General features: G+C 46.3%; 2 long non-coding RNA genes across 2 annotated transcripts; both read left to right on the forward strand.

Moving 5' to 3' along the window:
- Positions 1 to 14,281: 14,281 nt before the first annotated feature.
- On the forward strand, positions 14,282 to 157,438 carry LOC148110539 (uncharacterized). The gene is made up of 5 exons (XR_015728072.1): positions 14,282 to 14,431; positions 20,259 to 20,356; positions 139,213 to 139,347; positions 144,981 to 145,054; positions 157,332 to 157,438. It is a non-coding gene; the product is annotated as an uncharacterized LOC148110539 (long non-coding RNA).
- A 201-nt stretch (positions 157,439 to 157,639) lies between these two features.
- Positions 157,640 to 231,126, forward strand: LOC148110540 (uncharacterized). Its single transcript, XR_015728073.1, has 6 exons — positions 157,640 to 157,736; positions 158,410 to 158,558; positions 175,052 to 175,144; positions 190,965 to 191,068; positions 198,358 to 198,730; positions 230,728 to 231,126. It is a non-coding gene; the product is annotated as an uncharacterized LOC148110540 (long non-coding RNA).
- Positions 231,127 to 288,358: the final 57,232 nt, after the last annotated feature.

The following is a 288,358-nucleotide window of genomic DNA, read 5'->3' on the forward strand; positions in this document are numbered from 1 at the left end:
GCTCTCCACTCACCAACCCATTGTGGTTGATCATTAGGATGGATTTGCCATAAATTAAGAAAGAGAGGGGCCTACATTCAGACATTAATAGGATCCTGCATTAGCAAGTGGAATATTTTATGTCTGATGATATAGTGTGAGGGCTTCTGAAGGGGAGGGGTTGTTGAGAGAGGACTGATCACCTTGGAGATGCTTGATCCACCCCTCTATTTAGCTGCCCTGGGTCATGGAAGAAAGGATGGCCTCTTCAACAAACGCTTAGTGAGCACCTACTATGTCTTGAGAAAGGCCTTGCATGGTCATACCATGCATGATATTTGGCCATAGAAATTAATGGATGCCAGACTCATGTAGGCCGCTGGGGACACGTATAAGTCTTTTCTTGTTTGCTTTCCTATGGATCATCTCATTTGCTCTGTGTGGCAAACCCAAGTGGTGGGTGTTACTACTATGGCCCGAATGAGGAATAGTACAGAGAAGGCATTGAAAGGCCATGTGGCCCCGCCCTCCCATCCAGCAACGCTGCATCTTCTCCCAGGTCCTGCCACAGGTGATGTTTCCATTGCTCAGCCTGGAAAACTGAGGCTCAGAGAGATTAAGCATATTGCCTCGAGTTTTGAGGAGAATACAAGGCAGAGATGGGATTCAGAGCATAGTTGTAATTCCCAAACCCATGGCCTTTCCCCTCTTAGGGAGAAAGAGTTCCCACCCTGGAAATGGATACCCATGTTCTCCCCTATTGACATTGACAACTGCCAGCCCCGTAGCGCCCTTCCTGCTCCCCGCCTCCGTTCCCTGTCAGCCGGCTCTGCATTATTTTCCTCCTAAACATGCCTCACCTTCCCACAGCTTGCAATATGGTATTATTTATTTTGTGTATCGTCTTCATCCTCTCGACTCAAATGTCAGCTTTGTGAATGCAGGTTTTTTTCCCCCCCGTTTTATCCCTTGCTGTATCCCCACTCTTGGAATGTGTCTGGCCTAAGATAGACATAGCCGTAATAATTCCATCCGGGAGTCATCTCCGCTCCACCACTTTGTAGTGGCCAACTTGCTCTGGTGAGTTACTTCCTCTCTCTGCACTTGGGTTTCTTCAAGAGCAAAATGGAGAAAATGCTGATGCCCCCCCCCCCATGGCAGGGGTGGGGGTTAATGCATACAAGGAGCTTAAAATCAGGAACACAGTAGGTGCTCAAAAATGATTCACTATTACCTAGCTCACTGTGTCCTGGTACTGTAATGACACCAACTCTCCCTTAATGATTGTCTACTATGTCAATAGTTGTTTGACACCTATTATCCAATTATCTCTTGGAATAACCATTGTCCTCACTTCATAGATAAGGAAGTGGAGGGATTGTAGGATGGTGTATTTGCCATCATGTTCTTTTTTTTTTTTTTAAGATTTTATTTATTTATTTTCCAGAGAGATAGAGGGAGAGCACAAGCAGGGACAGCAGGCAGAGGGAGAAGCAGGCTCCCCCCTGAGCAAGGAGCCTGATGCAGGACTAGATCCCAGGACCCTGGGATCATGACCTGAACCAAAGTCAGACACTTAACTGACCGAGCCACCCAGGCATTCCTGCCATCATGTTCTTAATCAGCATCCAGAGAAGGTGTTCATAGTACCCAACAAAGCCAACCCCTTCAGTTTCCCTTCTATGGAAGCTGGTCTCATGGCCATGCTGGCATTTCAAGTTCCCATTCATTAAACTCAAAAGCTTTATGGAATCAGTGTTGGTTTGCAAAATGCCTCATTGACATCCTCCCTTAATTAATGCCAGTCTCAATGTAAAGCCACATTAATAGGACCATTGTATCTCTAGGTCCAGGGCAATGCGATCCCCGGGACAATCTATTTATAGCAAAAGTATATAAAAATTTCCCCACAACCACCTTACCCTTTCCCCCCACCCCAAAAATATCAGTTTATACTAAACGCTGTTGCAAAATCAGATTTATCATCCAAGGGATTAAAAAATCGAAGGACCAATTTAATGACAAGATTTAGTTCTTTATTTATCTTCTAGCATGTAAATTATAGATTGTCATAAATTTTTCATTCTTTGGGTGCCCACTACCTAATTCACGCAGGAAAAAAAAAAAAAAGCAGAAGCCTGCATTACAAAGAGCAAGTGTCTCCTCTCTGGGCACAGGAACCATCTCCTCTGCCTTCTGACAGACGATAATCTGTCAAAATGAAAAATTAATGGCCGCTCCCTTAATTCATCATTGCCTGCCTCTGTTCTATTAATGCCTTCCCCCCTTCTTCCTCCCTCTGCCTCCCACTCTCTCCTCCGCCTCCATACACCCCCATGGTGTGACTCCATTCACCAGCAGTGACTTGAAGGCAGAGAGCCGGTCTAGTGGTGGGAACAGAAAAGAGCAAATCAAATCCATTGACCTCCGGCCCCACAGTGCATCTGTGAAAGTGGGAAAGGAAGAGCTCTGCCTTGCTCATTAAACGCAGCCCGGCCCCATGACCTAAATGCAGACACAGCATGTGGGCACCATCGAAGACATCTTGGACCTTCTGCTCCCCTGCAAGACCCACAGGGGCACTGGTGGTGTTTCCATATCATCAGATTTCCTGTCCAAATGATGAGTCTGGAACGTGGTAGGAAATATAGAAGTCGCGTGATCTCATGCTCCTGTTTTATGGATGAGAAGACAGAGCTTTTGAGAGGAGACGGGGCTTGCAGAAGCTTAGGTGACCAGTGGGATACCACTACAAAGTATAGGTGTCCAAGCCAGCCGTGCTACCGGGCACCTGTCCATCCTTTCATTTGTTTTAGATGATCACCTCTCTCTTCTAATTCCCTTAAAGACTTGCTCGTCTGGATTTCCTTTCAATTTCCGGGATTCTGTAGTAGTAACCACATCTCACTGGAATCACTTCACTGAAATGACCATTTACACCACTTTCTGGACAAATGCTGGGGTTGCATGTCTCCACTTACTCTGAAGTGAGACTTGCCTGCGTGGCTTGCTTGGCCAGTGAAACGTGAGCAGCAGCTTTAAAAGCAGAGGCAAAGGGGCACCTGGCTGGCTCGGTCGGTGGAGCATGCGACTCTTGATCCCAGGGTCATGAGTTCAAGCCCCACGTTGGGCGTGGAGCCTACTTAAAACATAATAAAAATAAATAAAAATAAAAATGGATGCAGAATTCACCCTTTTCCTTTCCTACTGTGGAGGCAACCATTTGGGCTCAGTGGAGTCTTGCCACCATCAGCCTGAGTCCTTGAGTGTCTGCACTGGGAACACTGGGGGCTGACGCTGTCACCGTATATGGTGTGAGTCAGGGAAGTTGGTCCCGTGAAGCTACTGAGATACTGGGGTCATTTCCCACCCCTGCAGCTAAATGTAGCTTATTCTGACTCAAATTCTTTGATAAAATGGAGGTTAGCAGGCTCTTCCTTACCCAGCTTCCTGCAGATACATTCACATCAGTACCTGTCATCACCTCAAGTCCTCTGGGCTGAGTAAATGAGGCATCACACCATCTTCTCCACTGTAACCAGACCTCTCCCCTCAGTGATTCCCTTTTTTTTTTTTAAAAGATTTTATTTATTTATTTGACACAGAGAGAGAGATAGCCAGCGAGAGAGGGAACACAGGCAGGGGGAGTGGGAGAGGAAGAAGCAGGCTCCCAGAGGAGGAACCTGATGTGGGACTCGATCCCAGAATGCCGGGATCACGCCCTGAGCCAAAGGCAGACACTTAACGATTGAGCCACCCAGGTGCCCCAGCAGTGATTCCCTTTGTGATGCTCAGTGACCCCATCTCCTTTGTGAGACCCGGTTTATTTGCCATACTAGACCTTGGTGTTGAGTCTCATACTGCCGATTTTATCTCCTACCTGGAATAGCCTGACCTTTGGCTTCCATGACGTCACCTTCTCTTGGATCTGTGCATGCATCTTGGCCCATTGCCTCCTATCTCCTTCTCTGATACTTTTTCCTTCAGCCTCTGTGTGTTTCTCGACGTTCTGTCCTCACGTATTCTTTCTTACTTTGTGTTTCAACCTTCTCCTAATATCAACTCTTTCTAGCTCCTAGGTCATATCTCCAGCCTGTGTGTTTTCCTAAAGCCTCAGACATATATCACCAACTACCTACTGGTCACTGGCAGCTCATGTCCGTACATTCGTCAACCTCAGAATACCCCAAATGGCACTGATCATATTCTCCCACAACTTAGTTTTCCTTTCCCTGCCCCCTCCTTGTTGGTGACATCATCATCTTTGTGAACACTGGACCCAACCCCTCTTCTTTTTCAGGATCTCAATATATTTCTCTTATATTCTCTTATTCCCCAGAGGACATAGGGGACAGAGGGTTCAAAGATGAACTCCAGTTGTCCAGCATATCAAGTTGCTTTTATTTCCCTTTTGAAAGATAAGAAACAAGTTATTGATCAAGGGAAGAGAACCTGCCCTGAGAAAGGGCAGGGGTGTGTGTGTGTGGGGGTGGGGTGGTTGTGTGTGTTCAGCTGTTGCTTTCTGAGGCTGCAAACTTTGCTGGGAGACTTTGGGGGAAATCCCCACACCCATCTAGGCCTCTCTCCATTGATGAGTGAGTGAACTGGATCCAGGGATCTCCATGGGCTTTTTCTGCTCTGGGGCCCTTCTTTTATATTTTAAAAGACAGCATGGGAATATGGAAGTCGAGAAAGAGGAAGGGGGAACATACCCTCTGTTACTACCTATATGACATTGGGCAGATCATGGATGCTAGCTGAACTTGCACCTGAACTGGTTCAGGGGGACAAGTTACAAATCTAAATTAAAAAAATCAATAATACCCTTTCTGTAGGTTTTTCTAAGTATTAAGTGAAATAAGGTGCATGTTTTGGGCTTCATCCATCTGTGGGTCCTGAGTGAAATCACGTTGAAGTAAAATCTGAGTTCTTGGTGTGGGCAGATCGACTCTCTCCAAATAATCTCGTGAGTCCTCATGGTATCCATGTGTGTCCCCTAAACCAGACTTGTTTCCCTCTGTGCCGGCCCACATAGAGTGTGACAGCATGGCCTGTGTTTTCAAGTGTTATTTTCTACCGTCTTGGTTTCAGAAGAGATGGAGCCCCACCACTTCTCCAAGGGGCCGAGCCTGGAAAGTGCCACTTCTGAATCCTGATGCCAAAGGTCCAAGTCCTAACTCTCGAACAGTGAGAGCATCTTCTGATGCTCGTCCTCAGGTGGCTCCCCAGTGTGGTTGTTTGAGCCCCAGGTGTCATAGGGTTTGGTGATAAAATGTTCCCAGTTTCTTCTGTGCCTCCCTAGGCCAGGAATCTATCTGTTGCTTTGGTCTCAAGAGCTCACTGAGGTGCGGCATGGAGGCTGGGGCTCAGGCGCGGTGGTGCGAGAGACCAGTGTTGGTGGATCGGAAGTGCCAGTGTGTGCCTCCCTCCCGGAGCCTGAGATGGCATCTAGTGAAATGTGACACATGCTCCTTTTGTGTTGTGTTGGGTTGGGCTGTCTCGCTACTAAGTCGCTCGAGACTCAAAATATGACAGCATTTAGGGATGCCTTGTTTTAAAAGTCATCTCTTGAAATGCAGAGACGGCACACCTTCTTTCCCCTGTAGCCAGAATTCTCCTTCCTTCTGCTGCTCTGGCCTTGCTCTTGGGTCTGCCTTGCAATGCCAGACTCCCTTTTCTGTTAGTGCTCTCTCATGAGTCCCCTGTTTCCTGCTCTAACCTGACCTCTCACTGCACCTGTCTGCTGTGTCTGAAATATGGCTGCATCCCTATATTGCCAGGGTCTGGGCCCCTTACCCTCTAGGAAGTTGCAAATGTGTTGGGCTGTCCTCCACTTCCTCCCACCAGGAGCGATCTGAAGAGCTGGGCTCTACCCGGGCTGAGACCCCCACCACGAGGCCCGGGGCACGATGTGTGCCGGTGCTCCCGCTGACTCCTTTCCTGCCTCGTTCGATCGCGACCTTGAAGATGGGAACGTCAGGACCTGCCAGTGTGGTGTTCTTTCTCTTCTCCATCCATCTCGCCGGCAGATCTTCCCCTCGTGCTCGAATAAAGCAACATCAGATAGGCTGGCTGATTTTCCCATAAATTGCCATTGCATGCGTGTCTGTTCCTTTGCATTGCTGGAATATTCCGGGGGAATTAATGATACCGTTGAGTGGCTACTATGAAGATTTATGTGAGGATCCAGGGAGGTTTGCTTGCTTTCTTTCTATTTTTTCCCCCCTTAAAGTAATAATAAAGATTACAAAAGAGAAATAAGCAGGGGAAGTTAATTTGAAATGAATCTTTAATCAGGTTTCATCTGTTCGAAGCGAACGTCTCCTTTGTTTGAGCGTGGCTGCAGAGGCGGAGCCCGGAGACACCATTTTGTAGATGTATCTGCAAAGTCAAAGCCATTCTGACAGAAATCAAATGAGAAATAATTTCTCCCTGAAGGAATTCTGTTGTAGCTTAATGACGGCTCGAGTGTTCCTGTTGAAATGGCATAATGGGGGTTTTTAATTACGATTCATACCGTCCGGTGTAATGGCGAGACTTCTACTTATTTATTTTTTTTCCCCTGAGCCTCAGAAGCTCATTTGTTGAGTGTGCACTGCCAAATGGAGCGTTTACCCCAAGGTGAAGAAGGGAATTAAGTATTCAAAGCTGACCCGTGCCCAAATTTCCCCTTAATGGAAGAGGAGAGGGAGCCTGACCTGGCTGATGGGACTCCACAGGGTCAAGCCGGAGCTGGGAGTTTATTTCTCAAGACCGCTGGAGAGGCGCTAATTAGAAGGATAAGCTGAACTAATAGATAAGAGATCCAAGATCAAGAATCCAGAAATGAATCGGAACCAGCCACAAGAACCGTGGTTTACGCCAGGCACCTAACCAGTCGAACTGTCAAGAACGCACGGGTGTTGCGCGGTGGGGAAAGCAACTGCCATCCTCCAGGTGGACCCGTGTTCGAGCTCCCTGCAACACTGGAGTCGTGAGCCTCCCTGAACCGTGGCCTCCGATGCCTCAGACGGAGAGAGAAACCAGGCACAAAGCCGTGCAGCCCTGAGTTGGACTCTGTGCCCTGCCTCGTGCCCACCCGCACAGTTACTTAAGCTCTCTGAGCGTCCACTGTAACGTGGAGAAGCCACAGAGGCAGAAAACATTATGAATCATGCAATGGGCTCATATTCCACCAGAGTGAGAGTAACCCCTGCTCAACCCTAGCGCTGGCCTCCGTTTCCTGCTAGTGAGAAAGCTGACATTACCTTAGGGGCTCTTGGCTTTGAATGGCCGGACATCTGCATGATGATTTTCCTTTGTATCTTGGCTGCCTTATTACTCGCGTTACAGTGTTTTTGTTCACTAGCAGGCCCTGGGCCTTGGGCCCGGTCACGGCCATTTTATAGCAAGACCATCGGTGGGCAGGGTGAAGAATAGCTGTGTTTTCCCATTTGGTATATATAAGATGTGGAGTTCAGAATGATCCTGGCTTATGTGGGTGTTTAAAGAGCAAGGCAGGGGTGTCTTGGGAGCATAGGAGGACGGATTAGCTACCTTTTCTTTTTTTTCTGCTAAGCTCCTTTCTTCTCCCCACCGTGGAATTCTGTCTGGATGTAGGTAGTTGCAGTGGCAAGTGGGAAAGTTGGTTGAGTTAGTGTAGGAAGGTGACGGGATCTTTGTGAAATCCGCCCTCTCCATCAAGCTTGGATTACAATGTTACTGCCTCCAGTGCACTGGGGAGCTGGTCAATAATGGCACCTCAGTTTCCCTGCCACGACCCGAGAACCACAGCAAAGGGGGGGGAGGTTAGGAAACAATGCCACCTTGACTTTGATCTGTGTCATAGATGCTCCATTAAGTATATATTGGACGGAAAGGGAATCTATCCAGCAGAACACCGCTGTGGATCGGGTGGGCATTCAATAAATAGTCAACATCAGAGATCTGTAGCTTTGGATGATTTGATCAACTTGCCCTGTTTCTAATGTCTCTTCCATCTCAGATTTTACGAGTTTATAACCTGTTAGAGTTCATAATTTTCTATTTTATGAGTTAGGTGTATTCACGGCGAATCTCTTCTGGGATGAGGCAGAGGAAATGTAGAAAGAAACAGCAAGAACGTTTAAGTATTTTGCATACCATGGAGCAGTATCTAAGAAGGGAATGGACTTGACCATATGATCATATCATCCGCTGGCATAAATCGCTACAGAAATTATTGCAAAGAAATGACTGCCTCACACTCCATGGCATTGAAGAGGTCACATACACGGGATCCAGGCATTTTGATGTTCACCTTTCATCTTGGCGGCGGTGGCTCACACCTGTTTTGCAAGTGTCTCACTTTAGGTGATAGTTTGGAACCTGGAGCATCAGGAATTTATATCTCTGATCCAAATAGAAGCAACTCCTCCAAAATTCTTGGAAAAGACAGGAAGACTATCCCAAGTCACTTCTCCAACCCCTAGGGCAGCTCGTTTGTATTAATGCATTTTAGGAACATTGAGATGTGGTCCCTGATTTACATTGTAGTAGTGATATAATCCTCGACCATCTTACATGTTGCTCATGCCTATTGTTTGTTTGTTTGGTTTTTTTCCCTGTTTACCCTTTTCAAGTAACAAGTTGGTCTTCCCTGTTTATATCTGCTGGGAGGGGAGCATACGCAGGTATACAACTCTGCCCTGTTGTTCTGAGTTTCTGAAACAAGGGCTATCCCATCTCATCTACTTAATGGTTATCCTTGGTCCTTTTCTCCTAAGTCATTATGCCTGGAACCCCTTTGAATTAGAGTCTTCGTGCAAAAGTTGTTGCTTAACTACCAGCTCCATTCCTTTCTGGTGGTGTGGCTTTGGGTGACTCAGTTTACCTCCATGAGTCCTAGTTTCCTCATCTGCAAAATGGAGATCAGAATCTTTGTTTCTTCCACCTCACCAGGTTTCTGGGAGAATCGTATGAGCTAGTGCAACCCAATTAAACATTTTACAGTTCAGTAACTATATGAGTTAAAATATAATTGATGGTACTGAGTTAATGAAGTTACCCTCTCATAGGACCAAAGTCTTCCCCATGGAACTACTTATAATTATAAACTTACTCTGTATGATAATTTAACACATATCCTTTTTTAAAAAATATATATATACACCTTGAAGACGGGGTCTGTGTATGTTTGGGGGCCTCACATGTGGTATTGCACTAAGTGGAGGTAGGTGAGTGATTGTTAATTTGTTTTCACCTTGGCTGGCTACAGGTGGCCAGATATTTGGTCAAACATTATTCTGGTTGTGTCTTTGAGGGTGTTTCTGGATAAGAGTAACATGTGACTTAATGGACCAGGTAGAGTAGATTTCCCCTCCCCCACATGGGTGGGCCTTACTCAATCAGTCGAAGGCCTGACTAGAATAAAAAGTTAAATAAGAAAGAATTCTCTCTCTTTGCTTGATTACCTTCGAGTTGGGACATTGGTCTTTTCCTGCCTTTGGACTCAGACTTAAGAGCTCTCTTGGCTCTCCAGCTTGCCAACTGCAGATCTTGGGACTTCTTAGCTTCCACAATTGTGTAAGCTTCAATTCCTTATAGTACATTTCTTTATGTATGTCTTTCTTTTTATATTTAGCTATCAGTATCTTTACATATATATGATATAGTATTTATTATAATGAATATATATACATATTTTCTCTGTCTCTGTCTCTGTCTCTCTCTATATATACATCTATGTTTCTCTGCAGAATCTAGACGAATACAGTGGGTATTGGTGGCTTCTAACAGCATGATAGGTATGGAGATTGCAAGAAATAGATTCTAGATATATATGAAGGTAAAGCCCATCAGGATTTCCTAGCATACTGGATATGGGGTATGAAAGACAAAGAGGCATCAGTGAAGGTTCCATGGCTTTTGTCCTTAGCAAGAAGGTTTGAGTTTTATTAACTGAGATGGGAGGAGCAAATTTTGGACGGAAGATTAAAATTTTAGTTCCGAACTTAATGCTAAGGATGTAATTCTAGAATAGGTTCCAGGAGTCCAAAAGGTTTATAGAAACCATCCAACCAAAGAGTCTCAGTAAGTGGCCACCTAGTCTCTCCTTACATACTACCTGTGATGAGGAGCTCCCTACCGTATGAAGAAGTTTATTTTGTTGTTAGGCAGCTCTGGGTGCTATGACATTGAAATCTATCTCCCTGTAACTTTTCCCCCATAAGAAGTCTGGCTCTCTTCTTCCAGTCATATACATATTTGAAATTGTTGACTATGCATCACTGAGTTATCTCTTCCCCATGAGAAACACACCCAGTTCTTCTGGCCATTCTTCGCATGGTCTGGGTATCAGTCATTCACACTTTAGCATGAAAGTCACTTCTCTCAGGGGATTTGCACTGAGAACTGGCCTGGTATAGCACACATATCTGATCCAAGGACAGTTGATTATGGCTAGCGGTATGACCAGATGTTAACCAACCCTGAGGGATGAGATGATAGAAGAGTATATGCTGGCCATGGCAACTGGAAATGCTAGAATTTAGGTGTCAAGTATGGTGAGAATGTAGAACAATCATGGTGGGGATTTTGGTTTGTCTTGCATGGGGCCTTGTCTGCAGTGTTTGTTGAATGGCTGAGCAGACCAATGGGCGTATGTGGGGATAGCAAACAGTGTGCAGTGCCTTCCCAGATCAAAGACCCCTTCCTTAGGCAAGGCTTCCCTGCCTCCAACCACAGGTCGTCCCTCTTTCTGTAAGTCCTCATTGTGCTGTCTATGTTGCTTTGGAAGTATTTTCCATAGTTGCAATCTTATAATTCACCATGTGCTGCTTTCCTTACCCTTCCCATTAACCATGGGCGCCATGAGGCTGAGGCCATCCTCGGTTTGCTCTGCAGTGAATCTCCAGTATGTGCACAGACGCTGGCATAGAGGAGGCGCCCCAAAACATCCATTACAGTAATCCTGGACCTCAAGGATTAATTTTGAGCAGTTGTTGACCTTGGGTCTCATTTACACAGGAGATATACTCCCCACAAAAGAGCTAGGGCTCATCCTATCCTTTAAATTAGGAGAACTGGTTCTCATCAGTCAAACTCCTCCTTGTCTTAGAGGGACATAGTCCATGGGCAGCATTTGCCAAAGCTCTAAAAATACAGAAGTCGGCTACATCTGACGTTAACTGCTTCTGCTCCTTCCCTGCTCACCTTTCTATGTGACCTTGGCAAGTCTCCTCATCTCTGGACCTCCACTTCCTCATCTGTACTTCGAAGGGGCTGGAAGAGATGTTCTAGTAGGAACCTTCCTGCCTTAGCAGCCCATGATTCTATCCACTCCACGCATTTTAATTTTTACTGCACTATGCTGGGTGGCTGACGGACTCACAGAGCAATCTGCAAAGAAGTCCTTCAAAGTTGTGTGAGCTCCACTGGCTTCCAGAAGGCAGTGATAAAGAGATATCAACAGAGTTCTGAGCCTTGGGGGACAGCCGTGCTCGAACTGAGAGATCGATCGCCTGGTGGCTGCTGCTGCTTCTGCGGACCGCCAAAACAGAGGTGGCAGCAGTGATGCAGGGTTCTGTGTGAGATGACAGGCCCTGCATCTTTGTCTTCAGCCAGAGGAAGCAGCTGTGGAGCAGATCTTGGGGTGGGAGCTGGGGAAGAGGGTCTAAGCAGAGAATGGCATCCTGCAAAGAGGTTGGCTTGAGCCAGAGAGCTGGACAGGAAGACATACTAATCCAGCACCCCCTGCAGTTAGCGCCGGGCCTCTGGTTGATAGCGGCTCGCTCAGTTCTCCTAAGAGCCTGGGGAAGAAGGAGCTCTTCCTTGGAGCTGGAGAAGCTGAAATACACCGAGTTGAAGATAGTTGCTGAGCGGTAGTACCTGCAGTAGCTAAGCTGGTGTATCAGAGCGATCCCTCGATTCAGAACCCAGAATTGATTCCATTTTTAAATTACTTAAAGAACAAGGAAGTTTCCTTTTCTCTGCTGAGAGAGGAGTCCAGGGTGACTCTCCCGGGCCAGTGGCTACCGCTGTTCCATGGGTCATTCGTGGTCTCAATTTCTTCACACTTATTAGTGGCTGTGCCATCCTCTGGGGCCATAGTGTCATTCCTGGGAAGTAGTGAATCACACATACAGGAGGGTCACACGTGCAAAGTTTTATCGACCCGGAAGGAAGATGCATGAGTGTGCCTGTGCATGCGTGCATGCACACACACACACACACACACACACACACACACACTCTCCTTAGATGCTTTTGGCAGGATCTTTCACTTACTTTCAGTAAGGGCTCTCAATGCCACCTGTGAGTCCCAGGCTGGGCAGCTGTGTTGCTGATATGGGTCTATTGCTGCTGCAAATCTGGGTGGACACCTTGTCATTGTCACCAAATAAATGCCACGCACAAAGGGAGTGGGTAACAGGGGTCCACAGCCAGACCCAGAGTCCAGAGCCACGTGCTTTCCTCCCTCAGCTCTCCCTTACGCGTGCAGTCTCTCCACCTGCTCTCCACGGAGAACCCCTCAAACTTGCCAGCAGCAGGGCCTCCACGTGCTGCTCCCTCATCCTCCTTACATTGTCCTTTCCCCGGCCTTGGAATGACCAGCCCCTTCCTACCCTTTGGTCCCAGTTCAAACGTCATCTCCCAGAGCTGAGGCCGCTCTAGGCATGGGCTCCACCTGGAGTTTTCCGTCTTCCAGCTCAGCCATGTAGGACTCATCAGTTGAGACCAGGGGACTTGCTGAGATGGTTTTCTGGTTTGATTTCCTCCCTGGGCTTCGGGAGGCCCCAGAGAAGAGAGAGAGAAAGTGTGTGACCAACCCTCTTGCAAATATTGTTAGAGAAGGGAAGGAAAAGCAAGGGGCCGCTGGCTGGGAACAGCACTACCACCATCGATTGGGTAATTGGAAGCCCTCGGGTGTGAATCCTCATTAAGGCCAAGGGATATGAATCATTTTCTAATGACACCTCTTCGATCCCAGTGGCTCAGCATGCAACCTGCCTCCACGGTTGGGCTGTGAGTCAGGAGAGCCGGCGGGGTCTGCAGCTGGGCTGCTTGCCATATGTTGTTTCTTACAATTAGCAGGTGCGGGGGTGTGGGCTGGGCCCCCAGCAGGCGAGGTGGCTGCCTGTGCCGGGGAGGCTCTCCAGAGCCATACCCAGAGCTCGGGAAGAGAAAGAAGGTGGCTGGGTGTGATGTTGTAGAATGTGGTGGTCGGGAGGAAGACCGGAGCTACAGATAGTTTTATTTCAATAGTTTTATTGTATTTGTGACTTGCTACTGCGAACTGATGAATTTTCGTTACTGGAATTGCCGTCCTTCCGGTGGGTCTACAGATGAAGATATTTGGGATAGACCTTTTGATGTCTATTATCACACCGTAATAAGAACTATAAACATATTCGCCCTTTCCTGAGGAATTGGTCGTTAATAAGGCAAATCTTAAATGTGCATTAGGGAGATTTTGATAGATACACACACCTATCTCTGAGTAACTCAAGCCTTCATCATAATACAGAACATTCTGAAATTTCACATGGATGGAATCACACCCATTTTACTGTTTTGTCTGCACCTACGTCCCTCCATGTCACGTTTGAAAGATGCGTCTATGCTGTTCCTCATGCCAGCAGGTTATTCCTTTTTTTTGCTGGCCGTGGTCTGCTTCTATCTTCTTCTGCTGTTAGATACCTGGCTTTTATTTCTAGTTACCACCTATGATGACTAGAGCTGCTGTAGACATTTTCTGTACAAGTCCTTTTGTGAGTATATGTTTTCATGGGTAAATGTTTGAGATGGAATGGTCAGATCATAAGGCAAGTATGTGTTTACTTTTATAAGAAACACCTGGGCTCCCCCCACCCCAGCATGTGAGTTGTATGAATGATGTATTTCCCAAGCAGCATTTAAGAGTTCCAGTTGCTTCACAATTACACCAAGATTTGGCGTTGTCAGCGTGTTTTGTTTTAAATTTAGCTATTCTGGCAGGGGTGAAGTGACGTTGCGTTTGGATATGCATTTCCCTGATGACTTTGGATCTTAAGCACTTTTCCTACGGTTGTTGGCTTTGTGGATATATGAAGTGTTTTTTAAAATCATTGGCCCTTTTTTTTCCCCCCATTGAGCTTGGAAATTTACAGGATCTACTAAATGTTTGTTGAAACAAAATGAGTAGAAACTACCTCCAAGCGCCCTTCTCAAAGCTTTTGCGCTGATAGAAAAAGACTGTTGGGGGAGGTCATGGAGAGGGCATGACCCCAGCTGACCTGAGCTGGAATGTCCCCCCCCCCCCCCCCCCCCCCCCCCGCCTTTCCCTCAGCTGGAGCCACTGAAAGGAAGCAGCGTGGAGAGTGAGGTGTGGTGCCGGCTATCTTTGCTTGTAGACGTGGCAGAGCCCTGCTTGGCTCTTTCTGGAAACTCTTCGAGTTCCCGCGGCGGGTGCAGAGATTGACTGGTCTCACAGCGCCCAGGACAAGCCTCAAGAGTAAGTCCCTTTGCTTATTCACCTCACCATCGGCCGGTCTGGAGTGGCCCCGAACTCTCTCTGTCCTCCCCGTGTGTGCTGGGCCAGTTTGGGGAACCAACACATGTCCAGACTCTGGAGGTTTCAAATATTTCCAATGCATTGCATTTTATCGTCACCCCTATTTGATAGATTAGGAAGCCGAGGCTCAGAGAAGTGAAGTGGTTTGCCCAAGATCACACAGCGCCTCAGTGGCACAGCCGAGGTCTTTCCCAAGTGCTCAGACGCCTAATTCAGGGCTCCCTGGACCACCTGTGTCTCGTGGCTCTGAACCCCAAGCCTCAGCTGTTCTACCTGCAATGTGAAGGGGCTGACGAAAGTGAATGTTGGAGCCCCTCTTGCTTCTGGATTTGTTTGTCTGGAAGTGAATGGGTTTCACGGACAAATCTTCATCCAAGGCAGGGGGGATGGGGATGTGCCCCAAATCCCAAAGGACCAAATCCAGGCCGGGACCCGAGTATTTTTTATGCTCCTTTGGTTGGAAGTAGTGGGATCTGCCATTGACCCAGTGCCTGAGAGCAAATAATCCGTTCATCCATCTGTTCAGCATATTTTTTGCACACCACTATGTGCCAGGTGTGCAAGGAGAAAGGAAGGGCGTGATGTCACGAAACGTCCCTCCTAGGGAGGAGCGGGTGGGTCTAATGGTGGGAAAGCAGTGGCATCCTGACTCTGGGGCTGCGGGCCCCTCCCCCAAAGCAGGGACATTTGATGAGAAAGCAGCGGTTAGAGCTGCCCTTTCCTGAGCCGACAGCTCCGAGGAGGAGGGGGATAAGGTGACATCTCCGTGGCATCTGGGTTGCATCTGCTTAGGGGCAATGACCTCCTTTTGTACTTTTGTGTGTGTGTGTCTAGTTCTTCCCCGTGAGGTCTTGCGTTGCCTTCCTTTCAGGGTACCAGGCATTGGGGGTTCAACAATGGGGGAAAACACACGTTGTCCTGCCCTCCTGCAGCTTGTGACCTTCGGGAGAGAAGGTCCCTTGGTCATACCATCTATGTACCATCACAGCTGTGAGAAGAGCTGCAAGAGTGCATCATAGGCAGTGCCCTGGGAGCATCAGGGAAGGCTTCCTGGAGGAGGAAGGCATGTGTGAACTGAGCTTAGAAGAAATAACACCTTCCCATGGGTCAACAGAGTGAAGAGGGGAAAGAACATTGCAGGCAGAGGGAATGGAATGGGCTTCTGTGATCGGAGGGCACCTGGTGTATTCAAAGACTTGATGGATATCCCAGGTCACTCTCCTCTCTGTCGCGGGAGTGGGTGGCTTGCCGGGCTCTTGATAGGCACCTAGTTTGCTGGGTCGAACTGAGCCCAGCTCTTCTCTTCCCTCCTGATGGCAAAAATGAGAGCACCAGGCAGTATTTGAAAGGAGAGGTGGCCTCATCTTGGTAAGTCCATCGGATCTTCTCTCATTCAATTTATACTAATTAAAAATCCTGATGGGTATCATATGTTGGCATCAACTCTGTGCCAAAGACTGTGTCCAATATTTCACCATACCTTTCAAACCTTGACAGTCATGCACCAAAGACAATTGTTTTACCCCGTCTTGCACCTGAGGAAGCTGTGAGGTGTTGTGCCCCGTGCAATGGGACTGGGGAGCGGCTGTGCTAGGATTCCGGTCCCTGTATCTTCCAAGCCCACGCCCTCCCCCTTCCACCTGCCCCTTGCTGACTGCACCTCGCCTGGAGGTAGGGAGTGAGGGGCTGAGGTGGGCGGGGGGTGGTTCCAGTTAATCTGCTCAAGTTAAATTTGGTTCAGATGGCTTCCTAATGAATGCCGTCCAGCCAGGATCTCAGCAAGATCCTTTATACAGTAACTGACAGCCAGAGATTGCCAATACAAAGCAATTAATATGGAGTAATGATGAGTGATAAGAGATGAAGATCTAAAGTGAACTATTCAATGACAATATCATTTTCTTGTCTGCTTCCCTTACGCACACTGACAGGAAGAGAGTTGACATGATAATTTTATAAAACTCTCTGACACTTCCTGTTAACTCCCCTCCATTAGCTTAGTATGATAATTGGCAGACTCAGACACATGGGACTAGGAAACACTCCAGAAGGACTGAGAGGTGCTTCAGAGTGGGACACGGTACCCTGTGTCTCCTCGGGAACTCCAGATCAGAGAGTCTGCATGGAGCGCTCAAAACTGTATTTGCTTTGGCAAATCTGGGAGTGGAGAATGTGGGCAGAGCAGGGAGAAATGGGCTTTCTACCTCCCATCCCTTGTGTTCTAGCTTTTGTCTGGTACACCTACCTCCTCCCCTCTGCTTGCCTAAATGTTACCCACCCTCCTAAGCCCAGCCAGAATTCCTTCACCCCATTCTCACTTCTCCTAGTTCTGAACGTATCCTCGGAGGTGGGAACTTTGAGTTCACGGTCAAACTGTAGCATGGGAGCAGGGGTCTGCAGTTTCTACTTCCCCGGGCAATCCTCTGGCTCAAACCCCTTTGTTTTATGTTGGGAAGCCCGAGCCCAGAGAGGCCAGGGCTTACAATGAATGAGACTAAAGTTGGTTGAGTCATTGGAATGGCTTCTTAAAACTTGATTTTGGAAACTGTGCCTCAGGTTTCCCAAGTGGCCCATGGAAACCTCAGCGTGAGGGGATGAATTGTGTCCCAGCCCCAGATTCGTAGGTTGCAGTCCTTACTCCCAGTCACTCAGAATGTGACCGTGTTTAGAGGTGATTCACTTCACATGAGGTCCCTGGAGTGGGCCTAATGCAAGGGGACTGGTGTCCGTATAAGAGGAGATTTAGATACACAGAGGGAAGACTTGGGGACAAAATGGCCTTCTACAAGCCAAGGAGGGAGGCCTGCAACAGATCCCTCCTTCACAGCCCTCAGAAGGAGCCAACCCTCCCCACACCTGGATCTCAGACTTGCAGCCTCCAGATCTGTGAGAAAAGACTGTTCTGTGGTTTATGCCACTCAGTCTGTGGCTCTTTATTATAGCAGCTGTAGAAAAGAATACAAGCAGCCAAGTACGTAGTGATCATATAGCTGATAGCAGTACCAATACTTGTCCTACTGTTCACAGCGTTCTCTCTTCTTGAGGCCCCGCTCTATTACGTGCATCAGTTATTAGTAGTCTCTTCCCTCAACAGCAATCTAGGCTTCTCTGGTCCCAGGAGTAGAATATTACCACGGCCCAGCTGCAGTGGTCGAATGTCGAGAGGCCGAGTAGGTGAGTTCTGGAGCAAGGCTGAGCCCCGGCCTCTGTCTGGAGGAGGAGAAGGCAGGACAAAAGGGTTGTTTCTGTCAGATGGCTTGATGTTTGAAGAGACTGGCTCCTAGCTCGGAGCATTGAGATTGCATTTCTGCTGAGCTCTGGGCCGTGTGGGTGAGGGAGATGGTCTTCCTGTGTTTTCCTGGAGCCCAGAACATCTCCAGGAAGAACTGGAGGCCACGCGAGGTGTGGCTGGATAGTTGCTTCCTTCGGGCACTCCTTCATTCATTGAAATAAACATTTAGAGTAACCATTGCAGTGTAATGGAAAGAACATGGCTTTGGATTAACATCTTGGCTCTGCCAAGTGATGGCAACGTGACCTTGGTTAACCACTAAACCTCTCTGAGCCTCTGTTGGGGTTGAATTCAGGTAACCAGCTCCTGTTACTGCTGTTTACCTCCCAGGTGACTCTGACCTGGGATCTAAAGGTAGCACAAAGTAGACAGAGACCCATGTGACTTGACAAATTTGAGGAAATTGTGTTGACATGATGATCCACTGGGTGGAAATAGATATATCACTAAAAAGTAATGAATGCTCACCATATTTTATATAAATTCAGTTCCCTTTCATGTTGCAATATCTCCCTCCCTCCCTCCCTTCCTCCCTCCCTTCCGTTGTTGCATCCAGCCTTTTTCCCCTCACCCTAGAAATTCACTTCCTCTGTGGGTTGAATCGCATCCTTTCCAAAAGGAGCATTGGGACGGACGGAACCCCTGGCTCCTGGGAAAGTGACCTTATTTGGAAATAGAGTCTGCAGATGTCATTAAGATAAAAGTCGGCACTCCACTGTGACTGAGGTCCTGATAAGAAGGGGAGAGACCCAGAGGAGCCCCTAGAGGAGAAGGCCACGTTGAGGGCAGACGCACTTGGAGGGAGGTTGGCCAGCCGACAGGGGAGGCAGAGATGGGAGCCACGCTTGACTTCAGACTTCTGGGTTCCAGAATGTGAAGGAGTAAATTTCCATTGTTTGAAGCCACAGTGTTTGTGTTAGTTTATTGCAGTGGCCCTAGGAAACTCACACACTTCCTCAGGCAGAGTTTTCCTGGGGATGCACATCATGCCGGTGCCTTGGCTTGCTTGCGTCTTTGGCTCAGGGGTTGGTCTCTTACTTACCAGCTTCACCACCACCTCAAAAATTTCCTACCACTGAGAAGATCTTGAAAATGTCTAGAGGGGAAACTTGCAGCGGGCCACTATGCGTGAGTGACTTTCTTCAACCAAAGAGCTGCCTGAAGGGAAAGCCAGCCCAGGGCTTCCTTGTTTTTTTTTTTTTTTTTTTTTTTTTGTGGAATTGATTGACCTTGGAGTGGAGGAAATTTACACCAACGCTTCTGTCTCAAAAGCTCACAAAAATTGTCTTTTAGCGTCTGCCCTGGCGGCGGGGTCATTCCTCCCGTCTAGAGCCTTCCCGGCCTCAAGCCGTCTTGATTCCAGATCATTTGTGGGACAAGGCAAGGTTGTACCTTGTCTCTAGTCTTATTTATTAGCACATTACGACCACTAATCACAATTAAAAATAACGATGCCATCAAGATTATTCAAATCAGAGACAACCAATTTCAACTACCATTACTTGTAGGTGGAATTATGGGTCTTGCTCTCCCTACTGCGCTTGTAAAGGACTCCGTTCTTTCCGTGATTCCTCCACCCCCATCAGACTCTTGAATTACACCGGGAATTAACTTAATATGTAAAGTCACTTCTAAATGAACCCCGTTCTGCTACTTTTGCTTTGCCTGCCCTCAAGTCCCTGTATCTCCCTTGGTAGCCTTCAGATGTCGAGGCAGGGCATTCTGAGGCCAACATCTGGTATTGTTCTTGTAAACAACATTTTTTTCCCCAGGTAGATGCTTCTCGGGGTGAGTCAGTGCTTTGCTCGGCTGGGTCATTTACATGGAAATGGCATTCTGTACTTGGAACTTCCAATATGTAGGCTGTTTATTCTTACAGCATCCAGGATTTTCTCATAGTATCAGATACAGAAGACAAAGTCAGTCTCTGTCTCTGTCTATCTGTCTTTCCAGGTTTCTTGGCCGGGGTCGGGGGGTGGGTAGGATCTCAAGAGAAAATTCTCTAGACAGGTGAAATTTTAGCTGACACCTGGGATGGGAAGGAAGCAGATTTTAGGCAGCTTGGGATGCCCTTGCTGTGTTTGAGTAGCAGAGAATGCTGGCTGGCTGGGGTGCAGTGAGAGAGGGCTGGATCAGTGGTAGAAGAAGGGGCACATCATGCAACATTTTGCAGGTGCATGAAGAACTTCGGGTACTGGCTCCTGGAGTATAGAGTGCTGGAGAATTCATTGTCTAAAACAGACATGCGTGCATGGGTCACCCTTCCTGCTGATGAGTCAACAGCTGTCAGCACAGGAGGACTGGTGTCCCCTGGGCCCTAGGAAGGAGAACCTCAGGTACTCAGTGCTGCCATCGATGGCACAATGCAAGCCACTCTGCCTTGGTGTTTCAGAGGCACTGGGATGGGGGTGTATCCACCTTCGTAACCTCCTGGCTCCCATTACTAAACTCACTGTCCCTGCTTTTGATTTTCAGGACTGTTCAGCCCTCACCTGTTCTGTCTTCTGCCTATGAACTTGAATCTCCTCTACAGTGTCAAGGTGGAAGGACCACAAGACTGGAAGCCAGAAAACGTGAGTTTGAATCCCGGCTCTGACACTTACTAGTCTCTGAGTCTCTGTATGCTCAACTCTAAAGTGGAGCCAGTGACCCTGTGTCATGAAGGATGCTGTTGGCTGCAGGAAATGGAAAATATATATAAAAGCGGCTTACACACAAGTCTGGGGCATTGTGGTTCTGGAGGTGATTAATTCAGCAGCTCAGTTTGTTATCAAGTAGTCAGGGTCTCCCCTGTCCCCCTCTGTTTTTCGGTTCAGACATCTGTAGATTTTGGATTTCTTTCTTAGGCTGGATCCCACCATACTTTAAGATAGATGCTGCTTATCTTGGTGTCACGTGCAGATGACAACACCCAGAGGCAGCAAAGAAAACATCCATGCGTTCTGTCTTGGTGAATGAGTATACCTTTCTCAGAAGTTGCAGCAGCTGATTTTCCACTGTAGTTCAATGGCCGGAGCTAAGTCATATGCTTCTATTTTGCCAATGGCTTGAACCCATTGCCATTGGCTTAGGGAAATCAAGATTCACCAGCTGGGCTGGGGAAGAGCCCAAATCATACAGGATCGCATGGAGGATGTCAAACAAGATGGCAGTTCTCTTAGGAAGGAGGGTGGCTGTTGGATAGGTAACCAAGTGTCTGACGTAACAAATCATCCTGGAGGATTGCTGTAAGGATGAAATGAGATGATGTATTAAAGCCTGGAACAGCATTTGACTCATAATAGGTGCTTGTTGAATGGTAGGGATCGTGATTCTGGGTAACCTTCAGTGTTTCTTCTCCGAAGCTTCTCCATTTCTTTCTGGGTGGAATGGTCGAAGCCTCCGTTGGTATTCTCACAGAGCACTGAGCACGTCTTTATGTTGGGTGGCGTGAAGGCAATATCTGAGTTCAAGCCATACACCGGCTCTTAACCGAATTTCCAGATAGTCGTGAAAACTGACGTTTAGTTATGCCTTTCTCTGATGTCCCAGTGCTTGGCATGCAGTGGGTGTTCAATTAATGTGATCTGACCTGAATATAATGGTGTTGAATTCTGAAAGGTGCAGGGGAGGAGAGAAAGGGAAGAATAGCCCTCGCAGAGTGAAGGCCCAGCCTCAAAGTGGTTGTAAGTGTCCGAGGCTCTTGCAATAACTTGGCCACATTTAACATCACATTTTCCAACTCTGCTCTTGCCTTGGCCAAGCCTTTCTGGAGCCGATGGCTCCTATGAGTGGCAAACAGGAGACATGGGTGCCACCTGGCTGTGCCTTCTCTTACTCACCTTTCCCTGCCCCACTTGATGGTTTTATAATATTGGTTTTCATGTGATCAATATTACAAAACCCAATAAAGGAAATTAAAAAATAGGAATTTATTAAAAAAGAAAAGGTGACAAGTGATAAAACATCAGGAAGGGAAGGTGGATGGATAGGGCTTCCCAAGCAGGTGAGCTCCATCTCTGATCAGCCATGCCCCCTGCCTCCACCTGGATGTACCAGGCTGGACATGAGGATTCCAGGGACCTTTCTGGCAGCAGATACACAGGGAAGGGGCCACCCTGATGCTGCCATGCTTTCTGTCTTGAGTTTTTGTCTTTTACCACGTGGAGTAACCTTTCTGTATGTGGCCAGCTAGGAGTCCTGTTCTCCTTCCAGAGGATCAAATTGAGGTCCATGAAGCATTTTATTTATTTACTTTTTTTTTCTTACATTATATGAATGGAATCAATAAACCTTTTGGATAGAATCCAAGCTCTTTAACACAAGGGACTCCTTCTCTAGCCTCAGCGCCCATCGGTCTCATTAGCTCAGTGCACACACGAGCCGTAATGAACATTTTCTGCTCTCCCTCCTCTCTGAACCCTGCCTATACTGATGCCTCCACCTGGAGCACGTGTCCCAAAACCTTCCAGGTGCGTGCACGTCTCACTAATTCCATTCCCTACTTCACGTCTCTGCTCTGTTGTCACTTTCCCCAGGACACTGCCCGTGACCCCTCTTATAGGATTAGGAATCCCACCCCTCGATTCTCCAAACCCTCACCCCTTGTAGTGGATTTAGGACACTGTTCTGTAATTGTCTTTTGCTCTCCCGCCAACTAAGCCCCTTCCAGGCAGGGACCGGAGTTTGTTCTTTCTCGTACTCTAGCACCCACTGCACTGAGCGGCAGCCCAGTCAATGATTGAATGTTGAGTGAATGCGTGACATCATCAGCACGAGTAACGGATGTGGCTCTGGAGCCGTTCCCCTGGGAACATATCCTCGTGGTTATTTTCCAGATGGAATCTCGGCAAGGAGATGCCGCCTCTCTGTCTGACTCTGTCCCCACTCAGTCATTCCTCCATTTCTGTCACCAGATGGATTTTGAGCACCTGCTCTGTAGCAAGCACCGCGTCGGCTGCAGGGACACAGCAAGCAAGACAAATGCGGTGCCTGGCTTCATCAAACTTATCCTAGGAGTTGGTTTCTGTTCACTACTCTATTGCCAGTGTCTATCACGGTTTTTGGCATTCGCTAACTAAAGTAGAAAAGCAAATGGTTTCAGGGCGCACACACATCAGGATGGGCTTATAAAGGGAAAGAGCAAATAGTCTGATTTCACCTAGAGGGAGAGGCCTTTCAAGGGAGAGAGAGAGTCGGGCCAGAGATGCAGGTGTGCAGACAGCGAGGTCACTGTGGTGACGCCATGGGATGTGCCTGGGCTCAGGGCTCATTTCTAGCATGACAGCGTCTCTGATGGTCACTGTGACCTCTTTACATATCCTTTTCTGCATCTGGAAAATGGGGATGATGACAGAGCCAAGATTATCGTGTGTGTGAGACTTCAGCAAGCTGCTCAGCCCCAAGCTTCCAGCATAGAGGGAGCCATTTAATAAATGTTAGCTCATTATAAATATGAGTAGAGGCTTAAAGTGACGTGTCGGGCCTGGGAATGGCAGAAAGTGGTGTGTGTGCATGTGTGTGGGGGGGCACATGTGTGGGGTGTGCATGCATACACATGCATACTACATGCACATGTGTGGTACGTGTGCACACGTGTTGGGACGTTTTCGGTGCACATCTGTGTATGTACACACATGTGCATGTGTTACGTGTGCATCTGTGCATGTGTGTGGTGTGTGCACATGCATGTGGTGAATATGTGTGTGCATGTGCGGTGTGTGTCTGTGTGGTGTGTGTTGTGTGTGCATGGGCGCATGCATGTTGGGTGTATTGTGTGCATGTGTGCTGTGTGATGTGTTGTGTGCACATGTGTTGTATTGTGTGTACGTGTGTGCATGTGTGTGGTATGTGTTGTGTGTGCATGTGTGAAATGTGTGTGTTGTGTGCACTGTGTGCATGTGTGTGATGTGTGTGTGTGTTGTGTGCACGTGTGTGTGTGCACGTGTGTGCTATGTGTTGTGTACATGTGCGCACAGTGGTATTAGGGGGTGGGCCTGGACAGTTGGCGGGGTCAGGCTATAATGTTCTCCATGCTGGGGACGTGGCTGGCCTCCACGTGGAGCCACTGAGGATTACAGGAGGGGGTGTGGCTGGGTCCTGTCTGTCCACGTAAGAGAGGAGGAGTCCCTTACCCCACCCGGTGGCGATGGGAACCCTTTGAGAAGAAGGAAGGAAAGAAGAAAGGAAGGAGGTAAAGACTCATAAAGGACGGAGAGTGGCTGGGGAAGAGGGAGAGCAGAGAAAAGGCAGAAAAAATGGCCAGAGCCTCTATCCATCTGGGGCTGCGCTCTTGCTCTGACTTAGCGAAGAGTTCCAGGGTGGGTGTCAGGGCTCAGGAGGAGGGATGGGGTTGTCACGGCGATTCACGGGACTCCCTCTCTGAGGCCTGGTGGAAGAGGCAAGCATGAACTCAGAGGCACCCTCCCCTGGACCAGAGTCAGGGCCTATGGATGGGCTCCTCAGGGCTCCCCTGAGGCTTCGGGCTGCCCTGTCAGTTACGGGGACCAAATGCAAGAGCAGCTTGCCCTGGGGGGTGCTTCACCGCCTCTGGACATCCAGCTGATCTGTGCACAGGCTGTCCCTGCAATGTCACAGCCAGGCTGACCCACCCGTCCCAGCCCCCTTCCCTTCCGGCAGTCCGTCCAAGGATATTTTTCTAGCTTTAATTTATTTTTTAAAGTAGCTTTATAAGCCTGTTAATAAAAGGAAAACTTGCTCCTTGCCCAACTGTCACTCAGCCTCTGCTCGTCTCCTCTCGCCTGGGAAACTCACCAGGAACAATGCTGGCTCCTTTCTCCCCGCACATAAAAAGGTTTATAGATCTCCAGTTCCCCACAACTCAGCCCAAAGTAGCTCTCACTTGACAGTCTTCAGAAATCAACGTCGTTCCCCCTTCTACCAGGCTGCCCGCCCGTGCAAGGTCAGGCTGCGCTGCAGGAAGGAGCCAAGTGATTGCATCTCGCTGGCCGGGGCTGGGCTCTTTCTCCTTCAGAGGACACCTCCATCTTGGGGAGGCTTGGAAACCTTTCAGGGTGTGACAAGAAGCTGATCCTTGTCAAACAGACCTGCTCCCGGCTGAGCTGCAGCAGGGGGCTTGGATGTGAGAGAGGAGTCTGGGACATTGGTACCCCTCCCCCCCGTTTTATTTCAGGGCAGGATCATGGGAAGGATGGCCACTGTGTGTCCAGTCCCTGAGCTGCATGCCTCCAGTGGGCACAGCTAGACGCGGGCTGTGCCCGTCCTCCCTGCAGTCACACTGTTTATGCTGTGTGTCTGTGGCTGGAGGACTCAGGCGTTTGGCGTACCATTTAACATCAAAAAAAAAGGATGAATTGGTCTTAAGCTGGGTTTTGCAACTGCCATGCTATGGACATTTGGGTCCAGATCACTGTGGTCAGGAGTCTGTCCTGCTCACGATAGGATGCTTAACAGCATCCCTGGCCTTTATCCATTCGATGGGCCGCTACCCTGACCCCACCAGCTGTGACAACCAACAATGTCTCCAGACATTGTCATATGTCCCTCTGACTGGGAGAGGATCAACTACCCCTGTTGAGAACCACGAATTTAAGTCATTCATTCTTGACGGGGGCAATTCAGCATTCAATGCGGCAAAAATTGGACCTTGGGTGTCAAAAAAAAAAAATCATTCTTTCTATGCATAAAGCACAGCCAGGCATACGGTATGTAAACAGATATGCAGTGTATCCGTGGTGTTAAAATTTCGTGGGGGCTGGTGATTAGGGAAAAAAAACATTTAAGAGAGGCTCTTCAGGGGAGTGCTAATAGAAGAGAAAGATGGAGGGTCTAAAGAGATGGAAATCAAAGCAAGCATAGGCTTGTTTTTCCACCTGTCTATGAGCTACTTTCTTCTTCTTCTTTTAGATTTTATATATTTGAGCAAGAAAGTATGAGCTGGGGGAGGGGCAGAGGGAGAAGTAGACTCCCCATGGAGTGGGGAGCCCAATGCGGGACTCGATCCCAGGACCCTGGGATCATGACTTGAGCCAAAGGCAGATGCTTCACCCACTGAGTCACCCAGGTGCCCCTGGAGCTCGTTTCACCATGGGAATTCACCCTGGTCAGTTCCGAGCTCATGGAAGTTCTGTGAATTTTTGCCCCAGATGTCATTGTCAGAAGCTACAGGGATATTAGTGACCACAGAGGAGTCTTCTGATTTCATGAGGCCCTTCGTGGGTCACATTTCATCTCGTTTTAGGTGGATCTTGTTGATCCCTGGCATCACCTTGGGAGGAGAGGGAGGGAGCCATAATGTATTGAGTATCTGCCACGTGCCAGGCTCTGTGTGGGGGATTTACATCAGTCCCCATAGTAACCCTCTGAGGATGGAGTAATCACCATCCCCAGCCTGTGCGAGGCTGAGAATGCTTTGCAGCCAGCAGGTGGTGGAGGATGGAATTGGGTTTGGAGTTGGGCACAACTATCCAAGTGAGAAGTCTAGCAGAGGTCGGAGCCCCTGGCTCTGAGCAGAAGCTCCATAAATATAGTGCATTAGTCTTCTTGGGATTTCTCTTTTTTAGTGTACCACCTGAATTGGCTATAATGAAAGGAAGAATAACAAGCAAAGTTGTGACAGGTCAGTTTAAATGTGTCTACTCCCCTCACCTCCCCCCCCCCCAAATTTTTATTAAGCACCTTCTATATCGCATGCTTTCCGCTGGGTGAAAAAGACAAATGGATCCCTGCCTATGTGAGGCTTACAGTCCAGGTCTGCTCTGTCCAAACGGCAGCCACCAGCCACGTGTGGCTCTTGACCACGTAAACTGTGGCCCATGAGCCGGAGGAGTGGAATCTTAAGTTTTACTTAATTTAATTTTAAAAACTGCGACTCGGTTCAGTTATTGAAAAAGGTGTACGTGTGCTTACAACTTGTCAGTCTATCAACTGTAAATTTTATCAAAGCTAATTACAGATCAACCATTTCCAGGGAAAATGTAGCATCTGAATTGAGATGTTCTGTAAGTAGAAAACACACCCCGCATTTCGAAGACTTAGTACGAAAAAGAACGTAACTTCTTTCATTATTCATTTTGGAAATACTGGTTACATGTCGAAATAATAGATTTCAGATATATTAGGTTAAAATGCATTGATATGAATTCCACCTATTTCTTTTCAACTTTTTTTTGGTTTATTTTTTAAGGATTTATTTATTTGAGAGAGAGAGAGCGTGCGTGCACATGAGTGAGGGGCAGGGAGGGGCAGAGAACGAGAATCTCAAGCAGACTCCCTGCTGAGCATGGGCCCTGATGTGGGGCTTGATCCCACCACGCATGAGATCATGACCTGAGCCAAAATCAAGAGTGGGACACTCAACTGACTGAGCCACCCAGGCGCCCCAGAATGTCTTACCTGAATCATCTGACTCACACTTGGAGTCTGCCTGGAGTTTCTCTCTCCCTCTCTCTCTGCTATCCCACCTCTAAAATAAATACATAAATTTTTTTAAAAAGATGTATAAAACACCTAAAATAACGCATGGCACATAACAAGCATTATGTAAATACGTATTAGAAAAAATACATTTGTGCTTTCCCTGCCCACCCCAAAGTTAGCCCATATTAGGATCTGTTGTGGTTCCTTCCGCGCTTTTGTCCTGGTCCAAATAATCATGTATGGTTGTCAGTAATTGCTTGTTTTATCAAATGTGATCACATTATATACACTGGAACATGACTTTTTTTTTTTAACTTACCACACCTAGATTGTGGAATCTTTCTCTACCAAGTTAATTGGTGTCCGCAAATGACTCCATAATAATTCCGTGGCAGAAATGTAAATTCTGGATATGACCGTTCCCCTATGAATGGCCAGTTTGTTTGTCTGCTGGAAATTTCTGAGCATTAAAATGTTCCACTGCAAAGGCCGGGGGGAGGCCAACCTGATTAATTATACTTCCCAACTTGAGTAAGCTTTGGGGGCTGAGGTACAGATTCGATGCATATGGCAAGAGGTTCATTTTGAGTTAAGTAACTATCTGAAATCACCCAACAGTTAGATAATTGACCCAATTTAATTTTCCTATAGAAGGACGACCACTGGTTTCTCTGCTTGATCTATAGGCATGTCACCGTGCGTATTACAAACCAGTCGGCTAAGTATGAAGCTATTATTACTAATTAAAATCACTTCCCCGCAGAACTTCACCTCCGCCACCTCACTAGCCCACCTGCCCACTTTACCCAGGATTCACCCCTTCAGGAACCATTAATGCGAGCCAAAAAATCAATAGCTCAATTAACAATCAGGATCGGGGCTTCCAGGCAACAGAGATCAGGATCAATAACTTCTGTTCAGTGAAATTAAAGGCAGTTGTTAAGTGAAGTGTTTAAAAGCTGCAGGCACGGACTGTGGGGATATCTGTCAAAACCCGTTGGGCTCTTTCTCCGGAGAGATCAAGAAGTGTGTCTTTCTTTGCCCCATCTTCCACGTGGGTGGGTGCCTAATGAGGCAGGTACATCCTTGCTGATTCTTTTCTGAAATAAATCCCTGGGCCCCGGGACTACCATGAGCATCTGAGCTGACTTGAGGGAGCCCCTTCTTTCATTAAGAACAATGCTGCAAAAGTACGCAATCCAGAATCCTCTCCGACATCTGCTGGGGAGTAGAGCGAGTCAAGTTTTCGGGCATCTTTGGTTTGCTCCATCTGCCCTGCGTCATGAACATTTAATCATTCAACTAACATTCAGTGAGCACCGACTCTGTTCTTCTAAGCTTGACTTGTAGGCCTTTCATGAGTCAAACCCAGCTGTGGTTCTAGTGCTATTACTTGGAGTGGTTAGGATGCACTAGGGCTGGAGTGATAAATAGCTCCAGATATCTGAAGGAGCCACACAGGGGGAGCCTGCCTGCTCTGTGACAGCCCTCCGACAGATGGGTATTCAGGTTGGAGGGGCAGCGCTTCTGTAAGTGGAGGCTAAGGTGGCTTCTACCTTGTATCTCCTCCATCCTTTAGGACCGAATTATCATCTCCATTCAGCTGATGGAAGGGGTGACATAGCCTGGAGAAGGCACACTTCACTTAAGAGTCTGGGCTCGGAAGAGCCTTCAGTATTACTGCTTCCATTACATGGCCTGGACATTAATCACCAACCTAGCTGCAAGAAAAGTTGGGAAGTATGGCCTATCAGGATACCCAGGAAATGAAAGAGGGGAGAACGGATTTGGGGGATCAGCTAGCAGTGTCTGCCTTGTTAGCGTTAACCTCCCCGCCTTGTGGATACCTGTAATTATACCAGCCCATCATGCCTTCCCTTTCTTTTGGTGCTAGAGTTTCTCTTTCTTTTAGGGAACTCATTCCATTGATGGTGTAGTCCATATGCTCTGGCCCAAGGGTGTTCCCATGACCTAAGTTGGGCCCATCATAGTCCCTCTTGAGATACTTCTTTCCCATCAATAAAAGGCCATCTTTTTCCACTGGAATTACTAAGCTGGTAGGACATGAGTCTTAGGCTGTCTTGTACATCATACCTGCAATTTGAGTAACACGTGCCTAAGTCAGAGAGAGACCATGTCCCGTAATGTCCTCTATGCTTGCTGGGAAGGGAGGTGGGTCCTTGAGAACACCGCCCGAGTCCTTGGATCCAGTTGTGCCTGAAGCCACTAATCTCTGGGCTTTTTCAGAGAAAAACATCAATAAATGATCATAAATTCCTTGGCCTGCGTGGGCCACTGCACTGACTGGACACAAACCGTTCTTTGATCACGAACCATTTCTATTCAGCGAGAACAGACATCTCAAATTGATGGAACTGCATATATTCCTTCTTTCTTACTTAAGATGGTTTTTATTTTGGTTTCTACCACTAGTCGCTGCAAGAGTATTGATCAATGTCTTCCCAGCACGCACTAGTTATGAACATGAGACACTCTGTTTTCACAGTAGAACATCTCCCCACACTCTTTTGTACTTGCTATTTACTTTACTTGGAATCTTTCCCCCTCTTCTCCATCCGCTGGACTTGTCTTCACCTTAAATATCAGTCTAATTCAGTTCTCTTCATTGCAGTCAACAAAAACAGTATGCCTTTGATGGGCCAGATGACTTGCTAAGCACCGGGAAACAGGGATGAATAGGATAGGAGCTTGTGGTCTGGTAGAGAGACAGTCACAGACGCAAGGACCATACAGAGAAATAATAACCATAATAATGAGGATTTGTTGAGTGCTTGCTATGTGCCAGGTACATAGTTTCCAACATTTGTGTGTCTTCGTGTCTTCACAGTGGCCCCTGTGCTACTATCATTCCCTTTTCATACACGATGAGACTGAGGTGAAGAGAGGTTATGAAACTTGCTGGGGCTCACTTAAACAGCCGGAATTTGAACTTGGAGTGTCTGATTCCAAGACTTTCATTCTCAACCGCTGTGGACAACTGTCCCTAAGAATGCTAATGCAGGTGAATGACTGGCTCATATGGGGGAGGGCGATCAGGGCATGAGGTGGTGCTGGCTACCATCTCTCTTGCTTCCTCATGAGCCCCTTGATTTGGGAAGAAGTTCTCACAGCCTCGATTTCCCTGACACTCAGCCTCAGGGCACCTAACATAGTCACCCTCTTTATCCATCATTGAATAGAAGTTCTAAACACCTCTGATGGAAAAAAGGAATGCACAGTGATGGACAGGAAGATTAGAAAACATGCGTGGTCTTTCTTGACCACTGTGAGCTCAACCACCCTGAAATCTTCAGATTGAAGAGGAACGGTGGGCATTAAGATATGGCATGGCTGGCTTCTGAAGGTAACTATGACTGTGATGGACATTCAGGGCCACGTTGCCCTGGAGAGGTCAGGATCCAGCCAGGTGTCACATCCTCTTTACACATCTGCCATCTTGGACACCATACGTTGGATCCATAGCCATGTGACTGAACAAGTGGGAGCTGGCATTTGTGAATGGATAAGCACTTTACAGGCATTATTACTTCATCATCAAAAACTATCATCCTTTCATTACTCTCTGGTCAGTGCTTGGAGGAGGGGCTAGCAGGTCAGGGGTGCCTGGATTGACACAATAATGCTGCACAATAAAATCTGCAAAACCCCAGCATACAAGCAAAAAAGGAGTTAGTGCTCAGACATCTAGGGGTCAGTTAAGAGTTGGCTAGGTGGCTCTGCTGCTCTTTGCTGGGAATCAGCTGGCCATAGGCTGATCTCGGCTGCCTTTGGCAGCATGACTGTGGTTCACGTACCTCTCATCTGCCAACATGTTAGCCCGCGTATGTTCCTCGGGTGATGACTGAGGCATGCGCCCATTTCAAGACTGCATTGTCTCATGTTTGCTCACATCCTATTGACCAAAGCTAATTGCATGGTTCAGCTGAGCCTAGGGTGAAGGGGCAGGGTGGGAGGACATTACAAAATTATGTAACAAATGGTGTGCTTGTAGGAAGGGGTGAAGAGTCGGGGCCATCCCTGTGTTTGACCCCAGTACCCAATAAATGTGTGTTATATAAATAAACATTGAACCCACAAGGCTCTGAGAAGTACAGAAGAGCTGGTGGTTACGCAGTGAGTTCTCCATGGAGCTGTGCTCTGAACCCAGGCAGGATGAATGACGCCAGTGGGTAATTTTGGAGGCCGCTAGAGGTCTGAATCTCCCTCTCATCTGTAGCCTTTCCCCTAGTGTTAGCTGAGGCCTGGAGCTTCTTAGCCAGGGACCCCAAGCCATTGGTCCTAAACTCAAACCAGAACATCAAAGCCTTTGTCCCTGGGAGAGAAGACTTAGCCATGCCTACCAAGGGAACAGCAGATGGTTTCAAAGCCTCAAATGAGTCCAGCTTTTTCTTCTTACGTTAAGAGAAGTTTTGAAAGACAGAAGCTACATGTGTTCTTTATCTATAAGATGGCAAGAAAGAAATGCACAACAAGTCAGATGAGGATAGTTTATAACCTATAGACAGTAACTGGTAATACTTAGGTGTATTTCCCTCTACTTATTTTCATTATTATTATTTACAAAATTGGAAGGTGTTTTTGATACGGAATTTTGGCATAAACGCATGCCATAAACATAGCTGTCCATCATTTTAAGCCCACTGGAAATCTTATTTCCAGTGGCCGCAGAATATCCTTCTGCGTGGGTCAACTGTAATTCATTTGCCCAATTGTCATTTGAATATTTATGCTGTTTTCAACTTTTCCCTGTTATAAATAATGCCAGGATTCCTAATTTGTAGTTTCATATCTCTTTACATTATGAAAGTGACAAGCAACTGTACATAAAATTTTTGAAAAAGGAACGAAAAATACCACCCCGTCAATACCATCAAAACCCTTGTAACTGTTCTACCTTTTTTTCTAGTCTTTTCTTTCACACATAACTGTATGCTCACCTTTTCCTGATTATAAAAATAAAATACGATGACACCACCAAAAAAGCAGGAACAAAAATCATCCACGATTCCACGGGCTGGAAGCAACCACTATTAACCTTTTGGCCTATTTTCCCTTCTTCTTCTTCTTCTTGTTACTAATTATTTCTTGTTATTTTACATGAATGAGATCACACTAAACCTGCAATTGTTTTATTGTTGTTTTTGTTTAATACTGTATTGGAGCATTTCTCCTTGGGATGAGAAGCTTTATAAGGTAATTTTAAAAGATTTTTTTTAAAGATTTAATTTATTTATTAGAGATAGAGACAGCCAGCGAGAGAGGGAACACAAGCAGGAGGAGTGGGAGAGGAAGAAGCAGGCTCATGGCGGAGGAGCCTGACGTGGGGCTCGATCCCATAACGCCTGGATCACGCCCTGAACCGAAGGCAGACGCTTAACCGCTGTGCCACCTAGGCGCCCCTAAAAGATTTTTTTTTTAAAGCACTAACTATTACAACCTAATATTCTCCTGATTGCATGCTATCCCTTCGAATAGATGTGTCACGATTAATTCAACATCCCCGTTGGGGGACAATGTTCGCTATCATGTTTTGCTGCCAGATTGTTGGAAGTGGAATTACTGGCCATGGGCTGGAAGGATATGAACACCTTAAAGGCTTCTATCTGGACATGTTTCTATTCAGTATACATAGCTAGCATGCAGGGCACACCATAGTGTGTCCTGATCTTATTTTGTTTTATTTTTTTTTAAATTTTATTTATTTATTTGCGAGAGAGAGAGAGATGGAGAGAGAGAACGAGCAGAGGAAGGGCAGAGGGAGAGGAAGAAGCCGACTCCCTGCTGCACAGGGAGTCCTGACTTGGGACTCGATCTCAGGACGCTAGGGATCATGCTGTGTCCTGATTTTAACTTCTCTTCTGAGCATAAACATTTCCTCCTAAAGATTGATCTTCTTGAATGAAGGGATGCCCTCATACAGTTTGTGTCCCCAGTCCAGTGACGGACCCCCAAAGTAGCTTTAGTATCGAGGAGTAGCAAGAGCATGGATCATGGACCCAGACAGCCTGGATCCGCATCCTGATGGATCGCTTCTGGCAAATTCTTGCAGGTCTCTCTGTCCTTCAGTTTCCTCAATGGATAAGGGGCGACCGAGAGAGTTCCACCCCCTAGGGTTTGTGAGGATTCAGTACCTGGCTTCTAGCACTCCGTGAGTGTGAGCTTCCATCGTTCTTTTTGAATTGACGGGGTCCGTGTGTTGGTTAAAAGCACAGGCCTTCAGAATCACGCAGCCCAAGTTCTGTGCGGCTTTCGGCCATAAGAACTTCAGGCAAGACGTTACCGCAAAGCCTCACCTCTCTTCCTCGGTACAGTGGACCGGTCATCCCACCTACCCACAGTGTGGCTGGTTTGTGAGGATGAGAGGAGGTGACGTAAGTCATGTGGAGGTGCTGCCTGGCACCTAGGAAACATTGGCTACACGGGAGCTCTGACAATTGCCAGAGTGGGAATACAGGCTTGCCGTTACATTTTTTTGCTTCCATTGGCGCTGATAGCCCGCGTTAGGAATTTGATGTGTCCTTGTAGATGGTTCTTTCTTTTACCGTCATAAACATCTACACGAGTGGGTACAGTCACTGTGGCTACTCTGCTTGGTATTTTCCCAGTTCCCTTTTTAACCCACTGGTGGCTTGGAGGTTGTCCCTTCTGTTTCTCTTTTGGACGTGGGTCCCGGCAGCAAGATGAGAGGAGATGTCTTCAGGGACCCTTTGCAGCAGCAGGTTTGGGAGCCCTGCCCTGGGCAAGATGGGGAGCTTAGAAGCGGAGGGCTATGGAAATGACCACAAGGAGCATTAGCTCCTTCACCATTTTGAGATGAGGGTGTATCCAGGCTGTTTTGCAGATATGAGGTGAGGCAGGTAGCAAGGGCTTTGTGCGGTATCAGTGTGGTAATTTTCCCAATCCCGGGATCTGAGAGCTCTCTAAAACACTTGAGGGAATCTGCTGCATTGTTACCAGCCACCTCATGTGCTCTGCTCTGCTGTTCTTTTCCTAATTGCATTCTTAAAATATGTGCTTGATGAATAATCAGCCCCATCTCCTACTTTCAATTATATTTACTGTATAGCCTTTCCCAGGGGATCTATTAAAAACACACACTCATTAGCTCCACAAGTATTTTCACAAAATAAAATTGATATCTCTCTTCCCTGAGATTTTTTTTTTTAAACTGAGGGACGAGAGTCCTACCAAAAGCATGGCAGAGGCAGTGAAAGAGTTTGCTGAACAATCTCAGAGTGATTACAGTTTCCCCCTCTTAATTAATTTTCTCCTGAAGCAGAGACTGGCTTTGCGGCGTTTGAATTGAGATTTTCTTAAACATTTCCGGCTGAAGGGTTAATTGCTCACTTTCAAAGGCATCATCTCGGGATATTTCTGCAGGAAAATTTATAGCTTTAATGATGAGTCAAAAAAAATTTTTTTTTTCCCTTAACAAGGGCCTTAGACTGCTAACTTGTAAAGTGGTCCTCGTCTCCTGCAGTGGTTCTCAGCTCTGTCTTCCCGTTAGAGTCGCCTGGGAGCATTTAAAAGATGCCAGTGCCAAGAGCCCCCACTCAGACCAATTAAATCAGGATCTCTGGGCATAGAGCCCAGGCATCTGTATATTTTACAACTCCCCTGGTGATTTTGGTTTGCAGCCGGGATTGAAAACCACTGATGTAGTGAGAAAGCCCTCATTTTACAGATGAGGAAATGGAAGCTCAGCCGGGTCAGCTGATTGCCCGATGTTATTCTGAGAAAGGGACACGGGGTACAGCAAGCACACCCCAGTGCCCCACACGCAGGGCGCTCTTGTAGCACTTCAAAGACATTTCCTTATTCAGCCCTTCTAATGACCTAAGGCTTTTTAAAAAAGATTTTATTTTTAAGTAATCTCTCCACCCAACATGGGGCTCGAACTCAAGACCCCGAGATCAAGAGTTGCCCGCTCCACTGACTGAGCCAGCCAGGCGCCCCCCTGATGATTTTTTTTAAAACCCCATATTACAGGAAGGGAACCAAGGCTCATAAATGCTGAGTAACTGATCCGAGGTGATATTGTCAGAAACCCAGACGCACATCTGTTTCCAGATCCACAGTGCAAACGCCTTTATTTCTCTTTGAACCTTTGTATATTGTCACTGGGATTTCTTTGTAACCCTGTTCACAGAGAGGCGTCTCGGGATTTCCCGCCGAGGGGTTAGCTATTAACGCAGCGATGGCCGGAGCCTCTCAGAGCGCCCGGTTACAGCAGGAGCTCGCTGTGTTTGTTCACTACAGGTGACCGTTCATCAGGATTGTTGGCTTTAAATAAAAGGGATCCTAGATCCAGTTGCTTACGTGAAAGAGGAGTAGAGTGGCTTACAGCATTTCTAAGTCTAAATATCCTGAATCTAGGTGCTCCAGTCCTATGGGAAGGAGTCTCATTTAACCCCAGGTCTTGTTCTGGTTTTCCTGTGTGTCCACTTTGGCCTCGTGACGGATATTCTTGGGCCCTCTATAGAAAGGACTGTCGTAGTCTCATTGGCCAACTTTGGATCACCTGACTGCCTCAATGCGAAAGATGTGATGGTGTAAGGTCTATGTAACCGCATGTCCAAGACCAGGAGGAGAGGCTCCTTTCCCAGAAAGTCGGGATGGGAATGCTGTCAACAGAAGCAGATGGATCCCAGAGAGGCAAAACCATTGGTGGCTGTAACGTTGGTCTGGGAGGGGTCTGATTAAACTTTGGAAACTAGCTCCTGGGACAGCTGGATGTCCAGAAGAGCCCAGACAATTGTAAGCTCTCCTCTTCTCCCCAGCTGCCTGCTCAAGGTTTTGGAGATCCACCTTCCCGGGGCCCACAGAAGCACTTACTTAGGCCTTGAATGCCCTCTGCATGAATTCAGAAGCCACTCACCCCCTCCTTTCCACGCCAAGACAGAGATAAGGAGCCACAGGGAAACCATTTTCTGATGGGGTTTCAAACATTCCAAGAATAAGGTTTACTTATTGGGTGTGTGTGTGTATGTCAGTCCCCACATCCCCATAAAACCAGAATTGCTTAAAGCCCCATGAAGTCAGTGTAAATCAGTGAGTCTTGTCTATTTCCCACAGTATCTGTTGGGAATATTGCTAATTCATATGGATCTTTAAAAAAAATGTGTGTGTGTGTGAGAGAGAGAGAGAACAAGAGAGAGACACAGAGAGAGAGTGAAAGAGAGGGGTAGGTATTGGTGCTCACTTCTGAGGAATCAGGAGGAACTCGGTTGCACCCAGTGACACAGTTGCTCTGAACATTTGATGAATACCAGCAACATCATCATTGATTGCTCCAGCAATGGACATGCATGGCTATGGAAGTGTTTTTATGAGGCAGTGTTTTGAGAGAAACGAGCAGTGTGGTGACAGTGCTGTTTGGAGTGGAAGCCCCGGGAGGCTGGGCCTTGTAGATGCTGGCTAGAGACGGAAGGGGCTCCAGCTCCTGAGTCAGGCCACAGTGATGGGAAGTGGGGGGTGGGGGGACACAAGGCATCGAGGATATCGAGCTATTGGTTATGGAGCATTCCAGAAAGGGAGATGAGTAAAGGGCAAGACATTCGGATCATCAGAAGACCAGGCGTATAAAAACGCTCAGGGGGTGGATGGAATTTATGTACAAAACTGTTCAGCACCATTACTGCTGATAGTATGAGACATGGAAACAACTCAATTATTTCTCAATTATGAAACAATAGAGGATTAGATCAATTATGATTCATTCATTTATATGCTGTTATGGAGCCATCACTAATGGTCCTGTGATGAATCTGCAATAGAATGGAGGAAATACTCTTGATCCATGAAATATGAGCGGGGTACACAACACAACATCATCCCACTCACACACTCTTGGTTCCATTTACTTTGGTCCCACTATTTTCTTCTTTCTTTCTTAAGCATTTAATACAATCATATATATATTTTTTGTGCTTATGAAGTCAATACATCTACACTGTGGGAACTTTGGAAAGCATAGACAAGTGTAAAAATATTCCATTACCTAGTGATAGCTACTGCCAATGTTTTGGTGCATTTCCTTTCCTTTCCTTTTTTTTTTTTTTTTTTTTTTTTTCGGTTGTTGTTGTTTTTTCTCCCTGTATGTGTTACCCTGGATCTCTCAGGTCTTCCAAATTTCTGGATACACTCTGGCCTTGGCAATCACCCTAGCTTGAGCCTCTATTTCTTAATCTGTGGGTGGCCCAGTAGATTGAGTGAATTCACTGTATTTTTCTTTATTCTGTCTCCTGAGCTCTATCACTCCAAGTAAGGCCACCCACCCCTTTCTGTGTCTTTTCTCACAAAGGCGGTAGTGTGAAAAAGGTCTGGGATAAACTGGGGTAAATGACAAGAAGTGGTAAATGTCCCGTCCTCCTGGGAGTTCATTGACTCTTTCCCATGGCGGGGAATTTCTCACTGTCATGCTCGCTGGTAAATTCTAGCCTTTCCCCAATCCAACTGCTGTCTTGATCCTTGATCACCTCACATTCAGTGAAATAATGTTAGTAGATGAAGGGAGTTAATTTTCTCTGTTTCATTCCATCTGGATGTATATAAAGAGCCTTGAATTTCAAATTCAAACCAAAGAAACATTACTCCCCAAATATATATTCTTCTGTCCTCCAGAACAACCAAATTTTACTTGCTGAAATTACACGTGTGCATATATACACACACAAACACATATGTACATACATACGGATGTGTATACACAGAATACCTATAAAGCACACACACACAAGATATATATAAAGAATATATAGTGTGCATGCACATCTATGAATTTTAATGGGAAAGTACCACCTATATTATTTTATAACTGATTTTCTACCTACAGTATTTCATAGAATCTGGGATGCCATCAAATTCAATAAACACCATTCTTTTATAGACCACTAAGGAAAAGAAATACACCTTTGCCAAAAAATTTATGACATGCCACTGATTATAAGCATACCTGACTTCAGTGATGTCACTACACGAAAGCATATGTATCTTAGAATGAGTGAAACAGGGTACGATCAGCCATCGCCACAACAAAAGTACGTAAGAATTGCCCCCAACTCAACTGAGTAGCACGCAATAATAAGAATTGTTTATTGTGCATACATCTGAAGGTTTGCTTGGGGGTGGGGTAGGGGGGAGTCTGTGCCATTTTGGGGCCCAGGCTGAAGGGGCAGTGGTCGCCACGGTATGTCATTCCCTCAGAGGACCACTGGACTGTAAGAGGACAAGCCGACGAAGCTCGCAGATACCGTGCCTCTGTTTGTATTATGTATTGCGAACATCCCTTTAGCCAAAGCAAGTGACATGGCCAATTTCAAGGTCAGGATGTGTGTGTGGGGAAATATATTCCACCCATCGTGTCAAAGATGTGTAAATAGAATACGCTACTGGGAGTGAAGCCTTGAGACCAATAATTCAATCAATAGGGTATTTCAAAATCATTATATCTTGTACTTTATGCCTTTTTGTAGCCTAACTCATACTTTTTGGAGCAAAGTAGATCATAATATACGTAAAGTGCCGGGGGGGGGGGGGGAAGAACCAAAGTAAACATCCCGAAATGTTAACAATGGTTGTTTCAGAGATGGGATGAAAGACGGTTTTTATTTTCTTTTTTGTCCCTTTGATTTCTCTTAAGTTTTCTGTGATGAGTAGATGTTACTTTTGAAAGTCAGACAATAAGGGGCGCCTGGTGGCTCAGCCAGTTGAGCGTCTGACTTCAGCTCAGGTCATGATCTTGGGGTCGTGGGATCGAACCCCGAGTCCAGCTCCCTGCTCAGTGGGGAGCCTGCTTCTCCCTCTCCCTCTGCCCCTTCCCCCACTCGTGCTCTCTTGCTCTCTCTCAGTCAAATAAATAAGTAATAATCTTAAAAAAAAGTCAGAAAATAAACCTACACCTACATAATTCATGATTTCCTGTAAGAAGTCTGTGTAGGAAACTAGTTAGGGAGACAAATATGCAGCCACTTCAGAGGAAAATTCAGAGAAAGGGATTGGCTTTTGGGGAGGGTGGCATCAGGATACACAATAGTGTTTGTTCCCCAGCGTTAGAATAAGAATGTGAAGCAGATGATTCATATAAGACATTCTGGGGCGCTTGGGTGGCTCAGCCGGTAGAGTGTCCCACTCTTGGTTTTGGCTCAAAATCATGATCTCATGGGTCATGGGATGGAGTCTGCTTGAAGATTCTCTCCCTTTGCCCACCCCCCACTTGCGTGCATTCTCTCTCTCTCTCTCTCTCTCTCCCTCTCAAATAAATAAATATTAAAAAAAAAAAGACATTCTGATACTGGGGAATGAGACAGCAGTGTGTCTCTCAGAATGGGTGGGCCACATGGAAGTGGATTGGTGAAACCAGTCCGAGCATTAAAGATGGGCACCAAGGGCACCAGGAAGATGAACTCTGTGCTCAGCCTCAGAGCCCTGAGCCTGGATGCCTGCCATCCTTCTTACCTCCAGTGAGAATTTGTCAGATGGAGGTGAGGCTGAACTTAGAGGTGGAGCAAAGGGACTTCAGTTGTGAGCAGAGTCAGTAAGAAGAAGCTGGTCAGGCCCTGAACCATATTTGCTAACATGCAGAGTGTGGTTCAACACCTGAGGACCCCCAGAATAGTGGCGTTTGAACTGTATTGTGCATCAGAATCACCGTGGAGAGCATGTGAAAATACAGATCGCCAGGCCCCCCTTCCAGAGGTTCTGATTTAGTAGGCCTGGGATGGGACCTGGGAATGTGAATTTGAAATAAGCACCCAGGTAATGCTGATGCTGCTGTTCTGGGGACCACACTCTGAGAACCACCACACTAACGCAATGGTTCTCAACTTGCAATTTGCACCACCTGGAGAGCTTTTAAATATCCCAGTGCCTAGGCTGCACCCCAGACCAATTAAACCAGAATCTAGGGGTGGGACTCAGTCATCAGTATCTTTTTTTTAGAGCTCCCATGGCGAAGACAATGTGCAGCCAAGTTTGAAAGCTGCTGCTCTAAGGAGAATTAATTTAATCTGTTTAACTACTGAGTACATTGGCAGCAGGTACTAAATTAACTCATCACCAACCACCACTCCTTTCTCTGTGGACGGGGAGTTGAAATGGTGCCTGTGGAAATCTCCTGGAAGAGTGGAGTTTAAAACTTGCAACTCGACCACCTTCCTGGATCCCAAGGAAATTGGGCAGAGCTCTTGACATGGGGTTGAGGAGAACCTGAGTAGAAACTTAACCTGCATATGTCCTCATTGGAGAGGGACAGAGGTCATGGTCAGATGCGGGCTGCTTTTGTTGAAGAGTAAGACCGTGAACGATGCTGAGGTCTGACACCACCGTGGTGTGTGATTAGCAGGCAGGCAAAAGGATTTTGTCATCAGAAGTGTCCTCTCCATACATCTTTGAAGTTGCCTCGGAAGGATCAAAGCTATGTCATACGGGATGCTTCTCTAGCTACAGATTGAAGGAGGTAGAATTTGCTCCGGGTCTTGTCTGCTTTCTGTCTCTCTCCTCTTTCCACAAGGCTTACATCCTTCCAACCCAGGTATCCACCAAGTCCCATTCTCTAGAGCACTTTTTTTTTTAATCCAAGATGGTAGCCAGCTCTTTTCCAATGAGCGTTCGCTTAAAGCCTACCTCCTCCCATGGGAGAAGACTTACACCCTTATATCTTACCTCTTAGTAAAGTGCACCTTGGAAATCAAGGAGCCCTTGTTAGTGTGAGGAATGGCTCCTGAATGGTGAGATTACAGGCTTGGGAGGCAGAAAGAGAACCGTCTTCAAAGACCATTAGGGGCGGAGTCACATCTTCCAAAATTCATATGTGTTTAAGTCCTAACCCTCTGGTTATCTCAGGATATAACTGTTTGGAAACGAGGTCTTTAAAGAGGTAATTAAGGTAAAATGAGACCCTATGGATGGGCCCTAATCCAGTTGACTGGTATCCTCAAAAGAAGGAAAAATTTGGACACAGACATGGACGGAGGGAAGGCCATGTGGAGTTACAGGGAGAAGATGGTGGTCTACAAGCCAAGGGGAGATTCCTCAGAAGAAATCAGCCTTGACCTCAGACTCCTATTCTCTAGAAATGTGATATAACACATTTCTGTCGTGTAAGCCACCAAGTCTGTGGTACTTGGCTATGGCAGCCCTAGGAAACTAAAAGTGATTTGAATGGATGATTTTGGAAGAGAGATTCAATTTATTTTCAATAGGACTGAATCAAATGAGTGGATATTAGGGCACATGGATTGGGCTTGAAATAAATAGAATTGAACATTTTTTTTTCACAGATTTAAAAAATATTTCAATAACTGTATTCCAACATATTTGTTGCCTTTTGTATTCCAACGAACTCAATTTTATGCATTTATTTTTTTCTTTTTTTAAAAAAAAATTTTAATATTTATTTTGTTGTATTAGTCACCATACAGTACATCCCCAGTTCTTGATGCAATGTTCCATGATTCATTACTTGCGTATAACACCCAGTGCACCATGCAATACGTGCCCTCCTTAATACCCATCACCGGCCTATCCCAATGCCCCACCCCCCTCCCCTCTGAGGCCCTCAGTTTGTTTCCCAGAGTCCACAGTCTCTCAAGGTTCAAGAATTGAACATTCTTGATTGGCTGTTGCTAAAATTAATGACAATCCCCTTGTATATTGTCCACCTCCATTTACGGGTATGGGAGTTCTGCTTTGTAATTGGGAGAGGAAATATTTTCTGCAGTAGAAAGAAAGACCCAAGAGACTGGAATGATTTTGATCTTCATGGAGTCCTTTGGGCTTATTTTGAACTCCTATGGATAGAAGAGTTTAGGTGTTTAAGTTGGGAAAATAAGAAAGAATTGATGTAACCTATTTTAAGTACTCCCTTGGCAGAATGCCTGAAACACAGAAACACTCAAAAATGTTAGGTACCAGCATTTCCGTTATTCCGTTCTCCTCATCTGTGTTTGAGCAGACACCTCATGGTGGGTCTTACCAGTTGACAAAAATTGTTCTTCCTCTGGAAACTTCCCATCCCCATCCAAAGAATCATAAGGCTGGACCATGTGATTCAAACCCTGTGCTTCAGCTTTATTGGACCAAGGGTGCTCACGTGACCCAAGCTGGGCCAATTATGATCTCTTCCCATGGAATTTGGAATTGGTCCTAAGGACTCTGGCCTCTATCAGGATGGTATATAGAAATTCAGGAGATGAGGCACACCCATAATTATAATTACTACTTTTGCATGCATGCTACAGGTTTGAGAATCACTCTGAATTTTAGACAGAAATATAGGTGAGAAGTGGAGAGGAGTTAGTCATGGGTGGATTTTCATTTTCCAGCTTCTTCCTGTAGCCCAAGTGCATTCCTCCCCTTGGATCCTATCAGACCCCTGAGCCTTACAAGAAACACTTTTCCATCATGACTGTTTCCTGAACTTGGGTAAAATTTGCTGCAGTGGGTTATGAGGGCTATCACTTACTCGTCTTTTTAGGTCCACAAATGGTGTAGTCTGGATTACTGTTGTTTGCAACTGGAGGTTACTGACTTAAAGCTCCTCGGTACCCTCCCAGCCAGGCTGAGATGACCTCCACTCATTCCTCAGTCTCAAGACTGACCACAGCTTTGCAGAGTAGCTAAACAATCTTGTGGGTCCTTAGTGAAGAAACTGAGGAAACTATATATATGTATATCGCATGCCAGGGTGGTAGGGGAAGAGGCAGAGGGGGAGAATCCTAAGCAGACTCCATGCTGAGCATGGAACCCATCAAGGGGCTCCGTCTCACGACCCTGAGATCATGACCTGAGCTGAAATCAAGAGTTGGGATGCTTAACTGTCTGAGCTACCCAGGTGCCCCTGGGGGTCCCATTTTAAAACCAGTGTTCCGAGTGCCCTTACAATCATGGACTCAGTTTCCAAACCAGATTTAAACTAGAAGCCCCTTGATTTGGCCCAAGAGGTGAATTAGACTTGATTTGTCATTTATTCCAATCTGTTAAATTTAATTCCCGACCTGACCCTACAGCTGGATGCTTCTAAACTTTAATCTATCCCAGTGGCCAGTTGGTAATTTCCTCAAAAAAACACCTTTTGGGTGGCTGATTTGTGCATGATTTGCAAAGATTAAAATGTGTTGACTCTGGTTCTGTTTTCTCCTCCCTAAATGAGGTTGTGATGTGAGGATGGAATGAGGTTATGTCATGCAGAATGTAGCATGGTGCTCCTCAAAGGGAAAGAGCTCAGTCCGCGTTCTGAGCTGTTCCTGTCATCCTCTTAACATGGAGAAGGCCACAAAGAATATGCGCCAGGTTAGCCACCAGCAGGATAAAGCATGGAGGACTGACGGCTGGGTCAGGGTTGGTAGATGTTGTCTGTCCCTTTTCCAAAGCTGAGGGTTAATGGAACCCACAAGTTGCAACCTGTCTTGAGGCTTTATGTCTCCTTGCCTGGGGTGCTGATCATATATTTAAGCCTTCTGGCCAAGACATCTTTCAAGGCCAATTATTCAGCTATTCCCTGTTCTGCTGACCCAGCTATTCCTTCCCACCAAGTGCAGACTGGCCAGGCTGATGGGTTTGTAAGAAAGGTATGCTTGTACCTGTGTCTGTCTCCCTTGATTTGTTTATCTCTTTGTCCTCTTGTCTGTGTGTCTGTTTTCTTCTTTCTCTCAGCTTCTCGTTTCCACTTGGAGGGCTCACGAATATTGTCTGAGTGTGTGTCTGTGTCCATCTCTCATATCCATGTGTGAGGTTTCTTTGTCTGCCTGTGCTGATCACATCAAACTTGTGAAAATAAAACCCTCATCCAAAATGGAAAAAGAGTACCCTTCCTACTGCCTTGTGAAGCAGCTCATTTGTTTTGAAATCCTCCTCCTCTTCTTTTGAAACTAAATAAAGTAGTTACTTCTTTGTTGGTGTAGAGATTTTGAGGATGATTTTTGATAATCATTTTCCCTAAAGTTCTCTTAGAAGAGTACTTTGAATCAGCCCATTCTAGGGTTTCCTTATAGCCGGAGATAAAACACCTTGATCAAGCTTCCATAAAAACACACATCACATCAATTAACAGATATCGCCAGGGGCAGGCTTCTTGTTCAACATCTGCCACTTTATTACTAACAGCACCAGCAGAATATATTATGGCGAGCGTGGCGTGGATCTCCACTGGCCTCCAAGAATGCAGAGATTTGCAGTAGGCCTGCTCCCTTTTCTAATGAGCCGCATTAGCATTCCGTATTGAACCCGCTGGGTGGCACATTTTTCTCCCCCATTCTGGCAAAACCGCTAAGGCTGTTACGTGGTGGGGGCTTGGTCTCTACCCCTAAGGAGCTTGTTTTCACAAAAGGCATCAGGACCAAGAACTAATGGTAATGGATGACAGAAGCTATGTGTCTTGAGCATTTCCTGGACATCAGTGTCTGTATTAGGCACTCCTTAGGCATCATTTCATGATATGAAACCAGTCCTATGCAGAGGCATTATTATTCAGTTTTGAAGATGAAGAAGCTGGGGCATAGAGAGGTCAAGTATGTCGCTCAAGGTCATATAGGTAGCGAGTGACCATAGGGCACAATGAAAGTTAATTGTTTCCATCTCCCCTTATTTTGAGAATGACCCTGACTTTCTGACCTAGGGATTGGGGACGTGATGGAGGCCAAACTAATCATGGTACTCGTCTTCTGGGCAGTCAGGATTGATCTTGGGTGGAGTGGATGCTGACTCAGCATGTCCAGGGAGAATCCATCTCTGGGTCCCTCTTCAGAGGCTGAGTGGGAGAAGGAATCTTTCCGCTGTGGGATTGCTAAGCTGGGGCATCCGTGTTATTCCGTCCGCCATGTGGAGATGTTTTCCTTTCTGTCTTAGGGAAAAATAAATGAGGCCAACAACAGGCAAAGAGAACCAGAGTAAGCAAAGATGAGAAACGGAAGGAGAATCTGTGGAGGATGGTGTTCCGTGCCTGGTTCCAGGTCCCAAGGACTTGATTTATGAAGCTCTCCCCTCCACACCGAGAGTCACAACATTATTTGCCCCTGCTCTGGAGCCAAGAAACCCCCTTTGTGGTTTGAGCATGTTTGAGGGGGGTCTGGTGGTTGAAAAGTATCCATGAATAGATACTCCTCCCTTTGAGACGTAGGGTCTCATTCTTGTCTCTGTGCATATGGACTGCACTTCGTGAATCACTTCTAACAAATGGAATACTGTGGGAGTGACTGTGTTTCTTTGGCGCCTGGGTCCTTAAGGCTCTGTTGCTTTCTCCTTGCTCTTTCTCTCACTTGGAACACTCAGTTTGGGGGAAGCCAGTGGCCATGTTGTAAGGACACTCACACAGCTCGGTAGAGAGGGCCAGCTGCCATGGCCATGGAAGTGAGCCATCTTGGAAATGGTCCTTTAGCCTTGGGAGGAATGCCACCCCTGTTCACACCCTCACTGCAACCTCGTGAGAGATCCTGATTCCTGACCCATGGAGACTGTGAAATAATAAATGCTTGTTGTTCTAAGCCTCTAAATTTTAGGGTAATTTGTTACACAGCAATAGATAACTAGCACAGTGGATTTTTGTCACTTAGAATTGACAGAATCCAGACACGTTGAGAGATGGAGGTACATTACGGGGATGCATATTGTTTGTCTCATCTATGCCCACATCCCCTTATTCTGCCCACAGAGCCATGACCTTCCTTTGGGTGACCTCATGTCTTGCCTGGTCTCAGTTACACACTTTAGGTGGGACTGATTCCAGTGAGAGGGGTTGGCTGTGTCAGTTTAGAGCCAATGCATTCCCTTTCTTGGCTAAGGTACTGATTTTGGAATGGGTACCTCATCCCAAAAGAGCCACTGAGATGCAAGGAGATAATTTGTGAATCTTTGAGGGAAAATTCCCTTCTCTTCTGAAGAAGACTTCAGAAAATTCTTGCTTAACTTTCCTGGAAGATGTGGTATTAAGATGTGAGAGTAGGTGCTCCTACAGCCTTTTTGCTGCCACGAGGCAGTGTTCAGAATCGGGTGCTACTGTGTTTGGGAGAGCAGAGAGATTAGCAGATTCCAGGTCTTGGTGATATTGTTAACTCACTAGCAAAGCCTTACTGGAAGCTATCCTGTAGCCGTAGTAGTCACGAGAATCTATGCAGTCTACTTACTGCTTAAGCCACTTTAAAAAAAATTGTGTTTTCTGTTCTGAAAACCAAAGAGGTAGTTAACTGATACACAAACCAGGTCTGTGTGAATCCATTGCTCATCCTCTTTTATACTGTCTAAACTGTCAAAAATTGTATCATACCATATTGAACATGATCGATGGACTTTTGTTTAGAAGTTGTATCGAACGCAAGCTTTTCCAGCTTCTATTAAAAAAAAAAAAAACACCCCAAGAAGACATAGAAAAATGGAAACTCCTACAACCCTGAAAACGCAAACTGATAATGAAACTGTTGTCAGAATCTGTAAGAACGTTCTACTTATCATAAGACTGCTGGAGCTGAATGGAGAAATACAAAATGATGGTCGACACATATTTTGATGTCTAGAACAGGGCAAGCCCGATGACTATAAACAGCAAAGGAGGAATGTTCTTATTTCACAGTTCCACAACTACATGCCAATGGCTGGTCTCTGCTTTGTGTATGATGACGTTTGTCATGAAAGAGCATTGCTGAAAAAGTTTCTTGAAAAATCTTTTTTTTAAAAAAGATTTATTTGAGAGAAAGAGGGAGTGGGGGGAAGGGCAGAGAGAGAGAGAGAGAGAGAAGCAGACTCCTTGCTGAGCGCAAAGCCCCACACAGGGCTTGATCCCAGGACCCAGAGCTCATGACCTGAGCCGACATCCAGAGTCGTTTGCTTAACCAACTGAACCATCCAGGACCTCCAAAAACTCTTTTTATGTTTTATGTTCAGAAAGTTTATTTTAGGTCATGCAATAGCTTAGGAAAAAAAATCTATTCCTTTTAAAACAATGCTTCTAGGTACATTTCAGCCAATTGGGAGAGTAATTGAAACAGAAAACTCAAGAATGAGAATGTTTTGTAGAGATACCATATGATCCATGATTCCACTACTGGATATTTACCCAAAGAAAATATAAACACGATGGGGCGCCTGGGTGGCGCAGTTGTTAAGCATCTGCCTTCGGCTCAGGGCGTGATCCCGGCGTTCCGGGATCGAGCCCCACATCAGGCTCCTCCGCTAGGAGCCTGCTTCTTCCTCTCACACTCCCCCTGCTGTGTTCCCTCTCTCACTGGCTGTCTCTCTGTCAAATAAATAAATAAAATCTTAAAAAAAAAAGAAAATGCAAACATGAATTCAGAAAGGTATATGCACACGCATATTTATTGCAGCATTATTTACCATAGCCAAGATACAGAAGCAACCCAAGGGTCTGTTGGTAGATGAATGGGTAAGGAAGATGTGGTGCCCACCCCACGGGAATATTATATGGCCGTAAAAACGATGAGATCATGCCATTTGAGATAACATGAATGGACCCAGAAGGTATTAATGTAAGTGAAATAAGTCAGAATAAGAAAGACAAATACCATATGATTTCACTCATAAGTGGAATAACTCTCCTCCACTCCCCCCTGCAAACCCCAAATGAATAAGAAAACAAAAAGCAGGATCAGACCTATAAATACAGAGGACAAACTGATGGCTGCCAGAGGGGAGGGGGTAGGGGATGGGAAAAACAGGTGAAGGAAAGTGGGAGATACAGATTTCCAGTTATGGAATGAATACATCATGGGAATACAAGGCACAGCATAAGGAATACAGTCAGTGATATTGTAACGGTGTTGTATGGTGACAGAGGGTAGCTATGTAGGGAGTGCAGCGTAACCTATAGACTTGTCCAATCACTATGCTGGACACCTGAAACTAATGTCACATTGTCGACTATACTCAAAAACAATCACAAACTAAAAAGAAAAAAAAGAGTGAGACTGTTTTGGCATGAAAGAACTGGCAATAAAATTGATTATGAATGTTGACATATGTTTTGAAAGACAACATGATGTATTGGTGAAAACATGATGGGAAAGAAAAGGATGCTAATTTCTGCTCTTAAATAGAGGAGTGTCCACAGGTCCTGTTTCATTCTGGTCTGATAAATAATATTGATAGTAATCTACAAATAATAATAATAATAGTAGTAATAACACCCATAATAATAGCTATTTAAAGTAATAGAAAATGGCTAACAGACACATGAAAAAATGTTCAAAATCATTAGCCATCAGGGAAATTCAAATCAAAACCACACTGAGATACCACCTTACGCCAGTTAGAATGGCAAAAATGGACAAGGCAAGAAACAACAATTGTTGGAGAGGATGTGGAGAAAGGAGATCCCTCCTACATTCTTGGTGGGAATGCAAGTTGGTACAGCCACTCTGGAAAACAGTGTGGAGGTACCTTAAAAAGTTAAAAATTGAGCTACCCTATGATCCAGCCATTGCACTACTGGGTATATACCCCAAAGATACAGACGTAGTGAAGAGAAGGGCCATATACACCCCAATGTTCATAGCAGCTCTGTCCACAATAGCTAAATCGTGGAAGGAGCTGAGATGCCCTTCAACAGACGACTGGATTAAGAAGTTGTGGTCCATATATACAATGGATTATTATTCAGCTATCAAAAAGAACGATTTCTCAACATTTGCTGCAGCATGGACGGCACTGGAGGAGATAATGCTAAGGGAAATAAGTCAAGCAGAGAAAGACAATTATCATATGGTTTCTCTCATCTATGGAACATAAGAACTAGGAAGATCGGTAGGAGAAGAAAGGGATAAAGAAAGGGGGGGTAATCAGAGGGGGAGTGAAGCATGAGAGACTATGGACTCTGAGAAACAAACTGAGGGCTTCGGAGGGGAGGAGGTGGGGGAATGGGATAGACTGGTGATGGGTAGTAAGGAGGGCACATATTGCATGGTGCACTGGGTGTTATATGCAACTAATGAATCATCGAACAAAAACCAGGGATGTACTGTATGGTGACTAACATAATATAATAAAAAATATTAAAAAAATAAAATACAGTTGGCGAGAGGAAAAAATAAAGTAATAGAAAGTAAATGAATAAAATGAAGTAAAATAATCATAATTTACAAATAAAAGTTATTAAATCTTTATACTCTTCCAGGTACTTTGCTAAATGTTTCACAAGAAAAATCTTATTTAAGAAATATGTGTTAAAGTATGTTTCTAACTTAAGGGTAATGCATCACATCATTAAATCCAATAAATACTTTGATAGATCCACCTTGAGTGGGGGACATACTTGAAAGAATCTATCATTTTTTATTTTTTTTATTTTAAAATTTTTTAAAGATTTTATTTATTTATTTGACAGAGATAGAGACAGCCAGCGAGAGAGGGAACACAAGCAGGGGGAGTGGGAGAGGAAGAAGCAGGCTCATAGCAGAGGAGCCTGATGCGGGGCTCGATCCTGGAACGCTGGGATCACGCCCTGAGCCGAAGGCAGACGCTTAACCGCTGTGCCACCCAGGCACCCCTCTATCATTTTTTTAAATGAGAAAGTTAAGCATTACCAAGGTGTCAGTTATTCAAAAACTTATATATATATAAGTTCACAATCAAAATCCTATTGGGACTTTCAGGGATCTTGCAAAATCATTCTAAGTTTCATCTGAAAGAATTAATGGGTGCGATTATTTAAAGACATTCTGAAAGCAGAAAAAAAAATGGTCCAGTGACATTTTGAAAACAAAGGTATTTGACCAAATCACAGAATATTTTATACGGCTATGATAATTGAAACCATGGGGTATGTGTACAAGAAACAGTGGAATAAAAGAACTACCACTGAGCATATCTATCGTATAAGATTACAACAAAGAAAGCATTAGAAGCCAATGGGAAGCAAGTAAATTCAAGAAGTCATGTTAGAAAAATTGGTTGTTTTGGGGAAAAGACACAAGTTAGATCTTCACAATTATATTATGTTCCCAAATACATTCCAAATGAATCAAAGAGACAAATGTGAAAAAAACTGAAAAAAAAAGGGAAGAAAAAAATGCAGACAAATATTTTTCTCAGCTTGAGATAGGATTTTTGCAAGCATAGAACTCATGGAAGAAATCACAAGAAAAATACTAATAGATTCTGTTTTGAAGATGGAAAGGTTGAGCAAGTTCTGGGGATCAAATGCACGGCACGATAAAATGAAAAAGCACCGTGAGCAAAAATAAAGGGCATGTGGCAATTGGTGGGGTGGGGATTTGCAAGAAATATGGTGAAGTCGAATAGTGTTACAATGGCAAATATTTAAAAATCCAAAAGAAAGATTTGTAAGGGGCATGAAAGTTGACTTCTGATGTGAGATGTACCAATGGTCTATAAGCATATGAAGAAAATGTTCATCTTTTATAGGCATCAAAGAACTGGAAACTGGGGAGATAATGAGGCATTGTTTTACCTATCAGATTGGCCAATTAAAACATTGAGATATCTTGCCCCTGGGGTGTGATGAGCAGACACTCGTATGTGCTGCGGGTTGTTATAGAAATTGGCACAAATTGCCTTTAGGGTCTCCAGTTATTCCTATAAAATTGGGATGATCATACTTCTCCATGATGACAAGGGTGAGGTGAGATAATAATTGGAAAATCCCTCCAACAGAGTAAACGTTAATTGTTGACACTAGAGATGAAGGCTGTGGAATGGTGGAGAAAGATTTCAGAGGACCGAAGAGTAAGGTAGTGATGTGTGAACTGGGTCCAGAAATGCCATTCCTGTTTGCCTCCCAGATTTCTGGATTTGGAAACAGAAGCTGTGTTGCAAATGCTCAAAGAGAAGGGACTTAGTGGGCTTTGCCCATGGTGGATGGATGGATGGCTCGCTCAGGCTGAACCCAGGACAGCCATCATGAATCAGGCTGCCATTGGACAGCTGACCTCTCACAGCATCTCGGGCTCCATACCAAGAGATCTGTGCCTCCTTAATCCCTCTCTCATCCTTCCCTTCCCCTCATCCACTAACTTGGTTGATCCAGAAACCAGCCCAGAAACACATCGATGAAGGACATCATCATTTGCAAATCATACGTGATTCCAAAGATCTGAGTTGAACCCACTAGCTGAGGACTCCACTGACTCCAGATAAAAGATCTGGTCTTACTTTCCTTCTACTGTAAGTGTTGGATTCTGTACAGCGGTGGATGCTGCTTTTGAGTGGGAACATACAGAATAGGCCCTAACCAGCTGTGGCTGCCAACGTCTTATCAAGAGAAGAAAGACTTTAAACGTCGTCCAGCACTGCACTAGGCTTCAAAATGAACTGGCATTCAGTGCCCATTGGAAGTGAATAATAGCGAAGCAAATGATTTCTGATCTCTGAAGTGGGCAGAGTCATCCAGCTGCATTTGTCCTTCCAGAAACTAGAAATCCCAAACCCTCTGCATGCAGATGAACTGTACAAGGTGCACCTCAGATTGACAATGTTTTCCAGATGTGGTGGAAACCATCCATGTGCAAAAGATGCTCCGGAAAACAACGGAGCTCGCTTTGTGTTCTCATTAGCATATTATCAGGTGAAGACTGGAGCGTATTTTTGAAGTCTTGAAGGAAGTGCCAATTTCTGGGGTGGTGACTGGTTTTTACTTTTTAGGAGGAGTTCAAAATTTGCTTTATGGACAGTCTTTATACTTCTTTCAGAAGGACCATTGGAGAGTCTCCAACAACAGTGTGGACGCTGGGCAAATACTCCCCCATGATGTAGGAGAATCTCTAGGTACAGCTAAGTAACCATAATACAGATGCTTCAGTCTGAGATGTTGAGTTTACTTTCAGTAATATAAAATGCCTGCGGTGGCAGAGCAGGGCCATTTTCAAGTCAATTTTTTTTCCCCCTAAATCTGAGCATAGATTGCTGTCTGCCTGGAAATTGTCCCTGGGTCTCGGGCAGTGTGTGGTTGTGTGTGATCTTGTTGGGGTCCCTGTTCATGACCCAGGGTGGGCAGAGAATGATTGTGGCCGGGAAGAGCAGCCTGACATATTACACTAGAGGGAGGATGGATGGAGTTTGACCCAGCACACCCATGAACGTTGTCTAAGTAGAATTTGGCTTGTATATGTTTTAACACTTAACGAGTTAGCTAGATCAATAGCTTTCCTACTGGTCCTCTGCCTCTATTCTTATCACTCCCTCTCCGAGTCTGTTCTCTGTAGCAGCTAAAACTATCTTTAAAAATGTTCTGAAGATCCAATATTTATTTTTGTTTTTGTTTCTCTTGCCTCAGGAGACATATCTAGAAAGATGTTGCTATGGCCGATGTCAGAGAAATTACTGCCTATGCTCTCTTCTAGGATTTTTATGGTTTCAGGTCTCCTATTTAGGCCTTTAATTCATTTTGAGTTTATTTTTGTATGTGGTGTAAGGAAGTGGTCCAGTTTCATTCTTTTGCACGTACCTGTCCAGTTTTCCCAACACTATTTGTCGAAGAGACTATCCTTTTTCTATTGGATATTCATTCCTGCTTTTTGGAAGAATAATTGGCTGTATAATCATGGGTTTATTTCTGGGCTCTATGTGATGGAATGTTACTCAGCCATAAAAAATGAACTCTTGCCCTTTGCAACAACATGAATGGATCTAGATGGTAGAATACTAAGTGAAATAAGTCAGTTAGAGAAAGACAAATGCCATATGATTTCACTCATGTGGGACTTAAGAAACAAAACAAACAAAGAAAAAGAGACATATAATAAATTCAGTCTCTGAACTATAGAGAACAAACAGATGGTTAACAGGGGAGATGATGAGGGGATGGGGGAAACAGGTGATGGGAATGTAGGAGAGCACTTGTCAGGATGAGCACTGGGTGGTGCATGGAATTGTTGACTCACTGACTTGTACATCTACAACAAATATAACACTGTAGGTTAATTATACTAGAATAAAAAAAGCTGAAAAAATGTTCTGAAGATCATGATACCCCCTCATTATAATTCTCTCAAGGGTTTCATCACTTTTGGGATGAAACCAAATGCGACAGTGCAACCTGCAAAGCTCTCGATGGATGAGGGGATCTCTTGTCCCGCTGCCAAATTCACGTTTTACTCTCCCCTCATTCAGTGGGCTCGAACCAATCCCCTTTTAGAGAAAATGCAAGGGAACTTTTAAGTTTTACTCGATATCCTTGTATTTGTTCAAATATTTTATAATTGGAAATCTGTACACAGTACATGTATAATTAAAGTAAAAGAAAGCTGTTATTTGTTTTCTTTTTGGATTTTCATGATTTTTTTTTTTGTGCTGAATTTTGTAGTCTTTTGTAGCATGATGTTGCCAAGACCAGTGGGGTATATGTGGGGTTCATTGGTTTCATCCTAACCAATTGGGACAGAATTTTTACAGGGGGTGGTGGCTGAAGGGGTTGCTGGAAGTGTGTGGATTTTTGACCATATATAAATCAGACTCTGGAGTAGGACCCTGGGAATTTGCAGGTCTATTAACTTTTTAGGATTACAGCCCTCTATAGTCCTGAATCACGTTTTGGGAAACTCTTAAGATAGGGGAAAACCCTCTCTTCATGTCTGACCATTCCTCTCTTTATCCTTGTTTGTAACTGGGTCCAAGCCTGAAGGCTTGCTTGTAGCTTGAAAGTATTCTTGCCCAAGTCCTATGCCAAAAATAAAACCAATAGAAGCCATGATGTAGATATACATCTCACCATTCAGAGGTGTTTTGCTTTGAAAGGAATGGGGTTCTAAGTTCTCATCGATTTCATTAGGATCATTAATATTTTGCCTCAAACATCATTTGAAGAAGTGGGTAGTGATGGGTCAGTGAATGGGCCCATTCCAATATGGGCACCTGTATCATCACACGCATGTATTAAATCCAGTTGTTAAGTTTAAGTCAGAGAACAGCAGAAATTGCAGTGATATATCCTCTTGGGGATGTAGGTTTCACTACAAGGACTTCATGGTTACTCAGAGGTTATCCTTGTGCCCTAAGGGTTAGGTCAACTTCTGCTTTTCCCTGAAATCTACAGTAGAGTTCTGCAGACCACTCTCCTTGGAGTGATCTAGGGGCATTTGCTAGAAAACCAGATTCCTGGGTCCTGTCACTGATCTACTCAAGCAGAGTCTCCAAGAATGGGCCCCAGGAGTTTATATTTTAAATAAGGTTTCCAGTTTACTCTAATGCACACTGAATTTGATCCTGTAGTTGTGCAGTTTGCCACACTGTCCACTGTGATAGTCACCAGCCCCATGTGGCTTTTGAGCCCTGGAAATGTGGTTAGTGCTGCTTATTGAGATGATGATATTCTGGATCTATTGGGTTAAATAAAATGTAATTTAAAAATGTATATCACCTCTCTCTCTCTTTTTTTTAAAAAGATTCATTCATTCATTCATTCATTCATTCATTCATTCATTCATGGGGGGCAGAGGCAGAGAGAGAAGCAGGCCCCCTGCAGTGCAGGGATCCCAATGCTGGACTCAATCCCAGAACCCTGGGATCATGACCTGAGCCAAAGTTTTTGTTTAACTGACTGAGCCCCCTAGGAGCCCCCCACCTATCTCTTTTTACTTGTTTAATGTAGTTACTAGGAAATTTAAAATGATGCATGTGGCTCACCTTATAGTTCTTTTGGGTAGGGAGTATCAGTGTCTAGTAAGCCCTCAGACTAATATATTGGAAGGAGGTTCTGGGAAGTTCTGAGAACGGAGAGGTGAGTGAATGAGAGGAGTCACCTTCAGAACTCGGGTAGGGGAAGTCAGGTTTGTTTCCTAGACATAAGGGTCACATTCATCCACAGGTCTCTGCAGACATGACCTACCTGGATGTCCTTCCAAAACTTGGGTTTTCCTTTAACAGGTCATGTGCAAATACTTCCCCACAATGTGGCTTTGACCAAGATACCCCTCTTCTCTGATTTCTGTTCCATGTCAAAGCATGGGAGAGATAAAAACCTATAGCAGGAGAAATGGCAGAGTCAAATCAGAGGAAGAAAGGGAGATTGAGAGCAAGGGTCTTTGGTTCCACGAGCGGTGGATGCTTACGACTGAATAGAACCCTCTGGGTCCTTGGTGTGTTTGTGATGGCCTGAGGGTCACAGCTGGGGTTTTCAGTCTGGCCTTGGATGGGCTGGTGCAAAACGGAGGCATTGTGCAAGCGTCATCTTGCACAAAGAAAGAAAACTATTATACGAATAATAATCTCCCTCTACCTACCTGGCAGGGTTGGTGATGAACCAAAATGAGATCATGTGCCAGCGTTGGGTAGCACGTACACGGAAATCACCGTTCGCGATGTGTTGTTCCTGGCCGGGTCCAGGCCACTTCAGGGTGGCAGAGCGACTCTGGTCTCCGCCGAGCCACGTCCCTCGTTAGTGTTTTATGGCACTAACAGGGCTGTCCTTGTTCTTGCGCTTGACCTGGGGGTCAGTCCTTTGTCACTATGAGTACCATGGAGATGGAAACTGACTTCTTGGTGAAGCTTTGGCTGAATTCCCTGAGTTGAACAGACCCTAGACCCCGCCTGGCCCCAGGATGGAGCCACTGGCCAGGGGTGAGGAGTGGGGTGGGGCTTTCGATGTCTGTCTACGCTGCTGGCGGGAGGAGGGACAAATGTCTGACATGGAGACCTGGGGCTGGGGCTGAATCTCCTGGGTCAGGCTCTGTCTAAATACACTCTGGGAAACAGGTCTTTATTCAGACACTGGCGTTTCTTCTGTAGCCTTGACATAAGATTCCAATTCATCTGAATTTAGTACATTTCGAGGGCTTTTTCAATAGCAACCATGTGAGGGAACGGGTTGACCTTTAATTTATAATCCTCGTGTCATGGAGTTTAGCAGAGCTTAACCTATGTCGGTTGTGGTTCAGAGCTGCCTGCCTTGCTTTGGAAAAGGCAGGCCATGCTTTCCGTGTCAGTTTGAAAAAAAAAAAATTAAAAAAAGAGAATAAGGGAACCAAGCGGTGGAATCGGTCTCTGCTGTAAAAGGCGGAAGAGGGCCAGACAGAGAAGGGAGAAGTCTCCAAAAAACATAAGGCAAATCTGAGATATGGATGAAGTCCTGAAAAATACGCAAGACACTGATCGGGTAAATAAAAATGTTTGTGGCTCTTGGTAACTTGAGAGCAGCCAGACTGAGCCCAAGCACCATCAGGGGCCAGAACAGCAGTGCCAAGGTTAATGAGAAAGGCCAAGAGGTCTCATCAGGCGTGATTCAGTACAGCATTTTGTATGCAGAGCTCATAAAGATGCGTTTATCTTTTCGAGATCTATGCAGATGTTGTGATACCCCATTCAGACGCCCCCTCTGGGAGGAAGACTTGTTCCCCTGGAGGCCGGGAGTGTTACTCAAGGTGACCCTCAGCTCTCAGCCCCTCACTGAGGACAGTCTCCGTTGAAAAAACCTGCTTTGTTCTAGGTGACACTCTCTCCCTCGGGGCACCGTCATCCAGCGCCTGACCCATGCAAGGATATAAAGGCTGGTGGCCTCCCTCAGCTTGGGACAAACCCGACAGGCACCCTAGCTCCGGAGTGGAATTGCCCGAGGCCTTCGTTTGGCCTGCACCGTCCCGTCCAGTTTCCCTCTGTCCCAAGCCTGCTTCCTTCCCCACTCCTCAGCATGGGTTGTTCCCAGGCATACCTGCTGATAAATGGCCTGCCTGTTAATCCCTGTCTCAGCCTCTGCTACTCGGGACCGCACCTGTGACAGGTGCTATTTGATCCCTAGTCTGTAAATTCATTAACAAGTAATGATAGCAGAGAGGCTGAGCTTTTTGGGAATGCATCCCCTTTATCTTCTTACAGATGGAAATACGAAGTGGTGTGGTAGGCTTAATAATGCTCTTGTGAATATGGCACCTTACACGGCAAAGGGGAATAAGTTGGAAAGGAAATTGAGGTTGCGAGTCAGCTGACCACAAAATGGGGAAATTATCTTGGATTATCTGGGTGGGCCCAATGTCAACACAAGGGTCCTTAAAACTGAAAGAGAGAAGCAGAAGAGGAGGGTCTTAGAAAGAGGAGAATGCAGGTCCAGCTGGCGTTGAAGATGGAAGGAGGTGGTGGCCACTAGCCACGGAATGTGGGTGGTCTCTAAAAGCTGAAAAAAAAAATCAAAACCACAGATTTTCCTTTAGAACCTCTGGAAAGAATGCATCCCTGCCAACACCTTGATTTCGGTCCCATGAGACCCATGCTGGCCATCTATAGAAACGTGAGATACTAAACTTGTGTCTTTAAGCCACTAAGTTTGTGATGCTTTGTTACAACAGCAATAGAAAATGACAAGTGATATGACACTCTTTTGGGAAGCTAAGGACATGTGCATCAAAACCATAGAATATTTCTAAGTTTTTACTCCCCAAGGAAGGCCCATCCCTGAAGTTTACTACTATCTAGTAATCGCACTATTTACCCCCCAAATACAAGAACACTCATTCAGGGGCAAACATGAGCCCCGATGTTTATTGCAGTATTATCTACAATCGCCAAGATATGGAAACAGCCCAAGTGTCCTTCGATAGATGAGGATAAAGAAGATAGGGTGTAGATACACAATGGAATATGACTCAGCCATAAAAAAGAATGAAATCTTGCCATTTGCAATGACATGGATGGAGCTAGAGGGTGTAATGTGTAATGCTAAGAGAAATGAGTCAGAGAAAGAGAAATACCGTATGGTTTCGCTCGTGTGTAGACTTTAAGAAAAAACAAATGGGCAAAGGGGAAAAAAGAGAGAGAGAGACAAAACAAGATACAGACTCTTCACTACAAAGAACAAACATGATTATCAGAGGAGAGGGGGTGGGGGGATGGATGAAATAGGTGATGGGGATGAAGGAACGCACCTGTTGTGTTGAGCACGGGTCATGCACGGAAATGTTGAATCACTATATTGTATTCCTGACTCTAATAGAACACTGTAGGTTAACTAACAGGAATTAAAATGGAAAAAAAAAAGAAATTACTGGAGGAAAAAGCTATCTACTTGATGTTAATTAAAGCACTATTTTGATGTTGCCTCTGGACAGAACGTTGAACCACTGAATTTTGTCAGTCATGAAAGCCCCGTTGAATCTGACCCCGTCAAACGTTCCAGAGCCAACCAGGGCAGGGAGCAGTCTCGGGATTTGTCACATTATCCCATGAACACACCTACATGGCCCTAAAGATGGTCCTGGAGAATATCAAATTGTTTGGAAAGGACAATTTTTCTTTTTCCTCTCAGGACTGCAGTGACTGGCTCATTCTGAGGAGTTTTCGTCAACTTTCTATCTTGTGGTTTCCTTCACTAGACCCGACTGCTTCTGGACTAGGTTGTTCTAGTTGAAAATACGGGGTACGTCTTGGCCTTAGACCAACATGACTCACAGCTGAAGTGATGCATAATGAATGAGTTTGCACATCAATATCGATCTACAATATTGATTGCTTAAATATTTCAGAACCAATGTTTGTATTTATATATGGTGTGTGCGTGTGTACACGTATCTAGAACATATATGTGTATTTAAAACCCAAAGGTGTCCAACCTTTAAGAAGGCTTCTACATAGTGTAAAAGTTCTTTCAAAATTCACCCTCAAGACGTAGGGTCTGGAGTATAATGAAGATGGGAGAAATATGGGTAGATGACATAAGGGGGTTATCCACCTGGGGGCAGAGAATTGTCTTCCCGCCTGCTTACACTGTTGTCACCCAGGTGTCTGACGGAATACAAGTGTTTCCTCTTCTTTATTCCATCCAGCAAAGACCTACCTTCGGGTGTCCTCCTGCCTCGCCCCCAGCAGCTTAACTGATGCACAGTGAAATTTGGAAGCCAGGGCCTTACTGTTCAAAATGATGGGCGCCCAGGTTGGAGCTGCTAGCGATTTGGACCCACCAGGCCTGAGGTTTGGGGGTAGGAATCTGAATTTTCATCAGGCCCTCTGGGAAATTCTGATTGAGGTACTTGGTGGACTATGCTTTAGGGATGTTTGCCCTGCTGGAATCCCCAAACAATTTCAGGTTCGGGATTCCTTTGCGAAAGCGGCTGATGAATTGACCTCCACCGTGAAGTGGGGAGTTGGAAGCCTCCTCTTCGCTTCCCCTCCGGGGAGTTGTAGGAGTTAATCCGGTCCATAAATAAAGTCTCCGTTGCAAGTCAAATATTTATTTCCTATGTGAAGTAGGAGCAAACCCCTTTTCTATCAAGCCTCATCGTGACACGGGTTGGAATGGTGCCAGTGAAAAGTGATTGCACTTGGGGAGATTTTTATTATGTGATTTCGACTAACAAAGGGAAGAGAAAATCCAATTAAATTCCAGGAAGGAATGACAGAGAGCGATCATAATGGAGCCATATTGTTCCAAGCAGGTGCCCCCGCCAGAGCTGCCAAAGCAGAGATGGTGTGGGCAGAGCGAACCCATGGGCAGATCGTGGGGGATGGAGGGAAAGTGGCTAGGAGACCAGCAAGCAGGGTTCCTGGCCACTCAGAGGAGGGAGGGACTCAGGTCAGAACAATGCTGGCAAAGGGTCACCGTGTTTCAAAACATGCATGAGATTGAGTAGCTTAAGTGCAGAGAGTTATTTTAAGAGAAGACAGACTGTAGAGATTCTGCATTTTCAGGCTGGGAAGACGAGGGCTAAGAATGGAGCACACTCAACTGCCTGAATCCATTGAAGCAAGACACTGTGTGGTTGCTGGGTGCCGACAGAGGGACGTGTGGTGGGGGTGGGATTTCTGACTTATTAAGGAATGTGATTGATAATGAGGATGATGGTGGAGATGATGTGGAAGAGGGAGACAGTGATGGCGACAGTTGATACCTGTGGTAGGCGCACTTGGCAGTGGACAGGGACTCATAGGAGGGCTCTGGGTGCTGTAGGCCACAAGGGATCCATGCTCAGAGCATGAGAAGGAAGAGGCTTTGGGCACCGTAGACCATAGCAGACGGGCATTTGTGGGAGCGGATGCTGGCACCTGGAAGGCTCGCAGGGGCTGGAATGTCAGCCCTGGTAGAGTCTAGGTGGGACCTGGGGTCTTGGACCTTCCAGTGGGGAGTAGGAGGAGAGGCTCCAGAGCCAGCAGTGGGTGGTGCCTTTAGGACCTTGGAGAAGAGAGGACTTTTACATACTTGCTTCCTAGAAACCAGGTCTGGGGAAGTGTTGTGTGGCCTCCGATGGTTGTGGTGCAGTGGCCCTAGAGGCTGAGGAGAAGCTCAGGCTTGGTGAGAGATGCACGTGAAGGTCCAGGCCTGGGGTCAACCTGAGTCACAGCCAGCATCTCTCTAGTCCTGAAGGCACACACGCTTTCACTCATGTGTTCGGCGTTTATAATCCAAAGCACAGTTATCATCAAAGTAGTAGATACACATTGCAAAACCGTCCACATTAGCCACAGGGCTTGTAATGAAACGCTTGCATCCTTTTGCTGAGCCTTCCCACTGTGGAATGTTTACCTTCAGAGCCCACCGTTCTTGTGGCCGTTTGTCCTGGGTCTGGGGCATCACTGTGTTCAGAGATGCCATTTATTGTATAGAAACATGGGCCCCAGCACAGGATCCATCAGACACTGGAGGATCTCCCTGGTAGGGGCAGAAAGAATGGGTCCTGGCAAAGCAAGAGCTTCGCGAACTTTTCCTTGACTGGACGGAAATGACATGCTCAGTAATAATAAGAGTCCTAATACTAAAAGGACAACGTACATTGCGTGAGCCCTTGGGGAGACCCAGGAGAACCTGGCCCAGTACTTTCCAGAAATGAACCTTCCTGGGCCTCTAAGAACTGCAAGAAACTGTCATCACATTTTTGGTAGGAGCGTGTTCAGAGGGACTTGGTGCATACCCCTGAGCACTCCCATGGATCACCGAGGTGGGATCTGAGCCCCAGAATTCTGACTTCCGAGGCCAAGCTCTCCTCCATGTCTCACCTCTCCTCCTCTGACAGATGGACAAACTAAAAGTCTGAGAAGTCGGGGAATGAAGCCAGGGTCCCACAAGTAGGGGGTGATGGGAGCCGGCTCTAGAGCCGAGGTCTTTGTATCCTAGGTCCTTCCCAGATGCCACTTCCCTCCTCGTAGGTTGGCCTCTGAAACACTTCCTTGGACCCAGCAGAGCTTTAGAAGGGTCCAAGGATATGAAAGAATGAAGTCCAGGCCGCTGGCCCCTCCTGGTGTTCTTAAGTAAGCCGCAGAGAAGGCCAGGCCATCTATTTTCAGGAACAGCCTAATGATCACCCGGCAAGTCTAGTTATAGATGTGGTTCATCAGGCTACCTGGATATACTGGTGTGAAAAGCTCGCAGTCCGTCTCCGGCTGATGGATTGCCCGAGTTATTAATACGGAAAAGGAGGGAGATTTACTTTCGGTAGTGGAATTAAGGTGCTTCACTGCACCCTGGACTAGTTGTTTTAAAATAACAGGGGACCGAGTTTCTCTTGGAAAAGGACTTAATTTTTATTGAAAACCTACCACCTTCAAATGGCCGGGAAGTTGAAGAACTATAAAACTGTCAAACAGCCCCATTATTAAAAGCTTTATTTGACAAATCTCCCACTGCTGGGGTAACTCGTGCATTTTTCCTCCTCGCTCACAAGAAATAAAACCACTCACTTATGCAAACTGCTGACAAGGAATGGAAACAAATGGACTTCTAAACACGAGCAGAGACACCCAGCCCCTTCCCGCCGCCTAATGGAAGTTAGAGTCGTTCGTAAATCTCGGGGCGGCTGGGCCGGGGTGGGGGTTCCAGGGCTTCTCATCTCCCTGGGTGCAGAGCTGAGGAAGACGTCCCTGTTGCTGGAAGGCTCTGTGTCATGGGCAGGGATGATACGGCACAGGGAGGTGCTTTAGGAATCCAGTCTTCCTGCCCCAGCTTTCTGTCACTGCAGAGCAGATGACCCCCTAAGTGTAGAGGCATAGAGCCCTCCCGGATTCCTCACGGTTTCTGGGGATCGGGGATGCAGGAACAAGGCTGGTGGCCCTCGGCTCTGGATCTCATCGGGCTCCAGTGGGGATGTCAGCCAGGCTGGAGGCTCAGCTGGGAAAGGGGTTGCTTCCCCATGTGCGTGCTCGTGGGTAGCGTTCAGTTCCTTGGTACTATAGCTTCAGTTCATTTGTATCTGTTGGTTTCTTGCCGGCTCTGTTATCCAGAGGCAACCTCAGCTCCTAACCCGAGGTTAGGAAGCCAGAAAGAAGAGTCCCCAGTGAATCAGTGAGCAAAATGGAATCTGACACTGTCCTGCAGTTATGGACGGGGTGGCCCATCACCTTTGCCACATTCCTTTGTTTAGAAGCAAGGTGCGGTCTTGCCCATACTGAAGGAGAAGGGTTCTGCGAGGGTGTGAATGCCAGATGGGGGGCACCTTGGGGGTCACCTTAGAACGTGTCCGCCATGCTCCCTCAGCTCTAGTAGGTCTCCAAGCCAATATGAGAAGAGTCACTGAGTTTCAGGGTGCTAGCATACACCTGCAGAACACGCTGGTAATTATTACGATGTCTGCATCGTTTACATGTCTACCAATCCGTGTTTTTTGAATAATTGGTCTTCCCCTTACACGTAGACTTTCTTATCGGCCATCACTTCCTGCATGCCCACTCTACACAAGCTTGATCAAAAGCTCTGATGGGCACTTAGGACATGGCAAGTGCTAAGTAAACGTTCAGGGAATCAGCATGCATGGATATTTTTCTTTTTAGATGAGTGAGCAGGTGCGCTCGGGAGCAGACAAGGAGGGAGGCAAAGGCGGGGATGGAGGGAGGTGGACATCAATGTGCTCCTGCACCGTTGATATGATAGACTTCGGGGTTTCCCAACCTCAGCACTATTGGCATTCTGGGCTAGATCATTCTTTTTGAGGGGAGGGGGTTAGAAGGTTTAGGAGCCTCTCTGGCCTCTACCCTCTCCAGCCATTGTCAAGTGTTCCCTGGGGAGATGAAGAAAATCTCCCTCGGTGGAGAAGGGATGATATAATTCTAGCACCAAGTAAATGACATTCACTTTTTAGGTGGTTTGACTTGTTTTACCTGGATCAATATATAACAGTTTATGTATAAATGCTAGAACTATCTCACGGAATGCCCCGTCTTTGGGGAATTGGGGTAGCTGGCTAATGACATGGGCTCTGGAATTCTGGAGGCAGACATGCCGGTGTTTGAGTCCTCTTCTGCCACTTGCTAGCTGTGTGACTGGGGGAAAATCTTTAAAATTGCTTCGATTGTGCTCTCCTTAACTGCAAAGTGGGACAGTGGCCCATCGAGCTGCAGCAAGTATACAGATTATACATAAAATGCTTCGTGCAACAAAGATGCACAGTGTGTTGGGTATTCTTTAGGATATGCAGACGTCTGGGCTCTCTCAGATTGGCTGTTTTCTTCCTTTGCCCGTTCTGGATTCGGGATCTTGTTGGCATGGAAGAGCAGCAACAGAGGAGTCTTACTGGTGCTACCTTGCTTGGGTGCAGATGAGTGGGGGGCATTGGAGCATGGGACAGACCAGCTTTGAGGAGGAGCGGAGGCAAGTCTGAGGGGCAGTCACAGTGCAATCAGATGTCCTCTATCATTGCAAGTATTTCTCTGTGGTGACATTTGTAAGATGTCCCTCCTCCCCTCCTGGGGGATCTTGCTTTCTGCAGGCTGCAGACTAATCCTATGATTCCATTGATGGGAAGTGTTTGCATGCATTAATTCATAATGCAGTCTACAGAGACAAGCTCAGTAAAATACACACCCTGCAAAATTTTCTCTTTCAACCATTTTTAAATGCAGAGTTCTGTGACACTAAGGACATTCACGTTGTCACGTAACCATCACCGCCATCCGTCTTCAGAACTCTTTTCATTGTCCCCTGTCCCCGTTCAGCGTGAACTTCCATTCTCCACTCTGAGCCCTGACACCTGCCCTTTTACTTTCTGTCTCTGAATCTGGGACTTTAGGTGCCTCCTATGAGTGGAGTCATACAGGGTTTGTCCTTTTGTGACTGGCCAATGTGTCCCTCCGCATGATTTCCTTAGGGTTCATCCATGTTAAAGCATGTGTCAAAATTCCCTTCCTTTTTAACCTGAATAGTGTTCCGTTACATTTTGTTTGCTACATTTTGTTTATCTGTCTGTTGAGGGACACTGGGTGGGTTGTTTCCACCTTGTGGCTGTTGTGAATAGTGCGGCTATGATCACGGGAGAGCAAAGACCTGTTTGAGTCCCTGCCTTCACTTTTGAATGTATACCCAGGAATGGAATTGGCGGATTATATGGTAATTCTACATTTCTTTTCTTCCTTCCTTCCTTCCTTCCTTCCTTCCTTCCTTCCTTTCTTTCTTTCTTTCTTTCTTTCTTTCTTTCTTTCTTTCTTTCTTTCTTTCTTTCTTTCGAGGTACGGCCATTCCATTTTCCACAGCACCTGCATTATTTTATGTTCCCAGCAATGCACAGGGGTTCAAATTTCTCCACATCTTTGTGGTTTTGATTTGCATTTCCCTAATGACTAGTGCGGTGAGCATCCTTTCAGGTGTGTATTTCTATTTTGAGAAAGAATTTTGGAAGACTCCAACACGCCCTCGTGGAATTTCAGGCAGCTCTAAGGAAGGGACGATTTTAGACGATTTTAGTAGGATCTCCCGCTTCCAAACCCCAGTGCCCAGAGGTGCACACGGTGCCCGTTTCCTGGCCAGCATGAGGTCACTCCCACTGCTCCAGGCCCTGCAAACTCCCTCATAGAGCTCTACTCATTCATCTTGGTTATCAAGTGATATCCCGCCTACAAAGTCTGCTGAGGAAAGCGCGGCCAGCTGCCATCTCTTTAATATTTAGAAATCTGCCTTAATAAATCCTAGCTCTTCCTGCATGTTGCTATCTGTATTCGTGGTCTCCAGTTTTCTGGGAATTCAGTGGGATGGTTTCTTATCTGTTAACTTGTCAGAAACAGGCGTGAGGACAATCAAATGTTCATCTATTCACATCTGGTGTTCTGCGGGGAACAGCGTTTAGACCCCTACCGTGTTTAACTGTATAAATGGTTTCTATCTATCATCTAAATCAGAACTGCTTACGTGCAGAGCAAATTGCATCAGATAGAGATCCACACAGGATCATTGCTGGGGACCACTGGGAGCTGGCAGAATTCTCGCCATCGTCCTTTGTTACTTTTTCCGTCCTGATTCCTGGTTGAAGTTTAGCTTTTAGTCATAGCGCTGATGCATGTGTGTGTGTGTGCCTGTGCGTGTGCATGCGTGCGTGCATACGTGCACATGTGTGTATCTCTGGGTCTGTGCATGTTTGCATCTTCTCTTTCTCACGGCGTCTGTCTGTATTTATGTATATGTGTCATGCATCATGTCCTGCGTGTGCTTTTGCATGGTTTCTTGGTGGTGTCTGTATGTCTGTCTGTGCTTATAGGTGACATCAGTCTGCTGGTATTGGGGGCTCTGTGCCGCATGGATCTGCATATCTGTGTGTGCCTGTGATGGGCTGTATCCTGGGGTCTGTGTTGGTGTGTGGGTTTGGTGTGGGTGTTCCTGTCACGTGAACCCTTTCTTTTTTCACATTACCTCTCTTCTTCTGTGGATAGAGGCACACCATCTGTTTTCAAGCTTCAGGACGATGATTGGCTTGGACTGTGATGGCCACTGGCAGCTGTCCTGGTGACGCGCCCGAGGCTTGGCTGGTGGGGCCTCTCGGGGTGGCTCGCACCCTCGGCCCTGTGCAGCTGCATGCTGAAACCCTGTAACAGGGCAGAGTTCCCTGTGTCAAGACGTTTCTGCTGCTCACAAGCCCTGCACAAGGGTCCCTCCACGGCGACCTTCACGGGTCCCCACCAAGGAAAGTACTTTGAGCTGACATGAAACAATCTATTGTCCGGCCAGCAGCAGGGGGCTCCCTGCCCTGAAATTTCCCTGTTTCCAGGACCCATGCCATTATTCGTCTCTCTGTGCTACCCTGGTGTTCTCCTCTGAGCTCCTGGGGAGGCTCGATTGTCCCTTCAGGTTGTACTGCTAGGGAGCGTTCCCCATCCCTGTCGCTGCCCCCCCCACTCATCATTTGGCACGTGGACTGGCGTGGCACTCTGTGGAGTAGAGGGCCTGGGTCTTCGCACGTACCACCTCCTTCTCCCCCAACGTCACACCCTTGGCACAGGGAAGATCACTTCCATTTTCTCAGAAGGGGTTGATTTTAGCTGAGCGATCGCCCCGAGCCAGACAGGATGCTCAGCCCTTTCCATGAGCTGAACCACATAATGTGGACCACAACCCTAGGAAGCACATATGATTATTTCTTCGATTTAGCAGACAGGAAAATGGATACCAAGAGAGGTTAAGTAATCTGTCTGTGGTCACACAGCTTGTAACTGGTAGAGCTGGGGAGACAATACAGACATATCTGTCCTGAACCATCATAGAGGGGAGAGATTGTGATCGGCCAAGCTCCTCGGTCGTTCTAATATGTTACTGAAGCCTGCCAGCTCTACAGAATATTCCCAGAGTCCAACCTCTGTCTCTGCCCGCCGCCACCACTGGGCCGCGCACCAGGATTACCTCTCCTGGATATTGCAACCACCTCCTGAAATGGCTGCCTGGGCTTTGCAGTCCCCCCAGCATCCCTCCTCCACACAGGAGCCAGAGAGACTGTGAATGTGGAAGTATTAAGTCTGGTCACGCCGCTCTTCTCCAAGCCCTCCACGGCTCCCATCTCACCCAGAGCAAAAGCCAAACTCCATCCTGCAAGACCCACCTGATCTGACCCGCTGTCACCCCTCCGGCCTCATTAGCCCTTCCTTCCCCTCACTGCTTGCTCTGGCCCCGTTCATCTCACTCATCCTCAGATATGCCTGGAACGCAAACACGCCGTGAATGCAGCTCTTCCTTCCTCTGGGCTGTGTCCCCGGGACCCGCCTGCCTGCCTCTCTCCTCACTTCCTTTCCCCCACCCTCCCCTGCCCTGCAATTTCAACTGTGCTCCCCCAGTTCATAGCCCCCGACTTTATCTTTCTCACCTTAGTGCTTGTGACTGCATCGATGACTATAGATTTTATTTATTTATCTTGCTCGTTTCCCATCTCCCTGCTGGCAAGGGCACAGGGATTGCTGTGTGCTGATTGTCACTGTGTGCTCATATGGGCTGAGTGACATATATATGACAACACACGCATGTAATCCGAAATGTAAAAGGTGTGGGAGAGGACATTCTCTTTCCTCCCACTCTCCTTTAGCATTTTCACTCCTGGGAAGCAGGGACTGTGGCTGATTATCCCGTATCCTTCCAGAGACGTTTTATATAAGCAAACATCTCTGTGTGTATGTGTGTCTCCATCTCTGGCTCTTCTCTGTCCCTATGTCTGTTGCTGACCCCCCCCCCCAATATGTGTCTGTATCTGTAGCAACCCCACATACAGACTGAGAGTTAATGGGGAAGTCACGACGACTGCTCAACCCAAGTCCTACAATTTCCTCCGTCCCCCCACCTTGAGGAAGTGCCGTGAGTCTCAGAGGCTGTAAAGGGCAGAGAGTTTCATGGGATGATTTTCTGTTGACAGCAGTATACAACCTAATTTTCTTTAAAAGCGGCCCTGAGGTTGGGATTTACCTTCCATACTACAGGCATCTCTAATTTTGACTTTGCCTATTGCCTCCGAGGTTCTTTTCCCTCTTCTTGTGCCGCAGGAGTGGATTTGGAGGGGCAGCGTGGGGTGTGGTTAGTAGGGCTGCTGTCTGCAGCAAGAGATGGGAGAGAAAGCGGAGACTCGGAACATCAGGCGTGCTGCAGTACTGCGTGAAGTTCAGGATATCCCAGTTTCCCCTGCGGTAAAATGGGACTAATACGATCGACCCCTCACAGGACTTTCCTGAGGATTTCATTAGCTCATGCATTCGTTTGTTAAGAAATATTTACTAAATGCCAAGCGGGCGTGATGCTCGGGGGATGCAGGCCTAGATAGAGTTCACAAGAATCCCTGCACCGCGTGGATGTTACTAACGGGCGGAGCACTCCGCATTGTGCCTGGCGCACAGTAGGGCCTCCATCTATGAGTGCTTCTGACATTCCTCCTCATCGGAGGGGGACCTTTTCTACTTGGGAGAACTGCAGCAGAGGGAGGTTTTGGAGATCACCTTGAGGGGCGAGGGCACGGGTTTCCAGGAAGGGAAGGGGGTCGGGTGCTGAGACTTTTCCGGCAGAAGAGACAGCGTGCGGAAAGGTACAGAGGGGCAACACCAGGGTGTTTGCAAAACTGAGGCATCTGGTCCAAATGAGGTATGGGGGTGAGCCTCCCGCCCTGGTGGCGTCTAGGTTGTCCCTCACTGTAGTTAAGGACCAATCCCACGGCTCTCCGATTTCTTATTTCTCAATGTGAAGTTCTTTCCTTGCTCAAGGAAGGACCTCAGCCTGAGCAGTTCTGACCCTTGGCTCCCCACATCCTACCGAGCTTCATTCTATGCCACACCCCCTTATTTCCTCCATCCCTCCATACTCTGGGACCTGGTATTTCAGCAAAATAACCCACGATCGGCCAACTTTTGCTCATGTGTGTTCTTCGTCTGTTTCCTTATGGTTTTTAATCATTCTCTTTTGATTTGATAAATGAGTCTAAGCTTCTCACAATTTTCCTGAAGACCCAGGGTAAAAAAACATCCTTTCTGGTAGCTATTGCCATTGTGAGGGAAAAAAATGAGCCTTCTCTACAGTCAATAAATCACTTTGTCACCTTAATCTTTTATTGATCTCAATAAAAGTTGTATTTTGTTTCTTAACAAAAATCCACCAGGGAAGACATCCTGTACAGGTGGGGCACAATGAAGCAGTGGTCAGGCCATCACCTCGCATCGTTATTTATGGGAGAGCAATGAGTTTGGGGGGTGGGGCAAGAGACAGAGAAACCATTCTTGCAAGTGATGCATCGTATTTTAAAAGACACACTTGACTCCAGGTAGCCTACTCACAGACAAGACTCTAAAGCTATATTTTACGCAGACTTTTATAAACAGGTCATAAACATCCCACTTCTCCAAGTCAGGATGGGAAGACTCTTTCTTGCTTGCAAGCAATGCATCTATGCAGTCAGTTAAATCTAGAATATGGCAATCATTGTACTCAGATATGGCTTCATCTCTCGGGGAGGATTATCAAAACAGGTTACTCAGGGAGGAATGAGTAACATTTCATCAAGGCTTGGAATCAAGCTTTATTTATTTATTTATTTATTTATTTATTATTTATTTATTTATTTATTTAAAGGTGTGGAATAAATATATTTCCCCCTCGGCGCAGAGGTAAAGACATCCTAATAAAAAATGGTCTTCAATGTTAGTATTTGTGGCTTGCTCTTATCTCTCCAGGGTGTGGGTAAAGGGAAGATTTGGTGATTCAGGCTTTAAAAAGAAGAAGCAGAGGAGAGCCGCACATACACACAATACTTTCCTCAGTCGCCTGCTTTCTCTGTAAGACTCAACATTGTTGTCGTCTCTATCATGGCTTCGTTGCTAGGGTCTTGATTCTTAGTTTCACCGGACCACCTCTGATTTTCTTCATCTTTACGGTATAAATCAGGCAAGGTCCCTGGCTTCACCGGGCTTACATTCTAGGTAAAAAGACACACGACCAAAGCACAAAGCTTGGTGTGTGGCAGGTGCTCGAAACACAGAAGTTCAAGTTTGTCTCTGTTTCCTTCATCTGGTTGATGGTTACCACAGCTCGTCTGGGCACACAAAAATTTATTTTAGTGTAGGGATGAAGGGTTTTTATCTCTTAAAGGAAAAGCATGAACCAAAAGATCTCTAAAGAATAATTTTAACTTTTGGTATAATCCTGGCTGACATTGAGTGCTTTCGCAGTGTCAAGCACCATGGGGTCTTATTAGTAACAGATGACATTTACTGCGTGCTTACTGTGTGCCAAGAGCAAGTACGTGGTACTTTTGATGAATTTGTCTTTTAATTTTTTTTTAAAGATTGTATTTATTTATTTGAGAGAGAGAGAGCGTAAGAGCTTGGGGGAGGGGCAGAGGGAGAGGGAGAAGCAGACTCCCTGCTGAGCAGGGAGCCTGATGGGGGGCTTGATCCCAGGACCCTGAGATCATGACCTGAGCCGAAGGCAGATGCTTAACTGACTGAGCCACCCAGGCGCCCTCTTTTAATCTTTATTACCATCCCAGGATGTAGGAACTGTTATCCCTGCTTTACCAAACAGGAAATCATGAGCACAGACGTTAAAAAGCACATCCAAGGGCCCCCTCACTGGAAATGGCAGTCAGATGAGGCAGCCTGACTCAACAGTGTAAGCTCCTCACCATTTTACTTTTCTCCAAACCTCCAGAATTTTATTATCCCAATTGTCGTTAACGAAAAACTCTCATTACTATTTGTTCAAGCACTCATTTTTTAATTTTTGTTTAAAAAATTTTTAATTTAAATTCAATTTAGTTAACATATAGGGTATTATTAGTTTCAGAGGTAGAATTTAGTGATTCGTCAGTTACATATAATGTCCAGTGCTCATTACATCAAGTGCCCTCCTTCATGCCTGTCACTCAATTACCCCATCCCCCAACCCACTTCCCCTCCAACAACCCTCAGTTTGTTTCCTAGAGTTAAGAGTCTCTTATGGTTTGCCTCCCTCTCTGTTTTTATCTTATTTTATTTTTCCTTCCTTTCCCCTATGTCCATCTGTTTTTTTTTCCTTAAATTCCACATAGGTGTGAGATCATATGGTATTAGTCTTTCCCTGACTGACTTATTTCACTTAGCATAATACGTTTTCGTTCCATTCACGTTGTTGGAAATGGCAAGATTTCATTCTTTTTGATGGTTGAGTAACATTCCATTGTAGATATATACCTATACCACCACCACCACCACCTCCTCCTCCTCCTCCTCCTCCTCCTCCCCCCCCTCCTCCTCTTCTTCTTCCTCTTCTTTTTTTAAAAGATTTTATTTATTTATTTGACAGAGAGGCAGCGAGAGAGGGAACACAAGCAGGGGGAGTGGGAGAGAGAGAAGCAGGCTTCCCACTGAGCAGAGAGCCTGATGTGGGGCTCAATTCCAGAACGCTGGGATCATGACCTTAGCTGAAGGCAGACACTTAACAACTGAGCCACCCAGGTGCCCCTGTACCACATCTTCTTTGTCCTTTCATCTGTCAATGGACATCTGGACTCTTTCCATAGTTTGGCTATTGTGGACATTGCTGCTATAAACTTTGGGGTGCAGGTGCCCCTTTGAATCACTATGTTTGTAACCTTTGGATAAATAGTAGTGCAATTGCTGGGTCATAGGGTAGTTCTGTTTTTAACTTTTTGAGGATCCTCCATACTGTTTTCCAGAGTATTGCACCAGCTTACATTCCCACCAACAGTGTACGAGGGTTCCCCTTTCTCAGCATCTCGCCAACATCTGTTGTTTACTGAGTTGTTAATTTTAGCCATTCTAACTGTTGTAGAGTGGTGTCTCATTGTGGTTTTGATTTGTATTTCCCTGATGCCAAGTGATGTTGAGCATTTTTTCATGTATCTGTTGGCCATTTGTATGTCTTCTTTGGAGAAATGTCTGTTCATGTCTTCTGCCCATTTCTTGACTGGATTTTTTTGTTTTTTGGGTGTTGAGTGTGATAAGCTCTTTATAAATTTTGGATAATAGCCCTTTATCTGATATGTCATTTGTGAATATCTCCTCCCATTCTGTAGGTTGTCTTTTAGTTTTGTTGCTTGTTTCCTTTGCTAAGCATTTGTAATATCCAGACCAGAAATGAAGTATGTTCTGGTATCGATTTGGCAAATCTAACGCATTGGATAAAAGCATGCTTCCAACCTAAAGTTTGATCTCCATTCATCACCTGAACCTCAGAATTCCTGAACCTGAGGCATCCTTGGACTGGGTGTCAGTGTGGATGTTCCATAAGCATGTTTAACTGTGACAAGGGAGAGATTCTCCAGGAAGACCCACCCAAACACCAGCTAAAGGGATGATTCAACCGGCCTCCAAATACAGCACTCTCCCTGGAAAGCATTACCTCCTCTCATCTCTTATCTGGTCTGCTGGAAGGAGGATGGGATGTGTACACTAATTAGCACATTTAGCCTGGGATATGCCAGAGAATAGGGAAATGACTCTGTACGATTTTTGGTTGTCTTTTTTCCCCATCCATATGTAGCAATTTATCCACTTATAGACTGTGGAAAGCCCACGTTTGGAAAAATATAAAGCACTACATAAAACAAAGGGAATTGTTAGTAAAACAGATGCAGTGTTAATTGCACTGGTGAGAGCAGCATAAATAAAACAATACACGTACTAGAAAATCCTTTTATGATGCTCTGGTTTTATAAAAGTGGCTTCTCTGCAAAGGTAAAGGAAAAAAAATAACAGTGGAATTACTAGGATTGCATCTTTTTAAAAAAATTAGCCAGATTGATGCTAATGAGTCACTGAGTTCCAAGGTCTTATTCATTTTTTTCCAGTCAACAAATATTTGCTGAAGGTCTGCTATTCTAGGCCAGACTGTGTGCTCAGTGCTTACAGTAATAAAGAAGGAATGTCTCGACTTTGTCCACAAGGGGGTACAAGTGTAAATGCCCGTGTGGATAGTTAGGGCGGTGGTTCTCAATGGTCAGGGGGAGGGCACTAGGGAAGTCAGCGATATCTGGAGACGTTTCCAGCCATCACGTGGGGAGAGTGTGCTGTTGGCATCTGGTAGGGAGAAGACTAGGGCGCAGCTAGACATCTTACAGTGTACATGACAGCCCCCTGCAACAAAGAATTATTTGACCCCCAAATCCAGTAGGAGCCAAGGCTGAGAAACCCTACTTTAGAACATTAGTTCATGAGTTTTGTAAAAAGGGAACATTCAAGTTCTATAGGAAAACAAAGAGGGCAAGTAAGTCAGCCTCTGGCATTGGGAAACTTCATGAAGAATGTGACATCTGAATTCAGCCTTGATAGATTCTTAAGAGCTTACTTGATAGGGAAGAAGAGGAAGGGCATTCATGCCGAAGGACAGGCATTTGCAAATGCCTGGGAGGCACATAAGAACGGGGGATTCAGAGAATGATGGGAGCTCTAAGAAGATTGAAACCTCGTGTGTGTGTGTGTGTGTGTGTGTGTGTGTGTGCGCGTGTGTGTGTGTGTTTGTGTGTGTTTGTGTGTGTGTTTGTGTGCGCGCAAGGTTTCGCCCCAAAGTCATCAGGGCGAAATTGTGAAGGTCTTTTGATGCCCTGCTCCAGGCTTGGGAGCCTTCAGTTAAATGAGGGGTCAGCACGTTACAGTCTGAGGACCCAGTCCAAGCCACTGGGTGTTTCTGAGTGAGTCATTCATTAGCTGTGAAAGGTTTTCCCATGCTTAAGTGTTGAAGAAAATCTGAAGAAGATTTCATGACACATGAAAATGATAGGCAACTCAAATTTCTGTGTCCATGAATAAAGTTTGCTGGCACACGGCCAGACGCATTTGTTTATTTATTGTCTCTGGCTGCTTTCACACTACAACAGTGCAGTTGAGGAGCTAGGGTGGAGACTGTATGGCTGGCAAAGCCAAAAATATTTACTATGTGGTCCTTTATGAAAGGAAGTCTGCTGATGCTTGAGTTAGGGGAGAGAGCAAGATATGACCACACTACAGAAATCTCTCTCCTATCTTCCAGTTCTGGGAGACGACCTGCACGTTTAGAGATCTAGGTGGACACTATCATTAATCCAAGCGAGATATTAATGAAGGCAACACATCAGTCAGCGTGTGCTTGGATTGCTGTGGTAACAAGCGAGCCCTCAAGCCTCAGTAGCTTTGAAGCTAGTTTTTCATTCAAAATACACATCCGTCATGGACTCTCTGGGGTTCTTATCCGTCCTCCCTCCAGGATCCAGGCTGACAGAGGAGTCTCCCCCTGGAACCTTTCAGCTGTTGTGGCAGAGGGAGAAATAGACATAGCGAGTTACATAGTGGGTTGTAAAGGTTCTTCCCGATAGAGACAAACAGTACTCCTACTCGTAATCCATTAGCCAGAGCGGGTCTTGTTACTCCTGGGTTCAACACGGCAGGGATGGATAATCCTCCCACAGGGATGGGACCCAAAGGCAGCAGCGACATACATGGAGATGAGGAGGCCGATCTGCTTACCATCTCAGAGAAAGAATGTACTGAAAAGGGGACGGGGAAGGCAGTCAGGGACATGCTGCTTTCTACCTTTGATACTTTGGTGCTTGCTGATAGCACTCACCGAAGGGGGAAACCCAAGAGGGGAGGCTGGGAAACAAGATGGTGAATGCATTCGGGGCAAGGTGAATTTGGGGTGTCTGTTAAGCTGCTGGGGAAGGAAGTCTGAATCCAGGAATGGTGTAAGAAACTGAAGAGCACCATCAATCTTCTCCCCATGGTTGTAGAAAATGATTCTCTTCCTAAATTTGATGACAACTTTAAGTGAAGTACTTAGCGTGGTGCCTGGCACAGAATCAGGTAAAGACTTACTATCATTACAAACTGTAGTAATTATCCTTTTTCTTACAAATCATGGTAACCACGGAAATAATAGGAATGCCTGTTAACTCTTCACCTTGCCTAACTTTGGCTCTGTGGTCACTCCAGTGAAACCATTCGACAATACACACATTTTGTTTGTTTCCCTCTGACCATACACACTTTGCTAACCTGCATATTCAAGCACAACCCACAGCCACGCCCGTGTTTGGGTGCGGCCACAATGCTATTAACCTAGAGCAGATTTCTGAATAATTAGAATTCCATTAGGATTTCTATCAGTCCAGGAAAATAAACAATGGGTGAGTGTTACCACCACGTTGCTTGAGAATACCAAAGCTTGGCAAATCGGCCAGAGTTCAGGAACCAGACTGCAAAGATCCTCTATACTTTGTATTCCCCAACAAGGTAGGGTGAGAAATACACAGCAGCCCAAATTTGAACACTGTTGGGTTATCCTGGGAAGGGCAGGGTTTCACCTCTGATGGATTTAGCGGGCTTAATGGAATTTAAGTTCAACTGAGCAAAGTTAAAATTGGAGATGTAGCTAAAAATACACCCACACATCAATACTGGTTTTAGTTTTTTTTTTTTTAAAGATTTTATTTATTTATTTGACAGAGACAGCCAGCGAGAGAGGGAACACAATCAGGGGGAGTGGGAAGGGAAGAAGCAGGCTCCCAGCGGAGGAGCCTGATGTGGGGCTGGATCCCAGAACGCCGGGATCACGCCCTGAGCCGAAGGCAGATGCTTAAAGACTGCGCTACCCAGGCGCCCCTGGTTTTAGGTTTTTAAAGCTGATCAACTGTGGGGACTGACACCGTGCCTTCATTCATTCCTGCATCCAACAAATACTCGAGTTCCCATTATATCCCAGGCCATGGTTCTAGGATTTGGAGAAAAAGTGGCTGATAAGAGAAATTCACTGTCCTCACTTTCTGGAGGAGGAGGTAGGCATCAACACATAAGCCAATAAATATGTAATATAATGTTAGGCTATGATAACTTTAATGAGGAATAAAAGTCAAGGAGGACAAAGGGGCTGTGTGAGGTGGGGAGAAGTGTGTTTGTGGGTAGTGTCCACATATCTCTGTTTTAGTTTGGATGGGGTGGTCAGGAAGGCTCTTGCTGAGGATGTGCCACATAAGGAGAAGTCGGGATAAAGAAGGATTGAACCATTTTGCTATTTGGGGAAGAATTGCTCCCATTGGAGGGAAGAAAGCATGCAAAGGTCCTGGGGTAGGAAGTTACTAGGCGTGTTCGGAGACACCCAGGTAACTGGGACATACTGAGCTGAAGGAGGGCTAGGAGGTCAGTTCATGCAGGATGCCAGGAAGGCGGTCAGGGCAAGGAGACTTCTTTGATATAAGCTGATGGGAAGTGATTGCAGCATTAAGAGGAGGGGAGTGGCACAATTGGATCCTCATTTCAGAAAGACCACTTGCTTTGGCTGCTCTCTGGGGAGGAGATCATAGGGTGGCTAAGGTGGACACAGGGAGGCCAGTGATGTGGTTATTGTGGTTGTCCAATGACGAAGGTCACTGTGGAGGAGATAAGGATACCATTTGGGGACATATTTTGAAGTGAGAGTAAATAGTATTTGCGAGGGGCTGATTGCATGTGGAGTGTGGGAGAACGAGAGTCATCAGAAATGACTCCAGGATTTTTAGCAACTGTGTGTTGCCACTTACCGAAGTGAGGACCATTGAGGGAAGAGCAGGCTTTGCTGGGTCAAGAGTCCTATAGCCCTCTTCATAACCAGGGCCATGCATCCAGAGAGGGCCTATACCCTTATAGCATTTGACATTTTGCAAAAACAATTTTATGTCAGCCTTATGAGCTAGGCAAGACTGATCCTATTTGGTTCCATTTTGCGAGTGAAAATAACCAAGGCTCACAAGGAGTAAGCCAGGGACAGTGTAATAGACAGGACTATTTTGAAACAGGAGACAAAACAGTTCCAACTAACATAAGCACGAAAGAAAACGTGTTGGCTTCTGCAAATGATGCATCGCAGGGTGTAGGTGGCTCTAGTTTTGGCTTGGATGGATGGTGAGGTCTGTCCATCGCTCTGTTCTTCTTCTGTCTGTCCAAGATGTTATCTCTCCAGCCCAGATGCACCCTCTGAGCCCCTAGAGAGAGAATTCAGAAGACACTGGGCATCTATCCTTCGAGGATGACCTCCCCTTGCTTTGCTGAAAGACTCCTGCAATAATGTCACCGCTAGACCCATAAAGATGGAAGATTGAGTGTTCAGCTGCTTGGCTGACAGCCTTTAGTTTCATTCTGATCTGGGAGAGGGGGAATCCATCGAAACCCTGTCACCTCACTGCCAGAAGAGATTGCCTTCTTCCTGCTGGGGAAAGATAAAGAACTCTGCCTTCCAGAGACGCATTTTCCTTGAAACTGGTCCCTGCCAGACCTTCTGGGACACAAATCCTCGGACTCAGCTCCAGCTGGAGGCAGGCTTTACAGGGAGGCACTGTGGTTGGGCTGTCACTGGAAGGATTCTCAGCCAGGTGCCTGGTGTACCTGGAATTCTACCAGTTCAGAGTCATTCTTTGGGTCTTCAACAGTTATGGCTCCCTCTGCCCGATCCTCTTGGAACACACACATGTCCTAAACTACCCCATTTAGTTACTTACATCTTCCTGTAATTGACATGCTCACATCCCTTCTTCACACTTCCCCCTTTTTGGGTCTCCATGACACCACCACCTACTCATCTCTTTCTTACCTCACTGGTGTTCAGTTTTCAGGTTTCCTGGCTGATATTTTCCCTCCCCAACTTCAAAATATTGGCGATCTTCAGGCATCAGTCCTGGGTCTTCTCTCAACTATAGGAGATGCCAGCCATTCCCTTTGGTAGAGCCCACTGGCTGCCCTACCGATAGTCATCCTTCCTTCCCTGTTGACAAAACTTGGTTCAAGTCTGGGGAGGCACGTGTTCAGGGAAAGTGGGCAACTGATCCGTGTTGGGATCTAAGGCACTCACCAGTAGTAACCTCATTACCCTTTGTCAGTGATGGGCTTAGGGATGAACATGTGACCTAGCTCTGGCCAATGGGATCTTGAAGGAGGCAGGGATTCTGAGAGGGATGGTCCATTCCTATAAACAGGTAGAGTTACCCATGCTCACACTGGATAATTTGAGTTCTCCTGAAACCTTTCATGTCTCTGGACAGTTTACTCTGTTCCTCCAGGGCCTTGAATGCAGGCCCCCATGCTCTTCCAGCTGATACAGCTTTGACTCACACTTCAAGATCCCACATAGATGACACTTCTTTTCTGTAGTTCCTTTTTCCCTCCCTCCCCCACATGCCCAGGCTTTCTCCTCTTTGTTCTTGCCCCAGCCCACACTTACCTCTCAGGTTGCCTTGTGATTACTTGTGTCTTTCCCACTCAACTCTGAGCTCTTCCAGGATGGGGAGTCTTATTTCTGAAGCTGTGTCAGTGACTGGCACTCTCCCTGACATACAGAAATTGTCCAGTGAAAGGCTGATGAGTGAAAGTGTGACCTGTTGTTGCGGAAAAATAAAAATCAGACTGACGAGAGACCAAGTGACACTCGGAGAAGTAGGAGAACTCAGATTTATTTTACTCCAGTGGACCCAGATGAGCTCATGCTCAAAACTGGCCCTGGGTAACGGGGTTATAGGCTTTTATAGGGGCCTGCAGGCAGTTAGGTTCCAAGGGCTATGCTGACTGCTGGTAGGTGGGTTTAAACTGGGGTAGTGGGGGCTGCTTTAGGCGGGAACAGTAGTGCAGGAGCCTGCAGTGGGAAGCCTGTTTACAGAAGCAGGAATGGCTGGTTATCTCTTGCTCCTAGTAGGGCTTCTGGTTATCTCTAGCTTATTGTTAGTAACTTTCCATCTTCTGGGGCCTCCTGGCCTAGGCCTGCTCTGGGTAATTTTCCTCTTACTGTCACGGCAACAAAAAACTGGTGAACGTGACAAGTGAAGAAGCAGCACCACCTGGGGGCATTGGGAGGTGACACGTGGCCTCACTTTCCTGTTGTTTGCCCAATGTCCAAACTCCTTATTATGATATTTGTGACCCTTCATGCTCTTGTCTGATGATCTCTCTACCTAGAATTTCTTGTCACAAACACACGCCTGACATTCCGTAGATACACAGAGGCTGTGTTCTTTGGGGCACCTGTGCCTCTTCACCTCGCTATCACCTTGCCTGGAATTTCTCTCCAACTCATTCACCTTGTCAAACTCCTATTCATCCTTCAAAACCCTAGTCCAATAGCTTCTTCTAGGATGTCTTGATTACTCCCTGTCCTGGCCTGCCTCTGTACTTGGATCATAATCTCAGGCATGGCTGTTGGTTCTGGGTGCTGTTCCTACTGTGTCTGTCTTCTCTTTTGGAGTGTAGATTTTTCTATGCGGGAGCCATGTTTTCTTCATATGTGTACCCTTGGTGCCTCGCTTGGAGCCCAGCACATTATGGGCTCCATAACTATTGGCCTGGTTGAACTGAATCCCTTGTTTCCTAATTCCACCGAGGTTACTTCCAGTGTATCAGTTCGGAGCCTGCCAGGCTCAATCCAGATTTAGTTGGCTTTCCAATGGGTTGATATATTAATAGCAATAAGCTTGCATTTTGAGGACTTATTACATGGCAGCATTGTTTCAAAGCCTGGCATGTTTGATCTCATTTTGACCTACGTGGCTACCCGGTAAGGTAGGTATACTATAGGTATTTGTATTTTACAGCCAAGAAATCAGAGGCACAGAAAGGTTAAGTAACTTGCCCAAGGTCACAAAGCCAGTATTCAGACTGAGCCACTCTGGGACCCTGAGCCGGCTACGCTTTGGGAATTGATGGCTCATGCCAACCTGTTGTTGGCACTTTTCTGCCATATCTCCTGTGGTCCTGTCTGAAATCTCCGTAGCAGAGCTTTTAAATTCTGAATCGTGCTGGAATGACTCCTCCTCCCTCTGGCTGCAGAGAGCACGCCTGTGTACATCACTGAAAGCCTGTGGCACAGTCTTCAATCTTTTCCACACTCAGCCGCTTCCAGCCTTGACCTTAGAGCTGTGAAGATGATCCTTATGGGGCTGTTACTCAGAGGAAAATTGAAATGGTCCCTCTGGGGAGACTGCAGGATTTTGGTCCCAGCCTTCTAATTTCAGATCGGCCCAGAGAAAGGAGCGATGCTAGCTGCACGAGCCACAAAATTAGGTGAGCTCCGTTCTTTGCCTCTCATAAGAAATATGGGCGCTGCTCTAAAAATCTTTTTTAAATCTCCTCTCTGGTCCATGTAACAGGAAATTGGTCTCTGCCATAGGCCAATAAATCTCCAACTTTTTATTGAATATTAAAGAAAGACTTCAAGTCAAGTTCAAATCTCTTTGCTTGGCGTTTCTCACATAACGCTGCAGCTCCAGTACCTCCGGTCACAAAAGCTTTAAAAAGAAGGAGAAAAATGGAAAAGCTCTCCAGGTCAGTGGCCCACAGGGATGATTTCTTCTTCTTAGAAATAATAGCCTATTACTCTAAAAATCTTAAACAAGGCATTCCCTCTCCAGCTTGCACATTATAATTGAGACAGGGGCATTAAAAACTGCAGGTCTCTGGACACATCTCACACGAGCACGTGTCGCTTCTCTTGGAAGGCGAGGTGGTCAGCCCTGGGCTCTGGAAGAGGCAGGACCTGTGATAGCCAGTGGGTAGCACAGCCCAGCTACCCTTGAGGACTGAGGCTGTCCCTCTCCCTGCTCTTGAGAGCGCTGTGGCTGAACCCACTCAGCTCAATTGCTCTCCTGGAAATGCCTTTGGCCTGTGAAAGTAGCATCACCCAAGGTCACTCTAATGCAATAACTGGACAGTGTAGGGAAGAAGGGTCTGGCCTTCTTGCCTCAATGTACGGCAACTCCCAGGGTTGTGCCAGCTCCTGAACTCCCCAGAGATCTGCCGATGCCTTTGCTGCAGATCCTTTGCCCCACCCTGTCCTCTGTTCTGCTTCCCACTGCCCCCAGGTGCTGATTCTGCCAGCACTCCCCAATAAATTATCTTCTTGCATGTGCATCTTGGAGTCTGTTTCCTGGGGAACCCATCCTAAGACAGACCTCAGGTGCTAGTATCTTGGAGAAACATGCTTTAGAAGTATTTAGAAGGTTGGAAAGAACTTTAGAAGAAGACATATGGAATGATACCATTTCTAAAATATTTAAAAATGCAAACAAGCACACACACACACACTTTTTGAAAACATTTAAATCAATGCACAGGAAGTGTAAGTTCCAAATTCAGAGAAGATTTACTTTTTGGGTGGGAGAGGAAGTTGAGGGGAAGAGAAATGGGGTCCACAGGGGAATCCAAAGAGTGTTCAGCTCTGCTGATAGAATTTTATTCTGCAGTTTGGGTGGTAGGTGCATGGATATTGATTTTATTATCCATTATGTTTTTTGGCGGTAAAAAGATTTCATAATAAATGTAAAAAATGAGGCATTTCCGGAGATGCACATCTGAAATCTGACTCTCCCCCTTAGGAGCTGTGTGGCTATCGGCAAGTGACTTAACCTCTTTGAGACTTTAGCTCTGTTTATAAAGAAAGGAAGCCCACTTAAATCAGCTTTAATGACCCTGTAAGAATTTGAAGATCACATTTAAAGATCTGTGGAAAAGCATCTCTATCCCTCTCCCAGGGCTTCAGGATCTCTCCTGTTTCTGTTCCTTTCCATGTGTCTGTCTTCCTCTTCTTGTCCTGAGGATGAGTGTCCTCCATTTCCTCATTAGCCAGTGTATTTGATTGCTTACACTGTCCCCACCTTTCTACTTCAAGTTCCAGCTTTGGGGGTCCTGATTCCATATTCCCAAGAGATGAGTCTCTTTGAACTCAACTGAGGATGAGCTTTCTTTGCACTGCACACTTACCCACAGTCCGGTCAGCTGTGGGTGGCAGCTCTCATGGGGTAGAGGGTCAGGGGTAGGCTCTCTGTCCATCCCCTTGTAGCTCTTCATACTGGTGTCTGGGGGGGTTCTTTTCACCCCCATTGCTATCAGCTTGGCCATGTGGCATGCTTCGGCTAATGATCTGTGAGTGAAGTAACGTGAGCATAGCAGTGCCCGGGACGGAGCCACAGCTGACCCTCCATCAACTTGTAACATGGTCGAGGAGTAAAGCTTTGTAGTCAAAAGTCATTGAGATGCTGGGTTGTCTCATTACTGCAGCATAACTTAGGCAAAGCTGACTAATACAAAGGCATCATGTGAATATCAGAGGCTGTGATGGGGATACATCCTTAGGCAAGAGGGCGGACGTGGAAAGCTTCCCCTAAACAATCGTATTTCAGTATAGATGCTGACCATTTCCTTGTAGAGTCTGTATAGTTGAATTAAAATAATAAATATAGTTTAAAATAAGACTTGGCATTAAGAAGCACTCTGCAAATTTGAGTACCCCTCCCACTACATAAGTGGCATTATCAGTATACATTACAGCCAAGATAATCTAGACTAACCGTTGAAAGGGTTTAGAGTTGAACTTCTAGGATTCAGATCCTGGCTTCATTTCATCCTGTCTGGTCAAGTCATTTAACCCCTTTGTGCTTACAGGTTTCTTGTTTGTAAAACAAAGATAATAATGGTCCTCTCCAGTAGGGTTGTTGGGAGAGGTGAATAAAATGCTTTATATCCTGTGTTTTGGGGCACCTTAAATAAAGCACTTACTGCCCAATCCATGATGTTTACTATTATCAGTAAATTTGGCAATGGGGGAAAACATTTTTTAGGTGAACTCACATGTCCATTCAATTTGGCCATCGAAGCCATGGTCTGCTAGGCCAGCCAGGGACACGTTTACTGGAAATGCCTCAGGCAAGCTACGAACCTTCTGACACAGTCCCGATGGGGTTTTGGAATATAGGTTAGGTTCAGTGGGGTGAGGTCTGGAGCAACAACCAAGAAAGAATTCTTGAGACGTCTTTGGTGCACAATGGTGGTTTATTAAAGCACGGGGAGGGACTGTGGGCAAAAAGAGTTGATGCCCCGGGGTTATGAAGGGTGGGTGATTATATTCTATGCGCTTCCCGCTTCCCGGAAGGTAAGGAAAAGGGAGGTTTCAAAAGGATTTTCATATGTTAAAGAAGACTCATAGGATACCGGAGGCCTTGCCATTGCCAAGTTAAGGTGGTTTTTCCCTCTAGGAAGGCATTAACATAAGATAGTTGGGAGCTTCTTGGAAGAACGTTACACTCTGCCAGCTTCAAGTATCTGTCCCTGGGCTGCAGGTTATAAGGACTTTTAATTGTATCTACATTTCTTTTTCTTTTTTTTTTTTTTAAAGATTTTATTTATTTATTCGACAGAGATAGAGACAGCCAGCGAGAGAGGGAACACAAGCAGGGGGAGTGGGAGAGGAAGAAGCAGGCTCATAGCGGAAGAGCCTGATGTGGGGCTCGATCCCGGGTCGCTGGGATCACGCCCTGAGCTAAAGGCAGACGCTTAACCGCTGTGCCACCCAGGCGCCCCTGTATCTACATTTCTTTCTGCAAGTTAGGTTACTGATAGAAATGTAAATTGCTGGGGCGCCTGAGTGGCACAGCGGTTAAGCATCTGCCTTCAGCTCAGGGCGTGATCCCGGCATTATGGGATTGAGCCCCGCATCAGGCTCTTCTGCTGTGAGCCTGCTTCTTCCTCTCCCACTCCCCCTGCTTGTGTTCCCTCTCTCGCTGGCTGTCTCTATCTCTGTCAAATAAATAAATAAAATCTTTAAAAAAAAAAAAAAGAAATGTAAATTGCTAAGACATTTGTAAACTGGGGGAGACTCCTGTCTTGCAGGATTGTGATCTCTACAAGTTAACTATTTGTTTTTCCTTTCCTTAGCTTTAGGGCAGCCAGGAGTGCAGGAGGAATGTCACATATATCCCATCTGGTGGAGGGGTTTGTGGGGTGTCAACTTCTGCTTTGTCCCCTGCTTGCCTTCTGTTCCATCATCAGTCTGACTTTCATTTTAATTATTGCCCTCCATGTGCTGGATAGTGGGGGAGGCTCAGCCCCCGGTGCCCTAGGTACAGGCTTCTCAAGAAATGGGCCCTGTCTATATGCCAGACGGAGTTCTTCACCTGTCATTCCCAACAGTTTGTAAAGAAAAGCCCCAAAGACTGATTGGTAAAGGCAGAATGTACAGTGTATCAATCTCTTAGAGCAGTGCCTGGCACATAGTAATTGTTGTGTAAGTACGGTTATCGTTACTACAATTGCTAGTATTGCCCTTATTATTATTGCTAATCTTACTCTTGTTACTATTATCTTGAATGACTACTACATTATTACTAGTATTTTCTTCCATTGAGGTCTTAGGGTCTGCCTTCCCCCCCCTTTCCTTCTGCCTTTTAAGACATTTCACCTCCCACATGCATGTCCCTGGTTCCGCCCACAGACCCTCTCGGTGAGTGCCCTGTCTCACTTGCATTTGAACTCCTGTCTCTGGGGTGTGTCCCTGGTCTCTTCGTTGCCTGATTTCTCCCTATCCTCATGCGCAGCCTGTAAGGATCATCTCTCCCCTCATTCTCTTGAACGGAGCTCTGGAGGGGAGGGAGTTAGGGATGAGGACACACTCAGATGAGAAGACCAGAAACCCATAAAGCTCTCGTTGGAGGAGACTGTCTCAACACCATCTTTCCCCAAGGCAGGGACACAAAGAGGAAGGTTAATTTCCGGGAAGCTGCCTGAAGATACCGCTTCACCATCTTCTCTCCAGAAAGTAATCTGGAGAAAAGACATCACTGCAATAATAGAGTGACCTATATTTGTGGCAAACTTGCCTACCCTCCCAGGAGAAAGCTGCTGAGCTGTGAGATTCCCCCCTACAGATGGCTTTGTAGGACGCCCTCCCCTTCCAAAAAAAAAAAAAAAAAAAAAAAAGACTTGTTTGATACCACTCAGACAACAAAGTAATATTCAGCTTAGAATCTTCTCCCCTCCCCCAAAGCGAGTTATTTGCCAGATCCCAAATGGTCCGCGGTTGATGGATGGCGGGTGATTTCTCCATCAGCACACCTTGGAGCCCCAGAGCTAACCCTCTGACAGCGTTAGCATAAAAGATTTACATTTATGTTACGAGGGCCACACAAGAATAATAATTTTAAGATACATTGCCTTGGCTGCTGGTGCACCCTGGGAAATCTAGCAGTGGCAGGCACTCAGCCTCACTGTAATTACAAAATGGCAGTGCAGGAGAGGTTTTTGGAGACAAGTAGCTAGAGACCAAAGCCATCTGCATGCCTTGGCGGATTGAAATTACAGTAATATATGAAGACATTACCTGAAAAACCCGGCACCATTTAAATGATTTACTCTTCAGCCCCAGCAAGCTTTAATTTAAGGATAAAGTCATTCAGAAAGCTAATCTGATAGGGGAGGCATTATTTCACACAGTTAAGTTAATTTACAGTAGCTGATTGTTGTGGTTGGTTTTGGTATTATTATCTTCCTCCAAACAGCTGATCTGCCAGACAGAAGCAATATACTGCTTAACACAGTGTCTTAATTCAGCAGGCAAGCTATCTGTGATAAAGGTTTGTTTATAAGCAATAATGGGAAAGTCATTTTGAGGCCATGCTGATAACACTGATGAGAAATATTTTTTTAAAGGGAAAATGCACAATTCAATAAATAAATGGGTCAGTGAGCCCTGCACCCATGGGTCTGTGTGTCCAGGATCTCTGTCCCAAGTGGTCATTTGCCATTGGTGTTGGCTCCTTCATGAGTCTCCTGACCTGGGGTCCTGTGCACCTTGACCCCAAGTTCCATGCCTGGAAACCACTTCTCCACTGTTGCCAGACCGACTTCTCTGCCAAGTTCTTGAGAAAACCGTGTCTTAGGAGCCCAGTGAATTCAGTGGCCCTGGGGGCTACCTGCTTTCCAAGGAAGAAGTGAGCATTGATATTTGTCTTTTAACGAGTTTTTTTAATCTTTGAGAGACCTGGAGCGTGCTCACTTATGGATGTCGAGGTAGAAAAACATGAGGATGTGGGCATTTGAAAGGGAGCTAACAGATTAGGTGGTGGGTGAAGCTGGAAATTTGGAAAGGGTAGATAAAAACCAACTCGCTTTCTCCTTGGCAAAACTGGGAAAGGGTGGTCGTGTTTTATGTTGACTCAAGATGCCGAGATGATTCAGGAGCTCTATTAGCATGAGCAGAAACATTTGTCTAATGGATTTGCCTTCACCTGCTTAGGGATTTTTTTTAAAAGATGAACATTCTCTTGTCACCTTATGAGTTTATCGCAGTAGGAAAGGCATAGCTTTTGGAGAGGGGCTAAGAACATGCTACCCAAGGGATCAGGAATTATTTGCCCATGGTCTAAGACAGGAGTTCATAAGATAAGCATCTGTCAAGAAAGACCGAGAAAGTCACCTTCAATCAATCAAAATATGGGGCAGGATGAGTCCTATGTATCTATCACAGGTAGCTTTCAAAGGTGGGATGGGTATACCCATCGCCTGGTATTCACCCTTGATTGTGGGCTGGACCTGGTGACTTGCTTCTAGTGAGTACAATACAGAAAAAGCAATGGGCTGTCCTTTCTGTGATGACGTCACAAAAGATCGTGACTTCCTTCTTGCTGATGATTTCTCTTCTTGCCCTCTTGCCTTGCATGCATTGTAGAAGTAAGCTGCCATGTTGGAGATGCCCACCTGGCAGAGAACTGAGGGTGGCCTCCAGCCAACACCAGTGAGGGGCTGAGTGGGAAAGCATACCTGGGTCCCTGACCCTCAGAAACTTCCAAATAATACATGTTGTTGTTGAAGGCCACTAAATTTAGTCAGCCATGGATGACTAAAACAGTGCATTTTCAAGAAGACAGTGTAGCACAGTACAAGGAATTGGACAGACCTGGATGAAAATCCAACCCCCACGTCTTGACCAAATTGCAGGGATGGTGACCTCTACCTTTCAGGGTTGAGTGAGAATGGAATTATTCTGTTAATCTCTGTCTCCTCAGGAATGCTCGGCTCATTCAGTGTGGCCTCTAATAAGGGGTAAGTTATTGTTATGATTTTATATATGACTTGTGACCATTAAAGTCTTGTTCCCCAGTCCTTCATCACAGTCAAGCTCGTCTGTTAATTGCTCGTGCTCCTGGATACTTTTCTGCCATGTCCTTTCTTCTGTCAAATTGCTTCTCCACCTCTCAGAAATCCACCCATTCTTCAAGGCTTGGTTGACACCCTACCTCTCTCAGGAACTTGTCTCCTATGGCCACCATACTGGTGAGCTTTCTTTCCTCTATCAGCTTCCACTCTTGGGACCAATTCTTGGTCCTTGTTTGCTGCAAAGCAATGGTGTGCGTGTGCGTGTGTGTGTGTGTTTGTGTGTGTGTGTAATGAGAATGTGTTGCTTACACTATTCCAACTCGGAGAATGGGGCTGCTTCCAAAAATCATTGTTCAGTATTTCAGACCGTGCTGAATGTGTACCTCAAAGTCAGGTGGGTCAGGGTGCAGTGTCAGCTCTGAACCCCACTCACTAGGTGATCTCTGCAGAGATGTTTAGCTTCTCTAAGTCTGGCAAATGTGGTCATGTTAGGATCCCATTCAAAACCTTCTGGTGACTTCCTGCAATACTTGTGTAAAGCTCACAGTCTCTGCTGTGACTTGTAAGGGCCGACGGCTCCAGCCTCCTCTTGGATCATTTCCTCTTTCACGCACAGCATTGGTGAAACTGGCTTTTTGATGCCTTGAGCTTGTCCAGTTTCTTCTTGTCCTGTCTCAGGGAATTTGCATGTGCCGTTCCCTCTGCTAGGTACACCTTCAATGTCCTCTTTACCTGGCTAACTCCCACTCAGTACTGAGGTCTCAGACTAAATGTTGCTTACTCATGAAAACCCATCAGGACTCCCCCAGGCTTGTCTGGGTCTCCACAATGCGCCATGCTTTTCCTTCTTAGCGCTTATCACAACTGTCCTGAATGAATTGAAATGAATTGGTTCATGATTAACTGGTGTGATTATTTGATTCATTCTATCTCCTTCACTAGACTAGAAGTTAAATGAGGGCAAAAAAAGAAAAGAAAAGAAAAAAAAATTAAAAAAAAACTTGGCTTGCTCACGGTTATAACCCCAGCACCTAGGACATTCCCTGGTACATGATAGTCACTAAGTAAAGATTTCTGGAATAAATGATCAAGTGAATACATAAATTAATGGTTTCCTTTGCTGTGAGATGAAAGGAAAATATCTATTTTACAGGATTTGTGGGGGGATCCAGCGAATAAATGTTCGCTAATTTAGTGGGGGTGTTGACAAAGCCCTTGAGTTCTATCTTCGGCGGCCTCACCAACAGGATGGACTGACTCCCCAGCTTCTCATTGCACCACCTACAATGAATCTGTTTGATGATTTGTTAGAGTGTAATGCTGCCTTTTCTGAATTTTATCTATGGGAGCCAGAGGGGATGTGATGTTACACACATCAGAGCCCATAACATTGGATATTTCTCTTTATCCCAAAGCCCCTCCTCATCGAGGTCATCAGGAGACTCCCTCTATTCTTCAGCCCTTGCCTGTGGATTGATCCGTTCTGTGCTTGGCCTTCCACCTGCTCTGGGAACATTAAATCTTTCCCCCAGTATCAGACACAGTATCTTCTCTCTTCCTTATTAGACTTCGTGCCAGGATGTAGGCACTTGTATCTCACCTGTAGCAGGCTTATCAAAGAATGCCAGTGAGGCAACTCTCTTCCCAAGATGAATCTCCATTCCTTCTGCTAAAAAAGACAATGTCTTCATAATTATTCTAAATCACTGAGCAAGGGTCTGGCTTATATTAACTGTGTGTAAATATCAGTTCCCTTATTCCGTATACTAAAGCACACACTAGAAAGAAAAAAATGATAAACAGATATTAGAGAAGGGGTCAGAAAGGAGTGGGGACCCCCTCCTTCTGGGACGGAGAAGAAAATTGCCTGCTGTTCACACACGCGGTTGTCACTCACCCTGAGGGCTTTCGATTGGTGGGGGCTACGGGCTTGACAATATTTGGTTTCATTTCCGGCGCCTCTCTTCAGCCCCTGGGGGTGTGTGGGGGTGAGGGATCTGGGGAAGAAAGGCTGATGGAAATTGCCCACACTGGGGGGCAGAGACCCTGCCACATAACTTCTGAGACCAGTCAGTCCTCGAACTGCACACCCTTGGTCCAAGTCCACACTGCCTGGTTTGATCTCTGGCCTGATACCCAAGAAAGGGAAGACAGCATCTGACACAGCTCAGAGAGCTTAGGATAACCAAGCTCTTCTTGGAACAGGTCTGGACCTGGTGCCTGACTCAGCATGACATTCTTACCCAAACTGTTCTTCTATACTACGTATCAGGAAACGTGCTTTTTACATGGATGGTCTCAATGTGAGACTGTAATCCGTGTGAGGGCAGGCTCTCTGTATCCTCCACCGCTGTTTCTCCAGGGTCCGACACCTCCCCAGCATATAGTGACCAGTGTGTTCTCCCCACTCCCGTGCCTTCTCCTGTAGTGACAGCTCAGAAAGTCTTCCAAGGATGCATTTGGCTATCCCTGGCTCCTCCTGTTCACCCCTACCGCCCACCACACTCTTCTCAAAGTTCTGCAGGCCACATCTCCTGGCTTCTGCTAGCCTCCCCAGCCTGAACGGCAGTGATTGTTGCCATCAGACGGGTTCTATTAAATATGGGACCCCAATACATTCAGGAGCACCAGCTTCTGTTCCACACGCCATGTCCATTTGACAAGAGTGAAGTGGATTAATTAACGTGGTGGGTCTATCTTCCACCCAGCTGTCTTGTGTTGCAATGGAGAGCAAGAAAAATCCATTAGATTATACCAAGAGATAGCTGAAAGAAAGTTTAGATTAAGTTTATCTCTCGAGGCAATTTTATTAGATAGATTAAGTTTCTGTTCATCTCTCCAAAGACCATAGTAATAACCAGTGTCATGACTTTCAAATCCTTTGGACTGCAGAGGGTAATCAAACGTGGTTGTCTTTTTATCCCCTCTTTTACTTCTTAGCATTCTACAATCCTGCCTCGTCCATCTGTCAGAGGGATAGTGTTAAGGGATCAGTGTTGACAAGTGACGGTACAAATTATGTAATGCCGATGACATTCCGTTGTCTCCTTCTGATCTGCTATTCCCTCTCTCAATCACTCCTTATTCTATAAAAAGCATGGAAAGGGAGAGGCAGCTGTGCAAGCCACTGGCTCAAGTTCCCGAGCCCCAGGGGCAAAACGGGGTGAATGTGAAGTGTACAGAAGGCTTCTGAATAAGACATGGGGCCTGGGAAGATGGCCTGACTGACAGAAGGGGAAATTGAGGTCATCTTCCTACAACAGGCCTGTGGCAGCTGCCGCTCGGGACCACACTGCAGCCTTTGGCCATGCTGTGGTCCCACGAAGAACTTGATGTGTCAGGCCCATGATGGCAGTGGGCTTTCTATTCCAAGAATAAACCCTCTGACTTCTCCTCCATGGGGGGATTCCACCCTTCCTTTTGGGGATGTGATGGAGGGTCATTTAAAAGGGAGGATGAGCTGGTTTTATAAGAGGAAGAGAACACAAGGGTGACAGATGTGGGCCCAAGAAAGTGCTGTCTTTCCTGGGGTGGGGGTGGAGGGATATGAAGGTTGGGGCCAGGTAACAAGGGACCACATAAGAGGACACAGGTTCAAAGTATGGCAGAGGGGACTTTTCGGGGGACAGGGAACATCTTCCTTCCTCACAGTCTCCATTCCTTTGGAAGGATCTCTGTGAGGGTAATATTCCTGGCCTCTCCTCTCACCGTCTTCACTCCATTTCCAGAGCATTTTACTGTCCTAGGTATTTGCTAGCTGGGAGAGTTCATGAATCTTTACGAAAACCTCTCTTGTGCCGTCAGATTTGGTCTGGGGCTTTCCCTGAGTCCCACGATTTGATGCATGGCATGGGACTGGTGAAACAGTTTATGATTCTTTCAGCCAAATGAACTTTGCCTTCAGTCCTGGAGTCCCAGAGTAGTGGGTGAGTGGAATGAGGTTTGATAGTAGTATCATTCATTCTGCAAACATTTATTGATCCCATACTATGGGTTAGGTACTTCTCTAGGCATCGAGGACCTAAAGGTCAACAGCACACATACGGAGTCTCGATTGTCAGCAGTTTTGTTGGCTCATTGATGGAAGTAACCCTGTTTTACTCATGTTGGTATTTCCATGACCTGCCGTGGTATCTGGAACACAGTGGGTCCTCAGATAATGTGTCCTGAAGAAACGAACAGATGGGTGCATACAAACCACTCATACCCTTCCTAACCACTAACCTTGAGTTGCTGAGAGGCTGTGCCATTCCTGGAAAAGCTTCTCAACACATGGGAAAACCCTGTCGTTCAAGACCAGCCGTCAAGGATAGGAGACAGAAATAGGATTCAAGACCATATTTCACCACGAAGTCTTCTTTAGAATGTAAAATAAAAACAAATAGAATTTTATTAATCTCTTTTCGCCTACAGCCTGGAAAAGCCCTTATGTCAAAAATCCCTACCTCTAAATTATGCTTTGTCTTCCCATTATAAATTTTATTAACCACTCTTTTATTAGCAGTCTTATTACAGTTGATCTGCACATGAATGGAAACAATTTACAAATGATCGGGGTTGGATTAGAGAAACCATAAACTCAATGCAAATTGTTACAAATTATTTACTGGCTTAGCACAAATCTGCATATAGATGGAGGAAGTCAATCAGAAGGGTACCTTCAGGTATTCTTCACAAGATATGATTGTGAAGATAGTTGCAGACTGGCACGCATCGTGCAGAATAGAAATGAAAATAAGTAGATTCATTTGTCAAATACACTTAGGTGTGGTTCTCCTCATTTAGTCAGAACTCTGGAGGACTGGATATCTGGGAAATTGAAAAGGGGCAGGAAGCCGGAGTGTGGTGCTTGAAAGTGGGCTTCCTCTAAATACAAGGTCAAGAATCCGAGAGAGAGAGAGAGATAAGGGGATTTTGGAAAAACAAAAAAAGCAGAAACATTGACCCAGCACATTAAAGGCTGACAGAATATTCCTTCTGTTTCAACTCATTAATGTTCCAGCGATGCTGTGAAATAGGGAGGACCATTACTGCCGTTTGTCAGTTGAGGGAGCTGAAGTTTTGTAACTTGGCCAAGGTCACACAGCCATCAGGACTTGGAGCTTAAAACCCCATGCCCACATCTTAGTATTCATCAACAGAAGCATTACTTTTGTTTTGGGAACTGCTTTCTGGGGGTGGGGGCTGGAATGGTGTGGTTGGGGGGTCCTTGGGAATAGCTCTGGAGTCCTAACTCTCTGCCAGCACTGCAGTACTCGAATTAATCTCGCCCATGCCTTGACTTCTCCTGTATGAGAAGGATGGCATGAGGAAGGTGGCATGATTTCAAGCAAAGAATGCAGGGTCCGGCATTGGGAAGGGTGAGCTCTTCTACCCAACTTGCTGTGTGACCTTGGACAGTTCTTTTGCTCTTTCTGGGACTTGATTTACTCAGGGGTTAGGATTAGATTTCTTGGAGTTTTCTGGAAGTTTGCTGAACTTAAGCGCAGGGACAGAAGATGTGAATATGGGATCCTATCCTCTGTAGACCCACACCCTCCCTTGGCAAGGGGGAAATTGGACAAAAGTGGAGTTCCCATCCCTTCTTCTGCCCTATTGTGGGTGCATTACTTATGTCCCCTCTTTAATATTTCTGTTTTCATCCTTCAGTCAAAGCTGCTCTTAGGTTATTTTTCATTCGTGGTAACTCAACTCTTTTCTCCTGTATATTTGGCTTTTATGGAGATTAGTCTTCATCTAAGTGACAAAACCCTTAATGGTGACATTTCAGATCTCTTCATTAGATGGGAAGAGCTTTTGAGGACTCAGGGCCTTCTCAGGACACGAAAATGCAGCTATGTATGTAGTAGTTAATTCCTTTAGATCCCGTGGCTGGCAAGTTGGAGCTGTGGGGGAGGGGGTGGAAGTGGGGTTGGAGGCCCTACCACGTCACCTCTTCCCTGGAAGAGATTTTATCTGCCCTCCTTGTGACCATTTCACAGCATCAATGATGAATGTAAGTAGTCCTGAAGGGGGAGACATTTCCCCCCATCTCTCTTTCCCAGCTGGGGGACCCCTATCGCTTCATATGAAGAATGAGCATAATCATATTCATGGTAACAAGAGCTACCTCTATAAGATACTAACCCTAGGCTTCAGCACGAGCTCATAGCTCTGCACGCTTTATTGTATTGAATGCTCACAATAGCTCTATGATTTGGGATTGTATTTTCACCCCCTCTTACAGATAAGAAAGTGGAGATTTGGTTGGGGAGGGGGATGACTTATTTAATCTCATATAGCTGGGAATTGGAGAAGATGGGACTTTATCCCAGTTCTGTCTCCCTTCGAAGTCTACATCCTTAACCAATAAACTATACTAATCTTATGAGTTAGAAATTTATGGGACCAGATCAGACATACTTCATAGATCTTTTCCATCTAAAAGATGTAACCAATAAATTGCTAGAATTGACAATTCTTTTGAGAGTTTCTGGCCTAACACCCTATGTTACAGGTAAGGAGGTGGCGTCAGATAGACAGGAATTTTTTTACAAACATGTAAGAGGAAAAGGACATTGGGAATGACATTGGAAGCAACAAGGCAATAGGCAGGCAGAAAATCTCGACTTTTCTCCTCTTATCCAGATCCTCCACACCCAGTTAAGAATGTTGTGCACTGCACACCTCTATTGGGTGCCGTCTGCATGCACTGCTTGGTGATAACGCCCTTCTTCTCTTTTTCTGAATTCTCCTCTGCTGTCACACATGACTAGGACATTTTCTTATCTTCCTATGATTTTATTTCACAGCCATTTCTAAGACAGAGGAGAGCTTGCATTCCTGTTTCTTTTCCTTTTTTCTTTTTCCAAAAAGAGAAGCTGGGAGCTTGCAGGGACTTGGGTTGCTGGCATCACTGACTTTGGAGGTTGCTGGCTAATCTATTAGGAGCTGCATTGTGAATGCTTGGCATGGATTTTCTTTTTTCTTTTCATCCTTTGTGCGGGTTGTGTGTGTGTGTGTGTGTGTGTGTGTGCGTGCACATCACTTTGGTGCCTTTCCACCAGCACAGGACTCACGAGCTGGATGCAATTAAACAGCAGCAATATACTGTAGGAGGCTTGCTTTGTACACAGTTCTTCTCCCTCGCTCCATTTACAAATGCCCCACTAGCTCTCTGCTCTGCATTCATTAAGCATCCCTGCGCCTGGATGTTTCAGAGCCTGCTGACTGGTCTCCCCAAGACTGGGATCCAGGGTCTGGGGCCCATGAGGGAATTGCACACTGCTGTTAGCAAGCCTCTAGGCTGCTCGGAGGTTGTGCAGAGTGAACTGAGCTGAGTCAACAGGACCTCTGCAGGGACTTCTGGCAGTGACACCCGTGGCTGAGGCTTTGTGCCTCTTGGAATGCTCAGCCAGAGTCCCCAGGAGTTGAATTCGGATAAAATTGAAAGGTAAACTAATTATAGTGGGGCCATTTGTGCTTCTGTGGTTTAGCTTATGTCAGCATTTCCAGGTTAAACTGCCTTCTTTGGGGATTTCGAAATCTGCTTTAAATGTCTTTTTTCACTACTGTTCACCCTGGTTCCCCATCTAGTTCCATTACAGGTTCTGATATTTAGACAAGCGGACTTTATCCCCTCTTATGTGTGGCTCAGGAGCAAATGTGTTATGCACACACCTACACTCAAAAAAAGAAAGCAAATGCACATGGATGCTGTATTCATTCAAGATGGTTTCTTGGATTTGCGTCTGTCTGATCCTGGGACTTCAAATATTGAAGTCCTGTTGTTAGGACTTTGTCTGACCATGCGTTTCTCACACCGGCTTGTCTCAACCAAACATTATTCTTCACAAGGGGAACCTCCCCATGGTAGGCAAGATGGCTGCCAGGAGCCACGCAGTAGAAAGTGCCCTTCTCTCCACATTAATGTCAGGGGGGAAATGATTGGTCCTGCCCAGGATCATGTGCCCAGCCCTGAGCCAATCACAATGGCTGTGGGAGGGATTGGGGAACTGGCTGGCCTGTGTCACATACCCCTGGGTGTGTGATTGACAGCCTAGGTCACGTGCCCATTCCTGAGCCAATCACAAGAACTGTGGGAGGGATTAGGGATTGGCAGTCGGTGTTACACAACCAGGGAGCGTGATTGACAGCCCTGCCAGGACCACATGAAGTGGAGAAATTGCATTCTGTTGCTTCTTGGTGGTGTGACTGGGCAATGTCCTTAACCTCCCTGCTTTTTAGTTTCTCCAGCCGTGGAAGGAGTGGCATATCATTCATCTCACAGGGACTATTAAGGATGGAATGAAATAATACATACGATAACCAGTTATTAGGGAGCTACTAGTAGTAGTTACTAGATACTTAATAGGCACTTTCTTATCGAGTTAGTTACCCCCGGAGCCCATGGCTTGGGATGTGAGTAAAAGGCCCATTGCTCATATACATGTGCGAAATAAGCAGGTTTCCTTACGAGAGGGCTACTCAGAGTCTTTGGCTGGAACATCCCAAACCAATTATCAAACCACTTTTAATCTGAATGCTTTCTGGTCATAGATCCTTTTAGGATAATAATGTCTCACATGACCCAGTTTTGGAAGATGCTTTCTGTATTCTAAAGTCTAACTAAAGGCAGGCCAGGGAACATTTGTACCTGGCTTGTCTTATTTTGTCCCCTTCTAACCATTTGTGCTGAATTTCCCTTTGACGAGTTTCTCTGCGAGATCACAGGAAACCCAGAATTAAAACCAGTTAATGCATTATTGTGAGATGTGGTTGAGGTCCTAAAACAGTGTTCCCATCCGGACAAACTGCTGTCAGCATTCAGCGTCAGGAAAGTGTGCACCTTACCCAAGCATATCATTTTTTATTTTCTGGAGGCCATTTCCCTTGTTGCCTTGGCTGCCAGGAAGCTCAGAGTCAAAGGTGAGCCCACTTCCAGCCCGTGCACAGAACTTTAGTCCTGCATTTTGAGTGTAACGCTATCCCTGACTCTATCTTCCTTTTCCTACTCCTTATGTTACGTTCACCCTGATTTGGAAAAAAAAAATTATATTCATCTCGTTTTATTTTTATAAGGGATTTGGATCTTTGAGGGGTTGAGATGGGGCCCAATAAATAAATAAATAAATAAAATGCAGGTGGGATCTCAGGGGCCTTTTCTTGCAAAGATAATGTTGGCTGTGCTAATACCCATTTCTCCTTCACTGCTAATGTTTTGGCTCTGTTCGGAGCCACTTGTTCAATTATAGCGCCAAGCTTCTGTTTTACAAGGCTTCCTTTGAGCACATCTAATCAGGAACAGCTCCTCACTGCAGTGTCTTTGTTCACTGACTGGAACCTTGAATGCCTCGCTTTGCCTAATAAATAACCCAGGGGCTCCAACTTGGCCTTAGCCTTTATTTAGAAAATGGAACCAGCAAAGCTCTGAAACATATTCAAAGCCAAGGCCGTTGGAAGGTCAGGCATCTCTCAGGTATTTCAGGAAGGTTGCATACTGCTCCGCTTCCTCACACATTTATTGGACATTTTTTTTCATTGAGCTCTCAGCGCTTGCTCCTATCTTGGCATGGGCGACACTGGATACATCCCCTGCTGTAGGGATGGCCCAGCGACTCAGTTCTACACCCGAGTGTGGACTCTAGAGTTAATGCCGGGGATGTGCAGGGCTGGGCGTGGTCCAAGGAACCATCTGTGAAGTCTTGGTTACTTTCATCCCCCTGGTTTTTCTACTTTGAACACTAGATGACAACAATCACAGGCCTCTAGAAGAGTGAGCAGTATCCTCTGCAAAGAGGCCACCATCTGAAACTGGCCCCGGGCTGGCTCCAGACCTGTGTTCAAGTCCCAGTTTCATTGCTACCTGCGGTGTGAGTTTAGACGAATTACCTTGTCTCCAAGTTTCAATTTCTTGCTCTATAAAGCACCTCCTTCACCCTGTTGGGAAATTAACTGCACTTGTGCCTGTCCTCCTCTGCTCCCCTTTACCTAGTTGGCCTTGCTCTGCGCTCTCTTTAGATTGGGGTTTAGAAGATATGACCTTGTGGGAAGGCTTCCCTGGTCTTTCTGACGGGGTGCATACCCCTTATTGTAAGTTTCCATCATACTGAGTATCTTTCCTCCTGCGACCTGTCATGGTGGTATTTTTACATTTGCTCCTATGATTCTTCCGTCAGACTACAAGCCCTGCCAGGACGGGCACTGAGGTTGCTACTCTTCACCGCTGCATCCCAGTGCTTGCCTCTGGGATGGGCATGTAAGAAGGGCTTAATAAGGAATGAACAGTGAATGGGTGAATGAAGATGGTAGGTTGGTAGTGTCACTCAGAGCCCACAGGGGAAGGGAGGAGGGGGCTAATTTGGGCATCTACCAGGCATGGCGCCACAAATTTACCTTGGCCAACCCATTTAAAATTCCACACGACCCCACGAGGCAGGGTCTTTGTTGTGTTCATCTCAGATCCCCGGAACTCTGCTGAACACGAACGTGAGGCCCAACAAATGTTGTCTGAGTTCAAGCACTAAATAATTGAGCCAACACATCTCCACGACACGTATGGAGCCGGAGGGTTGCCACAGAAGAATTTCAACATGGCTAGGTTGGAGGCTTGATCCACCTTACACCCCATATCCTGGGGGCCCCAGGGCTAAAAATGGATGGCCTCTCATTGGAAGCATTGCCACCCCCCCACCCCTTCCCTAACCCCAGCTCATGTGAGACCGTATGCTCTTTATTTATTATACCAGTCTGCATATTGAGATAATTGGGTTGTATAATATGGCACACAGACTAATCTGAGAATGATTTCTGCTGAATAGAAATTACTTATTTTGATTCCTCAGGGGTTTGTTTTGTCAAAACTCATGTAGTATTTAGCAAAGTAATCATTGTTCAATTGCCAAGCACAGGAAGTGTAAAATTATCCTAATAAGAATGAAAAGAACGAAGGGAACGGGGGTCGCTGACCTCGTCAGCTTGATTAGTGATGGTGTTTCATTGTGTTCTCAAGGCCTAACCTCAAACGTCGCCCGCGAAGATCACCACGTACCTCTCTATCTCACCGGCCCTAATTAGATATGCAATTTGTCATATAGTTGTTGAACCAGAATAGAAACAAACAAACAAAGAAGAGACGGAAGAGGGAGCATGTTACTGAAATTCTAAAGAAAGTTGCTCAATAGCAAAGCAATACCCACCTGGAAAGGGAGTTTTGAAAGCAAGGACATTGGATTTTCCAAATAGAGATACAGGCGGTGTGACCTTGAGGTAGTCACTTCACCTCTCTGAACCTAAATTCTCCATCTGTCAGATGGACTTCGTCATGACACATTCCTTAGGGTTAGCTCCTCAGAGCCAGCAACCCGTCGTGTTCATCTGCCCCATTCCAGAGGGTTGTTGACCATATGGCCCCTTCTTGCTTTCTGGGCAACTTAAAAAAAATTATTCGTTTGTTTGTTTGTTTGTTTGTTTATTTGAGGGGGAGGAGCAGAGGGAGAGGGACAAGCAGACTCGGGCTGAGCCCTACTGTGCTCGGACCGCATGGAGAGGTCAGGTGGTGGTGTTGCAGTAGATGTCCCGGCCACACTGAGCCTCCAGTTCACCCAGCCCGAGTGTCCGAAGTGAGAGAAGATACCGTCCGCGCGGGTCACCGCCCCCTCCAAAGCTGATGACATCTCTTCAGCTGTGCAAAGACAGACCATCCCTGCTGTGGAATCTGTGAGGATTCCACAATGGTTCTTGTATCACACCCTAAGTTTTAGGATCGTTTGTTGTGCAGAAAAAGTAGCTAGAGCCCCAGGAAGCCTCAGTGTCCTCATTTGCATAACAGATAATAGCACTGCCTTTCTTAGGGGTTGGTTGAGAATGGGAAGTTTAAGAGCCTGACGTCAGAGCTGACACATAGGGAGTGCTGGTAGTGGCCATGACACCGTTCATGTAAGCGTTACCACCATCTGTCCTGTGGGGACGTAACTTCCACGCCTTTGAGGATGGGAGTTAGGACACCAGGGTGGGGGGCACTGGGTGGAGACCAGGCTGCAGCCAGTGGGCAAAGAAGCAAGGACATTGGCGCCTCCCCGTCCTGGGGCATCATGTGGCCTCCACGCATGCCCAAGGCCAGCAAAACCAGAGTATTTGCTAGGACTCTGAAAGTTTTCCTGGGAGGCAGTTGGATTCATTTCCGTACTAGGCAGTCCTGCGTGATAGCTGGCGTGGACGGAGGGAGGGCATTTCTTGTCTTGGAGTTGCCTCCATTTGCCACGTTAACCAACTCCAGCCCGCAGGTCTGTTTTTTGCTGAAGTGGGAACCTCACGTGGGGAGATGGATGCCACCACGTATTCCTTCTCCTCCCCCCACGGACTTCCTCAGCATCTTGACAGATTCTCCTGACCCTTCTCAGCCTCAGCAGTGGGGCTTGGGGTTTTTTGCCCATATAGGCTAGCTGTTTGTTGGGGTGTCCAGCAGGTGCTGGGAGGCCTCATTAGAGAGCCCAGAACCTTCCACGTTTGCGTCAGGCTGTGCTTCTTGGCATCTCTTTGTAGTAGACGTTTTGGCCGTTCCTGCAACTCACAGTCCTTCACAAAGTTGCATGACCTGCTTTGTCCTCGGACATGGATGCTTTGATTATTGTCAGACTGTGGCCGGCCCAGTACTTCTCCCCAGAACCGCATGAAATTCTTTGGGCTAAGCCCTGGAAACCTCCCCTTGCCAGCAGCTTTCAATCCAGCACTGTCTCCTACACACTTGTGCTTGGAGAATTTGGGGTTACTGTTCTCAATTTTCTTTCTGTGGTGACAGCATCTGAGATGTGATAAATGTTGGTCAGAAAAAAGTCAGGCATCCTCTTTATCTGTTACAAAGGTACCAAGGCACCTTTCCTCCAAGAGATAGGACCAGTGAGCTTACAGGTGTTTTTTTTTTTTTTTTCAAGCTGACATTCCTTAAATGCTTATTGTGTGTCAGACGCTGATCTAAGTGTGTTGCGTGCGTTCTCCCGTCAAACCTATTTTTTTTCCATGCCCATTTTAAAGATGAGGAAGCTGAGGTCCAGAGAGGAGAGGTAACATGTCAAAGCTAGGAAGTTGTGGGGTGAGGTCACATAGCTGTCAGATTTGCTTTCTCCTTTGCACGCTGCCTCCAATGCAGACACTTAAACCTTTCTCACTTCATGTCGCCCAGGAGAGCGGCTTCCGGTCTGGTAATGGGTGTTCTCCTTCTCTTCATTCCATGACCCTCATTCAGGGCCAGGATCAGGGTAGGTGTTGGATAAGTGTTTGTTGAATGAATAAGTTAGTGTACAGGCCCAACACAGTGACATGACTGGACGGGGGCTCCCAGGTGAATACATGAATGATTTGTCGGGTCCAGGGCTTTTGAGGAGTCATGGCAGGTGCTGGGAAGATCCCGGGGGAACTGGAATAAGAAAATAGAAGGTAAGGGGTTAGGTGATTACGAGAAGCTTCAGATCCTCCAATGGGGGCCCAGAGTACCACACCTGAGCAAAGAGTAGAAGCAGGAACCAGAAAGCCAGCAAAATTCTCTGCTCTCTCAGCTATGATTTTCTCTGTGTATCGGATCCATTCTTCTCCCTTTACAGGGGACAATTTTTTTTTCTTTGTCCACTCCATGGGCAAAGGATGACCTCCAGAATTCTCCTGTCCTACTCAAGTCTTAAGTCCAAATGCCCAGAAGTGAAAGTCCTGTTTCCCTGGATCAATGGAGATGCGTTGCCAGTCACCTCAGGGGGCAAGAGGTGCTGATGTCCACTACAAACGAGGTTTACAGAAACCCTGCTCCTGGGGGACAGAGCGAGAATCCGAGAGGTGGGAAGCGTGCCTAAATAGAATACCCAAGGCTGCTGCTCCAATTTCAAAGTTGATCTGACTTAAGATATCTGACTTACCCGGTAGGAAAAATCAAATCAGCCCCTCTTTGCAATGGAAATATGCCAGTGTGCCTTGGAAAATACCGAACCCAAGAGAGGAGGCCTTTCAGAACGTGCCAAGATCAGCCCAGAAGCTGGGAGGTTTGGGGGCTGTCTTTGAAGTTAGTTTCTCAGCCCAGAGGTGCAGGCAATGTGCATGGTTTCCAGTGGTTAGTCTTGCGGACACCCCGGGAGGTGAAGCCTTGGTGGCTGATGGCAGGGACGGTGTTCACCGCTCGGTCTCCGTCTGGCCCTCCGTGTCTGGAGCAGAGCAGGTGTGTGTTAGATGCATAGGAATGTGTTGGCGGGGCTCTGCTACCTTGCAGACTCTATGGCCAGCCATGTTTTCATTTAACCTTCATCAAAGGAATGCTAGTTAGTATTTTCTTCCTGCTTTACTAATGAGGATTTGCAAGTTCAGAGCAGGTAAGCAACTTGACCAGATCAGAGTTAGTACTTCTGAGATTTAAATCTAGGTTTATCTGAGTGTGTACCCTGGCCTCTTTTTACTAGTCCATCAAATCTCTCTGATCCAAAATGAGTGTCTTGCAGGGGGGAAGGAACAAAGAGAGAAGGAGAGAAAGAAAGAAAAAGAAATTAATCTTCCATGAGAATTGCTGTAGGAAGTGAGGGGTCTCCAGGTACCTGAGCTCCAAGCACAGGGGAGGAAATGTTGATAGAGATCTGGTCTAGTTAAGCTAAGCTCTAATCAGCGGCGCTTTAGTGCTTTGGCTCTGGGAACAGAGAGCCATGCATACCTAAGGACTTGGGGCAAACTGGGTGGATGCCAGGGCTGGCTTGGCTATCCACAGGAAGTCTAAAAATGTGAGTTTGATTCCGGTAAAGGCAATACACCCAGAGGACACAGAGAGTGTTCCATGAAGCATCAGTTGTATGTCAGAGGAAGGAAGGAAGGTAAGAAGGAATGCCAGGGACTGGTGGGAACGACCATGATGATATTCAGCTTCTAGACTCTGGGAGAAGCTGCTCTTTACCGGATGGGATAAGAATGAAAACCAAGAGCCTGTGTCTCCGAAAGCATCTCCAAGGTGATGGCTCCATGACATTCCTGTTCGCAGAGCTTTTCGCATTTTTCGATACCATCCTAGGAGATCCAAGAGTGGATTTGCCCTGGGGCAGTTCCTGGAGAAGGACCCGATTCCCCAAAGGGCTTCAGAATGACTCTTTCAGAAGTGATTATCAAACCAGTTCATCACCCAGGGAAACACCTCTGTGCAGTTATTCTGGCTGGCTGAGTCATTGTCGCTAACATTACACGGGGCAGGACCGATCAGGGAAGTGATACTAGATGGGTCTCTTACAAAACTGATTGTGTGTGTCAGTGTTGTGTTTGGTGCACTGAGGATCCGTGTGCTTGAATAAGGCAGAGTCTGTGGCTTGGAGACTCAGTCTCCATGTATGGTAAACCATCGCAGTCATCCTTAGCTCCAAGGATTGTTGCTGGGACTCTGTGAGGTAACGGGGATCGTCACCCAGGGCAATAAATGATGGTTTCCAAACTCACCGGAATTGTCTCCAGATGCATTTGTTTTATTTAACACGTATGTCATGTTTACTAGGTGTTGGGCGCATTATAGATATTCACCCACGTGACACTCATAGTAGCCCTTGGAAGTAGGCGTAGCGGTTGTCTTTGTTTTGCAAACGAGGACAGCGAGGAACAAAGCCGTTTAGTAGCTAATGTATGGCTAGGAAGCAGCGGAGCTGAGATTTGATGGTGGCTCTTGAGGTCATGCCCTTCGTCACCTGGAAGCCACACGGATGCGTCAGGCAGCTCTGCTGCCCACCGTCCCTTGCACAGTGCTGGGGAAGCATTTATTTCTCCTCGTGTTCCATGAACGTTCAGAAAAACACAACTTGCATTCAGATTAGTGTCTCAGGGGTCTGCTTCTGGGGGAACCCAAACAAAGACACGCTCCAATTCGGCCCGGACACTCTGTCTTTCTCTCCGAAGGGTTCCTGAGTAAGGAAAGCACGGTATGTGCAGAAAGCAATGGCCAAATGGGAAATAAAGTACTGCTTTTTTAATAGCTGGGTAAGCACCCAATACTCCCCGGTGCATGGCAGTAAAACTCTAGCTGGGGAATGTGGATTATGCCTGCAAGAGGGTTCACTGAGGTCTCCTGCTTGCTCTCTCCTATCGAGATGGGCTGACAACGTGGGGGTGGAAAGCCAGAAGGAGAACCGCTCAAGGATGCAGATCTTAAAGGCACAGTCACTCTATCCCTCAGTGAACTAGGCTCCGTGGAGGTGAGGGCTGGGCACAGTCAGAGCCGCAGCTCCTCCTCTTGGGACAGGGGGATGGTGGGCACAGCCAGGGGCCAGAGCAGAGGGTCTGGGATGTGAGGAGAAGGATGGACATTCCCATCCCCTAAAGGGGCTGAGGACATGGGGAGGATGCTCCCGCCTGCCTTGGTCTGTCTGCTTCCTCCTGTCCAATGTCATGGTGGCCATTGATTTGCTGCCGTCCAGGGAGACTCTGAGTTCATTTTCTCTGATAGCACTTCTCGGGTGGGATCAGAAAGGAGGAAAAGAGTGTTCTGAGGGTTTTTGCGGTTTGGTCCCCATGGCACGTTGATCAGGCGTCTGGAACATCTGTGTAGTTTGTCCTATAACCTGTGGGTTCTGTGTGCTGTAAGTTGAGAAGAAGCCCCGGAAACAGCAGGAATGGTGATGACGATGGTGACAGTGGTGATCTAGAGGTCTTGCACCATGTGTCTCTCATCTGGCAGGACTGCTCACGGCAAGCTTGCGAAGGAGGTCACACTGGCTTCATCCTACAGGCGAGGACGCTGATGTGGCAAGAGGCTTGGTTCGTTGCTTCAGTAACATCGTCATCTGCAGCTCCTGAAATGTGCAGGAGTAGGCTCAGGCTCTTTCTCGATAACGTGATTGCTCGTGGGGTGCCCAGCACGGGGGCTGGGAGAGATGCTGCACCGTGAGCAGCTGGGGGAGGGGCTGCGTGAAAGTAGGTGAAAAATTGTCTCTGTGATGTGGCTGGAGAGATTTCATCTCAATTCATAAAGAAACGTCACTGCCCTGGGAACCTCTTCGCCGTGAATTCCACAAATACGAGGGTGGTCATCGCAGAATAGGGGGGCGTGTCACTGAATCGAATGAATGAATGAAAGTATCATTATTCTATTTAATCAAATTATGTCTTCAACTCAGAGCTCCCCGAGGGCAAAGAATACCTCTCTGACAGTGTGTCTGAAGGGCTGGCAGAGTTGGCCCTTCTGCAGGGGTGAAGAGGGTAGGCAGGGCGAGGGATGAGTTTGACGGGACCCAGCACAACCCTTGGTCTTTTGGAGCAACCTCTGCAGAAGGCAACCCTGGTTCCATCGAATTTGCCTCTCTTCTTGCTCTGAAGAGACCTGACCCTGGTTCTTTCTTCCTCTCTTTATTGTTTATTTGGATTTTAGAGGAAGAAGATCCTGGCATTTCCCCTTCAAAGCATTTTCCGGGAAACACAAGGAGGAAAAGGAATGCCTAAGTGATAGAGCCTCAGGCTTAGTATAAGAAACCCTTCTTGCTGGTTTCACTGGCCAAGGGTAGCGCTTTGTGCCCCTTGCTGCCTTGGCAAAGCCCCCACCGTCCGGGGTCCTTCACCCCCCTGTGCAGGCTGAGACCTGGAATATTGGAATTCGAAGAGGATTAGGGGCCAGTGACAATTAAATCAAACACCGGGCCCGGAGCAGAGTTCCCCCCATCTATCACCGTCTTCACCAAGGAGCCCTTGTCTCCCCCGGTCACCCAGACAGCTCCTGGAGCCATTACTATCCGCACCATGACAGCCTGCTGTGCCCTGGGTGCTGATTAAAAACCTGGTGAGCAGTGGGGAACAACACGCTCCTCTCTTCGCCGGCCAGACCGCAGCAAGTTAATAACCTTCTTTAAAGCGAAAGCAAATCAAGTCCTATTTTAAACATTTTATTGACAAGCACCAAAAGGCTGCTGTCTGTGGCCCAGGTGAATTTATCACTTGGTTTTGTTACTTGTTTCTGACTCATGCAGCAGACAAGAGCATTTAAATCATTCAAAGCCTCCCATTGTTAGGAGACAGGAGGAAATGTTGGCGCAGAGAAAATGGGATGAGAGAGGGAGAGAGGGAGGGAGGGAGGGACAGAGAGAGAGAGAGAATGATTTCCTGGAGTAGGACCAGGATTTCTCTGGGTACTTTCTTTACATTGACGTCCATGATGCTCGTAGTCCTTCAGGCTGACATTATTTTATTCCCATTTTACAGTTGAGGACACTGAGCTGTAAAGGCATCAAAGACTTTGCCACAAGGAGTCAAACCTTCATCTGGCTCTGAGGGGTGATCTGTATTCACACTGGATCGGTCAGTCTCCTAGGACAAAACAGATGACACAGTCAAGTCAGGAGAGTCCCAGGAGACTTCACGAAAGGGCCGTGTTCATAAGCGAGTGAGGTTTTAGGGCCCGAAAATAGCAGACCCGTCACCACCCTGAAACCCTGAGTGCAGGGGAAGTGAGGAGCCGTTACTGGAACCCTGGGAAGCATTACATGAAGGAGGCTGTTTTAAAGGAACAGTGACTTTTGGTCGAAGGACAGAGAGCCAGTCCAGTGTGATTCGGCATGGAGAGCGTCAGGGAGGGAGCCCTGTTGGCCAACCCAACCGGGAGCCAGGGATCCCACGGGTGTGGTCCATTCCGGTCAGCCTCCCAGTGCAGAGGGCAGGGTGGACGAGGGTCTGGCAAGTTGCCTCACTCTTCTGTTCTGGCAGATCCCCCCTCCCAATACTTTTTTCCAGAAGGCAATAGCCGTCAAGCTGTACCAGTAAAAAAAAAAAAAAAAAAAAAAAAAAAAAAAAAAAAAAAAAAAATCGCCCCTCCAAAGAAAGCTGAGAGCTATCAAAGCATCTCTCCTCACATGCAGTTGAAATAATCTCAGACCACATTACTTAGATTTTGGCCATGACCTAGAACCTGTAAAGACCCATCTCAAGTAACATGTTCTGTTCATAAAGATATCCACCAGCAGAGGCTGGCAGCCGCCTGGGTCATTAAGACTCACCTCCTGCATTATTTAATACATCTTCACAATACCCTGGGGCAGGCAGGGGGAGCTTTTCTATAAACTGTGTCTATGTTACAAATAGGTCTTCAGAGGAGAAAGCAAATGCCATTCTTCCCCTTCAAAGGAGAGTTGTCTTATTGTCTTGGCTCAGCCGTATTGCTGATCGGGTGGCTTTGGGAAGCTCCTTACCTTGAGTACAGAGGATTTGGGAAGGAAAGCCCCCTCCCAATTTCCCTGCCATCCCCTCCCCCATAGCCTCCTCTCTTTCTACCGCCCTGTTATATCACACACCCCAGGATAACAGCTTTTTTGTTGCACGATGATGAACCTAGAAATGAAAGCACCAGGGAGAGGAAAAGAGGGTCCTGTGCCAAAATCAGAGTGTTGAGGCTGTCCTGTGTGCTGGGCCACGTGCTAGGTTTTGCAGATGCAGAAATGAGTAAAACAGCGTGCAGTTGAGGACGCTGTGCATGGGGCATGCAGAAGTGCTCCAGCAGCCCAGACGAGGGAGCCGGGGCATCTGCCCTGGGGGTCAGGGAAGTTATACTGCTCAGGTGGCATTGAGCACCAGGGGAGGAATTCTGCGGGACAAGGGGGACTGTAGACATGGGCTGGGGCAGATATAGGGCAATAATGCATCTGGGGGTATAACTGGTCAAAAGGTGTGTTTGGAGCAAGGACGTATAGGGTGCAGTTACCAATAGGAAAAAGCTTTTGACGGTTGGATTGTGGGGAGCCTCGAACCTGTGACAATAGCTTTAGCCTGTGGGCAGTAGGGAATGATGCCAAGTTTGTACTCAGGGAAGTGATAGGGTGAGATCTGTGTGTTAGAGAGATCGCACTGGCGTTGTTGTTCAGGGCAGGTTGCAAAGGCAGTGCCCGCGTGGGGGTGAGTCAGGGTAGGGACTGTCACGGCAGAAATGAAGGTCGCTGAGTATAGAGTGCCAAAGGGCCTTGGATGCAGCTCAGGAATCTCAGATTCTGTTTCTGTGTAGGCGCGGCTTGCGAGCTGGGGCCCACTGGCTGATTTCAAGGGGGTCTGTGATGTCATCACCACTATGTTGGTGACTCGTTCAGATCTGCTTTACTGGGACAGTGGACCCACCCACCCTGTCCAGCTGCTGTGACTTTTGGGGGCTAATGGTTAAAAGCTGCGCCCAATGCTGATAATACCGAATGCGGGGTTGGGACGTTGGCTTCTGTGAGCACAGGAGAGCTGGTTTTGGGACACCACTGGATCTATCCTTCCACGGAGAATTGCCCTTGGCCAACTGTGGCTGCCTTGCGTAAAATGTCCAGGACAAAGAGATGTCCCCCTGGGGCAGCCCACAGCCAGTGACTGAATATAGGGGGGATACAGATTGCTTTCTAGTGGGACCATTCTTTGGTTATAAACACACTCCGGAGCTCTTTGTGGGGTCAGGCTAAGCTACACTTCATTCGAACCCGTTTCTTTTCTTAGGTTCCTTCTCTGCCCCAGCCGGCTCCCTTCACTTCCTTTCAAGTTTGTCCCAAGAGCTCTCCATCAATAAATCACTCATGCAAGGATCCCCACCTCAGACTAGGCTTTTAGGGAGCCCAGCCACAGCCACAAACCCCAGGAATTGCATGGAAAATCTCACATGCCTCCTCACATATGTGCATATGTCTAGGAGAAGGTCAATGGCTCTCATCAGATTTTCCAAGAAATTTATGACCCAGAAAAGGTTTGAAGCCTCTGCAGTAGGTGAAAATACGCATTTTGCTTCTAGCAAATGTGGCTGGTGCTCAGGGAGCCCAGCTTTGTGGGGGGATTGAATGAAGAGGGTCCTCGTTTATCAGAACCACCCCGTGGAGGGCAGGCTTATTCACCTGGGATTCCAACCCTAAGCCCCTGAAAGGTGAGGACACCAGAGGAGGGATGATGCTTGAATTTACAGAGGAGCTTTTGGAAGGGAGGGGAAACCACAGCTCCAGGCAAGACAGGAAGCGTTAAGCTGCACTTTTAAAGTCCTAATCAAATGCAAGCAAAAGCATTTTCAAAAGCGGGAGTAATTGGTGGTTGAACAAAGCCTTCTTTTAAGCCACATGTGTGTTCCACACCCGGGGACCGATAACGGGTTTTCCTTGTCTGGGTCTTCTCTGCCACAGCCGCGTAAAGCTGCAGCCCCAGTCCTTCGGTGGCATCCCGTCGAGGCAGGTGACCTTGGGGCAGGTGCGTGGTGCATCTCTGGTTGTTTTAGGGATTGGTGGTGTCACAAGATTAGCCAAGGAGGCTGAGATGCTGACGCTTTCCACAAGCCTCTCCCACCCCCACATCCCGTACAGTTCTAGAAACTCGTCCTCTGCCTCCGACCCATCTCCATCCTGAGCATTACATCCGCACCACACACCTACATCATTCACACACTAGCCAGGCCTCACCTACCTTCCTCGCACACCTTCACCCTGACACACTCATCACACACTTAACACAGCTGTGTTTGCAGACTCACGCACGCCCCCTCATGCCCTGAGCCCTCCACAGACACATAGACCCCATCCGCTCAGCACACACCACAAACTCTCACCTTGCCCACTCTCTTCTCTGTCTCCCCCTGCCCTTTGTTTCTCCTTCACTGTCTCTCCCTCCCCCCCACCCTCCCACTCCGTGTCTCTCAGGCACCTGCAAACAGCTCCCACACTGTCCTCGCCCTTTCTCCACCCCCGACACACACAGTCCCAGAAGGAACAGTGCATGGAATCTTAACCTCAATAAAAAGTTCACAGTGAAAAAAATTGCTCTCCTGGCTCCCCTAAATTCTTTTCTCCTCTCTCCTGGACACTCTTTGTAACTCAGAGGTATTTCTGATGACCGTTTTGGGTACTTCTGCACATGCTTTGTGGGATATTTTGACCATACTGTAGAGCACGTGGGTAAAAACACCAGGCTCAGCCAGCTGGGATCACCGCCCGTCAAAGGCCGCCTCACCTTGATGCAGAACCCGTCTGCATTCAGTTTGCCATTCTGTGAAATGGGGAGACCAAAGCGTCTGCCCCTGAGGATTGAAGATCAAATGAGTGGGATACCGTCAAGCTCCAGGTGTGTAGGAAAAGGTAGCCCCTGATATTATTAAGTGATGCCAGCGCTTTAAACCAGGTTTCCATGAGAGCTCCAAGCTCTGTGACAAGTCTGGGTTTGTGGAACCAACAGAAGGCCCTATGTTTTCCATTCAGGCAGTCTCTGTGTGGTGGGTCCCTGGGAGTGGAACCCGGAGTGTCCCAGAAGGTAGTTTGAACTGAATCTCAGCCACAACAAATTATGGCTTAGAGGAATTTGTGGAACTGCCATTCTTAGAGCATGGGGTCAAACAAAGCCAGAGTTGGTGCCAGGTCATTTGAACAGAACACTAGCCCTGTGGGGAATTTGGCATATGCACCTCATATGCATGTGTACCCAAATGCCGTGAGTGAAGTTGCGTTTGGGATTCTGGGAAAAGTGGTTTGGAGGGGGGGTGGGGGCTGTGGAGTGGGGGAGGGATGACAGAGACTGTGTCCTTGACCAAACTCTACTCGGGCTCCTCCGAGCTTCCTTCTCAACCAGCCCTGGCTTTGGGGCTTCCGTGTCCGTTCTGTTAACCATTGTCCAGGTTAACCAGAATCCTCACATTGCTATCTGATCACTCTTGACATCTGACCAAATCCCTCACCCTGTGCCACCCCCAGCTGGTATCTGACACCCTGGCCTGCCTTCAGTAAGAATCCTGTTAGGCTGGGTTAGCCAGAATGCCCCTTGACCCTGATGCTTCTTCTTAGTGATTTTCTGTTTGTTGACCCCATACATTCCCACGTGTCCTTGTACTGCGACTCAGGCCCATCTCCTGTCCTGCAAAGCCGATTGCGTCTGCCCCACACCTCCCTCGATGGTCCCCCTGAATGAAGTCTGCGGGCAGTTCTTTACCAGGGGTTCTGAGTGAGTGTCTCTTTGATGGGGGTTCACGGGTCCTGTGGGCAGCTGGTCTCAGCACATCTCTTTCTGAGACAAGGAATGCTCTGGCTATCCCATTACAAGGCAACCTGAACTTTGGGGTCTTTCGTGATCAAATCTACTTGCTTTTCTTCATGGGTGATAATAAGAACTCCCTCCATTTCTTGAATGCTGACTATATTGTAGGGATTGTGCTAAACTTATGCTCTGTGCATCCTCATGGCCACTGTGGGAGGCAGACAAGGCTAATATTCCTGCTGTGGGAATGCGAGTAAGTGGCACGGTGGGTTATCTGGAGCCGTGGTGCTGAGGGAGTCTGAGCTGAAGGGGCTGACTGGTGGATGAGGGACAGAGGGTCAAGGGGAAGACACGCACAGAGGTGACTTTGGTTGCTAGACTTGTGATGTTGGTTGTCCCTCCCCTTACCTCTTCCCCTCAACACTAGGCTGCTTTCCCTTTCACCCATGATGGGTTTCTGGCCAGTTTGATCTGTCACAGATCTCCTTACCACTCCACCATTCTGGTCTTTGAGAATGACACAGACCAGCTCCATGTGTCACCAGCTCCATCAGACCCAGCTCTCTTATCCATCCCATTGTACTTGCAGAACCCGGAGGGACACCCTTCATGGTGGACCCTCTCAAAGACATCAGCTGGCAGACAGGGGGTGGGCCCCAGGAGCACTGCAGCGTGCACCTTCCCTTCCTGGACTCCCAAATGCCTATCCTGGTTCTCCTGCATTTCTAGACCCAGCTTCCAGGCCCCTTTGCATCTTTCACCAGGAACAGAGCCTAGTGGATAAGAACAGAGCTTTAGAATTCTGGAAGACCAGGTTTTAAATCTCAGTTTTCATACCAGCCAGCAGTGACTTTGGACAAGTCCCCTTCAACTCTCTCAATCCTTAGTATTTAGTCTGTAAAATGGAATACTAACAAACAATAAAATAATGATAGCAATCTAGAGTAATAATGCCTACCTGCTGTAGGGTTAAGTGTGAAATGGTCATCATATGCAAATAGCATGTTTATCATCATTTCACCTGACTTTGTGGTGGAAATATCAACATCCAGGTCTTTCCCCTGAAAAGATGGTTGCTCCGGGGGCTCCCTGGGAAGCTGGTACTGCCCAACAAACTTGCAGGACAGATTGGGCCGCCCCACTTGGCAATGAAGACACTGAGGCCCATGCGTTCCCAGAAAATTGGCAGGAAAGCTGGGGGTCCAGATCCAAGACTCCTCCTACCTCACTCATCATGCAGGTGGCGTCCAGGAGCACGAAACAACTGGGCTGTGTGATGATAAGACCACAAATGACGATTGAAATTGCCCCACCCCCTTTTTGCACAAAGATTCTCTATAGGTCAAACAGTGTGCTAATAACGTCTGCATGCATGATGCCAGTTAATGTGCCAGCTCTGGGGAGTAGAAATCATGTCTACCACCATGCATGAATGAGGAAGGCAGGCCCAGCTCACACAGGCTAATACTTGGCCTAAGTGTCCGCGGCTAGCAAGTGATTGAGTAGGGAGGCAAACCAGCGTCATTTGAGTTCCTAGTCCGTCTTCTAGAAAACACTTCCGGCCACTTAGCTTCAGGGTATGGATGGACCTGACATAACGAAGGAGAAAGTTCCACGGGTGCCAGAGGCTTTCTTTAATCTCCTCCCCTGTACACTGGTCTATCAGTGGCTTTGCTCTGGATAATTCTTTCCGGGCAGCAGCAACCTCTGCACTGAGCTGGCACCTGTCACCGCACTGCCCTCAAAGCAGTGGACAGCTTGAGCCACAGACCCCCAGCCTCCGTGAGGCTGTCTCTTCGATGTTCTTCTAACACTGCGCTGAAAAATCGCTCTCCTCTATCTTAGTTCTTCCTTCTTTATCCCCACACCCAAGCCCCCAGTATTTACTCTTTTCATTGGTGGAGTGGGAGGGGGTGGTGAAGATGGACTGTTTCCTGTTTCCTTGTTTCCCCAGCTGTCCTCTGCTTCCCTGCCTTCATCTTTTCCTTGAACTTCACGTGCGCACAATGAACCTGACCGTGCTTCTTGGTCTGTGACATACTGTTGCGGTCAGATGGTGCTTGGCTCCTATTTTATTTCATTTTTCAAAATTTTATTTTATTGTTATCCTCTTTATCTACCAGTCCACCCTCCTTCTTCTCCTTCCTCCAGTGCATGGGCATGAGTTAACGTGGGACTTCCCACTCTACTGTGCACACAGTTTTCTTAGATACGTGCGCACCATTGGACATTGCTTTGGGCAGGTGTATTTGAAATTTTGCATAAACGCTGTTGTGTTTGAATTCTCCATTTCTGTTCTCAGTCGGTGCTGTAATTTGAGCTCCAGCCTCGTGACCCTATGTAAATATCCTTCATACTTCTGAATGGTTCATGGCACTTGACAGGCTTTCATACCATGGGTCCCTGTTGCCTTGGTGATGGACATCTAGGCTTTCCTGTTCTTTGGTCCCACCTGCGGGGCTGGATGGTTTTCCTCATTGGTGGTTCCTGGTGGGCCTTTGTGGCAATTTCTCCAGAATGTTTATGGAGGAGTTGGTGTGCTGGGTTACACATATTAAAACCTACCATAGACTCCAGTTTGGAGAACCGTCAGAATTTCTGAGGTCATTGGCAATGCTGCATGAGTTGCATTTTCCCCGTAGAAGAATCTTTGCCCAATAGCATCTCATCTTTGCTTTTGCTTTTATTTCTCCAAATACTGGAAATCGAAGCCTTCCATCATGTACTTTCTCTTCGGTCTGTTTTCTCCTGCTCTGAAATTGCAAATGTCTTCCTCCAGTCTGTCACCTGTCAGCAATATCCTTTACTGGAAATACTTTTTAAATTTGACATCAAGTAAAAAAAAAATATTAATTCCTCCCTCAAAGTTTGTACTTTTGAACTTCTACCCAAGAAATCACTCTATACCCTGAGGTCAACACAGCAGTTTAGAATTTTCTTTTTTTTGAATACGAAAGGCATAGCGTTCATGTTTCTGGACCTTGCTTTTGTATCTGGCATGCCATGGTAGAGGTTCAACCTTGTATGTGAATAAATATCATACATGTCACCGTTGCCAAATATCCCAAATATCTGTCTAGGAAGCCAGTGTTTTCGCCCACAGCTTTGCGATTCAACCTCTGTCATACATCAGATTTCTCTGCTGCTGTCTCTGCGTCTCTTCTGTCTCTCTCATACGGGCTATTCTGTTGCATTGGCCCATAGCCTCGACACCAGTCCCACGCTGTGTTCGCACTGTGGTTCTGTAAGGTGTCATAATAACCGGTTGGGTGAGGCACCCTCTCTCTCCCCTCTCCTTTTGAACGTCCCCAATTTCCCTAGCTATTCTTGGAATCTTATTCTTATACACACATTTTTAACCAGTTTGTTAAGTTTCTTAGGAAGTCCTGCTGTGAGAGAGTCTACTCCACAGGGTTGGCTGGATGACTGAATGAGGTAAGGGATAAAAAGGGCTTTTGTAAACTGTTCACAAAAAGTCTAGAGAAGTCAATAGAGGATTGAGATAGGGCAGGGCTTTGGGGGTCAGCCAAACATGCATGTTGAAAATTCCTTAGAATTTGGATAAATCATCAGAATCCTCTGATCCTCAGTGTCTTTGTCTGTATGATTGAAGTTGAAATTAACCAGCTCCCAGGCTTGTGGCGGGGCAGTCATTCTGTGGGGGCACTGCAACCTGGTGCCCTCTAGGGCTGGGAGCTGGGCTGGGGGTGGGGGAAGTATCACCAGGGAATGGGGAGCAAGGGGGTGGAGTGGGGGGAGTGAACCCTAAGCCAGGCCTCACACAAAGGATCTGCACTTCTGTTGACGGGATACAGGCTGCCAGGTTAATGAGATCATTCATCAACATTACATTCAGGGCCATGATGGATTTACCCAGATCCCCCGCTTGAATCTTCTGGGGGAAAGGACATTAATGGTGACATCTGTGAGCACAGGGATGTGTGTCAGCCTCCCGGAGTGGTGGTAGGGAGAGGACTTGTGAACCTCTCCAACTCCTTCTGCTTCAACATGTTAAACTCGGCAATGTCTGGTGAGACCTGCTATGTTATTACTTATCTGCCCTAGAATCAGCTATCTCTGGGAGGAGTGTCTGCCATTCAATGCTCAAACAATGCTGGGAGGCAGAAAGGTAAAGTGGCAAGGGCACCAGGTTTGGAGGTAAATGCACCTGGGCCTCGGTCTGAGCTCTTCCAAGTACTGGCTGGCTGTGTGACCTTGGGCAAGTCATTGTGCCTAGTAATTATACCTGCCATGTAGGATGGTGGAGAGGGTCATGGGATATAACGAACGCCAAGGAATGTGATAAATGGTAATATGTCACCGAGATGTTAAGGAATTGAGATCGTTTCAAAAAACAATCATGTGTTGCCTGTTAGGCAACCATTTCTTTGCAGTCTTACCTTCAGCCTTGCTATTCTCTGAGTGCTGTCATACCTCGCTGCCAAGTATTGTGGACTCTAACAGCTGGCCTGGGCTCTATGGCTTCATGACGCCCACAAGTTGGCGTGTATACATGTGTAGGCATACGTGTGTGTGTTTATTGGAGAGGGCGGTATCGTTGGGTCAGAGGTTATGAGGGATGAGAAAGATTATGGCCAAACCCAAGAGTTTAAGGGACAATGAAAGTAATTTGGACTTTTCTTTTAAGGCAAAGTGCAACCAATGATTACGAATCCAGAGTGACCTTATGATTAATAATCATGATGATTAGCAAAAACAACAGCAGGAACAACAGCTCAGTGTGTTCTGGATACTTCATTGATTGCTCCGTGTTCTCCCATTTATCTCTGTGACAGTCAAATGGATCCTTGTCTGACAGACGAGGAAACTGAGATTTCCGAAGTTGAAGTGACACAGCTGGTGGGTTGTCGGAGCCGGGAATCAAACCCACGCCTTGCCTGGTCTCAATACCCAGGCTCCTAATACCTCGGAAAGGCTGTCAGTTCCCCAGGGAGATTCATCTGGGGTTCTTTTCTCTGTCAAGGGCACAATGCTCCAACCGTGTCACTTCTGAAAACAGCAATTTCTGGAACTGAAACTTCAATTTTTCAGATTGGGAGGCTGACACTTGAGCGGAGCGGAGCCATCATGCTAGAGCATGTGTTCCCCCCCACCCCCCATCACAGCTGTGGAGGTGGCCGTCACAAAGAAAGCAGAGGGAGGCAGCCAGCTAGAAAATCAGAAACGAAAAAACGTGGCTTCCCTTGGCAGACGATTTGTATTTTTTTTGGTTCAACAGGGTGCGAGCCCTTTCACGGTGACTTCCCACTCAACGCCCACTGGGAGAGAGAGCCGTGTCTTGAAGCCGTGGGACCTGGCCAAGACACCTGCCCCCCACCCCACCAGCTCAGACCACAGAACAGCACGGGCTGTTCTCAAGTGTTCTCGAGCTTATTTGGTGATCATTAAAAATGTTTTCATTTTCACATCACCTGATAAAACCCACTTGGGGTAAAAGAAAAGAGATTGAAATAATCTATAAATCTTACGTGCCAGAAGGCCTCTTGGCTTAGGACAGAGGGTAAGGACCGAGGAAGCAAGCAGAGAGTCCACTCCACGCTCTGCTGCTCCCCAGCTGGGTCATCTGAGGGCAGTTCCTTTCTCCCTTGACACGGGACCCATATATATCGAAATAGCAGGTGGCGCCGCTCACCCTGAATTCCTGGGAAGGCTTTCACGCCACATGTTCTGTTCGTGGCTCTTGCCGGAGTGGTATGGCATCATTTCCTTGTCTCTGAACATCCTAGTCTTTATTTATAAAACAAGGGTGATAAAAGAATATCTTCTTCGGAAGGGTTGTTTGCAGGATCAGGATGGGATAATGACTGCAAAGAGGGGAACGGGAGCTGGCATCAGAGTAAGAGCTCAGCAGCCTTCACTCTCTTCCCACGTTATTTTCCAGAAATTGGAGGCAATGGAGATAAATAAGGTACAGCGCAATCTAGTGCTTGGGAAATCAAGCATAAAGATAAATGATGATAGCGAACTTTGTGGAACAATATAAAACAGGAGATTACAAAGTGATACTTGTCTAAATATTAGGTAAGTGACAGAGTGAAGAAGTATTATGACTTCTGAAGAGGGAAGGTGTCTTTGGTGAGGGTCCCCAGAAGCGGAGTCTGGGAGGAGCCTTCCTGTGGGTGGTGGACGGCAGGGTGGGGTGGGGAAGAAGCCAGACGAGGGTGTGGTTTCAGGGAAGCCCCAGCCTCCACTGACTCCTGCAGGAATGCTCTGGAATGCACATGGCATCTTAGTGTTCACCTCTGCTTGCACCAAGGTCATCAGGCCTTGGCAGGGCTGTGCTAGGAGGACTGCACAGCTGGGCACTTCTGGGTCTGTCTGCAGGTCTCCCAAGAGTCTCAAGTATCAGCCATTAAAAAAAAAACAAAAAAACTCATGGAAGTTGGTGAGAGGGTGTATGTTGCAAACTCGGTATTTTCCTAAAGTAGCTGCAGCAATATTTCCCATCCCATAAGCTCTTTGAGGACTTCGCTACCCCCCCTTGGGAGCTGTAAGTAATCTGTTGACTTGAGGCCCTGATGACCTCCCCTTCCAGTGGAAGGAATGCTTTATAACTCATGAGGCTGGACCGTGAAAGGTTATCCAGTTTTTTCTTGGAATACTTGCCCTTAGAACCCAGCCACAAGGTTTTAAAGAAGCTCAGGCCACATGGAGACCAATGGGAGGAGGAATCAAGAACTCCAGCCCTCAGCCCTGGCTTAGCTCCTACTGGCAGCTGGCCCTCATTTGCCAACCATCTGACTGAGCCTTCTTGGAAGTACGTCTTCCCTTGAGCCCCCCGGCCTGATGTTGCCAGGAACCAAGACGAGCCTCCCTCATTGTGCCCTGACCAAGGTGCACAATCATGAGCAAAGTGAATGATCATTCTTGTTTTAAATCTCTGAGCTTTGTGAGTGACTTGTGTTTTTTTTGCAGCAGTAACTAGGGCAGGGTACGAGAAAATGGTTAAAAAAATTTTTTTTTGGAGTCTGGGTACAGCATGACAGTGTAGTAGAGTTGTTGGGGTCATGTTCGGGTCCTCTGTAGCATGCTGGTGTGCCCATCTCCTGTACCCCTTGAGGGGCGGTGGTTGCCATCTTTTGGAGAATGACCTTGGGCCTGATGAGAGCCATCTTGACTGGGATGTACCCTTTCCTCTGAGAAGTCCACAGCCAATGACAGACCAACATGGGACACCAAAAGGCTGTCCTTTGTCTCAAGGTGGAACCAACTCCTTGGATCCCCTGGGCTTCTAAGCTCCCCCAAGGGTCACATGAAATCTGGCTGCCTCACCCTTGCTTGGGTTGTTGGCCCCTACCTCACCTTTCTTGTCTCATTCCTCTTCTCCTAGGGGTACTCTGTGAATAAATCACTTGTACAAGCAACCCCCAACTCAGGGGACTTGACCTGGGATGGATGGTATTTTCTCTAGAGTTATTATCATCCGACTCACATGTCACAAAAACTGCATGTTTTTGTATATAGATGTGTTGTTGCTGTTGTCCGGGATGACTTAGCAGACATGTTATTGGTATGTATTTAGAGTACCCTCAAGGGGTAGGGGATGGGCATGTCTTCATAGCTGAGAAAGGACAGTGGTCTCTGTGTCCTAAGCCTGGACTGGGCAGTCTTGGATCTGAAGATTGTGGTTCCCCGTCATGACTGCGGATTGCACCTTGTCCCCGAGGCCCGTGGGCGACTGCACATGCAATTAGAGTGATTTCCAATTCTGCACCACAACCTGTGGAAAGCACATGCCTCAATTAAAGGGCAATAGTTTCTAGTAAGTCTTGGTTGTAAGGTCTTATGCTATTTTTCACAGATCAAGCCCCTGTCCCTTGACACCATCAGGATATTAGAAAAATCCCAGGGCCTGCCAGGGGATTACTCTGTTTATTAAATTTAGCTTCACAAACAGAGATGCTCTGCACTTTGTATCACCCTTGAGAACTTGAGCATTAAGGCATTCTATTGGCTTGAAACCCAGCCATTTCACAAGACAATAAAACAATGTATGTTCTTTTCAATTTTTTTTTCCTGTATACTTTATTTGCTAGGGGAAGTAAAACGTAGTGCAATGATACACCATTATGTGATATGGAAGCTCTCTCGGTTGAAATTAAATCTCACCATTACAGGGTGAATATCCAGATCTGTGGCGTTAGCATTTTTACTTGGTGCATGTCAGTGCCTGAGACCTGATGTGATATTTCATTCCCCCTGGTGTTTGGGCATCCTTTGTTCTAGCATGGAGCTTTGCAAATGATGTGAGTGCGCAGCTTAACGTTCAGAGAATCCCAGGATGCAGAATTGCAGGAGACTTCAGAGAGGGTTCGGCTTAGATATTTCCTTTTTTAAAAATGAGGAGACTGATGCCCTAAAAAAATATGCTTTCCCAATGGTCACAAGGCTGGTTAGTGAGTCAATAAGCCAGCTATTCTGACTCAGTTCCATGAGTGTTCTGTCCATCCATGCAGCTCGCTGCCATTCTTGTCCTTTGTGGGGAAGGAGCTATACCACAAGTGTTGTTTGAATTCATTTGTTATCTGGCTCCTACTGCCGTTGGGCAAACCATACCTTATTCCGTGGAGGAGCAAACAGGTTGGCTCTGTAAGTCCTAAGGGTGGTGGGAGAGTGCAACTCTATGAAAATATTTTCCCCAGGTACTATAAAATGCTCTTTCTTCCTTGCCATCATAACGTGAGACATGAATGCCATGGAGAATTTACTGAAGATGATATTCTAAGACATTGTAATAATACCATAGTAGCGTGATAAGATACGAATCCCTCATCCTTGCAAGAGCAAAATTTCCCCCCAAATTGGGGTTTTTCAAAGTCTGTCTATCTTTAAAAGGTGGAGGCATGGCCAATGAACTGTGTAGTTCGGTAGTTAGGATTCAGGGTGGACTTGTTTTCTGGTCATGATGGGATCAAGCCTCAGTAGAGTCTCCTAATTTCTGCTAGGGGGCACACGATAACACAGTGGTTAACCCCGGAGGCTTTGAAGTCTAATACCTGGTGTTGCTGAAGCTGGTATTCCTCATGCTTGTTCCCATATGTCATTTCACCTCTTCAAGGCTCAGCTTCTTATGCGTAGATGGAGGATAATTTTTTATTGATGCCTCTGTAATGTGGTTACTTCGTGAATTAAATGAGATCATTGATGTGAAGCCCTTTAGGACAATGCCTCAATTTTCAGCAGCACTTGGTAAATGTTGGCTCCTTTTGTCAATAATAAGAGCCATCAATTTGTGAATGTAAGTTGCCTTCAGGCAGAGTCGTAGGCAATGTTCGCAGGGTCTGGTGGCAACCTTGAGCTGAGGGTTATCTCCCTTGCCCTACAGGTAGATACATGATGGTATGGAGAGGTGAAACTGTTCACTCAAGTTTACCAAGTTCATATCTGCAAGTTCTAGGTCTTGAATCTGAGTTTGTCGGAACCCAAAGCCTGTGCTCCTGTCACTACGTTTCTAGAACAGAGAAGGATCTTGGAGGCCACTGAATCCAGTGTTACCACAGAATAATGTGTTTATATGCATCACGTCAAAAATAACTATTACATTGTCAAATTATTTTGAGAAAGGGGACTCACTGCAAGTCCTCTTGAGGAGACAGCATTAACATTAGAGTACTTCTACCTTTATGAGGCTTCAGGGTGAATAAACATTCGTAAATATGTTAAACTCAGAATTTTCATTGAGTATCTTATAGGCCTAGCATCCTACAGAACATTCATTTGAGATACACTGGTCAGGGCTAGCATACTTGCTTTGTAGATGAGGAAGAAGGTCAAGAGGGCTCAGTAGGAGCCATGAGGTGAGCCATGATTAGACCCCACCGCTCCAGGTCTGCAGGCTCATTATCCATCCATTGCAGTGCTCTGCCATCTTTCCCACCCCCATGCCCCTCATCGCATTTATCAGCTCGACGTCTAGGACACTTCACATTTCACAGTTAGGACCTCCTCCTCATCAGACAGAGGATTTCCCCTCCTCCTACACATTCTCCTCCTTCCGTTTTACGACAGCCCCATCTGTTGATGAATCTGTCACCAGAGTGACAGCATTCCGATGATGTACTCACATAATACATTATCAAAGTGCCAGTCCTGATGGCCCTGTGATGTATGAGGCTGGCGTTTGTCAGTGCCCTGCCGTTCCAACAGAACCATTTATCACAACAGCGTCCTCTTTGTGTGGGCACTCCACGGAGACACCCTCCTGGGGAAATGAGCTGTAGGGGACTGAGTGGCCAGGTGACCGTAACACCAGGGAGCCACCAGAGAGATGGGCAGAAGGCATCTATTAGTCCTGGAGTGGGGAAGAGTGTTCTATGGGCTCCCCTTACTGAGCCTAACATTCTTTCCAATGAATTCATTCAAATATATCAAGTCAGGCACTCATCTAGGTGTCAAGGATTCAAATCATAATACGAATAGCAGTCAACGGTACTTAAGCTCTTCCTATACACTAGACACTGTGGTAAATGCTTTCTAGATGGTACCCCCTTAAAATGCTGCGTCTAGAAGAGCTCCATCTTTAGAAGAGACAATGGAGACACTCAGCAGCTAGCTGTGACTGATCTAGCGTCTCAGCCTTAAGCCTGGATTTAGACCCAATTCCACCATGTATCAGCTGTGCGAGAGTGGAAAAGCTCATGAATTTCTCTGGGCCTTGCTTTCTCCATTGGTAAAATGACGGTAAGAGCTAAGGTCTACCTTTCAGGGTTTGTGAGAATGAAAGAAGACCATGTATCATTTATATAGAAAGATTAGTACCAGGCCTGGGGCTGGATAGTGTTTTAGGCAGTAATTTTATTGGAAAACGGAAATATATCAGTAATTATTATTAGGAACAGATTCATTAAAATGTAACTAATACCCAGATCTTGGTTTTAACTACCATTCTCTAACGAAGGAACCAAGGTTCCTTAGAGAAATGCCTGAATCTAGGGCTGGGGCAGAAACAGTAGGGATTGAACATAGAGCATCTTGTAGTGAGGGTGTGTTAAAAAAAAAAAAAAAAGAAGAAAAAGAAGAAGGGGGGGGAATGAAAAAAAAAGGATGAAGGGGCAGGTCAAAGGGACCTAAGGACCAACCTCATAGAGCTCCTAATCACTAAATTGGAAAAATTTAAGCAATAAAACAAATAACAATGCTATTGGATTATAATCCAAAAAATAAATATCCATGAGTCCATACGAAGCTAGTTCAGTAATGTCAATCAGCCTCACAGCCTCCTGGTAAGTCACTCTGGACACTGGGGTACCATGTCCGTGGTGACACGCACGGCCTCTTTTCTATCGAGAGCAAGGGCAGAGTTGACATGCTGTTGTTTATTTCACCTTTCACTAAAGCCCCCAAATCTTTGTGCCTTTGAACCGGTCACGGCTGAGGAGCACTTGCCACCTTTAGAGGAGGGCTGGCCTTTAAGAAAGCCTCAGACGTCATGGGGCTGCAGGTGGCAAGACAGCTCTCACCTGGGCAGGGTGCAATGATTTATACCTGCTCTGTCGGAGGTCACTGAGCAGCTCAAAGCTAAACTGAAAGATTAAGAATTGATCCAGATATGATAACCCCCTGGAGTAGACACCCAGGCTTCCAGTACAGGCTTCTACTCAGTGACCATGAGGCACAGCACAGGGGCCTTGTTTGCTGGGAGCTGGGGAGATGCTCCGGGGCTGTCCTGGGTACACGCAGCACCTGACAAGTGAGTCCTGGGCTCCTTGTGTGGGAAAGTGGTATATTTTGAGGTAAAGGAAGCTTTGAAGGGATTTTTAGTCACTTTATTTATTTATCCAAGTATATCCTGAGAATCAACAAGCCTCACCTGTGCCAGGCTCCCTGTCCAGGGCGGAATTCGGAAGCTGAAGTCTATGGAATCTGGGGCGGAGGGTGGTCAGCGCCCCCCACCCCCGCAAAACTAATGCAAAATGGGGTGTTCTCCTCCACCGGCTCCGTGAGCGGGTTACTGCTTCTGATCTTAGTTTGGCCTCCAGTCCTTAATTTATAAAATGAGCTTAATACTAATATCTATCTTAAGCCTTGAATAGATATTTCTCTGAAGAAGATCTACAAATGGCCAAGGAGCACGTGAACAATGTTTAATGTCATTGGTCATTAAAAAACGCAACTAAAACCACAATGAGATACTACTTCAGCTCACTAGGATGACAAAAATATATGTAAAACAGAAAATAACATCTTTTGGCAAGGATGTGGAGAAATAAGAACCCTCGTGTGCTGCTGGTGGGAGTGTGAAATGGGGTAGCCATGGTGGAAAACAGTTTGGTGGTTCCTTAGAAAGTTAAATATACAGTTTTTGTGTGTTTCTGTATGACCCCACGCTTCCACTCTAAGATGAGAGTGAATTTTTTTTTTGAAGATCTTATTTATTTGTCAGAGAGAGAGAGTGCACAATCAGGGGGAATAGGAAGTAGAGGGAGAAACAGGCTCCCCGCTGAGCAAGGAGCCCAGTATGGGGCTCGATCCCAGGACCCTGAGATCATGATCTGAGCTGAAGGCAGACACTTAACTGATTGAGCCACCCAGGCGTCCAGTAAACGAATGTTCATAGAAGTGTTATTAATAGTCAAAAGGTAGGGACAGCTCAAATGTGTATGGACAGATGAATGGATAAACTGTGGTCTGTACATGAACTGGAGCAATGGAGTAGTATTCAGCCCCAAAGAAGAACGAAGTAGTACCAATTATGTGCTACAACTTTGGTGAAACTCGATGATGTTAGTCTAAGTAAAAGAACCCAGACCTGAAGGGTCACACATTATATGATTTCTTTTATATGAGATGTCTGGAATAGTCGAATCCATAAAGACAGGAAGCAGAGTGCTGGTTGCTAGGGGTCTGGGCAGTGAGCAAATGAGAGTGATTACTTAAAGAGTGTTTCTCTGGGTGATGGAAAAATGTGACACTAGAGAGAGGTGGTGGCTGCACAAGGTTGTGAATACATTCAGTACCACTGAGTTGTACGCTTTAAAATGGGTATGTGTTTTCATTTGAGCTCTGAAAGGGCTATGCATGGTGATTTACTCTGACATTGTGAGGTAGGGGTTGGAGGCAGTGTTGGGGTGGTCCCTGGAGGAGGAGACAGGTGAATGTGGGGGATATATGTTGTCGAGTTCTGTGAAGTGTGAGAACAATGGTCAGTTATTCTAGTGGTCACACAGAGTGCTCTTAAAAACATAGTGCTGGGTATGAAAAGAAAAGTCTTGGAATAAAATTGGTAGCCCTCTACCATGTAGGCGATTAAGTATGGTGGACATGAACCAATTGATATGCAATCTACAGAGCCACAGATGAAAGGGCACACAACAAACAGTGGGATGATTTGGGGACTGGTAATGAATAAATAAAGAAAGCAAAAGGGGAACTTTCCTCAGCACAATGAAGGCACCGTGTCATGAACTGGAGTTTGAATAACTCAAACTTCTGTGCTTGAAGTCCAACAACCCAGAAAACAGAACACAAAACTGCACTAGTTTAGGTGACCAATATATGGATGGGCAAAAAATGATCTGGTGATGGGTTCAACTTTCAACCTGGGCTGCTAATTATCATCACTGGGTTTCCCAGACCAATGATATCAGGTTCTCCAGGAGATTTGATCGGGCACCGCCATCTTTAGAAGCTTCCTGGGTGGTTCTAATGTGCAGTCACAGGAAGGAGCAGTGGTTTAAGTGTCCTGGATCAAGGTAGGCAGAGGGGGCTTCAAGGATGCAGCAGTAGGATAAGCCTCAGGGGAGGAAAAGGCAGAGGGACAGGGGAGGCTGAGAGATGAGCAGGCACCAGATACCATAGGGTAGGGCCTTTGGACTCTTCTTCTAGAAGTTGATGGGAGAAATGCTGGGAGGGTTTTAGCTGGAGAGTGACAGGACACACTGTATGGGACGGGTGGGAGAGAAAGGAAGGACCCCATTGAGGAAACTGTCAAAATGATGCAGGTAAGATCATCAGAATCTGGACTAGGCAGGGGTGGGGAGAGAGTAGGCAATAAGTATCAGTTCGAGGAAGGAACAGCCATCCCCTTTCGTAGATGGGCAAACAAGGGCCGAGGGGAATTAGACAACTCTCATGCCATAGTCTCCAGGGGGCTTGAACAAGGTCTCCTGCCCCTGAGTTTGGTTCACTAGTTCAGTCTGAGTAAAGTGCTCAGTGGGTCATTTCATGTCTCAGAAATGACTGGAATATCACTGCCTGGGCATAGCAAGATTCCCACGATGCTCTGCAGTTGCCCCAAATTGGACTGGGGCTGTGGTAGCAGGCAGGTGAATGGAGCGAAGCAAGTAAAGTGGTGTGGCTCTCCGTGCAAGGGCAGCTTCCCAAGGCATGCTGCATCTGCTCAGGCTGGGACCTGCATTTATCTCTAGCTCCATGAAAACCATTGATAAAGGTGGGACAGTGGTTAATGATATGCATCCGGTGATGGTCGGAGAAGAGACCGAGACAAGGCTTTGAAGCATTTACTGCTTGCTGAGGATTGGTGTCCGAGTTGGCACTGGAGCTGGTTTTCTGCACCCCAGACCATCTCCGCCATTGCTCTGCACCCCATGGATTGGCATGGTCGGTCTTGCCAGCCGTTGGAATGCGCTCTTCCTTGCAACGCTTTGTCTCCATTCTGATCCAAGGGAAAGGCGGACCTCGTCTTGTTCAGGTTTACCAGGGTTTGTAATGGATGCTCTGAGCCCCTTTGAGAATTACTAAGCTGAATCATCAGTCTGGCAAACCTGCACCATTTGGTCCTCTCCGAAATGGGGGCAGAGGACAGTGCTGAGGGGACAATTTAAGAGCTTCCAGAAAAACAAAAAGAACAGTTCCCAGAAGAACGCGGGGGCTCTCGCTGTCACAACGGGGCTGCCCGAAAGACCCTGCATTGCTATGGAAACGGCGCGTTTCTTTTTTTATGGAACAGGCACATAAAACTCCCAGAATGTGTCATGGAATAAGTTACTGCTGTCCCGAGGCTGCCAAAGATGCACACCCTCATTAGGGGAGCTGTGTGACAGTTTGGGATTTATAATGAACGGTTTGCAGGCTCAGAGGCTGAGCCAAGCTTACCCTGTTGGGATCACACCCTCTTGGTTTGGGGGACCAATGGGGGCCCCTTCCTCAACATGTCCACAGACCAAAGACCCCATCAGCTTCTGCACGGAAGCACGGTGGCCAGGTGATGTAATTACGGTGCCTGCACATCTCATTTGCATGCAACCAGTGAGCAAATTGTGCCGTTTCCATAAAGACACTCTTGCTGAAATGGAGCGTTTTATCACCTTCTTTTCACCTGGAGCCCTTAATTGGGTAACTCTGCTCCCCTCAAAATTTTATTTACCTGGTAATATGCAGATGTTAGTTGGCCAGCTTAGAAAGAGAGAGGAATTCCAGAAGATTGGAAATAGACCACACAGGTGCATCCTCCCCTTTGACCTGGAGGGACGCAGCCCTGATTGTATGCCTCACCTGGTACCTGGGAGGTCTTTTGCAAAATCTTACAAAATCTCCTGTGTTTCCTGTTGACTGACAGTGTCCCTGATAGTGCTGTTGAGAAAGATGAGCTTGTTTGGGGAATCAGACAATTAGATTGTGCAGTGAGGGAGGTGAAAAGGAAGGAGGCAAGACAATAAAGCTCAGGGAACACCTGGACTATTATCATTATGCCCTGGATAACCGTGAAGGATTTGTCATCAAGGAGGGGCTGACCACTGATGCTCAACATTGATGAACACGGGGCCAGGGGCACGGCAAGCGACGACGTCCGTGGCCATAAAGAAAGAGCTGCTTTAATAAAAATAACACCCAGCCACTCAAAGGGACAATATAGCATCTCCCTTGGGGACTTCCCCCTAAGCAGGGGGCAGTGTAGCAACATGCTTATGCACTTGGCTCTGAATGCTTGGGTTCAGTTCCCTGCCTGGCTCCTTCAGTGTTTTTGAGGCTTCCATGTTGATAGTCACCATCCTTGCTAGTGCCATGACCTCAAAAAAGTTATTTAGCCTCTCGAAACCCCAGTTTCCTAATTTGTCAAATGGGGATTGCAATCATACCTTCTTCAGTGGCTTATTGTGTTGGTTAAATGGATGAATGTTTGCAAAGCGCTTAGAGCGCTGTAAGTAGTAAATGTTCGCCATTGCATTTAGTACTGCTCTTATCACAGTGTTGGGTGTGGGAAAGAAGTGGTGGCTCAATTATTCTCTTTTAAAAGAGAACAGTGGTTCAGCCGTGGCAAAAGGACATCTTTCTTTTATGACCCCTCATATGACTGGGACCAGCTCAGAATATCCAATGAAGTCCCACAAAAGACTTTGCAATACCAAGACAGAAATAAGTAGGAAACAACAACAATATAACAACAATAATAACTCCAGCAAATCTAGCTTTTGGGATGTGGCTTAAACTCTGGTTACTCTTTACAAATTGTAAGCTCTTAGATGACCTCTAATGTGGCACAAATGGCGACGATGGTGATGATGATGTTGGTGATGATGATGATAATGATGGTGATCATGATGGTGATGATGGTGATGATGATAATGGTGGTGATGATGGTGATGATGATAATGGTAGTGGTGACAGTGATGGTGATGGTGATGATGGTGGTGATGGTGGGGATGATGGTGATGTTGATGACAATCATGGGGTGATGATGATAGTTATGGGCACAGCAATCACCGTAACTGCCGTTTATTGAGTGCTTACTATATACTGTACTAATAGCTTGGCATTCCATCTCATTTAACTTTCACAACACTGTAATTTAGGTGCTGTCTCTATGTTCATTTCACAGCTGAGGAGACTGAAGTATAGTTGCAGTTGTCTCCCACTACCAGGAGCTTAGTTACAGTTATCCAGAGAGCTAGATGATGGTGGTGATGATGCTGGTGGTGGTGGTGATGATGGTGATCAGGGGCAGGATGGGGAACGTTCACCTCCCTAACTATGATTTACCTTCTGAAAGAGGTTAAATTTCTGAAGGTTCACACCCATTTGCATGGATCCTGACACAAGGAAGAACCACCTCTTCCTGGGGAGGCCACACTTATATATAAAATATCAGCATGGGATACAGTAAACTCCAGAATTCGTCCACACAGGAGGGGGGTGGCTCTGTCATAGCCTCTGATGAAGGTTTGCATTGAGTGGGAGAGATTCACTGGCCATCTAAAAACAGGTGATGCTTTGCTCACGCTTTGGGCCTCATGGCAATCTTTTCGCATTAAATACACAGGTGTATTAGCTCATTGAATATTGCGGAAACTTGAAAGTTTAAAACAATTAAGTGACCTTGCCCATGTCACTGAGGAAGCCTGTGAATCCAAGTCATGTCTCTGGATTGTCAGTCCCTTGCGTCACACGGCCTCTCCCGGGGAGGTCCCGTGCAGGAAATCCAGACGGATCTTTTGCTTGGATGAGGTCACTGGTAATACAAAGAGTTAAAAACGCATTGAATGCAGATTCTGCCACTTCCTCACTGTAACATTGGGCAGCACATTTAACCTCAGTTTTGTCATCTCCAAAATGGAGCATGATGTTTCATTACATAACAGTTTAAGAATGAGAAAGTGATGGTGAGAGCACTTGTAAGCAGCATCTTTCTGAACAGAGGGTTTCAAATGCTTTTAATGAAGATGGGCCCCTGTGCTGGCTATATGGCTGTATTCCCCTTCGCCTCCACTCCCATTCCACTCTGTGCCCAGCTCTGAGACCTGGGGGTGACCTGCAGGAATTATATTAACTGGCTCCCTTGCCCTCTAGGTGCTAATTGGGTTTGACCAATGGGAGGCAATGGAAGGAGGCTCGGGTATTTATTCCATGCCAGGTTCTCCCCCTCCCGGGACACTGTGAGTTGGCTCTGTTCCCTCTCCTGAAGGCCACAGCTCTTATCAGCCAACCCTATTATACCCCCCTTGTTTGCTTCCTCAGGCATAAGCCTCCTTCTGTAGCTACCCCCAGGCTACTGGACTCTGCTTTACTGGTTTCCATAGATCCTGCTCCTTCTTCTCTAACTATCCGTTCATTGAACATTACCTCGTTTGTGATGTCTGCTTGGGACCCTAACAACACTGTCCCTTTGAGATAATCGAGGCAATTACTATATGCCCCAATTTACAGATGAGACCCCCAAATTATACCTGCTACCCACAGAGGTAAAGAAACTTGCCTAAAGTCACCCCACAAATCAGATTCTCAGTACTAACAAGAGTCTCTTGATTCTAAGGCCAGATTTCTTTTTCTTTTTCTTTTTCTTTTTCTCTTTCTCTTTCTCTTTCTCTTTCTCTTCCTCTTCCTCTTCCTCTTCCTCTTCCTCTTCCTCTTCCTCTTCCTCTTCCTCTTCCTTTTCCTTTCCTTTCCTTTCCTTTCCTTTCCTTTCCTTTCCTTTCCTTTCCTTTCCTTTCCTTTCTTTCATCTGGAGTATCAAACTTCCTTCTAATAGAAGGTAACCCCAGAGGCTTGGGGAATTTACAAAGGAAAGAAGAGAACTCATTCCAAGGCCCTGGATGTATCTTTGATGAGCAAAGGAATGATGGCCAGACCATACGTGAAAACAGAACTTGGACCCACAGCCCCCAGCAACCAGCCTGGGACAGCAAACCATAGCCTCTGCAGCAATGGGCCCCAAATGGCCAGGACTTGATCAATAACTGATGGCTTCCTAATTTTTGATCTCACTTCTAACTTAGTACAAACCAGAAAAAGTCTAATATGCCCCCCTAACCAATCACACAGCTGTCCCACTTCTGGTTAGCTTGCTTCCAGTTTTCCCCATGCCAACAGTCTCTATATCTGAAACCTTTCCTTTTCTCCATGGTAAAGCTTTTTCCTCTCCTCTGCCTGCCTTTGAGTCTCTGCCAAATGTAGGAGATGCTGGCTGACTCCTTTGCTACAGTAAGCTCTAAATACATGTTCTCGTTCTCATTTAGATGGTCTTCATTTATTTTCATGCTGCGGTTCATACCTTTAAAACTGAGATGACCCACAATATACTGTCGAACAGGCTAATAGATAAGCTTGAAACATCTGAAAAATGGGCCAACCCATTGGATGGATTACCCACTGAGGGTTACTGGCTGCCATGCTGTGGCTGTCAGCAGAGTTCAGTTATTCTAGTTCAAGGATAAGTACCCTGCTACCAAGTGGCAGTAAAGAACCTATTGCATAGTCCAAGGAGGGAGGGGAAGGAAGGGATGGAGAGCAAGATAACTTATTTATTGAGAACTTACTAAGTGAAGTACTTTTGCCACATGATCTTATTGAATTCACACCACACCAGGTCTATGACAGGCACCGTTATTTCCATTTTAGGTGAGACAGATCAGGCTCAGGGAGTTCGTGTGATTTGCTGAAGTTCACCTACCCACTTGAGTGGCGGGGTAAGGTTAAAGCTGACTATGTCTATGTCATAGAACACTGAATGCAGCGATTTATAAACGTTCTGGTATATTCAGTTTTGTTTTTTTGTTTTGTTTTGTTTTTGTTTTTGTTTTAAGCTCATGCTCAGTATTACTGAAAGAAAGAAGTATTTTTCTTCTTAAACCAGTGGTTCTCGCCTGTGGGCGATTTTGCACACACCCCCCCCCCCCCCCGCCGAAGGGACATTTGACAATGTCTAGTGACAGTTTCGGTTGTCACGACTGGGGATGGGTGTGCTCCTGGCATCAAGTGGGTGCAGGTGCCAGATGCTGCTGACCCCCTCACAGTGCACAGGACAGCCTCCGGAGAGTCATTCAGCCCGGAATGTCGATGATGCCAAGAGTAAGAAACCCTGGTTTCCACACATCTAAGGCAGGCTCAGTATTGAACATAGCATCTTAGTCTTGGTACAGGATTTTCTTTTAATGATACAGAATCAATTTTCTCACCATTAAAACACTACATGATAATAACATGATGACTTGGGGCTTGGAGTCTGAAAAAAAAGCTCTTCTGTCCTCACCAGCTGAGTCTCTTTGGACAAGTGGTTTAATCTCTCTGAACTTCACTTTTTCTTATCTGTAAAGTGGGGTATTTCAATACTAGTCTCGCTGGGCCTCTGTGAGCGTTAACGAAAGGAAGTACATAAATACTTCATGCAAGGCACCATATGCAGTAAGTGATTAATAATTCCTGTACTTTCCTCCCTCTCCCCTTTGAGACAGATACTATCACGTCCTCATTTAATTAAAAAAGTAAAAAAAGAAATACATGGTAGGCACCCACTAAGTATTAATATCAAAGGAAACTGTAAGCTTTAGTTCCAACTCGGTATGGACCATGGAGTTGAAAACTCACAGGTGACGCTGCAGCATGGCTGGGACTGGGCGGGCTCCAACTCATCACACCGTGCCCAAGTCTGTACTAGACTTTGGGGAGATAAGAGGAAGAAATAAGTCACGATTATGGTCATCAGACATCGGTTCGGAAGGACGGTAAAAGCCGAAGGAGAGGACACAGGAGGACAAAGTTAAATTGATTCTTGGAATAAGCTAGAATCCAACCAGGGAGAAAAAAACATCCATCCATTCAGAAACCAAACAGAATTATTTCACGGGGAAAAGCGATTCTATATAATTTATGAATTTCCCTTTTTATTCTCCCTGGTTAAACAACAAAAACAGAAAATGCAGAATGAGTTTTAAATCCCAGCTGGGCTGAGAATATGATCAAAAGTGGGGGAAGTAAATAAGCTTATTGGTGAGACGTTTTCACTTTGGGCAAGGGGCTCAAACCTCTCCTTGCTGAGACCCCTCCCAGTGCGAAGGCCATTTTGAACATTTTGGTACACATTCTAGGAAATTTTTATTTTTTTTAATGTTTATGCCTGGATTGGAAACATCTTACCATTCAGTTTATTTTTATTTATTTATTATTTATTTTAAAGATTTTTACTTATTTATTTGAGAGAGAGAGAGCACAAGCACACAGGTAGGGGGGGAAGGGCAGAGAGAGGGAGACTCTCAAGCAAACTCCTGGCTGAGTGCAGGGCCCAATGTGGGGCTCGATCCCATGACCCTGAGATCAGACCTGAACTGAAACCAAGAGTTGGACGCTTCACTGACTGAGCCACCCAGGTGCCGCCCCATTCAGTTTATCTTAATTTTTTTAATGTTTAAATGCTTACATCGTGTGGAATAATGTGCATTTTCCAGTGATTCCCTCCTTTTCACTCCAATGCATAATATTCTATTACAATGCAAGTTCCGTAATTTAGTTTCACCTATGTCCTCACTGAGAGGCCCTTGGATTATTTCCAGTCTGGGGTTATTATAGACAGCCAGTCCTGAACATTCGTGTATATATATATATATATCTCCATTATTTTATGATAGGCAAAACTCTAGATGACCCGCAATGATCCTCGCCTGCTGGTAGTCAAGGCTTTGTGTAATCCTCTCTCGAGGAACCCACCCTGAACCAATAGAATATTGGCAATGTGGAGGGGATGTTGCTTCTGTTAGTAGGTTACGAAAGATTCTGACTTCTTTCTAGAAGGCTCTTCCCAATGCCTCCTCAGTTCGCATGCTTTAGTGAAGCATGGCGGCACTACAGAGGGCCACGTGGTGGGGACCTGATCGCTCACGCAATGAGTTTGGACTGGATCTTTCCCAGGTCAACTTTTCAGATGAGACCTTCGCTCTGGCCAGCACATAGATTGCCACTTTATGAGGAACCATGGAGCACAGCACCCAGACCCCAGACCCATAGAAACCGCAGGATACTGCATGTTGATGGTTGAAAGTCCCAATGTTTAGGCATGACTTGTTACACAGCAAGAGATAACTAACATATGGAACTAACAGTTCAATAGGGAGACTGAAAAAGGTAAACAGATATGTGTTCTGCAAGGCAGGATGTTATGAGGACCAACAGTTTTAGGGAAAGGGCGATGGAATTCTTGGGATGGAAAAACACTTTTCACTAAGGGTGCTGAGAAATCTGAGCAAGCACACATCTGCTTGTTCAAGAAAGGATTCATCTTTTCCCGTGCGCTGGGCGCCACGCTGGGCTCGGGGGCTCACATGATGAAGATGCCAACGTTGTTATTTTTTTCTTTTCCTTTTGATGTTTGCCCTCTAGGGACAGAGATAGAAAATGAAGAGTAAATAAACACCCGAAGAAGGTAATTTTTAGTAGACACAGGTAGAAGGAGGGAAAGAGATAACGAGGGATCAGTAATGAACGCTAGGTGGGCTCTTTGTTTCTGGTGGTCAAGGAGGACAGATCACTGAGGAGGCCATGAATGCTGCAAGCCATCTTTGGTCTACACCCCAAACATGTGAGATTTCCATAAACTCAGAGGGGCAGGAGCACTGCCCTCCCCCGGGTTGGGTGCAGCACGCCCTCTGCTCCAGGCGGTGGGTGACAACGGGAGGTGGGCTCAGCTCCACAAAGGCAGTATATTGGTTCAGGCTTCTGCAGCTCCTAACGGCCGGATGATGGATGCTGCGGTGGAAAGGGGGGACCTGCTTTGATGTTCGCAGCCTGGTTTGATTAATGAGCGGCTCTGCCGGGAGGCTACGCTGGGAGTAAATTACTCTTTTCAGAAATGGCTAGATCGGCACTATTGTACTAATTATTTCACAAGCTTGGGGTCAGTTCCAAATTCCCTGACACACACAAGGGAACAAACACCCAGGCTAACTGAAGCCGACAGAGCTCTAATTAAAGCAGAAATTGTTTGTGACTCCCCTCTCCCCCACCCTCCACCCCATCAGCTCTCTTTTCCCAGAGGAGGAAGCTGTCAGACATATTTCCTTCCTGCCCCTGGCGTGGCCCAGCGTGAACCCCAAGTTCCAGGAAGCCGTCCACAGTACCCATGTGCATATACTGAACACTGGCAAAGAGGGGAGATCTCTATGTTGGGTCTAGTGTCTTGGTTTCTGATTTCTTTCTCCTAATCACATGCACAGGTATTGTATTAATTAATTAATTCATTCATCTCTGTGTATTCACCTGTTCATTCCGTTTTTATTTATTAAATGCATTTTATGGGTCAGGCAGTGTGCTGAGAATTTGCAGTGTTCCAGCCTTCAAGAGCTTGCTGCCTGGTGGGGAAGACACATTCGTCAGATAATCACACAGACACGTGTAAAATTATAGCAGTGAGGAGACTATAATAAAAGGATTGTGGCTTTGAGGATGTATGATAGAGGATTTGGCTTGGCTGGGGGCTCAGATCCTTGAAGAGGTGGTGCCAGAGATGAAAAAGTTTAATTAAGCAAAGGGTATGGGAAGAGGAGGAGGAGTGGTCAGCCTCAGTGGTGGAGAGAGCACATGCAAAGGCCCTGAGGTAGGAATAATGGTGATGTTTGGAAGAGACAGAAAGAAGGCAGTATGACTGGAGCTCCTCATGGAAGCAGATTGATTTGGATTCAGGCTTTTGTTTTGTGTGTGACCATGGGAGTCCTTTGTATATCTGCACCTCTGCTTCACCTGAAGAATCAGGATAAACTCTCTTAAGTCTTGCATAAACATTGTGGTGGTCTTTCTGGCAAGTTACCATAAGTACTAGTCTTTTTTTTTTTTTTATAGTTCAAAAGACACTTTTATTTTTTTTAATTTTTTTAAATGTGTTTTTATTATATTATGTTAGTTCACCATACAGTACTAGTCTTGACCTTCCTTGGCAGTCTTTCCTCCTACCAGTCCTGCCCACTGTTCCAGCTGCATTCCATTGCTTACTTTTCCCCACGGGTTCCTTGTACTTTCCAAGCTCTGTGCCATCCTGGCTACTCCTCACCAACCTCAGAAAGGCTGGCTTTCTTAACCCCTTGGCTGGCAAACACGGGGGCAAAGTCTTGGTTGCGTGTGTATGCGTTTGCCCTGCTACTTCATGGATGTTTACCATGTCACATGCTGTATACTGTTGAATGTTTATACCACTTACTGGGGCAGGGGGGCTCCTTTGTAAAATGATGGAAATATCCACCTTAATGCAATCTCTGAACTTCCTATGTTGCTACCACCGATGGCTCCCAATGGGTGTGTCTTAGCCATGGACCTTCACATATGGTGCTTTACTTAACTCTTCTGACAATCTTCTTGGCAGGCGCCACGCTTATCGTTGTGCACATGAGTGATCCTCAGGTCCAACAATGTTGAGTAACTTACACAAAGGCTCATATCTAGCATGTAGGTGTCAGAGCTGGGGTTGGACCTTTTGTCAAAGTCTGTTTTTATCCACGAAGTCAGGTAGTACCAATATTCATTTTGGAAATAATAACAGCTGACGTACAGGAAAATGCTTATCACAGGGGAGGCGTTGTGTCAGACACTTTCCGTGCATTAACCCACCCGTTTTATAGATGGGAAAACAGAGGCACAGAGGGACTCAGTGAACTGTCCCAAGATACAGCTAGTCAATAGTGCAGACTGGACTTACGCCCAGGTGTGAGATGCCACAACCATGATCTTATGAGACAGTCACCGTCTTCTCAGACTCGATGCTCGGGTCAGAAAGCAGCTTTCTTCTGATGTTCCACAAAGCCACTTTCTGAAGGTGGTTGGCATGTCTGCTTACGGTAGGCCCAGAAAGGATGTAATAGGGCCGTGTTCCCTTAGGTTCCTTTACTCTGGGAGTTGGGGATTTTTCAGCTCAAGGATTGTGTGCACCGTCTAAAAAGAATGAGCTAAATGGGAAAATCAATAATGCACACAGATGGTCCCGGTGATGTTTACACTATTTAAGAGAACAAATTATTCTGAAGCACCTGGGATTCATTCTTTCCCCTACAAAAGGAGAAAAGCAAGGGAATTACAGGTTGTCCTTTTCTATTCATTGAAGCAGACTCCCTAAGAGGCAATTATTCTGTGTTTATATTAGTTTGCATTGGCTATGTTCTACCAACCACCCCCACCAACGCCAATTAAGAAAGTTTCACTTTACTGCAATTTCCAGTATAGATAATACGTATGAAAGAAGAGAATTCACCCAACGAATGTTTATTGAGTGACTACTATACACCAGATACCAGGCCAGGCGCTGGGACTAAGGAGAAACAGCCATCAATGTACCAACAACCATGACAAACAGTCACAAAGCACTACCTTTGTGCCTAGTTCTCGTCTAAGAATTCATGGACTCTATACAGGCCTACGAGATAGATGTTGCCATTTTGCCTTTTTATAGAAGAGGACACTGGGGACAGAGGTCATGCATTTAAATATGAAACAGGCAGGATGGGAGCCCAGGCAATCTGATGGAGGAGTCAAATAGAGTCCCTGCTCTGGGATGGCTGGCCTATTGAGCGGGGGAGGGCAGACAACAAACACACATGCATACCAAAGAGGCGGGCAAATAAAAAAATACACACACCTACCCCCCCCCCCACACTGTAAAATTGTAGGGTCTTGCAGACAAAAGAAGACGCTTGGACATAATGAGGACAGGGAGAGTAGGTGGGGATTTTTCATAAAACGTGGTCCAGGAAGACCTCACAGAGAGGCTATGTTGAAGCCAAAGAGGTGAGGATTGGTGAAGATTTTAGTGGTGGTTTGATGGAAATTCCAGAAAGAGGGAATTAGGGCGGTAAGGACTCTGAGTTGCCACTAAGCTTGGAGTATCTGGGGCTCTGAAAGGAAAAGACCCATGTGGCTGGGATTTAGTGACTTGGGTTGAAGGGAGCAGTAGACGTGAGATGGTGACTCAGACCAGATCACATAGGGTTTTCGACCCCACATTTTTGGGAGGCTGAAATGAGACGATCTATGTAATTTGCATATTACAATGCCTGGAACTTAGCACTCAATTAGCGTTCACTTTCGTCATCATTGTGGTTATTCCATATCTCGTTCCAATGACTTTGATTTTTTATAGATTACTTAAAGGGAAAAAAATGATGCTTTTTCTTTTAAATTGTTTCCCTCTCTCCAAAGAGTTTATGTGTATAGTCTTCTGGAAGAATTCTAGCTGGGAAGGCCTCAGGTCCGTCCCAGGAGCAGTGGGCGGAAAAGGTGCGGAGATGTGTGTGTGTGTGTGTGTGTCTGGAAACCACCTCAGTGCTCACTGACAGATGAATGGGTAAGGAGAATGTGGTATGTGCAAACAATAGAATACTATTCAGCCTGGAAAAAGAGGGAAACTCTGCAATGTGAGACAACGCAGAAGAGCTCTGAGGACGTTAGCTTATGCAAAATAAGCCTGTCAAAGCAGGACCAGCCCCGCGTGATTCTTCCTGTACGAGTGCTCTGAACAGTCAAACTCCCAGAATCAAGGAGAGGAAGGCTGGTTTCAGGGGCCTGGGGGAAGGGGAAAAGGGGACTTGCTAGTCAACGGGTATAAAGGTTCAGCTGAGCAAGAGGAACGGGCTCTCGGTTGTTAGACAACTTTGTGCCTATAGTCAGCAGTCCTGTACTGGGCACCTAACAGTGAGTGAAGAGGGTAGATCTCATGGGAAGTGTTCTTTCCACAGTAAAATAAAATAAAATAAAATTAGGTAAGTAAAGTAAGAGAAGATAAAATAAAATAAAATAAAAAATAAGATAAAATAATAAAATAAAACAAGAAAGCGAATGGCCATGTCACATCTGCAATGGAGATTGGAGGGCAAGAGTCACGGAGTCGGGCCAGGGGCTGCTTCTCGCTCGGACGTGCATCCTTACGCTGCTCGCTAAGCCTCGCGGCGGAGATGACAGCAAGCCTGTGCCGAGGAAAACCTAAGGGCTTTATTTTAAGACCTTCTGTCAGGAAAGGACTTGGGAGCAAATGCAGCCACTCGACTGCATGCCTGAAGGTCAAACAGTAGCAGCTACATGATCTGCTGGATTTGAGGAAACATTTAAAACGGAAGGAGAAGAAGGGGGAAAAAAATCGCACCCTTCCTGAGGAATCGTTTTTGTTTTTACCAAGAGACCGGGGAGGGCGTGAGAAAGTTCTGGTAGGAGGGGATAAAAGGGAGATGAAAACCTGCCTCTTCAGCGACTGTTGAAATTGTTCTTAAATCAAGGAGCGGTTTCCCGACAGGGCCACGTAATTGATTATAAATGTTGGAATTTGTTTCAGTAAGTCCTGTCACTGCTGAGCAGCTGTCTCACTTTGCAACCGAGCACCACACAGACGGAAGTTTGGATGCAGCCTGTCTTTTGTCTCCACCTCTGATGCGTCTGAATTGGTTTTTGGAGAGATGCTTCTGGCTGAGGCTTGAGGGAGGAGAGGCCCCCCGTTTTCCTGGCCATCAGCAGAGGGAACGGGGAGGGGAGACGAGCTGCCTGCCTTCTTGGGGGCCCAGGGACACTGTGACTGGGAGCCAGGAGGAAGTGGTGGTTGTGTTTCCCACCTTTATCAGCCCAAGGAAGCCGTCCGTGCATTGGAAGGGGAGGCCCGTCTTTTATTCTCATAAAAGCAGTGAGAGACAGTGGGAGGGCCGCTGGGTTGAAGGTTTAGTGTAGACTTTGCTTCTCACGCACCAGGTGAGGGTTCTCTCTAGGATGGGGCTGCCGATACCTGCATCGAGATCCGTTGGAAAGATTAAGTTCATTGATCCGGAGATGAAAGCTTCAGTTAAGGTGCCTGGCAAACAGTAGGCGCTCAATAAACGTCCGGCTGAATCCCTGTCTTTTAAAAGCCACTGCTGTCCGCTCTGGCTCACTTTGATCTCTCCCTCTCTTAAGCTTACATGCCCTCCGTCTCAAGCGCTGGATGCTTAGCTCGGGGCGGTAAAGACATTGAGTTCCAATATCGATGTGAACACCGGGCTTTGGGTCGGTGCAGATCACCTCCTGTCCTTCTCTAACTGCAAAATGGTGACGTGATCACTTCCCCACCTCCCAGCATGGTTGTTAGGTTTAGATGAGTTAAGAGATGGGCAAGCATTCAGCGTCCTTAAAAACGTGCCACACATGGAAGGGGTTGTTATATTATATGCCATCTTCTGCTCATTTCCTCCTCTTTATTAAAAGCCTGGCTTTCCACCCAGGTTGTAGGATTACTGAAAGCAGGAACCACCTGTTTGTGCTCTTGATCCAGCTTACTGATTTCGTCCTTTGATGAATAATGTTAAGGGGAACTTTTGAAGGGGTTGGGGAGTTATCAGTAGTAAGGAGCTCATACTCAAGGATTTTCTGTCATCTCTTTGTTCACTGAATCTCAGAATGTATATTTTCTTGCACAGCTCTCCCTGTTTTTCTCCTTGTTCCAGCCATGCTTTCAGTGTTGGGAAAATCCCTGTTCCATCTTGCCTCAGGACCTTTGAACATGCCAATCTTGCTTCAGGGATACTCTTCTTCAGGCTTTTGCATGGATGGTTCTCTTGGTCCTTAGATCTCATAAAAAGGGTCCTTCCTGATCTAATGTTACTCCCCTTTCCCCAACCTGCTACTCTCAGAGGGTGCACCAGCCTATTTCATTTCCTTATTACTAGGGGAAATGATCTCATTCCATTACGGTGTGCATTTCTCTCTCTCCCACCAGAACGTAAGCTCCGTGAGATCAGGGACTTTGGTTTTTGTTACCACCACGTCCCTCATGTCTAGAGCAGTTTCTGGTATGTTGTAGATACACAGCAAATGACTGTTTAATCAGTTACCTTTTTTTTTTTTTTTTGCACAATTTCAGGTTTCCTTCCTCTAGGAAGCCTTCCAGGATTGTCATAGTACTTGTTGATTTTCCCCACTTCAAGATTTTCTCCTTTTAGAGTTGACAGTGCTTTACAGCTTGATATGACTTTCTGTCTCATTCCTTCAAATATGATGGTCGGAGATGATCTTACCTTCTATCCCTTTGTGTTTGAGGTGAACATGAAGGAAGTCTCCAGAAAAAGTCTAAGAGAAATCTCTTTGGTCGGCTTGGGTAGAGAATAAGAAGCAGAGAGCTCTGGAGTCTGCTGAAGACAGAGGAGGAAGGGGGGAGAACGAGTTTTCTGCGTTCATGCCTTGGCTTTCCATTTCTGGACAAATTACGAAATAAGAGGAAAGGATGTTCTCCCATTTTCTAGAGCAATAAAATCTGGAATGAGTCAGAGGTGACACAGAGTCCGAGCTCCCTCATTTTTCAGATGAGAAAGGAAAAGACAGAGGGGAATAATACAGAAGAGAAGCATACAAAATTTGTGAATACCTGTGTTGTGGGTTATTTTCTTACACCTCATCCCATTAAATCCTTGTAACTGTCAACAAGGTCGATGATGTTCTTCCCATTTCACTGATGAGATAAGAGGCTTGGGGAAGTTAAGCAAGTGACACCCAGCTAGCAAACAGCTAGGACTTGAACCCTGGTCTTCCATGCTTCTTCCATACCTCATTTAGGGTTTTAGAATAAATCTCCCACCTTTCCCTCACGGGGCTCTACCTCTCAAAACTCTGTCTTTGAAACCTGCTAGAATTCATGGGGGGGGGTGTTTAGGGTGGGGTAGGGAGAGGGTAGAGGCATTATCTCTTTACCGTTTCCAGGCTGGGTACTGAGATCCAGGAGAGATAGCTCCAGGTCCCACAGAGCTCTGTTGTCAAACCTGCCATTATGAGCTTAATTAAATTAATATTCTTGTGTGAAGGGCTGCTGGGTGCAGGGCTCCGTGAGGCTCATCGACTTGCACATAGAAGGGAAAGTTTTCTGTGCTCCCTCTCCCGAGGCTGCATGAAAAATGCATGACAGAAGTCAGATTGTGAGTGCTTGTGGCAATGGCATCTTCGTGCAATTAAACCTTCTTAAAAGTTTCTCCTCTCCCCCCCCCTTCCCTAGCTGCATGCGGGAAACAATGCAAACTCAAGAGTTTCTAAAGTCAGATGGGCCGAGTTTTAACCCACCCAGCCTGGCCTGCAAAGCGTCCTGAAGACCGGACACCCACCACGGAAGCACTATCTGAGAAGTTTCAAGGTGAGTACATTCAAGTAAGAACAATGCTTGAGTAGAGGAATAGTCGGTCAAGGACAAGAGGAGGAAGCAGGATGACAAGAGCCCTCTCTTGGGTGCTACTTGGAAGATGGGGCGCATGGCATCCCTGTCCACAAGCTGATCGTGGGGATCCATGAGAGAATGTGCACAGAACACCCAGGGCTGGCTGATGGTAAATGCTGGCAAATGCTCAGTGAATGCTTTTATTAATGATACCTAGTGCTGTTCATTGCTTACGATATGCCAGTCACTGTGCTGAAGCCCGATTAACCAGTCGAATCCTCATAGCAGCCCTCTGAGATATATATGCATATCTGTATCTCTCTATATAATTATCATAGTACATGGGATGGTTATTTCCCCTAAGATACAGCCTACTCAGTACCTATGGATGTGCCTTTATTTGGAAAGTTTTTGCTGATAGAGTGAAGTTCAGATCTTGAGGCGAGATCATCCTGGGTTCTCCGGGTGGGCCCTACATCCAACGACAGGTGTCCTTACAAGAGGTGAAGACACACAGACAGAGGCTGGAGGAACACAGCTCCCAGCCAAGGAGCAGCTGCAAGAGGCAATTAGACATTCTCCCCTAGAGCCTTCGGAGGGAGCACCACCCTGCAAACACCTTGATTTCAGATTTCGGGCTTCCAGAACTGGGAGAGAATACATTTCTGTTGTTGTAAGCCGTTCAGTTTGTGCAACTTTGTTACAACAGCCCTAGGAAACCGAACACATTTATCCTCGTCCCACGTTTGCTGATGAACAGATTCGGGCGCAGAGAAGTTAAGTAATTCCGTAGTCACACAGCTGGAAAACAAGAAATCTGGCGGCGGAAACCAGGCAGTCTGGCTCACAGGGAGACAGAGGATCCCGGGAAGCTGAAGGTGTAGACACGCGGTGCACGTCTGTCCGGGTCACTTAACCTCTCTGGGATCGGATCATATCCTCTATAAATAGTGATTGATTGATTGATTGCCTACTGGCTGGGGGACGCCAAAGAAGGGTTGATGAAGTATGGCCTGAGGGCCAAGAATGGTTTTTGCATTTTAAATGGTTTATTAATAGCTTTTATTTTACTTCTTGGTCTGTAAGCTTATATTGTTCCCTATAGGACTTTTTTCAAAAGTTTGCCAGCGTTTGGGGCACCTGCGTGGCCCAGTCAGTTAAGTGTCTGCCTTTGGCTCAGGCATGATCTCAGGGTCCTGGGATGGAGCCCCCTGTCGGGCTCCCTGCTCAGTGGGGAGTCTGTTTCTCCCTTTCCCTCTGCTCCTCCCCCACCCTCTATCTCTCTCAAATAAATAAATAAATAAATAAATAAAATCTTTAAAAAAAAAAAGTTTGCCAGCCCTTGTTCTAAAGAATGAGGGATAGTAGTATCTTCCATGCAAACAGTGGTTGGTGGATTACTTTTACTCATCAACTTAGCACACATTTATTGGGCATCTAGTGACTGTCAGGAACTCGTGAAGGAGCTTGGGAAGCAAAGATGACAGCCCAGTGTGGGGGCAGCGTGGAAGCGTGTCTACGAGAACGAGCCAACGCTGTTACTGATGTGGGTGCAGAGTGTTGTGGGGGCAGGAACAGGGGACCCCAGAGTGGGGCCTTCAAAGGAGGGGATTGCATTTTTGGCATCATTAGGGCCCGCATCCTGAGACAGCATGGGTCTCTGCCCAGGACAGAAGCTCTACAAACTTCCGTTGAAGAAGCAAAGAATGGACTTCACCTGCTGGACTCAGACAAGTCTTCCCCTCGAGAGTTGTGTTCTGAACTCATCTTAAAGGATCAGTAAGAGAAAACAAGAGTGATGGGTACTCCTGGCCCTGGGAACATTCTTGTCGAAGTCTTGACTGCAAGAGAGGGCATGAAGCGTTTGAAGACCTGTGTGTAGCTTGGTTTGTCTCCCAGGGATGATGCCACAGGGCCAGATGCAAGACAGGATGGCCTGCAGCCCGATCCCAGAGGGCCCTCAGCTGGGCCAGAGCTGTGTGGAGCCCTGTTCCCACTGCCTCCTCCTTAGGACTCTCCTGTGCCACCCTCCACCATCCCTCACTCCCGCCCAGCCTCACATGGGCTTCTGTGAATAGTCACATTCCTTCCAGCCCTTGAAACTGTTCGTATGTTTTTCTCTACCTGAAAATTTCTCTCTGCCCACACATATATATTATATATCCAAATAGGTACTTTTTTTTTTTTTTTAGTTGAACACATTCTCCCTTAGATCCTGAATGGAAGGTTGCTTTCTCAGGGAGGCCATCCCTGACCTCACCCCAGATGAGAGCAGTTCTCCCTGATCTACCTGCTCATGTTTTTATCTGTATCCACATCTGTACCCACATGTATATCCACATCCGCATCCATGGTCTATGTACCATTCACACCTCCACCTCACTGCACACCATCCCCTGTGACGCTTACCACTCTTGTCCTTAGTTACACACGTGGGTGTACTGTCATCTGGCTCATTATTGTCTCCCCCACTAAACCATAGTCTCCATGGTGGCATTCGTCCACTGGGGCTGCCATAACGGAGCCCCACAGGCTGTGTGGCTTCGAGAATGGGAATGTATTTTCCCACAGTCCCGGAGGCTGGGAGGCTGAGGTCCAGGGCTCACGGGGTTGACTCCTGAGCCTCCCTCCCTGGCCTGCAAGTGTGACTTCACATCATCTTATGGGTCCATGTCCTAATCTCCCCTTCTCCTGAGGATCCTGGTTACAGTGGATGTGGCCCCTGTCTCCGGACACAGTCTCATTCTGAAGCAGTGGACTTCAACATAGGAATTTAGGGGGTGGGAGCACTGTTTGGCTCATACCAGATGGTCTCTCAAGAGGTGACTGTGGAATGTATGGGGCATTGGCTGTGGGGACCAGCGAAGACTGTGGGTGTGGGACAGACTCTAGGAGCAGGTGAACGGACCCTGTGACTAGATGCCAGGGCTGAGGGCCGTGGGGACGTGGGACAGGTTTGGTGTCACTCTCACCACGTGGAACCACCTCGAGCGTGCTCACTGCACCTGCGCGGGGACCGAGGAGGTGTGTCACCTGCTTCCAGGGTCCCAATTCACAGGAACGCTCGCTTGTAGCTTTGACGGTTCTAGCAAGGCAGATACCCCTCCCCACTACCCCTCCCCTCCTTCCCCCTTCTCTTTCTTTCTTTCTTTTTTTTTTTTTTTAAAGATTTTATTTATTTATTTGACAGAGATAGAGACAGCCAGCGAGAGAGGGAACACAAGTAGGGGGAGTGGGAGAGGAAGAAGCAGGCTCATAGCAGAGGAGCCTGATGTGGGGCTCGATCCCAGAATGCCAGGATCACGCCCTGAGCCGAAGGCAGACGCTTAACTGCTGTGCCACCCAGGCGCCCCCCCCCTTCTCTTTCTTAAAATGAGAGACGATTACCTGCTGGTAGTTCATCGCAAGCCACTAAGGGTGAAGCTGTTGGGCTCCAGAGCGTTTTATTCCAGGAGAACAGGAGGATGGAGGATGAATGCCAGGGAACATGCGTTTATGGGATTTAAGTAAGAGGTAACTAGACCCTAAAATTTAGACCTCAGAGCAGAGGCAAGGAATCCGAACTCAGAGGCTGTCACAGCCGAGCTAAGACTTTCAGTCATATCTTGTTAGGCCTAATCTTACTTTCCCCGATCACATTGGAGTCTACACGAGCTGACTCAGAAATGTGGGCACTGCAAGGTGGAGATTAGGAGCGGCGCTGAATGGCATATTCACCTTTCACAAGCTTTGCTGCTCCAGACGCTTATAAAATAATTTTCGCCTTTATCTAAAGGCAGAAGGGCTTTTCTCCCCCCAGCTAGTGTTCTGGCTTTTTTTTTTTTTTTTTAAACTCTCTCCAACCTAATACAATCCTCAGCACAGCACCGGCCTGTGTAATCAGAGCTATGCAGGCTGCTGTCGGAGCTCGCTTCCAGGGCCGCACCACAGCAGCGCGGCGGAGGAAGGGATCAGACTTTGGGAAGTAATGATGTCTCACCCGCCAGCTGGCTCCCGGAGGTCATACCCTGACTGAGCAGCTCCTGCCCTGCGTGCACCCCCAGAAAAGAAGTCTGGCTTATTTACGATTTTCGAAAGTTAGACCTTTTCAAAGAGGTGCCCCAGGCAAAACATCCTTCCTTCCCCATCGCTTGGAAACGAATGACTCTCCTCGGAAAGTTTTGACAGTCAGGGTTGTTCCGACAGCTGAGGTGGGTTGCTGGGGGCCAGGCTGGCACACAGCCCGCAGAGGTAGCTGGGCCGCACGCGGCTGGCTGGGGGATGCCTGCCTCTCTGACGCAACAGGTTGGACTGCTGGAGTGGAAACGGGACTGTGGGCAAGAGGCCCTGAGCTGGAAAAGAACAGGGTGTCCTGTTCTAGAAGCCAGATTAGGGGTGGGGTTGGCGTGGGGGCTTCTGACCTCTTTGAATTCATATGACGCTGATAGTATGACGAAGTCTGAGGCTTAAAAGAAGACAAAATGACCCTCCCGGCACACACACAGCATCCCATGGATCCTGGGGATGATGACAGTGGGTAAACCATTTTATGCAACTGGTCCACAGCTAGGTGGTTGGAAACAATCCAACATACCTCTATCCAGTTCCAAGTAAAGATGGCGGGGAGTGGAGAGGGAGGAGGAAGACGGGTCAAGGGTTGTGACGTCCTTTCTCACTAAGGATGTTGCAAATCCTCACTCTCAGCTCCACTGGGGAGCCCCACACATCTCCTGAAGTTAAGCCTTCATTTCTCTGTGCACGTACTATGGTCCCTGGTCCCTGAGACGTGCTCGGTCATTCTCTGTACGCTTGGGTCAATAAAAAAATTTTTCCTCCATTAACACAGGCTGTGACTATTGACAAATTAAACTCAAGCCTCTGATTTTTCCAAGAGATGAATGACTCCAGTGACAGCCAGATGACAGGTCGCAACTAGGAACATGACTATATTATTATAGTAAAGAGCTCCTGTCCTACAGGTAGAGTTCCCCTGTACCTTGTCTGCAGGTGCAGTGGCAGAGACTATGCTTGCTTTCAAGAGCACCTGGTCAGAAGTTGTCTCTCCACTTAAATACAAATAGGCACATCCAGAGATCTATTTTTGTGTGTACAGAGCTTTCTTTATACATACAGTCAAAAGCATACTGCTTGAATTTGTTTGCATTGCTTTTCCCCTTGACGGTATGTCTGAGACATCTTTTTATGTCAGTGCATCCAGACCTATCACATTCTAATATTGGAGAGCCTGACTATCTAACCGACTTCTCCTGATGGACATTTAAGTTGTTTCCAATTTTTAGAATGGATCTACTTTGAATGTGTTTTTTTTTTTTTTTTTTTTTGGCACTTACGTGAGTTTCTCTCAAAGGTGAAATATAGAAGCAGTTTGCTGGGTCACAGATATAGGCATACTAAAGTTTTTATATCTATAGAATCTGAAATTTCTTCCCCAGTGGAATGACCGATGTCTACCTTCCTCCTCCCAGTACCGTTTGAGACTACCCATTTCCAACAACCCACCAATACTTGGAATTATCGAACTTTTAAGTTCTGAGGATCTGTAGTTTTAAGGGATGTGACTGAGGGTTTTCCAAAGACTGCCCTGGGTAAAGGCGTCCCACTTGTTTCTACAGAATGTCCTGGAACGGAGAATGTGTTGAGAACATCTCCCCGCCGTGGCCATGCTGGATTCTGTACCTCCCTTCTGGTGAGTCATTGACATCATCTGTGCCGGGGACGGCCTGTCTTCACAGATCTCCTGAGAAGAGACCCGTGGGCCTTATCTGATATGGAGGTGGAGGGAAGGCATCCGTATATCACACCTTTGCAAGAATATCCGTGTTGCTGCCCACGCCGTGTTTCCCAAAACTGGCTGGTCTTTGGAATCACCCAAGAAACTTAAAACAAAAACAGAACAAGCAAATAACAAAAAACTCCTTCCTATTCCCAGACATTGATCGGGACACACAGAATCAGTTTTAGAGATAGGTCAAAGGGATCTGTACTTTCAACAGCTCCCCATGCGATTCTGGTGCCGCTGGTTGGTGAATGGCCACACTGAGAGTTACTGCTATAAGCGATAGTGTAATGTTTGTGACAGTGCGTTATATAACATGCATGAAGCAGGGGTACTTTGCAGCCAGGAATCCCAGGGTTCAATTCCCTGGTCAGCCTGTGCCCAGGTCGGTGGCCTTGGGTGGGTCCCTCACCCCCTAAATGTCTAGTGGTGGTCCAGGGAGTTGTGGTTGATGTCAGGTGTGAAGCACTGGTTTAAAGCCAGCCATCCAAATGAAAATAGGGTCAAAGCAGAACAAATCATGCAGTTCTAGCCTGTTTCCATGGTATCCCTTCTCCAAACTGAGGCTCTGGTAAATTATCTCCCCTGTCATTCCACCATCTGCAGAATCTGAACCAGGATGAAAAAGCATTCTGGTCTCCAAGTAACAGATGTAGATTCAGATCTACCGAGTTGAGAGGTGAGCCTCTGTGGCAGGCAGGCGGGAGCACGAGGAGGCGAGGATCCCGCACAGAGTATGCCACCTGGTGATGAATCGACAACACGTGGAGTCTGATAGGCCATGGTTGTTCTAAGCTCTTATCAGCGACTTTGGGACTTGATAGCACGATGTCCCCATCTGTGAGATGGGTTGACAGTGACGACGCTGGAGTGTAGTTGGCAGGATTGAAGTCGATAATTCATTTAAACACAGTATCTGGTATAAAACGTGTGGTGATTATTACGACGACAACATGGGGGTCGACCTTTGGCAACTCTCTGGAAGTACATCGAAGAGAAAAGGAAACCCATGTAGGATAGGCTGGCTGCATTTTGGGGAAAAGGTTAGAACTAAGCTTGGGGTGAGTTTGTAAGCAGAACTGTACCGGCCTCCTAGGGCTGCTGTGACAACTGACCACACACTCAGTGGCTTAAAACCACACACATTTATGATCTTATAGGTGCTGTGCCTGGATGCACCACGAGAACAGGGATTATTTATTTAGGGATGGGTTGGGGTTTGGAAAATCTTTCTGGTGAAGGTAAAAGCATTCTCTGAGCCACAAAGGATGACAAGGAAGTAATCTGGTTAGGAAGAACAAAAGAACGGTCTTTTGTTCTTCCTCCCTGGCTCCCCCTAAACCATCAGGTCTGCTTACCCACCCCGTGACTACCTGGGCACCTGCCCAGCAGGCAAAGTAACACGAGGACTCCTCCTGTCTCAGAAACCTGGTCTCCTGCCATTGCACAGGATCTAAGAAATACTTTTTGGACCCTAGGCTTGGAGAGCCACCTCAGAAGCATGCACTGCAGATGGAAAAAGAAATATAACAGCAACGGCTTTCAAGCCTTCCTGCCTTCTAGATGGAGGTGGCTCGGGGGCAGAGGCTGTGTGTAATTCCTCCGTAAGCCCCACGGAGAGACGCTTTAGTCTTTACAGCGGTGTGTGCTCACAGGCTCTAGAACCAGACCGTGCTTAAATCCCCGCTCTGCCACTTACTGGCTGTGCTGTTGTGGGTACCTGGCTTGGGCCACTCTGGGTTTCACTTTCCTCGTCTGTAAAATGAGGCTCATGGCAGGATGCTCACCATTAGGTTGTCGATGAGGATTTGGCAAGTTCAAATGGATTGATCGCTTAGACCCTAATGCCCGCAATGTAATAAAACTCAGTGCTTACTGGCTGTTGCTGCTACCCACCGTTTCTGCCACAGAATAGATGCTCAGCAAATGAGAAATGAGCAAGGTGTGTGTGTGTGTGGGGGGGGGGTTTGCTCATAGACTAATGAGACAACACGACCGTAAGATAACATCCTCATTTTTCAGATATGGAAATAGACTCAAAGAGGTCAAGTGGCTCACCTCAGGTCACAGAAGGAATTAATAGGGTTCAATCCTATGCTGGAATTTATGTATCTGGACTTTTAGGCCAAGATGATCTGGCATAGAAGAGAGGAGAAGAAATTGGGGGTGTCGTGAAGGGCTTGGGGGATGGGATTGTGGGGTATACACAGCCCCCCGCCCGTCTCCACACAACACCCCAGCAGGCACCAGGAACCACCCACCACCCCTCGACTAATGAGGCCACAGGAACCTAGAATCCTAAAATTCCCATGACCCTGAGAGTCAGGCAAGGTACTTCCCCAGGGCACTCATGCTTTGCCCTAAGGAAAACACCCAAAACTGAGTGAGGCTCCTTTTGAGAGTCCCAGAGGGCTTGAAGGGAAAAAAAAAAAAAAGGAAAATTTATGGAAGTCACAAGCAGCCCTTGGAGTTCGGCCACATGGCAGGGAAGAGCACAACTGCCTTTTCTTCTCTTGGCAAAGGGAGAGAAGGAAAGCCGTGGTCTGCTCAGGGTAGGACATGGAGCAAGGTGACCGACCAGCCTTCCCCAACTTTAACAGTCATTGGATTCAAGACTCAATCTCCTCATTTCCAGGGTGTGGAGAAGAGCTCATTCCTCCCACCTCTCCCCTTTCCTGAGTGATAGCAGTAGCAATCTCCAGAAGCTGGTACTTTCCAAGGTCAGAGACCCAGCCCTGGGTGCCCCTGGGAAAAGGTCTTCAGAAAAGTTGAAATGAAAAGTACACTTTGGGCATGTTTTGTTTTCAGAGCTCAGGAAAGCCCAGAGCTGCCTGATTCACGTGCCCTCTTAAGACCGTATTATTCTGTGATTTCTTGAGCTTCCAGAGATTTGAAATGTTTTATCACCCACCCAGTCCTGACCACACTCCTTATAGTGGTATGGTGGCTCTGTGACCATCTGCACAGCACTGAGTGTATGAGCTGGAACTGGTCCATCCAAGCAGCCCTCTGTGAACAGTCCAACGAGAGGGCACACGTTGGAGCCAGAGGGACCCTCGCCTGGGCGACATGTATGGATGTTGAAAAATAGTTGTTGTATTTTTTTCTGCTGGGACTGATAAAATGGGGGTTATGGAGTCACCTCTCCAGCGCCTGGCCACAGTTCTTCCAAGGAACATGGATAAGCAAAGAGGAAGGATGGATGGGGAGGAAATGCCTTGCAGATGGTGAGCCATCATTCCAGGCTTTGAGGCCCTGCTCCCTGTTTCTTCCAGTTTGGCAGCTCCCCCAGTACCTCGTCAGGCTAGGTAAACAAAATTCTCCTTTTGGGATGAACCTCGTTTGAGCTGCGTTTTTGTCATTTGCCCCTGGAATGTATTGGCCTGGCCAGTTGTCATGGCTGATGAGTCTGGGCATGACTCGATTTCCGCCAGTCTCTGTGCTCTCATATGCTCCAGTCACCAGTGTGCTGAACTTTCTCAGGTCTCTCCTTAGTCTGGCCAAGTCCAGCTCGGCTCTCAGTGATCACTTTGCTCTTAGGCCCCCGAGATGTTTCCTCTGGGTGGGGTCCTGCCCGCCTTGCCCAGCACACTATGTCCTGTCTCACGGCAATGGCAGCTTCTCTGTCCCCTTTGCTTTCTCTTGCTCTAAAGCACAAAATCCTTAATGGATTGTGATTGCACCGCCAGCTCTCTGTACGATGCTGACATCTGATGGGGGCTGAGCGCCCCCCATGTGCAGGGTGGAGGGAGGGCGGGAGGAACATGGCAGAGAATGACCTCTGGTCCAGCCTCGGCTCCGTGCCTGGAGTAATAGCAGATATTGAGCAACGGTTGGTTTCTCTTCTTTCTCTCATTTGTGTCTGTCTTTATTCACTTTGGTCAGCACAGTAACATTATGTAGTAGGGACTGTTGTCTCTGTCTTCTGGAGAAGAGTGAGAGACTTAAAGAAATTATGTCCCTGGGTTGCAGAGCTGGTGCGTGGTAGATCCAGAATTTGATTTTGTGTCTGTGAGGCTTTGTTTTGCTTCTTATAAAAAATGATTCAATGGAACAACAGATGAAGAAGACTTGGCCTCTGTCCTCAAGGAGTGCAGAACTTGCTAGAAGACAGAAGCATGATAAAATGAACCAGGTAGCATGATAGGGGACCACACAGGGGACCCAAGTTCTTGAGGTTGGTACGGAGAACAACAGAGACACCCAGTCAGGATGCAACCCATTTCAGTTTGAGATTTGTTCTGAACTAGCTATCAGGTGATTATGAAGATGTGCAGGACAGAAAGACACCCCTAAAGCTGGAATGAATACACAGAAATGGGAAGAGCCGTCTGCAGGAATAGACTGTACCTCACATTTGCAGGGGGTGGGTGTTAGAAGGAGTTGAAGGGCTCTTCCACCCCAAAGATTGATGATCGGTGAACTGTGGCTCATTTGAGGCTCTCCTTGGACTCTGGGCAGTAAGGCTCAGGTAGGGCAGAGGTGCACGGACTTCTCTGTGGTCAGTCCAGGGAGGCCGGCCGGCCAGAGTCTGCATCCTGGAGGAGAAGGTGGAGCCAGCGGGGGAGGGGAGCATGGTCTTGAGCTGGCTGCTGGGGGTGGGCTTGTGGAAGAAGGCGGGGATGCTCAGGTAGAAGGCCTGGGGCGGCATGCGGGCACTTTGGGGGTTGTGGCAGCTTTTTAATACGCTCTGCAGCTCTGTGCAAGGAGCACTCATTTGCTGCTAATGGCATGGTGCTTAAGCTCCTCTTAACTCTCCTGGAGCTAATCTAGTATGTCTGGCTGTCTATTAGGGATGCTTGTGTGTGTGTGTGCACATGTGTGCATGTGTGTTCTCGTGTGTGTGTGTGTGTGTGTAGGAACATGGTTGGCAGAAACCAGGAGAAATGGGGTGCCAACAGAGCATCATGTGAGGAGAAGAGAGGGTACTTACTTATAGGAAATGAAGCCCATCTGCTGGGTGAGGAACTGCTTTCCAGAAATTCTGTAACGCCCAAGAGTCGTCTAGCCCAGTGCAATATGCCTTCTGTGCCTTCTTCTGTCGAATCCCCCATCGCCCTTAGCGGGAATCATCTTTATTTTACAGGTGAGGAAACTGCCGTTTGGGCTGAGGAGCGGACTCCAGGGGAGTCGTGAGAGATAAGACGAGTGAGATTATACGAGAACTTTAGGGCCAGTGAACGGTTTTGGATTTTCTGCTCAGTGCGGCGGGAGGTGCTGAGGAGTGCCGCGGCGGGTTGACAAAGTGTAGCTCTGGCTGCTGTGTGGTAGTGAAACGGAGCGGGGAAGAGCAGAAGCCGGGAGAACAAAGAGCTACTTAGTGTATTCCCCACGAAGCAAGGAAGCAAGGGAGTGGCTCGGACCAGCCTGGCTGCACGAAGGGGTTTTTGATACATTGTGAAGATAGGCAGCTTATGGAAGGTCCTTCCCGACTGAAGACCACTCTGGAGTTATTCTGGGTGATGTGGGATTGACGATGGGTCAGACTTTGGAGGCCTGACAGTCAGGCATTGTGGCTCCACCCTGAGTCTTGTGCGGATGACACGTGGCCTTCAGTATCCTAGAAGATGCTTCTGTGCCAGGGATCCTTCCAGCTTACAGAGGACCTGACCTTCAAGGATGGAAATTGGCCACACACGAGTATCCTATCTCTTCTCCAGTGCCCTGCAGAGCCCAAACCCTGTCTAGAGCAGGAAGAGCAAGCTCGGAAGAGGCCGTGATAGTTTGGGAGAGCAGTGGGGGAAAAGTCAGCATTGACTGAGCTCCTGCCACGGGCTACATTGGGTCTAGACACTCCCGTACAACTTCGGATTTAATCCTCGCACTCCTCATGAGACTTCGGCATGCTGAGCCTGGTTCTGTGGTTCAGGAAGCCGAAGCTCAGTGAGTCTCAGGCCGTATGGCAGGTACATGGCACAACTAAGATCTAACTCCAAGTCTGGGGTCAAAGCATGAGTCCTTATTGCAATGTGCTGCAATAGGCCCAGATTACAGCCCCTACCAGGCTCCCATTTCCTCCCTGTGTGTGGCCCAGGTTTAGATGACGCTTACTGACTGAGATCCAGGGTGGTCAGAACTGACACACTGCTCGTCAATACTAATGTGCATTGATGTGGACAGAGTGGTCTTGGAGGCCCATTTTGGGGGGATGCCTAATGGAGGAAAGAAGGAAGGATTGTACCAAGAGCTTGCATGGTTTCAGAATCTCTTGGCAACAGCACTTGGAGGTGCTTGAGATCCTCCCTGGGACAAGGGCAGCGTGGGCTTTCACTGGCCTCAGAAGGGGCAAGAGAGGATGCTCAGAGCAAGTGGTCATGGGCGGCCTGGGAGCAGAGCTCTGGCACATCTCCAATCAGATGTGTGCCCTATGCGGCTTGCAGTCCCTCTCTCTGGAATTACAGGTAATAAGGTAGAGCTGATGTTAATGGTTTATGACACGAATTCATTTTGAGAACTATATGCTTCACCCATTGCTTTTATTTTTCAATTTGGATCTGTTGGGTATTAATAGCTTTGGGGCTGTGTTTTCCATTTTAATCTTGCTTTTTCTCATTTCCAAGTAGATTCCTTCTTTCAATTTACACAAACATTAAACCTCCATTTCCTGCAGCCCCACACTCCCTCTCTCTCATTCTCTCTGCTGACCTTGGGATAAAACTTTTCTTGAATGCATGAACTTTCCTCATTCCAGGCCTACTTTCCCATCCCCACTGGCCACTGCCGCCTTATGCTTTAGCCCCACTTTGCCACTGGTAGCTTCTCAGAGACATGACGATCCTTTGTGCCAGAAGAAAGAGAATTCAAACCAACCGAGGCTGAAGAGACACAGATCTTTAATATCTTACATAGTAAAACGTCTAGAGGTGGACAGTCCTTGGTCTGGTTGATTTGGGGGTCCTATGATCTCAAGGATACAAGTTCTTTTAATCCTTTGTTCTGCCCTTCTTCAAAGTATAGGCCTTTTCCCTTCAGGCTTGTCTCCTCATTCTTGTTAGGAACCCGGAAAGTTTGAGGTACCCTGTCCTCCACAGCTGCATCCTCAGGAAGGAGGGGGTCTTTTTCCTCCTGTCCGTTTCTTATTATGGGCAAAATCTCTTCACCAGAAGCTTCCCCATTGGTTACCACTGGACCACATGCCTCAGCCCATCATTGGCAGGACCTCGACTGGTCCAGACGACTCCTGACTCATTTCTGAGGGCTGGGGCTGTCTTCTTGGAGCGCCTGGTGGGCTGATGTCTGAACAGGAGCGACGGGAAGGATGGCTGTTGTACCAGTAGGGGGTGCTGCAAACGACAGCTCCCCCTTCCCCAGGCACCTTTGTTCGTGCTCTGTGCCCTTCCTGTGGCATCTTCTGCTGCTGCTGCCTCCTGACCTTGAATGCAGGTAATACCTGGCTTATTCCTGGTCGGACTGTAAGATGCAGCACGGGTGCCACATCCTCTGCATGTCCCTGGTTTCTTCGCTCGTCACCGGCACGCCGTACTGCCCCAGGCATATGTCAGGCACTGCATTTGCAATGCAATCCCTTAAAATCATTTGCTTGTGCCTCTGAACTGGGAGCTCTCTGCGGGTGCCTGCTGGGTCTTGCTTACCTCTGTCACCTCAGGATCTGGCACCCACGGAATGCTCAGTAAAATTGCTGAAGGGACAAATGGCCTTGAGGAAGGGGACATTGAGAGATGTCCTGTCTGTTCCTGCCTCAAGAGACATCTGCCCTAGAGCATTAGGCATCAGGAACAGAGAGATCTTTGGATTCTCCAAACAAGCCAAGCTCTTCCGTGCCCTGGTGTCTTAGCCCGGGTCCGGATATGCTGCCTGCATGGCCTCACCAGGGATCCCGCTCCCACCATGCAGCCTTTTTTTTTTTTTTTTTTTTTTTGCAAACACTTCCCTTTTAAGAAGAATCATCTTCTACATGACTAGGTCTGTTCTGGAATTCTTTCCCAAATTTGGACACTCTTTTATGGTCCTATTGTACTTTGTATGTACTTCCATTAACTAAGGAACGTTTTAAAAGCCTTCCCGTGTATTAGGTGATAAAAGAAATGATAAGCCACTTGTCTGTGGTTTGGGGGAGGACGTGGGTTCATGTACTTAGAAGAGTGCAACCCAAAACCGAGACCACGATGCCTGTCATTGGGGGTGGTGGCTGCAGAGTGTGCCCCTTTGCACTGTGCACGTCTGGTCACTGTTCCTTCTTCCCCAGTGCTCTCTGAGAACCCTGCAAATAAAGACCGTATCTCGCCCATCCCCAGCTCCCAGCACAAGCTGGGCACACAGTCTATGCTCAGACAGATGGCTGGGGCCTCAGTGAGTGGATATGAAAGCTTTCCTTTGGGAAGAAGGCAGAAGCCATTTGTCCAGAGCGAGGAGGAAGCAGGACTGTGGTGGAAGGGATGCAAAATGGCTAGGAGGGAGAGACTCGAGGGCCTTCCATGCTCTTCCCCCAAAGCACAAGAGCCAGCACCCACAAATAGGCATCTTGTAAAGATCATCTCTCTGCATGTTTGGGGTGGATTAAAAATCAGGGGCTCCAGGGTCTAATCCTGCTTTTGCTGTAGATTCTATGAGTGGCTTTGGGTGAGCTCCTGGAACAAGGGTCTTGATTCTCAGACCATAAAACGCAGGAGGATGAGATGAACGACAGCTTGGGTTCTTAGCACTTAGACATTTTAAAAATAAAGGCAAGAATAAAAATGAGACATTCTGTAGTTCTAGGAACTTCATGCACTTCCTTGGGACCAATCCATGTGGGAAGACAGTCAGGAAGGGTTGTAATTAGTGCCAGGAGAGCAGGCCTGACCCCAGGATGGGGTGCGCCTAGACCTGAGAGAAGTGGGGAGTACAGGGATCTGGATCCAGGAAGTCTGGGTGTCTAGTTCTTATTCTGTCACTTGAGAGCCATGACCCTTCAATCAACTGTTGAAGCTCTCTAAGCCTCAGTGTTCTCATCTGTGAAATGGGGAGATAGAATCTTCCCTGTAGGGTAGTTACGAGAAAGACGCATGGACCTGGTTCATGGCAACTTCGTCCTCATTGGGAATCTTAAAAGAGAGGAGTCCCTGTTGAGTACAGTTGTCAGGAGGTGGGGTTTGAGATGAAACATGAAAAGTGGACACTGACCCACTAGGTACAGAGAGGTGAGGAAAGAGCCATGTCCAAGGTTAGGGAATGATGACAATGATTGACAACGGCCATATGGCTTACTGCATGTTACATGGTCTCATTTGATTCTCTGAACACCCCTCTAAAGCAAGTGTTATGATTTGTCCCCTTTTACACATTAGAGAGGAAGGTTCAGAGAAGTCAAGTAACTTGCCCGAGGTCACACAGCTAGTATGTGGCTAAGCTGAGATTGGAATGCACATAGATATGTTTCAGAGCTCAGATGTTCTCCTATCTCTGTGAGAGTCTGGGAAAGACCTGGAATACCAGGCCAGCCTCTTTGAACACTTAGTTGGCATGATGTGGTGGCCTTGGTAGGATAGCAGGGGTTCTCTGGGATGAGAGTTGGGCTCCAGACCCCTTGTCTGAGTGGGGGAAGGGCAGCCCAGCCCTCCCAGCTCCCTCTCTCCTCTGAGAAGCCTCACAATGTCTAGGTTGCCTGATGGCTGAGCCACAGCACTCATGATCCTGGCTGGCAAATTGGAGACACCCTTAATTGGATGCTGAAAAACTCTGCCTGTTGTACAATGGCTCTAGCAGAAGAGTTATAGCTGTTTACTGTAACACACAGACAGTCCCATTAACAAGAATGATGGGAGGCTGCTCCGTGGCATTACTCTTAGCAAAAGACTTGACAAATATGCTTTGTAAATGAAGGCGTTCCAACAGAGAAAGCATATAACACTCTCTCTTCCCACCCCCCCACCCCTCCCCCTCCTCGGGACACTTTGCATGTTGAGTCCTTTATACATTATTCAAGGCTCCGTATTCTGACGATGTTCATCAATAGTGGTGCCTATGGCAGGGAGAAGCTTGTATCAACTGACAAATGTAGACAAAGCAGGCTGCTTAACCCAAGAACAGTGGGTCAGAGAACAAACAAGGAAATTGATTGTGTCCGCCATATTTCTGCGGGAGCGGTGGAGTAAATGAACGCCATACGTCACCGCTTATCACATACGGTAGGAGGCGATCGTGAATGGAGTGGCATGGCGTGCTTAAGGAACGCTGATGGATCATTCACAGACAGCTTTTGTTCCAGGCTGGGGTTTGTCTTGTGTACAGAGGGTCTGAAGCATCTGTACGGTGAGAGCCGCTGGAAGCACGCCCTCCCCAGACGCAGGCCTTGGAGGCGGCCTCTGCTGCAGGGTGGAGACGCCCAGTCACGTGGCCACTGGACCCAAGGATGAGTATGCTGGTGGGCCCACTGGACTCTCATGAGTCCCTGTAGGCATACAGGTCTTGTCATTTCTCAGAGGCGAGAGGGTGCAGTGGTTATGCGCCTGGGCTTTGGTGTTTGTTATGTCATCTCCTGGTCTGTCATTTATTAGCGTGTGGACCAGTCAGTGAACGGAGCCTCCGGTATCTTGCCTGGGCCGTGAGGCGCCAACAGTACCTGCCTCACAGGACTGGGATCCGGACTGAATGCTGGGAGCCTTGGGAACAGAGTGTGGCATCCAGGTCACGCTCCGGAAGTGCTAACTTGTAAGTGTCTTGCGAGGCAGTGAGCTTGCCATTGCTGGAGGTTTTAGGCAGAGGACAGACCACCTGCCGTTCTGGGGGTGATTCTGGGACTATCCAGCATGGTCAGAATGGAGGGTTGGAAATGCTGGCTTTGGAGTCCTGGTGCTGCCGGTTAGCTGTTGGTGGGGCCTTGTCAAGTCTCACGACGTCTGAGATGTACTTTTCTCTTCTGTCAAATGGAAAGATAATGTCTACAAAGCACAGGATGGAGTGTCCTGCCCCTAGATGACCACTGTGACTGGAAGTCATCGATGTTTTCTGAATGAGGAAGGGGGCTGGGGGCAGAGCCTGCCAAACTGTCTTCAGCCCTGAGAGCCCATGGAGCTATGGAGATTTACGATGATTCTCTCAGGACGGTGGCGGAGCCCTCAGATGGGCCTCCCCTTCCTCCCAAGTCACAGGAAGTGAAGAAGAGAATGATAAAATAAAGGTAGAAGGTGTTGAGTACCTGCTGTGCATTAAAGCATCTGCAATCACATTGGTCAGAGCTCCTAACAATTCCGTCAGTGGTTCTTACCCCCATTATGCCGCCTGCCACCAACAGCAGGAGCCCTCAAGCAGAACGAGGAGGGGAGAGACCCAGGAGAGTCGGTTCCGAGTCTACAGCAGAAGTGACCATGGAAGGTCACTGTCCCCCGTCCCCTGTCCCCTCTCCCCAACTCCACCCCTGCTGGAGAGGTATGCCGAAGTCCTTCCATGGAATGGTCCTTTTTTCCTTGTATCCCTGCTTCAAGCGAGGCTGGATAAGCTCATTGTGCTCCTAGCCAGACATTGATACGATCGTAAAATCTCCCAACTTTCTGGGAGGAAAATTGCCTTTTGCCTTTTTCAGTGAGCTCACGCCTAGAAAGAACCACAGTGATGGAAAAAGGGGGTGCTGGCATTGGGGGCAAGGGCCCAGGGAGGAGGCGCAGGTCTGTTCCTGGCAAGAGTCTGTGCTGGGGTCTTGGGACAGACAGACGGAGGCAGAGGTGGGCTGACAGCCAAGGAAGATGAGTAGATTATTTCAGGCATGCTCTCCTGAAATCTCCAGAACGGAGAAGTGTTCTCCACGGCCACATGGACCACCAACAGACCCACTCTATTTCGTTACCTCGTGGCAGGCAGTTGAGAAGGAATCCTTAATGTAAATTCATTATTTCCCGCATTCCTTCCAGTGCCCATAGGAGGGAAGTGTGATTAACACCCTTTTCACCACCAGGGATGCTCCGAACCTCCCAAGTTCACGTGGCCAACAAGTGGCAGATCAAGGACAAGGACCCTTTCCATTGCTCCTGTTTTTCTTCCTGTCTGGAGCAGAGCTGTCCACTGGAAATAGAACATGACCCACGAATGTGGGCCATGGAGGAAATTTTGAATTTTGTAGTAGCCATGTTAAAAAAAAAAAAAAAGAAGGAAATAGGAAATTAATTTTCTTTAACCCCAGTTACCCAAAAATATTATCTCAGTATTTAAAAAATTATTAATTAGATGGTTTACGGTCGTTCCTTTGCACTAGGTCTTCGAAATCTGGTGTGGACTCCATGCTCGTGGCAAGGTCGCCTCGGACTGGCTGTGTTTCAAGTGCTGGGTGGCTACATGTGGCTAGACTGTGCAGGTCTAGAGGGTAAGGTATGAGCTCACATGTCACCCCCACAAGTCACTTCCTTGAACCCCCTAACCAGAATGGCTTCCCACCCCTATCCTGTGACTTCCATCCCATCATCCTCTAGTTGCCTCTACGGTGCATATCCTTGCCGCTGGTCTTGCTAGTGTTGTATGTTTATGTTTATGTTTATTTTTCTTGTCTGTCTCTCCCAGCAGAATGTAAGTCCCCAGAGGTATTTACTGCCAGGCCCCAGCCGTTGAGAGCAGTGCACGGGACACAGGAGGTGCTCAGAAAGCATAGCTGTATGTCAAACAGGTGAGTGGATGGACATCTGAGTGAAGGCACGTCTGAGTCCAAGGCTAATAATAAGGGTGATGTCGGGACCCACCACATCTCCAACCTAGGGAACATCTGCCTTTCCAGTAATTTGTAGGCTGGAGCTTCCTTCTTTCAGGCCCCTTCCTCTGTATTCCAGCATTTTCCAGAAGCAGACGGCCTGCTGCCTGTCCTAAGTGCTCCCTGTGCAGATACTTAGAAAAAAAGAAAGATCCAGAGTCTGTGTGTATCTATTCCTCACCTATGCACATTTGCCCGTGCTTATGTCATTTGTAAGGTGGCAGAGCCCTGACATACTATCACAGTCTGGGAGCCAGGGCTGTTTATCAGCTGCTGCCTGCCCCAGCCATTGAATAATTTGGGGCCGCCTGTAAACAGCAATCTACCAGATTCATTAAACCTGACACGTCCAGCCATTTACCATACAGATGAACTCAGGCCAGAATCCTGGGATATGGGATTCTGTACTTCGGGATTCCTGGAGTCACTCTTTGCCCCTCAATTCCACGATGAAAGGAAGGATACACTTCCTCAGGGGCATGACAGCCTGTGCAATGCAAAGCTTGAGTTAGAGACCTGTCCTACTGTGATTGCAAGGAGCCCTGTGTGCTGACATATATATATATATATATATAATGTGACTATCTCCTAGCCCAGGAACCTATTCCTGACATGCCTGTCCCCTGCATTGGACCCTGAGCTCTTGATGGGATGGAAACATATCCTGCTCATCTTTGTAACCCCAGCTCCTAGCATCCGACCTGGCGCATAATCTGTGTTTTGAAAGAATACATGATCCAGGTGAGTCTGCAAACCATTTATTCATTCACTCGTTCATTTGTTTGTTCATTTGTTCGTTCACTCAGAGCTCTTGACTGAGCATCTACTCTGTGCTGAATCCCATCCTATGTGTCTGAGAAAGTCCCCTTGCCCTCTTGGAGCTTACCTGCTAGCGGAGAGTTGAGTGAATTTTGTGATTTCCCCCCCCTTTTTCCCCAAGAATATCAAAAGTTAATTTTGTCCCTGTGATTACTAACACTGCTATAACTATCTATTTAGCGTAGTGGTGAGAACATGGACTCAGGGGTCTGAGAGTGCTGGGGTCCGATCCTTGCTCTGTTGCTCACCCCCTGGTCCACTTCTCCATCTGTAAAGGAAGAGGGTGGCAGTCCTCACATCAAAATGTGGTTGGGGGCATCAGACCATGTGCTTGTAAACTGCAGAGGCCTGGGCATCATAAACATGTTTTTGACACTAGGTGGGGCTGTGTTTGGTGGGAAAGAAGACCAAAGAGTGAGTTTGGGGCTGGGCCAAAGGAACCACAGATGGGCCTGGGTGGGAGATTTCTGGAAGCTAGAATTGCTGTGTGTGTCTTGGATGATGGTGGGAAGGGGCCAAGGAGGTGCCATGGCAACAGCTGCCCAATTTCTGGTGTTAGGCAATTAACACTTGGACACTACAAAGAAGCAAAGTTGCCAAGAAACGGGACAGCAGGGCCTCTGTGACCAAAAGGAGCCGCAGGAAGAGCCCCTGTCTCCACAGTCCCAGAGACAGTCTTCTGTCCTTGGCTTCTGATGGGGGAAGAAGGAGGGGTGGGACACCCCTGACCATGGCTCAGCTATTTCTCCAGAGTACGTGGATTTCTGGAGCCCTGGTGGGGCTAAGAGGGCTGCCCCAAGATGACAGGGAGGGCAGAGGTCTATGAATGACAGTGCAATGTGGTACTGAATGTTCTGGAGCTTTCTGAAATCTTCATAGCTTGGACTCTGGAGTCAGATCACCCAAGTTGACTTCCTGGCTCTGTCACCTATGGCTGGATGACTCTGGCAAGTCACTTACCCTCAATTGGCCTCCGCTTTCCTCTGTAGAATGGAGATACTATGAACATGCAACTCATGGTGGTTTTGGGAGGGCTGAGATGGGAGAATTTGTGTAAAGCATTCAGAATGGTGCATGGTACATAGCAATCACTCCGTAAGTCCTCTGCAGAGGTCTCTATCCCCCAACCTCTCAGCTCCTTCCTCTTATGTCTCTACCCTCCTCGGTCCTCTCTTTATCCTGAGGCCCTCCTTTGGATTTAGGCCAATGCGTCTCATTGCTATGATTCCCAGAGTGTCTTCAGAGATGTGCGAACACAGGTGGACAAATCTGTATCTTATTAATATGATAACTGCTTACAGCATAGCCTGACTGTGCTTCTGGGCTGTATGCTCCCCCGACTCCCCCCCCCCCATATCTCCTCAGGTGGAAGGTGGGGGGTGGTGCTGGTGAAGGAGATGAAAGAAAAATCAGGGGAAAATGGGTACTGTAAAATAAATAATTTCAATTCTCTATTTTTATGTACTGTTTATTATTGAGTGTCACACAGTTGTTAACGGCTTTAGTCAAATTAGAATCACAAGTGATATATGTGTGGGTATTTTTTAAATCAGATTATTTTGAAACATCCCACAATTATATTGTAGGGGGAAAAATGTGTATTAGTGCAAGGTTCTCAGGAAGAAAATTCAAGTGAAAGGAATAAACTGATATTTTTTAATTAAGAGAAAACAGCAAGGAAATTAAAAAAAAAAAAAGTGAGCCTGGCACCTTAAAATAAAATGGGATGATAAACTCTTTGCTGGCAAAGTTGCGATTTCTCTGTTGGATTTTGGATCTGGCTTTTATTATTAAGGCTGGTGCTGAAAGCTGGCATTTTGACAGGAACATGGAGCGTTTGTCACTATCTGGGAAAGAGATAGATGTTGAATGACATTTCGGAAGAAATGTATACATTTTGGGTCTAAGTGCTCTCTCTCCTTACCAGGAAAATTCCACTAGCAAATAACTGATTGGTTATCTTGAGTTCCCAATTTCCATGGCTATTTAAGTGAAAACAGAATTAAAAGGGTTTCTTTCTTTCTCTTTCTCTCTCTCTCTCACCTTTGGGGAAAATGGAAAGATTTCTCCATGGGCAGCATCCTTTCCAGATAAGGGCATCATTCCTGGTTAGAAAGGGTGGAACATCCTTTGTCTCCAGAGGTGAAGTAATTGGGGAGACATAGAATACATCCTTCGAGGAGTAGCTGAAGTCCATGATTAGGGAGATCGTTTCTGTCTCTAAGCCCCAGTTATTAATGCAAATAACTCAGGGGAGGGACATGGCAAAGATGCAAAAGGATGTCAGGAACATCACCCAGGAGACCTGGGTTTCTCCAGTTCTGCTTCTTACTGGCTGTGTGACACTGGGCGAGTCACTTTCCCTTCCTGCCTTCTTTGTTAAATATAGATTTAGTGTGGGGCACCTGGATGGCTCAGTCAGTTAAGCATCTGCCTTTGGCTCAGGTCATGATCCCAGGGTCCTGGGATAGAGCCCCACATTGGGCTTCCTGCTCAGTGGGGAGTCTGCTTTTCCCTCTCCCTCTGCCTGCTGTTCCCCCTGCTTGTGTGCGCTCACTTTCTTTCTCTGTCAAATAAAGAAATAAAATCTTTAAAAAAAATAGATGCAGTGGAAGAGACATTCCCTCCCTCAGCTGTGAGGATCAAGTGTGATGAAATGTGGGGAAAACTCCAGACTGCTCTCCAGAACATGGAGAGAGCTGGATTAGGAAGCTGAGTTCGTGGTCTTGAATGGGCAGGGGAAAGAGCCTGCCGTTATGGGGAGAGACAAACAACGGGATGAGGAAGAGCAGCCTGGAACAGCAGGTGGACTACACCTCCTTCCCAGCAAGTGGAGCCATGGCTGTATATCTATTATAATAAGCTGAGTTCAGCTTTAGTTCCTTCCCTTGCATTTCCCCCCACTGATAGCTGAGACACTCCTTGTGAAGACTGCTGGGTAGGTGTAAGAAGTTACAGACCTACCATAAAGAGGAAGTCACGGGTTCTGCTTAGGGAGGTCAGAGTCCAAGCTCATGGCAGCCTGATTTCAGTGGGTATTCTGCATGGTGGCCACTCGTGACTTTCTGCGCATGGTTTCTCTCTTACTGCATTGGGTTTCTTTCCCCTCAGCCATGGTCTTCTGTAGCTCTGAGGTCGACCAGTAGGAGCTAAAGCCAAAGCTATTGAAACTTGGGGTGGTCCTCCTCACAAAGACAGGAGTCTCCGGGGAAAATATCAAGTGATGATTCAAGCTCTTCTCAAAGGAGAGAGCTTTGGCTCAGGTGTGCGTGAATCACAGAAACTTCCTCTCTTCAATGTACTACTGTCAGAGGTGTTAATATTTTCTGGATTGAATATTTGTGGCAAAAGTCCCCTCAGGATTTTTTTGTCATCACTTCCAACTTGCTGGTGCTAATTCCTGTGTCATGTTTGTGATGACCCTGATGGTGTTGAACTTTTCCTGAGCCCAAGACTCCCCAGAAAACAGTGATGCTGAAGAAACAGCCTTGCTTAGACTTTTGTTTTCCAGGGAAATGGCTGACCTCACTCTTGCTTATTCCAAGAGAAGACCCACCTCCGCTTTCCTCAGTGACCCAGATATGAGGGTCTCCATACTTCTGGATTCCTACTAGACTTGTGAATGACTTCCATGCCTCCTTGACTCTATAGACACCCCAGTTCCCTTCCTTCCCACTGAGACATCCTCATTAATGAATGGTCTCCCTACTGCAGTAGCCTGCATGAAATCATCTCATTAATTGAGGTTCCCATCAAAGCCATAACAAGCTAGAAGAAAGAAGGTGATGGGGAATTAGCAGGAAAGTCCCTAAAATAAATTGAGCTGGAGGTAGACTAAGGAAGGAACACAAGGAGAATTTGTATGCAGATAGTGGGCATTCAGACCTTCCTCCTTGCAGGCAAAAACCACAGCCATGGCAAAAGGAAGAGAAAGGATGTGCAGTAGTAAAAGATGCCCTTGTTGGCCCATAAGTTTTCTTCTACTTTAATATAATCCCAAATCCTATGATAGATGTCATTCCGGGGTCCTAGACACCAACATGAACACATGCAAAGGCTGGCACAGAGCATCAGACTGGGAATTGTGGAATAGCTCCAAAATGTTTGACTTCTGGAACAATGCCCTTGGATGCTGGCGTTTCTCAAGATTTCATTCTGGGAGCAGGAAATGTCTGGGAGTTTTGCCTCTCACCCCAACGGCAGCTGCCAGTGACTGGTGGGAAAGTACCAAAGTCTAGTGGCTTTGCCTCAAAGCCTGGGGATAATTTTTGGTCCAGAGACAGCCATGGGTTGAGGCTGAATTTGGAACGCCCCTTCGTTACCTTCTTTCTCTTCCCTTTGCTGATATCCCCACTTCCTTCTTTTTTTTTTTTAAAGATTTTATTTATTTATTTGACAGAGAGAGACAGCCAGCAAGAGGGGGAACACAAGCAGGGGGAGTGGGAGAGGAAGAAGCAGGCTTCCAGCGGAGAAGCCTGATGTGGGGCTCGATCCCAGAATGCTGGGATCACGCCCTGAGCCAAAGGCAGACGCCTAACGACTGCGCCACCCAGGCGCCCCCATCCCCACTTCCTTCTTGGTTGCTCCTGGACTCCTTCCTTGCAGAATCACTTGTATTTAATTCTTGATTCAGGCTCAGCCTCTGAGTGACCAGAGGTAAGACATTCAGTTGACCCATCCTGATAAAGGAAGGATAGAAGAAGAGGGAGGGAGGGAGGAAAGAGGGAGGCCAGCTGTGCTATTACCAGCTGATTCATCTTGCATGTGACTTCTCTGCTTGAGTCTCACCTTCCTCTCGGGAAAGACTATCACTGACTCAAGGTTGGCGCAGTAGTTAAGTAAGGCAATGCTTTTGAGTGGACCACGTATGGCCAGATCAGCTCATTCAAGCACACCATGGCTTTTCAAGAGGAGCCCTGGGTCTTGAGTCTTTTCTAGTGCAAGTTGATTCCAGAATTCCCCCCTTTGTTCCAAAGAGAAGTGTTTACCTACATCTTCTTCCTTCCTCAACTATTAACTGAAGTATAAACTGAAATAGGCAGAAATTGTATCATCTTAATTCAGTAGACTTCAAATTCTCAGGGGCATAAAAATCACTTGGGGTCTTTGTTCAAAAGACAGATTTCCAGATTCCGCCAGGAGATTCCAGTTCAGTGGATATGGAACGGTTCCTAAAGTCTACATTCTTAAAAGTTCTGTGAGCCTAGAGCCGGTGATCCACAGACCTTGTTTTTGGAGGCATTGCTGCAGTTCAGAGACGAACTCTTGACCAGCGTGCTGCTCACGATCTTTGAAGCTCTAGGACCTGTTTGCTGGTGTGCCTCACAGGCCCTGCTAGCTGTTTCCTGCCCAGGCTGGACCGTCAGGGCTGTTCCCCAGACCCCAGCTGCTCACCCAAGCTCCCGGGGTTGACACTTCGCTTTGCACATCAATGAACTCATTCATGGATGTCAATGAGCGCTTGTCCATTTAGTACAGAACAAATAGGCCGAGGTTGCAGGGAAACTCTGACATGGCTCAGGCGATCAATCACTGTGAGCTGTGGGGCCACAGGCCCTGGAAGGTGACAGATCCATTATGGCCAATTCAAACCAAGAACGACAAGAAGCCAAAGCCCTTCCTCGTCCGTGGTACCCATGGCAATACCAGAGGTCTCAGCCTCTGGCGTTGACCATGAGTGCTGTCCACCTCTGGTCATGACGTTTGTATTTCCGGTCACTCGTGCCTCAGTCAGTGCATTGGCTCATTATGTTCAGTGCTAACTGCAGCTTGGTCAGCAGTGCTCCCCGGGCCTATCTGAGAGCTCCCCTTCAGGCACCCCACGCCTCAAGTCCCTGGAGCTTCCAATACACAACTCCATCTATACTATCTTGTTGGATGGAGGATGGGTATGGGAAGAAAATGCATTTATTGTTCACAAAACTTTTCTGTCTTCATGCTACCTCTGAAGAAACACTGGATTCTGGTCCAGACATCAGCAAACTTTTCTGTGAAGTGCCAGACTGTACATAATTTTGGCTTCAGGGACCAACCAGAGGATATTGGGGCAGTTACTCATCTCTGCCTTTGGAGCATGAAAGCAGCCACAGACAATAGGCAAACACAAGTGGGTGTGGCTGTGTTCTAATAAAACGTTATTTGTAAAAATGGTGGTAGACCGGATTTGGTCCATGGGCAGTTGGTTTGTAATACCTGGTCTAGCCCGTGTTTATCCATCTATATTCCTTTTACAAATATCTGTTGGGCAGCCACAGGTGCCAGGCATCATCCTGGGCACTGGGGGATACAGCAATGGGGCAAGACAGATACCATTCCTTCTTTCCCAGGGCCTATAGCTAAATAGTGGGGAACAGACGATAAATAACTAATAATACAATTAAATGCTTATCTGCTTTTGTTATAAGTGCTCTGAAGGAGAAGTGCATGGGAGTGAGTGGGAGTGAGTAACAGGAGACATGGGGTTTAGGGAGGTGAAAGTGGAGAGGTGAGGCCTCAAGCAGGGAGTAATAGGGATGCTTTCGAGGCAAAATGAATGTGGACATTGGTTGATTCAGGGTAATTGTCACCCAGAGGAGGAAGGAGAGAAGTGTCAGACCCAGAATTTTGTGCTTCTTTCCATGTATTTCATACATTTCCCCAGAAGCCGTGGGACATCTCCGAAGTCTGTTCAGAAAGCAGAGGAGTGATAGGAGTAGATTGAGGCATCACGACGATTTACCTGGCCAGTTTGGAGAACAGAAAGGGGGACAATAATAAATCCAAGATGAACTGGATGGAAAGTTCCTACACTAGTTTATCAATTCTGGTATAACATAAACTCTCGCTTTACCTCTTTTTGGCCAACCTCACCCACAAAGCCAGGGGTTTGATAAAATGTCCATGCCCGGGGCACCTGGGTGGCTCAGTCGGTTAAATGTCTGCCTTCAGCTCAGGTCATGAACCCAGGGTCCTGGGATCAGGCCCTGCGTCAGGCTCCCTGCTCCGGGGGGCATCTGCTTCTCCCTCTCTCTCTCTCCCTCTGTCCCCCACTGACTCGTGCTCACGCTCTCTCTCAAAAAAAATAAGAAAAAAAAGAAAGAAATGTCCATGCTCGAGGTTACTCTCCATGAAGACACCTCCCTGGTGACAATTCTGTTCTTGGGAGAACAGTGTTTTCATTTGTGCTGGGCTCGGGGGTCTGCTGGGGAGGCCTGGGTGCTGAGGCTGGAGGGGAAGCTGGACCAGGTCCGATAGTGCAGAGCCTATTAGTAACAACGGATGCAGACTTCTAGAAGCCGGACTTGCACCGCCCGTCCCTCTTCCCACCATGAGGTTCTGCATTTCAAAGCCACCTGTGCCTTCTGACGCTTTGCTTATAGCCAATTCAAGTCATGGTCATTCTGCTGATCTCTTTTGAAGGTGCCGTCATGTTGCAGAGTGTCTGCGTATCCTAAGACATTTAATACCTCTGCTTGGAATGCACTGATATGTAGATCATTAAGCAGAGCAGACCTTCTCGGGGAAAGGAGTACTAATTGCACTTTGCAAATGCCATTTTCATTTGATATTTGGCACGGGTGCCACAGTCACGGTCTTTCTATTTCTATTAACCACAAGGGCTGGGACAAAGTCATCCCAACTTCCCTGGCAGCAGCATGGCTCATTAGGCATTGACGAGAGCCGCGAAGCCAGCCTCGGAGACTGGCCCCCAGTGGCGGCCCTTCCTGCCGTTCCCACACCGGTGGGAACTAGCTTCACAGCCGGGTTGATCCGTGTGGCCGGTAGCCCGGGCAGAGGTGGTGAGGCATTGCTTCCAACAGTCATTTCTTTTTTTTTTTTTTTTTTAAGATTTTATTTTTTATTATTATTTTTTATTATGTTAGTCACCATACAGTACATCCCTAGTTTTTGGTGTAAAGTTCCATGATTCATTACTTGTGTATAACACCCAGTGCACCATGCAATACATGCCCTCCTTAGTACCCATCACCAGCCTATCCCATTTCCCCAACAGTCATTTCCAAAAAGACGACGTAGCTTTCATCTTGGTCATGCTCTCTGTCTTGGAGCTCTTGCTCAGGGAGCAACTGGCTTCTGGGTTGCAAGCAGCTTCACAGAGAGACCTGTGTGGTGAGGAACTGGACCCTCTTTCCAGTGAGTGAGTGACCTTGCACATGGACGCCAGCCTCGGTCAGACCTTCAGATGACCGTAGCCTGCGTCAAGAGCTCAGGGGCAACCCCGTGAGACATCTCCAGCCAGAGGCAGCCTGAGAAGCTGTACCCAGATTCTTGACACACGGAATCGATGACATATTAGATGTGTACTGTCTTCAGGTCAAAGTTTTAGGATAACTTGTGACACAGCAATAAGTAACAAATGCAGGAAACAGAAGTATTAGATCCTTCAAACAATTTGACCTTGTGTGGATGTCCATAACAAGTCTGGCAGAAAGGGCGCCATTTTCTGCAAGGGGGAGACTGAGGCAGAACCTGGCTGAGAGCCAGAAGTCCTTACTGAGGCCACTCACAAGTTTTGGGGCCCGGGACAAATCACGGTCCCTTTCTGGACTTTGTGTCCCTGGCTATAAAAGCAAGAAGTTGGATAAAGTGGTCTTCAGGAGGCAGAGTCCCTTGCTTGGTGCTTGGGAGTTTGGTGGTAGACACAACAAATACCAGTCACCCCGTTGGGCTCCCGTGCATATGTGCGCACACACACTTAAACTGTGATGATGTCAGCTAGCAATGAGTGGGTATCGAACTGTAGGTCAGGCATTGAATTATACAGGAATTACCAATTCATTTTGAAAACAACCCATGAAAGTAGATGCCTCTATGATGATCATTTATTAGGCCAAGGAATTCAGGCTCAGAAAGCTTCATTTTGAGCAGAGACAATGTATTGGGTTTTTTACTGCTGCATAACACATTATCACAAATTTCATGGTTTAAAACAATGCACATTAAAAAAAAAGATGTATTTATTTACTTTTTTGAGAGAGAGAATGTGTGTGCATGAGTAGGGAGAGGGCCAGAGGGATAAGGAGAGAGAATCTCAAGCAAACTTCCTGCTGAGTGTGGAGCCTGACACAGCGGGGCTCGATCTCATGACCCTGAGATCATGACCTGAGCCTAAACCAAGAGTCAGACACTTAACTGACTGTACTGCCCAGGTGCCCCCAAAACAACGTACATTTTTAATCTCACAGTTTCTGTGAGGAATCTGGGCATAGCTTAGCTGGGTTCTCTGCTCAGGGTTTTAGAAGTTTGTCATTGAAGTGTTGATCAGAGCTGCATTCTCATCTGTGACTCAGGGTCCTAAACCAAACTCCCCCAAGAGTTTGAAAGAATCTAGTTGTAGGGCTGAGGCCCCTCAGATCCCAGAACCTCCACCTGTCTGTAAGCAGTTCACAACATGGCTCTTTGATTCTTCAAGGCCAGCAAGAGAAAGCCTCTCTCTACAGAAAGGGTCCAGTCTCTTTTAAAAAATCCCCTTACCTGATTAGGTGAGGCTCACCAGGGCACTCTTGCTTTTGCTTAACTCAAAGCCAACTGACTTAGAATCTTCACTGAATCGTCAGAATCCCCTCACCTTTGCCATATAATGTAACTAATCATTGGAGTGAGACCCCATTGTATTCATATGTCCTGCCCACATGGAAGGGGAAGGAATAATCCAGAGCACTTACCTGGGGTGAGTGTGGCATAAATCTTCAGGCTACCTGAGGATTCTGCCTATCACAGACACAGAAGTAGGAAATGGTGAAACTGGAATTCAAATTCAGATCTGTTTGGTTTCAGTGCGCATGTTTTGAACCACCAGCCATAAATCCTTGACTGAGAATACACTGAAGGCAATTATTATGGCCTCTGCTTGGTAATGCCCAGGGCTTAGCACTTAATAATGGCTCCAATATTTATCAAAGCCCTGATCAGGATGCTTTTGATTGCCAGTGACAGAAATCTAACAGAAACTAGCTGAAGAAAGCTAGAGAGCTTGACCATTCGCCAGGAATCAGGGGCTGGTACAAGGGCTTATACAATATTCTCCAGGGCCCGGTTTTTCTCATTCAGGGCTCTGTGGCTCTATTTTCAGGCAGCCCCTCCTCATGTGGTGGTACAAAGGGCTGCTGGCAGCTATAACCTTACATTCTCTTGTTATGTCCTTTCTGGATCCAAACCCTATCTGGATGAAGGAGTCTTTGGACTGGTCAGTCCGAGTCACATGACTACCCTTTAGCTGGGGAAAGGCAGGGAAGGACGCCATGATTAACAGCTTCCCCAGGACAATGCGGGATATCCAAAGTCTGGTTCCTGAAAGAAGATTTGGCATTGTTGCCAAAAGGAGGGAGTGATGTTGCCCTGATAAGAACACTGACTGTACACAAAGCCTAAAGACAAAGCTCTTTAACCCTCTGCAATGGGCAAAATGGTTGGTAAATACCTTTGAGTGTATATGGAGGCTTACTTTCCAGTCATACAGAACTGAGAAGGTTGATACAAATTCTTCATGCCGTCTTTCAATTCTCAAACATCCAAATTACTGAGATGGGGGTGAGGACTGGAGTCAGTGCATCCGATGAACAAATGATGCCCTTTCCAGGGCTAAGTATTTCAGAAACTTTGGAGGTGAGTTCATTGCTGGGGTTTAGATTCATGAAACTTACTTAGCCTGGGGAACTTTCTCCATGGTATTCTAGCTTTTTAAACGAGCTTAACTCCAGGCAAGTTGCATTAGCACACATTCTCTGTGTTGTGGTGGCTTAACCCCAAGGAGCTCATACAACTTGATAGTATGGTTTGGTAAAGGTGGAAGATGTCCTTAGGATGGGGCTAACCTTTATTTTATGAGCATTCCAATAAACTAATGGAGGAATCCATCCTGCAGCATGCTGGCAGGTCAGGATACTAAATCCTCTCTTCACCAGGAGAGTGTTCCCTCTGGAAAGCATCCTCCCTAATTTCTGAGAAGCATCTCATTTTTGTCTAGTTGTTTGTGTCTCTCTGTGTGTGTCTTGATTTCCATTTTATACAGATCATGTGGATATTTGATCACTTTTCTCTCAAAAGCTTTTAACGAAAGGCCTTCCATTTGGGAACCTCTCCAGAAAAGGGACTCAGCCTCCTCCAAAAGATTCCTGAAAATGATTCGGCAGTTGTGACAGAGATCTTTCCATCATTTGCTTCCATAGGGGGAGGGAAGAGGAACCATGGCCAACTTTCTATGAAATTTAATTTTCCAAAGTGGTAACTCCATCTTGCAGCTATGCATGGGGAAAATGTGCAATGTGAAATGCTAAGGTATTATAAGGGCAGCTAAGGGCTTACCTCTTCCTGGTTGATCATCCAAAGCTCACTGCCTGCCTTTATTTTCTGCTGTGCACACTGTTCCCAATCCTACCTCGCCGACTGCACCCCAAAACACAGGAAATGAGCATGGGTGGGAAAAAGTCAAATATGCAATTAAAATGGGAAGATACAGAAGAATGGGCTACCTCCTGTTAACAGGTGGGTCCGGGGGGTTTGATTAAGTAATGAAGGCCTTTTCATATTCCCTGGGATAGTGGTAGACGGCTGTTAAGTTGTTCCCCAGGGGCCTCCCCTTCCTTTGAGAACATACTCGATCTTGTGACTCACTAGTGGAATAGGGCAGATGTGAGGGGATGTTACTGCTACGAACAGGTTACACACAGACTGGCTTCCATCTTGTACTCTTTCATAGTTTGTCACTTGCCCACTGGGTTGGAGGCAGGTGCTGGGAGCTGCCAGGCTCCAAGCTGCCCTGTGGAGAGGGCCACATAGCTAGGAACCAAGGATGTGGGCCTGGCTAACAGCCAACAAGGAGTTATGGCCTCAGTCCAACAGTCCATAACAGACCTAATCCTGGCAACAGACATGTTAAGAGAGATGGGAAGTGGATCCTCCCTTGGTTGAGCCTTCAGACGAGATTACAGCCCAAGCCAGCACACTGATTGAAGCCTTGTGAGACATCTTGAGGCAGAGGCACCCAAGTAAACTGAACTCAGATTCCTGACTGACAGAGATGGAGAAAACAAACAATGGTTGTTGTAAGTCACTAAGTTTTGGGATAATTTGTTATGCAGATACAGAAAACATCTCTCCCTAATATCCTTTTATCACCTATCTACCTAAATATCTCTCCATATATCCATCCATCCTTCTGTCCGTCCGTCCGTCCATCCATCCATCCATCCATCCATCCATCCATCCATCCATCCTGTCTCTCCATCCATCCATCCTGTCTCTCTGTCTATCCATCCATCCATCCATCCATCCATCCATCCATCCATCCGTCCATCCGTCCATCTGTCCATCCATCCATCCTGTCTGTCCATTCATCCATCCATCCGTCCATCCTGTCTGTATGTCCATCCATTCATCCATCCATCCATCCTCTCCCTATGGAGGGGGGAAGGGGAAGCTTCTCGACCTGACAAGAATATATATATTCTTCCCATTTTACATATACATATATATATATATGTAAAGCATATATATATAAAATGCTTCCCATTTTACATATACATATATATATATATATGTAAAGCATATATATACAGGCTTCCTCTCTTACAGAAACTGAGGCTCAGAGAGCTGAGTAAGTTGCTGCATATCACATAGCAGGCAGGGCTACTCTTGGCCGGGATTCTACTATTTCCCTACGACTTATTTGCACACTGCCTGTGCCTCCATCATGTGTCCTTGTTGAATCCTTATCTCACTCCTGTAAAGTAGATATTTTTATCCTCCATTAAAAGTGAGAAAACTGGAGATAAGAGAGGTCCGGTATCCTTCCTCAGACCACACAGTTAGTAAACAGAGTAGCAAGGATTCACCGTTCTTCTTCTTCTTCTTTTTTTTTCTAAGAGGGAAGGTGTTGTGTCAATCTTAATGCTTTTCCATAAAGAGACTGCCTCATTAGCATTTCTTTTTGGTGCTTTCTCTCTCTGCTTTCATGCTGTTAAGTCAGAATTGGGAAACACAGAAATCTTTTATTTCAGTAAGTGCAATGAGGAGACTCAGTGTCTTCAATCATAATTTGCACTCTCTCTCCTAACGAAAAGTGAAACTAGCATTTGAGCACTTTCTGTGTGCTAAGTGTACTATGTTATCCCCAATGTATAGATGAGGAAATTGAGGCTCAGAAGTATATTTATTTCAGGGTGCCTGAGTAGATCAGTCAGTTAAGTGTCTGCCTTTGGCTCAGGTTGTAATCCCAGGGTCCTGGGATCGAGCCTTGCGTCAGATTCCCTGCGTGGCGGGGAACCTGCTTGCCTAACCCCCTGCCCCTCCCCCTGCTTGTGCTCGCTCTCTCTCAAATAAATAAATATAAAATAAAATCTTTAAAAAAAGTGTATTTAGTTCACGTCATATAACCAGTGAGTGGTGGTCAGAGTTAAGCCAGACTCTAGAGCTGCCATGCCGCGTACCTCCTCCTCCCCGCCCCCTCCTCTCCTGAGCACCCTATCGCAGTGCCCAAATACGGGTGTGACTCTCAAGGGGGGTTCTGTGTGAGGACCCTCATTATTTACCCCCGTTCCCTCAGGATGCATAAACGTGTAGTATCTGCCAGATGTCTGTGTTCAGGCGGGGACAGTGTAGCACATCACTGATGAGACTTCCTATGAAGAATAATCACCCGGTACAGTGTGACCCCTTATAAAGACTATCATTCTATGAAGAGGGACTTACAAGAGGAATTTCAGAGTGATACTTCTCAGGCAGAAACAAAACGATAACTACAATAAATACGAGGCGATCCCTGCAGGCAAACCCAGACCCAATTAAGTCGACTAGACATGTATGAACATGGCATCCCTGATGCATTTATTTGCCAAACCCAATATACATTGGACATGAGGTCCCTACTATGTATACATCACGGCTCGGTATGAGCTTGGAGAATGGACTGTGAGTTCTACCCTCTGCGTGGTGACAGGGTATCGGGCAGCAGCAGGGGCATATATCAGCAAATTAACACAACACACTTAAAAACACGGAACACTACATCAAAAACTAATGATGTACTGTATGGTGACTAACATAGCATAATAATAAATTTAAAAAAATAAAAATATATATAAACCAGAGCTATAAAGTTAAGTGTATGGAGACTAATGCCCTCTCTCAAGCCCACTCTCCTTCTGGTTTTCCCCATGCAGGTAATTGGAACACTGTCTACTCTGTTGCTCTAAACGGGTGTTCAAGAGATTCTTGTTCGAACTTGAGTTGGTCCCTGTTTTCCTATTTTTAGGCTCTCTGGTTTCCCTGAATGGGACCATGGCTTGCAGGTGATGGCCTGCATCAGAAGTATGGTGAATCCCTGATCAAAGCCATGGTAGTAATGAATGCTACGTCTTCTTACTGGTCCTGATGCATCAACTTCTGGAAAGAGCCTTAGTAGTGGAGTCTTCTCAGAAAGGGAGAAATCTGGGGCCTGATAAAGAAGAAATAGAAAGATGGGTGTGGACACTTCTAAAATTAAGTCCTATTTTCCAGGCTTTACTTTAGATGACCAACTCATGGCTCTTTACCAAAAATTCTGTAGAGATCTGCTTGAGTTGGGTCTGGGGAACACGTGTCAGTGTGATACACATTGTATTTCACATACTTCTAGATCCTCCACTCTCCTCCAGTTCTAAAACATTATGAGCTCGTGACTGTCCCTAGGGTCTCCTCATCATTCCCAAGAAATCTGTTTTCAGTCTTGCTTATGGATTGTTTTGGGTAGAGACCACATCAGGCTCTCTGCTTATACGTGGCTTGACCCTCAAAATAATTTTGGAAAGTTTCCCATGGTGCAGAAGGACATTGGATGCAAGGGTTCTAAGTTCTTTCTTTGGAGAAAGTACCATTTCATGTTTTTGTTTCTGTTTTGTTTTTTTTCTGAAATTTAATAGCCCGAACTTAATCTCTCTACTCAGGAGAAAACAAGGAAAAGAGACTAGAAGCCAGAACTAAAATCTGAGAATGAGGGTTTAAGAATCCAAGGAGTCCTCAATCCATGTTTCCACGCAAAATAGGGATTTAAAATTGGCTCTGTTCACCGCCACTCAGCGTTGCTGTTAAGGTTGGACGAGATGCTACTCAAATGGGTTCATCCAAATCATTCCAACAAACATTTATTGATTGAGTGCTGTGTCCCAGGCATGAGTTGTACATCGGAAACCGTTTTCAATGGAGGAAAATATTGAATAAATATAGGAATCATACTAATGGTTCATAAAATAATGTGAAGGTGGCTGAGGAAATGCCAACCGATAGGCAAATTAGTCAGAGTGCAATTTACAAAGTCGTCTCTTGTTCTCTTGGGGTCACTTCACACTGGGATGTATGATCATTAAATATGACCCTCCAAGGCACTCTGTCTAGAGTAGGGGAAATTACTCAATTTTAAGACAAGATTTTAAACAAGGGCCAAACTGTTTTATCTACTTGGATTTGGGTCACTAATTACACCCAGTGATCTTCCAGTAATGAATCTAACAACGACCTCATAAATTGTGCAGTGACAACGAGTTTCCTTTCAATCCTTTGTCATCATAAAGTGAGGCTGATGCCTTTTCCAATTAGTTATGGCAATTATATGTCTATCAAAGGCATGAGACAAAGAAGGAGGTTCGGTGCTGTGCTGTGAGGGGGACTTGGATTAGAGCCTCTGTTGTGCCCGTGCTGTGTGTCCCTAAATCTGCCCTTCTCCCTCTCTGATCCTGATTCCTCATTGGAAAAAGCGTGATGTGCTTCAGATGGGTTCTCAAGTCTTTTCTAACTCCCCAGTTCCAGGATTCTCAGTAAAATTCTGCGTTTCTCCCAGCGGAAGATTATTGGGTATAATGTGCCAAAGTAAGGTGGTCTATTTGAACTGTATCTCATTTATGGTCTTAAGAAATCAAAAAAACAAGTTTCAATAATAGCATGGGACATTTGGGATAGGGAAGAAAGGCTTAAGGGTTATTGCAGGGAGGATGAGCCACTGAATACCTTCCCAAAGATGTGGTGTGTTTTTTATTAATTGAGGTCTTCAAAGGGAAGCTGGAAGATTTTTTATTATGTATTTGGCTAAGTGCATGTTATGAACTGTATGTTTTGTTTCTGAAAAATTTATACTCTGAAATCCTAGCCGTCAATGTGATGGTGTTAGCAGGTGGGGCTGCTGGGAGGTGGTTAGGTCATGAGGACGGCGGTGATAGGATTCCTGCCCTGATAAGAAGAGACAGGAGAGCTTGCTTCCTCTCTCGGCTCCCCACCATGTGAACTTACAGCAGAGGACAGCTATCTGCAGACCAGGCAGTGGGTTCTCACCAGACCTTGGGTCTGCTAGCACCTTGCGAGAGCTACGTTTATGTTGTCAAGCGATCCAGTGTATGGTGTTTTTGTGACAATAGCCTGAAATGACTAACACTTGCATTTCTTTCTAGGAGGAAACCCATGATGTTGCATAGAGCAGGATGTGGACATATTTCAGCGGGGCTGGCCAGCCCGAGGAGCATTAAACTGGCTCATCACGTCTGGTGAGTTGCCTTTGAGAACCAGACCTTGTTCTGTAAGTGCAGGGATGGTGGTTTTGGCGCCCTGGGCAGGGAAGGCAGATTTGTGTCCAGGGTAAGTGTCTCCACCACCCACACAAGCAGCTCTGTTCAGTACAATCCCTGGGACCCCCTACACTGTAAGGCTACCTTGGGGGAGCCCTTCCACTGCAGAGAAACTTCTCGTTGTCCTCTCTTTTGAGAGGGGCTGTCTCATTTCAAGAAGTCAGACAGCCAGTTCTCAAAGGCACTTCTGATAAGCGGCAAGAAAGAAGGGGAAAGGCAGAGGAGAAGGGAGGGAGGTGATAATTCAATTGATAATGAAATATATATATATATATCCCAGAGAAGAATCTCCTTTTAGAACCTTCTTGTGACTTTTCGGAGGGCTTCCCTATAGTTCATAAGACCATGAATTGAAAACCTAAAGTTGGGTGGCTTTTCCAGTAATTCCCTAAGAGCATTTTGATTCAATGCATATGTATATAACACCTCTTCTGTGTCTGACATTGGGGTTATGTAGATGAACAGGACAGAACAGATGATTATAATCCAGTAGTGTGGACAGGTGTATAAGTGACTAACACTGTGCTGTAATACTTGTACAAATAAGGTTTATAAGTTAATGAGTGGCAGTAGTGATTAATTCTGACAATGGTGTAGCAGGGGAGAAATCGAGCAGAGGTGACATCTGAGTGGGTGTCAGAGGGTGGATAGAAGTTTTTGTGTCGATCAGGGCTGCAGGAGGGTACATTTTTATTTTTTTGTCTGATTTTTTTTTGTAACGCTGTGATCCTGAAATGTATTTAGGGTTTTCCTCAGTGACATAAATATTGCACGAGTGTGCAAATGGTTGTCTGAAGATGTTCTTTGCGGTGTTGTTTATAATGAGAACTTAGAAGCAACCTAAAATGGCGAGGAAGTGGGTAAGGATTTGTAAAAATTACAGTGTGTATATAAATCGAATGCCTATGTTAAAATAATGTAGATCTATATTGGTTGCAATAGAAAGATCTCTGCTAAATTTTTGACTGAAAAACAAGCAAAACAACAATACTGCCTTGGCTAAGAGAAGCGTATGAGTGATATGAGGCCATATATACAATGTTTGGGGCATTTCTTTAATGTTTTTTAGCAAGAGGTGATTTCTGTCTCTGGGTAGTGTTTCAGGCTTTCCAGAGTCTTCTGAATTCCTGAAAGCAAAGGGTTGGTGTCCAGCACACGTTTGGGAAATTTAAGACAAAAGGGTAGTAAATAGGTTGCAAGAAAATGGATACAATCGGGAGGCAATGAGCTGGTTTGGGTTCTTTTCAAGACCTGGAGCTGCCCCCGCTTTTAGCTGGAGAAAACACAGCCTTCGTTGGCTCAGCACTTAATCCCAGATGAAGTCCTTCAAAGTGGAAAATCTCACTGTGATTTATTTTTTTCCAGATGTAAATATATAGCAATAATGCAGTTATAAAACTGGCATTGTATTAAACCATAAATTATATTTGACACATAATAATGTTGAATTACTATGGAAGTCCATCAACGTGCAGTGGCATTGCCAACACACAGGCTGTTGCTGCTTGCACCAGCCCTCTTGCTTGCTCTGCAATGAATAAAGTTCTGGGGATCTTTGCTGTTAGGGTCAAAATGGAATAAACTAGCGGAGAAGGGCTGTGTCGGAGTCTAGCTTGGGCTAAGGGCCCCAGAACCAGGGATGCATTTCTTTGCTTATTTATTCCTTCAAATACATCTTTATTGAAGACCTAATTGTGCAGTCCTAGGCTGAGATGGGGGATAGGACAGCCATGGGTGGCCTCTGTCCTCAAGCAGGGAACACAGGGAGGTGAAACTAAAATGCACAACTCATCACTTGATTACGGTGAATTCATGTAGCAATTCCTTGGAGATTTGCTTTCTTCTTACTGGTACTTTCAAGGTCAATGGTAAAGTGGGGTGGTGGGGCCAGTTTAGACGGCTCGGGGGGGATTAACCAGCATGGATGAACTAGCATTAAAACACAGGAACTTTGTCTACATAGCGTCACACAGGGTCAGGTCCAAGGACCTGAACTGGCCAACAGATTGAAGGGATCAGGGTCAGGGTCAGGCTAGTTAGGAGTTACTTCCAGACCAAGGATTCAAAACTGTTTCATAGCAGCCATACCTATTTGTTTGTTTGTTTGGATTGCTGATTCCCCTTGCCAAGACCATTGTGTTGCTTGGGGAACATTCAGTAGTTATTGAAAGCATGAGTTAATACCATGAGAGTGTTCAGTATTGTTATTATTCTAATAATTATCCTAACAAGGGTCACAGTGGATGGTGGGGAAATGGGGATAAATCACCCAGAGGCCTGGTTAAGGTAAGACTCTTTCCTAAACCTCCAGGCGAAGGGGTTCAGGGAACTTTGGTACTGACCCCCAAATTTCCTAGGGGGCTAATTAATAACACTTTCAGAAAGAGAACCAAAGACCCCCACAGTCCAGGGGATGGCTAGGAGAGAACGGATGGGCATTCGCTTGGAGGGAGGGTAGCGAAGAAAGTTTGATACAATGTGTGGTCAATAGAGGGGCAGGGGTGGGGGCCATTTTTAAGAGTTTTAGTTTTTTTGGGGGAAAACATTTCACATTTCTTCTGGGAAAGAAAGCTATGATATAGAAGGTCCCAGGCTGCCGTTTGGAGGAGAATAGAAATAGAAATAATTTGAGAGGACATTCTTGTCTCTGACCATTTCTTTAGAAGTGGAGCATTGCAATGATAACTAAGAATATGGAGAAGTACTGCAGGGGCAGATTTGGAGGCCAGTGGTGGGGACTCGGGTTGCACATCAGGTGCTGGGGAAACCGAAGGGATGAAGGCACCGGGCGGTTCCTGTCCTCCACTTGGTTGTGGTCCTCTGTCACTGGGTTGTGCTCACCATGTTGTAGAAGGAGGGGTCTCTAGCTCAGTGTGGTGGTGGCTGCTGGGGGAGGGGTGTTTAAGGAAAGCTTCCCAAAGGAGGTGATGGGTGGAAAGGCAGGGTTGAGCAGATGCTGGCTTACGAGGGGGTAGGAATGCCTGGGCAGGGAGGTTACTTTTATGAGTAAAGGGGGAGTGGGCAAGAACCAATGTGGTTTGTGGGAGAGATGATAAACAGTTGGCGTTGCTGAGGATAAGAGAGAGGAGGTGAGGCTGGGAAGAGCAACAGCCAGGCTCACTTTGTCTGCAGATGTCCTCGGGGCCATGCCCTGTTCTAGGAACTGGGGATATGGTGGGTTTGGATTCCAAGGGTTGACCACCATACTGAGGAGTTTGGCTTTTCTCATCAGGGCAATGGGGAGCCGTTGATGTAGTTTTAGGAATGATTGCTGTGAGACACTATTTGTATTTTAAAATCATGCCTCTTGCTGCCGTATGGAAATCGGGTCCGAGAGGGAGAGACGGAGGTGAGAGGCGAAGTCACGAGAAACCAACCGGAGGGATGATGAGAGCTTGAGCCAGCCGAAAGCTGTCTCCATCTCTGGCTCCCTGAAGATAGTAGGACAGGGCGACATTGGGGTGATGGTGGATGGGAGGATGAAGTCTCACCCCTCGGTTCCATAGGAGCAACAATTAGGTGCTGAAGAACAGGGGAAATATTTATCTGCCCCATCTCCGTGGTGGAGCTTTCGGGCAGCAAGAAGTGTGAAGTCAATAAGTGGGAGGTGTGATTTATTGCCTCTGGTGCTCCCCAAGCCAGGGGTGGTCAGGGCAGCTCTGCAGACCGCAAGCTGGCCAGGGGAGATGAGAAAACCAAGCCCAATTTGGGAGGTAGGCCGTTCCTAATTGAACTGTTGAGCGAATTTTGATAAATGACCGCGCCAAAGCAGTGAAATTAATAAATCATGCTTGAGGCCGGAAGACTGTTTCCTGAGGGACGGCAACAGCGCTCCCATCCCGTTGACGCTGGTGGTTTGGAAGATGGCTGGGGTGGAGGCAGGAAACTCATGCTCTTTCCTGGCTCTGCAGCTGGGCTAGAGGAGGAAGAACCCTCGTTAGCGTGGTCCCCATCCGTTCTTTGAAAATGCAGAAGGAAGTCGTGTTCCGTGAGCAAGGGGGAAGCACCAATCTGTTGCCCGAACTCAAGGTTTAGGATGCCCTTCTCAGGCTCCGCGATGGCTGGCTGGATTCTGATAGAGAAGACAGCAGCCGGCATGGCTTTCCAATTAAACCGGTGGGGGGGGGGGGCAAGGCACTTTGCCATCTGCGACGACCTCTTTTTCTGGGCTCTGACTTGGTGCACCCCGTTGTACTGAGACAGAGCATTTGCAAAGAGAAGAAAAAATCAGGCCCACCGTGGCACCTGACCTTATGTGGCACGTAGGGATCATTTCCAACTTCCTGATTTTAGCATCTGTCTTTTTTGTGAAGAACAGAATGAGGTGTCTGGGAAAAGGAAGTGGAATGTAATCCTTATGAGGTTGGTGTTCCCCTCCCCATTTGACAAATGAGGAAACAGGCTGTGATACTGTGATTTATAGGAAGAAATATATATTTGGTCTTCATCCCAAATGCCAGCTCCTTCTGGCGCAGAGCTCCTAAAACCCTTGGAATTCCCCAAGTGATGAGAGAGATAAAGGTACCTCTTGTTATATGAATGAGGTGACATTTGGTTTGCACCTAAGGATGGGGGCTGGTTGCCAGGGAAACAACCACATCATTAGCCGTTTGGAACTTTCAGTGGCACCCCTCAACCTCGGGGGAGGGGAGAAGGGCTGGAGGTTGAGTTCAGTTGCTAATAGCCAGTGATTTAATCAGTCATGCCTATGTAACGAAGCCTCCCTAAAGCACCAGAAAGACAGGGTTCAGAGAGCTTCCAGGTTGGTGAACACATAGGGAACTGGGGAGCGTGGCTTGGTCCGAGAAAGCATGGGAAGCTCTGAGTCCTTCTCCACACCTTGCCCTACGCAACTCGCCATCTGGCTATTCCTGAGTTATACGCTCTGTAATGAACCGCTCATTGAGTAAGTTAAAAGTTTCTTGGAGTTCTGTGAGCTCTCTAGCAGATTCAGCAAACTCAAGGAGGGGGATCGTTGGAAAATCCAGTCTACAGAGAGTCAGTCCAAAGCACAGATGGCCACTGGATTTGTGACTGTCATCGGAAGTGTGGGGGGGACAATCAGTTCTGAGTCCTTCATCTGTGGGATCCGATCATGCCTCCAGGTAGATGGTGTCAGAATTAAGTTGAATTGTAGGACCCCCTGCTGGTGTTGGCAAACTGCTCGGTAGGTGTGGGGGGCATCTCCTGACACACATTGTAATTGGTCCCAGAGTCTCAGCTGGTGATCAGAGGTGGCATCAGAGTTAGAATCTTAGAGTCCAAGAGCAGTTAGTTAACTTGCCCCATGGGGATGTGAGCTGTTGACAAGGCCAAGGGGCGCAGAGCATCGGCGCTTTAGCATCGGCGCTTTAGCATCGGCGCAGAGCTTTGGAAGGCCAGGGGGTGTTGTGTATGGCTCTTAGCCGTCACCCTGCTGAGCTAACTGCCTCTTTCACAAACAGGAACATCCTTGCCCATCACTTTCTGGCAACACCATCAAGATCCCAGGCTAAAGCAAACTCTGAAAGGAGTTTTTTGTTTTTTATTTTCTTACTTAAAAAAATTAATGAGCGCTATGTTTACTCGGAAGATTTCCTAGGTGACTCTGGTTTGGGGCAGAATGGGCTTGTGAGTAGGAGGACCTGTCTGTTGGGTAAGGGAAGGATTTCTGTTTGTGCCGAAACAAGACAGGAGGAGGGAGAAGGGCAGGTGGGGACAATGAGATGGGTGTGCTTAGCACCATTAACAGAAGTGGTAACACGCCATCCTTGTGCACCCCTGTGTCCTCTGTAACTCACACCAGGAACCAGCTTGAGAAGCTGGTAGTGTGCACCAGAGGGGAGCCATTGCTTGTGCGGGATGGACGCAGGCGAGAACAGCTCCTTGGTCTTCAAGACTGGGTGTGGGAGAAGCAGATAGAAGCATGGAGCATGATTTCTGGAACTCTCAGAACTTGAAGGGGAGAAATTTGGGTATCATATCTCATAGTATTGGGGATCCATCCAAATTTAAACTAGTCCCTGAGGGGGCAGGGAAACTCCAGCCTACGTTCAGGTTATGTGAATTATTAAGTCCGTTATTATTTTGAACTATGGTAGGAAGGTAAATTACGTATAATGAAGGCTCTGACCTGGGCTAGGAGTCGAGGTCAAGCAAAGGCTTTCTGATGACTGGACCTTTCGAGGAAATGGAGTGGATGAGGAAGAGTTGGGTGAGGTGGGGCAGGGCTGGGAGAGGGGGACCAGCGGAGGAGACACGGTAAAGCCCCGTGGGCTGGCAGGAGGAACAACACAGTCCATTTTAGGAACTCTGAACATAAACACAGAAACATAAACCTTGCCTTCAGCCCACACTCATCCCATTCTACAGATCAGGTTATATGTGAAGACAGATACATTTGTGTCCAAGCTGGGGGAGGACCTCTGCCACCAGTGAGTCCCTCCATGCTTAGGGATAATAGGCAGGTAATTTAGTGTAATCATGTGGGCTAAAGTCAGAGTACGTGTGTGTGTGTGTGTGTGTGTGTGTGTGTGTGTGTGTGTGTGTAATGACAAGTCTATGAATATATACAGGCGTACCTCGGAGTTACGGCAGGTTTGGTTACAGATCACTGCAATGAAGTGAATATTGCAGTAGAGCGAGTCAAAATTATGTTTTTCGTTTCCCAGTGCACCTGAAAGTTATGTTTACACTCTAGTCTATTCCATGTGCAACAGCATTACGTCTAAAAGAACAATGCATGTGCCTTGATTAAAAAATACTTTCTTGCCCCAAAATGCTAACCATCAGCTGAGCTTTCAGTGAGTCATAATCGCCATACAGATATGATAATAATGGAAAAGTTTGAAATATCGCGAGAATGACCAAAATGTGACACAGAGACTCGAAGAGAGGAAACGCTGTTGGAAACATGGTGCTGATAGACGTGCTTGGCGAAGGGCTGCCACAAACCGTGAATGTGTGAAAAACACATGTGCGAAGCACAATAAAGCAGAGCACAGTACAACGAGGTGCACCTGTATTCTTGACTTGGACTTCCAGAACTCTCTGCAGGGTTGGAAGGGAACAAATCGAGCCGATGAACCATATTTGTATCATCAGATTTGAGAACTGGTGAACATTTTGGTTCAGAACTTCCTCCCTTGGGCAGGCGTATTCAGTTCTCAGATGGGCACTGGGAAAACCCCAATGTGTTGGTTACATCCATGTAACACCTCACAAAGCATTATTTTGTAAGGTGCTCTTGCCAGCCCAGTACGGTAGGTCATTCATTAACGTGTGCGCTCATTCACTTACTCATTCAACTATTACTCTTGGAATGCCTCCTACATGCCCCACGTGTTTTTAAGTCCTGGGATTGGAGTGCACATAACAGAAAAGGTCCTTGTTCTTGCAGAGTTAGCCATCTAGGCGGGGAGGCAGATGATTAACACGTGAACAAGCTAGTGAATTAGGTAACTGGGCAGGTGGTGGAATGGATGGTGTGGATGGCAGAGAAGGTGATGGCAGGTGGAAAGCAGTGAGGACCTCTCTGAGGAGGTGACATTGAGACGATATTTGAAAGAGGAGGAGGGGCTGGCCGTGCTAGGGTAGGCAGTGCTGTTGTTCCAATGAGTGGTTCCAGACAAGAGACAACATGAGTGGGAAATCTCAGAGAGGCTGAGTGGCTCGCCCAAGGTCACACAGCTAAGTGATGGGTCTGCTGGAGATTCTACACGAAGCCTCTGACTCCAAGTCAGTGGCTCCTTTCATACACTCTCCTCCCAGGGCGCACTGCCCTGTGATCTCTGGCCAGATCTTGATATGGTAGGATTGTGTGTCACAGACGGTTGTCACCCTAGGTCCTACAACTGATGGAGCATATAACGCTTCTTTCCTGGCCCAGTTACGTTAACTCACAGAGAGGGAGAAGAGCTTTCTCCCAGAAGGGTGAGGGCTTCCGGAGGTGCTCCGAGTTCCCTTTCTGTTCTCAGAAGGTTTACTTTTATCCTTCTTTCTGTCCCTTCCCACCTAACTTTTCTGGAAGGTCTGGATGACTGTTGCGGGTGTCTAAAGTAACAAAACTCCAGAATGTTCCAGAGTGTTCGCTAGAATATCAGATGATGCAAAGGGAAATTTCCCATAGCACCTTAGTTTCACCAGTCAGCAAACTTGTTCCATATAGGGCCAGATATCAGATGTATTTGCAGCTGTAATGGGAAAGCAGCCATACACAATTTGCAAATGAGTGGGCGTGGATGTGCTCCAATAAAACTTTATTTACAAAACAGGAGGTGGGCTGGGGTTGGCCTGCTGGCTATGGTTCTGTGGTTCGCTGACACTGGTTCTAAGCAACGCAGCAACTTCCTGGGACAGATGTGAGTGAGGAGACTGGGTAGTTGAGACCCTGAGACATGAGCTACCAATTTGGTACACTGATACCCTGGAGAGGATTGATTGAAGTCAAAGACTTCCTTGGAAGACCACCTGCCATTAACTCACTACAACATGAGAGTTGGATTTGCGGAATTGTAAACCCTATTTCTGGCTATGGGACCTGTTAGCCCAATTTGGACTGAGGGCAGTTGCTGAAACATTTCCCCGAATTCGTCCGCCAGCACTCATTGTCATGTCAATGTTGGTTTCACTCCAGCAAACTATGCCGCGTGTTCACTCGTTTGCAGATGCTGCCGTGATTAGCAAATGCAGAGTCGCTGAAACGTTTGCAAAATTCACCATTGCTTTCTGCCGCTGCGTATTTTCTCAACACGCCAAGAATGGGGGTACTGCCTCATGAGGGTCTGCTCAGTTTTTAGTGTGAAGGAAGGAGCCTCACGCTCAAAGTCGGGAACCCCAACGTTGCACCTGGAGCCAAGGCGAAGCCAGGCTGGATCTCCAGCCCTGCTCTGAGTGCGCTCCGTGGCCTGTGGTCAAGGTGTGCACCACCCCCTTTAAACCTCTATCTTCTACAGTGAAATGGGGATAATGATAAGTAGTTTCCAGTTTTAGTTTCGGAATTAAATGGGAGAATAGAGGCAAAGAAATTAACATAGTGTCTGACATATGGGAAGCACATATTAATGTTAGCTATTATTTTGTGATGATGATGATTAATATTAATCATTTTACTACAGTAGCGGGAGTAATAGTAGGGACGGTCGTGGGAGTGGTAATAAAATTGGCAGCATCAAGAGCTACTCAGGATGGTGGGAGTTGCCGTGTGTTACTGGTGAATGTTTCCAACGATTGGTGACTCGAATGAAACACCACCACTCTACTGTAGCTTTTTTAAAGACCATTTTCTCACAGACACCTATACTTGGACTCCTAGGGGCTGAGATTTCTCTGACAGTCCTTACTCATCATTCTGAAATCCGTGATCTGGAGAACTGTTGAATATAATTCCACTTGCGTAGCACGGCTTTCAGAGAAGAAAGTCATCCGGGCACTGAGTTTCAAGCCAAAATGAATATATGACTTTATAGTCCAACCTGGAGATCAGGAAGGCATCTCAAAGACTGTTGACTTCCTGAGGATTCTAAGAAAATAGTATACAGATGGTGATAAATGAGCAAGAGAGGGCATCCAGCCTGTTGGAGCCCCCTGGGCAGCGCTGTAGGGAGGTGTTTGGTTGCAGGGTGGGGGGAGGCGGTGGCTCGGAGCCATTCCCTTAAAAATTGTCCTAGTGGGCTGTAGCCTTGGAAAATCCATCCCCCGCCCTGAGTTTTTCGTATCTGTTGAGCCTGAAGGTCATGTGATTTTATTATATACTTTAAATAAATACAATGTTTATTTGAATGGGTATTGGGGTGAGTAGGTGTATTTATACGTTATACCTCTGGAGTGCCTGGTATTCATTGCATGTCTCTGTGCTCAGTACTTCATTTTACATAGGTTTTTTAAAATAATCCTTGCAATAAACCTTTGAGCTGTATCCACACCCCACTATGCAGACCAGCAACTGATCGCGAGGCATTAAGCCACAGGATGTAACTGTCAGAGTCCTGGTTTGTCTGAGCCCAAGGCTGTCAACCTTCCCAGCATCCCTGTGTTTTTTAACAAACGATTCGATAAACACTGACTCCAAATCCCCTGGATTTCCAGTAAAAATGCTGCTGATCGCACCCCATGTTGTATTTACTGATTAAGAATCTCTACCAGGAATCTGCATTTTTTAGGAAACTCCCCAGGAGATTCTTCTACACACCAGTGTTTGAGAGTCATCGCCTTGCACACTTTCTTATCTGTTAAGATGCCTTCCACCCAGCAATCCAACCCAGTGCTTATGCATCTGGGACCTGGCGGAGTTCTTTAGGATTTCAGTTACTGTTAATCTTCCTCCAATCACAGGACAGGTTTTCTTTTTCTCTACCCTGGAGGATTATTAATAATATGATATCAATGGCTCCATTACATAGCGTGACCAAGAATATTCCAAATAGTCACAGTATACGGTGCTCTAGGATATCTCTTATAAATCATAAGAATATTACAAGTTGGAGGTAACTTCAAAATAGTAGAAGAGTTCCTTAGGACTAGCTTGAAGCAAAAGTGCTAAATCAATTGGATATTAAATTTGGGGGTTTACAGTCAGATGATTCCCTTAAAATACTGTGCTTCCAATTCAAGTGAGTTGCCGCTCGGGGACAGGGATGTCCTCTTTATATTTAATTTGATGGCCAGATAAACGAAGTTTTTCCCTTAATAAGTTAAATTGTGAAGCATGGATTGGAATAATAGAATTGCAGATGGTTGGAGCTTGATGGGGCCAAGGAACCAAAGATGAGAGTTGCTGGAAATCTATGAACAACACATCATTAGTCAGCTAAACACCATTTTATGTGTCTTAAATAAGACTGAAATCTGTTGCCTAAGCAGACAAAAGAGTGGGACCTCAACGAAAAATGACTTCAAAATGTATTTAAAATTTTTTCCTTTTAAATGCAAGCTGGTACAGCCACTGTGGAAGACAGTATGGAGGTTCCTTAAGAAGTTAAAAATAGAGCTACCCTATGACCCAGCAATTGCACTATTAGGCATTTACCCAAAGATACAAATGTAGTGATTCGAAGGGGCACCTACACCCCAATGTTTATAGCAGCAATGTCCACAGTAGCCTAACTACAGAAAGAGCCCAGATGTCCAGCGACAGATGAATGGAGAAAGAAGATTTGGTATACATATATATATTACTGGAATATATATGGAATATTACTCAGCCATCAAAAAATGAAATCATGCCATTTGCAGTGAAATGGATGGAACTAGAAGGTATTATGCCAAGCAAAATAAGTCAATCAGAGAAAGACAGTTATCATATGATTGCACTCAAATGTTGAATTTAAGAAAAAAACCCAGAGGAGCATAGGGGAAGGGAGGGAAAAATAGAACAAGATGAAATCAGAGAGGGAGATAAACCATAAGAGACTCTTAGTCATAGGAAACAAACTGAGGTTTGCTGGAGGGGAGGAGGGTGAAGGGATGGGGTGGCTGGGTGATGGGCATTAAAGAGGGCTCGTGATGTAATGAGCACTGTTATATGCAACTGATGAGTCACTGAACTCTACCTCTGAAACTAATAATGCATTCTATGTCAATTATTTGAATTTAAATAAAATTAAAACAAAAAATTCCTTTTAGCTCTGCCTTTCTTTCCCTCTTTGGACGGTCTTATGGATACGTTAGTGTATTCCACCCTGTCCTCTGTCTCCTAGTATTTGTTAGGGATCAATTTTGTCCCCTTGCCAAATGCATACACCGAAATTCCAACCCTTGGTACTGGGTCTGGGTCTGGGGTATTTGTTACGGCAGCTGAAGCTGACTAATACCATATCTCTCTGTACCATCACCCTCTCTGGATCTCCATGGCTCTTGGTTTCTCTGTATTTCTTGGTATCACTGTGCATTTTTCTCTTTGTCTGTATTTTTGTTTCTCTGTGTCTTCTTCTGTGTCCCTGCCACCCTCATCTGATTGTTACATCCTCTCTGTCTCTCCCCACCCTCTCTCCCTTCCTCGGGCAATGCAGAATAGCCTGTGTGGGATGTTTAGAAGAGTGACTGTCATAGAGAAACTACTCAAAAAAGCAAATTCCTCTCTGTTCCTAATTTCCTCCTTTTTCTACCCTTCTGTAATGTTTCCCTTCCTTCCATTCTCTCCCACTCACCCCCTCACTGGACATAAAATAAAATAGGGACTTATTTTTCAGGATTTATGGTTTTTCCTAAACAAATTTTATGGCCCCCAATTCTAATTTTAAAGCAACTCACTTGACTGTTTTATGTTCTTTAAAGGGGGGGGACAAGGGGTGACTGAATGGAGTTGCTTTTTTATAAGTGACCCCGGTTTGATTTGTTTGGTTGCTTCTTTTTTTGGGGCGGGGGTAAAAATCTTTATATCTATTGATCTCCGATTGTCCCAGGCCTAGACTCACCCTGGTCAGTCTGGTTAACTATGCACATTTTTGCTGTCTCAGCGTTTGTGTGGGGGCCTGGCATGATAGAATCTCAAAGACTTCCCGGTGATTCTGATGCAGGGGGATCTTTCGGCATGCTCTGAGAATTGCGATCTTAGAAAATAAGCTCTGAGCCCTGCCTCACCTCTGTTCATTCTAAACCAAGACTAAAATGAAACCAAGCTTCATTTTAGGAAGAGGTTTTAAAACATTCCTTCTGGGGATCAGTTGTGAATTTTCTCGTTTTTGAAATCTCTGTCTCTGACACAGGCTGCCCAGAGCCTGTAATTGGCCGAGCAGAGAGCTGACATTCATTTCCAAACAATTTAGGTAGGTGGAGAGGGAGAGCAGAACTTGGAGAATTAACAGTCATGGATTTACGTCTTTGGCACCTGTTCTGATTATTGAATTAAGAAGGTTCTGGCAGCTCCAACCAGCTCTGCCAGATGTTGAAGAGCGCATTTCAGGGAGGATGGAAAGGGATGTCAGAAGATGTGAGGATCATTCATTTAAAGAGTAAACTGTCCGGATGAAGCTCTGTTTAGGCTGTCAGAACTGATCGCAAGCGTAATGAAACATCAAGAACAGAGGGATGAGGAGACGTTGATAAAACCCAAACACATCGTGAAATATAAAAATCTCCTGATTTTTAAGTCAACACCCCCCGAGTGTCAGCTTATCAGCTTGTGGAAACTGCAGACCTGTTGAGAGTGGTCCATTTTTCCTGCCGTTTGGAGCAGATGTGCTCGCTGCTCTTATGGGGGCTGTAAACGATGCTCTTGGGGGCTTATCGGTCACCAGCAGGGTGAAGGGAGGGCCACAGCACCTGAGAGGTCTTTGGGAGACGGTGATAGGAGAGGAGGCAGGCACCTCCTCCTGTCAGTGGCGGAATCACTCAGTGTCACTCCAGAGTAAGCCAGCATCTGCTTCTGTGAACCCTGAGCACCCATTACAAACACACACGCATGTGGATGCACACATACACACAGGCATCCCTTGAACACCGATGCACGCGTGCGCGCACACACACACAATCACAGTTGCACATGGATGTACACCACCTGTCCCGCACACACATTCCTCTATTATAAATGGCGAACAAAATCACACGTGTGTGCACAGCTGCATTCATGGAGAATACCATGCAGAGTGTAGATCAAATACCTTCCCTAGCTCCTGGCCCAGCCTGCTGGGGACACGTGGAAGACTAGAGGGCCTAATCAGGGTCTCATGCTCGTGGGAGCCGATGGGTGGACCTTCCCCTGGAATTCTGGGAGTTATTCCATTAAAAAAATTACCTTGCATTAAAAATAGAACTACCCTATGATCCAGGAATCGCACTGCTGAGTATTTACCCCCAAAATGCAAAAACACAAATTCAGAAGGATGTATGCTCCCTTATGTTTATAGAAGCATCACTTACAAAAGCCAAACTATGGAAGCAGCCCAAGTATCCATCAATGGTTCAAAGGATAAAGAAGATGTGGTATATATAGATATACAATGGAATATTACTCAGCCACAACAAGGAAGGAAATCTTGCCATTTGCCATGATGTGGATGGAACTGGGGAGTGTTATGCTGCGTGAAATAAGTCCGTCAGAGAAGGACAAATACCATGTGATCTCATTTGAAAGTGGAATTTAAGAAATAAACCAAGGGGGAAAAAAGGAGACAAACCAAGAAGCTCTTCACTATAGAGAACAAAGTAATGGTTACCAGAGGGGATGTGGGTGGGGGTATGGGGGAAATAGGGGATGGGATTAAAGAGTACACTTGCCATGATGAAAAAAAAAGTAAAATGAAAAAAGTTGCTTTGCTAGTATAGTGTTCGCTTTGTCATGCATTGCTTGGACCCACCGTTCAGGACAAATTGGGGCATGATTCCACCTGTTCACCATGTCCTGCACAGGTGGATTCACAGGCCCAGCGCACTTATTTTCTGGAGTGGAGACCAGGAAGCCTGTCTGGGGAACTTGGCGGGGACTTAGCAAGACTTGGCTGGCTGAAATTCCCCAATAACATCTATGCTTCATCGTGACCATGCTGGGGCTATGTGTGCCTATTCCAGCATTCATGTAATAAAATTATACAGTCTCCGTATTCCTTCAGTCAGTGGGATGTTTTTGAGATTCATCTGGGTTGTTATATATATCAATGGCTTATTCACATATACATGCATATGCATAATCTCAAAAATAGACATCCTACATTATGTTTATCCACTTACTGCCTGATGGGCATTTGGGTTGTTTCAATTTTTGACTGTTATGAATGAAGCTGCTATGAAAACCTCCAGTACAAGTCATTTCTGAAACATGTTTTTATTTTCCTTGGGTAAATACCAAGAACTATAATTGCTGAGTAATATTTATGTGTAAATTTGTAAAAAAAAAAAAAAAGGCCAGTTTCACGACATGTTTACATGTTATATAGTCCAACCAGTGAGGAATAAGAATTCTATGAAGAATCTTCATCCTTTCCAACACTTAGTATTGTCAGATTTTCCATGATAGTGGCTATGAAATATCTCAGTGTTCTATTAAGTTGCATTTCCCTGATGATTAAATTGTTGAGCTTTTCATATACTTCATATATCTGGCTTTGTGAAGTGTCCGTTCAAGTGTTTGTCCATTAAAAAAATTGTGTTTTTTTTTAGTATGGTTATAGGGGTTCTTTATATATAATAGATATAAGCCCTTTTTCAGATGTTTGTGTTGCAAATATTTTCTGAGTTGTTGGCTTGTGGCTTTATATTTTTAATAGTGTCTTTTGATGAGAAGTTTTTAACTTTGACGAAGCCCAATGGATTATTTTCTCTCTTACGATTTGTGCTTTTCATGTTCCCTATACTTAGGTTCTGAAGATATTCTCTCTTGTTTTCTTCTAGAAGTTGATAGTTTTACCTTATATGTTTGAATTTATGATTCATTTCCAAGTTTTCATGTACAGAGTAAGAGAAAAGTTGAGTTTCTGCTTTTGATGTTATTAATAGAATCTAAAACTATTTCCAAATTTTTATTGGCAGTCTTCGAAATAGTAACTTTTACACATTGATTTTGAAATCTATGGACTCGTAGAGTTTACTTGTTATTTTTGTTTGTTTTTGGTAGATACCTCAGGATTTCTTTGTAAATAATCATGTCATCTGTATACAAAAACACTTTTATTTTGTCCTTTCCAATATTTATGCTTTCTATTTCTCTAGAGTTATTGTGCCACTTAGGACATCCTGTATAATGAACTGGGAGGAAAAGGCTCAGAATTTCACCAGTAAGAATGATGCTAATGCTAAGGTTTGCTGTTGTTGTTGTTTGTTTTTGTAGATGCTTTTTATTAGATGAAAAAATTCCCTTCTAGTCTCTATCTGCTGGGAATTGTTATCACAAATGGATGATGAATTCTGTTGACTGCTTTCCCACATCTGTTGGTAAGTCCATGTAACTTCTTTCCATAATTGTGCTAATATGATAAGTTACATTAATGTTTTCTCACATGTTTAATTAACCTTGAATTCCTGGAGTAAATCTTACCTGATCAAGATTTGTCACACTTCTTAAATACTGCTGGATTTAATTTGCTAATATCTAGTCAGGAATTTCTATTTCCTTTATGTTCATGAGGAATATTGGTGTGCGGTGGTTTTTTTTCTTTCTTTCTGTTTTGGTAATAATATCTTTGTGAAATTTTGGTATTAAAATTATGTTGACTTCATATGAGAATTGTTCTCTCCGCCTCTATATTCTGAAAAGAGTTTTTGTGGCATGGATATTATTTCTTCCTTAAATGTAGTATATAATTCACCAGTGAAGCCATCTGGGCCGAAATTTTTGTTTGTGGGAAGTTTACTTAAATTACAAATTCAACTTCTGTAATAGACACAGTCCCATTCAAGTTTTAAAATTCCTTCTTCAGTCAGATTTGGTTATTTGTAACGTTCAAGAAATGCGATTGTATCATCTCAAATGTCAAACTTACGGATGCGAAGATATTTCTAATATCTCCTTAGCTTTTCATACCGCATCTTCTCTCTCATTCCTGATATCGATCACTTGCGTCTTCTCTCTTTATTCTTGATCAGTCTTGCGAGGGGCCGATCGATTTTTATTAATCTTTTCGAAAGATCAATTTGGGGCTCTGTTGATTTTTAAAAGTTTTCTGTTTATTGATTATGTCTAATGCTTCCCCCCCCATTTCTTTTGGTTATTTTGCATTGCATTTCTGCTGCTTTTTCTAGCTTCTTCATGTGGAAGTATAGATCATTGATTTTTCTGCTTTCTCCTGACACGCTGAAGGAAATCCTACTAAAGTTCATCTGACATTCCCTCAGGGTGTGACCCTCATTTGTGCCTTAGGGCCTCATTCTCTGCCACCGCAGGTGAGAGCCGGTCTGGGCTTCTGGCCCCAGCTTGGCAGCCTGACCCCGCTCTGCCTCTTGCACAGGGAGGGGTTATCAGAGAAGCTCTAGAGGCCCCCCCCTGGAAGTACTGGCTTCATGTTCCTGCCCTTAGTCCTGCCCATACTGAAGACAGTATGCCTTCACTTCTTAGGTTTCAGGAAAGTAACAGCGATACTAATTTATTTGTCTAAGACCCATGACGTGGCTGAGATCCAGATACATCCCTTTTGACTCCAAAGTCGACCTCGGAGGATTTAAATAACATACCCAATTTCACCAGCTAGTAGGTGGCAGACCTGGGATTTGAACCTAGTTCCGTCTTACTTCAACACAAAGAAGAAGGGAAGAAAACCCGATGTGTGAAGGATACCAAAGAGCTCTGTTTCCGCTCATGCAGGAGACCAGTAGTATGTCTGAGACGTGGGGATTAGCTCACACGCTTCTAAAAGCACTGACCACACAAAGTCAGCATCGAACAGAGATGGGAGAAACGACAAGGATGGTGGATCATCCCAGTAGATCCCTAAAGGAACCCGCACAGCCATCCGTCTGATCACAGCAGATTGGGTAGGAGAGTGAAACAAGCCATCTGGTTTGGTGGCTGCTTTTCATAAAGAAACTGGGGCTTCAGATGGAAGTCCTCCTTCCTTCGCCCCGGGGAGACTTCATGTGGAGCTGCTGATGATCGGTGGGCCTTCAAGTCGAGTGGACTCTCTTGGGCACATACATATAGGCTGTTTTATGTCAGTTCCCACAAGAACCAGGTGGCGTGGGCAGGGCGGATGTTTTTGCTGGAGTTCACGGCGGGGAGCCTGGGAGCCCCGGAAATGACGCCCCTGTCGTGAGCAGGCAGCAGTGTCTGGACTCGGACCCCACACCTCCTTCTCAACCCGCGTTGCCCGCGACTGCCCAACAGAGCGTGGCTGGTTGAGAGGAGAAGGAAGGAGGAGGTCTCACTAAGGCCGTCTCGGAAAACTTGGTCAGGAGCAGAGGAGGCCAGCTCAGCCCAACCCACCCTGTTCGAGGCTTGTTTTCCACTTGAGAAAAAGCTGGCGAGACTGCAGAATATCTTCACAGCTGTTTATGACTTCCAGTAACTTCCTCTAACCTTTCTCCATCTGCTTTTGCAGTGGGAAAAATCACTTTCTTCATGTGATGGGTCTTCAGTATCCCCTTCCCTAACTCCTCGGTACGGTACTCCAAGATACTACACTAAATTACAGTGATTCATTATTCCTATTAAAACAAACAATATCCCCAAATTACCCGGCAAACTAAACAATTGTGAACAGTAAATTCAAACCGTAAAACATGGGCACATATTGGGTAAATGTTATTTTCCCGAACAAGAAAGGCTTTCGGCAAAGTGTTTAACTTGAATACAACAAAAGGCAATTTAATTTAGTAATACAGCTGGGTGAAAAATGGAGACCTCGGGTTTAATAAGAAGGGGGAAAAGACACGCATACATCATCCAAAAGGATAATTATGAGAAACTATTTTGTATGATCCTGCTAAATCAAAGCTTCTAATGCTTTTTTACTTCTGTCAAAATAGGGAGATTTAAGCCCTTAAAAATGGGAATTTTGCAGACTTCACTGCCAAGAAAAAATGATTTGTCTCTTGATAAATTACTATTGGGCTTTATACTTGGGAAAAAATACACTTACATTGAAATAAATGCCAAGGTATGGCTAGAGAATTTATATTATTCATTCATATCTATCACTGGATTGGTGAGGAGACAGCAGTCCCATTTAAAACATCTCCTGGCTTGCTGACAGAGTGCCACGGAGACAAGATGAACACCTCTGGCAAATGGCGGGGGGGAGCAGGTGCAGCCCCCCCGGGAGTCTTCACAGATCTGGCAGTGGGATGTTTTTTTCTTTTTCTTCCTGGAACACAAACTTTTTAGCCTCTCTGGAGTCTACGTTTCGAGAAGGACCCCCCCAATATGGACACGTGTCTTTTCCGGATTCTGCACATTTCTGTGGGTTCTTGTGCATGTCCGAGACAAACTTGTCTTCCAACACAGAAGGACAACGGGGATAAAGGGAAAGAGGAACGCCCCCCATCTGTCAGGTATGAGGGGTCCGGCAAGGGCTGGCAGCGTGATTCTTTGTTGTCTCCATCAAAGGCTTGCTGAATAGAGAAATGGTAATAACAACATCGGAGAGAGAACGTTGGCCATTGAGGTAGGGACGCAGACTCCAAGCTTCTCTTCTTTTACCGCTTGTGAAACTTTTGGCAAAAGGCAATGCCGGGCCTTTCCTTTCCCCGTCTGCGACATGGCTGTTTTGGACAAGCAACGTTTTCCTCTCGAATATTTTTGCACAATACTTCCTTTCAGACACACTTTTATATAACATTGCATTTTGTTGTGCAGATAAAAGTCCAGGTAGAGGAGAGCGCTCCTCCTTTTCTCACCTTCTGGGGACCCCTAAGTAACTCCCTAAGCTCTAGGGCTTCCAGGAACGCACTCTGAAAAATCGCGAAGTAAAAATACTTCCTAAGGATTCGTCCTGTTTGACCACGCCATGGTTCTGGGGTTGATCTGCTTCTGAACAATTAACTGAGGCTGTGAACAGGCTCAGACAGCTTTGCCAGGTGTTCTTGCCTTCCGTGGTGGTGATGTGTGTGTGTTTGGGGGGGAGCTTCCTGACAAATGCCAGGTTTCCAAGACATAATAGCCGTGGCTCGCAGTACGGTCCACCCCCTTCCTTAGGCCGAGATGAAAATATACAGTAGAACCCTGGGAGCTGTTTAAAAAAATCCAAGTAAGAATTATCATCCAAATATTTGTCTTCAGAATTTGGAGCGTGCTACACTTGCAGAAGGCTAATGACTAGTGTTTATCCATCCCATATTCCAGTAAGTTCTAGAGCAGTTTCTTTCCCAAACGAAAAAATGCAAAAACATAACGTTTCAATCTTCTAATAGCTGGATTCTGACTCATCTGCTACAAAAGTAAATAAATGAACAAACTAAATAAATGCTTTGGGGAAAGAAGGTTTTTGATTTTGATTTTTTTTTTTGGTCTCTCTTGGCACTTAGAAAAAGGCACCACTATTTTTAAGCCGAAGGTTTTTCTAACATGCCCCGATCAATTTCCATCTGAGTAACACCCATTTAAAAGGTTTCCATGCTAAATCTTTTTTGTAGTTTACAGAGTAGTACACATTTCACAAAGCACTTTTTAGTTTATAAGCATCATTTACAATAGACTTTATAGTTTATAAGTTGCTGCACCTTTTCCAAGGTACTTTACAGTTTGCAAAGCCGTTTACGGTTTACAATAAGCCACTTTATCATCTCAAAAGTATTTGGCATTTTCTAAAACCCTGTTGCCATTACAAGGCACTTTGCAGCTTACCAAATGCCTTGCAATTTGTAAAACGATTCCAAGCCCATAACCACGTTGAGCTTTAGCAGACGCTGGTGACATAATTGTGTCTTTCTTTGATGATTATAAGGATCACGCTGGGCGTCAAAGTCATAATTGTGAACTTGCCTTTACTGAACACAGACCGAGTGTCCCATAGATACTCGTTATTGTCTGATTGATTAAGAATATTATTGCTCTGAAGTGATATAACCAATGAAGTCCTGAAAATTTGGTCTTGATCACTGTTCTCTATGGGGGGATGGTCTTACCCTCCAGGGATATTTGGCGATATATGGAGACATATTGGGTTGTCGCAACTGGGGGAAGGAATTCTACTGGCATCTAGTGGATAGAGGCCAGGGATGCCACTCAGCGTTCTACAGTGCACATCACAGCCCCCACAACAAAGTGATAGCCAGTCCTTAATACCAATAATGCCAAGGTTCAGAGGCCCTGGTCTTTTTTTTTTTTTTTTTAAAGATTTTATTTATTTATTTGACAGAGACAGCCAGCGAGAGAGGGAACACAAGCAGGGGGAGTGGGAGAGGAAGAAGCAGGCTCCCAGCGGAGGAGCCTGATATGGGGCTGGATCCCAGAACGCCGGGATCATGCCCTGAACTGAAGGCAGACGCTTAATGACTGTGCCACCCAGGCGCCCCTAGAGGCTCTGGTCTTGATAAAGGTTAGACCCTCTGATAATTTCATGCTCCTTATCTCCTGCGTTGGAAGGATGCTTTCAGTTGCAAGTAACAGGGAACAGCCTCAGATTGGCTTAAACATTTTGTCCATTTATCATTTCACCTAACTGGAAATCAAGAGCCAAGTTCAGGGTACAGGGCTGGATGATGAAGGTGCTGACCCATGGTATCAAGGACTCGGATTCTGTGCTTTTCTCTGATCTGTTCAGCGTTTGCTCATCCTGAGGCTGATTCATGGCTGTCAGCAGCAATTGAGGTGCCTGCCCTTGTTCATATTCAGAGGCAAAGAAGCTGACCTTTCTTTCCCAGGATCCCAGAAAGACCCTTTCTGTGTAAACAGACACCCACATTATACAGTGACTCGCTTAACTGAAGAATGCATGCGGAGTGCCGAGGACAGAGCCTTTTCTGCAGCTGATGCTCAACGTTCATCAAACGTTCCCCTCCGCACCTCCATCCTTTCTTGGGTACTAATTTCCGGCCGATAACTAGGGATTTTGAGAGAACAAAAACATTAAAAAATAATCACTTGTTAGTCCCCCCGGAAAAGGTTCCTGTGAATCAGCTGAGCAGGTTTATGCAGAGAAATTCACACTGTTTCCCGGCCTGGGATTCTGGACCGTAAATCCTTCCCCAACATGTAACATGTGCATGCATACACAGACTCTACCTCTTGCAAATTAAAACTCATACATATCTTGCCAAAGCGTTTCCGACATGGAGCCTCAGCGTTGAGAGCCATAGGCAAGTTCTGTGTCTCCCGCACTGATGCGTATTACTGGCCGGGGAGGTTGCAAAGCCCAGAACTCAATGACTCGTGAGCAGACCTCCAGGTTCTGGGCAAGGCTCACTCTCCCTTGTCTAGAAAACCTTATCTGTAGGAGGTCCCTTATTTGGGGACATGCGACTTGAGAGCAGCTTCTACACTAAGGTGAAGAATGATGCGTGTTGTGGAATCCTCACCATCCGTCAGGTGCTCTGATGGGCTTTCACGTTTGCTCTGGAGACACCGCTGAGCTGCAGGGCTCGCCCTGCCTGCTCTGTGATGAGGAGTGGGGCTAGCGGGTGCGCGTGAGCACTAGCCCTCAGCGGCTCCAGTTACAAGTGAGCCAGACTCAGAGCTCTTAGTCTGACGCTCCCAGTGGGGCTCCCAGACGGTCCTGTGAGCTCGTTCTCTCCAATTACTATTTCCCCGCAAGTATCACCTGCTCCATTCAGCCTGATCCCTTAGTTCTATAAGCTTTATGTATTTCTAGATTAGAGAATCTGGAATATAGCAGGTATGAAAAAGCAACAGACTTAGGTCTTCACTGTGACTCTATCACCTCGGGACCATGGACAAATTGCCTATTCAGTGAGATTCAGTTTCTTTGTCCAGAAAATGACGATAATACCGCCTTGTGGAATAGATGTTGAGTGTTAAATAAGATAATTATTCATTGTACTTAGCTTGGTGCCTTTATATAGAAGGTGATTAGTGAAGTTATTAATTTTCCTTGGCTTTTTTTAACCTGCCCACATTGACTTCCCTTCTATATGTTCATTTCTGCGTTATTTTAAGGCAGGTGCCCTTTATTTCTCCTGTAAATCCCTCAAAGTCTGCATTGTTTCCAATTCCATAGCCTCCTAGCTCATTGTATTTTTCCTTTAGCACTGATCCCAGTTTTCATCTTTGCCACTTTGTGGAATTAACTGCGTAGTATTTGTTCCCTTTGGTAGATTGTAATTTGCTGGAGAGCAGAGAACATGTCTATCTTCCTCATGTGCACCTCAATATTCCTCATACCTACAACACTTTCTGACATCTAATAAGGGCTAAGTAAATATTAGATGAGTAAATGATTGACTGGATAATTGAGATGAATTGCATACTTCTTAGTACCAGGCACTGTGCTAGGTTCCTTACGCAAGTAGCCTCACAACACCTGGATACCCTGGCACTATTACTACATTCCTATTTCCTGATGAAGAAATGGGGGCATAAGGAGGTAAGGTAGCATGAGGAAACAGCATGTCTAAGCAGAAGCAGAGTTGGGATTTGAATTTTTGTTGCCTGACTCCAAGCCCAACTCCTAACCATTATCATGACACCTTCTGTTCCAAGATGGCAGGCAGTGGACGTCAATCATGGGTTCAGGGCTTGGGTAATTTGACCATTGGATTATCCTGCTTTAAATTATTGGGAGTTGCCCAAACAGGATTCAGAAAATATGAATCCCTTTCTTTCTTTTCAACAGCTATTCCTGTCACGATGTCCTTTGATCTTCACATAAGACTTTGCCCTGTTGATGAAAAAATGGGACACAGCAGGAGTAAGCGGTTTTTGCCCAAGGTCACTCATCTAGTCACTGATGTGGAAACAGAGCTGGAGACGCCTGGAACAATCAGCGGAGTAAATCACACCAGGTCACTGCAGTCAGCCAGGCCTCCCCTCCCGCCTCCTGGTTTTGGAGGCGAGCACGATGTCGGTCTGCCTTAGAGGTGGCTGAGGATGAGCCTGCTGCTGTGGAAATGTCCCAGAGTCGGGCCTGGATTCTGGAGGCAGCCGTATGACATGGATCTGAGTTCACGGCAACTATGGGCTGAGTCCTGTTTATCCATCTGAACGAGGTAAGATTGGGTGTTTTCTAAAGACTTCAGTGGGATGTATTCATGCAACAGGTATTTCCTGAGTGCCCTACTAAGACGTCATCTGCCTTGCTCACCTCTGTGCTCCTTGTCCTTGGCGCAGTTTCTGATCCATAGTAAGCGCTAAGGACTGTGAATGCTTGTGGTGGGAGAAGACAGTGGGCTGCACCTCGCCAGCCCCTTGAGGTGCCCTTGAGCTGGCAGAGAGAAGTCACCTGCTAATGACCCTGCCCTCTGCCAAGTCCTTTCACTGAAGTCATCCCAGAGTGCTTTGGTTGCTCTGAGGAGGTGCAATTAATCCAGTTTTGGGAATGGACAGGCATTTAGGGAGGCCTTCTTGTAGGAAGTGACCTCTTGTTGCCAACACCTTTAGGAGGCCTGGAGGCAAGTGGGGAGAGGAGATGTGTAAGTGCAGGGCAAAGCTGAGGGGTGGGGAAGAAACCGGAAGGTTTGGTTGTTAAGTTAAGGGAATGGAATGTAGTTCAGTTGGGCCTGGGGCTGAACGTTCTGGTAGGGCAGAGGGGGCAGCGGGTCTGCAGAGTCAGGTAACTCTCCTTGTGGAAGCCGGAAGGCCGGTTTGGGGCTGTGGATGTGGTGTGGAGAAAGGTTTCGGCAGGAGGGCTGGCATAAGGAGAAGGGGACTGAATGAAAGGAAGACATGGAACGGGCCTTTTGAGCTCATGTGCTGTATTCGAAGATTGTAGGGCCTGCGGGGAGGAGCCGAGAGAGCTCATTTGAGGGCAGATGCAGAGCTAAGGCTCTGGGTTTCTGGTCCCTCTGTGCGTCCCCGCGGCAGGGGCAGAGAGCACCCACCTGGCAGAGGCAGGCAGACCGCTCAGCCGGAGGCCGCCTGCTCCCCCCACCTCCGGTCCTGGGCTCTGGCTGGTGGCCACCTGCTGCCGACAAGGCCTCTTCCTGCCTGCTAGCTGCACATTGCACGGCCCCTCCTGCCCTCATGGCAGTGGGCTGACACCGCTCATCCTCTCCCCACCACTCTGATCAACACGGCTGATCTCACCATTTCCTTAAGTGGTGTCTTTGCCTTTTAATTTATTTCCTTGACCCCCTCCAGTTCTAAGGCAAACTCTCTGTCAATAGAGATTGTTCCCAGGGATTAGCTTTGGCTCTTCTCATTATCAGTTTGGAAGCAAAAGGCCCCAAAGCATTTTCCATACTGAGAAGACCAAGCGGTACACACAGGAAAGAGCCCTGGGGCGGCAGGCAGGACTCGGTGCACCTGTGACCTTGAGCAAGTCAGTCAAGCCTCCTCTGCTGTCTGCGGGAGAAAAGGAAATCGCATTTACTGAGCCCTGGTATCCGGGCAGTACTGTGTTCCTTCCTCTGTGCTCTCACTGCTTCTTAAACACATTCTTGTTACAGAGAACGTTTGTTCATTCGTTCGTTCGTTCATTCTTTCATTCTTCATTCCTAGATGTGTAAGATTAATTGTTCTGTGGTCATCTGACTCTGTTAGTCTGCAAGCACTGGGTGGGGTGGTGGCGCAGGACTACTTTTATTTTAAATGAATCACTGTATTCCCGACACAAGGCTAGCACATAGTAGGCACCTAATGTATGGTGAACGAACGACTGTGTGTCCTACTTGGGAGGCCAACAGCCTGGCCTCACACAAGACTGTGACTGTTTAGCTCTGGGACCTGGAACGAGTCCTCGAGCCTCTCTGAGCCTCGTCTCCAGAAAAAGGGGGTGCAGATGGTGCCCGTGCATAGGTACGTGCTGAACAGCTTGCTTTCTGACAAGGCGGGTGGCGAGGACAAAGGCTATTTTAGCATCACAGTGCATGAGGTCATGCATGAGGTGGTCGGTTATGAAGAAGGGAAACTTTGTTTGCTGGCACGATGGCCACTGTGGACCGTCTGAGACGGGAGCACCCTCTTCTCGAGGACTGCTGTCCTCAGCAAGGACCTTCTCCCAGGGCCAAGACCCCCGTGGCTTTGGTATATGGTACTGGGATAATAGAAGAAGAGGGGGAGAGAAAGAGGCAAGTGGACGCCCCTTGGAGGCTGATTCTCTGGGGACTCAGAGGAGCTTCAAGAGACGGGTGGAGACCGGGTGTACGTAGCTGCTGGGTTTTGTGAGTATTTGTGATTGGCTGTTGGTTTGCCTGTTTCTTGCTGGAAAGACCATACTCACATCCTGCTTAAGAAGTTGCAAATTCAGGGGCGATGCGTGTGAAATATCTTAGATGGTGGCTGAGTACAGAGACTTACTCGTACGCTACAGTGAGTATTTCAAGGGGCCCCCAGGACAGACATCCTCCAAGACACCTTCTCTCCTGGGAAAACTGTAGATGCCTAGGCCCTTCTTAGGGAATACTATTAGGATGGTTTGTAGGAAAATAGATAAACGTCACTTCAGTATTTCTAAAAATACACTGTATTAGTCAGGGTTCCCCAGAGAAATAGAACCAATGGGATGTATCTAAAAAACCAATTGGTTCACATGCTTGTGGAGGCCAGGAAGTCTGAATCTGCTGTCTGTGAGCTGGAGAATCATGAAAGCTGGTGGTATAATTCACTGAGTCCAAGCATTCCAAAACCAGGGGCGCCTCTGTCCGAGGGCAGGAGAAGACAGCTGATGTCTCAGCTCAAGCAGAGAGAGCAAATTTGCCCTTCCTCTGTCTATTTCTTCTGTCCAGTCCTTAGTGGATTGGCTAACGCCCACCTGCACTGGAGAGCACCATCTTCTTTCCTCACTGATTCAAACCCCAATCTCGGTGAGGGGAGACACCCTCAAAGACATCTCCAGAAACAATGTTTTACCAGCCATGTGGGCATCCCTTAACCCAGTCAAGCTGACGCACCAAGTTAACCGCCACACACGCGTTCTGCAAAGTGAAATCCATCAGACAGTTGGGATGGGGATTCTGGGGTGCAGGAGAGCGCTCACACAGTGAAAAATGAGAAATAGACCTTCCTACTTCACAATGGCCCCTCGGAAGGACACCCAAGTCCCCCGCCTGGAGCATCTTTCATTGTTATCTTAAATGACATACATACAGCTCCGTCAAAGCAGAGAGAAACTTCTCTGTGGCTGACACATTTCACAGGGAGAAATGGATTTTAAAACTGTTTTCAACTAACAAATTGACAGTCTTAGCCTTCCCTCACCCAGGACGCACTCCCTGGAGTGAAGCATGGGGAGGCGGTGGATGAGGGATGATAAAATCTAATCCACTGCTTACAGAATTTGAGAGAGAGGTTTTCTAATCACCCACTAGAGGGTTCCCCCTCCCGACCCAATTTCCTCCTAAATCACATACTAGAGGTCAGAGAAAGGGGTGATGAGCTGTCCACCACGAGGTGGTTGAAAAGGCCTGATTCCATTCCATCAGAGCAGTGTCAGAGTTTATAAATTGTCGTGTCTGTCTCTACAAAAAGGGATAAAGTCTACCGTCTCACAAAAGAAATGCATGTTTTCAACTTAGATTTATCATCTTTAATATTCTTGAAGAGTGGGAGAGAGACAGAGGCAGAGAAAGGTGCGGATGGCAGGGGAGAAAGGGGTGCAGCAGGACAACTGACAGGTGTAAAATAGGACTGCCCTTCCTTCCGCGGAGACCAGGAGAAGGGGAACATGGAGTTATGGAGGGCAGGCTCTGCCGTCTCACCGTGGGGCTTCAAACTCGGGCTTTGCCACGCTGTGAATGTATGTGAGTTACTTCAGCTCTCTGAATGTCCTCATCTTAGAAATGGGGACAATGATAGGATGGATGAATCTTTGAAGAGTTTGCTGAGAATTGTGTGCATTAATGCCATCAGCATTGGGCACAATGCCCAGCACCTTCTAGTGCTATTTCAGGATTGGCTCGGTCATACAAAGCCCATGGAGTGAGCTTCAGGCAAGAGAGCCTTGCCAGAAAAGTTAGGATTAGGGCGCTTCTATGGATGGAAGTCAAGGAGCAAAAAGTGTCACCATGACTTACTGGCTTTGGGAAATGAAAAGCTCACTTGCTTGGGCTCTCTCTCTTTCTCTCTCTCTTGTCCATCCGTCCTTCCTCCCTCCCTCCCTCCCTTCCTTTCTAAGACTTTATTTATTTGTTAGAGCGAGCACAAGCAGGGGGAGCGGCAGGCAGAGGGAGAAACAGGCTCTCTGCTGAGTCTCTCTCTTGTTTTTATTCTATTTCATCTCCTTTATTCTCCTTTCTTAGAAGATGAACTGTTTCCTTTCTGTGCCATTAAATGACCCTTCATGATGGTCTCAAAATGGCACCCTGCTGCCAACCATCCGGGGCAGGGGTCCCATCCCGAATTTCCAGGAGAAATCATCTGACGAGCTCAGCTGCGATCAGCTGTCCACCCCTGACCTAATCTCAAATCCCAGACAAAAGTACCGAGGATCAAGGGTTAGGGTTAACTGATAATGTTATACTTAGAGCTCTGGTGGGGGCTCAGAATCCTTAACACTCTAATAATCCTGATGGACGTGGAACCACATGGTGCTTAAGACCACAAGCTCCAGGCTCAGACTCTCTGGGTCCAAGCCCTGGCTCTGTCCTTCCCCAAATGAATGTCCTTGGGAGTGTACATTTCCCTGTGCCTCAGTATCCTCATGTATAAAAGGCACAGGGTAGCCATTCCTACCCCAGCGGGGTTAAGTGGGTTATAGGTGGCACGCAATAAACACTCAAGAGTAAACGCTTCATCGCTTAATTGTTACTGTTCTTGTGACCGTGAAAACATCGTATCTGGGAAAGACAACTTTGTAGAGTGAGCTGCAGCACAACACGGTAGACTCTTAGCGCAGAGATGCTTTACCAGCTTCCGAAGCCATCTTGTCCATCCTCCTGGGCAGGGTTTGGATTTACGAGTGCGCTAAATCTGAGTTTCCTGTTGACGGACACCCAGAGCGCCTTTCCCCTCTGGGGGGCACGTGCGGTGCTGGGAAACATCCTCAATCTGTCCTAACCACATGCAGCCTGATGCCACCCCGCCCTCCCGTCCCCCCTTATTTCCCCTGCTGTGGTGTGTATGTCAGTGGTGGGTGGTGATGGAAAATCAGGAGAGACAGAGCCCATTAGACAGAACTGCAGGCGGATAAGGTTTGCCAATTATGTTTTGTTTCTTTCTGCCTTCCCCGTGACTTTTAGGATATACGGATTCTTTCTGGCACTCCCCCTGGTTCTGTGCCTATAAAATAAGTTTAATAGCTGAATTTTCTTTAAGATAATCAGAGGCGGTATAATTTATGCATATGAATCCTATTGTAGCCAGATGTAATTTTGCTCGAAGTTGTGGCATTACAGTTAGAAATAGCTCTGCTGGCTGTGTTTTGTGGAATTTGCAATTTATTTAACAGTTGACTGAGCAGTGACCTCAGATAAAATAACCATAATCAAAGAGTAGTTTTTTAAAAAGAGATATAAAAACAAAGGTGGAGTGGGCTTTGGAGAAAGCCCCCAGTACCAATGAGCGAGAAGAGCAGGTGGTGAGGATCCCAAGGCAGGTGAACACGGCTTAGTTGGTGCAAATGGCAGAGGGTTCTTGGAGGGAGGAAGGGAGGGAGGGGGCAGACATCTTTGCTTTGGAAATTCCTCCCCTACCCCAGGGCTTTCTGTTTGGAGCGTCATATCCCTTTGATCATGAAAGAGCAAGCTTATCTTTTGCATGGCTCCTGGAAGCTGTGATGTTTCTCATTCCTGGTGTCCGGGGATTGCACAGGAGAGGTCTAGAGGAAGCTGGAAGGGGCCAGAGGCTAACAGGATGAGACTGTGGCTTCTGTAAGAAGCGACCTCAACCTTTTCAAAAACCAGACACTCTTGTAGTTGGCTTCATTCCGTAGGAGGAGGAAAAGACGCCCTTCTCCATACAGCAAGCCTGCCTCTGCCTCTACCCCCGAAGCATTTTTTTTTTTAAATGGAAGAATGCTTGGCTGTAGTGCAAGACAGATGATGGGCTCTTTGCACCAGGGGATGGTGTTAATGTCCTCGCGCCCAGGCTGCCTCCTGCCACGGTCTGGACCCTTGGAATGGATTGTCCATCTTTGATGTTTCCTTCTTCCTGGATCCAAAGGGCCAGGGAGAGTTGAGGACCTGCTCATAGGAGCCATGCCTAATGCTTCAATCCATTCGCCATTAAGATCAGAGCACCGATGGGTCTGTTAGTGAAATGTTGCTAAAACTGAGTCCCCTTCTCTGTTCCCTGTCTTGCTCCCTCAGGAGCCTTGTGGAATCACAAAGTTCTTGGTCTTTTATCTGCACACGAAATGTCTAAATGTTTTCACCTAAATAATTTCAAGTCGTTGCTCAAAACCTGGCTCACCTACACCTCGCACTAGGAAAGCATGGCTTTTTCCTGAAGAGTGAGTGAAACCCGCTTCTCCTGCGGTTCCATTACCTTCATATCACCTCTTTGGTGTTAGGCACGTTCATATTAGTTGTAGCTTTGCCTTATTGTCTGTGTATCCTCCAGACCCAGATGTTACCTTTGCACGTAGTTCAATATGTATTGTTCAATGAAGGCATACATACATGTTCTCTAGAACTTGTGATTGAGACCCATGTGCAGGGGGAGGCCGGGGGGGGGGGCATTAGGAGGAAAGAGATAAAATCTCACTCCAGGAATCAAATACTTCAAGGTTGAGGAGAGTCAAAAATAAATATGCTGGGGCGCCTGGGTGGCACAGCAGTTAAGCGTCTGCCTTCGGCTCAGGGCATGATCCCGGTGTTCTGGGATCGAGCCCCACGTCAGGCTCCTCTGCTATGAGCCTTCTTCTTCCTCTCCCACTCCCCCTGCTTGTGTTCCCTCTCTCGCTGGTTGTCTCTGTCTCTGTCTAATAAATAAATAAATAAATAAAATCTTAAAAAAATATGCTAGCTAGTATAAATTGTATCTATGTTATATGCGTGGTATCTATTACCTGTCACTCTGCTCAGGACCTTACGTGTATCATCTCACTGAGTCCACACAGTGACACCACGCTGCGGCGACTGTTATTTCCTTACGTAACCGATGATGAAGCCGACTTGGAAACGTCACACAGGGAGTAGGTAGCAGGCCCACGCTTGGAACCTCTGGGTTCTGGAGTTTGTACTGGTTTTTTTCTCTTTTGGCTTTTTAAATACGTATATATTTTTTAAAATTCTGGAATATCCTACGTATGCACAAGAGTACAGAGAATAAAACAATAAACACTCATATGCATACACCTGCCATACAAATTTTGACAGCTGTTCACATATTTTTTCTAAAGTTAGCTTTTACACATCCCCTTTCAATTCTTTCCTCTGTCATAGTCAGGATCCTGAACTTGTCTACTGTTTCTCTCCTTTCACGTTTTTTTTTTTTTTTTTTATATTGTCATGGCTTGACTATGGAGCCCGCAATATTAAATGATATTTTTGAGTTTTTAGATATTTATGTAAATGGGATCCTACTATATTCATGGCTTTACAGCTTAGCCATGTTATTTCTCTTAATTTAGTACATTTTTTAAATAAAATTTTGGACTAATTTTAGATTTACAGAAAAGTTGAGAAGATAGGACACAGAGTAGTTCCCATATACTCCTCACTCGTGTTTCCCCATTATTAACATCTTACATTGCTATGGTGCCTGGTTAGAACTAAAGAAATCACGCTGGCACACTATGATTAACTAAACTCCAGACTTTATTTGGATAGCCCTGTTTTTTCTATCAATGTTCCCTTCTGTCCCGGGATCCAATCCAGGACATCACATTGTGTTTAATTGTCACATTTCAATGTCCTCCTGGTTCGGACAGTTTCTCCTTCCCTGTTTTTCATGACCCTGACAGTCTTTTTTTTTTTTTTTTTTAAGATTTTATTTATTTATTTGAGAGAGAGAAAGAGCACATACAAGCTCAAGGGGAGGGTGCAGGGAGAGGGAGAGAGAATCTCAAGCAGACTCCCTGCTGAACGCAGAGCCTGATTGATGCAGGGCTCTGATCTCACGACCCTGAGATCATGACCTGAGCTGAAATCAAGAGTCAGATGCCTAACTGAGCCACCCAGGCACCCCCATTCATGACCCTGACGGTCTTGAGGGGTACTATGCAGGTGTCCTGTAGAATGTCCCCCAGTCTGGGTTTGTCTGATGTGTTCTCATTACACTGGGGCTATGGGCTTTGGGAAAGACCACAGAGGTGAACTGCCGTTCTCATCCCCTCATGTCAGGGCGTTTGTGACATCTGCATGACCTCTCTGGTGATGTTGACCTGATTCACTTGGTGCAGGGGGCGTCTGTCAGGTTTCTCTGTGGTACAGTTACCACTTTCCGCTTTCCGTGCTCTGTTGCTTGGAGGCAAGTCAGTAGGTCCAGTCTACACTCAAGGGGTGAGGGTTTTAAACTCCATCTCCTCGAGAGGTGGGGGTCGATATTCAATAGAATTCTTCCACCATGCAAATTTTTCTCTTCTCTCCCATTTATGTATTTATTCAACCATTTATTTAGATCTGTACGGAGTCATGCATATTTCTTTCATGCTTTGTGTTACAATCCACTACGACGGGATTTATTTTGTGGTCCCAATCGTTCCAGCTTCGCCCACCAGGAGCTCTTGGAAGTTGAGTCCTTTGTGCTGTTGCCACTGCCCCCTCCTTGCATTTTTTTGGCGCACTTCCTTACCTTCTGGCAGTACAAGATGCCCCAGCTCCTCTTTTACGTTCCTTCTAGGCCATTTCTCCATGGATCATTTTTCTCGCCCCAGATTTTCTTCATTGTGGTAAAATACACATCACCTTCAATTTTCCATCGTAACTATTTTAAGTTATATCACCGCGTTGTGCCACCATCACCACGGGAGGTTAGATGCATTCCTTTGGACAGCCGTATGCTACACTATCGTTGGAACGTAGCCCATGCATTCATTCTCCTCGTGGTGGAGACAGGGAGGCAATGCTAACATCAGACATCTTTGTACCTGATCCTACACGTGCATCATCAGGAGCTTCTCCTGAGTCTAGTTCTAGAAGCACTAGATGCTGGGATGTGAGCAATGAACATCTTCGAATATTCTAGGCACTGCTAGATTTGTCTGCAAAGTAACATGCAGTTTCTACTCTCACCAGCCCCTGAGCCTGCATTTCTGCACACCCTTGCTGACCCTTGCTGTTACTTTGCCTCTCAGAGGGGTGGGTATCATGTTTCCATCTGCATTTTTCTGCTTATGTAGCAGCGTGAGCTCCTTTCCACCAATTTACTGGCCACTCAGGCTTCCTCCTCTGTAAATTGCCTCCACTCGTGTTGGGTTGTTCATCTTTTCTTATTGATCTGTAGGACTTCTTTATATTCTGGGGGGAAATCCACTCTTGGTTTTATGTGTTGCAGATCTCTTCTCCCAGCTGTGGTTTGTATTTCAACTTTTCTTTTGGTATTTTATTTTGTTGTCATACAGACCATTTTAAAGATTTTCTTTTTGCCTATCGGCCTTTAATCCATTCAGAATAGAACATTTTATATGATGGGAACTGGGGATCTAATTTTATTTGTCTTCCACACTGTTTTTACCTATATGTTGTTGATTCTAAGATGCGCTTTCTACCGTCATATTTGCCCCCTCTGAAATCGTGCTGCATATTACTATCCCTGCAATGTCATACCATTTTTTCTGTCTTAACGATGTGTAGAATAGTCTGTGTCTTACAATCATTGGCATCTCAGATTCAGTGAATTGTACACATAATCAAGGTTTATCCCAATTCTTGATACCTGGTAGGATAGAACTTCTATTCCCCTTGCCCTGGCAATGACCGATCTCTTAATGTTTCACGTGAGTGTTAGAATCACTTTGTCAAATGCTGAGAACGACTCATAGTTTTGTTGTTCTTTTTTAATTCAAATTTCAGTAGCCCTAGAGAGTAGTAGTTGATTTGGGGGTAAGTCGTTATGGTTCAGATATTTTGTCAGGCCGGGACGCCTGGGTGGCTCTGTCGGTTAAGCGTCTGCCTTCAGCTCAGGTCATGATCCCAGGATCCTGGGATCGAGTCCTGCATTGGGCTCCTTGCTCAGCGGAGTGTGTGCTTCTCCCTCTGCCTCTGCCTGCTGCTCCCCCTGCTTGGGCACCTCTCTCTCTCTGACAAATAAATAAATAAAATCTTAAAAAAAAAAAGATATTTTGTCAGGCCTAAGCTGGTGAAAGGGTTGAGGTCCCCAGGTTAAGCAGTTGGATCAAGTGACAAGGGGGTGCAGTTCCAAACCCAGGATTTTATTTGGGTTTCTTTTTCCTCCAAAGTCTCAACTCTTTCTTTGAGGGCATATCCCGATTGCTTGAAATAAGCCACCCCCCGGAACAATGAGACCCCGTGGCTGGTGGTGTCTGCACTGTGGCTAAGTGGCCACCTGATAGACAGGATTCTTCCTTCGGGGTAGACATGAACTCTTAGGCTCTTCTGAGAGTAAAACTCCATGGGCATCAGGGAGCACAGTGTGATTCCAAGGCTGGAACAGGAGGTGGAAGCGAGATGCTCCTGCTTTATAACTTTGCCTGGGGCCAGCCCTGAGCTAGGAGGAGAAGAATGAAATCTGCCCAGGTTTTCACTCACTTCTTGTGGCTCCTGGGGAGGCCAATGGTTGTCCTCATTCCTCTTCAGCATGGATCTCCTCTTCTCACCCCAAGTACTGGGAAAGTTTAAAGTAGGAATGGGCAGATAATAGCCTGCAGGCGAAATCCATAGGCTGCGTGTTTCTGTAAATAAAATTTTATTGGACTACAGCCACCCCAGTGGTTGACATATTGTCTATGACTGCTTTTGGGCTGCAACCCCACCGCTGAGTGGTTGTGAGGGAGGCCACACGAACTGCGAAGTCGAAAGCACTTATTCTCTGACTCTTTATGGGAAAAAAAATAGAGTCAAATCTTTGTTTAAGGGAAGAGACTGTTAACACAAAGCCTATTTGTTCCCTGGATTCCAAAACTCGGGTTGCCTTTATGCTTCGTTCTTCTGTTTATGATATAGATTTTCCTTTTGGGGGGGGAATAGGTTAGATGGCCCACTTAGTTATGGCTCTGAACAGAAATCAGGAAGTATGGTGGGTGGGCTAACTCCCCCTCCAAGGGAAAATGGACCCCAGCAACATGCCTTCGCTTTCTTTGGGTTTGAGGCTTTCCTTTGGAAATTATCTGTGGAAGGGGCAGCCGGCATGACGGCTGAAGATAGAGCGGGGAGAGAGAATTTCAGGGAAACTCTCTGGCAGAGCTAATTTTCTCTTCCCCAAGCTCAATGTGGGAGGACATCAGTGGCGAGTTATTACAGTCCTTTATTAGAAACTCCTGTAGGTCAGCTAAGCGACTGGGAGGGGAGGGGCAACATGGAACTTCTGATTGTTTGTGACCAAGTCATTGGCTTTTGATAAGAACTCTCTCGGTTCTGCTGCTTTCTCTACCCCAGTCTACTTGTTTCCATTTCTTCATCATCCAACCTCTTTCTTCTAATTTGAAGAGTATGGGGGCCAAGGCTCTGGACTATGGACAGTTCTCTGCCCTGTGAACAGCAACAGTTACTATGGATAGACCCCCGAAGTGTTGCATGCGGACCACTAACAGAGCTGTCAGTTTTAGATGGCTAATAGATCGAAAAAGTAATAATACCATTGAGATGTTATAGAGATAACATTTGAAAATAGAAATCTGAAAAATAACCCTGGCATATTGAACTGAGATTTGAGTCGTACTGCTTGGATAAAGTCAACAGCCTGATACTAATAACAACCGCTGTGGGGGGGCTGAATAATGAGCCCCCCCCCAAATATGTCTGCATCCTCATGTCTGGAACCCATGGATATGCTCCGTTATGTGGCAAAAAGGACTGTGCAATTGAGATTAAGTTAAGGATCTCCAGATGGGGAGATCATCCTGGGTTATCTGGGTGGATCTCAGTGTTAATCACAGAGGTGCTCATACGAGGGAAGGAGGAGGGCCAGAGTTTGAGGAAAGGAGATGTATAATGGAACAAGAGAGGACAGACAGATGGAGAGAGATCTGAAGATATTACACTACTGACATTGAAGATGCAAGGGGCCATGAGCCAAGGAATTCAAGCAGCCTCTGGAAGCCAGAGAAGACAAAGCCATGGATTCCCCCCATGCGGAGCCCTGCCAACAACTTCACTTCAGCCGAGTGAACCTCATTGCACAGCTCTGAGCTCTGGAACTTGCAGATGCTATATCTGTACGGCTTGGAGCCACTCGATGTGTGGTGGCCCATCCCAGCAGCTATAAGAAACAAATACAGCGGGGAATGGGGAACCGGCCCTTGCCATGTGCCTGGCATTTTACTACCAGTGACGTCTGATTCCCCTTCACAAGTACCTGGCCAGCAAGGAATGAGTATTTCCCTTTTGTGGATGAGAACTTTGAGACTCTGGGAGGGAGTAGGCAATCTCAGTTCTGAGTGGTTTGCTCAGAGCTGGACATTTTCCAACAGGACATGACCAGGTATCTCCACTGTTGTTGACTCGTGGCATGGTGAGAAGGTTGAGGGACCGGAGGACGGGTAATCAGGTATTGTCCTCGGTTGGGTGACCTTCTAATGTCCCTCTTTGTCTTGGCCACAGTCTTCTTGCCCACCTGGAAAGAAGGCGTGGGTGAAGTGACATTCACTCCTCCATAAGTCCTTGGGGGACTTCCGCAGGACATTTCCTGTTCACCCACAGTTGTGGCCACCAACAGGGGACTCCATCACCACCTCAATCCGCAACCCCCCTTTAGTTTTGAACATTGAACATAGGCTTTTCCGTGGGAGGAAAGCAGCTTTAAAAATTTCAGCCACAAAGTGTTCAGTTTAGAGGCAAAGAGTGAAGAGAAACCTGCAGAAATAAACCTGTGACTGAGGAAACTAGGTATCTCAGAAATATATTTATCTTGTTAGTGTTACTGGAGAATATTTGCATAGCAGGAAAAAGAGCTTTTAACCTGCTTCCTTATCTCACCTTCTTACTGTAGAGAATATTTTCCCCCTGAAGGTGTATCTCGCTATTGAATCTGGCGTTTAAAGGAAATGTCATCAGGACCTGTGATGAAAATTGAATTTTCCCAATGCCTAAGGATGACTTTCTTTAACTAACTTAGCAGAGTTCCGACCCGAAATGGAGGCAGACCTTCTAGTTTGCCTTGGATCTGCTATTCTCTCCCTGTTTCAGCCTCTTTGAAGGGTCCTGCCGCCTTCTCCCCTCTCCTCCTTGGCTGCCAGCATGGCTCTGCCCGTCCTGCCTTTCTTCTGTTCCTCTCTCTCCTTCTTGAACGGAAACGTCTCCAATCTTTTCCCTCCTGCGCCCGCTTAGGTGCAGAGAAATTGGAGGCTCCTTTCCTCTTACTGACAAGGCGAGGCTCTGCTTCATCCCAATGCCTGGATTTCCTTCAACCTGCAAGGGGGACGCTACCTGCTTTCTGCACAGGGAAGACAGTAGAGGTGGGCATCTAGAAATGCAAGGGCTGGCTTTTGTTTTTATTATTATTTTTAACTCTCTAAACTGAAATCTATTACTATGCCCATTGCAATAGCGACCTCTGATTCTGATCTGGGGAGATGCCAGCTTGTCCTGTGAATGTGCATTAGGTGGCATTTGACACTCGTTCAGTCCAAATACAGGGTCCTGACAAGCGCTCCATGCTCAGAGGTTGGGCCTCAGGCATCCTTGGTTTCATGTAGCTTCTTCTTAGCATTTAGGGAAAGAGGATGCAGAAGACACTGCAACGGGACTTTACCCTGAGAGGTAAAACAGAGGCTTTACCCTGAGGGGAAAACTAAAAATCCTTTCTGCAAGTTTTTGGTCAAGCAATTGGCTTCATACACAGTAGTTTACACCTGCTCCTTTCAATAACTTGAATGTGAAATCAGGCAATGTGCTGCCGGCGTCCGGTTGGAACTGGAGACCCTCTATATGGACCCTGGAAGCACAGCGAATGGGAAAATCTCCACCGTCTGGGCTGAACAAACAGCCAGGTATAGTGTCTGGGAAACCCACTTCGTGAAGTAAGACTTTGTTCTTTCAATAGGCGTCTTAGGCTCTTTTCCCATATGCGTCACCTGCCTTTTCGGAGATGATGCCTTCTCTTTGGAGATTCACCCATTTGGCCAGGGAGCAATGAAGATGAGAGAAGCCGACTACAAGAGGCCCTTCTCAGGCCTTTGAAAAGGTCTCCCATCTCGTCTCAGGTGCCCACCCCTTGACAGCCAAGCTCCCTCTTCTCAACGCCTACAGAATTAATCCAGCAGGAGGGGTGTGCGCTCCCTGCGCGCACCCTTTCGAAAGCCGCTGTTTCTGACCTGCTTCCACGCCCCTAGCAGAATTCAGGAATCATTAGTGTTTGGTGATCTTGTGTTTCAAGACTTCAATCTCTTGTACTTTGAAATTGAAATTCCTGAGCCTGCAAGGGACCTAACGCTGACAGCTGACTTATTGAACTTTCGCCAGCTTCAACAGCTCAGGAAGTCAATCTCTCCGCTCCACTCCTCGCAGCGCACGATCCGTCGGGAAGCTCAAGACCAAGCTGCGTTTCTGAACACGACAGCCGTGTCCACTTCCCCCGATGTCAGGGGAGACGATGACATTAACCTGTGTGCTAATTAACAAACACCAGGATGGTGAAATGCCACGCGGGCCTCCACATGCCTGACTCCGCTTCCGAGAGTGGCATCGAGGGTGCCATTGTCCTTCCTGAAATCTGGCCCCAAGTCCCCGCTCTCCAGAATAACTCCTCCTGCATTCAGGAATTGCTCTGCTTCCTGTCCCCCGTATAGAATATGTATTTGTTGCCTCTGCATTCCACTTTCTCCATCTGTAAATTGGCCATAAGTGCTCGACTCAGCGGGGAGTATTAGAGTAACGTGAGTGTTCAGCACGGTCCCTGACATATGGCAAGACTGGGATAAATGTTAGCAGTTACTGTTAGGAAACGTGGAAAACCGAAATCCTTCTGTCTGTCTAGGGCTTGATTACCGTCTGTCTCCTGCCTCTGTTGTCCTCTGAACACATGGAGGTGAATGTGTACTTCCATCTGCTGAAAATGCCATTACGTGTTCTTCCATGTGGCCAATTTCTCCTTTTCTCATGAGGTTCCTTCTGGGGGCAGATTTGGGTTGTTCCAGGAGAATGAATGGCCTCCGTTCTGGACAACAATTCGATATCCTTCTGCTTCTGTACTTGTCTCATATTTCTGTTGATGGGTCTGCTCCCCCTCCCACCCACCCCCTGCTCCGTGTAAGCTCCGTAAGGACTGGGAATGCTGGTGTTGCTGGGGAGAACTGTTGCCCTCAACCCATCCATTAATGCCTGCTGTCCTCACACAGGGACAGCTAGAGTTGTCCCCATCATAAATCAGTCCCCATAGTCTGGGGTATCTTTCCTGGCACTTTTGACTTGGGACACATATTTGAAGCCCCAGTTTGTTTCCTCTCCCTTTTCTTTTCTCTGGACTGACAGCCACATGCAGCTCTCACTGTACATCAGTTTTGTCTGATGCCTGAACCTTGACCTTCAAAGTAACGTTTGTGTTGGCCAATGGCTTGTGTTTTTAGTCAATATCTTTATTATATTTTTGTTTATTTTTTTTTAATTTTAAATTTTTGAAATTTTATTTTCAACTTTATTTAAATTCAATTATTTAACATATAGTGTGCTATTAGTTTCAGAGGTAGAGTTTAGTGATTCATCAGTTGCATATAACACCCAGTGCTCTTTCCATCAAGTGCCCTCCTTAATGCAGTGTCTTTAAAATTTGGTGGAAATCCATTCAGTTGTTTTCATTCAACAATAAGTGAATAATAATATAAATAAAAATTCCATAATAGCATAATTATCTAATATAATTTTATGTTATTTAATAATGGTATGATTTCAGTGATTAACATAATTCCTGATACATGCTTCCAACCAGCATGTCAACTATGAACAATTCTATCAAATGCTTGAACACACACACAAAAATCCATCAACACCCCTCTCCTTCTTTTTGGTCTCTAGGCCTGGGGCACAGCTATCATCATCCATCTCTTTAGTTCCTCCAAGAAGGAACTTGTTTACCGGGTTCCATATATTTCTCTTTCTTGATCTCCTTTCTTATTTTATTAAATCTCATCTGAATAAGGGCACCTGAATAGGGTTGGTTTGGACTTTTTCTTCATGCTTGCATGTCTGAAAGTGTTATTCTACCTTTCCACTTGATTGATAGCTTGGCTAGGTATAGAAAGTTAAGTTAAAAATCATTTTTATTCAAAATTCTGATGACATGGATCCATAGCCTTCTAGCCATTTGATGTTTCTGTTGAGATGTTCGATGTCATTCTGTTTCTTATTCCTCTGCATGTGATAGGCTGCTCCCTTTCCCACTTCTGTCCCTTCCCTAAAATCTTCTAGTGACCATCCTGTGTCTCAGATGTTCTGAACTTCTACAGTGATGCATCTTGGTTGGAATTCTTCCTCTCTCTCTCTTCCCTCCCTCTCTCCTTTTCTTCCTTTCTTCCTTCGCTTAAGGACACACTTGATATGAAGTCCTATATCCCTCAGTTACAGAAAGTGTCTTTATTATTATTTTTGGACACTTCTCTCCTGTTTTTATTTTCTGTTCTTTATTTCTGGAACATGTGTGGATGTTAAACTTCCATATGATTTTTCCAAAAATATACTGACCTCAACTGGTCTGTTTTACATTCTAGAGATTCATTTTACTTCATTCTGTAAAACCTTGATTTTTAAAGACATTTGCTCTAATATTTATAATATTCTAATTTTTAAAAGCTTATTTGTGTTATTTGACTCCCCATGCCTCCTTTTTTCTTGCTTTACAAATGCAGTGGCTTCTGGGATTTTTTTTTTGGAGATGATATATTTTTAGGTGTTCTTATAATTGTCTTCTTTCCCCTGGATTATTATTATTATTATTATTTTTAATTTCTGGGTCTCATTCTTCATTCTGAAGGCTTCCCTCTAATGTCTGGTGGTCCTTGATGGACAGTTCATATACTTAGGAACACACTAAAAATTTCTATGTGCACAGTGGGTAGAGAGTGGCTGTTATCTGGTATGTTTCACTTGAAAAAAATCATCTAATGTTGCATCTTTTTTGATTATCAAAGGACCCAAAATGTTAGTAATGGAGATCTGAAGTTTGCTTCCTTGGGGTTCTCCAGAAATAAAGCTTTCATTCTTCCTCCTGGGAAGGTAAGCGCCTGGCTGCTGGTATGCTGGGAGTAGAGAACCTTAGCCCTCAACCTGGCTTGAAGTCCTGAGTCTGTAGGCTGGCTATTAAAATTTCTTCAGAACATAAACCTTCAAGTTCTTATAATGGCCATGGGGGTCTAAGGAGGAAAATAGTGGGTCTAACTATTCTCTGTAAAATTAGTTTCCTTATGCCTTGAGTAACTGGCTGATTCCTCCCAGTGGGAGCTCTCGGGGCTTCTACTCACATATCACCCTTCCCCCTCTCCTAACACTTCCCTTGTAACTTCCTCCAGTTTTATTTCCTATCTCCTATTGTTTTCTATCCTATATTCTCCATCCTTTCGGCTAATACCATGTCATATTTTACTGTCATTTGATCATGGGTTTTGAGTGGAAAGAACAGGTGTGTATGCTCATTTGGTTATTTCCCCACAAATAACTTTTCAGGATGTATCGTTCCTTTTGAGAGAACTCCCTTTGATGTCCCCATGTGAAACATGGATCAGTGTTGCCAATGCAGACTTGGGTCAGCGTGCGGTCTTCTCTGGGTATTGGGTCATTTTTATAATGATGCAAAATCTCCTTCCACAAAATCCTCTCTCTCCAAAAAAGGCCCCAGAAGACCAAGTGTAGGACAAGGCAATGGGCTTAATGAGACTGACTTTATCCATCTTTGCTCTTTGTTTTTGACTAGTATGCTGAATGTTTGTTGGGTGAGTGAATGAATCATTGAGTAAAGCTCCTGACTCTTTGCAATGGTAGATAAAGCACATAAAGAAATCAGAACCTTGCCTGATAAAAATGATATTGAGAGTTGGGCTGTAAAAAATAGTGGGATTTCTGTTTCTTCAATTCAGTAATAATGGACATTTACTGTCCTATATTAAGTAATCTAAGTCCCAGGACTGTGGTAGGCACTCCAGTCACCCTAATAAGATAAACAAGCTGGTAATTTGAACGTAGTTTGGTGTATAATGTATAATAGGCAGATAGTTCCCTTTTGTTTATATTTATGTAATAATGCATTTAATTAATATATACATCAACATGCATTTAATTAATATATACATCAACATACACGCATATAAAGGTAAAAACAAAAATCCATAATTCCACAACTTAAGGTGCAAGACCATTATATTTAAACAAAAGTAAGAAATGAAAATGGAAGATTCAGAATAAAAAGTACAGGATCTCTTCAACCCCTTTCTGTAGTCCTTCTCAGTAATTACTGTCAACAGGAGTGAGTGTGTGTGTGTGTTTATTTTCTTATATAAAAAATAGAAATATCCTGTAGTGTTCGGAGTCTCTTTTCCACTTAAGAAATCTTAGAGACCTCCTTCTTTTGTAATGACCGCATACTATCTCACTCTTTAGATGTGGCATATTTTAATTTGCTTTTTTCCTTCCAAATTTTTACTACCACAAACTCATGTAATAGGCATCCTTGCACTTAAGCTTTGCATCAGGTGGAAACCCAAGAGGAGGCAGTGGCTTCTTCAGTTTGGTTTGGGGTTTGGCCTCCAGGCATTGTTCCCTTCCGTCTTGCACCCCCTTGGCAACTAAGCATGGGCAAGATAAGAAGGTTGACAAGATCCTAGCTTTCAGAGAACTCTGCCCAGGATGGAAATCCATTTACTTCCAAGGAGAATTTTCTACCCTATCTTCCAAATTCTCTTCCAGTTTGGAGATAACAGAATCTCTTTTTTAATTAATAAGATGTGTCATTATCACCATCCCCTTTCTGCCTCCTGGGAATGGGTCTGTTCACATCCATAATCCTCTTTCTGTTGAGAAGGGACGGTGGCTTTCTCTACATCCAGGTAAAGCAGAATGAACAAACTCCTCTTTGGTGCTCGCACAGCATTTATTCCTACCCGTTTAAGGGAACAGGGGTTTCTAGGACTTTCTCCACCCGTAGTAGAGGGAGTAGGGAGTAGGCTGGTAGGACATCCTTCTGTACGATCCTGACTGGGCAGAGGGTCCATCTTGGTGAACCAGAGTGAGAGAGTGGAGCAGAAATGTCCGAATTGCTATGAAGGTGACAGCCCACGGTCAGAACCACGGAACCAGGTGTGGGGGTGAGACAAAGCTGTAAAGAGGACAGTAATTAATGAAAAGGGAAGCTGAGTGGTTTGGGGAGTTCACGGGGGAAGCTGAGCACGAACCAGACGCTCTTTTCGGAAAGCCAGGGTGTCTTTTTGGTGTAAACAGGCTGCGTAAGCTCAGCTGACCCCTTCTCGCATATCACCAGAGCCATATGTCAATGTGTCTGTCTTACGCCTCATCTGTCAGGTCCTCGAGGTCAGGGGCTGCATTTTATTGATGTCTGTCTCAGCACTTAGCAGAAGGGTCTGGTGCACAGCAGGTGCTCAAGCGGCATTGTGTTATGAAAGCAGTGGTCTCAAACCCGGCTCGGCAGGAGGATGGCTGGAGGAAAACCAAACCCCGCATCCCTAGGCTTTATTCCAGACCGCATTTGCAATCTCTAGGGGACAAGGCCTGAGACTCAAGTGTTTGGAGAAGATTGCTGGTTGATTCTGAAGCATCCCGCCCTCTACTTACCGCTCTGTGGCCTAAGGTGTGGAAGCCCATCACTTGACCTATGCTATTGTTGCGGAAAATAATCAGACCCGTGAGAAACCAAGCGACGCTTCGGAGAAGCAGGAGAACTCGGGTTTATTTTACGCCAGCATACCCAGATGAGCTCACACTCGAAATTCTGGGCTCCAGGTAGTGGGGTTACAGGGTTTTTATAGGCGAGTGCAGGGGATCAGGTTCCAAGGGCTATGCTGACTGCTGGTAGGTGAGTTTAAACTGGGGGAGTGGGGGCTGCTTTAGGCTGGGACAGTGGTTAGGGCAGTGCAGGGGGCTTGTAGCGGGAAGCTTGTTTACAGAAGCAGAAATGGCTGGTTATCTCTTGCTCCCAGGGGGGCTTCTGGTTACCTCCAGCTCTTTCTAGCAACTTTCATCTACTGGGGCCTGACAGCCTGGGCCTGCTCTGGGTAATTTTCCTCTCCATTCCCCCCCTTTCAATGCTTTTTCTAACGTGAATGGACATCGACCATTACCATTGGGTTTTTGCTGGTCTAGAGGTCTGTACTGAGTTACCAGCAGTTGCAATTTAATTGATTTCATGTGAGAGCTGATGAAATGGGTGATAAGATTAATAATACATGGATGGAACAGGAGTGCCAGTAGAATCATGAGGAGTGGGCTGGTGAAGGGAAGGAGCCACGCGGCCCAGCCCCAGACGTTACACCAGTTACCCCCAGAGTGTGCTAATTCTTGTCTCCTGTGTGCAATCCGATCTTGTAGTTGTTGGGTCATGTCTCTGACTAACCCTGACTGGTTCACGTAGAAACAACATTCCTCATTAGGAAGAGGCACAGTCCCCCCTTTTCAGCAGTGAGCAGGTCGAAGCCCCTCCAGTAGAACCACAGCTGCTAGGGAGTCTCTATGATCTTGTATCGTCCTTACAGACTTAGCCACCTATCTTCTGCAAGATTTTCTGACAGCTGCTTGTAGTAACAGAAGGACGGGGTGATTCCTCCTATCCCTGTGCCCACGGCTGTTGCCCAGTCCAAACAGGAGTGGGAGGACTTGGATGGCTCTCGTGGACCACGTGTGTGTGAACAGGGAATGGGAAGGGATTGATTATTGGGGACTATATCCACCTGGGGAGTAGGAAGCACCCACGTACGTGTCTCGGTCTAGTTAGCCAGCAAACATCGGTAAATCTATCTCCCACACAGGAACAGGTGCCAGGTTCTGGAGTGCACCATGGTGTGGGATGTGCACCCATCAGTGAAGGGCAGTTGTGGGGTTGGAGACGTTGGGTGCCGGATAGACTTCCTACAGAATGTGTTCCCCCAGGTTCGTGGACACAGTGGAGGGCCTGGTAAGACAATACATTGGCCGATTTGGGGTCTGTCTCTGTGGGCTTGGGAGGGTCGGATGTGGGCCTGATCAGCTTAAGGAAACTCAGGGGGCTTGCTATAAGCTCAAGGGGCCTGGAATGCAGGCAGAGCCAGCAATCCGTGGCCAACCGAGGGTTGATTGTGTTGAGGAAGTCGTGGACCCCTTCTATCATGTCACTTACGTGAGGGTCTAAGGTGAGAGGTCCCTGATGGGGAGGAAGCCTTAGTAGGGGCCATAACGGTCAGGTTCCCAGCAGGTCGGACCCTTTACCTCGGGATATCTTGGATCCCTATAGCCCCAATATAGCCTAGGCTTAGCACTTCCAGTCATGAGTTCCTTTCCTTTACTGTGACAAACAGTGACCTCCCTCCGGTCGTAACATTGTCTCGGCGTGCTAGGGTATACTGAGGTGGAAGAACTGCGAGACCGTGGGGTTGGTGTTGCTGTCCTGGGTTGGGAATGGCTGTAGCTAGAGCGAGAGTGAGAGTCTGGGCAGGGGGCCTTCTGGACAGGAGTGGTGAGAGGCCATGAAGGAGGCGGGGGATCCTGGGGGGGGGGTAGGGCCGCATAGCAGTTGGGGCATCGATCTGTCGGGCGACCGGACACATAGAATAGACCCTCGTGTTGACAGAGGGTCGGGTGGGCTCTAGCACATGTATGGAGGACATTTGACCAAGAGGGCTGGTGGTAATGCTGGCATGTACATGGCGGTGGTTGGTGTCCCCCCAGCATCCTTACAGCCTGCGGCTGGTGTGATTGACTGTCCTCACTCATGTCGTCGTCTAGGTAGCCCGAGCTTAGCCCTGTAATCAACAGCCGCAGAGCTAGTGGCAGGGGAGTCATTTTAAAGTGGGGGGGGGGCACTTATTAGAAGCAGTAGTTTCCACCAAATAGACTCACTATACCTATAGAGACTATGGCTAGAGTGATTTTCTGTGTCCCAGTTCCAGTCGCCTGCAGCTGACTCAGACCCACGGAGAACACTAGGGTCACCAGTACCACTATTATTACTGGTATTGGGTGGCACCAAGACTTTGGTGTCCAAACGTTCCCCATGGAGTTCCTCGAGCTTCCACCGTGCGTTGACCAGTCGGCCTCCGACTGGAGCAAGGTCGTGGACTCCTCAAGCGGGGGATATGCGAATTTCTGTGGGGCATCAAGTCGGGCCGGAGGCTCCCCTGGTGGCTGGGCTGCTGGGTCGTCTTCTGGATCTTTACCTTGAGGGGGTCTGTCGGGTCCCAGGCTGTCTGCCAATCGTCTGATCTGCGGAGGCTGCTGCCCTCTTTCCCCGGGAATGATGGATCCGGGGAGCGATACCTTCCGGTATTCCTAGATGGGGGCCCGTCCAAGTGGGTTGGAGCGGCTCCTTCTTCCAATCTTTTACCCACACATGTCCCCCGGTTGGTGGGGATGGGCCCAGTTACCCATGGGGATAGGGGTTCTTTTTAAAACTCGGGAGACGTGGCATAGAGTTTTTCCCAGAGCTTGGAGGTGTCCGGACATTTCTAAGTCTCCCATCTGTTAGAGGTCTCCTCCAAGCCTGCTTATTATGGGGGTGGTCTTCCATAGAGAATCCCAAAGGGTGAGTAACCAGAAGGTCTTGGGGTACAGCATGCCCAGAGCAGGGCCAGCGGTAACATTTCTACCCAGGGGCCTGAGTTTCCTGGCAGAGTGTGGCTAAAGTTGTTTTTAGGGTCCGGTTCATGCGCTCTACGTGCCCTCAGCTCTGGGGTCTGTATGCTGTATGACCTTGGTGATTTCTGCATGAAACTTTGTCCGTTGTTTGAGCTGAGGTCACACCTGGGGATGACCTCTCTCAAGAGGGCTTTTATTACTTCTCGTGCCTTCTCTGTGCATGCGGGTAAGCCTCAATGCACCCTGAGTAAGTGCAAACTAGGACCAGGAGCTGTTGGTGTCCTTGCATGGCTTGACCTCTGTGAAGTCTATCTCCAGGTCCCGAAAGGCATGGTGCCCATTGTTTGCACCCCGGGGCGTGGCCTAGGCCTTGATTTGCATTATTTCGTGCGCATATACTGCACCTAGTGCTTGTTTGGGTGCACAGGGCAGGGATTTGGGGATGAAATAGGATCTGTCCAGCAGTTTCTCCAGGGCTGTTTTTCCCAAGGGAGTTAGTTAGTTCGTGATGTTGCTTTATTAGGGGAGTTGCTACAGCTCTGGGGACGAAAAGCCTTTGGTCGGGCAGTTTCTACCAGCCCCCTTCTCCCTTTATTCCCCCCTCATTTTTTCCTCAAATTTTTCTTCCTTGGTGTAATTTGGGATGGGAGGCAACTCTGGAGCTAGCAAGAGTTTAGCGGCTTGTCCCAGTTCCCTGGGGGAGCCCTGTTTTTCTGCCACCTCCCTTGCTGCCTGGTCAGCCAGGTGGTTTCCCCCGATGACATAGTCTGTGCCCCTCTGATGGCCCCTATAGTGGATGACTGCTACCTGGGACGGTTCCTAGACTGCTTCCAGAAGTTGGAGGAATTCTTCCTTGTTCTTTAAATTCTTTCTACCCCGCTGTCAGCAGTCCTCTCTCCTTGTAAACGGCCCCGTGTACGTGTAAGGTAGCAAAGGCATACTTTGAATCAGTATAGATGTTTACTTGTTTTCCTTTTGCGTGTCGTAGCGCCTGGATTAATGCCCCGAGTTTGGCTCACTGTGTGGACCATCCTTGGGCCTGTATACAGAGCTCCGGCCTGTATAATGTTATTGATAGTAGTTACCGCGAATCTGGCTCTCCGTTGTCCTTCTCGAATGAAGCTGCTTCTGTCCGTGAAGAGCTCAAGTTCGGGATCTGAGAGGGGGACATCCGTCAGGTCTGGTCTCCTGGAGTAAACTTCATCTATTCTTCACAGTCGTGATTGGGAGGTCCTTACTCTGCTGGGAGGAAGGTGGCAGGGTTTAGAGCCTGCACAGTCTCCGGCCTGACTCGGGGGTTCTCACATAGCAGTCCTTGGTAAGGGGCCATTCTGGAGCTGGTCAGCCATTTGTGTCCCTGTCCATTCATTAGGGCGGTAACTGCACGGGGGAACTTTGACGTTGATATCCTGTCCTCAGGTGAGTTTATCAGCCTCCCTAATCAGGGCCACTGTGGCAGCTAGGGCCTGGAGACACGGTGGCCACCCCGATGCCACTGGGTCCAGGCATTTTGATAAGTAGGCCACAGGTCACTGCTATGGACCCACTGTTTGGGTGAGGACTCCCAGGGCTGTGTGGTTCCTTTCATGAACCAAGAGGTTGAATGGCCATGTTACATCTGGCAATGCCAATACAGGGGTGTTGGCCCACAGTTTATTTCCTGGAAGGCCTCTTCTTGGTCCTGCCCCCGGTTTAGAGAGTCCTTGCCTGCTCCTGCCGTGGCCTCATACAGTGGCTTTGCCAGAGCTGAGAATCCAGGTATCCAGATGCAGCAGAACCCTGCTGCTCCCAGGAATTCTCAGACTTCCTTTTTGGTCTTAGGCTGATAGAACAGATAGTCTGCTTTCTCTCTGGGCCTAGGGCACGTCGCCCCTTGGAGATGACACACCGGGGTATCGGACTTCTTGCTGGCAGATTTGAGTTTTCTTCCGGGAAACTTTGTAGCCTGTTTCGGGTCAGTAATGCCCTCGTCCCTTCCCAGCATGTCTTTCGGCTGGAGCTTGCCAAGAGTAGGTCGGCCACGTATCGGAGCAGGGTGCGGTGTGGATTTCGTCGGGAAGGTGGGTAGGTCCACCACCAGGGCTTCTCCAAATATTGTGGCTGAGTTCTTGAACCTCTGTGGCAGTCTGGTCCAAGTCATCTGTGTTTTCCTCCAGGTGTGGGGGTCCTCCCATTCGAAGGCAAACTGGCTAGCCGGAGCCACGCGGAGGCAGAAGAAAGTGTCCTTTAAGTCCAAACAGGTAAACCAGCTTGCTTGTGGTGGCAGGAGGCTTAGGAGAGTACGGGGGTTGGGAACCACTGGGTGTAGTGTGACAACGGCATTGTTGACCGCCCGCAAGTCCTGGACAGGCCGGTGGTCGCTTCCTTTTGTTTGCTTGAGGGGTTAACAGTGCGGTGTTCCACGGCGACTGGGATGCGATCAGTATTCCTGCATCCTTTAGTCATTGTAAGTGGGCCTGAATCCTCAGTCATGCCTCCCGGGGCACTGGATATTGTCTCTGTCGAACAGGGAGGGCCCCTGGCTTGACACCCACCACTACAGGTGCATGCTTAAGGGCCAGGCCGGGAAGTCCTTTTTTAGCCCAGATGTCAGGGAGCTCGTCCAACAGACTGGTTGGTTTCGTGGGGTCTCCTTTTTCTCGGCAGTAAAATCGGCGCTCATTTCCTGCAGGAACAGTTACTGCCATAATGAGGGAATCTGGCCTTCCCAAGGTGAGGCTTGTAGGCCCCCCTTGGGTGAAGGTGATCTGGGCCCCAAGCTTTGTCGTAAGTCTCTACCTAGGAGGGAAACAGGGCACTCTGGGAGGTATAGGAATTCATGAGTCACTGTGTCCCCCCCCCCCCCCGGCATGTTCGGGGATCCACAAAATCGGCAGTTTGGGAACCAGTCACCCCGACAATTCTGGCCTTATGGCCCATGAGTGGGGCCACGGATGTGGTAACCACTGAATGCTCAGAGCCTGTGTTCACCATGAAAGTCAACGGTTGGCCCCCCACTTTCATTTTGACCATAGGCTCTCAGGGACCTAATAAAAGGAAGCCTGGGAGCTTAGAGCCTAATCTGACTCAATCCCAGCTAGATTGATAAAGTCTTGCATTCGGGCTCAGGCTGCCACAATTTTGTCAGGCCCTTGAGCTGGTTCCTTATGGTGGGGGCAGTGGTGACATTCATTTTTCCAGGGGCCAGTCTCCTTAAAATAGGCATGTTGATCTCGTTGGAGTGGGGCCCTCCTATTGGGTCCCCCCTTTCGCAGTGGGGCTGAGTGTCCGGTCGGGTCTGGCTTTCCCAGTGCTGCGGCCAGCAACGATACCTTCCTTTTCATTCTTTGTCTTCTTCTCGTTTGGCTCATGGTCTCGATTTGTAAAGACCTTACTCACCACTTCTGTCAGCTGGGTAGCATTCATGCCAGCGAAGCCTTCAAGCTTCTGGAGTTTTCAGCAAATAGTGGCGTATGATTGAGTCACAAATGATGAGTTGACCTTTCGTTGGTTTTCTGGGGCCTCTGGATCAAAGGGGGTGTACATTCAGAAGGCCTCGCATAGCCCCTCACAGAAGTCGGTTGGTGATTCTTCTGATTTCTGGATAACTGCTGCAGTTTTGGACATGTTGGTTGGCTGCTTTGCCCTGGCTCTGAGTCCATATAGAAGAGCTGTATGGTATCAAGTTAGGGCGCTAGTCCCTCGGCTGACCGGAAATCCCAGCCAGGCCGGGTGTCGGGTGCTGCCTCCAGCGTCCGTGCTTCTGTGTTTAGGGCTCCAGAGGGGAGCTGGCCTTGGAGCCAATGATGTGCCTCGATGAGGATTCGTCGGCATTCTTCCGTGTTGAAGAGCATTAGGAGAATCTGGCAGCAATCATCCCAAGTGGGTTGGTGGGTCTGGAACAGGGACTCCAGGAGGTCAGTCATGGCCTGAGGCTTCTCTGAATACGGCAGTGTATGGTTTTTCCAATTTAGCAGGTCAGTGGTGCTAAAGGGCTGATAGATGAGAATAGAGGGTCGGGGCAGGACGGTGTTATCAGCGTTTATCTGTTGTGGCCCTCGCATCTCATGGAGCGGCATCTGGAGAGCCTCGGCTGGGGGAACTGGAATCTGAGATGAGCGCAGACGTCGGCTCATGGGCTGGGGCTCCAGGACGGGGACAGGCTCAAAATTCCCTCCCAGCTTGAGGAGGCTGAGGTGGGCTCACTGAAGGTGGTGGGCTATCCAGAAGGTAGGGCATCAGCTGTCCCAGTGGTGGTGCACTTGGGGCATATGGCAGGGGCACGAACACATTGTCCTCAGTCTCTGGGTGTCCTCAGTCTCTGGGTCTCCCTGATAAACAGGCTTTGCTTTCTTACAGCCCTTGGGCTCTTTTACTTGGGTTACAGATATCCTACTCTAGCCCTTCCTATTAGTGTAGAATCGGACCCACGGGGGCAGAGTTTGGGCTATCTGATGCCAAGAATCAATATATAGGAATTGGTCAGGGTATCTGGGAGTCCCAACCACAACTCTGTAAATGGCCTGGATAGTGGGTAGTTCTAGGGTACCCTCAGAGGGCCAGCTGACCCCAAAGGTGGGCCATTCCAATTCACATAATGTGCATAATTTTCCAGGAGACATTTTGATCCCATAGTCTCCCAAGAATCCCTCCTTAAAATCTGTGAGCATACAGTCTAGGACGGTAGGCTTTGAAGAGCTTCTGCCCACGACGAACAGAGGGTCTCTTGCCCACCCTCTGTGTTCCCTCCCTGCCTCGGTGGCGCAGAGACAGATGAGGGTGTCCCTCCAAAGAGAGACCAATCAAATGCCCGCCTCTCCGCTCTCCCGGAGGAGACGTGGGTTCCTCTTGGCCATAGCGAGTCCGTATAAGCCCCAAACTGGCTCCCCGAAGGGTTTGCCTTAGACTCTATGAGGTCACCACGGAAACAGGTTGGGGCTCACTCAGACTCCATAGTCTCAAGACTGTGGAGCCACAAACTCAAACTGGCCGGTCATTCATTCACACATCCACACGCAAGTTATTACAGTTCCTCCCCCTCCGGGAGGCCCCTGTCCTGTGGAATTCCTTTCGGAAATTCCTAGGAGGTGATCAAGCTCCCCTTCCGCTCGGTGGAGTGGGACCTGACTATGGATTGTCTTCCCAGGAGGCCTACCGAGTCGGGACGAGCTGCCAGGCAAGTTGGTCCACTTCTCCTTGGAGTCTGGTTGGGGCAAGACTGTCCGGACGGTTGGAACTCTGGGGTGAAGGAGGACCTGGAAAACCGCTGGGGGGGGGGGGGGGCACGCCGCCTCATTCAGTACTGGAGTCCCTTCCTGCTTCGGTGCAGTCTGGCCCCTGGTTGGTGGCTCAAGGGGCCAGAACGGTTGGAATCTTGCTGGGGCCTCCAGGAATGTTGTGGAAAATAATCAGACCTGGAGAAGCAGGAGAACTTGGGTTTATTTTACGCCGGTGGACCCAGACGAGCTTGCACTCAAAATTCTGGGCCCCGGGTAGTGGGGGTTACAGGGTTTTTATAGGAGAGTGCAGGGGGTCAAGTTCCAAGGACTATGCTGACTTCTGGTGGGTGGGTTTAAACTGCGGGAGCGGGGAGTTACTTTAGGTGGGAATAGTGGTTAGGGCAGTGCAAGGGGCTTGTAGCAGGAAGCCTGTTTACAGAAGCAGAAATGGCTGGTTATCTCTTGCTCCCAGGGGGGCTTCTGGTTACCTCTAGCTCTTTCTAGCAGCTTTCATCTACTGGGGCCTGCTGGCCTGGGCCTGCTCTGGGTAATTTTCCTCTTCACTGTGGTTCTCATCCCAGCAGTGTTCTGTGACTGGCAAATGGGACAGACTCCTTATGCAAGGACCCCATCTTCAGGCTGTTCTAGCTGGTTCCCCTTTGTCAAGGACAGTAGGGGGATTTTGTAACACGTTGTCATGGGAAGCCAGAAGTGGGTATATTTTTCTCTTTCCCAAAGACCCAGGCTATACACTGGCTGCAAGCGGCCTGGGTGTGCTTGGGTATTCCTCCCCGAAAGTCACATTCCTTCTGAGATATTTACAATGGCAGAGATAATGGGTTATTGATGAACCAATCAGCTGGGATGGCCCCTGGTGAATGAGCTGTTGGCCACTGGACGGCCTGGGATAAGGGCCGGCGCTGGGCTCAGCAATAGCTGCGGAAAGGTCTAAATCACACCCATCACCTCCAGGGACACCAGTAATCTCCACTGAAGGTCTTACCGCAGCCAGTTCCTCATACAGGGGAAGCAACTTATTTAATTTATAGTTAATTGAAGGCTGGGAGCTTTGAATCAGCCGGATGAGAGTTTCAACTCCTCATTCCTCCTCCCCTTCCCGGCAATGGGATAAATGCAAGTAAGTTATTCAACATTTCTGGGGGGGAGTTTCCTCACCTCTGAAATGAGAGTCCTGTCCCCGACTTTTCGGCATTGCTGTCAGTAGTACAGGAAATGATGGCTGCCGAGCACTTCACGGCTTACAAATCACTTTCACATTCATTATCCGGCTTCGTTCCCCTATAATCCGAGGAGGTATGTAGCATCAGTTCGTTTTCATATACAAATACACAAGGTGCAGATGGTTTGAGTGTCTTACCCAAGAAGCAATCCTTCCCTTGCGCCCACTACAGACACGCTTTATAGACGGGGAACAAATATTCAAGAGTGCACATGATTTGCCCGAGATCACATGAGCAATAAATGGTCAGCTTAGTAGCTTCCTATAGTACTTAGAATAAAATCCGAAGAATGTATATTGGCCTTCAAGGAACTAACTGGTTTCTGTCCATCTGTCCCTCGAATTGTGGAAGGTTGAAAAAACGCCCCCAGTGCTCCACCCCAGTGGAGTATTCAGGCCCTTTACCATATACTTGGGTAGTGGCCTCCCGCTCCGGCTCTGAGCTTGGCCACATGACTTGCTTTGGCTACGAAAACGATGGTGAGACAGTGCAGAGCCCCCTTCGAAGGGCATTGCACGCATGAAAATGCATGCCTGCGCCTTTGCCGTTGCCGTGAGACTATGTCTGGGCTGCTGGAAAATGAGAGACACAGGGAGCAGATCTGGATACATGACCCTGACCCCTGATACGCGAGCAACAGACATGCCGTGGATTCCCACCGAAGTCCGCAGCCATTCGTTACGCGGCAGTCTTGCCAAAGATGGCGGCCGACACGCTAACCCCATCTCGCGATGCTCTGTCCCTCAGTGCGCTCCATCCACGTGGGCTTCCCTTCCGTCTCTCGAACAAGCTGAGCTCCTCCTTTCCTCAGTCCCTGAGTGAACACGTGGCTGTGCCTGGGATGCTCCCCTCCCTCACCGCTTCTACACAGCCCTGCATTCACTCCCTGCAGAGCTCGGCTTCAGTCTTCCCTCCTTAGAACTGACCTTACCGTTGGGTCTGAATCACGTCTTTCTCCATATTCTCTAATACACTTCCCTTTTTTTTTCCATGGTAGCCTTTTTACAATTTATAATCATATATATATATATACACACACACACACATACTAGCTTAATGAGGTCTGTGATGACTGGACCGGTGGCTCCTGTTTTACTCTCCACTCTGTTCTGAGCACTTGACGCAGCGCCTGGTTCAGGGCACGTTCTCCCTACACGACTGGCGAATAAGTGGATGCCTGAGCAGATGAACTGGCAGAGCCGGGATTTCAACTCTTCACTCTTTCTTCCTTCCCCGCAACAATCATGGTGTTATCGGAGTTTTGGGGCTTATCTTTTTTGAGGAACCCTACCTAAAATGCACAATTCCCTGATAGTGTTTAGTCAGGTTAGCGAGCATCTTTTTATCAGTTTACACTCAAGTGAGCAACGTACTATGTTAAGGGATTAGCCGACAGTCAGCTGAGAGAAGACATGGAAAACAACACAGGGTCAGTCAGAATACAGGGGAATCTGAGACTGGGGCAGGAGCATTTCTTGGGTTTGGCCATTTCCCCGTTCTACGTGGGGGGCAATTTCTGGTTCCCGCAGCTAGCTGTTGCTGGGGCAACTGGCTGACATGTTGCGCTCTCCAGATTTACTGTGGAGGAGAGACGTCTGGGTGGGTAGTGATTTCTGTCCTCCCGCAGACACACATTTCAAGCTGGGGCACTGGTCATGACCCTTTAGGGCCCAGAGCTTGACAGACGTGGGATCCTGCCGTGCCAGGTGCTTGGCCAGAGTCTGTACTCTAGACTTGTAAAAAGAAGAACCAAGCCCTGGGGACTCTGCCCTTTGGAGTTTTATTGCATGACAAAGGGACAGAGACCAGTGAGGTGCATGCTTAGCCCTGAGAGTCCTAGCGTGGGGAAAGAGCAAATGGAGAGAATCCGTCAGTCAAAGTGAAAATCCACCTTTCTGTAACAGAGCCAGGGAAACACCTAAGAAAAACAGACTATCTGGCGGTCCCCGAATTTAGATACTTCCAGAAAACTGACAGAAGTAGAGAAAGAGAACAGAACAAATCACAGAAAAGATTCTACTCAGCGCTTTGGTTGTGTGGAACACTGCTTCAAATGACCCGAAATTTCCAGTGGAGAGTGTCTGATTGAGCTGAGATAATCCTATAGCAACGATTTTCTAAAGTATGTTCTCAAAACCAGTTTTCTGTAACTTATCAACAAGAATTCTGGGGAGGAAAAAAAAGACTTGTGTGTGGATAGAAATAAATTACGAAAACATCACATACTTTACGGACAGTCACTCGCGTATTTGTGTATTAAAGACTGAAAAGTCATGTAAAGAATAAACATTTAACATTATTTCATCTAAATTGTCCTATCTTATTTCACCAAGGAAGAAACTTCCTCCTGCTTCCTTCCCTTTCTAATTTTGTTCAATGCCAGTTAACATTGCCTGCAAATCACGACTCGTGAAGTCCTGACCTTGAGAAATTTTTTCCCCCATGTGTTCCATTTTCTGCTCACGTTTAAAATAACACAAACAAAAGGAAGCAGAATGATTATTCACTGAGCCCCACCTGTGTGTCAAATACTGTACTAAGCACTTTTTTGGATACCCGAACTCATTTTATCCTCAAAACCACAGTGAAGAAATATTAGCAATTTTTCAGATAAAGAAACTGAGGCTGAGATAGGTTGAGTTGCTTGTCCAGGGTTATGCTAGTAGTAAAATGAACTGGTGGGTTTCAAACCCAGATGGTCTACTCTGGAGTCTGAACTTTTAGCCAGCAGACTATTATAATCTGGGAACTAAAAAGTAGTTTTTAGTTCCACCCCCGAGCTGACCAGAAAACCCATGTATTCTTTTTTTTTTTTTTAAAATTGTGATTGTACCCTTTATTTTGACAGAGACATGCTGACCAAGGGATCTCAACACTTCTAGGGCAGACGCAGGTCGAACTGTCAGCCAGTGGCTTCAGAAAAGATACACTGAGTCCACTTGCAAGTTTGGTGGGCTGAGAAGTTTGTGGCCAAATCATTTCCATTTCCTCTGTGATGCATGGATGAATGTGGTCAGTAATTATATCCTGAGGTTACGTGGCAGGTATAATTATATCTATCTACCAGTTAGTTTTATTTTTCTAAGGAGAAAGTATGCAGCCTGCTGAGATTTTTATGAAGAATGAACAGATCTGTCCTTGACTGCCTTATAAATATTGTATATCTCACCACCCTCCCAACACCTTCACGCAATGTAGGGTTGGCTCTGGCCCTCTGCCTTAAGTCCTGCCAAATACTGTTCACTCATCAGTGTCCTGTTCACAAAAAAGAACAAATCCCTCTTGGTTCTTCTCACCTCATGTCTGCCTTACTTCTCGTTCCCCGTCCTGTTTCTACACTACATCACAGTAGACAATTCAAGGATTTGGAACCAGACAGAATTGGTTTCCACTCATATTTTTGGTGCTTTTGTTTCCTCTGCTAAGCACTTTTAAAAAAAAAGATTTTGTCTATTGTGAGAGAGAGGGAGGAGGAGAAGCAGACTCCCTGCTGAGCAGGGAGCCCAACATGGGGCTCGATCCCAGTACCCATGATCATGACCCAAGCTAAAGGCAGCCGTTTAACCGACTGAGCCACCCAGGCACCCCTAAGCACTTTGGTATCACTTCACCTTATTTCCCAACAGCCCTGTATTGTGGATTCTACTGTGTCCCCCCGCCTTCGCCCTAACCCAAGATTGGGTTTTAGGGTAGTTAAGTAACGCAGTCGTCCAGGTCATCCTACTTGAATGGCTCATGCTGCAGAGAGTGTGGTGTATTAGCGATCCAGCACTAACGAACTACCTGATAACGCAGCTACTTCGAACCAGCAGCATTAATTATTTCAGAGTTTTGCTGGATCCCAAATCCGTGGGGTTAGCTGGAGTCCTTGTCTTAGGGTCTGTTAAAAACTGTAATGTGGGTGTTAGCTCATGGTTCTACTTCCAAGTTCACTTATGTGCTTATTGGCAATTCAGTTCTTTACAGGAGGCTGGACTAAACTCTCACTTCCTCACGAGCTGTTGGCCAGAGGTCTGCTGGCCATATGGGTCACCCCATAGGGAATCTTAAAACATGGTGGCTTCATCAGAGTGAGCAAGAGGGAGTGCAGAAGAGAGAGCACGAGCAAGGTGGAAGTCACAGTCTTTTGCAACCTCATCATGGAAATGACATCTCATCATCTTTGCTGAATTCTACTTATTAGAAGCAATCACTAGACCCACTCTGCATTCAAAGGCCAGGGATTGTGCAAGATTGTGAATACAGGAGGTGGGGAACACTGGGGCCGTGTCAGGAGCAGCCTCTGCAAGGGGTTAAGAGCCTGTGCCTTCAAGTATGGTTTTTCCAGCACCACCACTTACGGGCTCCACAACCACAGGAAAGCTATACCCCTTCTATTTTCTCATCCGTCATGTGTATAGTCATAGTACCTACTCCATACAGTCGTTGTTAGGATTAAATAAGTAAAGAGATGGTAAGTACCTGAGAGTAGTTCTGCTTGTCTTCTTCAAACCACAGTTGGTCAAGTGGCAGCAGAATCATCTAGAATCCAACCCTTCCCATGTAGCCTCTGCAGGGGTGTTGAGCAGAGGAAAGAGCCAGGATTCTGGAGACTGGTGTTCTCTCTACTTTGCTGCACCATTTTTGTTCATGTTGTTTTCTCTTCTCAGGGACTTCACTGATCTGTAAAATTAGGGGATAAAGAGATAGTAAAAAGATTTTTTTTTTTCCTCTGCCAATTCTAAATGGTTGCCGTGGATCTCTGGGGCTTTGTGTTGAGAAATATTTCACTGGTGTGCAACAGCCAGCTCCCACAGGCTCAGGAGAGCTGGCTGTGCGCGACTCTTACCAACTCCTCCTTGAGCAATGTCGTGCTCAAGTCAGCCATGATGGGAGTGCTCGCTCCACAGATACAGGCAAGTGTTACTATGCACCAGGTCTCTCTCTCCCCCACCTCCACCCCCAGTGCAAGTTGTTTGGCATTTGTCATCGCACTGCTCATTGCAAAACTCTGTGGGAAAGAGGACCACCATTTATTGCAGTAGCTAGCAAAGACTCCGGACGAGGACGTGGAAGAATGAGTGACTAATGCCTCTTTGCCATTTCTGGGTAGTTGATTTCCGTCATCCTCCCTGCACTGACATTCATGGACTGTCTGCATTTTCAGGACGAGGAATTTATTGGGGCAGAGGAAAGGTTGCTAGCAGAGGCTCTGTCTCGAAAACAAAAGGCATACGGAAGCCCAGTGTACCAGCTGCGGACCTTGTTCCCTCATCTCAAGGTTCTGAAAGCTGCTCAAGAAACTAGTAGCAGGTGAATGCTCAGATGGACTCATTAGAAATATGAGGATATTTTCCCCTTTCTCTGAACGGATGGAATGCAAGTGTGGTAAAGAATATAGATGCTGTGACGTTTGTAATGTGCACAGTTGCATACTTGGACCTTCTCAACCACAGGAGCCATGCCTGGTAGGTAGGTGTATTAGGGCACTCCCGAGGAATAGAACCTATATATACATACATATATATATATATATATATATACATATATATATATATATATATATATATATATATATATATATATGTATATATATGTATTTACATGAGCAACTCGCTCTCACAGTTATGGGAGCCGAGAGGTCCCGTGATCTACCATCTGTGAGCTGGACACTCAGGAAAGCCAGTGGTGTGACTCTCTCAGAGTCCGAAAGCCTGAGAACCAAGGGAGCTGATGGTGTAACTCCCAGTCTGCAGGCGGGAGAAGATGAGATGAGATGTCCCAACTCTGGTGGTGAGGCAGGGAAAAAAAGACTGAATTCCTCCTGCCTCTGCCTTTTGTTCTATTCAGGTCCCCAACAGACTGGCTGGTGCCCACCCACACCGGGAGGGCCATCTGCCGTACAGAGCTCACGGATTCAAGGGCTAATCTTGTCTGGAAGCACCTTCACAGGCACGCCCAGAAATTATGTTTAATCTGGACGCTCTGTGGTCCAGGGGAGCTGACACACAAAATTCACCACCACAGTAGGGAAGGGATTATTTCCATCTCCCCCACACCCCGACCCTGAGAGTTACAGACCCAGAGATGTCTGAGATATAGAGTCCTACCAGTGACCTCCTTGTGACAAACGGCCAGGCTGGAGCCCGTACTCAGGTCTTCCTACTCCAGCCCTTAATTTTTAGACATGAGGATGAGAAATCTTGGCATGTGGTGGAGAACAGGGAGTAGGGACAGGCCATCCCGCTTGAACCTTCGTGCAGTTCTGATGGTCTCCAAGGCAGTGAGATATGGCCACACTCATGATGTGTTGCCCAGAGAGGAGCTAATGGCATAATCATGGACTCTCCACAGTCAATTATGGCAATTACCGGAAGCCACTCTCTTGTCATATTTCATTTAGCACACCATGGCACAGGGAGGCAAGTGGCACCAAGGGTCCTGGGCCCATTGTCGCTGCCCTCGCCGGAGCAGGCATCAAAAAAGGAGAATGCCAGCCCCAATAAACTGTCCCTGCAGAAGCCATTAGGCTAGGTGACATGTTCACTTAGGGTGACATATATTGATCATGTAAAACACGCACACTGTATAATATGATTAAACAAACTCAGCCGGTTCCAGAGACGGCCAGCTGAGCTGCGCACGGAGCCCGGCTCTGCGGCAACAGCCTCGGGGCCCCGGGCGGGAGGGAGCGCCTAGCTCAGGGAAGGGACTACACACAGCGTGTTTGTCATCGTTCGTTCGTTCAACAGGTATTTATGGAGTGTCCACTACATAAGGGGCACTGCGCTCAGTGCTGGGGGTAGAATGATGACCACCGCGAACCACTGCCTCTACTCCCGTGAACCTTGTAGTCTGCTGGGCGACACGGGTATCAGCAAAGTGCCCGGTGTGAGTCACAAACAGAAGAAAACGCTCTGAGAGAAAAGGTCATAGTTCCGTGAGAGCAGATCGTGAAGGAATCTAAGCAGGCAAGGGGACCATGGAAGAATTATAATAGTCACCCGTTACTGCACCCCTACAGTAGTGGGCTGAACAGGGTCCCCTCAGATCCATGTCCATCCAGAACCTCAGCACGTGACCTCACCTGGAGTCGGGTTTTTGCAGATGTAATTAAAGATCTTAAGATGACATCGTACTGAATTTAGGGCGGGTCCTCACTGCAATGATTGCAGAGACTGGTGTCCTTAGGAGAGGACACAGAGAAGAGGGAGGAGGCCACACGAAGACGGAGCAGAGATCAGAGTGATGCCACCACAAGCCAAGGACACCTGGAGCCACCAGATCTAGAACAGGCAGGGAAGCGTTCTTCCCTAGAGCCTTTGGGCATGGCCTTCCTGATGCCTTGATTTTTGGACAACTGCCACCCCTGCCCCCCAGAACTGTGAGAGAATAAATTTCTGTTGTTTCTAAGCCACTTGGTATGTGGTTGTTCTTGGAGACAGTCCCAGGAAACGAATGCACCTGCTAAGTGAGTGTCAGAAACCTTGCCAGGGGTTACTGAGGCAGCACGCTCTTCGACACAGCTCCTGCCTTCGAGGAGCTCAGAGCCTTGTCGGCAGCCAGCCGGTCAATAGATACCTCAAATCTTCTCCGTTCACCGCTGAGATCAGGGTCAGCCCCAGGGTTGTGGGAGCAAAGGGAGAGAGCCCTAGCTCAAGCTGCAACATCGTCAGGACCCAGGGCTGAGGCTGACAGACAGCGTGACAGTCACTACACCTGTCACCTCACCTGAGCCCTGCCTTCCACCCCCAGTGAAACTTGTAACACCAGGTTCATCTCTGTCATTAGTAACTAATGGCCAGCACATAAGAATCTCTGGCTATGGCCTCACGTCCTGAGTATCTGGGTACTTCATTTTCCTAGTCACCTCTTTATTTTGCACCCTAGGACTTCCATGCCCCTGGCAAAAACAACAACAACAACACCGCCTCCCCAGGACCCCTCACCTGTACCTGCCAGGTCTTTAGCAATCGGGGAAATGAAATGGATCAGACTTGGGTTTTGGGGGGTAAAGGGTAAAGGGGAGGAGACAAGGATGCCCCTCCCGTCTCTGCTTTGGGGGACAGGGTGGGTGTTGGATGACACTTCATGGGGTAGAGAACACAGGAGCTCAAACAGACATGCGTGGGGATGTGGGGAGCTCAGACTTGGCTCTGCTGTATTTGTATTATCTGTGGAATGTCCAGCCGCTATTAGCCAATAAGCAGTTGAGTATATGAGTTTGGAGTAAAGGGAGAGAGACATCTGCCCATTTTGAATTCTCTAGTGGTCATCTCAGATGACCCATCTCTGTTTCAAACCCAGGCTAAGCTGTTAAAATTCGATTGCACTTAGGAGAGTGAACCGGCGGGGCTTGCCCCGCTCATATAATATCACATACACTACAGGCTCCAAGAGGAGTGGGAAGAGGTAGAAGTCTTGACGAGCTATTGTGTTCGTCCACTTGACTCCTGGTAGATATTCTATTAGAGTGAATGTAGCCAGGAACCTATAGGGTTTGAAGATTTGCAATAACATAATTTCAACGGGAAGTTGGACAGTTTAGTCCTTAGAGATACAATTTATCTTCTTCGGATGGTAACAGTCTGAAAGTATTTTCTGGAATATCAATTCTCTGTACTTTATGGTAAGGGACTGCTATTATTTTAAAGATAGAAGTATCTCCTTCGAGGAAATGCTCACAGCTTTCAATCTTCCCAATGTGAGCATACAATTAGCAAGGAATTTCTAGAATTTACCATTCAACAGAATGATGTTTTCACATTTTTTGGTTCACAGGAAAAAAAGAACAATAGAGAAAGTAGACATGTGAGCATATCTGTAGATAGCAGAGAGAGATGTTTGTAAGGGAAGGGAAGAAATAGCTTTAGGGCTCAAATCTGAAAGATAAAAACCATGCAAAGTTGGAGGGAGGGGCAGGCAGATGAGGCTAGAGGCTTAGCTGCTTGCTCCCTGTTGTCTCGGTTTTCTCATCTGAAAAGGAGGATAAGAAGACACCCTCCCAACCCCCCTGCCCCCACCATTGAGTTGCTATAAGGAGTAAATGAAATATTACTGCAAAGCCCCTTTCACAGACACTGGCAGATAGCAGATGCTCAAAAAATGGCAGCTTTTGCTGAAATTGGAAATAATGGAGAGCCTGCCCCCCAAAAGAGTGCTGTTGACTGCAGTTTCAAATAGCCTAGTCATGGATATGTTCTGGCCCCATTAGACTTAGATTGTGAGCCCCAGGGGAGCTAGGGCCACAACTAAGAATAACAGTGAAAATCGAGAGAGAGAAAGAGAGAGAGAGAGAGAATCTCCACACTGTCTTATTTATGTGGGTAGTCCCAGTCCCTTGAACAATCACTAGCTAAATGGGGCTTCACAAAGGTCATTTGAATTAGTGACTGAGGAATACATGGGAAGATTGCAATGGACACAGATAAAGACATAAGGCACGGGGGCCTGAAGCCCTAGCAGGCTTGACTTCTCCTTCATGCAGACCTACACTTCTAGCCCACAGCGACCCGGGCATTTCTAGAGCATTCTTTGGGTTTTTCCCTCCTCCAAGAGCTGAGCCAGGAAGTCACTGCAGCATCTTCTCACTTTGTGGTTCTAATTACCTGCTCATTGGCATGCAAGGACCTCCCCAGCCCTGTTCCTGAGAGGGAGTGGAAATTCTGTGAGAATCGTACCCATTAAGGCCTTTTATGACCACCATTATGTAATAAAGAGCATCTGGAGCCTAAGGAATTATTGCGAGCTTTTATTTTGTTTTAAGTATAACTATCTCCTCACACCCTTCTTCCCTTGGATGATCGCAATAATGGTTATAACTGCACGTTCTCTCTCAGGTCAGAGCCTGTGGCGGACAGCAACCATTCCTCCTTCCTCTTGCTCAACAGAAGCTCAGTTTTGTTCTGGTGTCTACCCTTCCCCCGCGTGGCATGCACCTCTCGGTCAGCTGACCTCACTGTCAGTCTTAATGGACCCCAGTGGTCTGAGGCCATCCCCATCCCTTTGCAAATGTCTGGTTTAGGGACAAACCAGGTGGTCTAACTGGATGCTGGGGAGTATGCTGGGGTCCTTTGGGTAAATCTTCCTCTCTCCTAGGAGACAACCATGGGAAGAAAACATGCCTTACTTCCTCTGAATGCCGTCCTATTAGCTTGTGATGCCTGGACCTGCTCAGCTGACTTTACACCAGCCTGTGCTGAAGCAAACACCGGACATGCTAAAGCAGAGATGTGCAAAGGTCCTGGGTATCGGATGACATCACTGAGCTGTTCTCCCTCTGCACTTCCCGCCATGGGAGGTAACACATTTCTGTGTCGTTCAAGTCAGTTTCATCTGGGTTTCCACTGTTTGCATCTAAGAGCACCCTCATTATTGAGCCCCAAGAGCACAGAAGCCCCAAAGAGAAGACCAACTTGGCAAGATAAAATCATTTTTCCAGTAGAATAGAGGCAGTCTGCCTTGAATAGTTAGGTTCTTTCTCTTCAAAGTGTCCAAAGTTCTTTTATCTTGGGGAGTTTTGAATCCTAGAATTTCTGGCTTAGAAGGGACTTCAGAGATAACTTACTTCCCAAACTCAAGCCCTTGGGCATGTGGCATCAGTATCACCAGGAGGGATTTTAAAAAATAAATGTTCCTTGAGCAGCGCTCCAGACATCCTAATTTCAGAGGTTTGGGATGCAGCCTGGGCATTCATATTTTTAAAAGGCTCCCTGGGTGATTCTGATCATAACCCCCAAGTCATTGATCTAAACCTATGTTCTCCATCTTTCCCTCAACCCAGCCATGGAACCTTCCCCCCCTTCCCTCCCCCCCCCAGATACAATCTAAGGCAGGAAGTCAGTAAATAAAACAGACAAAAATGGGGCTGGTTTGATACAAGGGAGCTCAGAGATCTTCTGATTTGCTTCACAAGCAAAGTAGGTGATAGATGGGGTCTCACTAGACTGTGTGGCCAGGGAAGTCCTCTCTGCAAAGGTGACACTGCCGCTGGGAGCCTAAGGATGAGGAGCCGAGGGGGAAAAACATTCCAGGACCGGTATACGCAGAAGCTCTGGTATTTTCTAGTGTGCTTGAGGAACTGGAAGCAGAGGAGTCTTACAGACTGAATTGCATCCCTTCCAAAATTCATCTGCCCAAGCCCTAATGCCTGCTGTGATGGTATTTGGAGATGCAACCTTTGGCAGGTACAGCTGACCCTTGAATAACACAAGGATTGGGGCACCAACCCCTCCATAGCTGATAATCCATGTGTCACTTTTGACTCCCCCAAAACATAACTACTAAGAGCCTAACTTTTGACCGGAAGCCTTACTGACAACATGAACAGTAACACATATGTTGTATGTTATTTATATTATATACTGTATTCTCACAGTGAGCTAGAGAAAATACAATCACAAGGAAGGGGCATCTGGGTGGCTCAGTCGGTTAAACGTCGGACTCTTGCTGACTCTTGGTTTTGGCTCAGGTCAAGATCTCTGGTTCTTGGGATCGGGCCCCGCCTCGGGCTCTGCGCTCAGTGTGGAGTCTGCTCCTCCCTCTCCCTCTGCTCCTCCCCCCATTCATGCTCTCTCTGTCTCTCAAATAAAATCTTTTTAAAAAATCATAAGGAAGAGAAAATACATATTTTCTGTGCCTGGCTTATTTCACTTAGCATATTCCAGATCCAGCAAACCCATTCTGGGTATTTATCCAAAGGAATTGAAATCAGGATCTCCAACCTGCACTCCTAAGTTCACTGCAGAATTACTCACAGTAGCTAAGAGATGGAAACAACCCATATGTCCATCACCAGTTAAATAGATAATAAAGCAAATGTAAAACATAGATACAGTGGGGTATTATGTAGCCTTAAGAAAGAAGGAAGCAGGATTTCTAAACACAAGGTCCTTAATCAGAGGAATTACAGGTTTCCCCCTTACCTTTATTTTTTTGTATGATTTCTCCTTTCTGTGCAAATGGGCAGCTTATCTTTCCAGAAAGGATACAATGTTTTAGTTTGTGTTAGAACAACAGACCTTTTATAGCTTAATCCTGTTTCTAACAAAAGGGGGAAAATCGGTATGCTGGCCTATTCCCCCGACTCTGGTCCTCCACCGTTCCTCAAGTCCTCATCTTGGATTTATTGGGCACAAATGCCAGACTCACTCGGGAGCTCTTTTAACCCCAGGGGTGAGATGTCGTGACTTGAAGGGTTAAAGCAGGACCTGCATTTTGGAGAAAGCCTGTAGTACCGCCTGGTGCCAGAGAGGGGCAGCATACAGCCATTAGCATGGACGGGCCGGCCTCTACTGAGCCCGGCGCTCCTTAGTAGGGCTCAGAGGTCCAGCCAGGAGCCTTAAGAAAGCTCGTTGAGGAATCACAGGGCACATGGAACAACCAGGGCAGAAGCAAACACGGAGAAACGAAGCAGAAATACTCGTGGGGTTTTGAATCCCGTGTGCCTGGGCCACCGCCTACTCCCTCCTTCACACGGGACGAGCGCGCAGTCTCTTGTACTTGCTCGCTCCGGCATCGTTTATACACGTCATCTCTCCATTCATTCATTCACCGACAAGCAGAGAGCAAAGCCTTTCAGGGACTTTGTGTCAAGGGGCTAGGCTCCCAGAAGACAGGCTGCAGGGTCTGAAGTCACAGTCCTGCGCTGGGAGTTGAATCAGAGAGATGTCAGCGATCCGGGTGTCCGAGAAGTTCGCACACATGCTGGCTGTGCTGTGGAGTCATGGGGACTATGGCTTCCTTCTGATGGGGCAGCTTCCCTGTCCTAACCAGGAGGAGGACCACGGGCTTCCGGTTGGACAGACCGGGAATAGCGCAACGTCAGGGTCCCGCTGCCCCCAGGACTGTTCTAAATCTATATACTCATGAGGAGTATTTCCAAGAGATGGCAGTAGAGGGTACTGGGGCTGGGTGCTACTTTGTAATTTTCCTCATGGGTCCTGCTGGAACTTGGTGTGGAATTCTGGATGAAGCAGCGTCTGCCTTGCAGGACAGCAAGGTGGGCCCTGGGACGAAGCAGTGAGGGTCCCGACCACCACTCAAACTGGCCCTGAGAGAAGCAGTGAGGACCCTCACAGTACACTTGCACCAACAGGAGGAAAACTTCACTTGGCTACGTTTCCACACCATTTCTTAACTACCTGCCACCAATGGGCTGAGCAGAGAGGAGTACTATTTCCACATTTAATACCAACATTTAAATATTACATACTTCTGAGTCATAAGCAGATTAAGGGCAAAGTCATCTTATTTACTACTAAAATTTGTTATGTGGTTGAATTTCATAATCTTCAAAGTGAGCGTTCCGCTCCCCCCTTGGACGATGGTTGGCTAGATAAGCAAGGGCAGAGACTCCTTGACTTGAAATAGTTTTGAATGGAGAGAGTAGACATTTTTCCAAACAGCCAAAATGTCTAAGGATTCTTTGTTTTTATTTTTAAGGAGAGAGAAACAAACTACTGTTATTTTAGAGAGAGAAACTTCTCCTGGTTAATTGCTTCATAATGAATCATTGCCACAACATCCCCGTGTCTCTGAAATAGAGGTTGTCAAAATTTCTAATAACCTGATGGATTTCTATGTTGTCAATAAACTCATACTGTCAAAGGCAGTATTAGCTCTATGAGGAATGATTCAAATCAGCATGAGCTTGAATATATGGGCTCATCACTATGTCTCTATCTCTCACACACAATCATATACACAGACACACCATAATTCTTTCTAGAAGTATGATGCTTGCACTGATACATTACTGTAACCAGTTGTCTCCTTGCAACGGACTTACGTTGTCTTTATCTGCCTATGTTACCTTTGGGGCTTTCATCAAAATATTTCTAGCATCCCTCCATCCTAGAATCATAGTTGAGTGCACATTCCTGCCCCTTAAAGTTAGGTGTGGTCAAGTAATTTGCTTTGGGGGAAAAAAAAAGTGTGAGTCATACACGTGGCTCCCAAGGAGAAGCTTTTAATAACCAGCGTGAAATTCACCACACACATTTTTTCCCCCAGCTCAGCCATCTTGGAACTTTGGAGACGCACTGTCCTTTAGCTTGGGTGAGGATGATGTCAAGCAGAGTCCCTCACCCCCAGTCACAATGGACACGTGTGATGAGCAATAAACAGGTGTTGTTTGCAGCTGCTGAGGTCTGGAGTCGCTCGTACGGTGGTATAACCCATCCTATCGGACCAATACACTTCCTTTCATTTATTCCCCTTTTATGGAACCAAGCCCGGCTCTCCTTCCTTTCTATGTGGTTTGGGGAACAGGGATGAACGGACTACCCCTCTTTTCCCACTACAGAGCTGATTACTTAACCCCGTCCGAGCCAAACAAAACATTCCATCATCCTGTCCTCGATGATTGGTTCACAAACAGGCAAATGATGCAAGCCAGGGAAACGAGATTCAGTCCCCAGTCAAGAAAGGAGCTCTCTCTTTACACAGGGGGATTAATTAAGCAGGTAGAACATAAGCCTGGAGGTACCGGTGGCCATTTTTCCTGCCACTTGGGACGAGCCCCTCTGAGGATAAAACCTACGTAGAGAAGCAATATGGAGAGAGACAAGTTTGTGATGATCTTATTTAAGCATTCTGAGTCAGATCATTCTTGCTTTCTGGTGATACTTACCAGTAACTTTCTTAAATTTTTTTTTTTTTGCTAAGTTTCTTGTCATTTGCAATAGAAAAATCTTAGCTAATATTTTTCTTAAACATGCTGGATGACACACCTCAGGTATTCGACCGTGTTTAGCCACAGAGTGAGGCTTAGCTAAAATCTGTCAGCATGGCCTTCGGTGCCTTTCTGGTTTGAGGCCCAACATGTATTTCCAGCTTGATGTGTGGGTCACACTCCTCCCCCTGCTTCCCTGCCTCTGTCCCCTGGGTCACCTGGAATTGCACCTGTGGCTATTCTCCAGGTATAACATGGGCTTTCCCATGGCTGTGCTGATGCCGCCCTGGGCTCTGGTGACTCAGGGCCGAGTCTGTCCTCCCCCCTTCAATGTCACCTTGGGTAAATGCAGAGGGGGACAGTATCTCTTTTCGCTTTTATTTTCCTCCCAGTCAAATACTGATTCTTGCACAGTGCAAGGTGCTAGGTCACCTGGCTGAACCAGATCCTGAATTTCAAAAGTCTTTTCTTACACACCAAGCATGCTCAGACCCCAAGTAAATCAACCCCACAGTTGGTCGACCTTTCAAGAAAGCTACATTTGCCTCTGTCTCTATTCCCTCAGACACCAGATTTTAGGCCTCTAGTGGCAACCCAAATTTTTGTTTAGGCTAGATCATTAACTACTAGTCTCCTTTCTAAAAGCCTTGATTATTTAACATTAGTAACTTTTTGAAGAAAAAAATAATTTACTCTATGCTTTGCTTTGTAAAAATGTACGTGTAACACACACAGCAGTCCTAGATGGATACTTTGACTAACTCCATTATACAGACAGGAAATATCATCCAGAGAGGTTAAGTAACTTGCATCATGTCACACAGCATGGCTCAGACTGGAACGTAGACCCTTTGATGCCAGCAACTTTGCTATCTTTTTTTGGGTGCATTCCCCAATTCAGCATTGAGAGATTAATGGTCACTCATCTTAGCACTTCCTAAAATGAGACACTGTTCCTGGAGTCTTCTTGATGTATCCTAGTCGAAGCTGGGACTTGCTGCTCCCGGGAGATGAGGGCAATGCTACGTAGCACAGGAAGACAAGCCCGCACTAGGGGTGGTCGAGCCTCAAACCATGGCTTTGCCCCTTTCTAGCCCCATGACCTGTGACAAGCCACCATGCCGTCCCTGTCTTGACTCAGTCATTTGCAAAACCGAAATAAGACCCATCGTGTGGGGTTGTGAGGATTAAGAGTGAAAATGGACAAAACGTTCCCAATAGAGTACCTGGCCCGAAGGAGCGCTGTGCAAATAGAAGCTATAAATAATCATGTGTAGATTTCCAACTTTAGTAATGCCGCCGTCCTTCAGCATCATAACCGCGAGGCTCCAGAGACTCCATCTTGCCTGCACGGACGCCCTGACAGCCCAGCGCCGTGCCTGGCATTCTGCAGATGCTCTGCTATCTTCAGGCAAGTCTGCAGGCCCCCCAACCTTTGTGTTCCTGATTTTTAAAGTGGGGCGATCCTATTTCCCACCAGGATGAAATGGGGTCCCAGGCGCCAAGTTCTAAGTGTGGGGACGGGCACCTCGGATGTAACAGGGAACAAGTTGGCTTGAGGCGACCGTCCACACAGAACCCATTAGAGAAGATTTCCCAAGTGCTTTTCTAAAAGCCCTGGTCCTCACCACCTCCCTTCTGTGTCCCCTTCGGTCTCAGAGCCCCAAAGGAGACCCCTCGGATGCACTCGGAGCCGTGCCTGCCCCGTCATGCGGACACAGTGGCAGGGCGATGCCAGCCCCCGCGGGTGCCGCTCCGCAGGGCACAGGCAGAACCCGAGAGGGGCTGGGGTAGATGCGGTGGGGAGGCGGCCCTTATGATCAGATGCAAAGTGGTGGTGAGATGTTCAATTTCCTAGTCCCTCACCAAAGGCGGGATCCAGGGTGTCTCTGTTTGCAGCACATGCACAGAAGCTCTGGTCATAAAGAGGACATTTTATGAGGACATATGCTCCACGCCCAGGAGCACTGGCAGGCCTGAATGCTATTCCTTGGCGACACCATGATTATGTCTCCATCGAGTCCAGGGAAGCCTCTCAGGTCTGCAAGGCTGCAATTTTGAAATGGATTTCACAGCTGCAAACTATAAGATGACCCAATTTGTCTTTCCCATTTCTGCCTCCTCTCCTATAACTATGGAAATCTGCATCCGCGTCTCTGTGATGGGCTGCATAAAATATGCAACAGGACTTAGTGCTCGGATTTGAGAACCACAAAATTTAGGGACAGCTGCTAAAGTGATCTCAGGGTAGGTGGGGAGTGTGGGCAAACCCGTGGCAGGGCATCGGCAGACTTCGGCTCCCCCAGACACAGAGGCCCTCTTTTTTGAAAATGCTTGTCCCAAAGGCAAGAGGAGGAGAGGATATATATGCCCCCTTATCTTTTCTGAGGAACCCGGGGCTACCCATCCTCCAAAGAATATCCCAGATGGTAAACGGAGCTGAAGTTTGCACATAAATTCTCCCCAGGGAATTGGTGGTTGGTGATAGCAAGCCTAATGAAATTTTTTATTGTGGTTATTACATACAATTTGTACAGTATATCATGCACGGAAATTTTTTCTGTTCCTATAAATCTGGAATTGCCAGCGAAAATGCCCAGGCTTACGAACTGCTACAGAACACAATTACCTCTAGATACAAACTCTCTTTAGGACATAAAAATCGTTGCTACTGAGAAGGCTGAATTGCACCGGCAATTTTGTAAATATTTGAGTGATATATTTCCTTTTGGATAAGTTTTCATAGCCTTGGAAAGCTGTCTCGTTTCTTAATGCTTTTGTTGTTATGTGTGTGCGTGTGTGCGTGTGTTTTCCTGGGTATCACTTGTGGCCTGATTGTTGTTTTCAATCATGCTTAGTAAATCAGACTATTGGACAAATGTCATTTATAAAAGGCTCAGAACTGCAAGGCTTTCTGTTGGCATTAAGAGGACTGTCTTCAGAGCACGTTTCTTAAAGACGCGAGAGGAAAGAAGAAAACAAAATTCAGGTACATCGTCCACTTTCTCCTCCTATATGGTCCGTTTTTCAAGCTAGAAGTTGGAGACAAGGTTTCCATTTTTAATGAAGGCTGATACCCTGTGCCTTCTCTTTATACTTTGATCAATCAATGAGGGGAATCACTCCTGGATACACCGGGCTGATTTTCACACCCGCAAAACGCACCAGACGCATGAAGTTTCTGCACATTTTCTAGTTAGGCTTTATTACCAAGTATGATGGTGAAGGATGTTATACCCTCGTATCGATTTTCTACAAGTTCTAATATTGGAGATAAGGAGAGTTCTTCCATCAGCTTCCAGCAAACAGAGAACGGAGACTGTTAAAACTCCTCATAAGGGCTTCCAAAGGAAGACAACAGTGATGGATTATAGACTGTGCTGGAAGGGAGGGAACACGCCCACTGAGCACGTGGAAAGTGTTCAAACATGAGCCACACTGATTAGAAGGAAGATATGCTCTCTTTCCTTTCTTCCTCCCTCCCTCCCTCCCTCCCTCCCTCCCTCCCTCCCTTCCTTCCTTCCTTCTTCCTTTCCTATCCTCCCCTCTCCTCTCCTTTCCCTTTCCTTTCCACCCTCCCTCCCTTCCTTTCCTTCCTTCCCTCCCTCCCCGCCTCCTTCCATCTTTCTCTCCTTTCTTCCTCCTTCCCTTATCTTATCTCATTTTATCTCATAACAACCTACGAGTGCCTTCAGTTTGCCTTGGGCGATCTGGGATTTGAGCCCCAGTCACACCAGAGCGTGAGACTCCACAAGGGAATGCAGTCAGTTGCCCGCTTCTTCCAACTTTCTTTTTCCATGTACATCCCAAGAATTTGACACTCAAGGATGACAGGACACCCGCTGACCACGCTCCTCGAGATACCCCAGCACCATGCAATGCGTATTTGAGAAACGAAAAGAGGACTGATCTATGATTCCGATGCTAATAGCGCAAGATATAAGGTTTGCATCCTATGCACGGGAACCTAGTAAAAGGATTTTATAAAAGCATCGGAAGAGTCTAGGGCTTAATACAGAGACAGTCAGTAAATGTGGACTGAATTAGTGTTGAGATTATTGCGCAAGGAACCAAACGGCTAAGGAATGTGAATTAGCATTTACCAAAGAAGAAGTAAATAATAAACAAGAATAGGAAAATTTCTCATGTTTTAGCGATCAAAGAAAGGCAAAGTAAAAATAATAGCATCTCAATTTGCAGTGATTAAAATACGATTATTTTTCTAATCATCCCTCCTGCCGTATTGAAGGTGAAGAAGCTGGGATTGGTAAACATGTACTTTCATCACTGACAGGAGGAGCGAAAATTGATAAAAACTCAAGGGTGATGCATCATCCACTCTAGTATTTCCTGGGCACTTACTGTGTGCCGCGCTCTACAGGATGCCGGAATCCGTAGGAATGAATGGATCCAGTTCTCACCCTTGTGGAGTTTACATGCCAGTGGGGGAGAGAGGTATTAACCAAATAATTTCACTAGTGACTGCAGGATGGCAAACCAAAACACGAGTTGTTTTAAAAAGAGGCATGTAGGGGGCGCCTGGGTGGCTCAGTTGGTTAAGCGTCTGCCTTCAGCTCAGGTCATGACCCAGGGTCCCGGGATCGAGCACTGCATTGGGCTCCCTGCTCAGCGGGGAGCCTGCTTCTCCCTCTCCCTCTGCCTGCTGCTCCCCCTGCTTGTACTCTCTCTCTCTGTGTCAAATAAATAAATAAAATCTTCAAAAAAAAAAAGAGGCATGTATCAAATGTGAATATAACAAAGAGCCCCCGGCTTGATGAGATAAACTATAGTAAAAGCATTTAGAAAAATGAAAAAGAAAAATATTCTCTGAGTTAACAGTGTCATAGGAAAGGACCAAAACATATACGTTTGATTCAACAACTCCATTTCCATCGAGTTTTTAGAAATCATCATTGATTTAGATCTGTCTCTATGCCCAAAGAGTTTCACGACTGTGTTGTTTACAGTAACAGACATTTGGAAATAATATTCAGCAATGGGAGAATGCTTAAGGTGTGGTATAAACACACAACGAAACTCCACGCCTTACTTAGAAATCAGGATCTTGAAGCCTCGAAGTGACACGAATTACATGCTAATAGAACACTGAGTGCAAACGAGCAGCTTCAGAGCCGCACGCATACTATGATTTTAATTGCATTAAACAGAGCAAGGAAGTGGAAGGGAAGGCAAGGGTGTGATATTACAGGTGAGTCATATTGTCTTTGCTACATTTATCTATGTCTCCCCAGATTTCCACAACGAGCCTGTATTCGTACATTATAAAGAAAATGACTACATTTAAACAGATGATAGATTCAATTCCTGAGTCCATGCTGAGTGGGTGGGTACCGGGTGCATATGTGCAAATGTGAAAACAAATGAAAGGTACCCCCTGGCTGAATGCAGTCTGGTTTTGGAAGAGGGCTGACCATTTTCTCTTTTGTATCAGACCCCCCGAGGGCCCAGCTCACCTGCACTGTCTGGGAGCTTCTCTCCTGGGAGTGGGGAAGAATTGAGCTTGGCAGCTAACTGACGGTGCGATTTATTTCATTCATTTAATTTGCAGTAAATAACACTATTCGCCAGGCCCTGTTCTTGGTGCCCTACAAACTTATCAACCTGCCATAAAAGTGTTAAAAAAATACTTTGATTCAGCAATTCCATTTCAATCAAGTTTATGGAAATAATCACAGATTTACACAAATCTTTATGCACAAAAGGTTTCCCTAATTCTGTTGTTTATAAGAAAGAGAAATTTGAGCTTAAAAGTCCTATGGGCTTCAGAGGTCCATCGACAGATGGATGGATAAAGAAGATGTGGTACATATATACAACGGAATATTACTCAGCTGTCAAAAAGAATGAAATCCGGCCATTTACAATGACATGGATGGAACTAGAGGGTATTAGGCTGAGCAAAGTAAGTTAGTCAGAGAAAGACAAACACCATATGATCTCACTCCTGTGTGGCACTTAAGAAACAAAACAGATGAGCATAAGGGAAGGGAAGGAAAAATAAAATAAGACAAAAAAACAGAGAGGGAGGCAAACCATAAGAGACTCTTAACTCTAGGAAACAAACTCAGGGTTGATAGAAGGGACGGCGGAGGGATGGGGTAACTGGGTGATGGGCATGAAGGAGGACACATGATGTAATGAGCACCGAACGTTAAATGCAACTGATGAATCACTAAATTCTACCCCTGAAACTAATAATACACTATAGGTTAACTACATTCATTTTAACTAAAAATTTTTTTAAAAAAATCCTATGGGTTTGTAAAATGGCGCAACCACAGTGGAAAGCAGTTTGGCGGTTCCACAGAAAGAAGAAAAGAATTCTACACATAGAATTGCCATCTGACCCAGTAATTCCGCTCTTGGGTATGGTTGATTCTTTTTATGTACACATTCCGTGTTGGCAAATTTGCCTATTCACTAAAATTCACTTGTAAGCCCCAAATCAACACTCGTGGCAACGCGCGGACACACGCGTAGTGGCCAACATTTCAGGTGCTCACCTGGTACGTTCTAGCTGCGGTCGAACGAAGTGACGCTGCGTCCTCTTGTTTTGGCTCTCCCACGGAGATGATCAGAGGATGCAGGCAGGAGGCGCAGGGGCATGGAGAGCAGGAAGATCCAGCTCTGGGGCGAATTCCCTGGGGTCAGGAGGGTGGCCTCAAGAAAGTCGCTTAGCACGTCTGAACCTCATCTTCTCCTCTGTGAAATAAAGAAAACAGAAAATAGAAGCTGTCAGGATAACTGTTTTTAGGATTTATTTATTTATTTATTTATTTAAGATTTTATTTATTTATTCGACAGAGATAGAGACAGCCAGCGAGAGAGGGAACACAAGCAGGGGGAGTGGGAGAGGAAGAAGCAGGCTCACAGCGGAGGAGCCTGATGTGGGGCTCGATCCCAGAACGCTGGGATCACGCCCTGAGCCGAAGGCAGACGCTTAACCGCTGTGCCACCCAGGCGCCCCTGTTTTTAGGATTTAAGATTATAATCTGTGTGATATGTATCTCTGTATTTCCTCTAGGAACAAGGACTTCGTATTTGCTAAGTCAGTGTTCCCTGCAACTTTATAGAACATATGCACAGCACATCACGAGAATTGATTGTATAAACCCCCCAAAATTGAAAAGACATATCTAAATACTTATACACGGATGTTCACACTGACGGAAAACCTCTGATATCCATGAATGGATGAATAGATGAGCAAAATGCGATAGCTCCATATAATGAAATATTACTCGGCCATGAAAAGGAACAAAGTACTGATACACACTCAACATTCACAAACCTGGAACGTTATAGAGCTAAGTGGAAGCAGCTAGACACAAAAGGTCACATATTGTATTTATGTGAAATGCTCGGAGTAGGTACATGTTTCAAAACAGAAAGCTCATTAATGGTTGGCAGAGGCTGGGGTGGGAGGAAACAGGGAGTGAGTGTCTAATGGGTCTGGGTTTTCCTCTTGAGGGTGATGAAAATGTTTTGGGGGTAAGTAGAACGGATGGTTGTACAACATTCTGAATATACTCAATGCTACTTTTTTTTTTTTTTAAGTTTAATTGCATGTTGTGTGAACTTCGTCTCACTAGAAGTAATCCTGTGAGGTAGGGATCAGTATTATGCCCATTTGAGAGCTGAAGAAATCAAATCATTGGCCTAACACACCCAGCTGCAGGAGGAGCTGGGATGGGAACCCAGACCCCTGACGTGCCGCACAGAGGCACTCAATCGCCAGGACATGCTTCAACCTTTGCAGTACAAAGCACAGCTTCGGGCTCAGGGTAGGTTCTTAGCAGATGTCGCCTGCTTTCCCTGCTGCTTCCTTTGCAGGCAGGAACTGCATATGATCCGACTTCCTCACTCTCATTTGTAGAGAGAACAAATGCAAATGTTTGGTTCGTCTTCTATTAAGTAAGTCAGGTTCTAAGAACACGCTCTGTTGTAAAAACTGGACATGCAGAAAAATGTGGCATGAAGCTGAAGAAAACATCCACGAACAACCAAAAATAAAATAAAATAAAAAAAATTAAATTAAAACAAAACAGAATATCCAGACCTGCACTTTTCTAAATGATGTAGGAGGAAAATAATGGGCCAGAAGAGAGAAGCCCAGCTGTGTTCCCCCAGGTCCCTAAGATTTATCACCTACACATGCAGGATGCTACAGAAAAGAGATCTTGTGACCACCGCCATAACTCACAAGCCAGCCACGCAGCCTGCTACCTGCTGCCGGTACCTACAACGCGGCCTCCGTCCTCTGGACCTGTGGGGGGGCGGGGCCTCATCACTAAGACCCCTGCCTCCTTCGCGGCCCACTCCCTGTAACAGTAGCGCAGCACGTGGGGACCTGGGGAGGCTTGAGTGTTTCAGCTGCAGATCGGATGGTTTCAAGGTTGTGGCTGGGCTGGGGAGACAAAGCAATGCGGACAAAACCAACCCCAGCTATGGGCCTTACGTTTGCACAAATAGTTCACTCTCCTCTGAGGAAAAGAAAAAGGCTCAAATAATCAGAGAGTTTGCGGGCTGGAGTATCCCTTAAAGACGGGGCACTGTATTTGCAGGTGTTCTCCACGCATTTAAACCAGAGCCCAGAAATTACTCCTCATCCAGGGTGCCCACAGTATGAATGAGCTACAGAGAAGCACACAGGTATAAAATAGCCGTTTGGTTTTTAGCGGTGGAAAGAAATTTGTACCATTTCATTATGAATGGTTCCATCAGCATAAGCAAAATAATGCTTTTATTATAAACTCCATTGAAAATCACTCTGAAGCCATGGAAGACGAAATGTACTCCGTCCTCCTTTCTTCTCTCTCCCCAAAAAGTCCTTATAAAATTAGGATCTTTTTTTTCCCTATACCTCTGCTTCTTGTATACCAGCGAATACTGTGGTTCAATTTCTGATTGGCTTTTTTGACTCTTCTTAATAACAATGCTCAGCTTCCATTCATTCATTCATTCATTCATTCATTCATTCATTCATTCATTCTTTACCATGTGCTAACTAGGCTACAGGAACTTGTGATTAAATGAGAGAGACAGATATCCACTGGGAACAAGTTTTACATGGATTTTCACTATTCTTTCTAGCAAGTTCTGCTCCTTGGTCACAGGGGAGGTCAAGGGTTTGGAGTGGGTTGTAGGTAAATCCTAGAATCTCAGGCTTCTGGCCACAGTGACTATTATATGCATGTGGTGGGGTTTCTGGAATTGTGTAAGGAGAAGATGAAGTATTTTATGGACAATGTCTGCTGGGAATACTCTGCCTGCATCTTGAAGCAGTCTCAAGAAGCTAAACATCTTCTACAGCCTAAAATGCAATAACTTCTAACCTAATGGTCTGGGGTGGGGGAATCCTTCTGCAGGGACATTTGTGGTATGATTTCAGGTACCCAGTGAGGTTGCTGTCCCCTTAAATATCACCCATGATGACCAATGCCTAAAATTCCACCAAAAGATAGGGATTTCTTTAGGATTTTTGTCGTCTTTGTTTCTGATGTTTTCCACCCGAGGACGAACCAAGATGTGAAAAGCTATTCATTCCAGCTTTTTAAATGTGTTGTATATACCTTCATTAAAAAACACCTATTGCTAAAAAAATTCTAACCATCACCTGAGCTTTCAGCAAGCTGTGATCACTGATCACAGATCGACATAACAAACGTTAACAATAAGGAAAAGTTTGAAATATTGAGAGAACTGCCAAAACCTGACACAGAGACACAAAGTGAGCAAATGCTGTTGGAAAAATAGCACCAACAGACTTACTTGACGCAGGGTTATCGCAAACCTTCAATTTGCAAAAAGACACAGTGTCTGTAAAGCCTAATAAAGCAAAGTGCAATCAAAAAAGGTGAGCCCGTAGAGTGGAATACATAAGAGAGGGCTGGGAGTCCCTGATCTTGGACAGATCTCTCAGCTCTGTCCCTTAATAGCTGGGTGATCTTGGGCAAGTCACCTTTCTGTTACTCTGCTCCAGGCATGCTCTAGTACTGGCTTCCACTGGCTCACAAGAGCTGATTGTTGCATACTTGGGAGTTTTGTGAGCAGGTTGTTACATTGTTGGTAGCTTAAAGTTGGCCAGGGTGGGACTACTGACATCACAGAAGTCAGCAAACACTACAAAGCAGGCCTCCACCCTCCACTGCCCCCATGTGAGGTCCGGTTGACCAGCACACCACCGCTGAGCCCCTCATGGGTTCCTTGGAACAATTATGAGATAATTTACATCGCAGGCTCAGCACTGTGCTGCCTGGATTTAACAAGCTCCTTATTAAAGTTACTTACTACCACTACTACCAACAATAATTAAGTAGTAATAATGTTATTATAGTGCTTTGGACATAGTAGGTACTTGAAAAGTCTTAATCTCTTCCCTGTCTGTTCATTATTACGGTTTCTGCAAAAGGGAATCGAAAGTGAATCCATGCAAAAGGAAATGCCAAGGGGACAGTCTGTCTGTCAGGGTCACTTGTGACCCTGAGACAGAGTGGAAACTTCATTCCTTCTCATTGACCACAGTGCAGGGTGGACACTCAGATGCCCAGGTAGCCATGACTAGAAGCCAAAGCCAGTCTCCATGGTCACTTTCTCCATCCCACTAAGTTTTCCACTCCCGCCACGGAGGCTGAATGACTAGCGGCTCTCTTCTACCATCATGAAGCTGTCAGCACCCACGGTGGGCCCTGCAAAGTATAAAGGACAATTTATCCCCAGAGCCGTGGCAGCTTCATTGTTTATGAGATGATAACTGCTTCAGGTAGCAGCAAGTCCCAACATTAGCACCACAAAAGCTTTGAGCTGGACCATCTGTTGCCACGTGGACAATCTGGTAGGCTTGCCAAAGCCATTTATCCGTGTCGAGTGCACATCCACACTGGCCAGTCCTCATGCTGAGCAGAAAGGAAATTTAAAGAAAGGCCCATCGTTTATCATTGCAGACAGCTGGGCTGGAGTGTGGGCAGAGAATTTTTCTTTTTCCTTGAGAAAAACAAAGACCCTGAAGATGGGTAATGCTTGCTCAGCTCCAAGCTCCTGGCTAAGGACTCCCTCCTCTAGCCCACTCCTTTCTTTCTGCTCTTCCAGATGGTAGAACGTAGTCATGGATGCTTGTTTCCCTGTCCCCAAATCTCATGAGCTGGTGGCACGTGGAAGTCTTTGGTTTCGAGCTGGGGTTGGCATGTCTCTTCATGCCTCCTGGAAGGGACCTCCAAAAGCCAAACTTCCGGCCACGTCCAGGGAGACATCGGTCACAAAGGCCTTGACCTTGGAGCTCGCAGCGCTCCCCTGAGTGCAGGCTGGTCGGGAAAACTGGGACATGGGAACTCAGCCTCCGGGACCCCGGCTTTGTGTTCTGCAACATGGTCACACTTCTACCTCGTAGCCCTGTTTGTACACGCGAGGCCACTTGTGACTTTTGTAGGCCTTCACGGAAAGTATTCAATGATGTATTTTGTGACTGTGTTGGTATAAAGACAAAGCTAGTAATATTATATATGAAGACATTTTCATTAACCTAAAAGTTCATTTTCTTCTTCTGGTTTTCCAAGAAATTAAAACATTTTTGTAGACTCTGAAAATGAATGTGGGGAAAAGAATATACTTACTATATAAAAATATGTTTATTATATATGATGGTTAAGATGCTTCTACTGCAACAACCTGTCTCAACTTCTCAAAGGGTGGTTGTAAAGGTTGTGTGCATTGATTAATACCAAACTCCTAAGGCAGTTACGTGGAATATATTAAGCCTTTGCTAACTGTTAGCTCCTCACCTGCTCACTTAGCTAACTGTCGTATTTATAAGCCAGCAAGCATGCTGGGAAGCAGCAGACGTACTGGTTAAGAGCAGAGCCTCTGGAGTGAGAAGACCTTTATGAATAAGTCATAAATACCTAGCCAAACACTGCCACTGCACTGAGGTCCCAACTCAAACCACTCCTTTCTGCAGTATTTTAGTTACCAAATCCCATTTCAATGACCAGTGTTGCCCATATACAAAATCGGATGGGTGGTTAAGGATGCGTGAGCACATTTTACAGGAATCCACTTGACCTGCAAGGGATCGACTCCGTGATTTGATTAGAGGCTTAACCTTTCAGAGTCTGGTTCTGACCCCATGTTCGTGGATAAATCTCCAAAGCTGATAGATCCTGACATTGAAGAGTTTGGTCCAAGGTAAGGTGATATCCCATTTCCTAAGAGATGCAAAAAATGGAGGCATGTTCTAAATTAGCTGCATTATTTTGGACAACCCTTATATGCTCTCTTGGCCTCAGTTTCTCCATTGGTAAAATGACAGTCAGACTACGGAAGTACAGGTAGAATTTGTCTCAGATTGTGGGGGATTCGTGAAGTACTTCCAGGGGCTATTGGGGAGGTCCAATGGGCAAGACCCTGGTCCCCTCCCCTTCTTCTAGAAAGCCCCATTGTCATCTCTATAACTTCTTGGAGTTCACACGTGAGTTTTATGGCCAAAACCGAGTTTTGTGGCTAAAAAAATAAGGCGTGTAAAACTGGACTAGATAGCCCTGCTATTCAATACTAATTAAGATATTTGGAAGCAGTGGGCCAAATCTGAGATAAAACTGAGCAGGAATACATGTAAGATTCTACGCTGAATCCCCCAAAGAACAGCATCCAACTACAGAATGACAGGATATGCTTAGGGAACACGAACAAAAGCTACTTGGGCGGTTTGGCTGGTGGAAACGTCAGTAGGAATTAAAGCTGGGATGCTTTCATAAGACAGTAAACGCAGGCAACTATCGGCCACTGCTGCAGCCGCCAGCGCCACGGTAAAGCATCGTGCGTTTGGGCTAATGTAGCAGAAAGGTCATCCTCGGCACCAGAAAGGTGAATTTCCCTTTCTACTTCTCGCCGGTTGAAACACACGCTGAACTTTTGGGGTATACATGTCCTCGCAATGGTATTTCATGATTTCGATGAGAATTTTTCAAGACTATCCACATCGCTCCCACTCATCCTTCCCTTCTCAAAGTTCCTCGGGAAATTATAAGCCAATAGAAGTATGTTACTATCAAAATCAACAGACGCATTTATGTGCCAGGCTCAGACAATTTCCAAGTGCATGGGATGTATCGTCTTATTAAATCTGATTGTCAGACCCACCCTGTATGTTCTTTTAGCTTCATCTTTTTTTCCCCCCTAGAGGAGGAAATGAAGGTACAAGGATGTGGTGTAACTGGTACAACCTCATAGACAAGAGGCAGAGCAGGTGAAAATCTGATTTTGCCATGATTTTGCCACTAGTGAGGTCAAGGCCAAGGAACTTCCATGAAGGATTGTAGGAGAGCTGTCTTGGAGTTTCTGGCTTCTGCTTGAATCCTAGGCAATTTCTCTACCTCCTCCTTTAAGCATGACTATGAATCAATGGATCTTCCCATATCTGGCCATCCACATGGTGCAGGAACTCAGAGCAGTGACTTTCCAGTTTATGGAAGAAAACAGAGCACCATTCTGAATGCCCTTGTGAAATCAGACAGCCCCTGACCCTTTTATTTTCTATCAGCATGAGGGGAGCCAAGCAGATGATAGGTCTTCTGCACACTTGCCTCTGAGCTCCACAATGCCCGTGTCCACCGTAGACCTGGCCAAACAACATCTGCGTCCTGAACCATCAGCTCGCTCTTCCCTGTTCTGCTGGAGGAATCAGAGATTAGGTGGCCGAGAAGCAAGCTGATGGGGTGGAAGCTTTCACCACTGCCCTCTATTGCAGAAAAATCATAAAGAGGAAGTCTTTCTCCAGAGAGAGTTTGAGAAGCACCAGTGTAGGGGGTTTTCTGATTGAGGAATCTGTAGGGGCTACAGATTGGGCTGAACAGACACTGAAGTCCGTGGTCAGCCTGGGTGATACGTCCTGCGAGGAATGAGCAATGCAAATCACCTAGGACAGTTCCAAGCACATAGTAGGTACGCGACACAACCCTTCTAACATGAATTTCATGATTATTACAGTGCATCCATTTGGGAGGCCACCTGTTTGCGCACAAAAATGAAAAATATTATGTTCACAACCTTAACTTTGTGTTGTGGGTCTCCAAAAATAACCCCGACCTTTCCTTTCCTGCCGTGGGTTTTGCGTTTCATTTGTACACCGGGCAGTACATGGGATGAGGTCAAGTGGTCATCGCTTACAGATATCCTAGGTCTTCTTTTTTCCTTTTTAAACCGTTCTGTTTGAACTGAAACTTGGGAAGCACACCTTGCTATTTGAGCTCTGGTACTGTAATGCCGCAGGGACAGCCTGCCACTCCAGTCCCGGTCTGGGACGACAAAACGGGAGGGGGGTTGACGCGCCGCTGGCCACTAGGTGGCGAACGCAAGTTCTCTCTGCTTTTACTGTCAGCGTCTGTTCAAACACACTGGCTGTGATCAGTTTAGCGCACACAAAAGATGATGGACGAGAAGTGACATATAGAGCAGAGTAAGTTGGAGTGAATTATCCTGAGCGTACCTGACCAGGGACTTTATCACTTCCTTCGTGGCGGGGGGGGGGGGGGCGGGAGGGCTGGAAATGATGCCTGAACTAACTCCACAGTAAATTACTTCTGCTTCCCGTCCCACCGTGTGTGATATGGTATGTTCAGCCAAGCCTGTTTTCCCCTTCTCTTTTTTTCTTGTAAAATACTACATTAAAGAATCCCTCCAGATCTTTCTACTCACCCATGTATCTCGCCTCACGAGTTTAGCCACCATTCAAGTGATCACAGAGAGAGAGAATCAGGTGTCAGGATGCCTTACAACGTGCTGTTTTAGCGAACAAGGCTGTCTTCTTGCCCAGGTGTGTGAGGTACCGCACACGCGGCCAGCGGCTCGGACGCAGTGAAAACCAAAACGAACGTGTGCGCTGAGTGCACACAGATGAGGCCCATCCTGCCACGCTGCTGCGGAATGACGCCTTTCCCGTTTGAAGGGAGCTGTTCCCCGCCGTAAAGCTGGAAGGCGGCAGTGAGCGCGGGCACTTTTGGCAGGTTTGAGGAGTCCAGATGTCCATCATGAAATGGGTTATTTAATGTATCTGTGGGCTGTTTGCAAAATGGGAATGACTCCGTTTTTGCAAACACCAAGTGGGCAAATGCCAAATGTGTGTGCCATCAAAACCCACTTGTACATGGGTACCAAATGCACAGAAAGGACCCTTTCTATTCAGTCCAATGCAAATCAACCATTCTGCATTTCAATTCCTGTCTACTTAGTTCTATTTTTTTTTTTAAGATTTTATTTATTTATTTGACAGAGAGCCAGCGAGAGAGGGAACACAAGCAGGGGGAGTGGGAGAGGAAGAAGCAGGCTCCTAGCGGAGGAGCCTGATGTGGGGCTCGATCCCAGGACCCTGGGATCACGCCCTGAGCCGAAGGCAGATGCTTAACGACTGCGCCACCCAGGCGCCCCCTTAGTTCTATTTCTTACCCAGAAGCAGCTCCATTAGGTCGCCCTGCCAAACTGGGGTCTCTGCAGACCTCTCCCTATGGGGCAATCATCGAACTTCTCTGTGTGCATAACGCTTGGATGTTGCACAAGGCTGACCCTACTCACCTTCATCATAACCCATCAAGTCCTGCTTCCCCGGAAGGAACTGGAGAAATAACCCTGGTTTAAATGAGATGCCTTCACGACAAGATTCTGGAGAAAATAATTTATCTTGCTCAGAAACCAAAGTACGGGCATCGTCAGGCCGCCAACGTCAAACGCATTCCTTAATCCCATCCCCCTAAGCCCATGGCTCTTAGCCTACTGTGCCTGTATGTGAATGTGTGTGCATTGGTGTGCAAGACTACACCTCTGAGAATGTGTTTACAGCACCTGATTCATTTCCTGGGAGGGGAAATGTATCTACGTACACGTACTCAAAGTATCGTAAACATTTTTGGTGGGCTCATGGACCTTCTAGAAGTCTGCGGACTAAGAAACTGTGCTACGTTTTCTATACATGGTTCAAATCACACTGAAAGTCTATTAAAATTGATGGTAACCACCTGAATGCTCATCTTCTATTTGCACTCAATACAGTAGCCTGGATTTCATTAATCACACTTCTGCAACTTAGAGTAAATATTACGAATGGAGGTTGCCTCCTCTAAAGGTCCTGACGGAAGGGCAGATACACTGGAAATGTTAACTTGGAGCAGGAAGATTATTTTGATGAAATGCAAGGAGTTTGTATGTAGCCAACCGATACGGTCTTCTGCGCTCAAAGAAACCTGACCCTGTAGGAGATCATTGCTCAAGGAAAGACTATTTGGGACGTGCTGGTTTTATGTGCCTAATAATACAAATTCACCTTTAAGTCAACCAATCCTAGGGCGCTCAACATCCAACAAGACGGTGGGATCAGATACACTGACCAACGTTTCACAGACCACACTGTCTTCTGCTCTGCATGCAACCGACCAATAGAAAAATTCACCCCTCACCAGAGTTCTGCCTGATTCACCCTGGCTGACGTGCTTTGCCTGCCGTTTATCTCCTCTGAGTCCTGCATACTGCCCATGTCATTAGGTAATTGTCACAACTGCCGTATGTGAATTACTCAGCTTTCTCAATTTCCTCACACATGGTCCACTGAGGCTTTCCCTCTCCTCTCCTAAGCCCTCCCCCAATGGTGTGAGTCTTCCCTCCCTACCCAAGCCAATTTTGGATGAGGCTAGACATTTATGAAAGTCAACCTTTTCTACCAGCTTTGGATCTCTCCTTCCTTTTTTTCCCTCCCAATGAACTCTAATCGAAGCAGAAACAGCTCAGACATCCCCTTCTCCAGGAAGCCTTTCTTTTTTTTCTTTTTTTTTTGTATGTCTCATTCGACTTTTTTATTTTTTTATTTTTTTATTTTTTTAATAATGATTTTTTATTATATTATGTTAGTCACCATACAGTACACCAGGAAGCCTTTCTTGACTGCCCTTCTCTAGGTTGGATGCCCTTCCTCTGTACTCCCAAGGTCCTTTTGCATCTATTTGTAGCACAGTGATTATACCACGTCATGCTTGTCTGTAAGTCTGTCCCTCAACCACACTGGGACTTCTGTCAGGACAGAGACTGTGCCTTATAACACAATACAGTAGTGGCTCTGTGGTGATTATGGAATTCACAGATGAAGGCTTCTGAGTCCTGACTGCAGTGTCAGCCATGCCTGCTCCCCTCCCCACATGGCCCTCTGTCTGGGCCATATCCCTTCCCTGTTTGCAAGCCTCCTGCTGGTTATTTACCTGTTGGGTTGACTAGTCTTTCTCCTGGGTCACTTCCAGGCCCCAGGCCCTTCCTATGCCCTAGGCAAACTCTCTCCTAACCCCGTTGCTGCCCCTTCTCCACTCCCACCTGTTTGGAATCTGTGGTTCCAGTGTCCACATTGCCTATGACACCTGCTGCCATTTTAACTTGAAGAGATTGCTTCTTGTGAGTCTCACAAATTGACGTCCTGGGCCATTTATCCCTGTTTCCCAATTCGGGATGGTGCACCTTTTGGAATAGACTAACTCATCTCCCTGACTGGGAAGTGTTCCTCTCCTCTCCCCAGGGCAGCCTGTTTCTGGAGCGTCTGTGGACAAGGAAATTCCTGTTTCCTGAGGAGAACGTGTGGGGTTCAGACACAATGCGGCTCCAGGGCATCCCTGCAAACGGGCTTAGACACAGAACAGTGGTTCTCAAGGGTCAGCATGAAATCCCTCAGACATGCTTGGGGAGACCAGACTTCCATGGTCTTCCTCAGAGGTTCAAATTCAGTACTTCTCAGGTGGGGTTCAGGAATAGGTATGTCGGCTAAACGCCCCCAGATAATTTTGACGACAGCACCGTGTGGTTCACAACTTCACAAATGGAGTAGCTCTGTCTCAGTGGTACATCTTGGAAATTGACATTTCATGTGGGAGGTGGCAGGACATTCTAGGTGGGTATGGATTTTAGAGACAGACAGACGCACACTGGTGAGAACCATGGCTGAACCACATACTGGCTATGTTAGCTGGAGAAAGCTACTTAACCCATTTTAGCATCAGTTTCCTGGGGTTTACTTTTCAGGGTTTTTGGTGAACTCAGAGACAGTGTAACTGACCAGTGTTCCTGGTGCCAAGTGTGTGGGAGGCACTCGAGAGGCAGTGATTTCATTTTCACGTTGTGTGGTTAATATCCCTTTAAATTACAACGATCAGCTCCTAGCCAAAAACGAATCAGAACATAGAGTGTGTTCCAGAATGCCATTTCCCCGCGATGCTATGCTCTCTGCCTCTTGCGCCCAGTTTCTCTTTAAGTGGTAATACTGGTTTCAGAGAAGTTCCCTTCATTGTATTTTAAATACCATCGGAAGTCAGATTTTGACAGCTCTTGTCTGCACGCATGTGATGCCGGGAGAAGGGATGAGGAGGCAGGCAAAGGCTCCCTCCCTGCCCGCGTGGAGGTGTGCAAAGTGCCTGATTAGCCAGATATTTTTAAAGTTTCATAGGTGTGAGGCAGCCTCCGCTAATGAGAGTTTTAGGGGATTTCTCAAATCTAAAGTGAAGGGTGCCAAGAGTGGAACATGACCTTGGGGCTTTCCTGTACATGTTAACTAATATTACAAAGAACTCTCCGAAAACCCTCTGAAGTCAACTTCGGGAGGTGCGGGAAACAGGTGAGGCTCTGGGGAACTGGCAATGGAGAGTTAATGATGGTTGCCAGAAATAGCTTCGTTCTGAAGGCTGGGGCACAGTGGAACCGGCACCCTGCTAAGAGCGGGCAACAGAGGGATCTGCCCCAGAAAGTGGGCAGGGGCCCCACGGCAGCATTTCATTTGGAGGCAGAAGTTAAAGACAAGCCTATGCGGAGCCACCGAGGCACACAGCTGGACCGGAGTTCCACAGCCCACCAGCCCCACTGCCTCCGCTCCCACACCCCACCGCCAGCTCTTTCCAGCATCCAGATCTGTCCTAACTGAAGACCTCCGGGCCGGGACCTCAGCTCACCGGCAGTGGGAGAACCAAGGTACCCTGGGCACCATTAAGTGCCACCCCCTGTGCTTGGCAGTTCATGTGAGCTAGCTCCCTCCTCCCACGGAGACCGAGAGAAGGGACCCTGTTCCTATTTCACAGGTGCTGGTGGCGCCAGATACGGTGGAGAGGCTGAGGCATGTTCCAAAGTTCTCACAAATGCTAAGCGGTAGACAGGGCGTGGGCTCCGGACTCCCTGTACTTACAGCAGTTGACTCAGGGGACACAAGGTGCGAACGGGGAGGCTTCGGTGGGCTGCAAATATGGCTCTTGTGAAGGAAAAAGAAAAAAGCCACGACCTCCAAAAGGATGACAAGGCAAACCTGGGATTCCAGCAAGAGCCAGAGCCCTCCTGATGGGGGGCTATTCTTCTATATTCTTCTATTCTATTCTCTGTTCTATTCTTCTGGGCGAGGAGTCATGCCCACTCAAAGCAAGTGAATAAAGGAGCTTCAACTCTAGTGGGCAATTCTGTTGCTGTGTGGGGAAACTGAGGCAGAAACTTAGGTGAGCGGACCGGACCGTTATGGGATTGGGGAAGGGAGCGTTAATGACAGGTATGACCCAAGGTCATGGGGACGAAGGTAACTCAATGCCAGGTGTTTTATTCAGGCTCACTAGATGCTGAAGTGAAGGGTTTTATATCTTTCTGGGCCCTGTCTTAATCACCACCGCACGCCCCAGCACCTAGCATAGCACCCAGCACGTATTTTCACCACACTACCTCCCTGTCCCTGCCTACCGGGGAGTGCCGTTCGCACATGCATGGAGGGAGCCAGAAATCCTGGGTTCGAGGACTCGTTCTGCAGCCAAGTTCTGAGTAGACCCAAGTTCTGAGCAAGACAGAGTTTCTCCATCCGCAGAATTTGTAAAAATTCCTTCCCTACACACGTGGCAGGGGCTGCTGTTCAGAAGAGACACAAATGTGCCCCTTCTATGGCAGCCATCTGCAGCACAGCCCAAAGTGCTGGATCTCAACCTCGAAATATCTTTGAAGTCTCACACTTCATCTTAAGGAAAAAAAAAACCTATACAATTCTATATTCTGCTCCATAATATATTCAAGTTTGTTTTATTAATAAAAAATAACGTTGTTTCCCCCCAAATTGAGTCCATGTGATATTCTAGGAGGAGGTCTCCCCCCTCTCCCCTGCCACATCTTCCTATGCCTCCCGGTGCACGGCGTGTCCCAGTTTTAAAAAGCCCTTTGATAAGAATAAAGCAAAAATAAAAGAAAACTATAAAGCACTGAACAAGTGTGAGGCATTCTAGGAGTTCTTATTTATTAATAAATAATTGTTTTTAATAATTAATGCCAATCAAATCCATTTAAATGGCCTAAGCGAGTCCTTCAGGAATTAGAGGCAGCCTTAGCCACAGCTCAAGACAAGCAGAGCCGGAAAGAGAACCTCTCCACTCCCGATTCCGTGCCTCCAGCGAACATTTCTGTTTCTCTCCAGCGCTCCTGGCTCTTAGATTGGGCTGCATTTTCCACGACGCCTGACAGGCACGGCAAGAACCAACCAACACACACACACACACACACACACACACACAACAGCCACAGCGAAACCGCAGCCACAGCTCTGCGTCCTGAGTGCCTTCCAAGCCCGTCTCACTCTACTCCACAGCAGTTACGTCGTGGCTATTCCAGCCCATTCGCAGAAGAGGAAACGGAAGCTTAGGGAAGTCAGCCATTCTCCCAAGGGCACCCAGGTGGAAGCAGGGCTGAACTGTAGTTCGAAAGCAGAGGTCTACAAACGGCACCCCTGGACCAAATCTGGCCAAACGTCAGGTTTTGTAAATAAAGTTTTATTGGAACACAGCCCTGCACAGTCTCGTCTCTACTACCTATGGCTGCTTTCAGGCTATCGTGGCAGAGTTCAGTCGTTGCATGGGAGACTATAGGCTCCAGAAGGCATAAAACATTTACTACCTGACCCCTTGCAGGAGAAGTTGTCTGGCTCCGATGTAGAGCTCTCACTCTTCATCTCAATCCATACTTTTAACAGCTGAGGTTCTGGCTTTGTGGGAGCCTGACCCTGAAGTCTCACGGAATGCACAGCAGAGGGCAAACTGTGGTCCAGCAGAGGAAAGGCCCTGATGGGAAAGCTGGGTCCACACCTGCTCTGCTTCCAAACGAGGGACCTGCAAGGATCTACACAGAGGGCCTGGTCTTGACACTGCTGCTCCCGTGAGTTTTTGAACACTCCTACCCAACTCCATCCACTTGCCGAAATTCCTTCCCTGACCCCCAGTACTTCATGGTCATGTCCAGATTCCTGAACATGGCATTGGGGACGCACATCCCTTCACATCTCCCTAGCCTCGGTGCTTGCCATTTTTTTTTTTTTTTTTGGAGGGATTTCTATCTCTGTGCCACATTTCCATGTTTCTGAGCGTCCTCTGAATATGACTCTCTTGCCTAAGGGGTGACTTGCTGATGTGACTAGTCAGAGCCCAGGCTGATGTGGATTGGCAAGTGTGGTCCCTGTACCTTGAAGGAGGAGAACCCTGTGGGAATGACCTCTCACCGTCACTGTCCCCAGGTGCTAGGAACAGTCACATTACTTCATCACTTTCTGTTCCCTCTCCACTCTTCTTCCCTGGGGAGTTAAGTCAGGACGGGTTGTCCCCTCCCCTGCCATTCCTACTATTGTAGATTCAGAAGGGGAGGGGTTTGCTTATGTTTTCACCTCCTGTCTCACCAGAACTATGCAAAAGCAGATTTTAGCTTGCTGGCTAAGCCACTGGCCGGGTTTATTTCAGCGGCTAGTGTGTGTAGGGCTTACTGTCTTGGGGAACTCAGACCTGAGGAGGGATCAGTGGCAGGATTTGGCTGTCCCTGTGCTCCTGGATGAAAAACACTACATGAACCCCCAAACCCATTCTGCAGTCTAACAGCTCCACGCCAGACACGTGGAATCTCATTCAGCTACCCTGAGTCTCCTCAATTTCTACATATTGCTCCCTCTTTAAATGAAACACGCCTCTCCAACTGGCTAACCCCTACTCAGTCTTAAGGGCTCAGTACAGGATTTGTGGAGGGTTTTTTTTGGGGTGGGGGGCCATGTCTTTAGGACTCTCTGGGTTGTACATCTCTGTTCCAGGCTCTGAGAACTTTCAGTGCCTTCTCCTGTTCTGGCATTGATTATACCTACTTGCAACCGGGATTGACTTCTCAAGGCTCCCACTACACTGGGAAGTCTTTGCGGGTGGCTATTGTCTTATTCATTCATGTCCCATTCTCCCAAATTAGCAATCCATTGTCATAGGGTGCGTGTAACCCTTAGGGTGCATTTGACGGCAAGTAACAACTAAGCAAAGGTGGCTAAGACCCAGCATCTCATGTTGGCTTAAATGGAAGTCCAGAGCAAGAGGATCCTGGGGTTGGTTTGGGCTTTCAGGAATGTCCCCTCAGATGTAGGCCACCTGCTATATATTTTTTATTATGTTAGTCACCATACAGTACATCCCTGGTTTTTGATGTAAAGTTTGATGATTCATTAGTTGTGTATAACACCCAGTGCACCATGCAATACGTGCCCTCCTTACTACCCATCACCTGCTATATTAGGGAGGTCTCCCTTCCCGGCCATGAGGTGGATATCTCAGCTCTGGACATTACATCTTCACATGGTTACTCCCAAACAGGAAGAGGGGTGAAGAGGGCCACTGAATGCTTTCTACAGCTCTCCCTGTTCTAACATTACAGGGGAGTATTTCCCAGAAGTCTCTTTCAGCTAATTTTTCCATATATTTCAGAGGCCAGAGTGAGGTTACATGCCCTCTGCTAAACCAATCTCTATAAAAAAGGGGAATCTTTCTATTGGGATTGGCTTGTAAGGATGGTAGTTTGTTGGCAAATAAACCCCCAAATGGCTATTCACTCTGCAAATTTTGTACATAGTGGGCATTTTGTATTCAAAGAACTATTGTCACCAATCAAAGATGGGGGCACCCCTGTGTCGCTTTCATAAGGGGGATGTCCTAGTCAAGGAGGGGAGAAAAGCTACCCTGTTGAAAACTCCATACTCTGGCACCATGCCAGACAGAGTATAAGGGAAGGTCATGGAACGAAAGACGGCTGCAGCCATCACTGGCCACCCCAAGAGAGCCGGATGCTTCTAGAACAGGTTTTAGTTCTCTTCAGTTCAATAACGAATTACTGACCACTTCTTAGATGCCACTCCCAGCTTGAGAGCATGGGACTAGAGCTGCAAACGGAACTGAGGACAGCCCTTCCTGAAGCTTGCATCAAAGAGATTCACAGTGGACAGAGAAAATGAGGAATTACCAGCCACGGAGGTTCACATTCTGCCCATTCATTCACTCATCAAATATTTACTGCAAACCTACTATATGCCAGCCACTGTTACCTGTGTTGGAGATCTAGCAATGAACACAGAAAGGGTCCCGGCTTCCATGAAGTTTATATTCTAGCTGGGGAGACAGATGATAGGAACAGAAAGGTATAGAAAAGGGAAGGATATCTAGGAAGCAGGGCTGCTAATAAACAGGGTAAGTGATGGAGAGAGGATCCAGTTACATGAAGGGGTGTGTGGGCGTGCGCCCTCAGCAGAGGGCCCTGCAAGGATGAGGGGCTGAGGGTAGGAAATAGTTTTGCCTGTTCCTGGCACGTCCAAGGTGACTGATCAGAGTGAGTGAGGGAGAGAGTCCAGGGACATGGTGAAGTTAGGAAGGAAGGCAGCGGCTTTGTAGGTCATGCTAAGGAACTTCTTTAAAATACATTTGCCCTACCTACTCTCGCACTAGCATGAGCAGCATAGATAAGAAATGCATAAAATACTTCAAATAGCAGCTGTGGGGCTTGCTCGAGCACATTATTTGTTATTATGTTATTTGAATTGTAGGATGCAGCTAGCATGAATACTGCTGTTTGCACAGCCTTATTTGCTTGGTATGCTGTGGTCCTGGTTAATGCAGGCGTCTGTGCAATCTTCCTGTGTTCTATGGCTTCCCGAGAGAAGCACCATCGTGGATTCAATAAACCTAGCAATAAAGCCCGTATTAATAATGCATGCAGAGCTATATATGTCTATTTATAAGGTGCAGAATTGCAGTCCAAATGCATCCCTTCTCTCTCCTCAGATGAATGTAAGTGGCCCGAGCTATGTGAGATGAGGTTTCCCTCCCGACCTGACACCCCTTTTCACCACACTGCATATTAAGAGCTGAGCTAAGTGCTGTGCCAGCCCTGGGACCACTGCATCCACATCGCCCCTTGGATCTGGGACGATTATTTATGCAGGAAACAGGAGATAAAGCATGCCTCGAAACATGCTATGATTCACAGCTAAAAAGAGAAATAAGTAACTGGAAACCATATGAATAAAGAGATGGATAAACTTTCTTGGAAGACACTCTTTATAAGAGAAGAGTTCAGTGAGGCAGGAGGATGCAGGAGAGAAGGCACCTAACGCGTGACGCACACCTACTGTGTAACAGACTCTGCTAGGATACAGGTGTGTGTGTGTGTGTGTGTGTGTGTGTGTGTGTGTGTGTGTGTGTGTCTGCCAATGTTCGTGTCTCCCTCAAATTCACAATGTGATGGCACTTAGAGGTGGGCCTTTGGGAAGTGACTAGATCGGGGGGTTGGAGCCCCCAGAAATGAGATTCAATGCCCCTTCCAACATATGAGGTCTCCGAACCAGGAAGCGGGCCCTCACCAGACACCGAATCCGCTGGTGCCTTACCTCGGGCTTCGCAGCCTTCAGAACCGTGAGAATAAATGTCCACTGTTCAGAAGCCACCCAGTCTATAATATGCTTCTATAGCAGCCCAAATGGATGAAGACAACATACATCATTTTTTCCCCCCACAGGATAACAGAAATATTCAGGACACTGGGTCAAGGGGAATATTAGTATTTCTGAAAGCCTACTATGTGCTAGATAGTTCTATAGACACTGTTTCATTTTACTGACTCCTCATACCAGAGCCACAATGTCACTGATCAGTCAGGATGGACTAACGTTGCTGCTGTAACAAGCGACCCCAGAGTCCCAGTGGCTTCCGGTCACAGAGGCGTCTCTCTCGATCACACTGCATGCTCGGTGTGCACCAAAAGTCTCCTGCTCCATGACATCTCCGGGCTCGGTCTGCAGCACTAATCATCATCATGGATGAGGGAACAGACTCCCTGGGGAGCTGCTTGGGGGCTATGAGAACTTCTGCCTGGAAGCGACAGACGTATGTTCACATGTAATTGGCCAGAGCAAGTCACGTGACCAAGCCTGAGCTGAACAGGACAAGGGTGCATGATCTCCCTAATCGCCCTAACAGCCTCCTCACAGTCATCCCTGCCTCTGGTCAGAATGATAACCCTTCCAGAGTGCAAATCTAGCCACGCTTCCTTCATATGAAAACCTTCGTTCCTTCCCCCTTTCAAATATCCCATTCACGAAAAGCCTACTATGCGCAAAGCACTTTGTCGTCTACTTTAGGATCATGGTAGTGGCCCAAATAGCAACCTCGCTACCTTTATGGGATTTACAGTCCAGAGGGGGAGACCAAACTTAGTCAAGAGTCCAGATGCGTGTCACACGGTGATGGTGATAAATTCTAGCAAGGAGAGAGACACAGTGTGCCATGGGATGAAGTCCAGACTCATAAAGGATGCATCCTGGCATGTTGTTATGTATGCACTGTGCTTTTCTCTCTGCTTCATGAATCTTAAGATTATGTAGAGCAGGGAATGCGTCTTCTTCATAACTTTATTTTCAGAGACTTCTCTAGGGCCTGTTACATAACAGGAGCTCGTTATTCCTTGGTGGTTGATTGAATGAATAAATAAACCATGTATTTTATTCTGTGAATTATACTTGTTTGTTGTTCCAAACCTGGGGTGAGATGGGTGAGGAACCGGGCAGGAGGAATAGAAAGAAAGGTAAACCATGTTTAAAGTAATGGGTCTTGGTGTCACAAGACCTCGGGCTGTGTCCCAGTAGTGGCACTTGCCAGTTATAGGACCTTGAATAAATTACCCCTGCACTCTGATCCTTAGCGCTTATCCCATGGGATGGTGTGCAAGGTGAATAAAAAAAGGCACGTGAAGCATTTACTCTGATGCCCGGGCATCAGCAATCCCTCACGAAGTGCTAGATCACCTCAGTGTTAGTATTATTTCTTGAGAATACCTTGTGTTCTAGAAACTTGGGAGGTACTTCACACGCATCACCCAGCACCATGCTCACAGCCAGCCCCAGGCTTCCCATTGTACAGATGCACACACTGAGGCCCTGGGAGTTGAAATATCTCTTGCTACGGCACATGAAGATTAAGCCATAATGTCAGGAAAATCGTAAATTTCTGCCATAGCTGTTTAAGGACAAGGGAAAATGACAAAAAATAACCTGCACTGGGGATTCACTTCAACACTGGTCTTCAGCGGTTTCTGTCCCTTTGCTAACCGTCTCTATAGGCCCCAGGGATTGGTGGAAGCTGTTGGTTTTGCCAAGATTACATTCTGTCTCTTCACAGGGCCTACTCAACTAGAATTACTCTTGATATACTTTACCTTTACTGTTTTTCATGTGAAAGCAATCCCATCTTTTTAGAACTTCCGTGAATATTTAATACACATAAAATGCTGCCGACTTTCACTAAGGACATAAATTGATTAAAAAAAAATACCTGGTACATAGCAAGCACTAAAAATGCTGGCAATTATTATTATGAAAATATAGTGTAGGCAATTAGTCAAGAAAAAGAAATAAAAGGCACTGAGACTAAAAAGAAAGATGTAAAACTGTCTCTGTTCTCAGATGACATGATTTTGTCTAGAGAAAATTCTAAGAATACACACACACACACACAAAATTATTAGAGCTAGTAAATGAGTTCAGCAAGTTTGCAGGATATGATAAACAATGTATATGATATATATACAATATATGCACTATATAAACAATATACACACACAATACACACAAGTTTGCAGGATATTTATACTATTGTGTAATAGATTGTATATATAGTGCATGTATTATACATTATATACTATATACATATATACAGTATACACTATGTACACCATATATATCTACACTATATATATACATCACTTATATTTCCATACACTAGCAGTGTACAATCTGAAAATGAAATTAAATGAAAACAATTGAAAAGAATAAAATACTTAGGAAGAAATGTACAAAAGAAGTACAAGACTTGTACACCAAAAGCTGCAAATCATTGCTGAAAGAAATTGAAGATGGCAGATAAATGGAAAGACATCCCGTGTTCATGGATTGGAAGACCTAATACCATTTAGACGGCAGTCCCCCCAAACCGATCTGCATATTTAATGTAATTCCTATCAAAATTCCGGGTGCTCTTTTTGCAGGAATTGGCAAGCTGATCCTAAAATTAATATGCAAATGTGGGACACTGAGGAGCCAAAACCATCTTGGAAAAGAAGAAAGTTGGCAGACTCACGTTTCCTACTGGAAACAATCCAATTACCTATTAACTGATGGTGGATAAATAAAATACAGCATATCCACGCAATGGAATGTGGTTCATCAATAGAACAGAATGGCATATTGATACTTGCCACAACACGGATGAACTTTGCCGACATGCTAAGTAAAAGAAACCAGACACACAAGCACCTGTCGCATGATCCCATCTGATATGCCCAGAAAAGGCACAACCAAAGAGGCGGAAAGTACATAAATTCTTGCCAAAAGTTGGGAGTAAGTAGTGAGGAATGGGAAGTGACTGATGATTGGTAGGAGTTTTTTGCGGTATTGAAAATGTTCTGGAATGAGATAGTGGGGATGGTTGTATGACCTGTGACTATACTAAAAACCACTGAATTAGGTGCTTTAAAGGGTGAATTTTATGGTAGATGAATTATCTCTCCAAAAAAAAGGGGGGGGGAATTTAGTGTAGGAGGACCCACACTTCTCCAAAGCCAGTTGCCTCAATGTTCTGAGCTCAGCTCTGACACCAGCCGAGAGGTGTTGATACCTAACTTCTAAGTACGTTAGTGTCCTCATCTGTGTCAAAGATAAAAGAGTCTCTAAGCCATGAGGATTTCTGGACGGACTCTAGGAGTTCATACATGTGAAGTGCCTAAGACAGTCCCTGCGTGCACTCGGAGCTCAATGAGCTGCTGTCCCTGGCCTGGAGGAGTTATAATCTAGACAGATGGTTGACACACAAACAGAAAATGACAATACAGCATGTCAAGGGCTGTAATGGAGAGAAACACCAGGTATTTTTGGAGCAGTTGGATAGCCTAGCTTATCCAGCCTGGGGCAGCAGGGAAGTCTTCCTGAAGGACATGATACCTGGAGGGAACTTAAACGACAAGAAGGTGTCAAGCAGGTAAAGGAGATTTTAATAATTCCAGGTAGAGCAGCACAGCCAAGGCTCCCACTCGAGAGAAAGAGCATGGCACCTTCTGGGAAGAGGGAATGGGAGATGAGACAGGAGTGAAATATGGGGCTGGGTTGGCAAGCAGGGGTGAATCCACGAAGAGCCTTATAGTTTTTTTTTTTTTAATGAATGGGCTTTATCTTGGGGATAATAAGGAGCCATCAAGGAGTTTTAAGTGAGGAATGATAGAATTAGACTTGAATTTTTAAAGCCCTTGATGGCCTTGGGGGTGGAGAATATTTTAGCGATGGGCAAAAAAAAAAAGCCATAAAGAAAAATCAGCTGGGTGACTAGCCTGTTTTCCAGGCTGTGAAGATATGGAACCAGCAAGTAGAAAGAAACCAACAGTGTGGTAAGCGATCTGGGTGGGCGGGGCGGGTGTGAAGGGCAGTGAGCTGTCCAGTATGGCTTCTGCAGCCTTGGTTTGGCTGAGAGGGACAGGTGGTACCTTCTGCTGAGGGGGAGAGCCCATGAGGAGGAGCACGGGAAGAGGAGGAAAGAACATGTTTTTTTAGTATGTGCAGGTTAAGAATCAGATGTCCGTTGGCCTCCAGGTGCTGCTGCCAGTTCTTCAAGGCCACGGTTAGCAGCTCCATCCTTAAATTCCAGCATTCATCGCTTCTAAAGAGCTGGTGTCTCATGGCTCATGTTTTCAAGTTCTCATACTCGAACTGCTAGCAATCACAGGCATCTTTGTGTGAGCCTGGCCATGCGCCTTCGTTCTCTGAACTTGAACTGTATGACCAATTTGGGTAAACAGTGATTCCTTTCCTATGTCGCTCACAGGGGGAGCTTGTGGGAATGAAATCCACGCATAGAAGTGATGTGTGTGTTGTGAAGTCTTGTATACGCAGAAGGTGCTATCATTATAACATATAACAAAATAAATAATAATTCCATGAAAAATGAAGGGCTTCTGAACCGGTTTTCGTAAAGACAATAAATGCTTAGATCAATCATAATAATGTTAATTAATACCTGGCATCTATTTGACACTTTGCTGTTTGATGCATTGCTTCCACATTTATTATCTGAGCAGATTCCTCCTCGTGTAGACAAGTCTGAGATAATCATTTTGTAGATGAAGAAATAGAGTGGTAGAACACTTAAATGTATTTCCCAGAGTCGCCTAGCTAGTAAGAATCAGGGGCGGCCTGACTCCTAGTCCAAGAAGCTTTCCTCTATACTATATATTCTCTTTAAAAAATCACTTAAAGACCTGGGTCTCTAGATTCTAGATTACAGTTACAATATTTATGGCCATTACAGAGACTGCTGATGCCTATCTGACGTCTATTTCCCTCTTGTTACTTAACAGCAAAGCTCTGATTACATCTGGTGTGGTAAAGTGTTCAGCTACTGTGGCACATATCCCAGCCTTCTTTGCGGCAAGATGGGGCTATGTGTCTAGTTCTCTTCAATTATATAAAAGTGGAAATGAGTAATAGTATGAGAAAGTTTTTTTTAGAAGGAACTGAGTTCATTGGGAAGTGGGTCCTTTTTGCCTTTCCTTCTTCCGGCCGTCTGGAATGGGGATGTGATGGCTGGAGTCCTTGCAGCCATATTGGACCCATGAAATGACCTTGAGGATGAAACCCTGAATTCCTAAGCCACCCTATAAGCCTGAACTGCCTACCTCTATACTTTGTTTTTAGTTTTATTGAGGCATTATTAACAAATATGAACTTTATATATTTAAGGTGTATAACATGATGTTTTGATATACATACATTGTGAAATAATCACCACAATCAAGCTAATTAACATATCTGTCACCGCAGTTACCCTTCCTTCCTTCCCTTCCTCCCTTTTCCTTTTTTTTAAAAATGAGAATACATAAGACCTACCTTTTTAGCAAATTTTAAGTGTATTGTTAGCTGTAGTTATATTGCTGTACATTAGATCTCCAGAACTTATTAACCTTGTGTAATTGAATAACCAACATCTCCCCATTTCCCCCCTTCCCCCAGTCCCTGGTAACCACCATTCTACTCTTTGCTTCTATGAGCTAAACTTTGTTCTTAACACGAAAGAGGCCAGAAGAAAAAAAAAATCCACCACATTTAAGTCCGCATCTTCTTGGCTTTTCTGTTAAATGCAGCCAGTAACTGATACAAGAAAATAGCCTAACATCTCTTTCTGCAGGGTTCACAGCCAACACTCCCCAGCTCCTAGATCTGTGGGAGATGGGTTCTTTCCCACCGCCGCTTAAATTCAGATCTCAGCATGAAGTCAGCGTGAATTAGATATAAGTTCACGGGATGGTAGGGTTGGAAGGTAAGCATCTTCTCGATCTGTGGTCTTCCCTTCCAATGTCCGTAGGCCATGGAATCACTGTGCACATTTCCTCTGCTGCCATGCCTGTGGTCTGACAATGAGAGGCATTTCTTTCTTACCTCGCTCTTTTCATGCCAGCCCAGCGGACTGTCGATTGCATCTAAACGCACTCCATTATCATCAGGGCAAATGGGTGGCTGGAACCCCCGGCCAGGCAAGTCAACTGGAGCAAATTGACATTGCACTGAAGCAAACCGGAGACCTAACGAGCGATCCGGGGAAGTTTGGGGACAGCTGAAGGCTGCTCGGCGGCTTGCACTCCCAGAGACAGTTTAATGTCAGCGTCAGCGGGCTCCACGTTGGCAGCCTCCTATCCTCGACTTCAACTCCACACCCGCTGACATTTTCCTTTCTTTCAAATTGGCAGCAGGAGCCGGGGAAAACCTAAATTTAACCTCCAGAGAATATACCACATGACATTTGTGGGCCTTGCATGTTCGGTTTAAGACTTTGAAAGCTAATTTAGCCATGCAATGCCTCCATAAGTGATGAGGGTTGAAATACCTGAACTTCTGTCATTGTTAGGCACTGTGGTTCCACTCTGTCTCTTGAGACTTCATTCCTTAATAACTGCTATCGTAAGCCCCAGAGGATAGCACTAATGAGTATTTGAAAATGCCAGGTTCTTGGCACCGTGTGCTGATTTAAAAAAAAAAAAAAAAAAAAACCCTAAATAACACCCATCAGTATAATGGTCACTCAGCGAGGGGTCTGGGGGATGTATTATGCCTGACTTGCCTTCTCATTTCCATCGGTCCCTTGAATTCCCGCATCCTAAGTACAAGCAATTAAGTGGCTCTCGGACCAAATCTTAATTAATTCGAGGTTCTGTGACCAAAGCCCTGAAATAAAATGCCATATAAGCAATACATATAAAAAATCACTAAGCCATGAAGGGGACAATAATACAAGGATTAGCTTTGGAGAGACCAGTGATGGCTGCTTAGTGACAAATCGCTCTTCCTCGTCTGGGCTGCCCAGTACCTAACCTTGCTGTTCAAGTTTGAAATCTTAGTTTCGAGTTCCCAGAATCTACTATAAAGTATCTGAGACTGAAAGAAATCAATTAGATACCCATTCCTTGGGGAAAAGGACTTTCTTATTTGTCTTTGTGGTTTCGACATCTAGCACGTAGTAGGGATTCACCACGTTCCACTTAAACTGGACACGACTAATCAAGTCCCTGCACGCTTGACATTAGCGCCAACATTCCACACTACCTGCTGAATCTTGACAGTGGTCTCCTTATTATATGGTGTCCAATCCAGCTGGTGTATGCAAAGTTGGGGGACCTGTCAGTGTGGGGCTCTTCTGTGAGTAGTTAGATACTCTCTCCATATTTGATTTTATCTTCATACATTGCTCTGAAAAATCACACTGACATTATTCTTTCTCCCATAGCATTTAAAGTCTTGAAAGTGGCAAAGTAATCTTGGGCACCCATAGGAGGGCTCCCATCTGGCACACACATGACCACTGCCAGCTATTTGACTACGAACGTTATCAAAGGGTGTCTGTCCATTAACGCCTTTGCTGGGCATATTGATTTTTATTTTTCAGAAGTGGCCAGCTACTGTCAGTATTAGCCAGTGTCAGAAATTAACCTCAACAAACCTGTACAACGGGTTTAGGCAGCTCACTCACAAGTCCCAGGGCGAGGCTCGGGTTACACATTCAGTTAGTGAGGAATGATACTTCTTTTCTCCGTGCCCGTTTGAGTTTGTTATAAACATGGTTGCTTTGTGCTAGCCTAAGACCTTGGAAACCTTACCAAGGCTCATTTCTCTTTTTTATAGAGATAAATCTCCCCAGTTAACAAAAAGAGAGGCAGCACAGTCGCAAGAAAGGGGAGAAGGAAAAGAAAAAGGGGGAGGAGGAGGAAGGCCCTCCCAACACAGCGGCAGATAAAGAAGCATCAGAAAAAAATGAAGGATAGTTTTCTTTCCGGTATATATAGCACCAAACTCACACGCAAGCCCTCCAATTCAGTGGGAGGCAGCAGAAATGTAGGATCAATTTAAGAGAACATCAGCGAAGAAGACATACAAATGGCCAACGCGTACATTAAAAGGTGCTCAATATCACTCATCCTCAGGGAAACGTGGTTTTGACAAACCACAATGAGATATCGCCTACACCTGTTAGAATGGCTGTCATCAAGAAGACAAGAGATAGGTATTGGTGAGGATGTGGAGAAAACGGAACTCTTGAGCGCTCTGGGCGGGAATGGAAATTGGCACAGTCGCTATGAAAACCAGTATGGATAGAACAATTCCAGTATGGATAGAACAATCCCATCTGATCCAGCAATCCCACTTCTGAATCTATAACTGGAGGAAATGAAACTACTACCTCAGAGAGACATCTGCACCCCACGTTCATCATGGCGTTACTCACAGTAGCCACAACAGAAACAGCCTAAGTGTCCCCCAACGAACAGATAACGGAAACGTGGTATATGTACACAATGGAATGTTACTCTGCTGTGCAACAGATGGAAATCCCGCCATTTGTGACAACACGTGGATGGAACTCGTGGTCATTACACTAAGTGAGACGAGTCAGAGCAAGACAAAGACTGTATGACCTCACTTAGATGTGGAATCTAAAAAAAACTGAGGTCACAGAAACAGAGAGATGAGAGCTTGCCAGGGGCGGGAGGTGGAGAGGGGGAATGGGTAGAGGTGGTCGAAGGGTGCAGACTTCCAGTTATCCAATGAATAAACTCTGGGGATGTAACGGACAGCACAGTGGCTGTAGTTAGCATTGAATTGTAATACTTGAAACGGGCTAAGAGAGTAGATCTTAAAAGTTCTCACCACACACACACACACACACACACACACGGCAGCCATGTGAAGTGATGGGTGTGTTAATGAACCTTATTGTGGTGATCCTTTTTGCAATATATATGTGTATCAAATCATCACATCCTACAGCTTAAACTTACACAATGTTATACGTCAGTTAAATCTCGATAGGGCTTGAAAAATAAAGGAAGAACATCCTCGCTTCAGGGAAATGGTGGAAGGAGACTTTGACTTTGGCATTTCAGAGTTCTGCCTGAAAAAAGAAACAAGGTAGAGTTTCCAGAAGCTGCCACAGAGGTACAATCAAGGTCAAAGAGAAGAAATGCAGAAGAACGGTCCTGATACCTAACTCCTGCTTGGAGAATATCCACTCCCTGAACGGCCAGGACACCTGATGGGAATTTGAGCTGATGGGCTTAATGTGCAATTGTAGGCAGTTTTCAAAGCAGCAGCTACCCAGAAGTGGCTGCCTCAAGAATTGAGATTTCTTTAATCTACCTCTCATCAGCATGTATTTGTTCTGGATGGCTAAGAGATTTCTGGAACCCACAACCACGATTCACAAATAAACCTTCCAAGGGAATAATACTGTGCCTTCGAAAGTTTCAAACACAGCAGACTGCTCCCTTTTTCTTTTACTCTCTTGGCAAGAACCCCAGTTGGCATAGCTTTATTTTGAGCTCGATCCATCAACAATTCAAGAGAATTAATAATGTATTTATATCACATGCTAGTAGTAGCATAAAATTATCTATAAATGTTTAATAAATATTCTGTAATGCTTTTGGAACACATGTTATAAATGATAAATAAATAACAATGGATTCTTTATGAAATATTTATCCTCAGCACGGTTATTGTAATGTTATAACTGCTTGGGAAGCCATTACTAACAAAGTGAATTGAGTTATCAAAGTTATAGATATGTTTAGCCCGCCATTCATAATGAAACGTGCAACACTTAAAATGAAGTAAAGACACTGGGAACAGTTGTTGACAAATTGTAACTGTCGGAGTCACCAGTCATACTTAGCAGTTTATAGACATAAAAGATTGGCAACTATTTAATAAACTATGCCTCCTGGAAAACTAGGTCCTGGTATCTTGTAAACACTGTGGGCTCTTTATGTATTCTCTGTGCGTGGTAACACTGAAGCACGGAATCTTCCCCAAATCTTTACAGGTTCAACTGGGCAGGGAGGAGAAGTTCCTCGTTATGCAGACAGCAAACAAGAGCTTAGACAGGCTTTAAATATAGCGATCACTTAATGAACACTTACCATGTGTCAAATGCTTTAATTCACATAATCTTTACAGTAACCCTGAGAGGCAGGCATTACCATACCCATTTTACAGATGAGAAAAATTGATCTCAGGGAGGTTGAATCACTCACCCAAGTTTGCCTAACAAATAAGGAGCAAAGAAGGGCAATAAACCCAGGTTTCTCTGGACACAAAGCCCATGCATCTTTCCAAGGCAATGTGCTCCCCCAAGTATGTTAAAACTCTAAAATGGCCCTTGCATACATGGTCAGATGATTTTTGACAAGGTTGCTAGGACCACTTAATGGGGTGAAAGGGCAGTTTCTTCAACAGATGGTGCTGGGAAAACTGGATACCCCCATGCAAAGGAATGCAGTTGGAGCCCGACCTTACATCATAGACAAAAATGAACTCTAAGTGGATTAAAAGTATGAATATAAGAGCTAAAACTACAAAACTCCTGGAAGAAAAGACAGAGGAAAAGCTTTAGAACACTGGACTTGGCAATGATCTCTCAGATGTGACACTAGAAGCAGAGACAACAAAAGAAGTGGACTTCAAAACTACAAAGCTTTGTGCTTCAAAGGGCACTCTTGACTGTGAAAAGGCAATCCAAGGAATGGGAAGAAATATTTACAAATCATCTATCTGATCAAGTATTCGTATTCAGAAAATGTAAACAACTTCCTACAACTAAAAAAAACAAACAAACAAAAAAAAAAAACAACCCAAAACCCAATTAAAGAATTGGCCAAGGACTTGACTAGACATGTCTCCAAAAAGATATACAACTGGCTGATAAACACACGAATGGATGTTTAATATCACCAATCATTTACATAAATGTAAACCCAAACCACAGTGAGACAATGAGATAACACTTCACACCCACTCGGATGGCAAAGAACCAGAAAATTATAGAGGTAGAAGGTCAAAGAGTGGTTACTGAGGGCAAGAAGGAATGGGGAGCTATTGTTTAATGGGTAGCAAAGAACCAGAAAACAAGTGTTGAGAATGTGCAGAGATCATTGGTGCACTCTTGGTGGGGATGCGAAACGGTGCAGCCATTGTGGAAAAACAGTATGGCGGTTCCTCAAAAAAATTAAACGTGAAGTTACCATCTGATCCATCAATTCTACTTCTAGGTATATACACAGAAGAACTGAAAGCTAGGACTCAAAGAGACATTTGTACATCCAGTCCATAGCAGCATTATTTACAATAGGCGAAAAGGTGGGAATAACCCAACCATGCATTGACATATGATGGATAAGCAAAATGTGATGGACGGACACACACGCAGACACACACACACACACACACACACACACACACACACACACACACAATGCAAATAGAGTGAAATTCTGACCCATGCTACAACATAGATAAACCTTGAAGATACTGTGTTACATGACATAACCCAGCCATAAAAGGATAAGTATTATGTGATTCTGCTTTTATGAGGTACCTAGAATAGTCACATTTATAGAGATAGAAGGTCGAATAGTGGTTACCAAGGACAAGGATGAACGGGGAGCTATTGTTTAACAGATACAGGTTCAGCCGGGGAAGACGAAACGTTCTGGAGGTAGATGGTTGTGATGGTCACCCAACAATGTGATCGGACTTGATGTTGTGAAATGTACACTTAGAAATGGCTGAAATGGCAAATTTTGTTTTGTACATTTTACTACAATTTTAAAAACCCTTTAAAATGAGAGAGATTACCATATAAAGTTCAAAAGTGATACACCTAGAGTCCCATGAAAAAGAAACAAAAATATGAAGCCTGAGGATACTTGATAAAAAGTCTCTAAGAAGCCGGTGATCAGAGTAGCAGAGTGTAGGCAGAAGGTATCCCATGGGACTCATAATACCTACAAACAACTTTTTGCATCCTTAAGATTTTCCAAGAGAAAGAAATTCCCACCCTAAAAAATGCGAAGAGTTAATATTTTCCTTCTATTATTCCAACTACTGGCCACTGCTTGGGTCCAATATTCACCAGCTCTTATAATTAAATGGGGACAGGTTGAAAAGATGGCACATTAATTAAGGACAAATTACCCTGGACCACTGCAGAGTTCCTCATGTAAGAGTTACATTAATAGTAAAAATCAGCTCCTCATTATTAGGGAGGAAAAGAACTAAGAATGAGGTCCTCATTTTCTGCTAGATATTACTGCCAAGCCAATTTAACATCTCAGATCTTAAGCTCTTCTTGAGTTCAGTGAAGCTTCACAACTATTAAAATACTCAGGATTCAACTGATACACCAAGAATAAAATGGAAACTCATCTACATAACAAAGGTTAGGAGAAAGTAGGCATTGCCAGATCTTGGCTTTTCAACAACCACTGAGTTGGACGGAATGGAGGAAGTACAATATGTTGCATCATTTGAAGGTAAGTGTGGGCTTTGGGCACCCAGGATAAGGGGATGCACATAAGGTGTATACTCACCTTTCGTGAGTATACGTATGTGTGTCTGGGTGGGGCAGCATGGGAAACAGTGGATTAGATGGCTTTTTAAGGTCTTAGAGGGCTCCTATATTTACCAGTGTAAGCTTCTGTCCCTCTTATGCCCCTTTAAAGCTAAAAAGATGTATTCTTTTCACATAATCAAGTCTCAAAAGTTACCTGACATCTAGACCAGTAGCTTAAAACCTCAGTACCTTCAAGAATCAGGGAAGTCCCTCATCAAGATAAAAAGCTTCTGCACAGCCAAGGAAACAGTCAAAAAAACTAAGAGGCAGCCTACGGAATGGGAGAATATATTTGCAAATGACGCTACAGATAAAAGACTGGTATCCAAGATCTACAAAGAACTTCTCAAACTCAATACACGAGAAACAAATAAACAAATCAAAAAATGGGCAGAAGATAGGAACAGACACTTTTCCAATGAAGACATAAAAATGGCTAACAGACACATGAAAAAATGTTCAAAATTATTAGCCATCAGGGAAATTCAAATCAAAACCACACTGAGATACCACCTTACGCCAGTTAGAATGGCAAAAATAGACAAGGCAAGAAACAACAATTGTTGGAGAGGATGTGGAGAAAGGGGATCCCTCCTACATTGTTGGTGGGAATGCAAGCTGGTACAGCCACTCTGGAAAACAGTGTGGAGGTCCCTTAAAAAGTTAAAAATTGAGCTACCCTATGACCCAGCCATCACACTACTGGGTGTTTACCCCAAAGATACAGACGTAGTGAAGAGAAGGGCCATATGCACCCCAATGTTCACAGGAGCAATGTCCACAATAGCTAAATCGTGGAAGGAGCCGAGATGCCCTTCAACAGATGACTGGATTAAGAAGTTGTGGTCCATATATACAATGGAATATTACTCAGCTATCAGAAAGAACGAATTCTCAACATTTGCTGCAACATGGACGGCACTGGAGGAGATAATGCTAAGTGAAATAAGTCAAGCAGACAAAGACAAATATCATATGATTTCTCTCATCTATGGAACATAAGAAATAGGATGATCGGTAGGGGAAGAAAGGGATAAAGAAAGGGGGGATAATCACAAGGGGGAATGAAACATGAGAGACTATGGACTATGAGAAACAAACCGAGGGCCTCAGAGGGGAGGGGGGTGGGGGAATGGGATAGACCGGTGATGGGTAGTAAGGAGGGCACATATTGCATGGTGCACTGGGTGTTATACGCAACTAACGAGTCATCGAACTTTATATCGGAAACCGGGGATGTACTGTATGGTGACTAACATAATGTAATAAAAAATCATTAAAAAAAGAAAAGAAAAGAAAAGAAAAGAATCAGGGAAGTCCCAAAAATTGGAGAAGTGGATCGGGTATGATGAAGAGAGAGGGATGGAAAGTCTGATATGTATCATGAACTCTGGAAATTTTGACAGTTTTTTGTTTTGTTTTTTAGGGTTATGTTTTGGACATCCCAGTTTGGTATAAGGAGAACAGCTTTGGAAATCTCTCAGTTTGTGTCTAATCTAAATTTATCTCATTAATATTCATGTCTACTTTTTTAGAAAAGAAACGAGTTTATAATGAAAGCACACAAACACAGAATCAAAGGGAAACGAGAGGGATAAGCTAGGGATTGGATTGAGTAATACATTCAGCTCCGAGCTTCCTGAGAGCCAAAAGAAAACAGAGAAATGATGCACTAACAACTTTCATTGTCTGACTAATAACTGACTTATCAGGTCTTCAGGAACACCAAACCTTTTAACTGAAGTCTGGATATTAGGATGGGAGCAGGCATGTGCTGGAAAAGAAAGCCAGGCGGAGGGAAGAGAGGACAGAGATGCAGAGGAAGTTACAGTCTTGGGCTGGGGACAAGGACATAGATGTGGATGGGTCCTGGACACACATACTCCTACCCATTCATTCATCAAATATTTGTTGAGTACCTACTATGTGCTAGGGACTGTGGCAGATATTGGAGACTGATGGGTGAAGTAGAGATTTCTACTCTTATTCTAGCAGAAGAGAGAAAATATGCAAACCATGTAATAAGCAAGTACATTATATATTTTGTTAGAAGTGATATATGTTATAGAAAAGGAAGAAAATGCAAAGGAGAGTAATGGGAATCAGGCATGAGACAGACATAGTAATAACTACTCTGCCTTTATCTCAACACTGCTCTGAGAATCAAATCAAACCATGTAGGTGAAAGAGTTTCATAAATTATTTTGTGAAAGTCAGTAGATATAATAATTGGAAGGTTGTTTTCAAAAGCTTCACGCATAGACACACACACACACACACACACACACACACACACACACACACACAGGCATGTGTGCGTAAATATTTATCTCTTGGAATAAAAGGACACAACTCTTCCATTCTTTCTTCTAGCAAGTGATCATCTGTTACCAGGGGAGTATCCTTGGTTCTTAGCCAGCAGCAATTAGAAGATGACATTTCAGAAGATGAAAAGGAATAGAGATATGGCCCCTCTGCCTTGGCTGCTACCTGTCTAGTTCCCAATCCACTAGTGACACCACTATGGACACAAGGGCCAGTAAGCCAATTACAACATCTCTGCAATCCACCAGTAGCTCACTTCTTCCTCCACTGGCTGATGACTGTGAGGGAAACAGATGGAGCATTCCTTTCCTTCATCAAAACAGGCACATGATGGTTAAATACTCAGGCTGGCCAATGCAGTGTTCATCGCAGTTGAAATCAGTTAGCAAGACACAAAGTATATGATCGAGTAACTAGAATGAACCAAGCAAATACGTTGTGTAAAGTTTCTTTTGAATTCCTTGCTTCTTTATATAGCTACATGACCCTATCCGTGAAGTTCCCAGTTGACAAGATGGCGGAGCCCACAGGATTTCCTGGTAGACTGGATGCGGCGTACTTGAGTAATTCAGGCTGCATTTAAGGTTTTTGTTCTGAGCACTTAAAAGGACCAGGCTGCCCTCAGCTGAGATGTGGAAGGCTGTGGATGGAGAAGGATTTGCAGGAAGGCTCTGGAGCTTTGGATACATTGAGTTTGAGCTATCAATTAGACTTTGAGGGACAGATGTTGAGAAGGGAGGTGTATCTGTGAGTCTGGCATTTGAAAGAGAGGTCTAGGCTGGAGATCTAAATTTGAGTTATCAGCGTATACATGGTGTTACATGAGACCAGATGAGATCTTTAAGAGACTGAGAGTGGATGGAGAAGAGAGGAGGGTCAGGGGCTGAGTGTTGAGTCAATCAAACACTAAGAGGAAAGGGAGGGGAGAAGAGAGAAAGCAGCAGAGGAGACTGAGCACGAACATATAGTGAGATGGCAGGAAAACAGGTGTAAGATGTCCTTGAAGGCAAATCAGGAGGAGTGTCAAGGAGGAGGGAGTGAACTATGCCAAACACGGCAAAAGGCAAGTCTATAATTTAGTAGGTACCTCCATTGCTTCCCATTCTGCAGGAGACTCCCTCACTTAACCCCAATTACCCCAAGAACCTTGTGAATAGGAAGTGTGGCCCCGATTTTATGCATAAAGAGCTCAGCGAGATGGGGTAGGTGCCCCAGGTCACATTGCTTCAAGTGCCTGAGCTTGGATTCAAACCCAAGACTACTAGCTTCGATGCCCAAACTTCTTGCACTGCACATCCATTTATGTGTCTTCTCCCCACTTCCCCTTCCCCCAACTTTTGGGTAGGGTGGGAGGTGAGGGAAAGAGAGCTTTAGGGATTTTCTTATTCATTTTATGTTATCTTTCACAAATTAATTCAGCGGAAAAAGTGAAATGAGCTCAATACCATATTGTGTTTGAATTATTGACAACCATTCTTATTCTAACCAGGAAAAAACATCATTTGGTAGAAATAAAGCCCCTCACTCTCACTCTACCTTTCTATTATTAAAAAAAAAAAAGCCTTGCAATTCTGTGCCTATTATTTTACACTGTAAAATGATGAAGAATTAGAAAATTGTTAGATAGCAGGTGACAAATTGCAATCTGATGGGCCAACATGAACCTATAAAAATGTTATCAAGATGATATTAAACAGTCTATTCCTTACTTAGCATCCAGGCAGGAAATTGGAGCTATTCTTGCTGGGGTATCTCACACTTTGATATTTTTCATTTAGATAATGCTGTTTAAAATTTAACTGGATTACTGGTAATTTGTCTTTCAAGATGATGTACACTTGGCTCAGAATATCCTTTTCCCAGTTTTTAGTGAGAGACGTTTGGAACTTTCTGGAATTTCTGGAGCTTGTTTTTGACCATGATTTTTTTGCTTCACTGACTGCAAATCTGCTTTTTTATAAAAAAGGAGGGGTGCCTGGGTGGCTCAGTCGGTTAAGTGTCTGCCTTTGGCTCAGGTCATGATCCCAGGGTTCTGGGATTGAGCCCCGCATCAGGCTCCCAGGAAGTTTGCTTCTCCCTCTGTCCTTTTCCCCTGCTGTGCTCTCTCTGGTTCTCTCAAATAAATACATAAAATCTTAAAAAAAAAAAAAAAAAAAGGAAAGAACCATGATTTCAATTTATGTGGCAGTTGGGTATGAGGTGCCATTGGATCCTTGAGCATCTTGTCATGAAGGGCATCTATGTAGTTGGTTATGTCCCTAGTGCTTAGCACGGTGCCTGTCACATAGTAGGGACCCAAGACATCCATTGGTTGAATGAATGTTTTATTCAACTATATTAAACCTGCTCTTGGTATGAAATCCAGCACAGATGGGTGCAAAATTACCATCTGTTGTGCTGAACTACTTGGGGTATAGGTGGATATCGCCCCCTTCAGCACAGAATTACCATAATACCGTTTCGCCTCACACCTCTTTCCTCATAGATCTTTTGGAGGCTGAGATGGCTCTGTTCTAAGACGAGGCTTTAAAGGGGGAACACCTGTTATTGTCTAAAAGTAGAATTAGAGGGAGTCAAATTTTGGGTGGCGTTTGGTAAGTGGGAGGAGGATAATTGTACGTATGGTCACAAAATTGTACACAGAGGCCAAAAATAATTCTTAAAAGAAAAGCCGTATCATATGCAAATAATAACCATCTGGGTTTGACTCTCAGATCATGTTTACGAAGCCTGAAAAGAAAGGGAGAGTTGATGAAGAAATCCCTTCTGTTACTTATGAACATTACCAAGAGGGTGTTGTGTGTCCTACGCTTTGCGTGGGGCCGGTGCCACAGTGGGGACAAGTTCCAGTACCTGACCCCTGAGAGTGATACGTGATACCCTATCGGGCAAGACAGACCATAGAGAAGCTAACATATATATACAGTTGTGGAGATGAGTCACGTGTGATATAATTGAAATGATGCTCCTCAGAAAGTTCATATTAGCCAATAACAGAGTAAAAAAATAAGATGTACGCTGTTCAGTTATTGAAAAAGTTACATGATATAAATGGGTTTTGGTACCAATTCCACCCGAACTTCCTCACACCAAGCAATTCTCAGAAGCCCGCTGGGTGTTCTACAATTCAACTCACTTCTGACACTGTCTACACCTGGAGATAGGATCAGGTCCTGCAGGCTAAGGGGTCAGTCCTATAAGACTGTCCTCCTTCATTCAGATGCTGTGGTTCTGAACAAGGAGTTGAAAGACTGGAAGTTCCCATGACCCCTTCTTGGGTTTGACTGACTTGCTAGAGTGGCTCACCCATCTAATGGAAACGTTTTACTTATTAGATCATTGGCTTATATGTAAGTCAGGAACAGCTGGACAGAAGAGATATATAAGGTGAGGCATGGGGAAAGGGCGAGGAGCTTCCATGCCTTCTCACCTGAGACTGTCCCCCCAAATTTGCAGGAGCTCAGCAACCCAGAAGCTCTCTGAACCCCATACCCCTTCATTTAGGTTTTTTTTTTTTTTATGGAGACTTCATGACATAAGCATGATTAATCAAATCATTGGCCATTGGTGATTAGGTCAACATTCAGCCCCTCTTCGTTCTCTTGGAGGTCTGGGGGTGGGAGGGGGACTGAAAGTTCCTAAGTTCTAAGCATGTGTTTGGTTCCCTGGCAATTACCCCCACCCCTCCTTAGGTGAGGCCTAAAAGTCACTTCATTAACATAACAACAGACACCTCTATCACTCTCCTTTCTTAAGAAATTCCAAGGGTTTTAAGGAGTTCCATGCCAGAAACAGGAAAAAGACCAAATATACATTTCCTATTATAAATCACAATAGCACACTTGGTAACCAAACATAATCCATATGGGAAAGATCAGAAAAACAAAAGAAATTTTAAGGAAACACTAAAAACAAAACTACAGAAAAAGCAGACGGAAAGCAAAAGACAAGAAGACACATGTAAGAGTAAATACATCAGGTAAGACAATAAGTGTTCATCGTCTAAACTCTCCTATTAAAAGAACACAAAGATGCTCATACTAAGAAAAAAAAGAGAAAGAGATTTAAAGAAATCAAATCCTACTAAATGCAAATGAAAAAGACACGAACAGTTGAAATCAATAAGACAAGCACAGCTTTACCCAGAAAGAACAAAGAATTGAAAATTCTGTTTTTACGTAAGGGAAGATACAAAAGCGAAATTTATGAAACGCAACAAGGATCACTTTATATTAATAAAACATGCGATTTGCAATAAAAATATACGGGTCACGATTACTTTCCAACAAATGACATCGTTCAATATATAAAATAATCAAAGGATCTTAAAATTTGCTTGCTTTGTGTTTTGTGCTTTTCTTTTTCTTCTAGCAAATAGAAGGATGGCACCATCCCTTGGGATGGGGAAGCTGGCGGAAGAGGGAGTTTTGGAAGGACCACCAGGGGTTCAATATGGCGCATACAGCATTTGCGGTGTTTAGTAAACTGCCAAAAATGTGTCCAGTGAATTCATACAGTATGAAGGGCAAAGCCCAGGGCAGTGCTTTTAAAGAGACACATGAGATGCTGAAGGTGGGGCAAGAGAAAACAGTTCCTTATTAAGCACCGAGTGTTTACCAGGAATTCAGAGGGGGCTTTTACCAAAAAAGTTACTTCATGTAATACAACAACTCTGATTATGTACTACTGGTTAATTGAGCACCTGCTAGGTCCAGTCACTGTGTTTAGAGATAAGGAAGACATCAATGATGCCTTCAGGGATCTCAGCGTAGGACTGACTACTGCCACTTAACAGGGGAGGTAACTGGGTCTAGGAGAAGTGAAGAGACTTGTCATACAACTGGCAAATGCCAAAATTGGGTACCACAGTCATAGACAGCTGTCTGCAGAGCCACGACGCATCAATCTTTCATCTTGTCTCTGTCAACCCTCCACTCTGCCTTTGAGAGGGAAATGCCACCACCATTACAGAAATAGACTGAATTCAACCAACCCACGTGCTTCTGAGCATGCTTGCAATTTTTAATGCCTCTGGACAGGCACTGATCATTGTATTACAAATCAGACTTGGCAACTATTTAAAGCAGGACTTCTAGAGGACTCAGGTCCAGTCATCCATTGTGTTCTCTCCTTGATAGATCTGTGTTTCCACGGAAAGGTTGGAATTCTAAGCCCTCATCCTTTCAAAACAACTCTGTCCCACACGAGTGGCTTGCTCACGGCCGTAGAACACCTGGACCACAGACATCCCAGGGTCTGCCCCGAAAGGACCAGGTGTCCACGGGCAGGTGACGAACAGCCCATTTTCTGCTTTCTCCTCATTGCCCAGATGACAGCCCAGAAATCCTGAGATCTCTACAAAGCAAGGATCGGTTGCATAATTTCCTCGTGGAAAGGTTATAGCACTTTTGGAGAATGCAGACCAGGGAAGGTGGCCTTTAGAAATGAGGGCTTCCAGGTAATTTAACCGCTTAAAGTGAATGTTAATATTTACATTATCTTGTTAACATCTTTGTGCTTTCTTCTCTGTCTGAGACAGGAGCCCGAAGGTCCAACTACTTTAAATACATGTTCCTCTGAGGGGAACGGGTCTTTCTCAGCGTTTGAGAGAAGAGCGAGCACAGCCTTTGTAATCCACCCATTTGAATTTCCCATCAAAGCCATTTGTTTTGATGGACACTCTTGAGGACGTTAGGGACAGCGGGCCTTGAGTCTCTCATCTGTAAAATGGGAAACATGTTCCCGGACTCCCTCAGTTACTGGGAGGATATGTGGGCACCATTTCCTAAGTACCCACTAGTACTCAGTAGTGTAGAACTATCTGTCACTCCTGTTGCTTTGGTCACAGTTCATTCTAAACTGGCACAAGGAGAAGCAAATCTGCTCTGGTTTTTTCACTTTCTCTTTTCAAGAGGTCCCAACGTTGCTGATACTACACACGATACAATACATTCGCCGGCACCATATACTTTTCACAACTCTCTGGTGTCCATCCAGAGAGCTGAATCACAGTGGTGACAAATCAGACAGCAGATCTGGACTGTCTTGAGTTCGAATCCTGACATTACCACATTCTAGCTTGGTGGCCTTGGGAAAAGTCTTTATCTTCTCTGTGCCTCAATTCTTCCTCCTCCAAATACTGTTAAGTATGGTACTCATCTCAATGGCTTCTATGTTTTAAGCCAGCTAAT

This window comes from Ursus americanus, chromosome 2 (genome assembly GCF_024610735.1).
Source record: "Ursus americanus isolate L20-20 chromosome 2, mUrsAme1.1.p, whole genome shotgun sequence".
In the NCBI taxonomy this organism is placed as follows: Eukaryota; Metazoa; Chordata; class Mammalia; order Carnivora; family Ursidae; genus Ursus; species Ursus americanus.